Source organism: Microcaecilia unicolor, chromosome 3, assembly GCF_901765095.1.
Source record: "Microcaecilia unicolor chromosome 3, aMicUni1.1, whole genome shotgun sequence".
Taxonomy (NCBI): domain Eukaryota; kingdom Metazoa; phylum Chordata; class Amphibia; order Gymnophiona; family Siphonopidae; genus Microcaecilia; species Microcaecilia unicolor.
Genome location: NC_044033.1, coordinates 22,008,750 through 22,297,107, shown reverse-complemented (window position 1 = coordinate 22,297,107; position 288,358 = coordinate 22,008,750). Strand labels below are relative to the sequence as shown.

Below are 288,358 nucleotides of genomic sequence, written 5' to 3'. Positions count from 1 at the left end.
TGCCAGCCTCTATGCCAGCCTCAAATGTCATACCCAGCTCCATGACAGCATTATGCAGGTCCCTGGAGCAGTTTAAGTGGGTGCAGTGCACTTCAGCCAGGCAGACCCATCCCCCCCCCCCTACCTGTTACACCTGTGGTGGAAAGTGTTAAGCCCTCCAAACCCCCCACAAAACCCACTGTACCCACATGTAGGTGCCCACTTCACCCCTAAGGGCTATGGTAGTGGTGTAGAGTTGTGGAGAGTGGGTTTGGGGGGGGGGGGTTGGGGGGCTCAGCACACAAGGTAAGGGAGCTATGCACCTGGGAGCAATTTTTGAAGTCCACTGCAGTGCCCCCTAGGGTGCCTGGTTGGTGTCCTGGCATGTCAGGGGGGCCAGTGCACTACAAATGCTGGCCCCTCCCATGACCAAATGCCTTGGATTTGGCCAGGTTTGAGATGGCCGGCCTCGGTTTCCATTATCAGCGAAAACCGATGCCGGCCATCTCAAACCCGGCCATCTCTGACATTTGGCCGGCCCAAACCATATTATCGAAATGAAAGATGGCCAGCCATCTTTTTCGATAATACGGTTCGGGACCGCTGTTTGCGGCGCTGGCCATATAGATGGCCGGCGCCATTCGATTATGCCCCTCTATATCACACAATATAACCAGCTATCCACTATGCGCTAACCAGAAATATTCAGCCAGCTATCTCCCGCTGAATATCAGCAGATAGCCGGTTAAGTACCATTTAACCAGCCAGGTGCCATTGTTGGCCTGTTAAATGGTTTTGAATATCGGCCGGTTAGTTCATACCCACATCATTCCTTATCATATATCTAACTGTCAAACTTTGCAAATAGCTATCGGTTCTAGAATGATCATTGGCCATACAAACAAAATACACTCTGCCAGATGGATCCAGCAGTAGTATTCTTAGGGAAATTCTGTTCAATTGTACAATGCAGAATTTGCAGAGTTCCTCTTTTGTATAGAATTTTGGGCAGGGACTAGAAGTCAGCAGTGATGGGTAACTCACGTGATTCCCTGCCTCTCTCTCTCTCTCTCTCCCCCTCTTGGAGGAAAGGACAACAGTAAATCAGACTGCATCCTCCATCTCTGCTCCAGACAGCAGATTTGGGGTGGGCCTAGGCAAGAAGTGGGTGGGCACCAAATGTTCTCTCCCCCACCCCCACACCAAAAAAATATCTCAAGCTGGTGGGAAAATGCTTCTCTCCAGTCTCCACCTTGGTAGTCTGCAGCAGGCATGCGCTGAACACTGAGCATGCGAAGGTGCCAGTATTGTGGAGAGTGGCATTTTCATTACCATGTGCTACTGTTGGACGGGCCTGAGCCCTAAGTGGGTGGGCCCCGGCCCACCCAGGCCCACCTGTGGCTACGCCACTGCTCTGCTGCCCTGTACTTAATTGCTGATATCAATAGCAGACGACACCATGCTGATAGATGTGTCAAGATACAACAAAATGTACCAAGAGCCTTCAGAAACGGGACACAGTTCCTTTTATTATAAAAATCAACTTTACAATGTGGACCCGACATGGGCCGTGTCAGGTCCACATTGGAAAGTTGATTTTTATAATAAAAGGAACTGTGTCCCGTTTCTGAAGGCTCTTGGTACATTTTGTTGTATCTTGGGTTTTGTTCTGTACTTTGGACCTTTTCTGATAGATTCGTATTTATTTATTTATTTATTACATTTGTATCCCACATTTTCCCAGGCTCAATGTGGCTTACATAGTACCGTAAAGGCGTTTGCCAATTCCGGTATGAACAAATACAGTAATGTTGTGGTAGAATAAGGTTCGTGTGTACGGACACATTAGGGAATTGTGGAGAGAAAGAGTTATTTTATGTCCATTACGAGCTTTGGTTTCGTTGTGTTGCAGGGTTCAGGCATTTAAGTTGGGTCGGTAGGGTATGCCTTTTTGAACAGGTTAGTTTTTAATGATTTCCGGAAGTTTAGGTGGTCATACGTTGTTCACGGCTTTTGGTAGTGCATTCCATGGTTGTGTGCTTATGTAGGAAAAGCTGGATGCGTAAGTTGATTTGTATTTGAGTCCTTTGCAGCTTGGGTAGTGGAGATTTAGGTATGTTCGTGTTGATCCTGTTGTGTTTCTGGTTGGTAGGTCTATGAGGTCTGTCATGTATCCCGGGGCTTCGCCGTAGATAAATTTATGAACCATGGTGCAGATTTTGAAAGCAATACGTTCTTTGATTGGGAGCCAGTACAGTTTTTCTCAGAGGGTTTTCGCGCTTTCGAATCGCGTTTTCCCAAATATAAGCCTGGTTGCCGTGTTTTGAGTGGTCTGAAGTTTCTTTATAATTTGTTCTTTGCATCCCACATAAATTCCGTTGCAGTAGTCCACATGGCTTAGTACCATTGATTGTATCAAGTTGTGAAATGTTTCCCTTGGAAAGAATGGTTTCACACATTTGAGTTTCCACATTGAGTGGAACATTTTCATTGTTGTAGATTTCACTTGGTTCTCTAGTGTGAGGTTACGGTCGATTCTAACACCGAGAATTTTCAGGCTGTCTGAGATAGGGAGGGTATAATCGGGTATAATCGGGGGGGGGGGGGGGGTATGTTTGTGGGTTTGTTCGTATTGTATTAGGATGAGAGGATGAGACAGTGTGTTTTTTTCTGTGTTGAGTTTTAGTTGAAATGCATTTGCCCATGAGTCCATGATATTCAAGCTGAGCTTGATTTCGTTGGTGATTTCTGTCAGATCACGTTTGTAAGGAATGTATATTGTGACATTGTCTGCATAGATGAAAGGGTTAAGGCCTTGGTTGGATAAGGATTTGGCTAGTGGGGTCATCGTTAGGTTGAAAAGGATTGGTGATAGTGGTGATCCTTTAGGTACTCCGCATTCTGCTTTCCACGGTGGTGATATGTTTGAGCTTGATTTCACTTGATATGTTCTAGTGGTTAGGAAACCCTTGATCCAACTAAGTATGTGTCCACCAATCCCAAAGTAATCTAGGAGTCTTAGTAGTATTTTATGGTTTACCATGTCGAACACACTGGACTTCAAACCATTAGTCAGACTTCAAGTGGCAGAAAAGAATATGTCCTCCACTTGCCATATGTGTTGGGGGAGGGGAGCAAGAAAGCAAATTGGAGGGGCTTTTCAAAGGGGGAGGAAGTGCCTGGGGATACGAAAGAATTAGTGGCCTTACTAGAGGGTAAGGAGAGAAAAGTGGTAGGGCAACATGGTAGTATATGTTCCTAATTTTAGCTCTTACTTGATTTATGAGTCTGATATGAGGAACTATGTCAATGGTTTTGCTTATATCCAAGTACTCCACAACCAGCACCTGCCTACAAACTAGTCCTCGGCTGGCGGGAGTTGAGGTCTCCCGCCAGCAAAGGCAGGTGACGGCGGGTTGGCGGCGGGAGAGGGTTCGAGAGGGTCGTTGGCAGGGGGGTCCAGGGCCAAATCTACGGGGGCCCAGGCCCCCTGGCCCTACATAGCTACGCCACTCCTTTGGTTGCCTACCCCCGCCGAGACCGAGGGGGAAAGTCTTAGAACTGCAGAGGAGAAATTTGCAGTGTGCAGTGAATGAGACCCATGCCACAGAGGAAGTCTGCAGTTTGATTTCCCGAAGTGGGGAATTTTAAGGGAAGGAACTGCCTGGGGAAAAGGTGGTAGAAGTGGGAGCAGAGGAGCCTCACTTCTCGCAGGACTTTTACAGGTGCTCAAAGGGATCCTAATTTGGGATGGTGTGAAGATGAAGCTCCCACCTCAGGATCCCAGGTCCCTCTTTCACTCAGGGTGAGCTGGTTCTCAGTATGCAGATTTTATGCAAATTAGTTTACTACCCCTTTCTACTCGGGGTGACCTGGTTCTCAAAAAGGCAAACATAGTCAGGTCTCATCAACAGGATTTTATCATACAAACCTTTATTCCAGCCTCTGGGGCACACTTCTTTTAGCTTAAAACACTTTCACAAGCTTAAACAGTTCTTCCAGCTTAACCATTTCTTCCTACTCAGTGCAATCTTCCAGCTTAAACATTTCTTCTTGCACAGTTCAATACCCAACAGATTTCTTCCCCCTGAGCCCTCCCACACAGGCATCCGGACTCAGGTACTAACTCAGTCCTGGACACACAGTCCTTCCTTGTAGCACACAGTTCTTATACTTGATACTCTAGGGCCTTCTTACCCCAGCCGTATTAACTCAGTCCTTCTTTGTAACACACAGTTCACCACCAGGCCATAGGGCTCAGCCAGTACTTTCCATGGGAATCTTCCTGCTTCAGCTACCAGCTCTCTTCTGCAGCGGACTAGCTCTCCTCCCTCCCTCACCACTCAGGTGGGGTATTAAGTGGTTAATGGCTAAACAGGATCCAGCCCATAACTTGCTGCACCTGTTTCCTCCTCCAGGACTCTCCTCGGTCCTAGCGACCTCCTGCTATACATCCCCTTACTGACTCACCCAGCCCTTCTCCCTGGACATTTTAGGGGAACAGCACCCTCTAGGGGCCTAACCAGGGTAGGATAGCCTCTTCCTTATCACAATGGGACAATGTTGGAACAACATTAATACACCTACTGGAAAACCAAACAAGCTGGTTTAGTTCAGATCAGTCCTACACAGACTTGATGCTAACAGAACACCTGGCCTTTTTCACACACGATCACAGATAGATCCTCATGAAGCAGGAGCATAGCCAGACCGCGGCGGGAGGGGGGCCAGAGCCCAAAGTGGGGGGGGGGGCACATTTTAGCCTGCCTCCCCCAGCCGCCGCCCCTCCCCCACCGCTTCCGCCCCCCCCGCCACCACCACCGCCGCTTCCGACCCCTCCCGCCGCCGCTGCCAGTTACCTTTGCTGTTGGGGGTCCCCAACCCCCGCCAGTGGAAGCGTTTATCTCTCCCACGCTGCTGGTCTCGCACTTGCTTCCTCTCCTGTTTTCAGCACGCTGTGCGCGGCACGCTCATTTTAATGAAACTGAGCATGTGCGAGCATGTTCAGTTTCATTAAAACGAGAGCATGCACGGCACGACTGGAAACAGGAGAGGAAGCAAGTGCGAGACCAGCGCAGGACAGATAAACGCTTCAGCTAGTTGGGGTCGGGGACCTCCAAGCCAGCCAAACCGGGGGCCCAGAGCCAATTTGGGGGGGGGCAGCCCCCCATAGCTGTCATGAAGTATAGAATAAGTAGCCACAAACTAAAAATAGAAATATGTAGACCAAAATTGAACTGAACCCTCAAAAAGCCATACTCTGCATAGAGTGCGAAACCAAAGAAAAAGAAACAGTGACGCGTCCCTTTGTACCATGCAAAATACAAAGAGAGCAGATGTAAATTTCCAAAGCTTACATTTTCCAATTGCAACATTTCAAAAACAAAGCCTGTTTCCATGGGAAAAGTGGAGTGGATTAGTGGTCTAGTGGTTAGGGTGGTGGACTTTGGTCCTGGGGAACTGAGGAACTGAGTTCGATTCCTGGCACAGGCAGCTCCTTGTGACTCTGGGCAAGTCACTTAACCCTCCATTGCCCCATGTAAGCCGCATTGAGCCTGCCATGAGTGGGAAAGCGCAGGGTACAAATGTAACAAAAATAAAATAGATACTATTGGAGATTCTACATGGAATGTTGCTACTATTGGAGATTCTACATGGCATGTTGCTACTATTGGACATTCTACATGGAATGTTGCTATTCCACTAGCAACATTCTATGTAGAAGGCTGCGCAGGCTTCTGTTTCTGTGAGTCTGACGTCCTGCACGTACGTGCAGGACGTCTGACTCACAGAAGCAGAAGCCTGCGCGACCACATTGGTGTGACTCTGGGCAAGTCACTTAACCCTCCATTGCCCCATGTAAGCCGCATTGAGCCTGCCATGAGTGGGAAAGCGCGGGGTACAAATGTAACAAACAAAAAAAAGAAAGCTTAGTAAATTAGGCAGAAGCCAAGAGGCTTCCATTCAGAACCCTTCGAAAGCTAATCAAGAAAATGTATTATCTCCAATAAAAAAGGTATCACCTTATTTTCTTTTCCATGTTTTATTTCTATTGATTACCTCTAAATTGAACCTGTATCTGATCTGGTCATCATTTCTCTCAATGCTGTTTCAGGGATATTGCATTAAAAACATTGGTTGGGACAAAAACCTTTATCCAGAAAAAAAAAAAAAAAGCTTTGTTTCTTCCCAACGATGAAAAATATTTTTTTTTAGCAAGTAACTTATTGAACTTATGTGAATCAAAACATAAAGCTCTTTATCAATGTGCATCCATGGTTTATCTCCAATACCATTTCCTGTCATTCCTTGACAGCTGGCAACAGAGCACATCTGAACGCATACAACACATGATAACAGATGTGTATGTGGCTTGTTCTCTGCTTGTTGCCCGAACTTGACGATGTGCAGCATTCTGTCGCTGATGTAAAACAGCACCATGTGGCATATCAGATATGTAAGCACTCCAATCAATCAGAATGTTTATGAAATCTCTGCCATATGCGAACGATCTACTGCGTTTTAAGTAAAAACAATCAACAGGCAGCTAGCATGGCCACATGTACAAGACAGATGACACTGTGTAGGTATAGAAAGATGCAAAAGCATCAGTGTTGCCACATGGGAAAAAAAATTTTCACGCCCAAAACCAGCCCAAAACCCCCAGCACAAAGTTAATTTGCATGCGAATGACCTCATTAATAAATATTAATGAGGTCATTTTCATATGAACGATGTCATTAACATTAATGAGGTCATTTGCATACAAATGACATCTTTGCGGCCGCGGAAAACTAGCAGGAAAAAAAAACACAAAAAACTGTGGCAGGCGAAAAAAACGCCAGCGGGGCAAGAAGAAGCCGCCCAAAATCCCACAACCCACACGCAGCGTGAAAAAGCCGCAGCGGGTTTCGGGAAGGAGCCCAATTGGGCGGGAAACCCGCAGCCCCGGCAACATTGAAAAGCATGATAGTGCTTGCTCATCCTTAGGATGAGTAGTAATCAGTAGTACTAATCAGTAGTAAAAGAATCTCCAGAAGCTTCAGATAGACTCTGTGGGGCCAAGAATCAGGTAGTGTGGTCTGCTGGAAAGTGAACTGGATGCTTTTATCCATTAACTTTGCCTAGTTAACATTGCCAGTTTCTGCCAGCAACTAGACTTGGTCCTAAAGAGCAGAAAGGCAATCGATCTGCAAACTCCAAGATGGAAATGATAAAAAAGCAGATCAATAATAGATATACATAAACTTTTATTCGTGCAAATAGCAAGGAGATTGCTATTTGCGGGGAGAGGGATCTTGGGGTGATAGTATCTGAGGATCTGAAGGCGACGAAACAGTGTGACAAGGCGGTGGCCATAGCTAGAAGGTTGTTAGGCTGTATAGAGAGAGGTGTGACCAGCAGAAGAAAGGAGGTGTTGATGCCCCTGTATAAGTCGTTGGTGAGGCCCCACCTAGAGTATTGTATTCAGTTTTGGAGGCCGTATCTTGCTAAGGATGTAAAAAGAATTGAAGCGGTGCAAAGAAAAGCTACAAGAATGGTAAGGGATTTGCGTTACAAGACGTATGAGGAGAGACTTGATGACCTGAACATGTATACTCTGGAAGAAAGGAGAAACAGGGGTGATATGATACAGACGTTCAAATATTTGAAAAGTATTAATCCGCAAACGAACCTTTTCCGGAGATGCGAAGGAGGTAGAACGAGAGGACATGAAATGAGATTGAAGGGGGGCAGACTCAAGAAAAATGTCAGGAAGTATTTTTTCACATTGGAATGCCCTCTCGCGGGAGGTAGTGGAAATGAAAACGGTAACAGAATTCAAGCACGCGTGGCATAAACATAAAGGAATCCTGTTCAGAAGGAATAGATCCTAAGGAGCTTAGCCGAGATTGGGTGGCAGAGCCGGTGGCAGGGATAGTGCTGGGCAGACTTACACGGTCTGTGCCAGAGCCGGTGGTGGGAGGCGGGACTGGTGGTTGGGAGGCGGGGATAGTGCTGGGCAGACTTATACGGTCTGTGCCAGAGCCGGTGGTGGGAGGCGGGACTGGTGGTTGGGAGGCGGGGATAGTGCTGGGCAGACTTACACGGTCTGTGCCCTGAAAAGGACAGGTACAAATCAATGTAAAGTATACACAAAAAGTAGCACATATGAGTTTATCTTGTTGGGCAGACTGGATGGACCATGCAGGTCTTTTTCTGCCGTCATCTACTATGTTACTATGCATCTCTATTATTGATCTGCTTTTATCATTTCCAGCAACTAGACTTGTCTAGCAAAGGTTAGCTAGACAGTGTAATATTTAGCACTATCTGGCTAAATTCTACTTACATCTCCAGAGTGCACTGAACTCTACCACTGCAGAACTGAAGTAATTTTACCAAGTCAATAAACTGACTAGCGAAAATGTACTGTACGTGGTTAGTGTGTATGTGTGTGTGTGTGGGGGGGTGGGGGGGGGGGGAGGGATTATTAAATGAGAAGATTTGTCACGTTACCTTCTAAAGTAACCTGGACAAAATGTTTTGAATATCAACCTCATTAGCTCATTGAAAGAAGACAACACTAATCATTGTTAAGGTTCTATTTTATTCTTGCTCACTTGGAAGAGTACATGGAGGGGCACAATCAAATGCGAACGCCCATCTCCATGGGCATCTATCTCCGAGGACAGGTAAGTGAAGGGGCGGGCCAGACCGTATTTTTGAAAAAAATGGGCGTCCATCTTTATTTTCGATAATACGGTTTGTGCCGGGCAAATGCATCGGATTTGGGCGGATTTGAGCTGGGCAGTTTCATTTTTCAGCGATAATGGAAACCGAAGGCACCCAGCTCAAAAACGAACCAATCCAAGGCATTGGGTTGTGGGAGGGGCCAGGATCTGTAGTGCAGTGGTCCCCCTCACATGCCAGGACACCAACTGGGCACCCTAGGGGGCACTTGTAACAATTAAAAAAAAATTAAAATACCTCCCAAGTTCATAGCTCCCTTCCCTTGGGTGCTGAGCCCCCCCCAAATCCCCGCCAAAACCCACTGCCCACAACTCTACACCATTACCGTAGCACTTATGGCTGAAGAGGGGCACCTAGATGCGGGTACAGTGGGTTTTGGGGGCAGTTTGGAGCGCTCCCATTTACCAGGATAAGTGTAACAGGTAGGGGGGGGATGTGCCTGGGTCCACCTGCCTGAAGTCCACTGCACCCACTAACATCTGCTCCAGGGACCTGCATACTGCTGTCAGGGAGCTGGGTATGACATTTGAGGCTGGCATACAGGCTGGAAAAAAAGTTTTTAAAGTTCTTTTTTTTTGGGTGGGAGGGGGTTAGTGACCACTGGGGGAGTCAGGGGAGGTCATCCGGGCAGTTGGGGCACTTTTTGGGGACTTGTTCGTGAGAAAAAAAGGTCCAGAAAAAGTGACCCAAATTCTCGCTTCTGGCGCCCTTCTTTTTTTCCATTATCAGCCGAGCGCGCCCATCTCTACTCGGCCAATAAACACGCCCCAGTCCCGCCTTCACCATGATTCCGACACGCCCCTGTCAACTTTGTCCGTTCCCGTGACAGATTGCAGTTGGAGACGCCCAAAATCGGCTTTCGATTATACCGATTTGGGCGCCCACGGGAGAAAGACGCCCATCTCCCGATTTGGGTCGAAATATGGGCGTCTTTCTCTTTCGAAAATAAGCTGGATGATGTACATGCATCACATTGACTACACTTAAAGGGGGCAATTTTCAGCTCCTCACCTTGGAGCAAAATCTAAATTTGAAAGGGAAAATATAAATGCACTTCCTCTTTGAAAACCCTCCAGAGTTATAAAGTACCTATATTGAATTTTCACATACAGGGGAGCAAAGGATGCCTAGGAAAAAGTGCAGCTATTCCATGGCTGTTTTACAAAGGCAATGTGTGGTATATGTGCATACAAATGCTTACAAAGGTAGGTGTAAATTTGCATGTGCTGGTAAAGCATAAGGGGTTGATAGCACGGTTTAAAATTGCACAAACCCAGTTCAGGCAGTGGCGGGGTGCTGGGACAGAGTCAAGGAGAAGCTAGCACCTGTGCGGGCACAGGCCATATTCAATTCCTGTGCCTGCATAGCCAAGAGGCCAGCACAAAAAAAAAAACCTCCAAAATGTTCAATCTAAGCTGTCCGGGAGCAGCTCTGTACCCTCTCTCTCTCTCTCTCTCAAAAGTATACTCAGCACACCAAGGAATTGTGATTTTATGCAAACTTTTACTGAACTCTACAACGGCAGTCTCTTTATGTACAGTCAGTATTTGGGTTTAAGAGGTTTTGGGTCATCCATGACTATTGATTACAGTCTCGTCCACCATAGGAGCCAACTTTTCAAAATTATTGGGGATGCTAAGCCCAATGGAAATAACCCCTCCCTGGACACATGCAAGGAATGTTCTCAATATTGGGGGTGCTCAAGCACCCACAGCACCCTCAGAGTCAGCTCCAATGTCGTCCACTATTTAAACAACTCAGAGATATGTACAAATCCCTTTGGGCTCTATAATCCAAGGCTGTGCTGACAGCGTTGGTGGTTACCAGCGAACTCCTCGAGGATCAGACCTTCTTCTCTGTCCTCTCTTCCAGACTTGCACCTCACCAGGATTGCACCCTCTGACCTTGAACAGGTTCTTCCCGGCTCCTGCTCTCAGACTGGGCTCCCCTTGCCCACCCAGAGCACTCTCCTCCAACTACCTGTAGCTGACAATAACCCCCTCTCAATCAGCCTTAGGTTATCTGGCCTTTCCAGGTTACCTCTTCTCCACCTAGGGTCCCGGTGGGGGTGAAGGCAACCAAAGACCTCTGTGCACACACAACAAGGAACTTTTATTACCTTCAAACTCCACCTTCCTTGTGAATCACAAAGTAGAAACATTTCCCTGTGCAATTTATTCCACAACACACTCCCCTTGGGCTGGGGCTTCCCTCCCACCCATAAGTGCATAAGTACATAAGTAATGCCACACTGGGAAAAGACCAAGGGTCCATCGAGCCCAGCATCCTGTCCACGACAGCGACCAATCCAGGCCAAGGGCACCTGGTGAGCTTCCCAAACGTACAAACGTTCTATACACGTTATTCCTGGAATTGTGGATTTTTCCCAAGTCCATTTAGCAGTGGTTTATGGACTTGTCCTTTAGGAAACCGTCTAACTCCTTTTTAAATTCAGGGACATAGTAACATAGTAACATAGTAGATGACGGCAGAAAAAGACCTGCATGGGCCAACCAGTCTGCCCAAGACAAACTCATATGTGTATACCTTAACTTGAATTGAATTTGTACCTGTCCTTTTCAGGGCACAGACCATATAAGTCTGCCCAGCAGTATTTCCCGCCTCCCAACCACCAGTCCTGCCTCCCATCACCGGCTCTGGTACAGACCGTATAAGTCTGCCCTCCCCTATCCTTGCTTCCCAACCACCACCCCCTCTTCCGCCCACCTGCTCACTCATTCCCTCCAGTGTCTGCAGGGAAAAGCCAACACCACTCAGTAATCCCCATATAATGGAAACTCTATACATCTGTTTGTTTGTTTGTTTGTTTTTTAGAGCTGCCGCAATGGCAGACACTTACTCCCCCCTTTTTTTAATAAAGCTGCACTAGCAGCTTCTGTGCAGTGTTGCCGACACAGCCCATTCACTTTGACTGGGCTGTGTCAGCATTACTGCACCAGCAGCCGCTAGCATGGCTTTGTAAAAAGGGGAGGGGGTAGACTTGCCTTGGAACAGCTATAAATAATGTCTATTTTTTCAATACAGATGTGGATTCCCTACGTGAAAAAGGAATACGTGAATTACAAAACAACTTACGCAGCCAGCTTCTCCTACATAAGTGCACAACTATGGAATGGGCTCCCAAAAGCTGTGAAAACAATCCACGACCACTTGAACTTCAGGAAATCACTAAAAACCAACCTCTTCAAAAAGGCCTACCCCAACGACCCCACGTAAACCTCTTTACCTACCAACACAGCATGACTATGATCGAACAGGACAACACGCAATCTTCATCCATTCCGACCCTCCACTTATACCTCATACGATCACTATACAACTTTGTATTTGTTATCCACCGACTGGGCAAACGCCTTTGACGGTACTATGTAAGCTATATTGAGCCTGCAAATAGGTGGGAAAATGTGGGGTACAAATGCAACAAATGAATAAATCTAGTTCTGTATTGTAGGCTTGCCCAGACCACTCCTCCTCACTCCACCCCACCCACCTCCAGATATTTAAATGTTGTCATTTACTCATGGGGATGCTTTCTAAAATAATAGCCAGTATATCATTGATTGAATATATTAAACGTCAGATGATACCTATCGGTCTATGTATCAATAGAGACTCCATGATATTTGGATAAATGGATGACCATCCTCAACAAGTACACCTTGAATTTATTGCTTTTTATGACTTAAACTACACAGGAGACTTTATAAGTACAAAAGTATTGCCATACTGGGAAAGACCAAAGGTCCATCGAGCCCAACATCCTATTTCCAACAGTGGCCAATCCGGGGCACAAATACCTGGCAAGATCCCAAAAATGTACAAACCATTTTATACTGCTTATCCCAGAAATAGTGGATTTTCCCCAAGTCCATTTAATAACGGTCTATGGACTTTTTGTTTAGGAAGCCGTCCAAGCCTTTTTTAAACTCCGCTAAGCTAACCGCCTTTACCACATTCTCCGGCAAAGAATTCCAGAGTTTAATTACACGTTGAGTGAAGAAACAGTTTCTCCGATTTCTTATAAATTTACTACATTGTAGCTTCATCGCATGCCCCCTAGTCCTAGTATTTTTGGCAAGGGTGAACAGACGCTTCAACTCCACTCATTATTTTATAGACCTCTATCATATCTCCCCTCAGCCGCCTTTTCTCCAAGCTGAACAGCCCTAGCCGCTTTAGCCTTTGATCTTGATACAGAATAATATTGACATTGTTGGGACAGATGTCATCTTTGGTTGAACTATATAAGTCTGATTAAATCATTAACTCTAAGAAGCAATCTTTATATCAGTTCAATGTTTCTTTTAGACCAGGGGTGTCCAACCTCGGTCCTCAAGGGCTGCAATCTAGTCCAATTCTCAGGTGTCCCCAATGAATATGCATGAGATCTATTTAAATGCACTGCCTCCATTGTATGCAAATAGATCTCATGCAAATTCATTGGGGAACTCCTGAAAACCTGACCTGTTTTAGACAAATGGGGATTAACAAAGAAAGAAAGGATAGTTAACTTTTTAGAAACCGACGCGGGTTACAGGACCCGAGGCAACATGGTTTTACCAAAGGAAAATCCTGCCAAACTAATCTTTTGACTGGGTGACCAAAGAACTGGATGGCAGACGTACGCTAGATGTAATCTACTTGGACTTCAGCAAAGCCTTTGATATGGTCCCCCACAGAAGACTTGTGAATAAGCTGAACGAGTTGAACTTAGGACCGAAAGTGGTGAACTGGATAAGAAACTGGTTGACCGACAGGTGGCAGAGGGTGGTGGTAAATGGAATTGGCTCGGAGGAAAGGAAGGTGAGCAGCGGATTTCCTCAGGGGTTGGTGCTGGGGCCTATTCTGTTTAATATATTTGTGGGAGGTATTGCTGAAGGGTTGGAAGGAAAGGTGTGCCTTTTTGCGGATGACACGAAAATAGCCAATAGAGTGGATACCCTGGAGGGAGTAGAAACGATGAGAAGGGATCTTTGAAAGTTAGAAGAATGGTTGAGGGTCTGGCAGTTCAAATTTAATGTTCGTACTTTCACTGGGGTTTATATTCTCGCTCGGTTTTACATTTATTATTGAATTACTATTCTAAAAAAGCCTAAAAGTTTAGTAAACCATTTAACAAAAACAAAATCAAAAAACTTATATTGTGCAAATGTGGTGCCTCCTTTTTTTCTTTTTTATTCTGCTAATAGTGCTCAGTGGCTGGGTGTATCCGGCTGGACTTACTCGCAGTAGACCACTGCTTTAGTCACCCATTTTTACATCATAGCATCCCTACCTCCTCCTACTTATATTCTGGTGCTTATTAATCTTATTATTCAAATTCCCTTGTGTCATTAAGATGCTCAAAAGTTAATAGTACTTATCTCAATGTGGGGTGACAGTAATGGTGGTCGGGAGTAGTCCTGCTGGAGTCTCAATGTTTTAACGTGCATTGAACTGTTATAATGCCTTTGCATCGGTCCATGGTGCGACCACACCTCGAATATTGTGTTCAATTCTAGTCACCACATCTCAAAAAAGATATAGTGGAATTAGAAAAGGTACAGAGAAGGGCAATGAAAATGGGACGACTTCCCTATGAGGAAAGGCTGAAGCATCTAGGGCTCTTCAGCTTGGAGAAAAGACGGCTGAAGGGAGATATGATAGAGGTCTATAAAATAATGAGTGGAGTGGAATGGTTAGATGTGAATAGTTTGTTTACTCTTTCCAAAAATACTAGGACTAGGGGGCATGCGATGAATCTACAAAGTAGTAAATTTAATACGAATCGGAGAAAATGTTTCTTCACTCAACGTGTAATCAAACTCTGGAATTCGGTGCCAGAGAATGTGTTAAAGGTGGTTAGCTTAGCAGGGTTTAAAAAGGTCTGGGCAGCTTCCTAAAGGAAAAGTCCATAGACCATTATTAAAATGACTTGGAGAAAATCCACTGCTATTTCAGGGATAAGCAACATAAAATGTATTGAACTTATTCGGGATCTTGCCAGGTATTTGTAACATGGATTGGCCACTATTGGAAACAGGATGCTGGGTTTGAGGGACCTTTGGTCTGCCCCAGTGTAGCAATGCTTATGTACTTATGTACACAGTACTGTCTTAGCGCAGATCATCCCGGCACCTAACTTTGAGCACCATCAACTGAGGCTTCTTTTACAAAGCCGCGCTAGCGATTCCCTCGCAGCAAATGAGAGGAAGCCCAAAGGAATTGACTGGGCTTCCTCTCATTTGCCACATTGAGAACCAGTAATGCAGATTTTTAAGAGAAGCCCTGAATTTCCTCCTGCCTGTGCGGGCTGATTTTTTTTTTTTAATTGTATTTTTCAGATTGACTTTTGCTCGCTGCATGAGTAACAGAACCCACCCTTGGAGATCTGCATAGGACACAACTAGGAATTATTCAGAGGCCTGGTGCAACCCTTTTTTTCCCCCTGTCTTCGTATCTCCCATCAGTGGAAATTATAAGCTGCAATAATTCAACTCAGCCAACATGATTGACTGGTTCAGTCTTCTTGGCGTATAAAACCTTCTTCTCAGTAGGAGGTATAGTAGTAAAACCTTTGATTGGCGACTATGTTGTAGGTTGGTCTTCATTTCAAACGTGAGTTTCCCTGAACAAAAAAAAAAATGATTGTGAAATGTTCTCTCTTTCCTCCCCTGCAAAAGGTTGAGAGTCCATTGTTACTATTTGTAATTAAAAATGAATGTAGAGTTCTCTAACTTTCCTTCTTTTCTCTTTTTCTGGTCTCTGATGCTCCTCGTGTCTCTTTTCATTGCCTTTTATCGCCGCCTCCCATGCTGTTTCTTTTCTAAGGACTCCGTCACACTATCTCTGCTCCCCTCTCAGCATTTCCAGGACTGTTAATTCAGCTTGCAGTGTAGGAGCTGAAGGTCAGCCTTCCACCAGCATGAATACTCATTTGAACAATGCATTACATTATACTGTACTGCTGGTAGCTAGAAAATTCACTTAGCCATGGGAAAGGAACAGAATCTGTGATTTTTCACAGTGTCTTCGGGCTAAAGGAGCAAGGCCTCCGAGTGCATTTAAAGGAAACGACAATGACAAAGAGGCTGGTGGCATTCTTCCTGCTACAGAGTAACACGGATACCCCTCAGGAAATTTACAGGAAGAATTGTATATCATCTAAATGGCAGATGACATTTAATGTGAGCAAGTGCAAAGTGACGCATGTGGGAAAGAGGAACCCAAACTATAGTTACATAATGCAAGGTTCCACATTAGGAGTCACCGACCAAGAAAGGGATCTCGGCGTCATTGTTGATGATACGCTGAAACCCTCTGCTCGGTGTGCTGCGGCTGCTAAGAAAGCAAATAGAATGTTAGGTATTATTAGGAAAGGAATGGAAAACAAAAGTGAGGATGTTATAATGCCTTTGTATCGGTCCATGGTGCGACCGCACCTCGAATATTGTGTTCAATTCTGGTCGCCACATCTCAAAAAAGATATACTGGAATTAGAAAAGGTGCAGAGAAGGGCTACCAAAATGGGACGACTTCCCTATGAGGAAAGGCTGAAGCGGCTAGGGCTCTTCAGCTTGGAGAAAAGACGGCTGAGGGGAGATATGATAGAGGTCTATAAAATAATGAGTGGAGTGGAATGGATAGATGTGAATAGTTTGTTTATTCTTTCCAAAAATACTAGGACTAGGGGGCATGCGATGAAGCTACAAAGTAGTAAATTTAATACGAATCGGAGAAAATGTTTCTTCACTCAACGTGTAATTAAACTCTGGAATTCGTTGCCAGAGAATGTGGTAAAGACGGTGAGCTTAGCGGGGTTTAAAAAAGGTCTGGACGGCTTCCTAAAGGAAAAGTCCATAGACCATTATTAAATTGACTTGGAGAAAATCCACTGCTATTTCAGGGATAAGCAGCATAAAATGTTTTGAACTTATTCGGGATCTTGCCAGGTATTTGTAACCTGGATTGGCCACTCTGTTCTCTGTATTAAGAAAGGATGTGAAAACTATGCTTAAACATGGATTACTCGGGGACCCTTTTACTAAGCAACGTAAGCATCTAGGCGTGCCCAATGTGCGCCAAAATGGAGTAACCGCCACGTGGCTTTTTGGCGAACGTAGGTCATTACCATCTGTTTACTGCGTGTCTTTACCGCTGGGTCAATGGCTGGCGGTAGGGTCTCAGACCCAAAATGGACGTGTGGCAGTTTTCATTTTGCCTCATGTCCATTTTTGGCAAAAACTTAAAAAAGGCCTTTTTTACAGTTGTGCTAAAAAATGGATTGGCACATGCCCAAAACCCATGCCTACACTACCGCAAGCCATGTTTCAGCGCGCCTTTGTAAATGGACCCCTCAGTGCTTTCCAACTCTGACAATATGGAAAATAACCTCAATCTTATTGGATGAAAGCCATTTTTATTAATAACTCCCGAGAGAGAATTTTTTCACAGAATTTCCCTCCTGTGCACAACTATGCACAGTGACCAGGAGGTATTGACAACTCACACTGTTGCCCTCCTTCTCCCCCTTCCCTGGTGCCATGGTGCACAAACACTAGGAGTGGATTAAGTCCAACTGATGCCCTAAGCACAGCCCGACAATGTTGCCCCTCAGGCTTTTCATTGTTTAAATTGAAAAGATATTAAGGGCACTGTTTACTAAGGCGCGCTAGCATTTTTAGTGCATGCTAGCTAACCATGTAGACACCCATAGGAATATTATAGCATCTACACGATTAGCACGCACTAAAAATGCTAGCACAGCTTAGTAAATAGGGTCCTAAGACTCAATAAGTGCTGAGAAATATTATTATATATATTTATCAGTGGCGTACCAAGGGCGGGGTGGTGGGGGCGGTCCGCCCCGGGTGCACGCTGCTGGGGGGGGGGGTGCAGTCGCGCGCCTGTCGGCTCCACTGGTTCCCTGCTCCCTCTGCACCGGAACAGGTTACTTCCCGTTCTGGGGTAGAGGGAGCAGGGAGCCAGCGGAGCTGAGAGCTGTGCAGCTGCTCCCAGCAGCTAAAAATGCACCCGGGGGGTTGATGTGCTGGGGGGGGGGGGGGGGGGGGGGTCATGTTGCACCCGGGGGAGGGTGCGCATCGGCGATCCGCCCCGGGTGGCAGCCGACCTAGGATCGTCACTGATATTTTTAATGACTAGAAAAACACTGAAATTCATGTTGGATAATGGATGTGGCAGAGTGCAGTGAAAAAGTTAACGGCATGATAGCTGGGGGAGGGGGGAAGCCCTGTGGTGCCCACTTCCCTTGGTGCCCTAAGCCTGTGCTTCTCTTGCTTAATGGTTAATCCAGGGCTGACTATGGCAACCCCCCCACTCACAGCACCTCAACATGTACCCCCATTCCCCCCAGCTTGCTGCTCTCCTCACTCTGCAATGGTTAACACAAGATGTCAGAGGACAGAGGCTGTGTCCTTTCTTTGCTGCTGTGGTGCTCCTCTTCCTCCTCTTGTGTTGATGAGCATTGGCTGAGGGGGGAATGGGGAAAGCAAGTCATGAGGGTTGCTGTGGGGGAGGAGGAGGAGGAGGTAAATACCAGGGATGCCATAGGAAAAATGGAAGGCAAGCTGGGAAGGATGCTGCAGTGTGTGTGTGTGTGTGGGAGTGGGGGTGGGGGTGGGTGGGGGGAGGGCAATCCAGGGATTGGTGAGGGGAGTGTGCAGCAGGAGGAGAGAGAACTGGGAGAGAGTGTGGGAGGGAGGGAGAAGGAGAGAGAAAGAGAGAGAGAGATAGAGATGGGAAAATGTATGGTCTATTCAAAAAGAAAGCCATGGAAGGATGTATGCATGAGGTGAGTTGGAGAGAAAGCTATGGTGGAGTGTGATCTGGAAGGTTAAGCGAGAGAGAGAGAGAGAGAGAGAGAGAGAGAGAGAGAGAGATGACACTGGAAAACATTTTCGCCTCAAGAACAGTAGAACAGGAAAACCTCTACGACGAATCAACACAGTATACAAAGGAGTAGAGGCTGACCACAGACAAGACCAACTCTGATGTGGATGAAAATATTTTATTAATTGTTCAAAAAGACCCGACACAGTCCGTGTTTCCACGCACAAAAGTGTCTGCCTCAGGGGTTAAACAGGATATTCTAAAAAATACATATACTTAAGTAAGTACATAAGTGCATAAGTAATGCCATACTGGGAAAAGACCAAGGGTCCATCGAGCCCAGCATCCTGTCCACGACAGCGGCCAATCCAGGCCAAGGGCACCTGGCAAGCTTCCCAAACGTACAAACATTCTATACAATCAAGCCATTGTGACATCACTAATGAGGTTGGCTCTTATTGGTGGAATGAGCCACTATGACATCACAATAGGTTAAATCACTGCTCTATGTAATAAAAATGAGCCAAGTAGAGGACATAAGTACATAAGTAATGCCACACTGGGAAAAGACCAAAGGTCCATCGAGCCCAGCATCCTGTCCACGACAGCAGCCAATCCAGGCCAAGGGCACCTGGTGAGCTTCCCAAACGTACAAACATTCTATACATGTTATTCCTGGGATTGTGGATTTTTCCCAAGTCCATTTAGTAGTGGTTTATGAAATAAAACATATGTTGTAAGAAGGTATTTCCGCCTAACACACCTTATAATCCTTACTGCAAGATGTGTAAAAAGGACAAGAGATGTCAACCAGTTCCATCTGAATGCACTGTTACATTTTGACAGCTTGTTACAGATAAGAGCAGATTTTCTCTGGGACCATCACCAGATATGCTGAAGTTTCTCTCCCCCCCCCCCCCCCCCCCCCCCATGTTGTTTCTATTGAGGAAATTCTTAGGACGTAGGTCCTTAAGACTTAAAAGCTCTTTTCAAAAAAGTAAAACTTTTAGCTCAGTCAGAACAAATGAGGAAAGCCAGTCACCCATCCATTAATGGAATCCATTAAGTGGCACCTAGATTTAGGCACAGTATATAGAATACGCTTAGTCAATATCCTAGTGCCTAAAAGTACATGCATCCATTTACACCAATGAAAATGTGGCATAAATCCCGGTGCATAGATTTAGGTGCAGAGGGCCATATTCTATAACAATGTGCTTAAATTTTAGAACACCCATGAAAAGCCCATTTCCCCACCCATAACCACACCCCTTTTTGCCTGCACAAATTAAAATGTAGGTGCAGTGCGTTACAGAATACACGTAGGGAGTTGTGTGTGTAAATTCTAATTATTGCCAATTAGTTGTCATGCTGATTGGCTTGTTAAGCCAATTAACGTATGCATGTTGCTATAGAATACACTTGGATTTTGGTGTGTAATGCTAGGCACGCTATATAGAATCCAGGGGTAAGCGTGAATTCTATAATGGCAGTCGCGCTCACAACCACCATTATTGAATGCTAGTGCAAGTCTGCGTCTACATGCCTAACTTTAGACGCAAGCACTTACGCTAACTCAATGGCTGTCGTAAATACTCTCGCCCAACTGTAGGCAGTTAGGTGCATAAATACTAATGTTCTATAACCCACGCGTGTAACTGCCTGAAACACCCGTGACCCACCCATACCCATCCTAGATCCATATCCTATCTAAAGTTGCACACTCCGGAACTTGAGTGTGCAACTTATAGAATAGTGACTAAGGCCAGTTATGCACATAACTGCTAATTGGTGCCAATTAATGCTAATTAAGGACAATTATAGCTAATACTTGACTTTTAATGCCAATTAACAGCTAATTATTGAATTAAGTTTTGCATGCAACTAACCTTATGCATAGTATGAATGAGGTATATCTTTCTTGTCTAAAAATGGAGTTCCTTTTTTACTTGTGTTTTGATTTGGGTTCATTTTTTGTATACCACTTGGGTCTGCTAGTTAGTACGAGTGGTATATTAAATTCTAATAAATAAATACATAAATAAGTTACCTGTACAAATTTGCACAGTAGTTGTATATGTGAGCACACAAGTTTATAGAATTCAGAGAGATATGTAAATCTTTACTGCTTTTGCTGCTGCTACTACTACAGATCTACTACTGGCAATAGTAACACATTACAGTCTCGATTATCCGATGTAAATGGGACGGAATCCTTATCAGATATGTGAAAAGTTGGATAATATGGAAAGCAATGGTAACCCCCCTTAACAAAAGCACAGAAACCATACTTTATGCAGCATGTGAAGCCGGACAACAGGAAGAGAACCTGCGCACTTCTTAAAGGCAACGTAATGATGCCATTGGGGGAGGGGGGGTCTGTCAGATATGCTGGATGGTCGGATTAGCGAAGTTCGCATAATTGAGACTACACGTTTCTAAGGTTAGTTTACACAAGCCAAAAATAATTATGAACAAGGGTGGCTTGAGAGATTTCAGAGTCACTATTATTTCACTAGGTGGTTTAATAATTCTGCTTTGGTCTTCAGGTCCCCGTTGGGGTCAGATGGGGCGGTAGGGTACTAACCTCTCACAGTTCACAGGTTCTCTCTCAGCCAAAAGGCCAAGAAGAGGTCAATCCTAAGCTCCAGGCTTAGACGCTGGACTTGGATCTTAGCCCATAAAGCTGCTGTTTTGCTGCGACCCAGTAGCATAATTCACACGTCCAGATGAAATCCAGATGGGCCTAGAAGGTGAAAGACAAGCTTTGAGGTTAGGATGGATAGCACTCAGTGAGCCCAGCCAACTGCAGATAAGTCGGCCAAACCAATGCAAATACTAGACAACCAAAGGCAATCTTTCACATGATTTAATGACATAAAACGTAAACAGTGATCCCTATCAGTCATCTAGGTTTCATATCATTTTAACATTTCTACTAGAGGAATACAGAGACTCGGTTATTTGTATTGCGATTACTGTTATTAGAAGTGAAAACAGATTCGATGGGCACTCGCAAGAAACATTTTGCTTCATTTGAGCCCGCAGTGTAAAATTTGCTTCACAGTATTTTCGATGAAAAAAAATCCTGAGCCGCTGGGGTTAAACCTTTGCAACATTTACTCCATGTGGAATTCATCATTTTTTTTGATCAAAAGACAAATTAATGTTCGATCTCAGTTTTTTAAACAAGTATAATCTGGCTGTTAAGGAGATCATTTTAGAAGGGTTTTAAAGTTCCATTTGATTGTATAAAAAGCTGATTAAGGTTTGTAAATCATCATACATATATACCGTCGAATTCTGTATAGGTCACCCAGAATGGGACATGCAGTTTTGGACACAGATCACATCACATCGCTGTTAATACGTCTTCCAACAGCAAGAAAAGTATTATAGTTTTTTTTAGTTCAATTTGTACCCCGCGCTTTCCCACTCATGGCAGGCTCAATGTGGCTTACATGGGGCAATGGAGGGTTAAGTGACTTGCCCAGAGTCACAAGGAGCTGCCTGTGCCTGAAGTGGGAATCGAGCTCAGTTCCTCAGGACTAAAGTCCACCACCCTAACCACTAGGCCACTCCTCCACTGTTGCTACTATTGGAGATTCTACATGGAATGTTGCTATTCCACTAGCAACATTCCATGTAGAAGTCGGCCCTTGCAGATCACCAATGTGGCCGCGCAAACTTCTGCTTCTGTGAGTCTGACATCCTGCACGTACGTGCAGGACGTCAGACTCACAGAAACAGAAACCTGCGCAGCCTTCTACATGGAATGTTGCTAGTGGAATTGCCAGTATTCCACCAATATAATATGTAATTTTTATGTGTAGAGTACCCTCAGATATAAACCACTGTAACTGCAGTCAATAATGCTGCTAAAACGAGGCCGCGCAAACTTCTGCTTCTGTGAGTCTGACGTCCTGCACGTACGTGCAGGATGTCAGACTCACAGAAACAGAAGCCTGCCCAGCCTTCTACATGGAATGTTGCTAGTGGAATAGCAACATTCCATGTAGAATCTCCAATAGTAGCAACATTCCATGTAGAATCTCCAATAGTATCTATTTTATTTTTGTTACATTTGTACCCTGCGCTTTCCCACTCATGGCAGGCTCAATGCGGCTTACATGGGGCAATGGAGGGTTAAGTGACTTGCCCAGAGTCACAAGGAGCTGTGCCTGAAGTGGGAATCGAACTCAGTTCCTCAGTTCCCCATTATAGCAATGTGAGTCACACTTCTACCCTGATGAAGTTATCGAAACCTGGCCATGTTGGCAGAGGCTCCAAGACTGACATTTTGAAAGCTAAGTAGCACATTATACATATAATTCTTTAAAAAGTAGATCAAATGACGCAAGGGCAGATATGCAATTGGAAAAGTTACATACTTGTATAGAATCCAGGGGACCGTGGGCTTCGCGTCTTTTCGTGTCAGAGAATGTCCTGGCGTTTACATTGGTGGGGAGGGGGGTTGGTTTTATTTCATTTTGGTTGCAGCTTTTGCACGTTATTTGCAATATACCAATAGCTTGAATTTAAAAATATTACATTAAATTAAAACATTAATTCAATTTAGAATACATATATAAGTACATAAGTATTACCATACTGGGAAAGACCAAAGGTCCATCAAGCCCAGCATCCTGTTTCCAACAGTGGCCAATCCAGGTCACAAATACCCAGCAAGATCCCAAAAAAGTACAAAACATTCTATACTGCTTATCCCAGAAATAGTGGATTTTCCCCAAGTCCATTTAATAATGGTCTATGGACTTTTCCTTTAGGAATCCATCCAAACCTTTTTTAAACTCCACTAAGCTAACCTCCTTTACCACATTCTCTGGCAACGAATTCCAGAGTTTAATTACACGTTGAGTGAAGAAACATTTTCTCCAATTTGTTCTAAATTTACTACATTGTAGCTTTATCGCATGCCCCCTAGTCCTAGTATTTTTGGAAAGCGTAAACAGACGCTTCACATCTACCCGTTCAACTCCACTCATTATTTCTACTAAACACAACAAGAACAAGGATCTTTTAGAAATATCCTATTCTTGGTACTTATCTCCCATCCTTGTTGGGAAACTAGAGAAAACATGGGCTATTCTGCTAATATATTACACTTTAACCTCAACCTGTAATAAATCTTCCAAGGTATTTTAGCCATGAACCTCCTCCTGCCCTGGCAAAGCATGGCGAAATATGGATTATCTAGAGATTAACAGTTAATCATGATAGTGATGTGGGATCTGATCTCAAGTCTATAGAAACAGAGTTAAATTACAGCACCATGTTTATAGTTCTGAAATGTTCCCCCCCCCCCCACCATCCTAACAATTATATCCACCTCTGTCACTAGTACTTCTAATATACTGAAGCGTGCAAAGCCACCAGCAATAATTCTTCCCCACCAGAGAAGACATATATTAAGATTCTTTTCCAATGGAATTCTTATTTCAAAATAGGTCATGCTGTATGCTCCATAAGACTGAGCAAAAACAGCCATAACGTCAACACAGAGTGAATGTCTGGTGCAAAGGTCATTGCTGCTATTATGAATCATTATATATTTTCAAGGTACAAAGGAAAGCAGTTCCCCCTGCAACTCTAGGCATGAAGAAATAAGATGAATTGCAAGGGCGGGGCTGTGGTGATGGGTTCCAGGCCATTAATATCCAACCCAGCAAGGGTTCAGAATGAGAATTCGCACTGCCGCCCTAAAAGGTTTAGATTATAAGGTGGTGAGGAACTATCATCTCACAAGCAATAAAGCCCTTCTAATGACCTGAAATAGTTCAGCTTGTGAGTTACACAGATTTAATACTGGCTCAAAAATCATCAATAACTCTTAAAAAGAGCAAGAGGTTGATGGTGAGGGCAGCTGAGGAATCCGGAGGCAGTTGCCGTGGCTTCAATCACTTGCCCGCCCTTAAAGCTGTACAGTGGTGGAGCAGGTGACATCGCTGACCTGGTCTATCTAAGAAATCTAGCCTGCTTTATGTTAACTTATCATTCTTGCTCAGAGATGACCCACTACCATAATTGTAAACTCTCAGGTCAATATTCAAAGCAGCAGCCATGTTTTTTTTTTAAATAATTATAACAAGTAGTTTCAGGCCATTTAAATTGCTAAAGGTCCCCATATCATCCATATAAATGTATCAGAGGAGGTCACCTGAAAATAGAAGTCAGTTTTAAAAACCTTTCTTTATATACAAGCATTTAATAAAAAAGGTTTATTTTTTATTACATATGTACCCCGCGCTTTCCCACTCATAGCAGGCTCAATGCAGCTTACATATTATATACAGGTACTTATTTGTACCTGGGGCAATGGAGGGTTAAGTGACTTGCCCAGAGTCACAAGGAGCTGCCTGTGCCTGCAGTGGGAATCGAACCCAGTTCCCCAGGACCAAAGTCCACCACTCTAACCACTAGGCCACTCCTCCACTAGCAACAGTCCATGTAGAAGCCTGCCCTTGCCACGCAGGCTTCTGTTTCTGTGAGTCTGACGTCCTGCACGTATGTGCAGGACGTCAGACTCACAGAAACAGAAGCCTGCGCGGCTGCAAGGGCAGGCTTCTACATGGAATGTTGCTAGTGGAATAGCAACATTAACATTCCATGTAGAATCTCAAACAGTAGCAACAGAATCTCAATAGTAGCAACATTCACCACCTCTCCCTCCACTAGTCCGTTCCCCTCTCTCTCCTTCCCCTCATTCCCTTTCCTCCTTTCCTGAAGTTCCTATTGAGGAAACTACACTTCTCCTTTCTTCCTCAAAATGTACCACCTGTTCCTCTGATCCCATTCCCACCCACCTTCTTAATGCCATCTCTCCTGCTCTTATTCCTTTTATCTGTCACATTCTCAACCTCTCACTTTCCATTGCGACTGTCCCTGCTGCCTTTAAACATGCTGTGGTCACACCTCTCCTTAAGAAGCCTTCACTCGACCCTACTTCTCCCTCTAATTACCGACCCATCTCCCTCCTTCCTTTTCTCTCCAAATTACTTGAGCGTGCTGTTCACCGCCGCTGCCTTGATTTTCTCTCCTCACATGCTATTCTTGACCCACTACAATCTGGTTTTCGCCCTCTCCACTCAACCGAAACTGCGCTTACTAAAGTCTCCAATGACCTATTACTGGCTAAATCCAGAGGTCAATATTCCATCCTCATTCTTCTTGATCTTTCCGCTGCGTTTGACACTGTCGATCACAGCATACTTCTCGATACCCTGTCCTCACTTGGATTCCAGGGCTCTGTCCTTTCATGGTTCTCTTCTTACCTCTCCCTCCGCACCTTTAGTGTTCACTCTGGTGGATCTTCTTCTACTTCTATCCCTCTGGCTGTCGGCGTACCTCAGGGTTCTGTTCTTGGTCCCCTCCTCTTTTCTATCTACACTTCTTCCCTTGGTTCATTAATCTCATCCCATGGCTTTTCCTACCATCTCTATGCTGATGACTCCCAAATGTACCTTTCTACCCCTGATATCTCACCTTGCATCCAAACCAAAGTTTCAGCATGCTTGTCTGACATTGCTCTCTGGATGTCTCAACGCCACCTGAAATTAAATATGACCAAAACCGAGCTTCTCATTTCCCCCCCCCCCCAAATCCACCTCCCCGCTCCCCCCGTTTTCTATTTCTGTTGATGGCTCTCTCATTCTCCCTGTCTCCTCAGCTCGAAACCTTGGGGTCATCTTTGACTCTTCTCTCTCCTTCTCTGCTCATTTCCAGCAGATTGCCAAGACCTGTCGTTTCTTTCTTTACAACATCCGTAAAATCTGCCCCTTTCTTTCCGAGCACTCTACCAAAACCCTCATCCACACCCTTGTCACCTCTCGTTTAGACTACTGCAATCTGCTTCTTGCTGGCCTCCCACTTAGTCACCTCTCCCCTCTCCAGTCGGTTCAAAACTCTGCTGCCCGTCTCGTCTTCCGCCAGGGTCGCTTTACTCATACTACCCCTCTCCTCAAGACCCTTCACTGGCTCCCTATCCGTTTTCGCATCCTGTTCAAACTTCTTCTACTAACCTATAAATGTACTCACTCTGGTGCTCCCCAGTATCTCTCCACACTCGTCCTTCCCTACACCCCTTCCCGTGCACTCCGCTCCATGGATAAATCCTTCTTATCTGTTCCCTTCTCCACTACTGCCAACTCCAGACTTTGCGCCTTCTGTCTCGCTGCACCCTACGCCTGGAATAAACTTCCTGAGCCCCTACGTCTTGCCCCATCCTTGGCAACCTTTAAATCTAGACTGAAAGCCCACCTCTTTAACATTGCTTTTGACTCGTAACCACTTGTAACCACTCGCCTCCACCTACCCTCCTCTCTTCCTTCTCGTTCACATTAATTGTTTGATTTGCTTACTTTATTTATGTTTTGTCTATTAGATTGTAAGCTCTTTGAGCAGGGACTGTCTTTCTTCTATGTTTGTGAAGCACTGCGTATGCCTTGTAGCGCTATAGAAATGCTAAATAGTAGTAGTAGTAGAATCTCCAATAGTAGCAACATTCCATGTAGAATTTCAAATAGTAGCAATATTCCATCTAGAATCTCCAGTAGTAGCAACATTCCATGTAGAATGTGAAATAGGGAAAGGGAACTGGGACTTGATATGCTGCCTTTCTGTGGGGTTTACATAGTATATATAGGTACTTATTTGTACCTGCAGTGGGAATCAAACCCAGTTCCCCAGGACCAAAGTCCACCACGCTAACCACTAGGCCACTCCTCCACGTGGTCGCCTTTGCATTGGGCAAAGAAGGAGCCATGACACGGCTTAGCCCATTGGGTCCTGTAACTCCTCCATGACCATGGAAGATGCCCCAGTTAGCACCGAGTAAGGCATAGACTGACATGGTTTCCGGCGTTTCGATGCAAGTGGTTCAATCGGCCCCTGAGAGAACTTAACTTTAATTTACTTACCCATTTCTTATATTCTGCCTACATCAATACTGGTTGAAAATATAAAACCAGAGACATCAATTCTGGGATATACAGAATACAATCAATTTACATCAGTTTACATCCAACGGTAGCGATTAGACTAACACTTATTTGAAAGCAAATATTTTGGAAACAAAATTGCCTTAATTGATTTGCGAATGCTAACATAATTATGCATTTGAATCACAGACATGGGTAATAAATTCCACAGCTTAGCTGCACAATAGGAAGGAGTGGCCTAGTGGTTAGGGTGGTGGACTTTGGTCCTGGGGAACTGAGGAACTGAGTTGGATTCCCACTTCAGGCACAGGCAGCTCCTTGTGACTCTGGGCAAGTCACTTAACCCTCCATTGCCCCATGTAAGCCGCATTGAGCCTGCCATGAGTGGGAATGCACAGGGTACAAATGTAACAAAAAAAAAATAGCATGGGAAAAGCTCTATTAGATTTAATACCTTTATAGGATGGAAACATTCATTTTAACTGGTTGTGAGTCCCAAATTTAGAATGGAAACATTAAATGTCGATATAAATAGGGTGGAGCTAGTCCATGGATGATTTTAAATATAAAACAGATAATGCTGGACAAAATTTCAGCAAAAAACTAAACTATAACGTTAATAGTTGAGCTGAACTAAATATAAAACAACATAATTTAAACTCAATCCTGGCTTCCACTGGCAGCCAATGTAATTGAATAAACCAACGTGTAACTCTCTCAAACATATGAGCAAATCAATTGGAGAGCAATATTTTGCACAGTGTATAGTTTCCTTAATACGTTTTTCAAACAGTCCAAATAGATGATATTGCAGTAATCTAATTTTGACAAGATTAATTCCTGCACTACCAATTTAAATCAGTCCTGATAGAAATATTTATGAATTCTTCTGAGATTATGCATTAAGCAAAACCAACTTTCGCAAGATGATTTACCTAAAACTCTATTGCTAACTTTTGATCTAATGTGATACCCAGAATCTTCAATGAAGATTCCAGCTTGTAAGACATATTATTTACCACAAATGTATGCTTTTGAATTGGATCTTCTACAGCCCTAATAAGAAGACATTTTGTTTTATCACTATTCAATTTCAAAAGAGCGTTAGCCATCCAAGATGCAATCAAAGAGATTTCAGCTAAGTGTTGATGTTCTGCACTTAATCACCTTAGTTTAGCAGTTAAAATGGACCATATAAAAATCAATCCAGTCTTTATGCAGTGTTGCTTATGCATTTGAGTATTGAATATTACACTTAAAGGGGCATTTTTAATATGAAGTCTAAATCCAATTTTGGACGTTTTGCTGAAAACGTCCAAAAATCAACTGGTGAACATGGCCATTTTCGAACCTGAAAAAGTATTTTTGTTTCAAAAATGGCCACTTTGTAGACGTTTTTAGACATTTTGTGCTCAGTGCATTTTTCTTTTGTGACCATTTAAAAAAAAAAAAAAAATGTCCAAGGGAAAAAAGCACTTCAACAAGCCATTGGGATGTATGGGAGCCAGCATTCATTGTATACTACTACTACTACTACTACTACAAATCATTTCTGTATACTGGTCACAGACATCCCAACAGAGCTGAGGGACACCCTTGCAGGCACTACAGTGGACATCACATAAAAGGTCCCAGGTATACATCTCAACATTTCCCCCTTATATTGTATGGTGAGCCCTCCAAAACCCACCAAAAACCTTCTGTACCCAACTGTACACCACTACAATAGTCCTTAATGCTTGAAGGTGTCACCTATATGTGGGGATATTAGGCTTTTGGTGGGTTTTAGAGGGCTCACGCTTCCCACCACAACTGTAACAGAGTGGGATATGGGCCTAGTTCCCCTTCTCTACAGTGCACTGCACCGACCACTAGGCTTCTCCAGGGACCTACTTGCTGCTCTAATAGGACTGGCCATAACATTTCTAGCTATCATAGAGGCTGGTATGTGCTATTTCTTTTACATCTTACTCGACCCTACTTCTCCCTCTAATTACTGACCCATCTCCCTCCTTCCTTTTCTCTCCAAATTACTTGAACGTGCTGTTCACCGCCGCTGCCTTGATTTTCTCTCCTCACATGCTATGCTTGACCCACTACAATCTGGTTTTCGCCCTCTCCACTCAACCGAAACTGCGCTTACTAAAGTCTCCAATGACCTATTACTGGCTAAATCCAGAGGTCAATATTTCATCCTCATTCTTCTTGATCTTTCCGCTGCTTTTGACACTGTCAATCACAGCACACTCCTCGATACCCTGTCCTCACTTCGATTCCAGGGCTCTGTCCTTTCCTGGTTCTCTTCCTACCTCTCTCTCCGCACCTTTAATGTTCACTCTGGTGGATCCTCTTCTACTTCTATCCCTCTGCCTGTCGGCATACCTCAGGGTTCTGTTCTTGGTCCCCTCCTCTTTTCTATCTACACTTCTTCCCTTGGTTCTTTAATCTCATCCCATGGCTTTTCCTACCATCTCTATGCTGATGACTCCCAAATGTACCTTTCTACCCCTGATATCTCACCTTGCATCCAAACCAAAGTTTCAGCATGCTTGTCTGACATTGCTGTCTGGATGTCTCAACGCCACCTGAAATTAAATATGACCAAAACTGAGCTTCTCATTCCCCCCCCCCCCCCCCCAAAACCACCTCCCCGCTCCCCCGTTTTCTATTTCTGTTGATGGCTGTCTTATTCTCCCTATCTCCTCAGCTCGAAACCTTGGGGTCATCTTTGACTCTTCTCTCTCCTTCTCTGCTCATATCCAGCAGATTGCCAAGACCTGTCGTTTCTTTCTTTACAACATCCGTAAAATCTGCCCCTTTCTTTCCGAGCAGTCTACCAAAACCCTCATCCACACCCTTGTCACCTCTCGTTTAGACTACTGCAATCTGCTTCTTGCTGGCCTCCCACTTAGTCACCTCTCCCCTCTCCAGTCGGTTCAAAACTCTGCTGCCCGTCTCGTCTTCCGCCAGGGTCGCTTTACTCATACTACCCCTCTCCTCAAGACCCTTCACTGGCTCCCTATCCGTTTTCGCATCCTGTTCAAACTTCTTCTACTAACCTATAAATGTACTCACTCTGCTGCTCCCCAGTATCTCTCCACACTCGTCCTTCCCTACACCCCTTTCCGTGCACTCCGCTCCATGGATAAATCCTTCTTATCTGTTCCCTTCTCCACTACTGCCAACTCCAGACTTCGCGCCTTCTGTCTCGCTGCACCCTACGCCTGGAATAAACTTCCTGAGCCCCTACGTCTTGCCCCATCCTTAGCCACCTTTAAATCTAGACTGAAAGCCCACCTCTTTAACATTGCTTTTGACTCGTAACCACTTGTAACCACTCGCCTCCACCTACCCTCCTCTCTTCCTTCCCATTCACATTAATTGATTTGATTACTTTATTTTTTTTTGTCTATTAGATTGTAAGCTCTTTGAGCAGAGACTGTCTTTCTTCTATGTTTGTGCAGCGCTGCGTACGCCTTGTAGTGCTATAGAAATGCTAAATAGTAGTAGTAGTAGTAGTAGTAGTTGGGAGGGGGTCAGTGACCACTGGGGTAGTAACATGAGTAACATAGTACATAAGTATTGCCACACTGGGAAAGATCAAAGATCCATCGAGCCCAGCATCCTGTTTCCAACAGTGGTCAATCCAGGTCACAAATACCCGGCAAGATCCCAAAAATGTACAAAACATTTTATACTGCTTATCTCAGAAATAGTGGATTTTCCTCAAGTCCATTTAATAACGGTCTATGGACTTTTCCTTTAGAAAGCCGTCCAAACCTTTTTTAAACTCCACTAAGCTAACTGCCTTCACCACATTCTCTGGCAATGAATTCCAGAGTTTAATTACACGTTGAGTGAAGAAAGATTTTCTCCGATTCGTTTTAAATTTACTTCATTGTAGCTTCATCGCATGCCCCCTAGTCCTAGTAAATGATGACAGATAAAGACCTGTACGGTCCATCCAGTCTGCCCAACAAGATAAACTCATTTTACATGGTATGTGATACTTTATAGGTATACCGAAGTTTGATTTGTCCTTGCGTTTCTCAGGGCACAGACCATAGAAGTCTGCCCAGTACTGTTCTTGTACTAAGTTCTGAAGCTAACGTCGAAGCCCCTTAAAATTTACACTCCAGCCCATCCCTTTCTATTCAGTCATAATCAGGGCATAGACCGTAGAAGTCTGCCCAGCTCCCGTTTTGTTTCCCCAATTACCGGCGTCGCCACCCAATCTCCGCTAAGATTCCATGGAACCATTCCTTCTAAACTGGATTCCTTTGTGTTTATCCCACGCATGTTTGAATTCCATTACCGTTTTCATCTCCACCACCTCCCGCGGGAGGGCATTCCACATATCCACCACCCTCTCTGTGAAAAAATAAGTAAAGGGGGGGGGGGGGTCATGCCTTAATCTCTCCAGTGGTCATGTGGTCATTTAGGGCACCATTTTATGACTTAGTCGTGAAACAAGTCCAGACCAAAACAACCAACTGGACGTTTTCGCTTCATTCCATTATGGCAAAAAAAAACGTCCAAGTTGCGGGAACGTCAAAATCCCACCCCCGCCATGTGCCCTTGTAATTTGGACAAACTGCAGATGAACTGCATAAAAAAAATCATAAAAATGTGTTTTGAAAACAGGGATTTGGACATTTTTGCAAGACAAACGTCCATCTGCTGCTTAATGCCATTTTTTGGAAGTTTTTCTGTTTCGAAAATTATCCCCGTTACCAGATAAGAGGTAACCAGCTAGCTGCATAAGCCCGGATATTCAATACCAGGGCCTGCACATGACCTGCCATTGAATATCTGTGAATAATACCATCGGAGGTTAGATAAACACTCACCACTGCCGGCTTAATATTGACCCTTCATTTTCTCTTTCTGGCGTCCTGAGCTCTCTACAGAGTACAGCATAAGAATGGTTTCCTGGGGAAAACAAAAATTCAAAAGGAATCCACCGGAATGCTGGCTCTTCCATCTTCCACTCTTATCTGGTGTGCTAGTGCTGTTTGGGTCTCTGGACTTGAGTGAGAGGTGACTGAATGTTGAGTCTGAATTCATCACTCAGTTAACAGTCTGGAGCTCCAAAGCAATTTAAAGAGGCAGGATCGCATACCAGCACCTTCCTTTGAGTGTCAGTTGAACTAGCACAAGAACGTACGAAAACAAACATGGGTGTTCAGTTTATTTTACCAATTGCTGAGCATTAATGGAGATTCCTACTTTGTTTCTGTAGTATTTACTAAATACTTCAAGCCTCTGTTCGTGAAGTTTCAGATAGAAATTTCAGGCTACACAAGGGCGCGCCATCTGCATAGGAAGCGCAAGCTGGCTGTACACGTTGGCTAATTCTAACTATTGTTTTCTCGTTTTATGTTATTAGGGGCATGGAGCCCAAAAATTTTATTTTGTTTCATTTTAATTATATATATATATATATATATATATATATATATATATATATATATATATATATATATATAAACAAGGGAAATGAAGATACTCCATAAAAGATATCATCAAAGCGAAAAAAAAAAAAAAAAAGGAAGTACTTCAACTGGGCAACCAAGACTAAGGGGCCCTTTACTAAGCCACGTAATCATCTATGCACACCCAATGTGTGTCAAAATGGAGTTATCACCCGGCTACAGCGTGGCTCTTGCGGTAATTTCATTTTTAACATGTGTCCAATACACACATCTGAAAACTAATTTTTATTTTTGGAAGCGCATATTGGGCTCATGCCAAGTGGCATTTGACGTACGTAGGTCATTACCGCCCGGTTACCACGTGAGTCTTTACTGCTAGGTCAATGGCTGGCGGTAAGGACTCAGACCCAAAATGGACGCACGGCAATTTTCATTTTGCCACACATCCATTTTCGGCAAAAAAGGGCATTTTTTACAGGTGTGCTGAAAAAATGATTCTGTGTGTGCCCAAAACACGCATCCAGACTACCGCAGGCCATATTTCAGCGTACCTTAGTAACAGGGTCTCTAAAGGTAACAAATATTTCTTCATTCATTTCTTCATTTCTATCACAATTAAAAAAAATATATATATATATATATATGTAATATTTATCTATAGAACACCAAGGTTAGAACAGAGGCATCATAGCCTATGAGATCTCTTATGACGCACAGCCATTCCAGATCCGCAGCACTTTTAAGTTTCTTAATCATCTGCCTCTGACACTAACACCTGTTATTATATCCAGAAAAAAACCTTTATTTTACTTTCTTTAAAAACACCATCAACCAACAGCGACCCCAGTACTTAACTGGCTTCCAATTAAGGAACGTATCACCTTCAAAATCTGCATGACAGTTCACAAAATCATCTATGGCGAAGCACTGGGGTACATGACAGACCTCATCAACCTGCCAACCGGAAACACCATTAAATCAGCACGGTCATACCTAAACCTCCACTACCCAAGCATCAAAGAACTCAAATACAAATCCACTTATGCATCTACCTTTTCCTACTTAAGCGCACAACTAAGGAATGCACTACCAAAAGAAGTAAAAACTACGCTCGACCACCCAAATGTCCAGAATGTATTAAAGACAGACCTATTCAGAAAAGCATACCCCATCGACCCAACATAAAAAACCTGGATACCTGCGATGCAACGTAACCAAAGACCGTAATGGACATGTCCTAACTCTTCCTCTCCCTCTCTAAGTTCCCCCAATTGCATTTACCATACATGTAACCCGTTCTACCACAATTTCACCTTGTATTGTTCATACCTATATTTGTTCAAACCGGAATCGGCTAACGCCGTTTACGGTACTATGTAAGCCACATGGAGCCTGCAAAAAGATGGGAAAATGTGGGATAAAAATGTAACAAATAAATAAATAAATAAACTGACGTAGAAAATCACAGCACCGAAAACACTTGGACCTCCCTTCCGGGGTAGTTGGAAATTAGATCGCCCTGTAAACAAAAAAGCCGCGTTTCACAAGCGGCATTCTTCTAAAGGCGCTTTGATCATTTTAATGATATTTTTTATTTTACTTTTTGTTACATTTGTACCCCGCGCTATCCCACTCATGGCAGGCTCAATGCGGCTTACATGGGGATATAGCGGGTCTGCCTTAAACAAACACCTGCCAATACCTTCCAATATACTTTTAATCTACAAACATATATCTTGTTAGAAGGAAAGACTTCAGTAATTCCAGCGCTGCTTTTTCAACTTTTGCTTTCGGCAGCTGCTGCATAACACATCATCAGTCATAAAACCTCCTCCTCCCTGTATATTTTTTTACTTGTTTATTGCTTTTTTTTTGTTACTTATTTTTTTAGTCCATTTATTCCCAATATAATAAAATCTTCTTAACTATGCAGTTGAAATGAAAGAATTACTTAGCTTTGGTTTGAACCAATTGTCCACCTGGCTTGAGCTCTACAGAGCCCCTCCGTTTCACAGAGCACGCTTCTTCAGGAGCTGCTGGTTATCCCCGATTGTAAATTTTTATAATTTGACACCTCGGGATCTCTCCTGCTAATATTTCCAAACCTATTTAGGTTTGTAAGCTAACAAGAGTAAGGGGTCCTTTTACTAAGGTGCGCTGAAAAATGGCCTACGCTAGTGTGGGCGTGCACTAATCCATTTTTCAGCACGCCTGTAAAAAAATACCTTTTTAACATTTTTGCCAAAAATGGACATGTGGCAAAATAAAAATTGGCGTGCATCCATTTAGGATCTGACACCTTACTGCCAGCCATTGACCTTAACAGTAAGGTCTCTTGCATTAACCATGCGGTAATCGCCTATCAGTGGCATTTTCGAAGGAGGAGGATGCCCATCTTTTGACACAAATCGGGAGATGGGCGTCCTTCTCTCAGGGTCGCCCAAATCAGCATAATCGAAAGCCGATTTTGGGTGTCCCCAACTGCAGTCCGTCGCGAAGATGACCAAAGTTCAAGGGAGTGTGTCGGTAGTGTAACGAAGGCGGGACAGGGGCGTGCTTAAGAGATGGGCGTCCTTGGCCGATAATGGAAAAAAGAAGGGTGTCCCTGACAAGCATTTGGTCGACTTTACTTGGTCCATTTTTTTTCACAACCAAGCCTCAAAAAGGTGCCCACACTGACCAGATGACCACACTGACCAGGGAATCGGGGATGACCTCCCCTTACTCCCCCAGTGGTCACCAACCCCTCCAACCCTAAAAGAAAATTTAAAATTTGTTTTGCCAGCCTCAAATGTCATACCCAGCTCCATCACAGCAGTATACAGGTCGCTGGAGCAGTTTTAGTGGGTGCAGTGCACTTCAGGCAGGCGGCCCCAGGCCCATCCCCCCCACCTGTTACACGTGGTGGTAAATGTGAACCTCCAATACCCACCCGAAACCCACTGTACCAACATGTAGGTGCCCCCTTCACCCCTTAGGACTATGGTAGTGGTGTACAGTTGTGGGGAGTGGGTTTTGGGGGGGGGGGTTGGGGGCTCAGCACACAAGGTAAGGGAGCAAAGCACCTGGGAGCAATTTGTGAAGTCCACTGCAGTGCCCCCTAGGGTGTCCTGGCATGTGAGGGGGACCAGTGCACTACGAATGCTGGCTCCTCCCATGACCAAATCCCTCCCATGACCAAATGCCTTCGATTTGGTCATTTTTGAGATGGGCGTCCTCGGTTTCCATTATCGCCGAAAACCGGGGACGATCATCTCAAAAATGACCTAAGGATGACCATCTCTAAGGTCGACCTAAATATCATGATTTGGGCGTCCCTGCCTGTAGTATCGAAACAAAAGATGGACGCCCATCTTGTTTCGATAATTCGGGTTGCCCTGTCCCTTTACGGGGCCGTGCTGCGAGGACGCCCTCATGAAAACTTGGGTGCCCTGTTCGATTATGCCTGCTCCATGTACATCAAGTCGGAGTTACTGCCCGATTTTCACCATGCTCCAGAAAATAAAATATATTTTCTGGTGAACATAGTGGATGCGTATCAAAAATGAAATTACTGCACGGGCCACGCAGTAGCAGGGCGGTAACTCAGAATTGACGTGCGTTGGGTGCACGTAGGCGCCTACACAGCTAAGTAAAAAGGCCCCTGAGTATTTTGTTTCATTTCCCATTTATAGAACTTCTTGTTCTGTTTGGGTTCTTTCTCTTCATTACAAGAGCAATACTGGTAGATGTGAAGCGTCTGTTTACGCTTCCAAAAATACTAGGACCAGGGGGCATGCAATGAAGCTACAATGTAGTAAATTTAAAACGAATCAGAGAAAATATTTCTTCACTCAACTTGTAATTAAACTTTGGAATTCATTGCCAGATAATGTGGTAAAGGCGGTTAGCTTAGCGGAGTTTAAGAAAGGTTTGGATAGGATGGGGCAGGGACAAGGACAGAGATCATGGGGATGGGGCCAAACTTTGTCCCCATGTCATTCTCTAATGCATAGGGAGAGGAATGACCAGCAGGAAAAAGGAGGTGATAATTTCTCTGTATGTCTCTGGTGAGACCTCATTTAGAGTACTGTATATAATTCTGGAGACTGCACCTTCAAACAGATATAAACACGGTGGAGTCAGTCCAGAGGGTGGCTACTAAAATGGTCAGTGGTCTTCATCATAAAGCGTGTCAGGACAGACATAAAGAGCTTAATATGTATACTTTAGAAGACAGGCAGGTAAGGGGAGGTATGTTAGGGATGTGGCATAAATGCACTGGAGGTGAGTCTCTTTCAGTTGAAAGCAGTGGCGTAGCTACCTGGGGCCACGGGGGCCTGGGACCCCGTAGATTTGGCCCTGGACCCCACTGCCAATGACCCTCTCGACCCCCCTCCCACTGCCAACCCTCCCCCGCCGCCGCCTTGGGCTACCTTTGCTGGCGGGGGACCCCAACCCCCGCCAGCCAAGGTCCTCGTCTTCCGCCGCAAGGCTTCGTTCTGTTTCTGAGTCTGACGTCCTGCATGTTGTACTCACAGAAACAGAATGAAGCCTTGTGCCAGAAGAAGAGGACCTCGGCTGGCGGGGGTTGGGGTCCCCCGTCAGCAAAGGTAGGACACAACGGTGGCGGGGGAGGGTTGGCAGTGGGAGGGGGGGGTCAAGAGGGTCGGCGGCGGGGGGGGGGGTCAAAGTTGGTGGTGGCGACAGCGGCGGCGGTGGGGGGGTCGGAAATGGCAAAGGGGTCGGCGGCGCCGGAGGGGGGCTAAAATGTGCCCCCTCACCTCAAGCTCTGGACCCCCCTCCCGCCGAAGTCTGGCTACACCCCTGATTGAAAGGAAGCTCTGGAATGAGGGGGCATAGGATGAAGTTGAAAGGGGACAGGCTCAGAAATAACCTCAGGAAATACTTCTTCATGGAAAGGGTGGTGAATTTGTGCAGTGGCCTCCCTGTGGAAGTGCTGGAGACAAAACTTACATTGTTCAGCGTGCCTTTGGCCTTTCCACAGGGGTTTGGCTCTGAGATCGTTGAAAATTCCTCTATACATGTTTTGTTTTACTGCATTATTGTTCTTTTAAACCTTTTGATGCCTTTGCTTTTCCATTAGTATGAAGGCGTTCTGACTGTAAACCGCTATGATCCTCCTGTTGGAAGCTGCAGTATATTAAACTTTTTAGAAAACAAACATAAACATCTGAATTCAAGACAGCCTGGGATAAGTACAGAGGATCTTTCTGGGAGAGGAAGGGATAGTAGATGGTACGGATAGGCAGACCGGATAGGTCATATGCAGGCTCATTTTCAAAAGAGATGGACGTCCAAAAAGTGACGTAAATCGGCACTTGGACGTCCATCTCCTAGAGACGTCCAAATCGGTATAATCGAAACCCGATTTTGGACGTCTCTAGCTGAAGTCCGTCGCAAGGACGTCCAGATTTCAAGGGGGCGTATCAGAGGCGTGGTTAAGGCGAGACTTGGGCATACCTAACACTTGGACGTCTTTGAGCCATAATGGAAAAAGGCAGAGACATCCAGCAATAAAACTTGGACGTTTTCACCCGGACGTGTTTTTATTACAAATAAAGCACAAAAAGGTGCCTGAAATGACCAGATGACCACCGGAGGGAATTGGGGATGACCCCCCTTACTCCCCCAGTGGTCACTAACCCCTCTCACCCTAAAAAAACATTATTAAAAATATTACCTGTCAGCATCTATGCCAGCCTCAGATGTCATACTCAGGTCTATGACAGCGCATGCAGGTTCCTGGAGCAGTTTTAGTGGGTGCAGTGCACTTCAGACAGGTAGACCCAGGCCCATATCCCCCCTTACCTGTTACATTTGTGGAGGAAACAGCGAGCCCTCCGAAACCCACCACAAACCCTCTGTACCCACATATAGGTGCCCCCTTCACCTGTAAGGGCTATGGTAGTGGTGTACAGTTGGGGATAGTGGGTTTTGGGGGGGGCTGCACACAAGGTAAGGGAGCTATGTACCTTGGAGCATTTTATGAAGTCCATTGCAGTGCCCCCTAGGGTGCCCGATTGCTGTCCTGGCATGTCAGGGGGACCAGTGCACTACAAATGCTGGCTCCTCCCACGTCCAAATGGCTTGCATTTGGACATTTTTGACTTGGACGTCTTTGGTTTCAAAAATCGCCGAAAGTCAAAGATGTTCAAATCCAAGGACGTTCTTAGATTTGGACGTTTTTTTTCTTTGATTTGGATTTTTTTCTTTGATTTGGACGGTTTTTTTCTTTGATTTGGATTTCTTTAATGGATGTCTTTTATGGTATTTTCAAAACGAAAAATATGGACGTCCATCTTTTTTCGAAAATGAGCTTTTCCCCACCTCCAGATTTGGACGTTTTACAAAGACGTCCAAATCCAAACTTGGACGTTTCTTTCGAAAATGCCCCTCATGGTATTTATCTGCCTTCATTATTCTCTGTTTCTATATATTATATTCCCTTAGTGCTCATTGCATTCCAGACCTAGAAATGTAGTTATGGAAATTCTCTCAAGCTCCAAACAAGTCTTTCTTTTGACCGTTCTGGTTGGACTATAGTTAGGTTGAGCCCGTGAGGAAAGTCCATATCTAAGTCTAATATTTGTGCACCTAAGAAAACATCTGAATCAGCATCATACACCAATTTTAAAAATCAAAAAAGAGTTTGCAAAATAGTTTAGAGTCTATTTAAGCCAGTAGTTATTTTTTTTGCAAATAATTCTTTTTATTTCACTTCTATATTTATCAGCCCCTGTTGGAGACTGGATTTTGTTCATGTTTCCATGTCTGCCCTTTAGATAGAGCAGCAGGGAGCAAAACCGTTTCCATTCCCAGAACCATACATTTTGGAAGAAAAGAGGGGATTCTTCATGGTCTATTAATATCATTCATGCTGGGAATACCGTAGCCAAATTCTTCCAAGTAGTAGAATGGAAAATTACTTTTTTCAAAAAGTGCTGTGTGCTTTTCTTCTATTTTAGTAAAAGCAACTAGTCTTCAATACTATTAGCTGTGTTATTACAATGATAGGAAATCAAATACATTGATGTACTGTTCAATATATTTGTGAGTGACATTGCCGAAGGGTTAGAAGGTAAAGTTTGCCTTTTTGCGGACGATACTAAGATTTGCAACAGAGTGGACACCAGGGAGGGAGTGGAAAACATGAAAAAGGATCTACGGAAGCTGGAAGAATGGTCTAAGGTTTGGCAATTAAAATTCAATGCGAAGAAATGCAAAGTGATGCACTTAGGGAATAGAAATACTCGGGAGACGTATGTGTTAGGCGGGGAGAGTCTGATAGGTACGGGCGGAGAGAGGGATCTTGGGGTGATAGTATCTGAGGATTTGAAGGCGACGAAACAGTGTGACAAGGCGGTGGCCGTAGCTAGAAGGTTCTTAGGCTGTATAGAGAGAGGTGTGACCAGCAGAAGAAAGGGGGTGTTGATGCCCCTGTATAAGTCGTTGGTGAGGCCCCACCTGGAGTATTGTGTTCAGTTTTGGAGGTCGTATCTTGTTAAGGATGTAAAAAGAATTAAAGCGGTGCAAAGAAAAGCTACCAGAATGGTATGGGATTTGCGTTACAAGACGTATGAGGAGAGACTTGTGGACCTAAACATGTATACTCTGGAGAAAAGGAGAAACAGGGGTGATATGATACAGATGTTCAAATATTTGAAAGGTATTAATCCGCAAACGAACCTTTTCCGGAGATGGGAAGGCGGTAGAACTAGAGGACATGAAATGAGATTGAAGGGGGGCAGACTCAAGAAAAATGTCAGGAAGTATTTTTTCACGGAGAGAGTGGTTGATGCTTGGAATGCCCTCCCGTGGGAGGTGGTGGAGATGAAAATGGTAACGGAATTCAAAAATGTGTAGGATAAACATAAAGGAATCCTGTTCAGAAGGAATGGATCCTCAGAAGCTTAGCGGAGATTGGGTGGCAGAGCCGGTGGTGGGAGGCAGGCCTAGTGGTTGGGAGGCGGGGCTAGTGCTGGGCAGACTTCTACGGTCTGTGCCCTGAAAATGGCAGATACAAATCAAAGTCAGGTATACACATAAAGTAACACATATGAGTTTATCTTGTTGGGCAGACTGATGGACCGTACAGGTCTTTCTCTGCCGTCATCTACTATGTTACTATGTGTATGAAAATGCTATTATGTTTTTCTTAATCCTACAGGGCTTCACCTCTGAACTACTGGCTAAGACCGCTTTGCTATGTTCTGGTCCAGTCTAACAGACTGAAACAACCGATGCTAGCATCACCGTTCCAAAAGACAATTCGAAATCAGAAGATTTTCATCTCTCTAATCCCTGTTCTTGGAGTCAAAATATGGAACTCTCTACCTATTCCCATCAGAACAGAAAACAGCTACCTCAACTTCAGGAAGAGGCTAAAAACCTCTCTCTTCACAGACTGCTTTGTAATAATCCATCATGACTTCTACTTCCTAGTATCATCCATTATCCTTTCATTAATGTTTTAGTCTCATGCATTAATCCAATGGTCTCTAATGTTTCTCATACCTCACACTAACACTATCTGCTTTTGTCCCATCTAGAATGTAAACCGTACTGATCCCTGGAAAGGGGATATTAATGGTATACAAGAATTGATTTGAACTAAATTTGAATTGAATTTCAAAGTAAATCATATCATATTGAATATTTCATAATCTGAATTATCCCCTGGATTCTACATATGGTGACTACAGTTGTGCGTGCAATTTAATCGCACAGCCAATTTGAACATGTAACTTAATTGTTCAACAAGCCAAGAAGTGCCCATAAATGGCTACTAACAAGGATTTATTGTTACTAATTGACGCTAATTAGAATTTATAAGTGCAACTTTCTAAGCAAAGTGGTGTTCATAAACCGCTACTAAATGGACTTGGGAAAAATCCATAATTCCAGCAATAACATGTATAGAATGTTTGTACGTTTGGGAAGCTCGCCAGGTGCCCTTGGCCTGGATTGGCCGCTGTCGTGGACAGGATGCTGGGCTCGATGGACCCTTGGTCTTTTCCCAGTGTGGCATTACTTATGTACTTAACATGGTACCAGCATATAACCATCATAGCAATGGATCCCTCTCTCCCTGCCCTGTATATGTCTTCTTATTACGATAACCATTCACAGTTCCAGGTGATATATCAAACAACTTCCCAAATCTACAGTCTGTATAATATGATGTCACATATCACTTATCTCAAACGATTTCAAAAACTACAGTCTGTATCATGACTTGTTTCAAAACCACTTATCTCAAGGCTGTTATCCGGTTGCATAGTGATGCTGGTATCCTGTGAGTTGAAACAGTGCAATCTGTGTTTAAAATCCGTGCTCTTGTTCCCAACGCGGAACCACGTTTTGCCAAATGGCGTCTTCAGGAGAACAAGCTACAAAACATCATGCTAATTGCTCTTCTTTCGCCTTCACAATCAATCATTGTCTATGAATTACAAATCTCACCTGATAACGTCAGCAATCCATAAATCTTATTTCAACTCTTCCAGGGGAGATCAAATGTCTAAACTCCTCTCTGTAGCCAGAACGCAGGCGCATGCTGCATAACGTAATATTTAAATATCCTCCTTTGACAACTACCGGTGCTGATTGGTCCGTCACACTGTCAGTCTTGTCAGGCTATCCAATCTATTTCTTTATTTAAACACATGAGTAATATGTGTAAAGCGATAAGTATTTGATAGTAAATGAACAGTTGCATTTTATGCTAATTTGTTAGAAAGACCATCATCTAGATTTTTTGGGGCAAATAATAGTACAAGAATAAGAGTGGGAGGGCGACCAAGGATACCAAAGACTGGAAGATGTATGTTGGTAAAAGAGTTTATTGAGGTATGAAGACTCGACACAGTGTTGTGTTTTGGCCGTTAGGCCTGCATCAGGAGTCTATAAAAATGCATATATGCAATTAAAAATAAGAAATTAAAAACAGGTCAAACCAAGAAAAACCTCATATAGAATAGTGAATGAATGGATAAAAGATGAAAACTGAAAATAACTAGTATAGTGTTGTGATAACACTGACCTTATTCATAGGATGCTTCTGAAAGATGATGACGAAAAGTCTTCAAAGTAGAAAACTAGTCTGATAAAAAATTAAAACGTAAGTGTCAGGTTCTCAGGTTCAGAGCCCGCAGGGCCGGGCTCTGGAGCAAACGTGAGCCCTTGGGCTGCTAACAAGGAGTGACAGCAGCAGGCAAACCCACCAACCAATGCTGGGCAGGCACACTGGCACCTGGCAAGGACTGCAGGCACCGCCCAGCGAGCCGGAACACACGGACTGGAATCCCCCGGACTGGAGGACACTGGACTGGAACCCTGGACTGGAATCCCCCGGACTGTAACACTGGACTGGAATCCCCCGGACTGGAGAACACTGGACTGGAACACACCGGACTGGTCCGTACAGCTTCACCTGCACTTGGCCACTACCCCCCCCAAGGGTTGAGCCCTTGGGTTTGAGTGGCCGGCGGGACTTACCGGATACCGGATAACACAGGGACCAGGATCCTTGAACAAGCTAGCAACAGAAGTGCTCCAAGTACTAAACTTACAAGAGGTTCCTAACAGTGAACCAACAGCAGAGCTACTAAACACTAAACACACAGCAGAAGTGCTACCAAGCACTACAAGGGAAAGCAGGGAAGCCACAAAGGAAAAGCAGGAAAGTACAATACAAAGCTACCACAGGTGCTCCTAAGCACCAAGCTATCACAGAGCTCCTACAACACTAAACTACCAAAGGTGTTCCTAACAGCACCAAAACCTGAAGAACTTCTATCAGCAACAAGAGGAAAAAGCATGGAAACTAACACAAGCAAAGCAGAAGTGCTTTAAACATAGCAGAACCAGAAGTGCTTCTAAAGCACCCAACACAGAAGGCTACAAACCCCCAAGCACAGAAGAGCTTCTAAAGCCACAGAAGGGGAAGCAGGGGAGCCAGAAGGGAAAAAGCAGGGGAGCTAAACACATACAAGTCACAAGTGCACACTGCACTAACACTGACCTGGCCCTATAGCAATTATAGCAAAAGCAAACGTTGCAAAGGCGCTGAAGGAGAGAATACCACTTCCTTATCAAGGCCCTCCCAGATGATGTCACACTCCTTAGCCCCAGGCAACAGCACACAAACCCAGAGAGGCCCAACCCACACCAATGCAGCACCGTGAAGCACTTGAAGCCAGTACACCCAAAGAGAGATAGAGCTAACTCAGTCCACCCACACAGCTGTGGTAAAGTGAAACAATTAGAGTCATGCTGCTGGAAGCTGCCAGCACAGAGAGAGAGAGAGAGCTAGCTCAGAAAGGACAGACAAAAGAAACAGAAGCCAGCTAAGAAGCTGACCCCCAGGAAAAAGGTGAGTTTGAGAGGGGTTCTGACCACGATCATAACAGTAAGTTGAAGAAATATGTATATATGTCAGTAAGCTTAAAGGTAATAGTGAAATATAATCTCTCTATATAAAAAGCAACACCAACGTTCTATGAAGCCTCCAGCCGGAAGTGTGAAGGGGGCGAGATATCCGGTTACCCTATGAGTGTCTGCCCCGCCCTCTCTGTAACACAGTCAGTGAAGGAAAACAGCAGAGCACGAAATCAAATCACTGGCTCTGTAACAGTGAAGGACTCAGGGGGGGAGGGGAGAGAGGCCAGAGGGCAGGGACACACACACTCCCACATGCACACAGAAGAAAACATTGCTAGCCCCCGTTTCATTTGCATCAGAAACGGGGCTTTTTTACTAGTTAAGTATAATATATATCGTGTGACAAAAAAATGACGTTTTGAATTTTTTATCAGACTAGTTTTCTACTTTGAAGACTTTTCGTCATCATCTTTCAGAAGCAGCCTGTGAATAAGGTCAGTGTTATCACAACACTATACTAGTTATTTTCAGTTTTCATCTTTTATCCATTCATTCACTATTCCATATGAGGTTTTTCTTGGTTTTACTTATTTTAATTCTGTTTTTTTAATAACATAGTGCCTCACACATCACCATACCATTAAATTTGCCATTTATCGTCCTCTTCAATAAAGACTGCCTTAATATGTCAGCAGCTCATCCATAACATTTACTACCTTAATTTTATTACCCTAACTTCACATGATCTCTACATAAGTACATGCAACTTGTCATGACCCATGTTCAAGTTACATCTTGTCATGACCCATGTTCAAGTTACATCTTGTCATGACCCATGTTCAAGTTACATCCTTTCATGTATCTTTGATTGTTTTAAGGAGAGAGTAATCCACCTAAGTGGATGAACACTAACTCCCACGTAAAAATAACAGCACAGAAAGAGAGTGGGAAATGGACCAATGACTCCAAGAGAACGGGAGATAAGATATCATTGAATAAAGTGGTTCTTTGATATCTTATCTCCCGTTCTCTTGGAGTCATTGGTCCATTTCCCACTCTCTTTCTGTGCTTTGATTGTTTTAAACCATGTTTTGAAGCACACCCAATAACCTGTGATGATGCATTTTTAACATATATCTTTTGCTGTATATTTTATATACATGTGTTTGTGATAAAATTTGGATAGCAGCACAAATTTTATTCCATATGTATTTTAAGTCATATTATAATATTTATTCGTCATCTTCTTCATATTTTGTTTAAGAGAATTAAAATATAATTATGTCTTACCCACATAAACACTTATATATATATATATATTTATTATGTCTTTTTATATCTGTGTATATGAGTGTAATTTATTTGTGTATTACTTTGTATTTGACCTGTTTTTAATTTCTTATTTTTAATTGCATGTATGCATTTTTATAGACTCCTGATGCAGGCCTAACAGCCGAAACACAACGCTGTGTCAAGTCTTCATACCTCAATAAACTCTTTTATCAACATACATCTTCCAGTCTTTGGTATCCTTGGTCGCCCTCCCACTCTTATTCTTGTACTACTGTTTACCGTGGGGCGTTTTGAGTTCTCCGTCTTTTGGTGGATTTCTTCTCATAAATTGTTTTGGCTACATAAGCAGCTTTCATTATATTGAAGGTATACCAGGACTGGAGATATGAGCACCAGAGAGTTGAGCGTGATCAGGGGTTCAAGTCCAGTGTCCAGCACTGGTGGAGGTGATGTCAGCTACAGACAAGATGAAGAAAACATTTTCTGACCATTTGGATGAGAAGTTCAATTTTTTTGCAAACTCAAGTTTCTAAGCAATCAGATGAGTTGGGGGTCATTTTGGACTAATCGATCAACAACTGATCGATCAGCAGGCCTAAACCGTGGCTTTGGTTAAAGAAAAGTGTAATCCCCTATTATATTGGGGATTACTGGAACCAATGAGAGAACTCTATAGAGTTACTGGTGGGAGGGATTAAGTTGAAAAGGAATTGAGAAACCCAACCCAAGGGGAGTGTTTTATGGGAAAGTTGCTGAGGGAAATGTTTGTGGGATTAAATGGAAATTAGATGTCATAGTTGTAGTGAATTTTGAATGATATAAAAATGGCGCCTTTACTGAACACATGGTCTTTGGTTGCCTTTACCCCTACCAGGATCCATGACGAGAAGGGGTATCCTGGTCAGACCAAATAACCTCAGGCTAAATAAAGAGAGAGTTTCTGCTTACATCAGCATTAAGGGGTATGTTTACTAAGGCGCATTAGAATTTTTAATGCAACTGTAAATTTAAGCCTCGTTAAATGCTAACACGCCTATATATTTCTATGGGCACGTGAGCGTTTAACGCGAGCACACCATTTACGTGTGTTAAAAAACGCTAACACGCCCATAGCACCGCTTACTAAATAAGAATGAATCTCTGGGTGGGGAGAAGGGGAACTCCATCCTGGGAGCTGGAACAGGAAGAGCCTGCTCAACGTGAGGGGAGCAGCTTGTGGAAATGTTCCCTGAGAGTAGAAGGACAGACAAAGAGGGCTGGTCTAGAGGAGGTCCAGCGGCTGGGTAAAAGCCCAGCTGAACGGCTCTCCCACGGAGGGCATAGGGACCCACAGCCTTGTATTGTTCTGCCAGAAAGGATGGGTATCAGAAGACTGGTGATTGCTGCACATATGTAAATACCCTAGGATTATAAAAAAACTGAATACGTTTAGTGAATAAGTACATTTATCCATAGTGTTGGACTGGCTTAAGTAATCTCTTTAAGCAATATCAACTGTTTTGCTGCAAAGAAAACTATGAAGTTTGAAAATCTGCCTGTTGCAGCATTCCATTAAAGTTTGCAGTTTTTTTTAAATAAAAGCTGGAGTGAAGAGTTTCTTTGGAGTGCGAGTGAAGTCAATTTGCATCCAGACTGATAAAGAAATACCTAAAGAATGTGGCTTAAAACCCTGGCCTACTGGGATCAAGCCTGACCCCGACCTGCACCCAACTCAGTGAAAGAAAACTTGTTTGTGGTCCTGGTTCGGGTACCTGACCTAAAGAGCTAGCTGGTGCCCAGAACTAGCGGGCTCATTTTCGAAAGAGAAGGACGCCCATCTTTCGACACAAATCGGAAGATGGACTTCCTTCTCACAGGTTCATCTAAATCGGTATAATCGAAAGCCGATTTTGGACGTCCCCAACTGCTTTCCATTGCAGGGATGGCTAAAGTTCAAGGAGGCGTAGCGAAGGCGGGATTTGGGCATGCCTAACACTAGGATGTCATCGACCCATGATGGGAAAAAAAAGGATATCCCTGACAAGCACTTGGACGACTTTACCTGGTCATGTTTTTCTCACGACCAAGGCACAAAAAGGTGCCTGAAATGACCAGATGACCACCGGAGGGAATCGGGGATGACCTCCCGTTACTCCCCCAATGGTCACTAACCCCTCCCACCCTCAAAGAATATCTTTCTATGCCAGCCTCAAATGTCATACTCAGGTCCATGACAGAAGTATGCAGGTCCCTGGAGCAGTTTTATTTATTTATTTGTTTCATTCGTATCCCACATTTTCCCACCAATTTGCAGCCTTTTAGTGAGTGCAGTGCACTTCAGGCAGGCGGACCAAAGCCCATACCCCCCTACCTGTTACTTGTGGAGGAAACAGCGAGCCCTCCAAAACTCACCACAAACCCGAAGTACCCACATCTAGGTGCCCCCCTTCACCCGTAAGGGCTATGGTAGTTGTGTACAGTTGTGGGTAGTGGGTTTTCGTGGGGGTTGGGGGGGCTCACCAGACAAGGTAAGGGAGCTATGTATCTGGGAGCAATTTCTGAAGTCCATTGCAGTGCCCTCTAGGGTGCCCGTTTGGTGTCCTGGCATGTCAGGGGGACCAGTGCATTAGAAATGCTGGCTCCTTCCACAACCAAAGGGCTTGCATTTGGTCATTTCTGAGATGGACGTCCTTGGTTTCCATTATCGCCAAAAATCAGAAACGACCAAGTCTAGGGACAACCATTTCTAAGGACGACCAAAATTTCAAGATTTGGACGTCCCTGACCATATCATCGAAACGAAAGATGGACATCCAACTTATTTTGATAATACGGGTTTCCCCACCCCTGCATCGGGACGTTTTGTGAAGACGACCTCATCAAAACTTGGACGTCCCTTTCGATTATGCCTTTCCAGGGTTACACAAGGTTGTAGTACATTTTAAGCTGGAAGCATTATAAAATCAAGCAAGACATCTTAATTTAAGATTTGTAGAGTTCCCTAAATATCCTTTCATGTTGTCTATGGAGACAGTGAAGAAATATTTTTCCAAAGTTCTTGAAATGTCCTATGATGCTACTCATCTCCTAACCCAGGCTTCTTATTTAAGACCTGGAAGCCACAGTGAGCCTAGAAATCATCAATCAGATCAGTCGATAGTTTGGACGTGACTACATTTTTGCAGAATTCACAGCAGGAAATTTTGTCTTGTAAAAACTTTGAAAGCTACCTTTCCTTTAGAGTCTGACAGAAACTGGGCTTTGAGATTATATCGTGATATATTGGTTTTAGGAAAAAGTGTTTCAATTTTCCCTGATTTCTTCTAACCCCACAAGTTAGTCTTGCATCAACAGATTTTGGCTTTTTTCCCTGTAGTTTCCCTGTAAATGTTCTGTTAAATTTGATGTGAATGATTATATTCTCTTTGACCCTAAGCAATTGAAATGTTTTATTGATGCTATGGGTAAGCCATCTGGCTTAGTTGTTTCAATTGTCTCTACCTGAGAGTATAGTATAAATATTTGCTACCCAATATAATCATTCCTATGCAAACAAACCCTCACAAAAACAACCATATCTCAGTGGCGTTCCTAGGGGGGCGGACACCCGGGGCAGCGCCCCGCCCCCGGGTGCAGCGCCCCCCCCCCCCGATGCAGCACTGACCCCCCCCCCGGCAAAAGACACCCCCCCACGAAAGAGCCCCCCCCCCGGGTGCATGCCGCTGGGGGGGGGTGCCGCAGCGCGCGCCTGCTGTGAGTTTACTAACTTTGCTCGTTCGCTGCAGCTCCCTCTGCCCCGGAACAGGAAGTAACCTGTTCCGGGGCTGAGGGAGCTGCAGCGAACGAGAGAAGTTAGCGAACTCTCACAGCAGGCGCGCGCCGCGGCACCCCCCAGCGGCGTGCACCCGGGGCGGACTGCCCCCACCGCCCCCCCCCTTTGTACGCCACTGCCATATCTCAAACAATTAATTATTCCCTGAATTGGTTATTACTCTATTTACCATTAACTTTCTCTTTGCTTCATGTACAATTTCTCATTCATAATAGATTTTCTAAAAGTTAAACACCCATAGTTATCCCAGTATGTTTATGATACTGTATTGTAAAATTGGATTCTTACAACAAATTACTTTCTTATGCATTATTCTTTGTTATGTATCCTATACTGTTTATTGCAAACCACAATGAACTCAAACTTGTTTAGGATCATATGGGATATAAGCAGTGCATTTTTTTCTAGCAAAAAACGTGCCTGTACTCAAATGCCAAGCCACCCTTCAAGAGTGGGATGATCACTGAGGGACCCACCTCACAATAACCAGTCCCCCTGAAACCAGTCACAGAATCTATGACCAGACAGAATTGGTGTGTAGAGTCTGAGCTCATTCATTAAAACTTGGGGACCGTGGGCCAACTATAGCAGACAATGGAAAAGGTGCTGGTACTCAGTACCCCCAAGTACCCCCTCAAAAACGCTTTGGATATAAGTGTCACAAATAAATAAATAAATGTTTTCTTCTGCTTTTACCTTTTTCTTTTTGTAGTTTTATTTCCCTTTTATTTTCCCTATGCTATTTTCCAGCTCGTGGCAAAGACGCATATGGGGCCTTCAAGAATAGGTAAGCGTCGAAAAATGACTTTACTGAGAGACTCGACACAGTCCGTGTTTCGGCAAACTGCCTGCATCAGGGGCCTTAATGGTAGTCAATGGTCAAATACTACGCTCCAATGAATCAATAGAAAAGTCAATCACGAAACTTTTCCATAATCCTAGAAGAATATACAAATTTGTGTGACCTGTCTGGTGAACAAACTGTAGCAACACAGGGCAGCTTGTGTTGTCAGATATCAGGCATATATGATAATTGGCTGCTATTAAGACCCCCGATGCAGGTGGTTTGCCGAAACAAGGACTGTATCTGGTCTATCAACAAAGGCATCTTTCAACACTCACCTATTCTTGAAGACTCTATGTGCTTCTTTTTCACGAGTTGGTTGGCCCTCTTCTGCTTTGACTGCCTCATCTCTATCTGTTGTTCTCCAGCTCAGTTCTTTAGTTCCTTTCCTCCCCTTGTTTTTCTGCTGAATGATTCTTTTCCATGTTCTGATTAGAGTATTTCTTATTATGGAACTCTGTATCATCTTTCTGTACCCTAGTTCACAAAATCATTCACGGAGATGCCCCAGCCTACATGTCAGATCTGATAGACTTACCACCCAGGAATGCTAAAAAATCAACCCGCACATTCCTTAATCTTCATTCCCCAACTGTAAAGGTCTAAAATATAAACTAACACATGCGTCAACCTTTTCCTATTTGAGCACACAATTCTGGAACGCGCTGCCGCGCAACTTAAAAACGATCTATGAACTAACTAACTTCCGCAAACTACTGAAGACCCATCTCTTTAACAAGGCATACCACATAGATCAACAAATGTGAACTCCTACACAGAAATCCAGAACTGTCTTACAATATTTGCTTATTACACTACTATCATGTTTTTTCATTATTATGTTACCCAAGATCTTTCTGCAATACTAAATGTCTATTTTCTTATGTATTTCCACCATTCATGATGTACTGTAAGCCACATTGAGCCTGCAAAGAGGTGGGAAAATGTGGGATACAAATGCAATAAATAAATAAATAATAAATACGTGTTTCTTGAAATATTTGTGAAGATTTAAATAGAATTGTGTGCTCAAGTAGGAAAAAGTTGACGCATGTGTTAGTTTGTATTTTAGACCTTTACAGAAACGCTAAAAGATCATCCCGAACCTTCCTCAATCTCCATTTCCCTAAGTGCAAAGGCATAAAATACAAAGTACTGCACGAATCAACCTTCGCATACATGAGCACACAACTCTGGAATACACTACCACGCAACCTGAAAACGATCTACGAACTGACCGACTTCCGCAAACTACTGAAGACTTATCTCTTTGAGAAAATCTACAGCAAGGATCAAAACACACGAAGTCCATACAAACTAATAGATACGCACCAATACACTCTCTTCTGAATTCTCTTCTCCCGTATCTTCACCACTCTTAAAACCCTACCCACAGATAAAATTGTTAGACCTTTATGTTCCCCAGATACTGTTTTGTCCCCTTCTCAATTCACCACTGTTATATTCCGCTGTTCTATTCCCAAATGATATCCTGAATTTACTCTGTCTTCCCATAACTCTTCATAATGTAATCCATAATCGTATTACAACTAATTGTATTTCCATCATTTACAATGTATTGTAAGCCACACTGAGCCCGCAAATAGGTGGGAAAATGTGGGATACAAATGCAAATAAATAAAAAATAAAGAAATAAAAATAAAGAAAATAAAATCAGCTATGATGTCCTTCACGACAGCCCAGACCATCAGTCACACCAGTGGGCCTCATCTGGCATAGCTCCTGATAGGGGTATACACAGAAAAGAGTTTTGGTTCATTTATAGATCTCTTTTGGATTTTTTTTTTGGGGAGGGGCAAATTTTTGCGTGGGTGTTTTAGAAATGAATGCATTTAAAACATGATTAACGTGTTAACATTTTTAACTCATGTAAATCAAGTTTACATGCATTCATTCAGTGGTTTTATGCTTGTAAAGTTGGTTTTATGCATTTATAGTTGGTTTACTGTACATTCTTAACACACACAAGATGTTTTGAGCCAGAACTGGAAACCAAATAAACAGCTCTGGTTCCCAAATAAGTGTTTGAAAATTAGCTATACACTGCCATGGTAGAGAAAGGTTAAAGCATGTGCTAAAGCATCATTTTCTAAGGTTCCACTTAATGGCTGAAAAGTTGCAAAGCTCCTATTTTTCTTACGTCTCTCATGTACCTTAATCCTGAGGGTGGTAAGATTTATGCGCTGTGGTTCGATGGATGGGAGCAGTGGTTAAAAGGTGCTGCAGCGCCAGTCCCTCCGAACACCTGCATTTTAGAGAGGAAAAACCTTTTTTTCTTATTTTCAGAATCTGAATAAATTGATCTCAAGGGCAAGGAGAAAGCTTCATCTTTGGTGAATTACTTATGTTTCTGTCTTCTGCCTTCTCAGTAACCCTCAGCATGTGGCGGGAAAGAAACCCGATCACAATAGTTTTGACAGAAAAACCAAACGAGCAGGATGTAAATTCTCTAAAGAAATAGCGTGGAAAAGTGAGCGTGATTTGATTTTTCACTGCAATCTTTTTACGTGTTCCCCCCCAGAATGATTTTGTGTCTTCGTTTACAAGTAACATATTTCCCAAAATGTATCTTCTAAAAAGGAATACTGCAAATTCTTTTCCACTAGAAAGTATAAGCAGGTCTGTGGAGTCAGTACATAAACCTTCAACTCCGACGTCATTTTTCCAACGTCTAAATTTGACTCTGACTCCTACAATGTATAGTGAATCGAAGAGAAATTTGGGGGTCCTTTTACTAAGGTGTGCCAAAAAATGGCCTGTGCTACTGTAGGCACGTGTTTTGGACGCGCGCTGATCAATTTTGTCAGCGCACCTGTAAAAAGACCTTTTGGGGGGGGGGCCCAAAAATAGACATGCGACAAAATGAAAATTGGTGCACGTCCATTTTGGGCCTACTACTACTACTACTTAACATTTCTAGAGCGCTACTAGGGTTACGCAGCGCTGTACAATTTAACAAAGAGAGACAGTCCCTGCTCAAAGAGCTTACAATCTAATAGACAAGTGAACGGTCGGTCCGATCGGGGCAGTCAAATTGGGGCAGTCTGGATTCACTGAACGGTAAAGGGTTAGGTGCCGAACGCAGCATTGAAGAGGTGGGCTTTAAGCAAAGACTTGAAGATGGGCAGGGAGGGGGCTTGGCGTAAGGGTTCAGGAAGGTTGTTCCAAGCATAGGGTGAGGCGAGGCAGAATGAGCGGAGCCTGGAGTTGGCGGTGGTGGAGAAGGGTACTGAGAGGAGGGATTTATCCTGTGAACGGAGGTTACGGGCGGGAACGTAAGGGGAGATGAGGGTAGAGAGGTAGTGAGGGGCAGCAGACTGAGTGCATTTGTAGGTAAGAAGGAGAAGCTTGAATTGAATGCGGTATCTGATCGGAAGCCAGTGAAGTGACCTGAGGAGAGGGGTGATATGAGTATATCGGTTCTGGCGGAATATGAGACGTGCAGCAGAGTTCTGAACAGACTGAAGGGGGGATAGATGGCTAAGTGGGAGGCCGGTGAGGAGTAAGTTGCAGTAGTCCAGGCGAGAGGTAATGAGAGCGTGGACGAGAGTTCGGGTGGTGTGTTCAGAGAGGAAAGGGCGAATTTTGCTGATGTTAAAGAGGAAGAAGCGACAGGTCTTGGCTATCTGCTGGATATGCGCAGAGAAGGAAAGAGAGGAGTCAAAGATGACTCCGAGGTTGCGGGCAGATGAGACGGGGAGGATGAGGGTGTTATCAACTGAGATAGAAAGTGGAGGAAGAGGAGAAGTGGGTTTTGGTGGAAAGACGATAAGCTCGGTCTTGGACATGTTCAGTTTCAGGTGGCGGTTGGACATCCAGGCAGCAATGTTCACTTAGTGGTAAGGTCTCACGCGTTAACCGGGCGGTAATCGTCTACATGCATACAATGCCAATTGCCGCCCGGTTAACGCTGTGCATCAGAAAAGAAAATATATTTTCCAGCGCACGTAGCAGACATGCGTAAAAAATGAAATTACTGCCCAGGCCACAAGGTAGCTGGGCAGAAGTTCCAAATTGGCACACGTTGGTTGCATATAGGCATCTGTGTACCTTGGTAAAAGAGTCCCTCGATTAATTAAAGGTGCTGTTACTTTATGTATAAAATTAGGACTAAGGTAATGCAAAAAAAAAAAAAAGCAGATCCAAAATGAAGTACTCCAGAGGCAATACTTTATTAAAAACAAGTACCTTGGGTGGTCCATGTTTCACTCACTCAAGGAAAATGTACATTGATGATATTTTTTTTGTTACATTTGTACCCTGCGCTTTCCCACTCATGGCAGGCTCAATGCGGCTTACATGGGGCAATGGAGGGTTAAGTGACTTGCCCAGAGTCACAAGGAGCTGCCTGTGCCTGAAGTGGGAATCGAACTCAGTTCCTCAGGACCAAAATCTACCACCTTAACCACTAGGCCACTCCTCCACTCCATATATTTATAGTTTGGAAGGGTACAGTGGATGATCTTTTGAATTTGTATGATTGGATTAATAGTTTAGACAGCAATTAAATTACAGTAAAGATGAAATAGCATTCTTTGACATTAATTAATTATGGAACGCACTACCAAATGCTGTGAAGACAACCTACGACCACCTAAACTTCAGGAAATCATTAAAGACCTACCTGTTCATAAGTACATAAGTAATGCCACACTGGGAAAAGACCAGGGGTCCATCGAGCCCAGCATCCTGTCCATGACAGCAGCCAATCCAGGCCAAGGGCACCCTGCCAACCCAACATAAATGCCTGCACTCTGCAACACAACATAATCAAAGCTTGTACAGGGCACTAAATAATCTTTCCTCTCCTTGATTCCCATTGTAACTGAAACATATGTTCCTTACTCAACCATAATACCACCTGTATTTGTTTCGTTACCGGACTAGCGAATGCCTCTACGGTACTATGTAAGCCACACTGAGCTGCAAATAGGTGGGAAAATGTAGGATACAAGTGTAACTAATTAATTAATTAAATTAATGCTAGATTAGTTACCGATCTGAATAGAAAACCAACTGATATGAATAAGCTACTGCATTATGACAGTTCTTATAGCAGAGCTTTAAAGAGAAATTTACCATATAGTCAATTTTTAAGAGGTAAGGGGCCCTTTTACAACGCAGCGGTAGAGCTACCGCCGCTTTGTCATGCGCCAATCCGGCAATACCACCAGCTTTACCATGGGAGGCAGTGGTAGTGCTGTCCCCACCAAGTGCCCTTTCCATCATGCTGGAAATTGTTTTTTAATTTTCTTCATCAAGGGCTTACCCAGTTACTGTTGGGTTAGTGCAAGAGCCCCTTCTGCCACCTCAATAGGAGGCAGTAAGGGTTCCCTCAGGAAATGGCCACATGGCAAGTATATATTTACAAGGAAAAAAGAGAAGTAAGGATTCCTCACACAAACGTGAGTAGCAGTAAAGCAGAAAAGTGAATTGGACTCAAGGAGGATATCAAAATAGAAAAGTCTTTTACTCTAAAAGGCATGAAACTGACCCGACATGGCCGTGTTTCGGCACAAAGGCCTGCCTCAGGGGTCAAGTGGATCTCTTGTGTTGTGACAACAAAACTTAAATAAGATGTCAGGATCCTGGCTGCCGAACCCGCTGTGTGATCCCCAGTAGGAAAGTCTCACTGTAATGCAAACGATGCTTTGCCGGCTAGACTGGTGATGTAATCAATGCAAGGCGTCATTTGCATGACAGGGAGAATTTCGTACTAGGGATCACACAGCAGTTTGGCAGCCAGGATCTTGACATCTTTAAGTTAAGTTTTTTGTCGTCACAACACAAAAGATCCACTTGACCCCTGAGGCAGGCCTTTGTGTCGAAACACGGCTGTGTCAGGTCAGTTTTATGCCTGTTAGAATAAAAGACTGATATTTCGATATCCTCCTTGAGTCCACCTCACTTTTTTTTATTTTTCTAAGTATATACTTACTGCACAGTCATTTCCTTAAAAAACAAAAAAACACTGGGGTAAACGGGACCTCAGCACATGACAAATCCACGTGCAGAGGACACCGCAAGGCCTTTACCGCAGTGTAGTAAAAAGGCCCCTAAATGCATTTGTTCAGAAAATGCCACATATGGGTTTGCGAGCAATGGACCTCAAGTCTAGATTTCTTGAAAGAGGATTCCACCCAAAATGCATAGATGATTGTTATAAAAAAGCAAAAACAGGGAAGAGCTCTTTAAAAAAAATCTGAAAAACATGTAGAAAATAAAATATCGTGTGCACTTTGGATTTTAATCATTTGTCAAATGAGATAATTAAACTTTTGAGAGAACATTGGCACCTTATTAAATCCTTTTTATGATAAGGACGCTAATGGTTTTATATAGCAGAGGTAGAACTCTGAAAGATATTCTTGTTCCATCAGCATCTGGTAAGAACATGGAATTAAGAGACATCATTGCCGAATGAACATTATCCACGCAGCCCACCTTTTTGATGCAGCTTTTAACTCCTAACCCTTATTCACTTTTTCAGAACCCTTATTTTACCATCCTCACTTTAATATTCCCTTATCTCTTGTTTGTCCTGTTTGTCTGTCCTAATTAGATTGTAAGCTCTGTCGAGCAGGGACAGTCTCTTCATGTTCAAGTGTACAGCGCTGCATACGTCAAGTAGCGCTATAGAAATGATAAGTAGTAGTAGTAGTTATGTTATGTGATCATGATTGTCAGATCCATTCAATATCGGGTGCTGGTAGAGAGTTATTTATGCATGTTACTGTCCATGCAAACTAATGTACATAGGAAAAAACAAAAGAGCTCTTAGTAAGAGACTGATAGAACCTCTCAGAGCTCTCAATAGGAAATTAGTGGAAAATCCTTTGGTTATGATGAATCATAAATTTGAGGATTATAGATTTTTTTTTGTATTGCAGAGACCTGTTATACTACGGAGAGGAGATATAGATAACACGCTGGTAATTGATTTTTGAAATTAGGACTGTTATTCCCCTAGGTTTGAATAAGGAGCTTGATCTCCCTGCCTATTTTTGATATAATGTACTTTAAGATGGGGGTATTTTTTTTACTAATTTTGTTTTATTACAGCTCACCCCTGAGCTCAGAAACAATTAAACTAACCTTGTCTCCAAAGTTCTAAACTACGGAGAAGAATCGAAACGAACAGGATTTTAAGACCCAGTAACCAGGTAAATACAAATTACTTCTTTACTTTAATCCCAATTTGGGGTATAGAAAATGTGGTGTTCAAGTTAACAAAATTGGTTCTTTTGTTGAATACAACAGTAATTGGGTGGAAAGAACCCAATATCAAGTGATCAGTCACCACGTCAAGGTAAGATGCTCCAAGGGAAACCTTTATTAGGACCCAACACGGTCCGTGTTTCAGCTAAAATACCTTCCTCAGGGGTCTACAAAATTGTAAACATCTTGACAAGCGTTGTATGTAACGTGCTGTCAATACAAATACAAAAAGCTAGTTTTGTATTGACAGCACGTTACATACAACGTGTTGGGTCCTAATAAAGGTTTCCCTTGGAGCATCTTACCTTGATGTGGTGACTTGATATTGGGTTCTTTCCACCCAATTACTGTTGTGTTCTGTTTCTGTGGAGAGTGTGAACCCCATCTGGTTGTTTGTCTTTTGTTGCATAAACATATATTCAAACAATTCTTCATGCAGAACAATTTAACTAACAACTGTAATTTCTTTAACAGGTACAGCAATACCGCTCTGGAACAACAGTGAAACCGTCAGAGAAGTAATGACTTTCTTTCTTTTACTCTATAGCTATAAGTTTCTTTTGTATTGTGTGTCTTAAGAATTGATTTTTTTTTGTGATCTAGCATATCTTTTCAGGTGCAAATACCCAAACCAGTATTTAGATAAGGTACGCTTTGTCCTTTCCTTTCCTGTATAATTTTATTTATTTGTTACATTTGTATCTCACCTTTTCCCACTTATTAGTAGGCTCAAAGTGGCTTACATAGTTCTGGAGAGGTGGTTACAGATTCCAGTGTGAACAAATACAGAGTTAGGGTACTGTTACAGTGACAATACAGTAAAGAAATAACAGTAAATAGGTTGGGGTGGTTCATCTCAATCAAAATGCTAGGGAGTGATCATGTGTCGGGGGTTGAGTACTGTCCGTTTCCTTATTAAATTGCCATATTATATTATTCGGTATTTATGTCAGATCTGTGGGGTATGCCTTCTTGAAAAGGTGAGTCTTTAGGTTTTTTCGGAATTCATGATGATTATTCGTGGATTTCAGGCGTTTTGATAGTGTATTCCAGAGCTGTGTGCATATGTAGGAGAAACTTGATGCGTATGTCGATTTATACTTCAGGTTTTTACAACTTGGGAAGTGAAGAGTTAAGTACGTTCTGGTTGATTCAATTGTGTTTCTAATTGGTAAGTCGATTAGTTCAGTCATATAGCTTGGAGCTAGACCATGTATTATTCTGTGAATAAAGGTACAAATCTTGAAAGCGATACATTCCTTGATTGGTAGCCAATGTATATGTATATGGAGGTACAGACTTATGTTTGGTCTTTCCTTGTGCTTTTTTTTTCTTCACCTTGCTTGACTGTTGGAGCTCAGGTTCTTTTCTTCCAACTTTAGAACCTATTGCCTCACACTTTAAAACAAATCAATAAAAAAAGACTTTCTTCCTGTCTAACATCAGGAACATCCCTAGCTGGTGCATAAGGATTACTGGGGTTTTCTAGCTGAGAAAATACATGTTAATTTTGCAACCCTAAATAATTATCCTATACTTTTCACATATAGAAACCAGTGGCATAGCCAGAAGTCAATTTTTGGGTGGGCCAACAGGTTGGATGGGTGGGCACTAGACAGTGGTGTGCTGGTAAATGTTTAACAACAGGCTCTCTCCCCGGTCCACCTCTGCACCCCCCCCCATCCACCGGTGCACCTCCCCTCAAAATTGCAGAGCTGGCTATAGCCAGGGAGAGAGCCTGGGGGGGGGGGGGGGGGCAATGCATTACTGTCTCCAGGAAAAAAAAATTAAATGATCCCAGGTTCCAATTTAATTCATGTTTAATGTGGGATAAAATGCCATAAATAAGTAAATAAATATAAACTTTTAATGTTGAGCACCTGATTCTCAAAGTGGACATATTCCAAACACTATAATGAAAATAAAATGATTTTTTTTCTACCTTTGTTGTCTGGTGACTGTTTTTCTGATCATGCTGGCCCAGTATCCGATTCTGCTATCTGTCCTCTTAACTCCGTTTCCAGGGCTTCCTTTCCATTTATTTGTTTACTTTCCGCCTTTCTTCTTCATTTCTTGTCCTACATCCGTAAGTAAAAGCTGGGTCCTCCGCAAACTTGACTGTCCAGTGGATCCAGCTTTTGCCTATTTTCCACATCCATGTGCAGTTTTTCTACTCTCTTCCTTTTCTGTTATCTCATCTCCTTCCTCACTACTCCCTCCCCCTCCATGTCCAGCAACCCTCCTCTCCCCCTACCCTCCCCTCCATCCACCCATGTCCAGCAACTCTCCTCTCCCCTGCCCTCTCCCTTCTTCCACCATGTCCAGCAAACCTCCTCTCCCCTTCCTTCCCTCCATCCAGCAACCCTCCTCTCCCCTGCCCTCTCCTCTTCTTCCACCATGTCCAGCAACCCTCCTCTCCCCTTCCCTCCATCCAGCAACCCTCCTCTCCTCTTCTTCCACCATATCCAGCAACCCTCCTCTCCTCTTCTTCCACCATGTCCAGCAACCCTCCTCTCCCCTTCCCTCCATCCAGCAACCCTCCTCTCCCCTTCTTCCACCATATCCAGCAACCCTCCTCTCCCCATCCCTCCATCCAGCAACCCTCCTCTCCCCTTCTTCCACCATGTGCAGCAACCCTCCTCTCCCCTTCCCTCCATCCAGCAACCCTCCTCTCCTCTGCCCTCTCCCCTTCTTCCACCATGTCCAGCAACCCTCCTCTCCCCTTCTTCCACCATGTTCAGCAACCCTCCTCTTCCCTTCCCTCCATCCAGCAACCCTCCTCTCCCCTGCCCTCTCCTCTCCCCTTCTTCCACCATGTCCAGCAACCCTCTTCTCCCCTTCTTCCACCATGTTCAGCAACCCTCCTCTTCCCTTCCCTCCATCCAGCAACCCTCCTCTCCCCTGCCCTCTCCTCTCCCCTTCTTCCACCATGTTCAGCAACCCTCCTCTTCCCTTCCCTCCATCCAGCAACCCTCCTCTCCCCTTCTTCCACCATGTGCAGCAACCCTCCTCTCCCGTCTGCCCTGTTTCCTTCCCGCCCCCCCCCCCCCCGTACCTTTAAATATTACAGTTTTGCTGGAGTCGCGGGCAGCCGGCATTGAAGACATCGGCAGGCTTACGCCGGTTCCAGCAGCCTTCCCTCTTCCCTCGTTGCAAGTCGGATGATGGCTCCGCCCTCTTCTGACGTATTTCCTGTATCTACGAGGGCGGAGCCATCATCCGACTTGCAACGAGGGAAGAGGGAAGGCTGCTGGAACCGGCGTAAGCCTGCCAATGTCTTCAATGCCGGCTGCCCGCGACTCCAGCAAAACTGTAGTATTTAAAGGTACGGCGGGTGGCGGCGGCGGCGGGCTGGGGAGGCAGATGCGGGATAGGAGCTCAGCCTGCTCCCTCCGCTCCGCTGCCTCAACTGCTGGGTGGGCCTGAACCAAAACTGGGTGGACCTGGGCCCACCCAGGCCCACCCGTGGCTACGCCCCTGATAGAAACATAGAAACATGATGGCAGATAGAGGCCAAATGACCCTCTCACCGACCTTATTCAACTTAATGATGACACCCTTGGCCAAACTACTATCAAACCAAAACCTTAATCCATACATATATGCAGATGACGTAACGATCTACATCCCATTCAAACAAGATTTAAAGGAAATCGCCAACGATATCAACCAAAGTCTACAAATCATGCATTCATGGGCGGATGCATTTCAGTTGAAACCAGTGTTGTTTTTCTAGCAAAAAAGGTGCCGGTACTCAAATGCCAGGCTACCCTTCAGGAGTGGGGTAATCACTGAGGGACCCACACCATAATAGCCAGGCCACCTGCAACCAGTCATAGAATCTATGACAAGACAGAATTGGTGTGTAGAGCCTGAGTTCTTTCATTAAAACTTGGGTTCCATGGGTCAATTTTAGCAGACAATGGAAAAGGTGCCGGTACTCAGTACCCCCAAGTACCCCCCTCAAAAAATGCCCTGGTTGAAACTCAACGTAGAAAAAGCCCAGTGCCTAATACTCACCTCTCAACATAACACGAACAAATTCACCACCATGAACACACCAAAACTGAATCTTCCAATTTCGGACACCCTAAAAATTCTTGGAGTCACCATTGACCGACACTTAACACTCGAAAGTCACGCGAAAAACACAACCAAGAAGATGTTCCACTCAATGTGGAAATTAAAAAGAGTAAGACCTTTCTTCCCAAGAACCGTCTTCCGAAATCTGATACAATCAATGGTACTCAGTCATCTAGACTACTGCAATGCACTATACGCTGGCTGCAAAGAGCAAATAATCAAGAAACTTCAGACAGCCCAGAACACTGCAGCTAGACTCATATTCGGCAAAACAAAATTTGAAAGTGCCAAACCCCTACGAGAAAAGTTACACTGGCTCCCACTTAAAGAACACATCACGTTCAAAATATGCACCCTAGTTCACAAAATCATTCACGGAGATGCCCCAGCCTACATGTCAGACCTGATAGACTTACCACCCAGAAATGCTAAAAAATCATCCCGCACATTCCTCAATCTTCACTTCCCCAACTCTAAAGGTCTAAAATACAAACTAACGCATGCGTCAACCTTTTCCTACTTGAGCACACAATTCTGGAATGCGCTGCTGCAAAATTTTAAAACAATCTATGAACTAACTTCCGCAAATTACTGAAGACCCATCTCTTTAACAAGGCATACCACAAAGATCAACAAATGTGAAATCCTCCACACATATCTAGAATTGTCTTATAATATCTGCTTGTTATACTACTATCATGCTGTATCACTTTCATGTTACCCAAGATCCTTCTGTAATACTAAATGTCTATTTCCTTATGTATTTCCACTATTCATAATGTATTGTAAGCCACATTGAGCCTGCAAAGAGGTGGGAAAATGTGGGATACAAATACAATTAAATAAATAAATAAATAAAATCCAGTCTGCCCATCCTCTGTAACCCCTAACTCTTCCTTTTCCTAAGGGATCCTACGTGCTTATCCCAAGTCTTCTTAAATTCTGACACAGTCCTCGACTCCACATCCTCAAGAAAGGCACTCTTTTTTTGCACACTGCAGTCACACTGCCCACAGTAACTCAGTCCTTTCAAAAGGGAGTAAACTTCCAACGCTGTCACATTAGCAAATCATGCATAACACAGAAGCTGTTTTACTTCAGGCCCAACATTAAGCATTGTAGATCATTTTCCCTTGGGACTTAACTGAGGCTAATCCACTTAAATAAACCTGTTTCACTCAGTCACACAATTGGTTTCTCTCCCTCAGTCTTAATTACAAAACTTTCAAACAGCACACATGCAAAAAGAAATCAGTTTTCAGATTTTTCTTGAACAAATCCCACATCTGTTACTTCCAGTTCACTTTAACTTTACTCTGTACTTAAGCTCTTGGAGAAAAACTAACTTTCAAACACTTTTAGCTCAGAAATCTATCACCCAGTCAGAGCTCTCGCACACACGTCCTTACTCTTTGGTGTCTTCAGCACCTTTCCCCATTGCCAGTCAAGCTGTTGCTAAGGGAGACGATGACTCTGATTGCATCAGCAGCCTCCGCTAGCCAATTAGGTCTCAGATTACAGAATGTTTTAAAGCATGGACCCTAACTGAACTTTCCACAATCTCTATATTGAAAGAGAAATTCTCCATAGATAATAATAGAAAAGTTGACTTTTTAATAAAGATATCACAAAAATTACTATGAAATTTGTTCAAAATGTCCTATAACCATTAGTGCTGTCAAATCACACATACTGTTCTTTTTTCATACATTTTAACACAGATTTAAGGACATTCACATATGTTTGTCACAAATTACTCTCAAAACCCACATAAAACCAGAGATGTTCACTCTAATAAAATTCTGCATCACCCCACGTACACCCCTGACTGATGCCCGCTAAAAAAGAAAAACACATTTAAAAGTCAGAACTGGCCCAAACTAAACCCTTCTCATGATTTTTCCAACAATTTCAAAGTACTAGCCCACCTAAAAGAGGTTCTCAGGAACTCATAAGTTCCATTAGATTTCATCAAATATTAACCCTTTAAGCCCTGGCCCAACAGGACCAAAAACACATTTTATTGGGCCACCATACCCCTTACCTGGTCCCCAGAAGGGTTTTCACTTGACTCCACCATTGGTCTGGGTCCTGGTGAACCATCTGCAGTACTGGGAAAAGACCATGATTTACTGTGATAACCATGGAACCCCACCGGGGTACCTCTAAAATCTAGGCCCCGCTTCACTTAGAGCCTATGAGCATTACCACATATGAGTGAAAAATCTCACATGCTTGGAGCCTCCTTATACAGGCTGAAGCTGGACCTTTTTTTTTTTTTTACTCACGCCCGGTCAGGAAAGCTCACTCCTCGACCGTACAGCATTGGGGGAGGTCAAGACAGAGTGGCTCCCCTCCAGAGACCTAAAAATGCCTCCAAAGCCATCATAGGCCACTCCACTGGCCACCAATGCCAAATGGGGAGCCTGGAGACCCTCCAAAAGAGCCCTGGACCCCAGGAAAATTATTTATAATTTAACCCACTGGTTACATTCATGCCCTCTTTAACCAAATGTTGTCCCCAACATTTCAAACAAACATTCCAATTTACTAATTCCCAATTACTATCACAACCATTTCATTTTAAATGGAGTATGAAGTAACCAACTTCAGATCAAAACAGATGCTACATTTCTTACAACCTTTTTTATTTCAAGACATAATGTTCAGTAAGAAAGTTGGAACATTTCCCTTTTGTCAACCTTGTAGAACAACGGGTAGGCTGAGAGAACAATTGAGCCTCACATTTGTGTCAGTCACAATAGATTCTGTTTCACATCTCACATTTTCAGTACCAGACACAACAGATCCTATCTCCCTATTCACATTCTCAGTTCTAATATGACATGTATAACATACCATTATTGTTCAGTTGCTTTTTCAGGTTTTACAATACCTTTGTCAACCATTACAGACTTTTTCTTAGATGTTCCCTTCTGAGTTACTGGGTAACTTAATGTGTCTTCTACATCCCATGGATACAATTTTAAATGGTCCCGATGAAGGGTTTTTACCTCCCTGGCCTTGTTTTACAAGTGGAAAATATTCTTATTTCATACAGGTTTTCTTCCCAAATATCCTGGATTATATTTCTACTCCTAAACCCAGCTTCCTGATCAACACCCGCTGACCAACTGAAAGAGAATCTCTCTTCGCATGCTGATCATAGTATCTTTTCATCTTTTGGCCACTCACTTCCGACACAGCTTTGGCAGGAGCTAACTTACCTACCAAAGCTAAGTAAAAAGATCTTTTTCTTTTGAATTTTCTGTGATAATCTGGACTGTTTTTTCAACTTTATCTATGTACTAGTAAAAGAGGCCCGCTTCGAACAGAAAGGAAACGGGCACTAGCAAGGTTCAAGGGCCTCCCCTCACCCCCCCTCCCCCTACCCCCTCTTCTCCCTCCCCCTCACACCTCCCCCTCCCCCTCTCCTCAGGACCCCAACCCCCTCCCTCTCATCTCAGGACCCCCTTCCCCCCTCTCTCTCTCTCATCTCAGGACCCCCCTCTATCTGCGCCCCCCTCTCCTCCGATTTCTGCCGCCCAGTGCCTCCCTCCCTCTGTGTCTGTGGCCTGTGAGTGCAAGGAGGACGTGTGCTGTTTAAAAAGTTTTACCTCCTGCTCGTCCACCAACACTGAAGTGCAGCAAGTACAGACGCCACTTCAGACAGGCTGTGGTTTCAGCTGTTCCTCAGGTCCCGCCCTCATTTCCTGTTTGCGGAAACTGAGAGCGATTGCGATTGCCTGTGGTTGGTCCCTTCTCCTTCTGACGTCGTGTTTCTTTCCCTGGCAACTATACAGAGTTCCCTCGAGGGTGGGGCAGTGATCGGGAGTGCGATTACGAACCCTACAAACACTACATGGCTTCACTGCCATGCTGCCACGGAGTCAGCTTCAGAACGTTGGAGGTGCGAATTATTATATTAGATGGGCAGGTAGGCTGGGACTCTTGTGCTATGATGGTTGGAAGGTGATATTACTCAAAAAGTGACCTTGGTCACATGTAATGCACTGGGCACAATTCACAAATTATTATATGTATATTGTTTTTAGGTAGAATGGCTATTTAATAAACAGGTTTCTCTTAATTTAGTATAGCTATATATTTCTAGAAACTGGAATATTTAGATAACCCAGCATTTGTAGATTTGGAGTTAAAATGTAATGCCAAGAAGTGCAGAGTGATGCACTTGGGGTGCAGAAACCCAAAAGAGATACACCGACAATTTATGCGCAGTGTTATAGGATACACCTACTCTGCGCCTAATTAGATTGTAAGCTCTGTCGAGCAGGGACTGTCTCTTCATGTTCAAGTGTACAGTGCTGCGTATGTCTAGTAGTGCTATAGAAATGATAAGTAGTAGTACTAGATTTACACCAGATTCTACTTGGGGTAATTCCTTGTGACTAAATATAGTCATGTGGAGCACCATCAGCGTAGTCTACAATTTGAGTGGAAATTTTATAGAAGACGCTTAGGTGAAAATGGGTTCTGTGTGAATTTTCCAGGCACCATATATTGAATCTAGCCCATTATCGCTGTGGTAAAAATAGCCTTAACATGCAGGAAAAACTCATGTAAAGGTGCACTAGAGCAACTTTTTGTCGCAGCTTAGTAAAAAAAAACTCATAAATGAGGCAGTTCGACCAAGCCTTTCTGGCTTCTTGTCTTTAGTTCAAGCTAACCTCACAGGCAGAATGTGCTCATTTCAAATGGTCTGACCAGTTCCAGATGTTAGTGAAACCAGGAGAGTGACTCTGCATATGAAGGGAAGGATAATGAGGCTCATTCAATTTCTATGGTTCTGGCTTTATTTTGGGTGAAATTAGTCTAAAAATCCTGCATAAAGGGGGTGATGGGACTTCTCCAAGTTGCATTTTTGAAATCTAGAATATTTGCTCTGTTCAGCATAAATGTTTCTTAACCCTTCCCGAACAGTTGGTCTATGCATCTGACGTGTCTTGCAAAAGTCTTCACACCTTTTCATGCTTTTCACATTCTACTGTCTGAAAAATACAATTCAATTTTGTTTCATTGATCTACATACTGCAATAAACTACTCCCTGGATTCTGTCACACAAATCTGGGCATGAATTCCAGATCCACACGTAAACTGATTGGCTAATTAGGCATTAACAATCAATTACTGGAGCTAACAAGCACCTAATTGGCAGTAATTAGGAATTACATGCGCACACAGCCATTTACTGCCCAATTAAAAAATACCTTCTTTCCCAGATGCAGTAAAAAAATGACCCAGCGTGCGCCAAAAACACACGCTCACACTATCGCAGGCCACTTTTTACCGCAGCTTAGCAAAAGGACCTCTATGGGTTTTTTTTTTTTTGGTTACATTTGCACCCCGTGCTTTCCCATTCATGGCAGGCTCAATGCGGCTTACATGGGGCAATGGAGGGTTAAGTGGCTTAAGTCGGCCCTTGCAGATCACCAATGTGGCCACGCAGGCTTCTGCTTCTGTGAGTCTGACGTCCTGCACGACTCACAGAAACAGAAGCCTGCGCAGCCTTCTACATGGAATGTTGCTAGTGGAATATTCCATGTAGAATCTCTAACAGTAGCAACATTCCATGTAGAATCTCCAATAGTAGCAACACTCCATGTAGAATCTCCAATAGGATCTATTTTATTTTTGTTACATTTGTACCCCGCGCTTTCCCACTCATGGCAGGCTCAATGCGGCTTACATAGGGCAATGGAGGGTTAAGTGACTTGCCCAGAGTCACAAGGAGCTGCCTGTGCCTGAAGTGGGAATTGAACTCAGTTCCTCAGGACCAAAGTCCACCACCCTAACCACTAGGCCACTCCTCCTACTATTTGAGATTCTACATGGAATGTTGCTATTCCACTAGCAACATTCCATGTAGAAGTCAGCCCTTGCAGATCACCAATGTGGCCGCGCAGGCTTCTGCTTCTGTGAGTCTGATGTCCTGCACAGCCTTCTACATGGAATGTTGCTAGTGGAATAGCAACATTCCATGTAGAATCTCCAATAGTAGCAACATTCCATGTAGAATGTCCAATAGTATCTATTTTATTTTTGTTACATTTGTACCCTGCACTTTCCCACTCATGGCAGGCTCAATGCGGCTTACATGGGGCAATGGAGGGTTAAGTGACTTGCCCAGAGTCACAAGGAGCTGCCTGTGCCTGAAGTGGGAATCAAACTCAGTTCCTCAGTTCCCCAGGACCAAAGTCCACCACCCTAACCACTAGGCCACTCCTCCACATACTTGAATTTAAAATTCAAACAACCTGTCAAACTGTTAGCTTGTTGGTTATGTCAAATGCAAAGGCCGTTGTAAATAATTATTGCTGTTTGCTTAATAATGTTTTTCTTTGTATGTACTAAAATCATATTTGCACTGTACTGTACTGTACTGAAAATTTTAATACATAGAAAGTAGTGAAAAAAATAGGCAGATGTAATACAGTATATAACCAAAGATGCTGTGAGAGAAGCCCAAACCACACAGCTAAATGAAAAAAGTCCCACAACAGCCCAGGTCCAAAACAACATCAATTTAATACTTGCATTTCATCCATATGAAAACGTGCCGAAAGGATTTCCAAGTTCATAGTGAAAAACCAAAGCATCCTACCAGACACTGATGCTTCTAAAATATCACATCTGAAGCTATTTTGAATCCAAGAGCCGAGGGGGCAGGATTATTTGAGGGTCACTCTTGCCTCCTGCTCCCCCCTTCCCCACTAGACATCAGGGAAACCTCTGCTAAGAGCCTCAAAATCTGGGGAGTAATGAAGTTTTCCCAGGAGTGTGAGCGGGTTCTGATCCTGATGCACCGGCCATGTTAAGGGGCTGTTTTACGAAGCGGCAGTAAAGTAAGCCCAACGCGGCCTTATCGCTCGCCAGGGCCGCTGAGATGGGGGCAAAATTCCACGGGCCTCCAAGGGGGGCCCGGCGCTGGGGTCAGGCCGCCAGCGCTGCAGTCCCCGGACTCACCTGCCTGCCTCCACAGCTCTGGGCCCCCTTCATTCAAAGTGGCAATCGCAGATCACGTCTCTTCTGGCCTTCCCTCCCTGTGTCCCGGCCTCGTGGAAACCGGAAGTTATATCAGATGAGGGCGGGACACGGAGGGAAGGCCAGAAGAGACACGATCGGCGATTGCTGCTTTGAATGAATGGGGCCTGGAGCCGTGGAGGCAGGCAGGTGAGACCACGGACTGCAGCAGCGGGGGGGGGGGGGGGGTGTGTGGCGTCAACGGCAGGGGGAGCGGCAGCGGCGGGGGGGGGGGGGGGCGGAGGCAGGGCAGCCTTGCCCCGGGCCCGGCCTAGTCTCTCGGCGGCCTTGCCGCTCACTAAAAGGGAAGTACTGCCAGGCTACCACAGCAGCCCGGTGGTAGTTCCCTCCCCCAATGTGCACCATTTCTGTGCTGCAAAAATATTTCAATTTTTGTAGTCCCGGTGTGTATCTGGCGATAATCAGGCAGGGCTGTGGGCTGCCTGGTTACCACTGGGTTAGTGGGGGGCAGGACAACGCATATTATTGAAACAAGATGGACGTCCATCTTTTGTTTCGATAACACGGTCGGGGATGCCCAAATCTTGACATTTAGGTCGACCTTAGATATGGTCGTCCTCGGTTTTCGGCGATAATGGAAACCAAAGACGTCTATCTCAAAAACGTCCAAATCCAAGCCCTTTGGTCGTGGGAGGAGCCAGCATTTGAAGTGCACTGGTCCCCCTCACATGCCAGGACACCAACCGGGCACCCTAGGGGGCACTGCAGTGGACTTCACAAATTGCTGCCAGGTGCATAGCTCCCTTACCTTGGGTGCTGAGCCCCCAAACCCCAGGTCCGCCTGCCTGAAGTACACTGCACCCACTACAACTGCTCCAGGGACCTGTATATTGCTGCGATGGACCCGAGAATGGCATTTGAGATTGGCATAGAGGCTGGCAAAAAGGTATTTTTAAACTTGTTTTTTTATGGTGGGAGGGGGTTAGTGACCACTGGGGGAGTAAGGGGAGGTCATCCCCGATTCCCTCCGGTGGTCATCTGGTCAGTTGGGGCACCTTTTTGAGGCTTGGTCGTGAAAAAAAGTGGACCAAGTAAAGTCAGCCAAGTGCTTGTCAGGGACGCCCTTCTTTTTTCTATTATCGGCCGAGGACGACCATCTCCTAAACACACCCCAGTCCCGCCTTCGCTACCCTGCCAACACACCCCCGTGAACTTTGGTCGTCCCCGTGATGGAAAGCAGTCGAGGGTGTCAAAAAATCGGCTTTCGATTATGCCAATTTGGACGCCCATCTCCCAATTTGTGTCGAAAGATGGGAGTCCTTTTCTTTCGAAAATAAGCGTGATAGTGTCCAATACGATCTTTGGTTTTGCTGTGTTGCAGAGTTTAGGTCTTTATGTTGGGTCGGTAACGTACGCCTTTTTGAACAGGTTGGTTTTTAGTGATTTCCTAAAGTTTAGATGGTCGCAGATTGTTTTCACAGCTTTTGGCAGTGCAGTATATACATAGATAGATCTCTTTCTCTGTATATACTAAACCAATTAAAGAAATAGAAATACAATAAAAGAATAAAAGAAATAAGATTAAAATAAGAAGTTATCAAAGGAAGAAAATGCAGTTGATACTGAAGTTTTAAGAAATGTACACAAAATTTAAAAAAAAAATATTTCCACAGGTAGGTGGAACTGTAGCCTCACAACTTTTAACGTCTCAGCAATAAGGCCACAAAGCTACTCAGAATTCCAGATTCAGTAGCTCATACCACTGAGAAATTAATTACTTCTCCAGACACAATTGTGGAAGTAATTCATTTATTCTTTGCAGAAGTAATTCATTTGTCATTGGATTATGAAAAAGATAATTTAGTTGACAAACGAAATAAGAGTTGAGGTTATGATAACTGAGATACAATTGTATATTTCTATCATTTTCAAAGATGCTTCATTTTTATACATTAAATTTAGCATTATGTGAGAAAGTGGGACACAAATAAATGATACCTAGCCGCTTGAGAAATTATGCAATTGTAAAATATTCTCTGTGCTGCTGGTAGTGGGTTCTGAGCATGGTGAAAGTTCGCCGGGATGGGGGACACCGATATCCCAGGCAATCCAGAGACAAACGAGGAGACTTCAGTCGATTTGGAACATTTGAGTCCAAATCGACTGAAGTCTCTGGATTACTTGGTCTATTTCCCACTCCTCTGTTTTTTTGCAGTGGGTTCTGAGTGCCACAAAGAAATGACCCTCAAACTGTAATACTTATCCCTTTGATAATGCAGTAAAGTCTACAAGCGTTCGCTGCAGAGTGCTGCTGAGTTGATTTCTGCAGCAATCACGCCATAAATATTTAGTTGCAGAGTGAACTAAGGGTCTCTTTTACTAAACCGCGCTAGCGATTCCCGCATGGGTCACTGTTTCAAGGTAATTCTATTATTAGGTTTGAAATTACTGTTTTCACGTTTACCTCATTTAGAGGCCCTTTTACAAAGGCACGCCACAAAGCGGTCTGCGGTAGTGTGGGCTTGAGTATTGGACGAACGCTGGACCATTTCTCCACCGTGTTTGGGAAAAAAGGTGGGGGGGGGGGGTGGGGGGAGGGGCGGGAAATGGATATGCAGCAAAATGAAAATCAGCGCACGTCTATTTATGGCGTGAGCCCTTAACCCTATCCCTTGACTTAGCGGTAAGGGCTCACACGTTACCCGCGTGGTAACCGTCCAGCACACACCAACTGGCAATTACCGCCGGGAACGTCCCCACGGTAGAAAATAAAACACACGTTAGCCAGGCGGTAATGCCAATTTGACGCATGCTGCACATGCGCAGGCCCATACATGCCTTTGTAAAAGAGCTCCTTAGGGCCCTGTTTACTAAGCTGCACTGCAAGTGAGCTAGTGTTTTTAGCACGGCTAAAAATTAGCGCTAGCATTAGCACACGCTAAAATTTAGCATGCACTAAAAATGCTAGTGCACCTTAGTAAACAGGGGCCCATAGTGTATTTATGTTTATTCTTGGTTATTTTACTTTTGTTATGCTGTAAATGAGCTGGCAGAGCTACTGTTATTGATTTGCAATTTATCCTTAAACTTGAGCATGGTACCGGAAGATTGGAGGGTGGCCAATGTAACGCCGACATTTAAAAAAGGTTCCAGAGGAGACCTGGGAAATTACAGACCGGTGAGTCTGACGTCGGTGCCGGGCAAAATGGTAGAGACAGTTATCAAGAACAAAATTACAGAGCACGTTCAAAAGCATGGACTAACGGGACAAAGTCAACATGGATATAGTGAAGGGAAGTCTTCCCTCACCAATCTGCTGCATTTCTTTGAAGGAGTAAACAAACATGTGGACAAAGGTGAGCCGGTTGATATTGAGTATCTAGATTGTCAGAAGGCATTTGATAAAGTCCCTCATGAAAGACTACAGAGGAAATTAGAGGGACATGGGATCGGAGGTAGTGTCTTACTGTGGAATAAAAACTGGTTCAAAGATAGGGAACAGAGAGTAGGATTAAAAGGTCAATATTCACAATGGAGAAGGGTAGTTAGCGGGGTCCCTCAGGGATCGGTGCTGGGACTTCTGCTTTTTAACATATTCATAAATGATCTAGAGATGGAGGTTACTAGTGAGGTAATCAAATTTGCCGATGACACAAAGTTATTCAAAGTCGTCAAATCGCAGGAAGATTGTGAAAATCTACAAGAGGACCTTACGAGACTGGGAGACTGGGCATCTAAATGGCAGATGACGTTTAATGTGAACAAGTGTAAAGTGATGCATTGGGAAAGAGGAACCCAAATTATAACTACGTCATGCAAGGTTCAGCGTTGGGAGTCACGGACCGAGAAAGGTATCTAGGTGTCATCGTTGATGATACGTTGAAAACGTCTGCTCAATGTGCTGCTGCAGCTAGGAAAGCAAATAGAATGTTGGGTATCATTATGACAGGGAATGAAAACAAAAATATGGATATTATTCTGCCGTTGTATCTTTCCATGGTGTGACCGCACCTCGAATATTGTGTTCAATTCTGGTCGCCGAACCTCAAAAAAGATATAGTGGAATTGGAAAAGGTGCAGAGAAGGGCGACAAAGATGATACAGGGGATGGGATGACTTGCCTATGAGGAAAGGCTGAAGAGGCTGGGGCTCTTCAGCTTGGAGAAAAGGCGGCTGAGGGGAGATATGATAGAGGTCTATAAGATAATGAGTGGAATAGAACGGGTCGATGTGGATCGTCTGTTTACGCTTTCCAAAAACGCTAGGACAAGGGGGCATGCGATGAAGCTGCAGTGTGGTAAATTTAAAACAAATTGGAGGAAATGTTTCTTCACTCAACGTGTAGTTACACTTTGAAATTCGCTGCCGGAAAAAGTGGTTAAGGTGGTTAACTTAGCGGACATCATAAAAAGGTTGGATGGCTTCCTGGAGGAAAAGGCCACAAAATGTTACTGAATGGACGAGGGAATAATGCAGTATTTCTAGGATGGGCAGGACAAATTGCTTGTTCTTTTGGCCACTGTCGGTGACAGGGTGCTGGACTCGATGGATCTTTGGTCTGTCCCAGCATGGCGATGCTTATGTACTTATGTAACAAAATTGTAAGTTTTATGTTAAACTGTACCTGCTGTACACCACCTTGGGTGAATCTCTTCATAAAGGCGGTAAATCCCAATAAATAAACAGTGAAATAGAGACAGTCATTTTCCAGTACACTGAGCAAATGGCAACATTTCAAAGAGTTCCAAAGAAAATCATGGGTACAATATTCAAAGGCATTCATCCAACACTCAAACCGCAGAGGAAGCTGGGAGTTGGATGCCAGCTACAGGCAATGGCAGTACGGTGATAATCTTTTGATTTAAAATACACGTATTATTTGATATAGAAGTCACCCGATGCAGTCACGTTTCTGCATAAGCGTACATCAGAGGCATTGATTTGTATCGAAAATTTGTTTTTGCTGAAAGTTTATTTTCCACATCAAATATATTTATCCAGATCGTAAATGCCTTAGACAATGCTGATCATGGTTATTCAGCAGCACTGTCCAAGTAGTGCTGGGAATATCCTTACAGACTGCCTCAGTATTATCTGGATAATTCCAGGTCAGTGCATGGCTTAGTAAAAGGGCCCCAGGATCTTTTGAGAATCACGAGGCTCGCATGATTTAAAATGCATCAAATTGCATTAACATGTGTTAGTATGGATCAGGGGCGTAGCCACGGGCGGGCCCAGGCCCAGCCACTTTTGCTCCAGGCCCGCCCACCCTATCTAGCCCCAACCCAACCAGTGGTGGAGCTCTCCCAAGCGAGGCTCCAATCTTTTCCTGCCTCTTCTGCCCGCTCTCCCCGTCCGCGTGGTCTGCTCACTTTTACTGCCCTGAAGCACCGTTCTCCCTCCAGCACCGGCGATTCCCATAGCCAGCCTTCTGCCAGTGTGCGTCGTCGGGGCCTCTCCTTAGGCGCGTCCCGCCTACTCTGCAACTTCCTGTTTTCCACAAAGGTGGGACGTGAGCCTGAGGAGAGGCCCCGATGACGCAGGCTGGCTGATTATGGGAATCGCCGGTGCCAGAGGGAGAATGGCGCTTCAGGGCAGTAAAAATGACCAGACCATGCGGACGGGGAGAGCGGGCAGAAGAGAGGGAGAAACGCAGAGCTCGAGATGGGATGGAGAAGGGAGAAAGCGCTGCCCAAGACCAGAGTGGAAGGGAACCTATCTAGTCCACTTTAAGCAAGGTAAGGAAGCCAATTTGTAATCTGTTTCCACTTTCCACCCACCTCCTCCCCCGTGCAACCGTCATTTCAGTTCACTCAAAACAAAGCAGAGAACATTTTGTGCCCACCTACTTTGGGCTCGGGCCCATCCAAAACTGGCTATCTGGCTGTGCCACTGGTATGGATCATCCAAATTAGTAAATGAGGCCTTTTGTCTTTAGTAGCAGTGGCGTAGCAGGGGCGGAGTGGTGGGGGCGGTCCGCCCCGGGTGTCAACGGGTGGGGGGTGCTCCATCCACCCCCCCCCCCCGGGCGCAGCGCCTCTCACTCCCCCCGACAGTCCCTACCTGCCTACCAGCTGAGCTCCGGCCTGGCACCTCCAATCTGCAGCGCTACTGACTTTAAATGAAGATAACCGCCGTCTCGTCGTTGGCCCTTCACTACTGAGTCCCGCCCTCTGATATAACTTCCTATTTCCTCGAGGGCGGGACTCAGTAGTGAAGGGCTAACGACGAGACGGCGGTTTTCTTCATTTAAAGTCAGCAGCGCTGCAGATTGGAGGTGCCGGCCGGAGCTCAGCTGGTAGGCAGATGGGGACTGTCGGGGGGAGTGAGAGGCGCTGCGCCGGGGGGGCGCCGTTCCATGCTGGGGGGGGGGGCGCCGTGTTGCACTGCACCCGGGGGGGGTGCGCGCAGTGGCGATCCGCCCCGGGTGTCAGCCAAGCACGGAACGCCACTGTTTAGTAGTGTCTTTCTTTCCACATCTACTTTTAGCAAAGGAATTAGGAGCTCAGTATTTCCTGGCACTCTCAGGTCAAAGGTTACATGGTAGAAGTGACTGCAGTTGCACACCGTAGGGTGAACTTTTAATTTTCTGTTGGACGCATCAACTTTTATTGACAAGTCTGGTGAAATTATCAGGTTGTATGCAATTATCTTTTCAGTAGAGGAAAATGAATGTTACAGCCAAGAATGTGGTGCTTTCTTTCCCTGGGACGACGATTTGGTCTTCTTGGCCTGAACAGTTATGGTGTCAGGCATATTTTATATTACTCCAACCCTGACACTTCAAAGATTTAATTTCCCTCTGCAGCTTCCAGACTACAACATGTTTCTCATTATAGATTTGCACGTGACCGGTCCCGCACACTGACTCATGAGTCTGCTTTACTTTCAGCAAACATGTAACTGTTTGAATAAAATACAGATGGCCTCATATGCATTAACCATGCTATATATTTTGCTATTTCCTTTCCCACCCCTGATTTGTAGTTATACAGTGATACGAGGCCTTGTCATCACTAATGGGACTCATTCTACAACACTCTCTTATGGTAGCAGATTATTTTGAGTGTAGTCCATATTCTGGCTAACACAAAGTTAATTTGAAAATAGAAAATTATTTTGGAGAGACCAGAAAAACATGTTAAAAATAATGTTACTGCTATGAATAAATCTAAAAATTATGCATGAAAATGTTTTGACCTTTTAAATTTTTGATCAACGTTCCAGATATGGTTGGCTGGAATCCCATTAGACTGACAGTTTTAAAAAGGACTGGGCAGACTCAAAAATGATATAGTAGAATCAGAAAAAGTATAGAGAAGGGTGACGAAAATGATAAAGGGGATGGGACGACTTCCCTATGAGGAAAGGCTAAAGCGTCTGGGGCTCTTCAGCTTGGAGAAAAGACGGCTGAGGGGAGATATGATAGAGGTCTATAAGATAATGAGTGGAGGGGAACAGGTAGACGTGAATCGTTTGTTTACTCTTTCCAAAAATACTAGGACTAGGGGGCACGCAATGAAGCTACAAATTAGAACATTTTAAACGAATTGGAAAAAGTATATCTTCATTCAACATGTAATTAAACGGATGTTCCCCATGATTAAAAGCCTAACAAAGGCGACCCAAATCCATCAGATTTACATATGCTGTTTTGAGAATTGGGGATAAAAACCATATTAAAGATCTCTTGAAATGAGACTATCTAGCTTATTTTCGAAAGGGAAGGATGCCCATCTTCCGACACAAATCGGGAGATGGGCGTCCTTCTCCCAAGGTTGCCCAAATCAGCATAATCGAAAGCCGATTTTTTTGCGTCCTCAACTGCTTTCCATCGCGGGGACGTGTCGACAGTGTACTGAAGGCGGGACAGGGGCGTGGTTAGGAGATGGGCGTCCTCGGCCGATAATGGAAAAAAGAAGGGCGTCCCTCACGAGCATTTGGTTGACTTTACTTGGTCCCTTTTTTTTCACAACCAAGATTTGAAAAGGTGCCCAAACTGACCAGTAGACCACTGGAGGGAATCGGGGATGACCTCCCCTTACTCCCCCAGTGGCCACCAACCCCCTCCCACCCTGAAAAAAATTAATAAACATTTTTTGCCAGCCTCAAATGTCATACCCAGCTCCATCACAGCAGTATGCAGGTCCCTGGAGCAGTTTTTAGTGGGTGCAGTGCACTTCAGGAATGCGGATCCAAGCCCATCCCTCCCCCCACCTGTTACACTTGTGGTGGTAAATGTGAGCCCTCCAAAACCCACTGTACCCACATCTAGGTGCCCCCCTTCATCCCTAAGGGCTATGGTAGTGGTGCACAGTTGTGGGGAGTGGGTTTTAGGGGGGTTGGGGGGGGCTCAGTACCCAAGGTAAGGGAGCTATTCACCTGGGAGCAATTTGTGAAGTCCACTGCAGTGCCCCCTAGGGTGCTGGTTGGTGTTCTGGCATGTGAGGAGGACCAGTGCACTATGAATGCTGGCTCCTCCCATGTCCAAATGCCTTCGATTTGGTCGTTTTTGAGATGGTCATGCTCGGTTTCCATTTTGGCCAAAAACCGGGGACGACCATCTCTAAGGTCGACCTAAATGTTCAGATTTGGGCGTCCCTGACCGTATTATCGAAACAAAAGATGAACGTCCATCTTGTTTCGATAATACGGGTTTCCCCGCCCCTTCGCCGGAACGTCCTTAAAGATGGATGCCTTTAGAGATAAGTACATAAGTACATAAGTAGTGTCATACTGGGAAAGACCAAAGGTCCATCTAGCCCAGCATCCTGTCACCGACAGTGGCCAATCCAGGTCAAGGGCACCTGGCATGCTCCCCAAACGTAAAAACATTCCAGACAAGTTATACCTAAAAATGCGGAATTTTTCCAAGTCCATTTAATAGCGGTCTATGGACTTGTCCTTTAGGAATCTATCTAACCCCTTTTTAAACTCCGTCAAGCTAACCGCCCGTACCACGTTCTCCGGCAACGAATTCCAGAGTCTAATTACACGTTGGGTGAAGAAAAATTTTCTCCGATTCGTTTTAAATTTACCACACTGTAGCTTCAACTCATGCCCTCTAGTCCTAGTATTTTTGGATAGCGTGAACAGTCGCTTCACATCCACCCGATCCATTCCACTCATTATTTTATACACTTCTATCATATCTCCCCTCAGCCGTCTCTTCTCCAAGCTGAAAAGCCCTAGCCTTCTCAGCCTCTCTTCATAGGAAAGTCGTCCCATCCCCACTATCATTTTCGTCGCCCTTCGCTGTACCTTTTCCAATTCTACTATATCTTTTTTGAGATACGGAGACCAGTACTGAACACAATACTCCAGGTGCGGTCGCACCATGGAGCGATACAACGGCATTATAACATCCGCACACCTGGACTCCATACCCTTCCTAATAACACCCAACATTCTATTCGCTTTCCTAGCCGCAGCAGCACACTGAGCAGAAGGTTTCAGCGTATCATCGACGACGACACCCAGATCCCTTTCTTGATCCGTAACTCCTAACGCGGAACCTTGCAAGACGTAGCTATAATTCGGGTTCCTCTTACCCACATGCATCACTTTGCACTTGTCAACATTGAACTTCATCTGCCACTTGCACGCCCATTCTCCCAGTCTCGCAAGGTCCTCCTGTAATCGTTCACATTCCTCCTGCGACTTGACGACCCTGAATAATTTTGTGTCATCGGCGAATTTAATTACCTCACTAGTTATTCCCATCTCTAGGTCATTTATAAATACATTAAAAAGCAACGGACCCAGCACAGACCCCTGCGGGACCCCACTAACTACCCTCCTCCACTGAGAATACTGGCCACGCAATCCTACTCTCTGCTTCCTATCTTTCAACCAGTTCTTAATCCATAATAATACCCTACCTCCGATTCCATGACTCTGCAATTTCTTCAGGAGTCTTTCGTGCGGCACTTTGTCAAACGCCTTCTGAAAATCCAGATATACAATATCAACCGGCTCCCCATTGTCCACATGTTTGCTTACCCCCTCAAAAAAATGCATTAGATTGGTGAGGCAAGACTTCCCTTCACTAAATCCGTGCTGACTTTGTCTCATCAGTCCATCCTTGTTCGATTATGCCCCTCCACGTTAACTTGGTGGCTGCAGAAAAATATCCATCAATCAAAAATAAGGAGCCATCATTGCAAACCAGGAAATTTATGTGCCTCCTAGACCAGAAAAAATACCTTTTCTTATCAAGTGATGGCAAACGAGTTTGGGGGAGGGGAGTGGAGTCTGGATTATGGGAAATTACATTTTTTATTTTTTTTTTTAATTTTGCTCACACCTTTTTCAGTAGTAGCTCAAGGCGAGTTACATTCAGGTACACTGGGTATTTCTCTGTCCCAGGAGGGCTCACAATCTAAGTTTGTACCTGAGGCAATGGAGGGTTAAGTGACTTGCCCAAGATCACAAGGATTTGAACTGGCCACCTCTGAATTGCAAGTCCAGTGCGCTAACCACTAGGCCACTCCTCCACTCCACTTTATTAAGCATAAATGAATGCAAATAGTCACGGTTTCTGCATAAATATAGTTTTAGCTACTGTGTCAAGCAATATTAGGGCCCCTTTAACCAAGCTGCGGCAAAAGGGGGCTTGCGCTGGGATCGGCACATGTTTTTCAGATGCGTCAAGGCCCCCTTTTACTGCAGCGGATAAAAGAGAAGTCTCTCTTTCCTGCAGGAAATGGCTATGCGGCCATTTTGGGGGGAGCCAGGTACACTCCGGTGTTACAAACCAGTGGCGTAGCTACGTGGGGCCTGAGGGGGCCGGGGCCCCTGCAGATTCACCCCAGGACCCCCCTCCCGGCGAACCCGCCCCCGCCGCCGCCTACCTTTACTTTTGCTGGCGGGGGATCCCACTCCCCGCCAGCCGACGTCTTCTCAGTCCTTCCTGCTCTTCAATTTGTTTGCTGACGTCCTGCACGTAATTGTACGTGCAGGACGTCAGACTCAGAGAACAGTGCAGGACGTCAGCAAACAAATTGAAGAGCAGGAAGCGACTGAGAAGAAGACGTCGGCTGGCGGGGAGTGGGATCCCCCGCCAGCAAAAGTAAAGGTAGGCTGCGGCGGCGGCGGGTTCGCGGCAGTAGGGGGGCGGCACCGGGGGGAGGGCTAAAATGTGCCCCCTCCCCCCGGGCTCTGGCCCCCTCCCCAACGGAAGGCTGGCTACGCCCCTGTTACAAACATACATATTTTTGTTGCACCGGATATGACGGTGCGCTAGGGGTGGGAAGTACCGCCAGGCTGCCGTGGTAGACAAGCCATACTTCCTGTTTAGCGAGCGGTAAGCCTGTGTTAGGCTTACCGTCGCTTAATAAAAGGGGTTCTTAGTTATTTGGTATGATACAAATCTCTCTATATAAAACGCACCTCCAACGTTCTAATGAAGCCTCACTTACCCAACATTCTAAAGGTGAAGGGGGTGAGATCGCTTTGTGTCTGCCCCGCCCACACGTCAAACGTGATGACGTCGAGGGCGGAGCAATGACACTCAACCAATCGCATCGCTCCGCCCTCAACGTCATCAAGTTGGACACGAGGGACGAGCACACATCGAACACACACGTTGCTAAGGACTTTTGGAGGCTTCAAAACGCACCTCCCCCTCGCCCCCCCCTCCCCCAAGGTCGCCTATTCAGTTCGACTCTTCCACTCTCCAAACACCCGCGAGCGAGGTCGCTGCTTCTCCCATTCCCCCCCCCCAAAGGTCGCCTCTTTCAAACACAACCCCCCCCCTTCGACTTCGCAGCTTCCTCTCTCAAGCCCACCCTCCCCCGAGGTTGCCATTTCACATATCCACCCTCCCCCCCTCAAACATCGCCGCTAATCTTAACAAAAAAAAAAAACACAGACAGCCTTCAGCCATTGGCTGTCTGCGCTGCAGCCACTCATCTCTCACTGGCTCTGGAGCACAGGAACACGACTTAAAAACAACTTCCTGGTACCTGCGCTCCTACGGAGACAGAAAGAGGAGAGAGGAGCAGCAGCACAGCAAACAAATCAATGCATGAATGCTGCATGCACTGCCAGGGAGGCAGCACAGAAAAGAGGGAGGAGGGCTTGGGATGAAGAGGGGGGCTTGGGGGAGGGACAGCAGACTGGAATGTCGACGGTGAACACAGGGGGAGGAAAAGGAGCACAGAACGGGAAGGGGAATGCGCCACCTGCATAAAACACTCACACATACACACACACACACTCTCTTTCAAACACATACACTCACTCTGAGGAGTGGGGGAGGGTGGCCTGGAACTTGGAGGGTGACTGGGGCGGTGAGAGGAGGGGAAAGAACAGCGGCACGGTAGGGGGAGGGGAATGCACCACCTGCTTAAAACACCCACACATACACAGAAACACACACACTCTTTCAAACACACACACTCTCTCCCTCAATCACTCACACACAAAGTCTACATATATCAAACGCACACTCACATTCTTACACACACACTCATTCTCACACACACAGCCTCACTCTGTTACACACACTCGCACATTCACTCAGTCTCTCTCACACACACACTCTCACGATGAAAACCATGCTAGTGCCCGTTTCATTGGTCTCAGAAAAGGGCCTTTTTTACTAGTAATATAATATTCACAGCATGGCTATTTCTAGTACTTTAAAAGGTACCTAAACACCTGGTGGTTTGTGTGTTGGGTCTGTGAGTGCTTTCTGGGAACTGAGGGACCACTGGGAGTGTGGCCCTCAATAACCTAGAAATCACTGGGGATAATTTGGGAGCGGGACACTCTCCCAGAGGCAATTGTAACCCAGTCCGTGGGAGGAGGGTTTTAGTGTAGAGCACAAGTGGCAGGGTGCAGGTGGACCTGAGCTATGCTGGGGATAGACCCTCTGAGTGGCCACGAGGTAACCCCCAGGCAGGTAGCTAGGCGTTTTATCACAAGCAGTCTAATCCATATAATTACTGTCATGGGGCTCTAATTAATCTCGCAGCCAGAACCAGCAGTTCAGAAAAATGACACCATTTTGCAGGTTGGTTGAGCTCCATTCCAGTCATTCATGGACAGGCCCCGATATATATGTCAGACCTCATAGACCTACCAGCAAGGAACAAAAAAACATTTATCACGCACTTTCTTAAACCTCCATTACCCCAACTGTCGAGGACTTAAATACAAGTCAATATATGCATCTAGCTTCTCCTACATCTGCAAGCCAACTATGGAACGCACTACCGAATGCCATAAAAGCAACGCACGATCTGACAGCCTTCCGGAAGTTACTGAAGACTAACCTGTTCAAAGAGACTTATAAAAAGAATCCTTCATAAAAGACCTGATATCAAAACTGTACCAGAACAAGCCAACATTGATCTCTTTTAATTTGGTTACTCTAATCACATTGTTATTATTGAATGTTATACCTTACCCTTGATCTCATATACCTGATATGAATTATTTATTTACTTCTAATTTACTTGATATTTTATGTACCCTTATTGTAATAATACTCTATACTTCTCATTCTGTTAATGGCGCTCGCCATTGCGGCATAATGTAAGCCACATTGAGCCTGCAAAGAGGTGGGAAGATGTGGGATACAAATGCAGCAAATAAATAAATAAATTTGTCCAGGCACCTAAACCATGTCTTAATAGGCCTAGAGTTTCTTTTTGGGGTTTTTTTTTTGTTTGTTTGTTTGAGCCCTACATTATTGCATATATTGATTATGGAATTCGATTCCACTTATTTTACACCAGCTTCATTGTTATGAGTCATTTAAGAAGCATCTTAAAACTTGGTTTTTAAAGGACATTTATAAGGCGGTTTTATTGCTTATTGGGGAGATGGTAAATAAATCTATATGGCACGTATAAAATGTTTTTTTTTCTGTAGCTCACCTCAAGCTTCTTTTGGTGAGCTGTGCAATAAAACACTGTATTGTAATGTATCTTTGCCCTTGTCAGCCCGTGGGTCACGTTGCCATATTCCTTTGCTGTATTCATAGGGTTGATGATGTTAGTCATAAGCCGTGTCTTCTGGGACTAGTCTCCATCATCTGCGGGAGAAAAATCATATAAAAGAATGTGAGTGAGCAATGATGGCGTGCGGGGCTAACATGCAGTTATAAGACTCCCCTAGTGCTTTCTGAGCTGGTTAACGTCAGAGGAGGTTTTGTGGATAGAAAACAAAAAAAAAAAAAAGAAATTTAACGTAGAGACTATTTTGGAGCGGTGATTGCTTACCATTTCCTGAGGATTTTGCCACTCCCAAAGTGATCGTATGTACAGGCGGGTCCAGAATCTGATTCACGACAAGAGCCTGGAAAGCATGTATATACTGTACATAAGTTAGGAGACCAAGGTTGTAGTCAACCACCTACATGTTAGCTGAGATAATATTAAACCATCTCTGACCTCTCATGTGCGACTTTCTTTAAATCAGTCACCTTACTTTCTAACTCTTCTTACTCTCTCACATATCTATATGTTCCATCTTTGCTTTAGCCTACACTATCGATTAAAATATTCTATTACGTTTTGTTTTGGCATTGTAAGCAGTATGCTGTGGCATACGTTTTATTGTTATTTGAATATTTTTACTGCTGTAATTGCCTATTGCTCATGTTTGATCTATTGTCACCGTACACCGCCTTGAGTGAATTCCTTCAAAAAGTCAGTAAATAAATCCTAATAAATAAATAGATAAATTTATATAGTGCTATCAGGCACATATACTACACAATGCCTGCTTCTTGAAGCTTGTACTCTACTACTACTATAAATCATTTCTATAGCGCTACCGGTCATGCGCAGCGCTTTACAATTGAACATGAAGAAAAGACAGTCCCTGCTCAAAAGAGCTTACAATCTAAATCAGGACAGACAGACAGGACCAATAAGGGATAAGGGTAGGACAGACAGATAGGACACATAGGAATGATTCTAAATGGAATGTTGCTACTATTTGAGATTCTACATGGAATGTTGATGTTGCTATTCCGCTAGCAACATTCCATGTAGAAGCCTGCCCTTGCAGATCAGCAACACGGCCGCGCAGGCTTCTGTTTCTGCAGGACGTCAGACTCACAGAAACAGAAGCCTGCGCGGCCTCGTTGCTGATCTGCAAGGGCAGGCTTCTACTACTACTACTATAAATCATTTCTATAGCGCTACCAGTTGTACGCAGCGCTTTACAATTGAACATGAAGAAAAGACAGTCCCTGCTCAAAAGAGCTTACAATCTAAATCAGGACAAACAGACAGGACCAATAAGGGATAAGGGTAGGACAGACAGAAGGACACATAGGGAAAAGGGACTATTGAAGAGAGGAAGACAAGATAAAGGTTACGAGCAAGTGACAAGTTAGGAGTCAAAAGCAGCATCAAACAGGTAGGCCTTAGGCCGGGATTTGAAGGCGGCCAGGGATGGAGCTAGGCGTAACGGCTCAGGAAGCCCATTCCAGGCATAAGGTGTGGCGAGACAAAAGGAACGGAGTCTGGAGTTAGCGATGGAGGAGAAGGGTGCAATTAGGAGAGATTTGCCTAGTGAACGGAGTTCCTGGGAGGGAGTGTAGGGAGAGATGAGGGTGGAGAGGTAGCGAGGAGCTGCAGAGTGAATGCACTTATAAGTCAATAAGAGGAGCTTGAATTTTATACGGAAACGGATAGGGAGCCAGTGAAGTGACTTCAGGAGAGGGCTGATATGGGCAGAAAAATAAAGACAGAAAAATAACAATCTAAACATGCAGTTGGGAATCTAAGTTTAAAATGAAGCCAGCTGCAAAGAGTAAGGCGTTAAGAAACATTCAGAACTAGGACGATGGTTGCAGTCTAACTGAAGAAGACCACTGACCAAAAACAGTTTTCAGTGTCCACAAGACAGAGCCTAGACCTGTGCAATAATTTGAGATGCAAGGAGTCACCGGCATTTAAGACATCCCTACAGATCTCTCCTTCCGATAGACACAAAAGTAGGGACGGATGGATGCAGTGGATAACTACTGAAGTTTACTGTTAATTCTTGCACTATTCTTTGAAGGGTTCTTTTGCTAAGGCATGCTGAAAAATGGCCTGCGGTAGTGTAGGCGCAGCTGTTGGGCGCGCGCAGATCCATTTTTCAGCACGCCTGCAAAAAATACCTTTTTAAAATTTTTGCCGAACACGAACGTGCGTCAGAATCAAAATTGGCGCGCGTCCAATTTGGGTCTGAGACCTTACCGCCAGCCGTTGACCTAGTGGTAAAGTCTCACACGGTAACCGAGTGGTACGCATGCCAGAAAATAAAAATTATTTTTCAGGCGCTCATATCAGACGCGCACCAACAATGAAATTACCGCAAGAGCCACGCGGTAGCCGGGCGGTAACTCCATTTTGGCATGCGTTGGGCATACATACATGCTTACGTGGCTTAGTAAAAGGGCCCCTGACTGCTGTAATTCTAATTTTTTGTTTCAGAGACGGTTATGACTCTTAAACTGCTGCTGACTTTTGCAGTTGTAAAGATTATCTGACACCTGGGGATTTGAGTTGCAGAAGAATTCTTTATTACTACTTCAAGTGCAAAACAGTAGGAAGCACTAAACCAGGTGGGACTAAGTCAGGCCGGCAGTATTTATGGATTAAAGCTGCGAGCAATTTGTTCACCTGATTGATGAGTTTCTTAAAAAAAAAAAAATCTTTACACATGGAACTATCCATATAAAAAAAAAAAGCAGACCATGGGGTGCATGAACAGGGGAAGGATGGGAGGGGGACGGGCCAATTGTTGAAGCTTCTCCAGGCACCCAGAGGGGATATATACAGAGCAAAAGGCACAACTACCGTATTTTTCGGACTATAAGACACACCGGACCATAAGACGCACCTAGGTTTTAGAGGAGGGAAATAGGAAAAAAATTTTTTTCCTTTTTCCCTCCTCTAAAACCTAGGTGCTCCGGTGCGTCTTGTCCGAGTTTTGGATCGCCCTCCCCTACTTACGTGACGCGATGTTCCCTGGTGGTCTAGTGACGTTGGGGCAGGAAAGAGCCCCCTCTTTCCTGCCCAGCACGCTGCTCTCCGTGCTCCTGACTGCTTCCTGACGGTCTCGGCGGCCATTTTGAATCTCGCCGAGACCGTCAGGAAGCAGTCAGGAGCACGGAGAGCAGCGCGCTGGGCAGGAAAGAGGGGGCTCTTTCCTGCCCCGACGTCACTAGACCACCAGGGAACATCGCGTCACGTAAGTAGGGGAGGGCGATCCAAAACTCGCTACCTTCGGACTATAAGACGCACCCCCCATTTTCCTCCCAAATTTTGGGGGAAAAAAGTGCGTCTTATAGTCTGAAAAATACGGTAATTAAAATCACACTTAAACCTCATTTGGCAAAGAAAAGGGCAGGAAAAACAAAACATAGGTATTAGGTGGCAGCCACTTTAAAATAAAAAAAGAAACTTTTTTTTTTTTAGATATTATGTTGAGAAAATGAAAGATCTTGTGAATTCTGTTGCTGCCTTCAGCTTCCTCAGATGACAACATGTGCAATAAATAGTGTCCGAAACGGAATCCTAAGTATATAAGTGTTGCCACACTGGGACAGACCAAAGGTCCATCAAGCCCAGCATCCTGTTTCCAACAGTGGCAAATGCAGGTCACAAATACCTGGCAAGATCCAGAAAACTCAATACATTTTATGCTGCTTATCCCAGAAACAAAAAAAAAAAGCAACACTGGGCCTTCAAGAATGAGACAACAGGAGTATTTAATCGATAAATGACCCGACACGGGCCGTGTTTCAGCGTTAAACAACGCCTGCCTCAGGGGTCGAGGTCTGGGTGTGAATAGTGTGAAATTTGTATATATCCAATGCCTCTGAAAAAGGGGATGGAAAAAAAATCTTTAAAACCGAGCGAGGCTGTCAGAAAAACTCCTGTGTTAGCCTCGTCTTTTGCAAAAGCAAATTTTATCCCTGAAATACGCAGTGGATTTTCCCCAAGTCAATTTAATAATGGTCTATGGACTTTTCCGTTACGAAGCCACCCAGACCTTTTATAAACCCCGCTAAGCTAACCGCCTTTACCACATTCTCTAGCAACGAATTCCAGAATTTTATTACATGTTGAGTGAAGAAAGATTTTCTCCAATTCGTATTAAATTTACTACTTTGTTGCTTCATCACATGCCCCCTAGTCCTAGTATTTTTGGAAAGAGTAAACAAACGATTCATGTCTACCTGTTCCACTCCACTCATTATTTTATAGACCTCAATCATATCTCCCCTCAGCCGTCTCTTCTCCAAGCTGAAGAGCCCTAGACTCTTCAGCCTTTTCTCATAGGGAAGTCGTCCCATCCCCTTTATCATTTTCATCGCCCTTCTCTGCACCGTTTCTAATTCCACTATATCTCTTTTGAGATGCGGCGACCAGAATTGAACACAATATTCGAGGTGCGGTCGCACCATGGAGCGATACAAAGGCATTATAACATCCTCATTTTTATTTTCCATTCCTTTCCTAATAATACCTAACATTCTATTTGCTTTCTTAGCCGCAGCAGCACACTGAGCAGAAGGTTTCAACGTATCATCAACGACACCTAGATCCCTTTCTTGGTCAGTGACTCCTAACGTGGAACCTTGCATGACTAATTCGGGCTCCTCTTTGCCACATGCATCACTTTGCACTTGCTCACATTAAACGTCATCTGCCATTTAGACGCCCACTCTCCCAGTCTTATAAGGTCCTCTTGTAATTTTTGTAAACTTCGTGATTTGCTCAAGCTGCCACATCATCTTACAAAAAGCAATGCTGTTTCTTGGTTGGTCACTTCAACTCTCGGTGGCCATTTTGAATCGGTGCAGAGATCAGGAACAGGAAGGATGCATGCAGGGGGCAGTGCTCTGGGCAGGAAAGAGGCGGAAGAGGTCACTAGACCACAAGGGCAGTAGTAAGTAAGGGGAGGGGAGGCTAGCAATCTTCCCGTTTGTCCGGATTTCTGGACAAACGGGCAGGCTGGCGGGCGGGCCGGCCTATAGGATGGCCTGCCCACCAGCCTGCCCGTTTGTCCAGAAATCCGGACAAACGGGCAGATTGGCAAAACCCGCCCGGTTGCCTGGACATGTCTTCAAAAAGAGGACATGTCCGGGTAAATCCGGACATATGGTAACCCTAGTTGCAGTAGCTCAGTGGTACTTCCTGTTTTGTGAGCGTTAATCCCACTTTGGGCTTACTGACGCTTAGTAAAAGGGGCCCAGAATGTAGCAGTCCATCTGGTTTACTCTGCTACAAAATTTGACAGCTCCCTCCTTGCTAATTAAAGCTCATTGGTTTCCCATTCAAGCTAGGGTGCATTTTAAGGTCTGTACGCTCATGTTTAAAACATTATATGGTGTTGCCCCAGAGTATAGGCTCTCATTGTTTTTTTATTCCTTGTTCAGACACTACCATGCAATTATGAAATTTTCTGGTTTTCCATCTTCTAGATCAGTGAAGTATAAAAGAATCTTTCAATCTTCATTTTCTTTTATAGGGGTCAAATTTTGGAATGCTCTTCCTGTCATCTTTAGACTATCTGATGGTCTTTTATGATTTAGAAAGGTGTTGAAAACATGATTGTTTGAGAAGTTCTTGCATTGCTGACTAAAGTTTTTTTTCTTGGTAATTTGAAAGTTCGAGTGGCATTTGAAGATCACCAGGAAGCTTTTGTGATGAGCGGTTGAATGTTGGATACAGTTTTTAATGGGTACGATTGATCTAAGTGTACTCTTTTTAAGTATGCTTGATGTTGCTACGTTCTTGTAAGCTGCCTGGAACTGATCTGGCTAATGCAGTAGAGAAGTACTCTTTAGTTTAATGCGCAGAGAGTTGAAATAAATACAGTCTACATGTTGTCATTTTCTGATTCCACCTAACGTAACCCCCAGCCAAGACTCCACCAAACGTGGTTATTATCTCGCCTCTACTTTCAGCCAGAATGAAGACGGGCAGTTTTAAGACAGCTAAATTTGGCTATTTACCTGAATAAATGGCTATGCAAATTGCCTTCCTTATCGCTCACAAATTCCATTACAGATCTGGCTTCCACCAAGGCCCCCTCCCATGCTTTACTAGGGGTGTGTATTCATGAGTGCACATTCTGCTGATGGAGGGGCCCTTTTACAAAGCATAGGTAGGGTAATGCGCAGGTAGTGGATGCCAAATCGGCACTACAGCATGGGTAGCGCAGGCCAGGGGCGTAGCCAGACTTCGGCGAGAGGGGGGGTTCAGAGCCCGATGTGAGGGGGCACATTTTACCCCCCCCCCACCGCCGCCACCACCAACAACTTTGACCTCCCCCTGCCGACGACCCTCTCGACCCCTTCTCCCGCCGCCAACCCCCCCCCTGCCATCGCCGTTGGCTACCTTTGCTGGCGGGGGTTGGGGGTCTGTTTCTGTGAGTCTGACGTCCTGCATGTACAACGTCAGACTCACAGAACGAAGCCTTGCGCCGGTAGAAGAGGACCTCGGCTGGCAGGGGTTGGGGTCCCTCGCCAGCAAAGGTAGCCAATGGTGGCGGCGGGGGAGGTTGGTGGCAGGAGGGTCGTCAGCAGGGGGGTCCAGGGCCAAACCTATGGGGGCCCAGGCCCCCGTGTCCCCCTGTCGCGGGCATCCTGCGGTAGTTTCGAAGTTGGTGCATGCTGTTTCCCTTAGCAGCTTGGCCCACATTGGCACGTGCTGCTTGATTACCGCACGAATAGCATGTGAGCCCTTACCACGAGGTCAATGAGTGGTGGTAAGGGCTCAGGCAAAAAAAATTGCCATATGCTACTTTTAATTTTAGCGCATGGCCATTTACTGCCCCCATTAAAAAATGCCTTTATTCCCAGCTGTGGTTAAAAAAAAGGCCCATTGAGCACCAAAAACACATGCCCGCACTACTCCAGGTCACTTTTATTACCATGGCTTACTAAAAGGACGTCTGAGTACCTAAAAATTTTAAGTGCATGTAAATTGCTTGCACACTAATATCCCTACAAATTAAAGCATATCCAATTGACTGTGTATATACAATGGGACCCTTTTACAAAGGCACGTAGGCTCCTCCATGCGTCCAACGCGCGTCAAATTGGAACTACTTCCCGGCTAATGCGTGCCATGAGCAGTAATTCCATTTCAGATGGGCATCCAAAACATACGGTAGAAAATATTTTCTATTTTCTACTGCGTGGCGCTTGCCCGGTGGTAATCGGCAGTGTACGTGCGCTGACGCTTACCGCCAGTAGCGCATGGATCTTTATTGCCTGAACAAACTAAATCAACAGATTCAAGAAAAATCCACAAATTGAAAAATGACTATATTTGAAGGAAAATGGCCTCAAAGAGCTCTAAGGTCAAAAGCAATCTCACGGACCTTAAACAGACCAAACGGTCTTCTCATCATCATTGGCCAAAAAACCTTGTAATGCCACAGATCTGAATCATCTTCTAGTGTCTATGGTCAAAAAAGATACTACGTTGGAGAGCTGTGTGTGTGTCCCATTTTTGGCCCGAGACCCTGAAGAAGCAGCGAAACGCTGGCCATCGTCGGCTCGGGGCAGGAAGTGAAGGACCGCACAGCCTAGGCCTGGCCCGGTGGCGGACAGAGGGGGGCAGGGTGGGGACTGCGGCGCGGTGACCTCAGGGGCGGGGCCGAGAGATTGGGGACTGCGGCGCCGGGCCCCCCTTGGAGGCCCAGGCCCGGGGAATTTTGTGCCCCCTGCCCCCCCTCTCGGCGGCCCTGTTTTGAATATCAGAGGGTATATCTGCATGACATCCTTTCTCGCTCAAGGCCTCCTACATAGCAACAATGTTAAAGAGTAAAATGCTGGCAGACACTAGAAATAATCTTCCTCCCAGGTTCAATCTACTTTTAAATTCAGGGCACCCAGCCAACACTTTTGACTTGTCATGTGGTATGTTGAGCCAGGAAGATAACCCGGGCGCCAATCTTTCGGAAATTATTTTCCAGGTAGGACACTTGGAAGCTTTGCGGGTCTGTCTTCTGAATGTGTCGGATCCTATGGTTAGTTCTATTACTGATCATTCTGCACTACATTTGGCTATAGAATTATTTTATAGTGATTGCTTTGCTTGTTACACAGCACCAGTGGCGTACCAAGGGGGGGGGGGGCGGTCCGTCCCGGGTGCACGCCGCTGGGAGGGGGGGAGGGTGCCGTGGAGCACACCTGTTGCCCTGTCTCAGTCCGAGTTCGCAATTCGCATGTGTTCACTGCTTCCTCTGAGTCTGCCCCGGAACAGGTTACTTCCTGTTCCGGGGCAGACTCAGAGGGAGCAGTGAACACATGCGAATTGCGAACTCGGAGACAGGGCAACAGGCGCGCACCGCGGCACTCCCCCCCCCAGCGGCGTGCACCCAGGGGGTGTCATTTCGCCGGGGGGGGGGAAGAGGTGTCATTTCGCCGGGGGGGGGGGGGGGCGTGCTGCACCCAGGAGGGGGGGCGCATCGGCGTTCCGCCACAAGTGTCAGCTAGGGTCGGAACGCCACTGCACAGCACTGTAGAATTATAGGCCCCGAAACAAAATGCAATGTGCTGCTTTGTATGTTCAAGAACAGGGTATTGAGTAAATACGTTTTGACCTTCTTCGTCAAAACATTTTCTGTAGGAAACATGTCGACCAGTGGCATAGCTAGGTGGGGCGCCAGGGGAGCAACCGCGCCTCCAAATGGAGTTCTGCTGGTGCCTATTTTTTTTTCCCGTTTACCACTAAAAATGGGCTACGCTTCTGATGTCAACATGGCAGATGTGTGAAGTAAGTTCATTTATTTGTGAGTAAAAATGTGCTTGGGATAAAGAATAGCTTTGTCAATAATAAAACACATAGACTGCATCACAGTAGTTCCCAAACCTGGACCTGGAGGCACCCCAGGCAGTCAGGTTTTCAGGATTTCCACAAAGGTTAGCACGTACTAATTTTTAGCGTGCGTTAAAAACGTTAGCGTGCTTCTATAAACATTCATATGTTTAATTTATGTTAAGGTTGCATTTCAATTACAGTTTTAATCGTGATTAATTGCACAATTAAAGGAATGCTATTAATGTGTGTGTGTGTGTGTGGTGGGGGGGGGGGGGGGGTCCCACTACAGCCCCTTGTAACTCTGGGCAAGTCACTTAACCCTCCATTGCCCAGAGATGCAAGAAGCTGCAGTGGGAAAATATATAAACAAATAACATACCTTTAACCTCACGATGAATCGTGATTACAATTTTTAATCGAAACGCAGCCCTAAAACAATTAAAGAACAAAAAATAATGAAAAGCTAAGAAATACAAATTGAGAAATTACAAAGAATCCAGAACAGCAAGCAGAATAACTATAAACAGCCTTACCGAAAAGCAAATCTACTTTGCATAAATCGATTTGCATCTTGGGCATATTTATACACGTTATTAGGGACAGAAATACTTTAATACTAGTATCAATAAATGCAAATCATTAGCTAAAGCAAGCAGAAAACAAAATCAGCTGCCACTGTGAGAAGTCCCCACAGTAGCTTTAATATCTTCCCCCATTTCTGTGTATTTTTCTACCATTGGCTCATTGTCCCTTCTTTAAGCTTCAATCACAGTCTGTTAGCTTTATGCTTAGCAAAGATCACTCAACACACATACTTGTTTGTTGTCTTCCTGATCTCCAGGGTCAACCATTCAGATGAGACCCGGTGTCCCCTTTCAGCTCCCTCCTGGGGATTTGTAACTAGAAAATACTTTGAAGAAGCAAAGAAGGAATAGGTCAATGTAAACCTCCGAGGGGGAATACAAAGATCAGCGAGCAATTCATCACTCAACCCATTCAGTGGGAATCTCCGCAATGCTCATAGCTGTATTTAGAGCCAGCAAATGTACAGCTCTCAGCACAGGCGATAATGCAGCTCATTTAGGGGCCCTTTTACTAAGCCGCGTAAGCGTCTACGTGCGCCCAACGCATGCCAAAATGGAGTAACCGCACGGCTACTGCGTGGCTCTTGCGGTAATTTTGGGCATGCGTCAAAAAAATGGCCACGTATATCAGACACGTGCCAAGAGGCATTTGGCGTGTGTGGGTCATTACCGCGTGAGTCTATACTCCTAGGTCAATGGCTGATGGTAAGGTCTCAGACACAAAATGGATGCGTGGCAATTTCGATTTTGCTGCATGTCCATTTTTGGCAAAAATGTTTAAGAAGGCATTTTTTTTACAGATGTGCTGAAAAATGACTCTGCGCACACCAGTGGCGTAGCCAGACCTGAGATTTTGGGTGGGCCCAGAGCTAATATGGGTGGGCACGCACTGTCTATATAAGTATGAGTAGTGTCTCTTGGGATCCTACAAAATAATGCCTTAGAATTCACTTGATGATGGATTTCTAAGTAGTCTGCCCAAAAGCTGCCCTGCATCAGTATAACCACATACATACTTAATGGAAAAATTGATATTTTTAAATATAATTACATTATCCCACAATCGCTCCACTGCAAAATGCTATACACAAACTTGTGCAAAAACACACTCATATCCTTACTAAACCATAACAGCACTAATTCCAAGGACAGGACGAGCTACAACCTTATGCTTGAAAAGGCAGAACTGTAATTACACTAGGCTCTAAAACACCAATACACTACCTCGTGAAAAAAAGAAAACCAAAAAGGGCTGCAAATACTACACGCTATCAGAATACTGCACCTTGATCACCCATGAACAACACATGACACAACGGACATGACACAAGGAACTAGAAATCAAAAAATATGAAGGCAAAATATTGAACTGGAAAGTTAACTCAAGAAGTTAGACTTAGCATGCAGCAATACCAGAAAAATTGAAACTTACATGCAAAATATCACAGATGTACATTTCCAAAAGCTGACATATTCCAATTAATAAATTCTGAATAAAATACTTTTTTCTACCTTTGTTGTCTGATCTATTCGCTTTGGTCCCAGTGTCTTCTTTCCATCTGATATTTTTTCTCTCACCATGTCCACCATCCTCTTGTGTCCTTATGTGTCCTGTCTACCATTTGTAGCCCTGTCCCTATCCTTCCTCAACTCAGCAGTTTCCCCTCCATCCATGTCCAGCATTTCTCCTCACTCCCCTCCATCCATGTGCATCTACTTCCTCTGTCTTCCCTCTCCTCCATCCATGAGCATCTCCTTCCTTTGTCTTTCCTTCCCTCCATCCTTGTCCAACATTTTTCCTCTCTTCCCTGCCCTCCACTCCATCCACGTCCAGCATTTCTCCTCTCTTCCCTCCCCTCCATCCATGCGCATCTCCTCCCTGACTTCTCTCCCCTCCCTCCATCCAGCAACTCTCCATTCTCCCCTGCCCTCTCCTCCATCCACCCATATCCAGCAAATGTCCTCTGTTCCCTGCCCCCTCCATTCATCCATCCATGTTCAGCAAGTCTCCTCTTTCCTTTCCCCTGCCCTCCCCTCCATCCATCCATGTCCAGCAACTCTCCATTCTCTCCTGCCCTCTCCTCCATCCATCCATATCCAGCAAATTTCCTCTCTCCTGCCCTCTCCTCCATCCACCCATATCCAGCAAATGTCCTCTCTCCCCTTTCCCCTCCATCCATGCATGCCCAGCAATTCTCCTCCTTCCCCTGCCCTCCACTCCATGTCCAGCAACTCTCCATTCCCCTGCCTTCTCCTCTATCCAACTCCAGCAAATTTCCTCTCTCCCCTTTCTCCTCCATCCATGCATGCCCAGCATTTCTCCTCCTTCCCCTGCCCTCCGCCATATCCAGCAACTCTCCATTCCCCTGCCTTCTCCTCCATCCAACTCCAGCAAATTTCCTCTCTCCCCTGTCCCCTCTAGCAATCCCTGTTGTCCAGCAATTCTCCTCCTTCCCCTGCCCTCTGCCATGTCAGCAACTCTCCATTCCCCTGCCTTCTCCATCCATCTCCAGCAAATTTCCTCTCCCCTTTCCCCTCCATCCATGCATGCCCAGCAATTCTCCTCCTTCCCCTGCCCTCCACTCCATGTCCAGCAACTCTCCATTCCCCTGCCTTCTCCTCCATCCATCTTCAGCAAATTTCATCTCTCCCCTGTCCCCTCTACCAATCCCTGTTGTCCAGCAATTCTCCTCTCTCCCCTGCCCATCCTGTTTCTATCCATCCCCTTCCCCATTCTATCCAGCATCTCCCTCCCCCTTCACAGCATCTCCTATTTGTCGCAATAAAGCACGACAACGTGGATGCAGCTTGCAGCAGCTCACAGGTTTGCCTGCTTTAACTTGCCTGAACGGCGACGGCTGCGCGGGGGAGTGGAATAGATAGGCTGCTGGTTCACTTCCACTCCACTCCCCAAGTCGCAGCGGCGAACGGGCGGCCCTAAAAGCAGCAAGCAACCAGGCTCGTCGACTCCATCCTTCCTTCACTTCCTGCCCTCTCTGCGTGCGTCCCGCCTTCCTCTGATGTCATTTCCTTTCGAGCGGGCGGGACGCTCGCAGAGAGGGCAGGAAGCGAAGGAAGGATAGAGTCGATGAGCCTGGCTGCTTGCTGCTTTTAGGGCTGCCCGTTCGCCGCTGCAGGTAAGAAAAAAATAACATTAGAGCTGCGATTGGCTCGCAGACTAGGACTGGGTGGGCCTGAGCCAAGAATGGGTGGGCCTGGGCCCACCCGTACCTACTGTTGGAATGTAATTGTATTTTTACATGCATTGCCTGTCACCTATTATTTCTCTGTGATTACTCTGTGACCTCTGATGTGAATTACTTAGAGAGGTCACACAGCTATGCAACTTCCTGTTGGGGGTTAGACACAGCACATGCAGCACATGGAGCACATGGAGCTCATGATCTCTCCTAACCTGAGAGGATCTATGGTGGTGTGAGCATCCATTACCATCTAAGCACATGGAAGGAGCTGATAAGACAAATGTATAGTAATATGTATATATAAGCCTGTCTGATTATAATCTAACTACAAACTGTGAGTAAACAGATGTTTTGTTACTTCAACTTTAAAGTGACTCAGCAGTGAATTATTCAGGGGTGAATGAGAGAGAGATGAAGAAAGAAATTAACATTTCTAAAGCTGAAGCTGTGTGTACTAAAATCTGCTAATTATTTACTACAAATAATCCAACAAAAGGGTTATGGGCCCAGGGCCAGGAATTGAAAAAGAAGAGAAATATTACCAGGCAGAAAAAAAGGCCACATTTTTCTCTTAAGTTTTAAAGGAAAGATTCAGTCTGTCTCTCTCTCCCCCCACACAGCAGACAGAAGGCTAAGAAAATGGCTGAGGGAAGAAATTCACCATTTTTCTATTCTCTCAAGGTGCCTAAATTAACTGAGTTTAATTATCAGCAATGGGAACTAAGATTCATATGTCTCCTTCGAGCAAAAAGATTAGATATATGCTTAGACCAAGACAGAACAGCTGAAAATATGGCTGAATGGGACAATGCAAACTATTATGTGAAGTGCATGCTTTTGGAAGCTCTCTCAGAGAAACAAGCCATATTAGTGGAGGGAAAAGATACACCAAAGGACATTTTACATAAACTGAGAACTATGTATGCAACTACATATGCAAAGCAGCAACCAATTTGGCTGGCAGAGTTGAATGAAACCAAATTAAGGGATAAAAGTAAATGTAATGATCACATTATGCATCTTATGTCTTCATTTCAAAAGCTAGAACTTTCAGGAATTCCCATGTGTGATGCATTGAAAAGAGCATTTCTTTTTACCTCACTATCAAAGAAGTTTGATGTTTTTAGGTCTGTAAATGAGGCCATTGAAGGGCAATCTTTTGAACAGACAACATCAAAACTAAGGCAGGAATGCATAATAAATGATTCTGAGGAGATGTGTTCTCAAAGTCAGTCAGAGAGAAATGAAACAAATTTCTTGGCAAAGAACAGAGGAAGGCGGAGCTATGGGAAAACTCCACCCAAGGGCAAGCTGATTTGCTACTCATGTGGAAAGGAGGGACATGTATCTAAATGGTGTAAGGAAACACAAAACACTCCCTCTAGCTCACCTAAGCCAATGGAACTAAAGAATTTTCAAACCAGGAAATGTATGAAGGACAAAGATAAACACAAGGGCTTTCTAATGGCAGAAAAATCTTTGACTATGGTAAATAATAATTCAAATGAAAGTACTTGGATTTTGGATTCAGGGAGCACATGCCATTTAACCAATTGTAAAGATTTCTTTCAGGAAATGTGTCCAGAAGAAGGTATTCTTAAAACTGCAAACGCAGGGACTGCTCAGATCCAAGCAAAAGGAATTGGATTCTTAAAATGCAAAGTGTCTAATGAAGTTAAAGAAATTCCTGTAAGTGATGTCTTGTATATTCCCCAAGCAGTTTGCAATATGCTTAGTGTATCTACATTAGATAAGAAGGGATTTGTGATTCATTTTGAAAACAGTAAGTGCACAATCTCTAAAAATGATGAAGTGTATGCTGAAGCTTTTATGCATAATGATGTTTATAAGCTGAACATTTCAGGTGAAGCCTCACATATGGCGCAAGTAAGGAAGAATGATGGTAAATGTAGTCTGGAAATCTGGCACCGCCGCCTGGGACATCGTGATTCTAAGGTGATCCAGGATCTTTACAGTAAGCAACTGGCCACCGGCATTCAGATAAGTGCAGATGCTGGTAAAATGGAGAAATGCATAGACTGTGTTACTCAAAAAGGTGTGAGACCCTCATTTCCTGCATACACAGGAAATAGGAGTAATAAAGTACTGGACTTAATACACAGTGACTTATGTGGACCGTTTAATATCCCATCATTGGGAAATAACAGATTTGTGCTAATATTCTTGGATGATTTCTCTAGATATTGTGTGGTCTATTTGCTGAAAGAGAAAAGTCAAGTCACAGACATGCTGAAGAAATACGTAGCCATGGTGAGCAATAAATTTGAAAGAAAACCAAAGGTTCTTCAGACCGACAATGGTGGTGAGTTCACTTCACAAAGCATGCGCACATTTCTAGAACAAGAAGGCATTCAGCATATCACAACAGTAGCTTATACACCAGAGCAAAATTCTGTTGCAGAGAGAAAATTTAGGTCACTTGTGGAAATGACCAGATGTATGCTGTCAGATAGCAATCTCCCTAAAAGACTATGGGGGGAAGCCATTCTCACAGCAGTGTACCTACAAAACAGAATGCCAACTAAAGGCGCTGAGCGCACACCACATGAGACATGGCATGGTAGGAAGCCAAACCTGTCACACATAAGAACATTTGGAAGTACAGCATATGCTCATGTACCAAAGCAAAGAAGGCATAAGCTGGATTCCACAACAGAAAGGGGCATTTTAGTTGGCTATGCTCCAGGACACAAAGGATATAGAATTTTGAATCTGAAAACTGGCATTGTTGGCATAAGACATGTTACATATTTTGATGAAAACAAAAGGGTTGATAAAGGCTGGATTATCCCAGATGAGCCTTATCATCCAGAATATGAAACTAGAACCATAATAGACATGCCAGTGTATATAAATGCCATACCAAGGCAGATGTCTGAAAGCAACTCACCTGTATCTAACGAGGAACAGGCAGAGGAAGCAGACACAGAAAGGATCATTGAAGAAGACAGTACAGTTGGAGAAGGGGAATCAATTGGAGAAGGACTCTCAGATTTAGAGGATGCGGAAAGGTCAGACCAACCTGTTGTCAGACGCTCATCCAGGGAAAACAAAGGTGTTCCACCCCCAAGACTGTCTTACCTAACAAAGTCAGCAGAAGCTCAAGAGCCCTTAACATGGGATGAGATTGAGAAAATGCCAGCAGAAGAAGCTGCTGAATGGCGTAAAGCTGCACAAGAAGAAATTGATGCATTGGATAAAATAATACTTGGATTCTTACAAAATTACCTCCTGGCAAGAAAGCTATAGGATGCAAATGGGTATTCAAGTTAAAAAGGAATGCACAAGGAAAAGTGGAAAGGTATAAAGCCAGATTAGTGGCAAAGGGATATCTTCAAAAATATGGAGAAGATTTTGATGAAGTGTTTGCACCTGTAGTGAAACACACGACAATCAGAACACTTCTGAGCATTGCAGTCTCAAAAGGCATGCAAGTCAACCACATTGATGTGAAAACAGCGTTTCTTCATGGAGAAATAACTGAAGACTTGTACATGGAACAGCCAACAGGTTTCATAAATACAAAACAAAGACAGCTAGTGTGTAAATTAAACAAAGGTCTTTATGGATTAAAGCAAAGTGCAAAATGTTGGAATGAAAAATTGCATGAAATATTGACAAATTTAGGATTTAAGCAAGGTGAAGCAGATAAATGTTTGTACACTAGGTGCACAAATGGACAATATGCATACATTTTAGCTTTTGTTGATGATCTGCTCATTGCAAGCAAAAGTGAGCAAGAGTACAAGGACATTGTAAAATATTTAAACCACAATGTTGAGATAAAAGAACTTGGTAATGTGTCATACTATCTTGGTATAGAAATTGAGAAACAAAATGATGGTTCTTATCTTCTAAGCCAGAAGCAGAAAATAAATGAGCTTATTGAAAGTTTAGGTATGCAAGATGCCCAAGTTGTAAGCACTCCCATGATCACTGATTTTCTGAAGGATGAAACAGTAAGAGAACCTTTACCAGATAACATCCAATATAGATCAGCCATAGGTAAACTTTTATATCTAACTACCACATACAGGGCTGATATAGCAAATGCAGTAGGAATTTTGAGCAGAAGGGTCAGCTCACCTACCAAATCAGATTGGACTGCAGTTAAAAGGATGGTAAGGTATTTAAGGGTACCATTGATTGTAAATTAAAGATTTCAGCCAATAGTAATCCAAAACTAATATGTTACTGTGATTCAGATTGGGCAGGGGATCATTCTGATTATAAATCCACAAGTGGATATGTGTTTATGTATGGAAATGTACAAATTTCATGGGCCAGTCATAAACAAAGTATTGTGAGTTTGTCTTCTACAGAAGCTGAATATGTGGCTGTATCGGAAGCGTGCAGAGAACTGATGTGGATTGAAAAACTTTTGCTGGATTTTGGAATAGCTGAAAAGAGACCAATCCAGATAATGGAAGATAATCAGAGCTGCATCCGACTGTCACAGAATGACAAGGTTCAGTCACGCACCAAGCACATCGCAACGAAATACCACAACGTGCGAGAGCTGGCGAAAGAAGGGGTCATCAGTCTACACTATTGTCACACCAGTGAGATGACAGCTGACATCATGACCAAACCGTTACCCAGAGAACATTTTGTGAATCTGCGTATAAAGCTTGGACTTTGTATGAATAAATAATTGCATGACAGTTATGCATGAGAAGGGGTTTGTTGGAATGTAATTGTATTTTTACATGCATTGCCTGTCACCTATTATTTCTCTGTGATTACTCTGTGACCTCTGATGTGAATTACTTAGAGAGGTCACACAGCTATGCAACTTCCTATTGGGGGTTAGACACAGCACATGCAGCACATGGAGCACATGGAGCTCATGATCTCTCCTAACCTGAGAGGATCTATGGTGGTGTGAGCATCCATTACCATCTAAGCACATGGAAGGAGCTGATAAGACAAATGTATAGTAATATGTATATATAAGCCTGTCTGATTATAATCTAACTACAAACTGTGAGTAAACAGATGTTTTGTTACTTCAACTTTAAAGTGACTCAGCAGTGAATTATTCAGGGGTGAATGAGAGAGAGATGAAGAAAGAAATTAACATTTCTAAAGCTGAAGCTGTGTGTACTAAAATCTGCTAATTATTTACTACAAATAATCCAACACCTACGCCCCTGGCGCACACCCAAAACCTGCATCTACACTTCCGCAGTCCATTTTTCAGCAAGCCTTTATAAAAGGACCCCTTACAAAGCTGGCCACTAATGCAGTCCAATGCCATGCTGGCATGTGCTAAACTGGTATTCTGCTTAAAAGGGACTTCAAACTATATAAACACCTAGAGGGGCATAATCGAACGGGGCGCCCAAGTTTTCCTGAGGGCGTCCTCGCAGGATGTCCCCACGAAGGGGCGGGGAAACCCGTATTATCGAAACAAGATGGGCGTCCATCTTTCATTTCGATAATATGGTCGGGGACGGCCAAATCTCAACATTTAGGTCGACCTTATAGATGGTCTTCCCTAGAGATGGTCGTCCCCAGTTTTCGGCGATAATGGAAACCAAGGACACTCATCTCAAAAATGACCAAATCCAAGTTATTTGATCATGGGAGGAGCCAGCATTCATAGTGCACTGGTCCCCCTGACACCCTAGGGGGCACTGCAGTGGACTCACTGATGCACTGAATGGAAAAAGGCATGCAGTATGAGTATGGGTGAGGACATCCTTTGCTATGCCTCCGTCCCTGCGATGGTGTCCTTCGCTATTTATTTATTTAGATTTTGCTCACACCTGTTTCAGTAGTAGCTCAAGGTAAGTTACATTCAGCTACACTGGATATTTCTGTGCCTCTGTCCCTGCGATGGCAGTAGAGGATATCCAAAATGTGGATGTCTGTGAGAAGGATATCCATGCCTGGATATTTCTGCGAGAAGGACGTCTATGCCTGGTATGCCTCAGACACCCCCTTTATTTATTTGGATTTTGGATCATAAGTAGCAACAGTGGGATTTGAACCAGCCACTTCTGAATTGCAAGACCAGTGCTCTAACCACTAGGTGGTTGTTATTTTGTTTTCTGTTTTTGCAGATGAGACATTTCCACCCTGCTTTTGGTTTTCCATCTCTATTAGCCTGCACCAACAGACCCCAATGCAGACAATCTACAGAAACATGTTCAATATTGAAGTTATTAAACGTCGTATTTACCTTTATGTATATAGACCAGTGTATCCCAAACGTTCATCGAACATATGGGGTCACATAAACCTTTAGGGGTCCTTTTACTAAGGTGAACTGAAAAATGGGCTGTGGTAGTGTAGGTGCGTGTTGTGAATTCATGCGGATCCATTTATCAGTGCACCTGTAAAAAAAAAAAGGCTTTTTTAATTTTTGCCGAAAATGGACGTGTGGCAAAATAAAAATTGGTGTGCGTCCATTTTGGGTCTGAGACCTTACCGCCAAGCCTTGACTTAGTGGTAAGGTCTCTCGCGTGAACTATGCGGTAATTGCCTACCAAACATCAAGCCAAAGTTATTGGCCGATTTTTGCAACGCGCCAGAAAATATATTTTCTGGCACACGTAGCGGACGCATGTCAAAAATGAAATTACCGCATGGCCAGGTAACTCCAAATTGACACATGCTGGGTGCATGTAGAAGCCTACGCGGCTTAGTAAAAGGGCCCCTTAATACTTAAAGGTTTATGTGTTCCCATATAATGATGAAAACGAAATAGCAGGACCCCCTATTCCCCTCCATAACAGCAGTCAACACAGGACACTGTGTATCAGTGTGCACCCACAGATGTTAGCACCAGTCTAACAAGAAACCCACAGGGGAGGAAGGGGCGGGGCCTGAGGATATTCACCGACTGTCAAGACTCCAGGCCGACTGCCATCCATGTGCAAAGGTCAGTGGAGGTCTGCTTGTCCATATCCCCTAGCTCATTTACCCCCCCCCCCCTTTTTACAAAGCAACAATAGCAGCTGCCAGTGTGGTAATGCTGACATAACCCATTCAAAATAGGCGGTAGGACCAATTTTGCACGTTACCTGCACGGTACCCTAGGGTTATCATATGTCCTGATTTACCCGGACATGTCCTCTTTTAGAGGACATGTCTGGGCGTCCTAACGGGTTTTGCCAGTCCGCCCGTTTGTCCGGATTTCTGGACAAATGGGCGGGCAGGCGGCGGGCCTATCCTAGCCTCCCCTTCCTTACTATCTACTGCCCTAGTGGTCTAGTGACCTCTTCAGGGCAGGAAAGAGCACCCTCTTTCCTGCACGGAGCGTTGCCCTTGTCCTGCATCCTGTTGCTGTGATGGTCTCGGGATTCAAAATGGCCACCGAGAGTGGAAGCGGCCTCGCAAGACGTCAACTCTCGGCGGCCATTTTGAATCCCGAGACCTTCACAGCAACAGGATGCAGGGCAAGGACAGACCTCTGGGCAGGAAAGAGGGGGCTCTTTCCTGCCCCGAAGAGGTCACTAGACCACCAGGGCAGTAGATAGTAAGTAAGGGGAGGGGGGCGGGACATGTGTCCTCTTTTTTAGAGGACACAATATGGTAACCCTACGGTACCCCTACTGCACCTTTGTAAAAGGACTCCTAATTGCGATATTCAGTACTTAACCACATAAAGAGAGGACTGACTTTTATGCGGTTTGATTTAATTACCAAATTTAGGTGGTTAAAGGACCCTTTTACAAAGGGCTTGGCACATGGCAATCCCAATGGTGCGTGGCAATTCAGAACTAATGCCAGGCTACAGCAGGAGCCTGGCGGAAGTTCCTACCCCCAGCATGCACCATTTCTGATATTACAAAAATAAGTTTGTATTTTTATAGTGCTGGAGCTTACCCATCGGTAATCTGACAGCTCCATGCGCTGCCCAGTTACCACCGGGTTAGCGCAGGAGCACTTACCATCACCTAAATAGGTGGCGGTAAGGCCTCCATCTGGAAATGGCTGCACACCAATCCCTGTTATTTAGGGTTACCATATGTCTGGATTTACCCTCTTCTTGAGGACATGTCCGGGCAACCGGGCGGGTTTTGCCAATCTGCCCGTTTGTCCGGATTTCTGGACAAATGGGCAGATTGCTAGCCTCCCCTCCCCTTACTTACTACTGCCCTGGTGGTCTAGTGACCTCTTCCGCCTTCAAGCCAGGAAAGAGCCCCCTTCCTTCCTGCTCGGAGCGCTGCCCTGCATGAATCCTTCCTTCCTGTTGCTGATCTCGGCGCTGATTCAAAATGGCCGCCGAGAGTTGATGTGACCTCGCGAGACAAACTCTAGGTGGCCATTTTGAATCAGCGTCGAGATCTGCAACAGGAAGGATGCATGCAGGGCAGCGCTCCGGGCAGGAAAGAGAGGGCTTTTTTCCTGCCCCGAAGAGGTCACTAGACCACCAGGGCAGTTCTGTCTGTTTGTCTGTCCTATTTAGATTGTGAGCTCTTTGAGCAGGGACTGTCTTTTTTTCATGTATGGTGTACAGCGCTGCGTATGCCTTGTAGCGCTACAAAAGTGTTAAGTAGTAGTAAGGTAAGGGGAGGGGATGACGTGGAAAATGTGACAGGGGGCAGAGCGAGGGCGTGAAAGGGGGCAGGGCATGTGTCCTTTTTGGGGGACAAAATATGGTAACCTTACTGTTATTAGCGCAGGGTCATTTCCTTAAAATAACAGCCTTTTATCTGCTGCGGTAAAAGGGGGCCTCAGGGTGCATCAAAAACCTGCGCTGATGCTACTGCAGTTCCACCTTTTACCTAGGGTTACCATACTTCCGGATTTACCCGGACATGTCCTCTTTTTGAGGACATGTCAGGGAGTCCGGACAGATTTGGCCAGCCTGACCGTTTGTCCGGATTTCTGGACAAACAGGCTGGCTGGCGGGGGCGGGACTCCCTTCCCCTCCCCTTATGCTACTATCCCTGCGAAGAGGTACCTCTAGACCACCAGGGATAGTAGCGTAAGGGGAGGGGAGGTGACGGGGGAGGGAAGGTGATGGGGGGGAAGAGGGGGCGACCGGGGGCAGGGCGATAGTGTGAAAGGGGCAGGTGAGGGCGTGAAAGGGGGCGGGGTAAGTGTCCTCTTTTTATGAGGACAAAAAATGGTAACCCTACTTTTACCGCAGCTTGGTAAAGGGGCCTTAAGTGCTAAATATTGGCACTTATATGGTAAAAGTGCTGACTCCACCCCAGACCGCCCACAAAATAGCCAACTTTAGCAGTCTCTGGTTAAGTGCGGCTGAATATGAGTGAACAGCCCCTAACAAGTGATTAAACCAACCAGGAGCTGTTTCTGGCCGGTTAATTCACTTTGAATATCGACCCCAAAATGGCTAACTTTGGCCACAAAGATGTATACAGTGTGTTTTTTTCTAGCAAAAAAGGTGCCGGTACTCAAATGCTAGGCCACCTTTCAGGGGCGGGGTGATCAACTGAGGGACCCACCCCACAATAGCCAGGCCCCCTGCAACCAGTCCCAGAATCCATGACAAGGCAGAATTGGTGTGTAGAACCTGACCTCTCATTAAAACTTCGGGACCATGGGTCGATTTTAGCAGACAATGGAAAAGGTGCCGGTACTCAGTACCCCCGAGTACCCCCTCAAAAAAAGCCCTGGATTTATACCAAGTAATGCTAGCCATTAGGAGGTGAAAAGAGGACTTACAGAAACACGAAGATGCATCAAAAGAGAAAAAAAAAAAAAAGACAACCCCAGATGTTTCAAAAATTTATTTTTTATGAAAATATAACAATTTAAAAACAACAAGTACAAAAGCATCTGAACAGACATACTACAAAAAAATATGACAGTCACTTTTAGCATTATTAATTAATTGCTTTCACTGAAAGCAAATTATCTAGACACAATCTGACGGATTCTATATATGGTGTCTTAGTTTCCACCTGGACATTGAAGCATATTCTGTAACAATGCACATAACTTAATTGATTAACAAGCTAATCAGCGCTGTTAATTGAATGTTAACAATTATCAGCACTAATTGGCATTAAGATTTACATACTCAACTCGCTAAGCGTATTCTGTAACATGGTGCATATAAATTTTAAGTTGCGGAGTTGAAAAGGGAGTGTGGCCATGGGCAGGGTGTGGGCGTTTCTAAAATCTATGGGGTCCTTTTACAAAGGCACGCTGAAAAATGGTTTGTGGTAATGTAGGTGCGGGTTTTGGGCGCACTCTAATCCATTTTTTAGCGCACCTGTAAAAAAAGGACTTTTTTTGCGAAAATGGATGTGGGGCAAAATCAAAATTGCCGTGCATCCATTTTGGGTCTGAGACCTTACCGCCAGCCATTGACCTAGCGGTAAAGAATCTGGGCGGTAATGACCTACATGTGTCAAATGCCACTTGGCGTGCATCCATTACGCGCGCGCAAAAAATAAAAAATATTTTTCAGACGCGCATATTGGACGCACGCCAAAAATGAAATTACCGCAAGAGCCATGCGGTAGTCGGGCAGTAACTCTATTTCTGCGCACGTTGGGTGCACACTAGAGAGTTGCACAGGGACAGAAATCCAACCCGTCCCCGCTGGAATGTAACCCATCCCCATCTGTCCCCGTAAGGAATTTAACCCATCCCCCCAAGAATTTAATGGTACATTAAAAAAAAAATTTCTGTCTTCTCTCTGGGTTCGAGCCGCAGCACTGCAGGCAAGGAAGGGACGGAAGTTGGAACACTCTGGTGCGCACATGCAAGACTTCTCTGATTCACTGCACTGTGTGCTAAGAGATCACCACATGCACGCGCCAGTAGGTCAGGTGACATCTGATGCTCATGCCTATGTCAGAGCTGAGGTCTGCGCATCAGTCCGGGAGCAGAGAGGATTAATAGTAACATAGTAAATGATAGCAGATAAAAACCGGAACGGTCCATCCAGTCTGCCAAATAGACACAATCATTATTAATTCATGATTAAATCAACAATGAATGTGATATTAAATACTTGATTACGGTCTTTCCGTGGCGTTTCTGGGACGTAGACCATAGAAGTCCGTCCGACCCTAACCTTATGTTCCAACTGCTGGTTGACCTTGAAGCCCACTCCAGCCTATTTATCTTCACATTTGCTGGACACAGACCGTGAAAGTCTGTCCAGCACTGTCCTCATGTTCCAGCCACTACAGTTGCTGTCTAAGCCCTTTCCAGCCCATCCTAAACCAGATTGCCATATATGAGACACAGACCGTACAGGTCTCCCGCTATCAGCCCTAGTTCATCACAGCCAGAGTCGCCATCTAAGTGTCACTCGACACATCCACACAAATTCAGCCATTTAAGTTTTTTTTTATAACTTCTATTTTCTAATAAGAGATCCTCTATGTTTATCCCATGCCTTTTTGAATTTCATCACCATTTGTATCTCTACCACCTCCTTAACGGAGACTTTCCGCATCTGTGCTGTTAAAGCAAGGAGGAGGAGACAGAGCTCAAAGAACTTGGTACTCGGTAGGTGAGAAGCTGGCACAAGTGCAGCATACACTTCCATGGGAACCCTGCAGGAACTGCTTCCGTCCCCGCGGGAACCCTGCAGGAACCCCGCAGGAACTGCTTCCGTCCCCGCGGGAACCCTGCAGGAACCCCGCAGGAACTACTTCCATCCCCACAGGAACCCTGCAGGAAATGCTTCCGTCCCCACGGGAACCCCGTTCCCGTGCAAGTCTCTAGTGCGCACAGACACTTACACAGCTTAGTAAAAGGGCACCACATATGTGCGTTGTTCTAGAATACACCCGCTCTGCGCCTAAATTTTGGCTTCAGGATTTACACCAAGTAAAATGTGGCATAAATGGCCGAGACTAAAATTTGGTCACATGGAGAGGCGCTCGGTGTATTCTATATACCGCGCAGAAATTTATGCTTATTCTATAAAATGTAGGCGTACTTTACAGAATACGCCTAGGCTTATTTTTTTTTCCTCATGGAATTTTCAGGCGTCATATAGAGAATCCTGTCCAATGTGCCTATAGAATTCACACAGTTAAATTCTGATAGAATTAAGGCCTATGTTCTTTTTATCATAATTAAGATCATTTATACTAAAACTAGCAAAACAGCACCATTGAGGTCCAATGAGTCAATTACAATGAACTGATTTGTCTGACATACAGGCAAAAAAAAATGGCATTCATTAATAACTAGTTTGTTCACGATGATGTCAGGAATATTTGAACCCGCTAACAAGTGAACACTGATGCATACCTGAATGACAACTGATAAGTTAACATGGCTTTGCTATTAAATACTAAAAAAAAAAAGAAAACTGAGGCACAGATTTAAATAAAAATGCAATTTTGTTACATTCATTTGCAATAATCAGAGGAGAAAAATATATAAAACACTAACACATTGTTAAAATAGACAAGTTAGGAGAAGCCTAATGGTTAGTGCAGTGGGCTTTGAACCTGGTGATCTGGGTTCAATTCCCACTGCAGCTCCTTGTGACCCTGAGCAGGTCATTTAGGGGCCCTTGTACTAAGCCGCGTAGGCGCCTACACGCACCCAAAGCGCAGTTTTGAAGCGCATCAGCTAGGCGCGCCAGAAAATATTTTTATTTCCTGGCGTGCGGGCGGTAATCAGCATTTTACATGCGTAGACCATTACCACCCAGTTACTGCGCGAGACCTTACCGCTAGGTCAACGGCTGGCGGTAAGGTCTCACACTCAAAATGGGCGCGCGGCAATTTTCATTTTGCTGTATTTTTTTTTTTTACAGGTGCACTGAAAAATGATTCTGCGCGCGCCCAAAACACACGTCTACACTACCGCAGGCCATTTTTCAGCGCGCCTTTGTAAAAGGGCCCCTAAACCCGCCATTGCTTCAGGTACAGGGACTAAGGGGGGTCTTTTGCTAAGCCGTGGTCGTGTTTTTAGGTCATGGTAGAAATCAGCTGGCGGTAAACACCGAGATGCCCGCTATAGTCCTATGGGCATCTCAGCATTTACCATCAGCTGATTTCTACCGCGGCTTAGTAAAAGATCCCCTTCGATTATGAGCCCTCTAGGGACAGAGAAAGTACCTGCAAATAACGTGTACAGCGCTGCCTACGTCTAATAGCGCTACAGAAATGATTACCAGTAGGATGTTAATATTGATTGTCATCATACAGGAGCACAGAAAACCCACGAGAACTGCTTTTGTAAAAAAAGAAGAAAAAAACCCACTTTTCAAAGCAGGAAGCAAGAAAATGAGTCATGAGCCCTCCTTTTCCCCCTGTGTCAGACTACTGACCACCAACTCGGTGTTTTACAGGTAACAAATGAGAGATGATGGCAGAAGAAGGACCAATTCTGCTCAGCTATTCCCGACATACAGCTGGAAGACAAAGAGGGTCTGATGCAGGGGTGTGCTGGTAAATTTTTAACAACGGGCTCTCTCTCTGGGCATAGCCAGCCCTGAAATTTGGGGGTGGGAATACATGCTTCTCTCTCCCCTCCCTTGTGCGGGCACGCTAGGCATACCTTTGCTGAGCCCCACCAGCCTATAAATGGACTGCCACCATTCTCTGCTGCTTGTTTCTGGCTCTGAGCAGCATGATGGAACCTTCTTGCACTTGCATGAAAAGTCCCAGCCTGATGCTCAGAGTCAGAAACAAGGAGCAGGGAGCAGCAGCAATCTATTTACTTGGCTGGTGGGGCCAGCATCACTGCCAGCAAAGTAAAAGAGAATTCAGGAGGGGGCCCAAGCCCACATTTTGGGAGTCAGTTGTTAAAGTAGCCATGGGGAGGCCTACTTTAACAACCGGCTCCCAAAATTCTTAAAAACTTAACAAACGGCTCTCGCGAGCCCGTGAGAGCCCGCTCCAGCACACCACTGGTCTGATGTCCGCCACAGTGACACCAACTTTATTTACTAGTTCATTTTAAAATGGAAACGGCTCTTTAAGGCTTACTGCATCTTAAAAGGTTCTTGCCGTGAGGCACAATGAGGCATCTCGCAGTAAAATCCCAATGTGCATGTGCTATCCACTCGCTAAAAAATACATTTTAAATTTCGGCCGAGGGGGCGTGTCTAGGGGTGGAGAGTGGACATGTCTATGCTAATCAGTTAGTGCAGCCACATTGCTGTGCGCTGATTAGTGTGTGGTTAGCGCATGAGCCCTTACCAGCTACCAGGGGCGAAGCCAGACTTTGACAAGGGGGGGCACATTTTGGCCCACCTCCGTGCTGCTGCCCTCCCACCACCACCTCTGCCTCCCCGCTGCTGCTCCCCCTGCCACTAAACTGGGGGGCCCCAGAGCCAGTTTGAGGGGGCCCAGGCCCCCATGGCCTCCCCATAGCTATGCCACTGCCACCTACCAAATGGCCAGCGGCGAGGGCCTACATGCTAACGGCAACATTAGCGCATGGAAATTAATGCTTAAAAATAGAAAGACCAGACATTTTCCAGCCATAGCAAAGCATTTTCCAGCCACGGCATGGGAAAGACCTGCGTAAGGACGCGCAAAGTCTAATTTTTGCCGCAGCTTTTTAAAATGGCCCCTTAAGACAAAAATCAAAACACTGGGCCTGATATTCAAAGCCATTTATCCAGATAGCAGCAGTCATTATCAGGATAAATTGCTTAGCCTCCCCTGTTCAGAGAAATTCAGTGGCGGTATCCGGATTGTGTCGCGAAATATCTTTACAGACTGCCTGAGTGTGTTGTTTGTACCTAAAACTAAGCACCCGCTTATAAAATAACCCCCGGTGTGTATAAATTAATCTATCTTTGGTAATAGCACGCCACAGTTTTAAGATAATCATTTACCTAATGCCCAACATAAATACATTTTAACGAGAAAACTATTGAAGGGTAATTAATGGAATGAATGACCCACTGTAGACCCTTCAATTGTTCTAATAAGGAAAGTGGTAATTGTGTAATATTCCAGTTACAATTGTAATATTTTTCTTAAAAAAAGAGACTTCGAGGGCCTTTTTATAAAGCGGCTGTAAGCCCAATGCGAGCATACTACTCGCTAAAACGGAAGTACCGCCGGGCTACAGCAGCAGCCTTGCGGCAGTTCCCAGCCCAGACTGCGCCATTTACGCTGCTACAAAAATATTTTTGCAGCGCCAGTGTGTACCTGGCAGTAATCAGGCAATTTTATAACAATGTGCAAAACCTAATTGGTTAAGCCAATCAGTGCTGATAATTGCCACTTAAAAAGCAATTATTGAAATTCATTGGCATAAATTAGAATTTAAGCACAGAACGGATTCTATAACGTGCTGCATGCAAATGCTACGTTGCAAAGGGGCGTGGCCATGGGCATGGAATGGGCGGGTCATCGGCATTTCTAAAATCTATGGGAGTTAATATAAAATACACCTGGTCCGCAGCATTTACACCAGGTTTTTACTTGACGTAACTGCCCGCGACTAAATTTAATCATGCAGACGGCACTCGGCATATTCTATAAACCGTGAGGAAAGTTAGGCTTATTCTATAAAGTATGCCTAAATTAAGGCGTACTTTATAGAATGTGCTTAGGCAAATTTTATTTTGGCGCCAAATTTTTAGGTGCGATATATAGAATCTAGTCCTTAGTGTCTATTCTTTAAGGTTTGCCGGACAATAATTAGTACTTTGGTATCAAAAATATGTATTTCAGAGCCTTAAGAAGAGTGGAGATGGGGCAGAAAGAGTCTTGGTCATTGTGCAACAGCAACACCTAGTGGCTATGCTTAGGATGCACAGACACTGGAGCCATGGTCAAGAATGTTACTGTAACGCCTGGAATAGCTGGGAGGGGAAAAGTACATAAAACAGATCAAATGCTAGCAAATGAAGACTCATGACACTGTGGGGTCCTTTTACTAAGGTGCGCTGAAAAATGGCCTGCGGTAGTGTAGACGCGTGTTTTGGGCGAGCACAGAATCATTTTTCAGCGCACCTGTAAAAAAATGTCTTTTTTTAAAATTTTTGCTGAAAATGGGCGTGTGGCAAAATGAAAATTGCCGCGCATCCATTTTGGGTCTGAGACCTTACCGCAAGCCGTTGATCTAGCGGTAAAGTCTCACACGGTAACCGGTGCCCAATACGTCAATTATTTTTTTTGAACGTACGCCAAAAATGAAATTACAGTAAGAGCCACGCGGTAGCCGGACGGTAACTCCATTTTGGCGCATGTTGGGCGTGCAGAGATGCTTACGCGGCTTAGTAAAAGGGCCCCTATATTCGCAGTACAGGCCTGACTGAGCTAGAAGCCCAAAAGAACCAGAATAAGCTGCCAAGCCAAAAGAATTAATAGGTAGGATACATTATATTACTGTTCTTACAGAACAAAAGACTTTTTTTTTTTTTTTTTGCACGTGTGCTCAGCCCAAAAGCTAAATCTGGCTACAGATTCATAGCCAATGTTACATTTGAACAGTGTTATCACATTACATTTGTTTCAAATCACATTTTATTGTTCTATTGCACATTCATCCTGGTAAAATCAGGCAATTGCTTTCTATTCGTTAGCACTTCAGAGATTAGAATTATTAATAGTGCAATTCTTTCTATTTGCATGTAAGCATTCGAAGAGTTGTATATATTTTATACACAACTAGCCTTTGGCTTGTTTGTCAGAAAATCCTTGGTATCAATCATCCTGTCACCTTCACATATGTTATTTTGTCAGGAGCAGGTACGACACGACTTGAATCCATCTTGAAGAAGACGAGCTGTCGACCTAGAGAAAATATCAAGTTCAAAGTCAGTAACCAAAATCTTAAATATGATGCTCTTTAAAAAAAAAATACTGCATTTACTTTTCCTTGAATCCTAAGGCCAAAATTATTGGAATGGATTAAGCCTTATGGCATCACTTAACACAGCAATACAAAAGCATGAAGCCGCGGGAGATCCGGAAATTGTAGCTGCAGCAGAATCTCGCTACGGTCAAGGCTGTTTCCTGCAGCGGCTCATAGGCAGATTCTGAAGGAAGGGTGGGAAAGGTTGGTTGCCCTGCCTACATGCTGGATTTGATAGATCACTCATCAAGGAATGCTTCAGTGACTTCTCGATCCTACCTTAACCTGCACTATCCAAGCTGCAAGTCTGTTAAATATAAATTACTCTTTTCCTCTTCCTTCTCTTACGTCAGCCCAGAGTCTTGGAACGGTCTGCCTAGATGTCTAAAAGAGATTGACGACCACCAGCTTTTTAAGAAATCCTTTAAAACATTTCTATTCGAGAAAGCTTATCCAACCAAATCGCAATAAGTCCTCACCTTCATCTACTTGACTTCACCTTTTAAACCACCAACTGCATCAACTTCGTCATGCATCCTTTATAATCTTCATGTTCTACCCATTTTACTGTCTTTTTGTATCTGTACCCTCAATGAGTTGTAACCTTATGTAACCCTGTAAGCCGCATTGTGCCTGCTCTAGTGGGAAAATGTGGGGTATAAATGTACTAAATAAATAAATAAAATTATGGGATCCTTTTACAAAGACACACTGAAAAATGGCTTGCGGTAACGTGTAGCCACGGGTTTTGGGCGCGTGCTGATCCCATTTTTTAGCGTTCCTGTAAAAAAGGCCTTTTTTGTGTGGCCGAAAATGGACGTGCGGCAAAATCAAAATTTCCATGCGTCCATTTTAGGTCTGACACCTTACCGCCAACCCTAGACCTAGCGGTAAAGAATCTGGGCGGTATTGACCTACGCGTGTCAAATGCTGCTTGGTGTGGGTCCGTTACGTATGCCAGAAAAGAAAAAAAATATTTTTCAGACGTGCGCCAAAATTGAAATTACTGCAAGGGCAACGCGGTAACTCCAATTTGGCGCATGTAAAAGTAAAAGGGGCCCTATATTTGCATTGAAAGCAATTTTTGATTGAAAACACAGCATTTTAAACAACCTTCTCTCACATACCTAACACTTGAGAGTCATGTGAAAAACACAACCAAGAAGATGTTCCACTCAATGTGGAAATTAAAAAGAGTAAGACCTTTTTCCCCAAGAAACGTCTTCCGCAACCTGGTACAATCAATGGTACTCAGTCATCTAGATTATTGCAATGCACTCTACGCTGGCTGCAAAGAGCATATAATCAAGAAACTTCAGACAGCTCAGAACACTGCAGCTAGACTCATTCGGTAAAACAAAATATGAAAGCGCTAAACCCCTACGAGAAAAGCTGCACTGGCTCCTGCTCAAAGAACGCATCACATTCAAAATATGCACCCGAGTTCATAAAATCATTCACGGAGATAGACCAGCCTACATGTCAGACCTGATAGACTTACCACCCAGGAATGCGAACAAATCATCCCGTACATTCCTTAATCTTCACTTCCCAAAACGTAAAGGTCTTAAATACAAACTAACACATGCGTCAACCTTTTCCTACCTGAGCACACAATTCTGGAATGCGCTTCCGCGCAACCTAAAAACGATCTATGAACAAGCTAACTTCCGAATTCTACTGACGACCCATCTCTTCAACAAGGCATACAAAAATGATTAACAAATATGAACCCCTGTACACGTATCCAGAACTACCTCTACAATATTTGCTTACCAAACTACTATCATGTTTTTTCATCATCATGTCACCCAAGATCCCCTGCTATTACTAAATGTATATTTTCTGTATAATTCTTAAATATTAAGCGTTTCTTACTATGTTGCTTGTTAAAATACTATCATGTTTTATCATTATCATGTTACCCAGAATCCTCTGTTATACTAAATTTATACTTTCTCATGTATTTTCACTATTCATGATGTATTGTAAGACACATTGAGCCTGCAAAGAGGTGGGAAAATGTGGGATACAAATGCAACAAATAATAATAATAATACATATTTCTTCTACAGCAGGAGTTCCTCAAATCCAGTGCTCTGAGGATTTCCACAATGAATGCGTATCAGATCTGTTTGCGTTCACTGCTTCCACTGCATGGAAATAGACCTCATGCCTATTCATTTTGTGGTATTTTGCCTGTTACTGCACACTAAGGGGTCCTTTTGCAAAGCTGCGGGAAGCAGTAACGCATGCTTACCACAGCTGGAAAGGGCTTAGCCTCTGGACATGCTGAGGTGTCCCACAGCAATTTTACAATGAGGGGACATTCTATAAATGATGCTTTAAAAATCGCTGCCATAAAACCACACAGTCAGCGTGATTCTATAAATTATGCCTAAAGTTGGGCGTAGTTTATAGAATACGCTCAAGCCCTGTTCTTGCGACTAAACTTTAGGCCCACCCGTTGAGGCCACCTAAAACTAGGCCTAAATAACTACAACTAAGTTATTTATTTGTCACATTTGTATCCAGTGGTGTGCTGGAGCAGGCTCTCGAGAGTCGTTTGTTAAGTTTTTAAGAATTTTGGGAGCCAGTTCTCCATGGGTACTTTAACAAATGGATCCCAAAATGTGGGCTTGGGCCCCTCCTGAATTCTCTTTTACTTTGCTGGCGAGAGAGAGCCCCCTGTTAACAATTTACCAGCACACCCCTGTTTGTATCCCACATTTTTCCACCTGTTTGTAGGCTCAATGTGGCTTACATAGTACCGGAGAGGCGTTTGGAGACTCCGGTGTAAACAAATACAAAGTGATGTTGTGGTAAGATAAAGTTCACGTGGACAACCACACTAGGGAATCGTACAACGGAAGAGTTGTGTTATGTCCATTACGTTCTTTCGTTCTGTTATGTTGCAAAGAGATCAGGCATTTATGTTGGATCGGTAGGGTATGCCTTTTTAAACAGGTTAGTTTTTAGTGTTTTCCGGAAGTTTAGGTAGTCGTTCGTAGTTTTCAAGGCTTTTGGTAATGCGTTCCACAGTTATGTGCTTATGTAGGAAAAACTGAACGCCTAAGTTCATTTGTATTTGAGTCCTTTGCAGCTTGGGTAGTGCAGATTTAGATACGTTCGTGTTGATTCAGATGGGTTTCTAGTTGGTAGGTCGATCAGGTCTGTCATTTATCCCGGAGCTTCACCGTAGATAATTTTGTGAACCAGAGTGCAGATTTTAAAAGCAATGCCTTCTTTGATTAGGAGCCAGTGTAGTTTTACGCGGAGGGGTTTTGCACTTTCAAAGCGCGTTTTTCCGACGATAAGTCTAGCTGCCGTGTTTTGAGCTGCTCTCTGCACCCTCCAGCAGCCAAGAATGCACCCGGGGGGGGGGCTTGATGCGCTGGGGAGGGGTGTGTGATTGCGCTGGGGGTGTGTGTTGCGCTGCACCCTGGGGGGACGGACGCCGTTGCACCAATCTGCCCCGAGTGGCAGCCGACCTAGGATCGCCACTGGTTGTTGCATCAGCTTTACAGGTGCACCTCTTCACTCCCCCACAAACCCGGTGTCCCCTCCCAGCTACCGCCCCATGAATAAGGGCTGACCAAGCTTCACCACTCCCACTCCTGGCTGGTTAAATAGCTCTTAGCAAACTAAGCGCTAATATGTAGAATGAGATAGCCAGTTATCTCCACTGACCATTAGCGCTGTGCAACTTAGCTGGCTTAGCATGAATATTCAGCGCTAAACCGGCTACGTTGAGCGGTTAAGATAGGACACTTAAATAGCAGGTCTATCTTTAAGCACTATTAACTGGTTAGTGCTGAATATTAACTTAGCCGGTTAAATCACCATGGCTAAAACTGAAACTGGATATTCAATGAAGTTACAAAGTAGTAAATTTAAAACAAATCAGAGAAAATATTTCTTCACTCAATGTGTAAGTAAACTCTGAAATTCATTTCCAGAGAATGGAGTAAAAGCAGTTAGCTTAGCAAGGTTTAAAAAAAAAGGTTTGGATCATTTCCTAAAAGAAAAGTCATTAAGCCATTGTGGCTAAAGTTAGGACAGCCTTTTTGCTGTCCTAACTTCTGTTGCTTACCTAACTGGTTATCAATCTGAAAATGACCACTAACCAGTTAGGTCCCAGCTCCATCCTTGCTCCACTCATGAACCACCCTGGCACTAATAGGCCAGGACACGGCTGGTCTGTGGTGATATTCAGTAGCACCACCTGATTAAGTACCACTGCATATCACCACTTAGGCAGTCAGAAGTGCCTGGTTAAATCGCTTTGAATATCAGGTGACATATGTCTGATCTTCAAGGCCCTTAAAGGAAATGGCCAGAGTACGCAAAGAGACACCCACCAAGCCTTTTCCAGAATCGCCTCCACACTCCCAGAAAGGCTTTGCTTAATGCAAGATTATCTTTACTTCACGAAGGAGGCAAAACAGGGGCGTAGCCAGATGACCAATTTTGGGTGGGCCTGAGTCCAAGGAGGGTATGGAATTTGCCCTCCCCATTCCCCCTCCGGTTTGCTCCTCTATCCACCACTCCCTGCCCACAAACCCCAAATATTGAGCTGGCGGGGATCCCCAAACTCTGCCTCCTTCTCGAGCAGCCAGCACTCTTCAAAACAGCAGCTAGCAGCACTTGCCTCAAACTGATGGCTATCATTGCTTTTGCATGTGCGAAAACTGAGCATGTGCAGAAGGGCTGGTCTCAGCGCCAGCTCAAGGCAAGTGCTGCTGGCTGACATTTGGAAGAGAGCTGGCTGCCTAAGGAGAGAAAATCTTCAGCTGACAAAGTTTGGGGGATCTCCAGCTGGGGTTACCGTATGTCCGGATTTACCCGGACATGTCCTCTTTTTGAGGGCACGTCCGGGCGGGTTTCGCCAGTCCGCCCGTTTGTCTGGATTTCTAAACGGGCGGGCGGCGGGCCTATCCTAGCCTCCCATTACTTACTATCTACTGCCCTGGTGGTCTAGTGACCTCTTTGGGGCAGGAGAGAGCCCCCCTCTTTCCTGCCCGGAGCGCTGCCCTTGCCCTGCATCCTGTTGCTGTGACGGTCTCGGGATTCAAAATGGTCGCCGAGAATTGAAGCGGCCTCGCGAGACTTCAACTCTCGGCGGCCATTTTGAATCCAGAGACCATCACAGCAACAGGATGCAGGGCAAGGGCAGCGCTCCGGGCAGGAAAGAAGGGGCTCTTTCCTGCCCCGAAGAGGTCACTAGACCACCAGGGCGGTAGATACTTACTACTTACTTACTTACTAAGGGGAGGGGAGGTGACGGGGGGGCAGGGGAGGGGAATATGTGACAGGGGGCAGGGCGAGAATGCGAACGGGGCGTGGCATGGGCGGGACATGTGTCCTCATTTTGAGAGGACAAAATATGGTAATGGTCCAAGCCCACCCATGCCCACCTGTGGGTACGCCACTGAGGCAAAAGCTTGACTCTTCTCCCAAGTTGTTAATTGAAAAGCAACTAGCTAGTCACACATATTGTAGCAGGACTTGTTTATCCACGCCTACTCTTATCTTATCTGTATATGACCCTCCTCTAACTGTATTCTATGCTGTCTATTAAGTAGCATATATGGTTCTCATTTTCACAAGAGACAAATGTCTCAAAAGCGGCAGATGGACTTTTTCTTGCAAAAATGTCTAAATTGTAATTTTCGAAACTCACAATTGGGACATTTTACTTCATAGTTTGTCTAAATCGCACGGGGGAGGCATGTTGGAGGTATGCTTTGGGCGGGACTTGGAACGGAATAAAATGATCCAGGGCAAAAAGGATGTACATTTTTGTCTAGACCTCTTTCAGTCATGACTAAGGGGATCGTTTATTAAAGTGCACTAGCATTTCTAGCTCGTACTAAAAGTCAGCTGGCGCTAAGTGCTGAAACGCCGGGCTATATGCTCAATCTGATTGACCTTCCCACCACAAACATGTCTGAAACTTTGCGAACTTACCTCAACCTACATTACCCCAATTGCAAAGGAATCAAGTATAAAACATATTATGGAGCCAACTTCTCCTTCTTAGGCAGCCAACTCTGGAATGCCCTCCCCAGCCCCATCCGTTCAATCAGTGAATATCTTCCCTTCCGGAAATCGCTAAAAACCCATCTGTTCAAGCAAGCCTACCCAAATGACCCAAACTAACCCTATGAACCCATCTACCAACACATATCCAAGGAACGACGACAATGACCATCAAATTCCCTATCCCGTACCCCATCTCCCTTCTCTTTTAGCATTCTACTATACTTAACTTATACTCTCTCTAGCAACACTATGAGGGGCATAATCGAACAGAAACGCCTATCTCCATGGGCGTTTATCTCCGAGAACGGGTCCGTGAAGGGGCGGACCGAATGGTATTTTCGAAAAAACATGGACGTTTATCTTTTTTTGAGCTGGGCGTTTTTGTTTTTCAGCGATCATGGAAACCGAAAACGCCCAGCTCAAAAACGAATAACTCCAAGACATTTATTCGTGGGAGGGACCAGGATTCGTACTGCACCGGTCCACCTCACATGCCAGGACACCAACCGGGCACCCTAGGGGGCACTTTTACAAAAAAAAAAAAAAAAAAAAAGGTAACAAATCCCCCTCAAAACCCACTGCCCACAAGTCTACACCATTACTATAGCCCTAAGGGGTGAAGGGGGGCACCTACACGTGGGTACAGTGGGTTTGGGGGGCAGTTTGGAGGGCTCCCATTTACCAGCACAAGTGTAACAGGTGGGGGGGGGATGAGCCTGGGTCCACCTGCCTGAAGTCCACTGCTCCAGTGCCCTGCATACTGCTGCCAGGGAGGTGGGTATGACATTTGAGGGTGAAAATAAAAAGTTGTGAAACGGCATATTTTGTGGTGGGAGGGGGTTCGTGACCACTGGGGGAGTCAGGGGAGGTCATCCCCGATTCCCTCCAGTGGTCATCTGGTCATTTAGGGCACTTTTTGGGGCCTTATTCGTGGAAAAGTGCCCTAAATTCTCGCTAAAAACGCATATTTTTTTTCCATTATCGGCGAAGGCGCCCATCTCTGATCGGCAGATAACCACGCCCCAATTCCGCCTTCACCACGCCTTCGACACGCCCCCATCAACGTTGTCCGCATCCGCGACGGAGTGCAGTTGAAAACGTCCAAATTCGGCTTTTGATTATACCGCTTTATTTATTTTTGGGAGATAAACGTCTATCTCCCGATTTGGATCACAATATAGACGTTTTTCTCTTTCGATTATAAGCAGGTATGTAACCCCTTTTACCATGTAAGCCGCATTGAACCTGCTTTGAGTGGGAAAGCGCGGGGTACAAATGTAATAAATAAATATATTCCTATTGGCATCTCAGCATTTAGCACTAGCTAAAAACACTAGGGCACCTTAGTAAAAGACCCCCCCCCCCCTTAATGCAGAAAAACATGAGACGGTGACAATAGATAGCAGCTCGATATTATAGCCATTCCTAAAAAAGCAGCAAGTTAATGGAGTAACCTAGAGGTCAATGCAGTCCTGATTACGTCAGGAAAAGGTGCCCTGACCAGCTGACCACTGGAGAGATTAAGGTGTGACCCCCATTAATCCCCCATGGCCACTGACCCCCTCCTACCCTCCAAAGGTGTGACAGTAGATACCAGGCTCTATGATAGGAATGGCCATAACATCTGAAGCTAAGAAAGTTGATGGAGTAGCCTAGAGGTCAGTGCAGTGCTGATTACGTCAGGAAAAGGTGCCCTAACTGACCAGCTGACCACTGAAGAGATTAAGACGTGACCTCCATTAATCCCCCAGTGGCCACTGGTCCCCTTCCACCCCCCAAAGATGTGACAGTAGATACCAGGCTCTATGATTGCTTCAGATGTTATGGCCATTCCTAAGAAAGTTGATGGAGTAGCCTAGAGGTCAGTGCAGTGGACAATGAACAACACGACCCAAGTTCAATTCCCACTTTAAGTCTTATTTCAGTACAGATATGTGAGCCTCCTGGAACATAGAAATACCTCCTGTACCTAAATATATAAGTGACTTGCAAGCCAGAAGGTTATTGTAGTTCCTGGAGGTCTCACAATACAATATGAAGGGGTTTAGGTGGGATTTGTACCTGGGTCCCTTTATGTGACGTCCACTACACTGACTACTAGGCTGCCCCTCTGAATTGCTGGGATGTCTGTGTGGCCAATGTAGAGGAATGCTGCCAGACAGACGTCCCTACGGTTTATTTTTCTATTTTCTTCTCTGGGACTTTTTTTTCCCAAAAATGATACTTACAGACAGTGGCGATCCTAGGTCGGCTGTCACCCAGGGTGGATCGCTGCTGCGCACCCCCCCCCCCCAGGTGCAGCGGCGTCCGTCCCCCTAGGGTGCAGCAGACACCCCCCCCCCCCGGCACAATGACACCCCCCTCCCCGACGCATCAAGCACCCTCACCTGGGTGCATTCTTGGCTGCTGGAGGGTGCAGAGAGCAGCCACACGCCTGTTGACTCCACTGGTTCCCTCTGCCCCGGAACAGGAAGTAACCTGTTCCGGAGCAGAGGGAGCAGGGAACCAACGGAGCCAACAGGCATGTGGCTGCTCTCTGCACCCTCCAGCAGTGTGCACCCAGGGCGGACCGCCCCGCCCTTCCTACGCCTGAGGAATGTGTTGAGCATGAAAATATCTAGCTCAAAACATTAATCGAACCACGTTTTCTGGTTCGCTTAGGGCTATGAGCTACACATTCTGTTTGAGACATTTTTGGCAAAAAACCTCTCAATTCAGACTTAGATGTGATGATCCAAGATGGCGTCTGGGAGGGATGTGCGAGAGGCAGCTTTAGATTCGCCAGCAGAAAACCTCGAGTGAGAGCCTTCCCTATTGTATTATGGGGAAGAGAAAAGGCAAACCCAGTGTACCTTCCTCCACAGTCCGGGTGAACCCCTCTGGTGCTCGACAGACGACACTGGAGGAGTCGGGCTTGCTGACACGGAGGATCCAGGCTGGCGTTTCGAAGGGTCCGATGGAGACTTCGGATCCTAGCGTGGAGGGTGTGACTCTTAGTCCCCCTCCGATGGCAACACCCCCGCGACCCGGAGGAGAATTGCTGGCTATGGTGGGACAACTGACGAGTACTCCTGGAAGTGGAGTCCCTGCAGTTAGTAGTGGAGACCCCATGGCTACTTTGTCCCCTTTTGGAACAGCTTCGCAGATAGGCGAGACACCGCAAGCTTCTTTGCCTGAGCGGATTCGGGGCAAACCCTCCGTGAGTATCGGGGAGATAGTGAGACCTTCAGTTGTAACAATGGACTCCATTTGGGAGGCGATACAAGGCTTAAACAACACGTTACTACAAGTTGCAGGATCCCTGCGAGGAGATGTGGGGGAAATTGTCTCAGGCTCAAATTGATTTATCAGGTAAAGTGACTGAGCCAACAACCAGGATGGAATTCCTAGAAACAGAGGTAAACTCCACAAAGTCTTCTATTTTTAGCAGTTATAAAAGATAACTTTCAAAGGGAAAAAAATTGAGTATCTGGAGAATCAGCTGAGGAGGTATAACCTTCGTCTTTTGAATTTTCCTAAGTCCCCGCTTATTCCAGCCAAAGAAATGTTGAAAAAAATACTTTAATGAAATTTTGGGCATCCCCCCAGAAGCATTTCCTCCATTGACTAGAGTGCAATACATATCTGGGGCTGGTATTGGGAATTTGCAACCTCCTCAGACTGACTTAAATTTGACACAGTTTCTGGAAAGCTCAATGGAAGTTATCACAGAAAGGACTACTTTACTGGTATCGTTTGCTCTAGAACTGGACCGTAATAATGTGTTTACATTTTTTTTCCGTCACATTTCCACGCCTTTCCTGGGATCAAAAATTCAACTTTTTCCTGATCTCTCTCGAGAGACACAAAAAAGAAGAAAGGATTTTTTTATTAATGAAAACAAGGGTCCTACAATTGGGAGGGACCTTTAACTTAAGTTCCCCTGTAAATGTAGTATTTCTTTAGAATCCACAAATTATATCTTTTTTGACCCAGTGAAGCTTACAGAATTTATTACTAGTAAAGAGTAACGTGATGTAAACCTTGATCAATAACGCTAAATCGGCTACGCCGACCTGAATTCTTGTCCCTCCTTTGTTTTGATTAATTTCCTTTTTGTATGGTTAATTTGAGTTCCTAACTTGGATCGTTTAATGTGGACTAACAAAAATCTTTATTGTACCTGCTAGATTTATTTACTATATTAGATTTCTTAAATTCTAAATTTGTGTTATTTGACATGAATGTAAATGTTAAAAACTGATTAAAAAAAAAAAAAATTCAGACTTAGATGTCATATTGAAAATGCCCCTCCATAATGTGGATTGTTATTTAAATTATGTTTACTGCTGTAACTGTTGATTGCTATATTTGGCTTAATCTTGTTGTACACCGCCTTGAACGAATTTCTTGGAAAAGGTGTTAAATCCTAGTAAATAAAACAATGCATAACTAGCTTGCAAGGTTTCACTCACGCAATCAATCTTTCCACGCATTCCAGAGTTAATATATGACTGCCTAGACGCCTCTCACAGTTGTTGAGCTGGAAGGTATTCCAGTATAATCACTAAAGCACACACCGAATGTTAGTTGGGGAATAATGGAATGTGTTCAGTATCGCCTGATGTTTAACCTTAGCCTACCTTCAGTGGCGTAGCAAGGAGGGCTGCCACCCGGGGCGGTTCGCCGTTGCACCCCCCCCCTCCCCCGGGTGCAGCACGATGACACCCCTCCTCAGCGCATCAACACCCCCCCGACCCAGTGCCTACCCTCCTCAGCTCCCTCCAACCAGCTGAGCACCCTACCTTTAAATAAATTTCGGAAGCCGTGGAGAGGTGAGGCGCAGCGCTTCGCGCCTGCAAGTAAAGAAGCGAGGATCGTCATCGGGCCTTCCCTCACGCTGTCTGTCCCGCCCTTGCAGAAATAGGAAGTTGCGTCAGCAGAGGGCGGGACAAACAGCATGAGGGAAGGCCCGATGACGATCCTCGCTTCTTTTACTTGCAGGCGCGAGGCGCTGCACCTCGCCTCTCCACGGCTTCCGAAATTTCTTTAAAGATAGCGTGCTCAGCTGGTTGGAGGGAGCTGAGGAGGGTAAGCACTGGGTCGGGGGTGGGGGGGGGTGTCATCGTGCTGCACCCGGGGGGGGGGAGCTGGCAGGGAGCACCTCCCCTCGAGCTGACACCCGGGGCGGACCGCCCCTCCCGCTCCCCCTTGCTATACCACTGCCTACCTTCTATCTAAAGCTGAATGTCATTTAAGTAAATCTTCTACCTAGCCTGAACACATATAATAGCATTTATCATAAGTTGTTACTTAAATTGATAACTTAGATGTGGAAAGCTATCATTGGGAACCACATCTGTACAAAATCGTTGCGAACCACAAGATATAATTTACCTAAAATTCTGAAAATGACTGAAGTCCGTACTGTTTAAAAAAAGCTTATTCCTCCAGGTTCAACATAACTCTGTTCAACTTTTAGCCTTAACAAGGTTCGAGGACATTAATTATCTTTTTTTATCTTTTACATATTGTTGTTTTAAATGATATTTACTATCTTCCTATCAACTGTATAATTGTACTTCATGCACTGTAGCCTGCCTACAGATTAGTGTAAGCCACATTGAGCCTGCAATTAGTGGGAAAATGTGGGACATAAATGTATTAAATAAATAATGCATAATTAATAAAGCAGTAATGCATTTATGGGATATTCAAGTTTTTCATCACTGAAATCCCGCTGCTACATAAAACGTGCTTTATTCGGGTCACCGAACTTCAGGTGGGAGCTTCTTCCGTGATTTGGGAGGCTAAGGGAAAACATTTTAATGACTGTGCCAACAGAACGTTGACTAGTCTGCTCAATAATATGATAAAAAGTATATGCTTAGGCAGGGCCGCCGAGAGGGGGGGCAAAATTCCCGGGGCCGCAGTCCCACCCGCCACCGCGCCCCTTCCACCCGAACCCCCGTCAGCAGAAATGCTGTCTTCTGTTCTGACTCCGGCGTGCGCGGCCCACACAGACGCGCTCCTCTCAGCTGATCTCCGCTGTACTCTGCAGGGCTTCTGTGCGTCTGTGTGGGCCGTGGACGCCGGAGTCAGAAGACAGCACTTCTGTTGGCGGGGGTTCGGATGGAAGGGGCCCGGCCCGGTGGCGGGTGGGACTGCAGTGCTGGGCCCCCCTCAGGGGGGAGGGCGGGCCGGGGATGGCCTTGTCCCGGGCCCAGCCCAGTCTCTCGGCGGCCCTGTGCTTAGGCAAAACATTTGTGGTTAGTTTTCAGATGGCTTTGCCTTCCATTTTTTTTTTTCAATTTGTTTCACAAAAAAAAAACAAAACTAAACTAAAATGTGGTAGGATTTAACACACAAAAAAATGCATGTGCAAACCCAATACATCAAGGCAGTGGTTGCCAAACCTGGTCCTGGAAGCACTCCAACCAGTCAGGTTTTCAGGATATCCACAATGAATATTCATGAGAGAGATTTGCATGCAGCAGAGGCAGTGCATGGAAATCTCTCTCATGAATGTTCATTGTGCATATCCTGAAAACCCGACTGGCTGGGGTGCCTCCAGGACCAGGTTTGGCAACCACAGCGTTTAAGGGTTGGAATCAGTAAACTGCACCCAAATGTGTGTGCTGGGAAAAATTCGACACTCAGTACTATTCTGTTAAGGGCACCCCGTAATGAGGACCCTTTATAGAATAGCAAATCAAAAGAAAAAAAGCAGATCAAAAAAGACAAAAAAATAGAACAGGAGGGTAACAGAAGAAGTGGTTTATTACAAGTTATCCGATTTTACCTATTTTATTTTGTATTTTTTAGGTGGTTGTATGACTACTTTTAGGGGTTCACTTTGCTTTTTACCCCTAGGTAGGTGATATTTAGTATGTACGGTCATTCAGTTATTTTAGTATTGTATATCTCCACCTATCTGTCCGATGCAGTTCTATTGATATACATTTAGTGTTGATATTATTATATTTTGTGTTGATATCATGTCTTGTATTAAAATTATTATTTTATTGCATGCATATTTAACCTGAATGTTTTTAACTAATATTGATTTGATATTATATTTTATTGTGTTATGTTTTTAGATTTAATCTGTTTTTATTTTATATGATGTGACAGTGTGTTTAGATATGTTTTATTATCAAATATACAATGTGATGTTTATGTTTTATTCATTATGTATTTTTATTTTGTAGTTTTTTTATCCCTGACGCAGCCTGAGGGCGAAAAGTGGCCACATCGGGTAACTTGTAATAAACCACTTCTTCTGTTACACTCCTGTTCTATTTTTTTGTCTTTTTTGATCTGTTTTTTTTTCTTTTGATTTGCTATTTCTGTAGCAGATCTTTGCCTTTTTTTGTTTCTGTCTCCTTTATACAAAAAGCACATAGTGAGCAGGGCCGCCGAGAGCCGGAGCCGGGCCCAGGACAAGGCCGCCCCCCGGTCCCCCCACCCCCACCCCCACCCGAGGTCGCCGCCTACCCGAGATCGCCAACCCCCCCCCCCCCCGCCGCCCACCCGAGGTCGCCGGGCCCCCCTCCACCCGCTATCGGGTCGGGCCCTCGGAACTAACCTTAAGCCTCCTTTCACTTCGCAGCAAGCAGCGGCAGGGCAGACCTCTCCTCCTTCCTTCCGTGCCCTCGCGGACTTTACGTCAAGCGAGGGCGGGACATGGAAGGAAGGAGTGGCCTGACCTGTTGCTGCTTGCTGCGAAGTGAAAGAAGGCTTAAGGTTAGTTCCGAGGGCCCGACCCGATAGCGGGAGGAGGGGGGGGCCCAACGACCTCGGGTGGGTGGGCGGCTGGCGATCTCGGGTGGGTGGCGACGTCCCTAAATCTAGACACCGTTTAGATGCAGATCGGGTGTGTTCTATAAATAGTGCGCATAGTTTTTTGAAACGCCCACGGCCACACCCCCCTGTCAACTGTGAGAATTAGAATTTACACGCCCTGCATTATCAAAGAGGTCTAGAACGTTGTGTGTGTAAATTCTAATTACATCAAATTAGTGCCACTAATTGGTTAAGCACCAATTATCGGCGCTGATTGGCATGTTAATCAATTAAGTTCTGCGCACAATTTGGCTGTGCAGCCAAATGAATGCACACAACTTTGGGCCCCTTTTACTAAGCTGGGGCAAAAGGGGACCTGCGCTGGCATCAGCGCACCTTTTTGACACTCGCCGAGGCCCCCTTTTACCGCAGCGGATAAAAGGTAGGTCTTTTTTTGAGGAAATGGCCATGCAGCAAGTAAAGAACTTGCCACATGGCCATTTTTTTGGGGGGGGGGGGTGGGAGGGGAGCCCTTACTGCCACCCATTAAGGTGGTGGTAAGGGCTCCCGCGATAAACCAGGCAGCACGCAGCCGTGCCCGATTACCACTGGGAACACACCAGTGCTACAAATTAAATACATTTTTATAGTTCTGGATACAACGGCACGCTAGGGGTCAGTGGCCTGGCAGAACTTCCTTTTTAGCGAGCAGTAAGCCCACATTGGGGTTACCTCCACTTTGTATAAGGAGCCCTTAAAAAGTGCCTTATATAGAATTTGGGGGATTGAGAAAACGAGCAGCACAGACCCAGCTTCCATGCCCACGCATACAAAAACGGAAGTGACAATTTCTCAACTTTCATATGTAGCTGCCTCATTTTACAAACCACAATTATAACTTGGTTTCATTTTGGAAGAAATAAACTACGTGGGATTAAGGAAAATGACTCCCTTAATCCCTCATGGAAAGTTCGGCCAACATGAGCACTTTAAAAAAAAAAAAAAAAGAACTCTACGCAGGCTTTTGAGCTGGTGTAAAACTCAACATGGAAATTCTTCCCCATACACATGTATTATATCCCCTTTGCAAAACGGGGAACATGTAGAGTAGCTTTTGGGTCCACCCAAGCCATGTCCCTTTGAAATCTCTTCACGATGTGGATCTCTAGGTGTAAAAGCTGCTTTCTGAAATCCGTATTTACATGTGTGTATGATATAAACAGGTAAACAATTCTATTTACATTGTGGCTAGGTTTCTAAAATAAGGAGCCTCCCACCCAGGTTAAACTAGGGGGGGGGGGAGGTAATAACATTGACTGAGGGAGGCAGTCAGGTTTACTTGGTAAAATTATAGGGTGGGGGTGGGGGAGGGTTGGAAATGAAGAGAGTGAGGTTGTAGGAGTTCGTTTGTTCTACTAGTTGGGGGCGGGGGGGGGGGGGTCAGGGTGCTGGGAGGTGGGGTTGGTCACAGCTTTGGGGTAGGCCCGATATAGGAGGATAAGGAGGTACCAGTTGCAATATAAGATTTTGTGGGAATGAGGTCTGAAGGATAAAGTAACTCATGGGCTGCACCACCACAAATGAAGGGTCATATTTGATGGCTAAGGGTAACTTGTGGGCGGCTTATGAACTTTTCTTTTTGGTTAGCTTCCTAAAAGAAAAGTCCATAAGCCATTATTAAAATGGACTTGGGAAAAATCCACTGCTTATTTCTAGGATAAGCAGCATAAAATGCATTGTACTGTTTTAGGATCTTGCCAGGTACTTGTAACCTGGATTGTCCACTGTTGGAAACAGGATGCTGGGCTTGATGGACCTTTGGTCTGTCCCAGTATGGCAACACTTGTATATTTAGGATTCTGAATGGAATCTTGCTACTCTTTAGGGTTCTAAATGGAATGTTGCTATACACTTTGAAATTCTGCATGGAATCTTTGGGGTTCTACATGGAATGTTACTATTGTTTGGGTTTCTGCCAGGTACTTGTGACCTGGATTGCCACTGTTGAAAACAGGATGCTGGGCTTGCTTCGGTCTGTCCCAGTATGGTAATACTTATGTATCACCACGAGGAAAGTGTGGCTTAATGGTACCGTAAGTCACATGGACGGGGGGGGGGGGGGGGGGGGGGAATTGGTAAATTAAGGGAGCTGGTTTCGTTACCAAATAGCTCCGACTTGTTCTAAATCACGTTGGATGCCATTATAGTATTGTAAGATTAAACTGTATTGGATCAATGATTTTATTAATATAACTAGTAAAAAAGCCCCGTTTCTGATGCAAATGAAACGGGGGCTAGCAATGTTTTCTTCTGTGTGTGCATGTGGGAGTGTGTGTGTCCCTGCCCTCTGGCCTCTCTCCCCTCCCCCCTCTTGAGTCCTTTACTGTTACAGAGCCAGCGATTTGATTTCGTGCTCTGCTGTTTTCCTTCACTGACTGTGTTACAGAGAGGGCGGGGCAGACACTCATAGGGAAACCGGATATCTCGCCCCCTTCACACTTCCGGCTGGAGGCTTCATAGAACGTTGGTGTTGCTTTTTATATAGAGAGATGAGTTGAAATCTACTATAATAATTTGCACCTCCAACGTTCTGAAGCTGACTGCCAGGAAGTTGAAGCCCGGTTCGTAATGTCTGAAGCCTTCCGGTGACGTCACCGTGTTGCCTGGGAAACCGTAACACGTCTCAAGCATGGGCGCTAAGAGTTCGCACCACCATCTCTATCCCCTGCCAGTTCAGCAGTCCAGCCCCCCCCCCCTGCCCTCCCCTTCTGAGTTGCAGGATGCCCATGAGGGCGGGACCAGAGGCAGAGCTCAGACAGATGGGAAGGCAATCTGTAGTGCCGCTCGCCTTCAATGCTGTTACCAGACCCCGAGGTAACAATTTTTAAATTACAGCCGGCACGTAGGAAGGCGAGGGGCTGCCGGAGGACAGGTCCTGCTTGCACTTCGAGGGAGGGAGGGAGGGAGGGGGGCATCCTGCAACTTGAAGGGGGAGGGGCGCCCTGCAGCTTGAAGGAGAGGGGGCCGTGGAACTTGAAGGGCAGACAGGGAGAGAGGAAGGGAGAGAGGGAGGTAGGCATTTACATGTGTTGCTTTACAAGTTTGGAAGCAACTTCCAGGAAAAATGAGGTCAGCTGCTCCTAAATCTCTACAAACCTGGAGGTAGATATTCAGCAGTCAGGCCATTTTTTGTGGCTGAAATGGATGTGCGGCAAAATTAAAACCAGTGCACGTCCATTTTTGGCCTGCGACCTTACCACCCACCCACTGATTTATTGGTAAGGTCTCATGCGCTATCCAGGTGGTAAGCGGCCAGGGCACGTGAACTGGCGGATAAACGCCATGCAGTAGAAAATAGATTTTTATTTTAGGAAACTAGCCAAACCTTTTTTAAACCCTGCTAAACTAACTGCTTTTACTACATTCTCTGGCAACGGATTCCAGAGTTTAATTACACGTTGAGTGAAGAAATACTTTCTCCAATTCATTTTAAATTTACTACTTTGTAGCTTCATTGCTTGCCCCCTAGTCCTAGTATTTTTGGAAGGAATAAACAAGTGGTTCATGTCTACCCATTCTACTCCTCATTATTTTATAGACCTTTATCATATCTCCAATCAGCCATCTTTTCTCCAAGCTGAAGAGCCCTAGCTGCTTTAGCCTTTCCTCATAGGGAAGTTGTTCCATCCCCTATATCATTTTCATCGCCCTTGTCTGTACCTTTTCTAATTCCACCATATCTTTTTTGAGATGCGGTGACCAGAATTGCACACAATATTCGAGGTACAGCTGCACCATGGAGCTATACAAAGGCATTATAATGTCCTCATGTTTGTTTTCCATTCCTTCCTAATAATACCTAACAGTCTATTTGCTTTCTTAGCTGCCACTGCACACTGAGTAGAGGGTTTCAAAGTATCATCAATGATAACACCTAGATCCCTTTCCTGGTTGGTGACTCCTAATGTGAAACCTTGCATTACGTAGCTATAGTTTGGGTTCCTCTATCCCACGTGCATCACTTTGCACTTGCTAAACATTAAACGCCATCCGCCATTGGATGCCCAGTCTCCAACAGAAACAAAGGAACAATAGAGATGATCAGTAATGGATAATATACAGCCAACTTTTATTAACTTCAAAGATGACTCAACTTGGGCTGTGTTTCGGCTGTATGGCCTGCATCAGGAGCCATATGTTTGTTTGTTTTGTTACATTTGTACCCCGCGTTTTCCCACTCATGGCAGGCTCAATGCGGCTTCCATGGGGCAATGGAGGGTTAAGTGACTTGTCCAGAGTCACAAGGAGCTGCCTGTGCCTGAAGTGGGAATCAAACTCAGTTCCCCAGGACCAAAGTCCACCACCCTAACCACTAGGCCACTCCTCCACTATTGCTACTATTTGAGATTCTACATGGAATGTTGCTATTCCACCAGCAACATTCCATGTAGACGTCGGCCCTTGCAGATCACCTATGTGTTCTACATGGGATGTTGGTAGTGGAATAGCAACATTTCATGTAGAATCTCCAATAGTAGCAACATTCCATATAGAATCTCCAATAGTATCTATTTTATTTTTGTTACATTTGTACCCTGCGCTTTCCCACTCATGGCAGGCTCAATGCGGCTTACATGGGGCAATGGAGGGTTAAGTGACTTGCCCAGAGTCACAAGGAGCTGCCTGTGCCTGAAGTGGGAATCGAACTCAGTTCCTCAGGACCAAAGTCCACCACCCTAACCACTAGGCCACTCCAGAACTGTAATATATAACAACTGTTGTACACTGGTGAATTCAGAATTACTGGACATGCTGCAGATATTTGATATTTCCAAGGCTAACGGTATCAAGAGGCAAACGCCTTCTGAATCTGCGTAACCACCAATAACAAATTACCGAAACAATTACTGGCCACCTCCACTGTTCCTGCTCAGTACCCTGGAGTTTTGTTCTTCCTTTTTGGTTTTCGCAATGTTGCCAACAACCCATGCTCAGATGTACAAAAGGCTAAAGACAAACCGACAAAGATGACAGCTAGCTCATTCCTGCAACGTTAAGTAATTTACAAGCATTTTAACATTAGGCAGTTTCTTCTTTCTCCCCTCAACAAAATTAAATTCTATGGAAACTCCAGTGGTTTTATCCTTGGCCCTGAAAGCAGACTACAATATTTTTCAACGATTCTCACTCAACAAACCCATCATTTTCACGGCGTTTCATTTGCAGTGCGTAAATTACACTCATTTGACTCTGAACGTGTTCTCGGACTATTTACGCTGATCACTAGCATTTCGCTTTATGACGTAAAAGGAGAAGGAAACTCAAGCTTACAGCTCCGACCTAAGGCGTCGTTTTTTTTACCTGTCCAAGTTGTCTGGTTGGTCCAGACGAAAGCCTTGCACTGGGAGTGACTTTCACAGACTTCTATGGCTTCCCTGAGGTCAAATACAGAGAGGAGACAACCTTTGTGATGATAAGATGGCCAGCATTTGTAATTCTCCTCTACAATAGACGTGTCGGGTACTCTTCTGTACTCTAAAACGAGAACAAGAAACGTAAAATTGTAAAATCTTCACTTAAAGTAACAATTTTTCCATTTAATAAACACTGGCTTGGATGCATGGTTTGCAGTGGCGTACCAAGGGGGGGGGGCGGTCCGCCCCGGGTGCACGCCGCTGGGGGGGGGGGGGGGGTGCCGCGGCACGCGCCTCCTTCGAGTTCGCTAAACTTCCTCGCTCGTTCGCTGCAGCTCCCTCTGCCCCGGAACAGTTTACTTCCTGTTCCGGGGCAGAGGGAGCTGCAACGAAGTTTAGCGAACTCAGAGCAGGCGCGCGCCGCGGCACCCCCCCCCCCCCAGCGGCGTGCACCCGGAGGGGGGTGTCACTTAGCAGGGGGGGAGGGGCGCGCTGCACCCAGGGGGGGGGGCGCATCGGCGCTCCGCCCCGAGTGCCATCCAGGCCAGGAACGCCACTGATGGTCTGAGCTCTCAAACAGCTGTTGTGGTAGCCGACACCAGCTAGTCTAACTTACTTTCGCAATTTGAGAATCATTTTGAGAAAAAGAAATTGTGTGAATCAAGCTTAACCTTAACAAAATGTTCTTGCAACTGTCATTTTTTTAAGGTAATTGTTTGTGAAACTCTGGCTTTTTCCATAAGAAAAAAAAATGCCTCGTGCAAATGAACTGCCTTATTCCTGGGCAGGGAAACTGCCTGCCTTTGCAACATCTGATGAAGTGCTCTCCTCCCCTCCCTTGCAATCAGAAGCGCCTGCTACTTCACTATTGTCTCTTCAGGGCCTGAAAAGAGAAACAACCCTTTAATTAAGCAGACATTTTCTTCTTTGCTCACATTAATACAAAAGGGGAGTTTGCTAAATGGCCCTCTCAGAAAGGAGTACATGAAGCATGAGCCTTTAGTTCCTGCCCGGCTCCTCCACCGTGTCCTGCAGAATACCCGGCTCCTTTGGCCACCATTCAGTTCCGTTTGTCTTTTTATGAACGCTCTCTTGTTCTCTGTTCACCAGCTACTCAACTGCCCTTGAGCGTCTTCTCCCCCATCCCAACCCCGTGAATGAAGCAAATCAAACATTACACTTTCAAATATTCTAGTTAGAAAATCCTACAGCTAGCCTAAGTGGCTTAAGAAAGAAATTACTGTTGTGTGCCAGAATGGTGATATAGCAAATAGCAATAACAGTTTTTCTAGCAGTTCTGACTGAAGATTTGGTCTAGGATTGTCAGTCTAAAGCAAGCTCGTATTAAATGCTTTGCTTTTTAAAGATGTCCACAAACTAACTACAGGGCATCTACTTAAAATGTGGAACTAAAAGCATAATCCCCTGGATTCTATGCAGCGCGCCTAGAGATCTGTGCCAAACTCCAAGCGTATTCTGTAACGACGCATGTAATTTAATTGGCTTAACAAGCCAATCAGCGTCAGTAACAGCACTTAGCAACCAATAATGAGCCCTATTTGGCAACAGGGGCGTAGCTATGTGGGGTCACGGGGGCATGGGCTCTCGTAGATTTGGCCGCATTGCTGGCTGATCTGCAAGGCTTCGTTCTGTTTCTGTTGAGTTGTCCTGCACGTAGTACGTGCAGGACATCAGACTCACAGAAACAGAAGCCTGCCCTTGCAGATCAGCAATGCGGCTGTGCCGGAGAAGAGGACTTCAGCTGGCAGGGGTTGGGGACCCCCCCGCCAGCAAAGGTACACGACGGCGGGGGAGGGTTGGCGCTGGGGGGCGGGGGTCAAAGATGATGGTGGCGGCAGGGACGTCAAAAATGGCAGAGGGGAGGGGGGTTAAAATGTGCCCCCTCACCTCGGGCTCTGGAACCCCCTCCTGCCGAAGTCCGGCTATGCCCCTGTTTGGCAATAATTAGAATTTACGCGAACAACTCGCTAAGCATATTCTGTAATGCAGGGCGCCTAACTTCTAACATGTGCAGGCCACAAAGGGGCGTGGCTATGGGTGGGGAAATGGGTACTTTTTGGGCGGTCCAAAATTTACACGAATAGTTATAGAATACGGTCTAGTGCGACTAAATCTACATGCCAGGATTTATGCCATGTTTTTGTTGGTATAAATGGATGCATGTAGTTTTAGATGCTGGGATATCAACCATCCTGGAGGCCCAGGCCATACATATTCCGCGAATTAGAAAAGAAAGACGGAAGTCCAAAAGACAGCCGGCCTGGTTGAAAACTGAGGTGAAGGAAGCTATTAAGGCTAAAAGAAACGCCTTCAGAAAATGGAAGAAGGAACCGTCTGAAAATAACAAGAAACAGCATAAGGAGTGTCAAAGCAAATGCAAGGCGCAGATAAAGAAGGCCAAGAGGGAGTATGAAAAAAAGATAGCATTAGAGGCAAAAAAACATAGTAAAACTTTTTTTCGGTATATTAAAAGCAGGAAGCCGGCAAAAGAATCAGTTGGGCCGCTGGATGACCGAGGGGTAAAAGGGGCGATCAAGGAAGACAAAGATGTGCGGAGAGACTGAATGAATTCTTTGCTTCGGTCTTCACCGAGGAAGATATGGGTGGGATACCGGTGTCGGAAATGGTATTTCAAGCGGATGAATCGGAGAAACGTACTGACTTCACGGTAAACCTGGAGGACGTAATGGGGCAGTTCAGCAAACTGAAGAGTAGCAAATTTCCTGGACCGGATGGTATTCATCCTAGAGTACTGATAGAACTGAAAAATGAGCTTGCGGAGCTACTGCTAGTGATATGCAACTTATCCTTAAAATCGAGCATGATACCGGAAGATTGGAGGGTGGCCAATGTAACGCCGATTTTTAAAAAAGGCTCCAGGGGAGATCCGGGAATTTATAGACCGGTGAGTCTGACGTCAGTGCCGGGGAAAATGGTAGAGGCTATTATTAAAAACAAAATTACAGAACACATCCGAGGACATGGATTACTGAGACCAGGTCAGCATGTCTTTTGTGTGGGGAAATCTTTCCTGACCAATTTACTTCAATTCTTTGAAGGAGTAAACAAACGTGGACAAAGGGGAACTGGTTGATATTGTGTATCTGGATTTTCAAAAGGCGTTTGACAAGGTACCTCATGAAAGGCTACAGAGGAAATTGGAGGGTCATGAGATAGGAGGAAATGTCCTATTGTGGATTAAAAACTGGTTGAAGGATAGGAAACAGAGTGGGATTAAATGGGCAGTATTCACAATGGAGAAGGGTAGTTAGTGGGGTTCCTCAGGGGTCTGTGCTAGGACCGCTGCTTTTTAATATATTTATAAATGATTTAGAGATGGGAGTAACTAGCGAGGTAATTAAATTTGCTGATGACACAAAGTTATTCAAAGTCGTTAAATTGCGACAGGATTGTGAAAAATTACAAGAGGACCTTACGAGACTGGGAGACTGGGCGGCTAAATGGCATATGACGTTTAATGTGAGCAAGTGCAAGGTGATGCATGTGGGAAAAAAGAACCCGAATTATAGCTACGTCATGCAAGGTTCCACATTAGGAGTTACGGACCAAGAAAGGGATCTGAGTGTCGTCGTCGATATTACGCTGAAACCTTCTGCTCAGTGTGCTGCTGCGACTAGGAAAGCGAATAGAATGTTGGGTATTATTAGAAAAGGTATGGAAAACAGGTGTGAGGATGTTATAATGCCGTTACATTGCTCCATGGTGCGACTGCACCTTGAGTATTGTGTTCAATTCTGGTCGCCGCATCTCAAGAAAGATATAGTAGAATTGGAAAAGGTGCAGCGAAGGGCGACTAAAATGATAGCGGGGATGGGACGACTTCCCTATGAAGAAAGACTAAGGAGGCTAGGGCTATTCAGCTTGAAGAAGAGATGGCTGAGGGGAGACATGATAGAGGTATATAAATAATGAGTGGAGTGGAACAGGTGGATGTGAAGCGTCTGTTCACGCTTTCCAAAAATACTAGGACTAGGGGGCATGCGATGAAACTACAGTGTAGTAAATTTAAAACAAATCAGAGAAAAGTTTTCTTCACCCAACGTATAATTAAACTCTGGAATTCGTTGCCGGAGAAAGTGGTGACGGCGGTTAGCTTAACAGAGTTTAAAAAGGGGTTGGACGGTTTCCTAAAGGACAAGTCCATAAACCGCTACTAAATGGACTTGGGAAAAATCCACTACTCCAGGAATAACATGTATAGAATGTGTGTACATTTGGGAAGCTTGCCAGGTGCCCTTGGCCTGGATTGGCCGCTGTCGTGGACAGGATGCTGGGCTCGATGGACCCTTGGTCTTTTCCCAGTATGGCATTACTTATGTACTTAAGCGTGTTCTACATACCGCGCCTGAATCTAGGTGCCGCTTATGGAATACGCTTAGGTGACAATGTTTTCCATGTGGATTTTTTAGGCACCATATATAGAATCCCCCCCCCCCCCCCCTAATACATTTAAGAAGTACACCCAATTCATTGTACATCAAACAAAATGTACTGGGAACGACTGTGAAGTATATTTTTAAAGTTCATTATTTTGTTTACTAATTCCAAAGAGACTTCACTCTGCGTTCAAAGCCTGAATAACGACGATGAGGTTGATGGCTCAAATATATTTTTAAATTCATACTAAAAACGTAGAATCTGTCACACAAATTAGAACCTTCAGCCGAGTTGCCTCATGTCTGAGTCACAGTCTTGACTTTTTCAGCTCAAATATTACAACCATACAGTATAAATAGATTGAAAGTATTTTGCTGGATTTGCAGGGGATTTGTGAGGGTTGATTTATGCCCACATGTGACGTCAAACGTATCCATGACCTGTAATTTCATATCATCAACAAAAGGAATAAGAATGCGATACGCTATTGGTGCAAGTCAGGCTCAAGAAGGGGGGCCCTTCCTAGGGGAAGGTTTTACCTTCCAGTTGTAAGTTTTGCTGCAAATTCTAAGGTCAAGCGCTTGTCAGCCTTCGTTACAACATTAACTTTCAGAAAGCAAGGATGCTTTCCAAAGCAAACTCCATCACATGACAAATGTGAAAATATCTAGAAATGCACGGCTAGGGCTCTGCAGCTTGGAGAAGAGATGGCTGAGGGGAGATACGATAGAGATCTATAAAATAATGAGTGGAGTGGAATGGATAGATGTGAATAGTTTGATTATTCTTTCCAAAAATACTAGGACTGGGGGGGGGGGGGACATGCGATGAAGCTACAAAGTAGTAAATTTAATACGAATTGGAGAAAATTTTTCTTCACTCAACGTGTAATTAAACTCTGGAATTCGTTACCAGTTAATGTGGTAAAGGTGGTTAGCTTAGCGGGGTTTAAAAAAGGTCTGGGCAGCTTCCTAAAGGAAAAAAATCCATAGACCATTATTAAATTGGACTTGGGGAAAATCCACTGCTGTTTCTGGGATGATTAGAGGCATCACACGTAGGAATTGGACGGTACGGCTCCCCCTTGATGAAGCACGTATTGCGAAACAGGCAACCTGTCGGGGTTTGTGAGCATGCCGGTGCCTACCAGATAAGTGACATACAGCCTTACCATTAATATTGTGGTGTTATGCTATGAATAAGTAGTTATATACATTCAAGCATTGGATGGTTGGGGGTATAGTCTTATAGACTTATACGGTCTGTGCCCTGAAAAGACAGGTACAAATCAAGGTAAGGTATACACATATGAATTTATCTTGTTGGGCAGACTGGATGGACCATGCAGGTCTTTTTCTGCCGTCATCTACTATGTTACTATGTTACTATTCTCACGGATTGAGGTTCACCATGAGGGTGAAGTGATATTAGCCGTGGTGATTATACGAGACTTCTCCCATACCACATAATTGAACTTGTAATTTTCCTCTACTTGATTGTTTTTTGAATTTGCATTTTGGAGTAGGGAAGTGCCAGAGGATTTTTTGACAGTTCCTGGGATAAGCAGCATAAAATGTATTGAACTTTTCGGGATCTTTCCAGGTATTTGTGACCTGGATTGGCCACTGTTGGAAACAGGATGCTGGGCTTGATGGACCTTTGGTCTGTCCCAGTGTGGCAACACTTAAATACGTAGCATTCTGAATGGAATCTTGCTACTCTTTAGGGTTCTAAATGGAATGTTGCTATACACTTTGAAATTCTGCATGGAATCTTGTTATTCTTTAGAATTCTAGAATCTTGGTACTCTTTGGGGTTCTACATGGAATGATGCTATTGTTTGGGTTTCTGCCAGGTACTTGTGACCTGGATTGGCCACTGTCGGAAACAGGATGCTGGGCTTGATGGACCTTTGGTCTGTCCCAGTGTGGCAATACTTATGTATTAACAGTGTGGGAGCTAGTCCTAAGAAAGCTTGCTGGTGGGTATCATATAGTGTTCTTCTCTGTACCTTGTCAAAAGAAATGATACTCCTTGAGAGGACCACAGAGACCTCAAAGGAGAGCAGAAGGCTAACACTCATTAGGTACTCTGGCCCTTCTTGTCCGATGACCTTAAAAATCAGTTTTAAATTTAGCCCTGCAAGGTACTGGTAGCCAGAGCAGTTTTTGCAGGAAGACTGGGCATCCAAATAGAAGATGCAATTTAATGTGAACAAATGCAAAGGAACCCAACACATGATGCAAGGTTCCACATTAGGAGTCATTGCGCAGCAAAAGGATTTAGGTGTCATCCAGTGGTGTAGCTACGGGGGGCCTTGGGGTCCCGGCCCCCCCCCCCAAATTGGATCTGGAGCCCCTGGTTTGACTGGCAGGGGTCCCCACCCCCACCAGCTGAAGCCTTACTCCGGCACTGTGCTCTGCGCATTGCTTGCCCTGCTTCCTCTCACGTCACTTGCATGCTCGGTTTTAGTGAAACTGAGCATGTGCGAGACTTACTTAGGCGCAGATTGAGTGTATTCCATAACAGTGCACATAGTTTTATGAAATGCCCACAACCTGCCCGTCCCATGCCCATGGCAACGCCCCCTTTCCGGCTGCACATATTAGAACTTACATGCACCATGTTATAGAATATGCCTAGAAAGTTGTGCGCGTTAATTCTAATTAAAGCCAATTAGTGTCACCAAAAACCCACTAACAAGGAATCAATTATCGGCACTGATTGGCTTGTTAAGTTATGAGTGCAATTTCACCGTGTGGCCAAATTATTGCACCGTGTGGCCAAATTATTGCGTAGAACGTAAAGTGCCATTTCTAGAATTTGGGGGTTTGTGTATAGAATCCCTTTCACCCTTTGCATTACATTTTATTTTACAGACACTTTAACTGATATAACGTTACTATAATAAAAAAAAAAAACCCTCTCCTGACATAAAGATGGAATACCACCCTTGATCTTGTAAAAAGCTGGAAGTTACATAAATCACTCTAATTCGAAGGTCGAAAGCAATAAATAGCATCATAAAATGGAAAAAGTTACAATTTTCAGACTAATGGTGCTTAAAACCATTAAACGCTTGTCTGATGCCATCAATGCACCAATAAATTTACACTTTCACGTACATCTCACTGGTTGATAATCACAGGTGTGTAAAGTTTATTACCCATAAAGTCAAAGCACAAAACACACAGAAACTGGCCAGATGTCGATTTTAACTCTGCTTTTAACAGGTTAACAAGGTATTAACTAGAGAGTGTCAAGACATTTCTGGAAAGCTCTTACCTTAATTCTATTTGTATATCGAAGATTGAAAGTAATTTTGTGTTTAATGAAAAAAATAATTTCATACCAATATTTATTTTATTTATTTTGTGCATTTGTATCCCAACTTTTTGCAGGCTCAATGTGGCTTACATTCCGTTATGGCATTCGCCATTCCAGAGAAAAAAAAGGTTACAGGAATTACATATAGAATAGGATAGGCATAGAAAGAAACCAGTTAGAATATAAGGTAAAGTGGTGACGTGCGGGAGTTACAATTATTGATCATTGTGGTATGCCTTATTGAAGAGATATGTCTTCAGAAATTTGCGAAAGTTAGTTAGTTCGTGAATTGTTTTTAGGTTACGTGGTAAGGCATTCCATAGCTGCGTGCCCGTGTATGAAAAGCTGGACGCATGTGTTAGTCTGTATTTCAGTCCTTTACAGCTGGGGAAGTGTAGATTAAGGAATGTGCGTGCTGATCTTTTAGCGTTCCTGGGTGGCAAGTCAACAAGGTCTGACATGTAGGCCGCGGCATCTCAGTGAATGATTTTGTGAACTAATGTGCAGATCTTGAACGCGATACGTTCTTTAAGGGGCAGCCAGTGTAGCTTTTCTCGTAGTGGTTTTGCATTTTCGTATTTTGTTTTTCTAAATATGAGTCTGGCTGCAGTTTTCTGGGCTGTTTGAAGTTTCTTGATGATTTGTTCTTTGCAGCCCGCCTAGAGTGCATTGCAGTAATCAAGGTGACTCAGCACCATTGACTGTACCAGGTTGCGAAAAATGACCCTTGGGAAGAAAGGTTTTACTCTTAAGTTTCCACATTGCGTGGAACATCTTCTTAGTTGTGTTCTTTACATTCACCCTTTCTTCTCGGAGCACACCACCCGAACACTCGTTCACTCTCTCATTACCTCTCGCCTTGACTACTGCAACCTACTTCTCACTGGCCTCCCACTTAGTCATCTATCCCCCCCTTCAGTCCGTTCAGAACTCTGCTGCACGTCTTATCTTCCGTCAGGACCGATATGCCCATATCATCCCTCTCCTCAAGTCACTTCACTGGCTTCCGATCAGGTACCGCATACAGTTCAAGCTTCTCCTACTTACCTACAAATGCACTCGATCTGCAGCCCCTCATTACCTCTCTTCCCTCATCTCCCCTTACGATCCTACCCGAAACCTCCGCTCCCAGGTCACATCCCTCCTCTCAGTACCTTTCTCCACCACCGCCAACTCCAGGTTCCGCCCTTTCTGCCTCCCCTCACCCTATGCTTGGAATAAACTCCCTGAGCCCATACGTCAAGCCCCCTCCCTACCCATCTTCAAATCCTTACTCAAAGCCCACCTCTTTGATGTCGCCTTCGGCACATAACCATTATACCTCCATTGAGGAAATCTAGATTACCCCAACTTGACATTTCGTCCTTTAGATTGTAAGTTTCTTTGAGCAGGGACTGTCCTTTGTTAAACTGTACAGCGCTGCGTAAACCTAGTAGCACTCTAGAAATGTTAAGTAGTAGTAGATTTTCAAGTGAGAGATTTCGATCGATGGTAACTCCGAATTTTCAGGGTGTCAGACACTGGGAGGGAAATGTTTGGTATGGTTATAGTGGTGAATGTACTTACATTATGTTGTGAAGGAAGTATGAGACATTGTGTTTTTTCTGCATTGTTTCAACTGAAATGCATCCGCCCATGAATGCATGATTTGGAAGCTTTTGTTGATGTCGTTGGTGATTTCCTTTAGATCGTGTTTGAACGGGATGTAGATCGTGATGTCATCTGTGAACATGTATGGATTGAGGTTCTGATTGGATAGTAACTTGGCCAAGGGTGTTAAAGAGGGTCGGCGAGAGGGGAGATCCTTGAGGGACTCCGCATTCAGGTATCCATGGGGCTGATATAATCAAGTTAGATATCACTTGATATGATCTCGTGGTCAGAAAGCCTCTAAACCAACTAAGAACATTACCTCCAACTCTGAAGTATTCTAGGATTTCATGGTTGACCATGTCGAAATATAAAAATGAAGTTGGTTTACTGAAGATAAAAAATATATATATTTTCCTTGTTTATATGCCTCTTTTACAAAGTTGTGCTACCGATTCCTGGTGCGGCAATGGAGAGGAAGCCCAATCAATTCCTATGGGCTTCCACTCATTTGCTGCACTGTAATTGCTAGTGTGGCTATGTAAAAGAAGGTCTTAGTTTTCCAAATACTGTTTCCTTTAAAGTTTGTTCTTCAGTCCTCTAAAGAAATGCTTAACTATAAATTAATGATGCATATGTACATAAGTATTGCCACACCAGGACAGACCAAAGGTCCATCAAGCCCAGCATCCTGTTTCCAACAGTGGCCAATCCAGGTCACAAATACCCGGAAAGATCCCCCCCAAAATTTCAATACATTTTATGCTGCTTATCCCAGAAATAAGCAGTGGATTTTCCCCAAGTCATTTCAATAATGGCCTATGTACTTTTCCTTTAGGAAGCTGTCCAAACCTTTTATAAACCCCGCTAAGCCAGTGGCGTAGCCAGAGTGCCAATTTTGGGTGGGCCTGAACCCAAAGTGGGTGGGCACAAAATTTTCTCTCTACCCCCCTCCCCCCCAGCAAAATTTAGTCACACTCAGATGCATTTGTCACACAGGGTAAAGTGCTGCTTTTCAGTGCATCCGATTTCAGACAATTTACTAATCCTTTTCAGTGAGCTTTCAGAGGCCAAAACCTCCTGCCTCAGGTCAGTATAATGCTGTTACGGTATCCTCTCCTGACCTAAGAAAGGAAGTATTGGTCTCCGAAACTTTATTAACACCATATTACTTTATCCTAAATTAAAAATAAAATTATTTTCTTTACCTTTGTTGTATGGCCATTTACTTTGTCTCATTGTGTCTCTAGATTCTGCTTACTTTCGTTTAACTCTTCTGCCAGGGTTTCCTGGCCATTTGTCATTTTTCTCTCCTTTTTCTTTGCTTTCTTCAATATTTTTCTGCCTCTCTCTGTGTCCAGATTTAATTCATTCTTACTATCCATTCTTTAATTTCCTTCATCTACTTATGGCTTTTCATCTTTCACCCTTGTTCTCCCCATGCCCCTTCCTCTTATTCTCCAATCTTTCACTACTCCCCCTTTCCATGCAGCAGCTCTCCTCTTTCTCTCCCCATCCTTCCAGTGTCTCCCCTCTCTCTCCCCATCCTTCCAATAGTCTCCTCTCTTTCTTTCTGCATCCTTCCATCCAGTGTCACCTCTTTCTCCCTACCCTTCCATCCAGCGTCTCCCTCTTTCTCTCCCCATCCTTCCACCCATCTACCCTCTCTCCTGATCCTTCCATCTAATGTCTCTCTCCCTCCTTCTAACCAGTGTCTATCTCTCTACCCTTTTCTGTTCAGTGTCCCTTCTCTCTCCACATCCTTCCAGTCTCTCCCCTTTCTCTCTGCATCCTTCCATCCAGTGTCTCTCTCCCCACCCATCCATTTTCCCTGTTTCTCTGCCATCCTTCCATCTGTTTTCCCTCTTTCTCTGCCATCCTTCCATCTTCTTCCATCTCTGTACCTCTATCTTCCTCCATGTTTAGTATCTCCTTTTCTCTGTGTCCCTATGTCCATCTTCTCCCCTCTCTTTGTCCCCAGTGCCAATATATTTCTACCCTCTCTGACCCTACCCCATCCAGCTTCTCTCCCTCTCACTCCCTCCTCTTTCCAGCATCTGGTTTGGTTGCTTGATTTCCTGCCTCCCTCCCTCAAGCTGGAGGTTTAATATTCCCTTTTCCTTCATCTCCTTGGTCTGGTATCTCTGTTTCCCTTCCCTCCCTCCTTGTGCTGTACCAGCAGTTCTCTCCCTTCCCTCCAGTTCTCCTCCCATGTCCAGCAGCTCTCTCCCTTCCATCCAGATCCCCTCCTCCTCTTCCTTCCACATCTAACAGCTCTCTCCCTTCCACCCAGATCCCCTCCTCCTCTTCCTTCAGCAGCTCTCTCCCTTCCATTGTCCCCTCCTTCTCTTCCTCCCATGTCCAGTAGCTCTTTCCCTTCCCTCCAGTCCCTTCCTCCTCTTCCTCCCTTGTCCAGCAGCTCTCCAACCCCTTCCTCCTCTCCCTCCCATGTCCAGAAGCTCTCTCCCTTCCATCGTCCCCTCCTCCTCCCATGTCCAGGAGCTCTCCCCCTTTCCTCCTCTTCCTAGCTTGTCCAGCAGCTCTCCAGCCCCTTCCTCCTCTCCCTCCCATGTCCAGCAGCTCTCTCCCTTCCATTCAGTCCCCTCCTTCCCTTCCTTCAGCAGCTCTCTCCCTTCCATCGTCCCCTCCTTCTCTTCCTCCCATGTCCAGCAGCTCTCTCCCTTCCCTCCAGTCCCTTCCTCCTCTTCCTCCCTTGTCCAGCAGCTCTCCAACCCCTTTCTCCTCTCCCTCCCATGTCTAGCAGCTCTCTCCCTTCCCTCCCTCTTCCAGAAGCTCTCCAGCCCCTTCCACCTCCAGCAGCTCTTTTCCTTCCCAGTTCCCTCTAATCCCCTTCCTCCTACAAGTCTGACTCTGTCTCTGGCAAAAGTATCCCTTCCCCCCCAACCAACCAACCACAAATCCAGCACTTACTCTTCCAGGCCCGCCATCCAAATCCTTCATCGCTGTCGCTGCCTTTTCTCCCGCAGCTTCCGGGAGGCAGCGATCAGCGTTACCTGTCAGTGCCTGCCCTGAAATTATGCTTCTCTTCTCCCCAGGCTTCGCCCCGCTCATTTCTTCGCTCGTCGGCAGCGCTACGCTGCGCTGCTATTCAAACAGGCAGCTCTGCTCCTCTCTGCCGCGTCCATCCAGCCCTACTAAACAGGAAGTGCATCAGAGGGCCGGATGGACGCGGCAGAGGAGCGGAGCTGCCTGTTTGAATAGCAGCGCAGCGTAGCGCTGCCGATGAGCGAAGAAACGAGCGGGGCGAAGCCTGGGGAGAAGAGAAGCATAATTTCAGGGCAGGCACTGACAGGTAACGCTGATCGCTGCCTCCCGGAAGCCGCGGGAGAAAAGGCAGCGACAGCGATGAAGGATTTGGATGGGTGGGCCTGGAGGGCAAGTGGGTGGGCCTGGGCCCATCCAGGCCCACCCGTGGCTACGCCCCTGCGCTAAGCTAACCGCCTTTACCACATTCTTTGGCAACGAATTCCAGAGTTTAATTACACGTTGAGTGAAGAAAAATTTTTCTCCTATTCGTTTGAAATTTACTACTTTGTAGCTTTATTGAATGCCTCCTAGTCCTAGTATTTTTGGAAAGAGTAAATAAATGATTCACCTCTACCTGTTCCACTCCACTCATTATTTTATATCATATCTCGCCTCAGCCGTCTTTTCTCCAAGCTGAACAGCCTTAGCCGCTTCAGCCTTTCCTAATGGGGAAGTCGTCCCATCCCCTTTATCATTTTCATCGCCATAGGCGGTCGGTGGCCCAACTGTTTGGGGAGGCTAAAGGGGGTGTGGTTAGGGGGTAGGGCTTACATCCATAATTGTCTGACACAGAAAAAAATAAGTAAAAATAAAAGTTACAATTAACACCTTTTATTAAATGTAGGTATTAGATAAGCATTAGGGGCTTATAGCCCATTTAGTTATGTTTAAATAAAAGAGATCTGCATGAAACAAAATATTTATTTTTTTATTTTGACTTAAAACCTTCAGAGTCAACTTGGGGGGGGGGGAAGGGGGAAGATTAAGAAAAGGGGGGTTCGGTTTAATGGGTTAAACAGAAAAGAATTGTAACTGTATTACAAATAATGTTCATACATATCTCTTGAATAAAAACGATTTAAACATAAAACCTTCAGAGTCAGCAGCACCTACCTCTCTTGTCCTGAAATCCAATGTGCGCTGCGCGCCACAATTTCTGGGTCTGGGAACGCCTCAGACACTCTTAACCAGCCTTCAAGCACAGTGATGACAGGCGGCCCCTCCCGTGCGTTCCCGCTTATGCGGAACAGGAAGTGACGAGACGGGAGCTCTCTAGGGAAGGCTGACCCTGACTGGCTGAGCCTGTGAGGCAAGAAGCACATCATGATGATGCGATCGGTGACGTTGCGAGCCCGAACCAAACGAAGCCGGTTTAAGGTGGATCGGCGCCAGCGGTGTGGAGTGGAGGCAAAAAGAGGAGGGGCCTGGGACGCGGCGCGCGGTGAGAGACCGAGTAGCGGTCGGAACTGGGCGTGGGCTGGGCATGGCGCTCAGCATGATGGCGAGCCGGCAGCAGCACTGTCTGCAAAGAAGAATCAGGACTGGTCTACTCTCGGAGTCCAAGAGAAAGAAACAGCTGATCCGTCCTGCTGCGGGCTAGGGAGGCTTAGCCTCCCCAAAAGCCTCTTATACCGGGCGCCTATGTTCATCGCCCTTCTCTGTACCTTTTCTAATTCCATTATATCTTTTTTGAGATGCAGTGACCAGAATTGAACACAATATTCGAGGTGCGGTCGCACCATGGACCGATGCAGCCTGTGGTCTTCCTCGAAATCCACTCAGTCTGATTTTAATCATTTTTAATGGATATTTATTTCAGTCACTGCAGAAGAACTACAAGCAACAGTTATACTTGGAAGCTTACTCGGTCTCTTTTTTTAGTTATCACCTGCCAATACACCATGGTTCAGTGACCCAGCCAAAATCTTTCCAAAAGTAATGCCATTATGCCTCTCTTTGTTCATGGTGTTACATCAGGTTGTACAAAAATGATTCTGGAACTGTGCATGGCATTCTTTAATCAGTTCAAAAATTCTACTTGCTGCTTTGCATTTCAAATTTAGACTGGAGAATGTTTCCATGGCTTTTTTGATTACTCTCTATTAAGGAAATTATTTACATTTGGAGCCCTGTCTACTAAGCAGCCCTAAGGGCGTGTTAATGATTAGCACACGCTAAATGCTAAGTTGCCTATCAGGCTTATTTTCAAAAGAGGAGGACGCCCATCTTTCGACACAAATCGGAAGATGGGCGTCCTTCTCCCAGGGTCGCCCAAATCGGCATAATCAAAAGCCGATTTTGGGCGTCCCCAACTGCTTTCCGTCGCGGGGACGACCAAAGTTCCTGGGGGGGTGTCGGAGGCGTAGTGAAGGTGGGACTTCGGCGTGCCTAACACATGTGCGCCCTCGACCCATAATTGAAAAAAGAAGGGCATCCCTGATGAGCACTTGGATGACTTTACTTGGTCCATTTTTTGTTACGATCAAGCCACGAAAAGGTGCCCGAATTGACCAGATGACCACCGGAGGGAAATCGGGGATAACCTCCCCTTACTCTCTGTGTTCACTAACCCCCCTCCCACCCTCAAAAAAATTCTTTAAAAATATTTTTTGCCAGCCACTATGCCAGCCTCAAACGTCATACTCCGGTCCATCACAGCAGTATGCAGGTCCCTGGAGCAGTTTTAGTGGGTGCAGTGCACTTCAGACCGACGGACCCAGGCCCATCCCCCCTTACCTGTAACACTTGTGGTGGTAAATGTGAGTCCTCCAAAACCCACTATACCCACATCTAGGTGCCCCCCTTCACCCATAAGGGCTATGGTAGTGGTGTACAGTTGTGGGGAGTGGGGTTTGGGGGGGGGGGCTCAGCACACATGGTAAGGGAGATATGCACCTGGCAGCAATTTCTGAAGTCCACTGCAGTGCCCCCTAGGGTGCCCTGTTGGTGTCCTGACATGTCAGGGGGACCAGTGCACTACGAATACTGGCTCCTCCCATGACCAAAGGGCTTGGATTTGGTCTTTTCAGAGATGGGCGTCCTCAAGTTTCCATTATCGCCGAAAATCAGAAACGACCAAGTCTAAGGATGACCATCTCTAAGGTCAACCTAAATTTCCAGATTTGGGCATCCCCGACCGTATTATCGAAACGAAAGATGGACGTCCATCTTGTTTCGATAATACGGGTTTCCCTGCCCCTTCACAGGGACGTCCTGCGAAGACGTCCTCAGAAAACCTTGGGCGTCCCTTTCGATTATGCCCCTCCACATGGGCGACTCTAGCATTTAGTGCGTGCTAAAAACGTTAGTGCGACTTAGTGAACAGGGCCCTTGGAAGTGCAAAGGTATCTGAAGCATTGATAAACAGCAACGGCATGCACTCTGGTATTGGAATTAGTATCATCATTATCGTGGCTATTTATAACCTAGCACGGAAATTAATCATAATGGTACAAATGAGCCCCAGTCATATCAGTTTAAACACTATGGGATTCTTTTACAAAGGTGCACTGAAAAATGGCTTGCGGTAGTGTAGGCATGGGATTTGGCCGCACAACGATCTATTTTTTAACACACTTGTAAAAAAAGGCCTTTAAAAAACATTTTTGCTGAAAATGGACGTGCAGCAAAATGAAAATCGCAACGCGTCCATTTTGGGTCCGAGACTTTACTGCCACCCATTGACCTAGCAGTAAAGACTCACGCGGTAACTGGGTGGTAATGACCTTCGCATGCCAAATGCCACTTGGCGCGCATCCGTGACGCATGCCCCAAAATTAAAAAAAAATATTTTTCAGCCACGCGTATCGGACGCGCACGCCAAAAATGAAATTATCGCAAGAGCCACGTGGTAGTCAGGCATTTGGCACGCGTAGGTCATTACCGCTTGGTTACCGTATGAGACTTTACCGCTAGGTCAATGGCTGGCGGTACGGTCTCAGACCCAAAATGGACGCAGGGCAATTTTTTATTTTGAGGCATGTCCATTTTCAGCAAAAATAAAATTAAAAGGCATTTTTTTGCAAGTGCGCTGAAAGACGGAGCTGCGCGCGGCCAAAACATGCGCCTACACTACCGCAGGCCGTTTTTTCAGTGCACCATAGTGAAAGGACCCCTTAAAATCCTGGTTACAAGGCACTGAAATCTTTTGTGTATATATTTTCCAGGGGGCTCATTTGCATACAAGTCCAACTAAATCACTACCATTGCACAAAATTTTGCACATTTTAGTACATCAGCCTCAAAATGACTTGCTTGAGTGCTAGAAAAAGAAGCCGCCGTTACATGAAAAGTTAAAACAACCTTTTGCCTTTCAAGACTGCAGGATGCACAATGGCTTTCAGGACACTCTGATTTTGCTTCTGGGTTAATGAAACAAAGTCCAGAGATAACACAATTTACAGCATTATAAAATCAAGCTTACAGTTGAAATGTTGTGAAAGCTTAAAGCTTCAGCTCTTTCTGTGCCAGGAGCCTGGTTCATGTGGTTAAACTTTACACGACAGATAGGACTGACAGGTAGTATCATTGTGCATCCCTACTGATTGCTGATACCACTTCTTTTGCTAACTGATTTTCAACAGAGATGTCCTTCCTTTCCAACACCTACCAGTACAGATCAACTCTTTCAGGAGCAGAAGCTTAATCATTAGTATCTTTTATTCACTTAATGATCCTGTCTCATGTTCTTTGCCTTGACAAAAATACATTTGACCTGCTCACAAACTACATTTCAGTCAGGCCGATATTCAGCCAATAGCGGTCAGTGGTTTTTTTTATTAAATGCTGACTGCCGCCTGCTGAATTAGCCCTGGATAATCAGTGTTTTTTTTATTTATTTAACACATTTATACCCCACATTTTCCCACCAGTAGTAGGCTCAATGTGGCTTGCAAGACCACAGGGCAAACTACAGTTCAATTAAATAACATAATGATGTAATAAAAAATAGTAAACTTATAGATATCGAAAAGAACAACAGAGATAATAAGAGTGAATAATAAAGTAATGTGGAGGGGCATAATCGAACGAAAACGTCTATCTCCATGGGCGTTTATCTCCGAGAACGGGTCCGTGAAGGGGCGGACCGAACCGTATTTTCGAAAAAAATAGACATCCATGTTTTATTCGACAATTTGGGAGCTGGGCGTTTTTGTTTTTCAGTGATAATGGAAAATGAAAGCGCCCAGCTCAAAAATGAATAAATCCAAGGCTTTTGTTCATGGGAGGGGCCAGGAGTCGTAGTGCACTGGTCCCCCTCACATGCCAGGACACCAGCCGGGCACCCTAGGGGGCACTTTTACAAAAACAAAAAAAAAAAGGTAAAAGAGCTCCCAGGTGCATAGCACCCTTCCCTTGTGTGTTGAGCCCCCCAAATCCCCCTCAAAACCCACTGCCCACAAGTCTACACCATTACTATAGCCCTAAGGGCTGAAGGGGGGCACCTACATGTGGGTACAGTGGGTTTGGGGGGGTTGGACGACTAATAAGCATTAAGCAGCACAATTGTAACAGGTAGGGGGGGGATGGGCCTGGGTCCACCTGCCTGAAGTCCACTGCACCCCCTAACAACTGCTCCAGAGACCTGCATACTGCTGCCAGGGAGGTGGGTATGACATTTGAGGGTGAAAATAAAAAGTTGTGAAACATCATGTTTTGTGGTGGGAGGGGGTTAGTGACCACTGGGGAAGTCAGGGGAGGTCATCCCCGGTTCCCTCTGGGGGTAATCTGGTCATTTAGGGCACTTTTTGGGGCCTTATTCGTGAAAAAACAGGGTCCAGGAAAAGTGCCCTAAATTCTAGCTACAAACGCATACTTTTTTTCCCATTATCGGCGAAAGGCGCCCATGAGGCATATTTTCAAAGCACTTTGGGAGGCTAAGTTCCATAGGTTTCTATGGAACTTTGGGAGGCTAAGTGCTTTGAAAATATGCCTCTATGTCTCCTCAGCCGATAACCACGCCCCAGTTCCACCTTCGCCACGCCTCCGACACGCCCCTGTCAACTTTGTACGCTTCCGCGATGGAGTGCAGTTGAAAACGTCCAAAGTCGGCTTTCCATTATACCGATTTATTTGTTTTTGTGAGATAAACGTCTATCTCCCAATTTGGGTCGAAATCTAGGCGTTTTTCTCTTTCAATTATAAGGTGGATAGTAACATAGTAGATGACGGCAGAAAAAGACCTGCACGGTCCATCCAGTCTGCCCAACAAGATAAACTCATTATGTGCTAGTTTTTTGTGTATACTTTACCTTGATTTGTACCTGTCTTTTTCAGGGCACAGACCGTATAAGTCTACCCAGCACTATCCCCGCCTTCCAACCACCAGCCCTGGCACAGACCGTGTAAGTCTGCCCAGCACTAGCCCCGCCTCCCAACCACCAGCCCCGCCTCCCACCACCGGCTCTGGCACAGACCGTATAAGTCTACCCAGCACTATCCCCGCCTTCCAACCACCAGCCCTGGCACAGACCGTGTAAGTCTGCCCAACACTAGCCCCGCCTCCCAACCACCAGCCCCGCCTCCCACCACCGGCTCTGGCACAGACTGTATAAGTCTGCCCAGCACTATCCCTGCCTCCCAACCACCAGCCCCGCCTCCCACCACCGGCTCTGGCACAGACCGTATAAGTCTGCCCAGCACTATCCCTGCCTCCCACCACCGGCTCTGGCACAGACCGTATAAGTCTGCCCAGCACTAGCCCCGCCTCCCAACCACCAGCCCCGCCTCCCACCACCGGCTCTGGCACAGACCGTATAAGTCTACCCAGCACTATCCCCGCCTTCCAACCACCAGCCCTGGCACAGACCGTGTAAGTCTGCCCAGCACTAGCCCCGCCTCCCAACCACCAGCCCCGCCTCCCACCACCAGCTCTGGCACAGACTGTATAAGTCTGCCCAGCACTATCCCTGCCTCCCAACCACCAGCCCCGCCTCCCACCACCGGCTCTGGCACAGACCGTATAAGTCTGCCCAGCACTATCCCTGCCTCCCACCACCGGCTCTGGCACAGACCGTATAAGTCTGCCCAGCACTAGCCCCGCCTCCCAACCACCAGCCCCGCCTCCCACCACCGGCTCTGGCACAGACCGTATAAGTCTGCCCAGCACTAGCCCCGCCTCCCAACCGTCTCTGCCACCCATTCAAGGCTAAGCTCCTGAGGATCCCTTCCTTCTGAACAGGATTCCTTTATGTTTATCCCACCTTAAAGGTAAGGGTCCATGGAATTCGCTGTAACAGGAAGAGGTAAATTAAGTTGAGTCATGAAGGTAAGCCTTCTTAAACAGGGTGGTCTTCAGTAATTTCCTGAAATTTAGGTGGTTCTGAGTTAATTTTAAGATTTTAGGCAGTGCATTCCATAACTGTGTTCCTATGAAGGAGAAGCTGGATGCGTAGGTAGACTTGTATTTGAGGCCGTTGCAGTCTGGCTAATGTAAATTTAGGTAGGATGGGGAAGAACTGGAACTGTTTCTGGGTGGAAGGTCAATTAGATTAAGCTTTTGCCACGTCTGGGCACCGGCACTGAATATCTGGTGCTTATGCTGGATCCCAGTCGATATTCAGCCTGGAACTGCATGAGATACTTCTGTGGGTCCTGGATGAATATCAGCTGGGATCCACGTAAGTTCCTCTGTCATTCCACTCTTCACCCCTCACCAATTCCAACACCTTCCTGTACCCCCCCCCCCCCCATTGATTGCAACTCATGTTCTGCCCCCTTGAAATGCCCCCCCCCCCCAGGATGTTCCCTCCATGAGACAACCCCCCCCCCCCACCAGTGAGACCAGCACCAAGAAAGGCACTTCTGAGATGGCCCACTCCCTTTCACCCCCCTCTAGGGCCTACCTATTATCCCTGGTGGTCCAGAGGAGGGTCTTCCAGGCAAGAGTGATTCTCACTTGCCACTGCCCCTAGCAGCTGAGGGGGTCTTCTACTAAAGCTTAGCTCGAGTTTTCTTCAGCAGGGCCCATTTTATTCCCATGGGCTCTTCTACAGATAACTCAAGCTAAGCTTTAGTACAAGACCCCCTGAATGCTTTAAAATGGCCACAAGCTCTCACAGCAGTATCGCTGTACTACCACTAGAGGTCAGCCTTCCATATAAGGGCTATGCAGTCCTAATTGGTCACTTAGGGGTCCATATACTAAGGCACGCTGAAAAATGGGCTGCGCTAGTATAAGCACATATTTTGGGCATACGCAGATCCATTTTTCAGCGTGCCTGTAAGAAAGGGCTTTTTAAAATTTTTGCCAAAAATGGACGTACGACAAAATAAAAACTGGTGCGCGTCCATTTTGGGTCGGAGACCTTACCACCAGCCATTGGCTTAGCGGTAAGGTCTCTCACGTTAACCGTGCAGTAATCGCCTAAGCGCGTCAAGTTAGAGTTACTGCCCGATTTTCGCCATACGCCAGAAAATAAATATTTTTTCTGGTGCGCGAAGTGGACGCGCGTGAAAAATGAAATTATCGCACGGGCCACATGGTAGCTGGGCGTGTTGGGCGTGCATAGATGCCTATGCAGCTTAGTAAAAAGGGGCCCTTAGTTACGCAGGCGCTGGCGCTGAATATTGCTGGCAACCGCATAGCTCTTGGCTCCTCCCTGACTCTGCATCCAGAACACCGCCCTTCTGCCCACTTTTGAAATGGCCGGTCAGATCTGATATTCACTGGCACTGCCTGATTAGGTACCGCTGAATATCGATGGCCGACTTGTACAGAGTGAGTCTTAAATCGCTTTGAACATCAGGCAGTATGTATTTTGACTAAAATGCGTTGTTTTTAAATCAGATATTATAACCCACTTTGGATCACAATTTTTGGGGGAAAGGCAATATAGAAGTGTAAAAGACTACGGAGTCCTTTTACTAAGGCATGCTGGAAAATGGCCAGCGGTAATGTAAGCTCGTGTTTTGGGCACGCGCAGATCCATTTTTCAGCGCACCTATAAAAATGCCTTTTTAGTTATTTTGACCGAAAATGGACGTGCAGCAAAACAAAAATTGACTTGTGTCCATTTCGGGTCTGAGACCTTACCGCCAGCCACTGACTTAGCGGTAAGGTCTCATGCGTTAACCGAGCAATTAAGGGTCTACACACGTCAAATGCCTTTTAACCACCCAGTAGCGCCATGTGCCAGAAAATAAAAAAACTTTTCTGGCACGTGTAGGGGACACGCGCCAAAAATGAAATTACCGCCCAGCACACACGGTAGCTGGGCGGCAACTTGGAATTGGCACATGAAGGCCCTTACGCAGCTTAGTAAAAGAGCCCCGCGGTAATAGAATGCTTTTCTTATGTAAAATGTGGAGATGGCCTGCAAACAATACAGATGAAACCCAGGGCTGCTGAGAGACTGGGCCGGGCCCGGAGCAAGCCCCGCCCCTGCCGCCCCGAGGTCACCGCCGCCGCTCCCCCCTCCATCCCTGAGGTCGACACCACTCCCCCCCCCCCGAGATCGCCGCACCCACTGCTCCCCCTCCACCCTACTACTTAACATTTCTAAAGCGCTACTAGGGTTACGCAGCGCTGTACAGTTTAACAAAGAAGGACAGTCCCTGCTCAAAGGAGCTTACAATCTAATGGACAACATGTGCAGACAGTCAAATTGGGGCACTCCTGATTTCCTGGATAGAGGTGAAATGGTTAGGTGCCGAAGGTGACATTGAAGAGATGGGCTTTGAGCAAGGATTTGAAGGTGGGCAGGGAGGGGGCTTGGCGTATCGATCAGGAAGTTTGTTCCAAGCATAGGGAGAGGCAAGGCAGATAGGGCGGAGCGTGCAGTTGGTGATGGTGGAGAAGGGGACAGAGAGGAGGGATTTGTTCTATGAGCAGAGGTCACCACCGCCACTCCCCCCTCCCTCCCCTGAGGTCGCTGCCGCTCCCCCCCCCCCCCCCCCGCCACCGGGCCAGGCCCCCTGCATTGAAATCAGTCTCACCTCCGTGAAAGCAGCGCTGCAGGCAGAACGCCTCCCTTCGCCCCTCCTTCCCTCCTTGTGTCCCGCCCTCGCGGAAGTTAGTCAGACAAGAGCGAGACACAGGGAGGGAAGGAGGGCCGAAGGGAGGCATTCTGCTGCCTGCAGCGCTGCTTTCACGGAGGTGAGACTGCGATTTCAATGCAGGGGGCAGATGGTCGACGACGGATGGGTCTGCGCCGCTGGGCCCCCCTTGGAGGTCCGGGCCCGGGGAATTTTGCCCCCCCCCCCCCCCCAGCGGCTATGATGAAACCAAACCTGTCCTTTTCTTAAGGAAGTATAAATTATAACTCCTACCTGCTCTTTATTTCATACTAGTAAAAGAAGCCCGTTTCAGAGCAAATGAAACGGGCGCTAGCAAGGTTTTCGTCGCCAACACCCCCCCCCCCCCCCGGCCAACCCCTTCGTTGTTCTGCCATTGCTCCGCCCCCAACGTCATGACGTTTGATGCGAGGGCGGGGCCCAGAGCGATTTCCACCCCGCCTCCCTCCCTGCCAACCCCTTCGTTGTTCTGCCATTGCTCCGCCCCCAACGTCATGACGTTTGACACGAGGGCGGGGCCCGGAGTGATTCTCCTCCCCCCCGCCTCCCTCCCTGCCAACCTGTTCGTTGTTCTGCCATTGCTCCGACCTCGAGGGCGGGGCCCGGAGCGATTTTGGTGGCTTCACCATCACGAACCTTCGAACCTTTTTGAAGGAAGTCAGAGCTTGGCTTCACTGACGTCAGTGTCCTCAGAACGTTGAGGGTGAGTTTTATTATAGTAGATGTATAGGGTATTACAGACATTCTAGGCTATACCACATTTCCAATCAATTCTTTAAAGATGTCCATTAAAACTTTAAACATCTGTCTTGTGTTCTACACTTAGCACAACTGATGCAAGATAACTTTCTACACAAATTACTTTTGAGGAAAAAAAAGTATTCGACTGTCGACACTACCGGCATTTGGCTAATATAAGTATGTGACTATTTTGAAAGTGTATCATTTCATGAAATATTAAACCAGCTCTTATTCTAATTCAACATCAATAATATGCTACTGATTAAAGTAGTACCGTTCCAAGAATTAAGAGGTTAATAGGACATTGTTATATAAATGTTTAAGACAACCCTAAAGAGGAAACAGGAAATTCTGTAGCAGTAAGTTAAATTTAGAGGCAAGAAGGAAAGCAAGGTTGTCGTGTTTAAAAGTCAAGGATATGAGAATAAAACATTTACAAAAATAGAAAACAAACAAAAAAAGAAGACTCCTAGTTAAAAATGGTAAAGTCATATTGAAGGTGAAATTCTGAACAGGAAAATAAGAAGCAGATGGAAGGAGGGAAGCAGCCAACATGATCTGTTTAGACTTCAAAAGGCATTTGACATTAACACCGAAGAGGTTAAACTGTAAGGTTATCAAATATGGCTTTTTTTTTTTTGGGGGGGGGGGGGGCGGGAATGTACTGACATGTACAGTGAACTGCCTGGTGAGAGGACAGGGGGATAGTTGGAAATGGCTACAAGTCAGATTAGAGACCAGCAATGACTGAAATGCTTTAGGGTTATAAACAGAGGCTGCTTTTCACTATATTTCGGAGGGAAATGCAAGTTTTGTGGAAGATATGCATTCAAGGAAGGTCAGTGGATAACAGGGGAATGGGCAGCGAGCTTTTAAAGAACTAAAGGGATACATTTTTTAATCTGTATTAAACACATTAACATACAGTACTGAACTTAAATTGTTTTTACTGACATTTCAAAATTATTTATGTTACATTTAAATCCCACATTTTCCCGCCAATTTGCAGGTTCAATTCGGCTTACATAATACCGTAAAGGCGTTCGCCAAGTCCGGTAGAGAAATAAATTCAAGGTGATGGTGAGGTCGAATAGGTAGGTGCGATTCAGGCACAATGGGGTCGAAACAGGGGAGGTTGTAAATTGTATATATACAAACGCTTATTTGTACCTGGGGCAATGGAGGGTTAAGTGACTTGCCCAGAATCACTAGGAGCTGCAGTGGGAATCAAACTCAGTTCCCCAGGATCACAAAGTCTGCTGCACTAACCACTCGGCTACTCCTCCACTAGCAACATTCCATGTAGAAGCCTGCCCTTGCAGATCAGCAACGCGGCCGCGCAGGCTTCTGTTTCTGTGAGTCTGACGTCCTGCACGTATGTGCAGGACGTCAGACTCACTGAAACAGAAGCCTGCGCGGCCGCGTTGCTGATCAAGGGCAGGCTTCTACATGGAATGCTGCTAGTGGAATAGCAACATTAACATTCCATCTAGAATCTCCAATAGTAGCAACATTCCATGTAGAATCTCAAATAGGGAAAGGGAAATGGGACTTGATATACCACCTTTCTGAGGTCCTTGCAACTACATTCAAAGCGGTTTACATATATTCAGGTACTTATTTTGTGCCAGGGGCAATGGAGGACTAAGTGACTTGCCCAGAGTCAGAAGGAGCTGCAGTGGGAATTGAAATCAGTTCCCCAGGATCAAGGTCTGCTGCACTAACCACTAGGCTACTCCTCCACTCAAGGTGAGTTACATTCAGGTGCACCAGGTATTTCTCTGTCCCTGAAGCATTAGGGGGTCTTTTACTAAAGTTTAGATCGAGTTATCCGCGGCACGGCCCATCCTTATGGGCCCTGCTGCAGATAACTCGAGCTAAGCTTTAATAAAAGACCCCCTAAGTGACTTGCCCAAGATCACAAGGAGCAGCAGTGGGATTTAAACCAGCCACTTCTGGATATCAAGACTGGTGCTCTAACCACTAGGCTACTCCTCCATTTTAACATTGAGACCCTCTTACTAAGTTACGTTAAGATGCAAGCATAGGTTTTACTATATGGTCGATGGTAATGCAGGAAAAAAAAAAAAAGAAAGGGGGTAGACCAATCAAATTCCAACACAAGGGCAAATCTCTCTATATAAAAGGCAACCCCAACGTTCTGAAGCCTCCACGGAAGTTGAGGCGCCCGAGATATCCGATGTGCCCTGGAGTGTCTGCACCGCCCTTGCGTCAAAATGTCACGACGTCGAGGGTGGAGCTATGATACTTGAGGGCCGAAATGAAACGTCACAGGCACGGCCACAGAGGCGCAGCAAAAAAAAAAAAAACCCTCCCCACACACAGCAACGCGAACCCCGAACAAGGCAAGTAGCTCAGAGGGACGGAGGGAGGGGGCCCCTTGCTAGCGCCTGTTTCATTCCGCTCAGAAACGGGCATTTTTTCCCTAGTGTTTAATAAAATCAAACAATGGACTTGATGCAGTCCTGCATTTCGGCACACGAAGTGCCCGCCTCAGGAGTCGAAACAATTCAAACAAGTAGGGAACAAGATGAACAAACGCTACGCCAAAAGGAGTAAACAAATCCAAAGCATGACGACAATTATATCGTCAGCGTGTGATGTATTAGTAAATTCACGTCCAATTGAAACGCTGGCACAAATCAGCAAGAGCAGAATTAGAAAAGGTTCAAAGAAGAAGAACTAAAAATGATAAAGGGGATGGAACTCCTCTCGTATGAGGAAAGGCTAAAGAGGTTAGGGCTCTTCAGCTTGGAAAAGAGACAGCTGAGGGGGGGGGGGGGGATATGATTGAGGTCTACAAAATCCTGAGTGGTGTAGAATGAGAATTGTTGACTCTTTCAATGAGTGCAAAGACTGGAGGGAGCTCAATGAAGTTGCATTGAAATACTTAAAAAAAAATAGGACACATTTTTTCACGCAATGAAAAGTTAAGCTCTGGAACTCTTTCTCGGAGGATATGGTAACAGAGGTAAGCTTATCTGGCTTTAAAAGATTCGGACAAGTTCCTGGAGGAAAAGCCGATGTTTGTTAGTGAGACAGACATGGGGAAGCTACTGCTTGCTCTGGGATTGGTAGCACAGAATGTTGCTACTATTTGGGTTTCTGCCAGGTACATGTGACCTACATTGGTCACTATTGGAAACAGGATACTGGCCTAGATGGACCGTTGATCTGACCCAGTATTCTTACGCTCTTATGGTACAGAGGATATTCTCTATCCCTTTCCTAATAATTCCGAGCATTCTGTTTGCTTCTTTTGGCTGCCCCCACACACTGAGCAGAAGATTTCAGTGTATTGTCTACGACGACACCTAGATATTGATCTTGGGTGCTGACTCCTATGGTGGATCCTTGCATCTGGTTAACTATGGTTTGGATTATTCTTCCCAATGTGCATCACTTTGCATTTGTCCACATTAAATTTCAGCCTCTACTTGGATAGCCAGTCTTTCATTTCCTAAAGTCTTCCTGCAACAATCCAGAAGCATTCTTACAACTTTGAACAGCTTTGTGTCATTTGCAAATTTAAATAAACTGGATGGGCTGAAGATAGGACCCAAAGTGGTAAACTGGATTAGGAACTGGTTGACGGACAGGCGCCAGAGGGTGGTGGTGAATGGAGTTCACTCGGAGGAGGGAAAGGTGAGTAGTGGGGTGCCTCAGGGATCGGTGCTGGGGTCGATTCTGTTCAATATATTTGTAAGTGACATTGCCGAAGGGTTAGAAGGTAAAGTTTGCCTATTTGCGGATGATACTAAGATTTGTAACACAGTGGACACCCCGGAGGGAGTGGAAAACATGAAAAAGGATCTGAAAAAGCTAGAAGAATGGTCTAAGGTTTGGCAATTAAAATTCAATGCGAAGAAATGCAAAGTAATGCACTTAGGGAGTAGAAATCCAAGAGAGGCATATGTGTTAGGCGGTGAGAGTCTGCTAGGTACGGATGGGGAGAGGGATCTTGGGGTGATAATATCTGAGGATCTGAAGGCGATGAAACTGTGTGACAATGCGGTGGCCGTAGCTAGAAGGTTACTAGGCTGTATAGAGAGAGGTGTGACCAACAGAAGAAAAGAGGTGTTGATGCCCCTGTACAAGTCATTGGTGAGGCCCCACCTGGAGTATTGTGTTCAGTTTTGGAGGCCGTATCTTGCTAAGGATGTAAAAAGAATTGAAGCGGTGCAAAGAAAAGCTACGAGGATGGTATGAGATTTGCGTTACAAGACGTATGAGGAGAGACTTGCGGACCTGAACATGTATACCCTGGAGGAAAGGAGGAACAGGGGTGATATGATACAGACGTTCAAATATTTGAAAGGTATTAATCCGCAAACGAACCTTTTCCGGAGATGGGAAGGCGGTAGAACGAGAGGGCATGAAATGAGATTGAAGGGGGGGCAGACTCAAGAAGAATGTCAGGAAGTATTTTTTCACGGAGAGGGTGGTGGATGCTTGGAATGCCCTCCCACAGGAGGTAGTGGAGATGAAAACGGTAACGGAATTCAAACATGCGTGGGATAAACATAAAGGAATCCTGTGCAGAAGGAAGGGATCCTCAGGAGCTTAGCCTAGAATGGGTGGCAGAGCTGGTGGTTGGGAGGCGGGGCTAGTGCTGGGCAGACTTATACGGTCTGGGCTGGTGGTTGGGCGGCGGGGATAGTGCTGGGCAGACTTATACGGTCTGTGCCAGAGCCGGTGGTGGGAGGCGGGGCTGGTGGTTGGGAGGCGGGGATAGTGCTGGGCAGACTTATACGGTCTGTGCCGGGGCTGGTGGTTGGGTGGCGGGGATAGTGCTGGGCATACTTATACGGTCTGTGCCAGAGCCGGTGGTGGGAGGCAGGGATAGTGCTGGGCAGACTTATACGGACTGTGCACTGAAGAGGACAGTACAAATAAAAAAGTAGCACATATGAATTTATCTTCTTGGGCAGACTGGATGGACCGTGCAGGTCTTTTTCTGCCGTCATCTACTATGTTACTATGTTAATCACCTCAATTACGTATATGTCTTTATAAGGCTATTTGATGAAGGTATTTATATCCTGCTTCACTGTTCATTTCTTTGTTATGGTTCTAATAACAAAAATTATTTGAAATTAAAAAATACGGTACTCTTTTTGATTTATCTAACGTTCAGCTCTTTCTTAGCAGACAATGTCTTTGAACACCAAATCTTACATTGCCCGATCTAGCAACCATAGCTAGAAGAAAGCGAAACATCACGGAAAACCTCAAACTCCTCAGCACTTCGTTAACAACGGATTGTTTGTATTACAGACTGTACGGCTGAAAATAATTTTCCAGTGATGACAGGCATCACTCAGCAAAGAATGTGACAAAATCTGCGAATTAGAAAGGCAACCGAACACCTGCACTAAGATCCCTTACAGCTTCACAGAAAATTTAATATTAAAACTTTTATTATTTGAACCCCTGACCATGAAATAAAAAAACCCAAAAAACTATGGGACCCTTTTACTAAGCCACGTAAGCGTGGCAATTCCGAGTTACCGCCCGGCTACTGCGTGGCCCGTGTGCTAATTTCATTTTTTACGCACAGCCACTACGTGTGCCAGAAAATATGTTTATTTTCTGGCGCACGGGCGGTAATCGGTATTTTACGCTTGTAGACCATTACCGCCCGGTTACTGCATGCGATCTTACCAATAGGTGAATGGCTGGTGGTTAGGAATCACACCCAAAATGGAGGCGTGGCAATTTTCATTTTGCTGCACGTCCATTTTCAGCAAAAAATTAATAAAGGCATTTTTTTACCGGTGCGCTGAAAACTGATTCTGCGCATGCCCAAAACACATGTCTATACGTGTCTACACTACCGCAGATCATTTTTCAGTGCACCTTAGTAAAAGGGACCCTATATACACTTCTGTTCCAAAATCCAATTTCATTCGTCATCTGTCTCTATCCACTACATAAATGCAGTGAAATAAGTAAAATTCATTTAGGGGCCATTTTATCAAGCAGCGGTAAAAGGAGCCCTGCGCTAATGGCAGCGCATGTTTTTGCCATGTGCCGAAGCCCCTTTTTACCATAGAGGGTAAAAAGGTCAAAAACAGAAATGGCTGTGCAGTAAGTTCATAACAACATAAGAATAGCCATACTGTGTCAGACCAATGGTCCATGTAGCCCAGTATCCTGTTTTCCAAACAGTGGCTAAGCCAGGTCACAAGTACCTGGCAGAAACCCAAATTGTGGCAACACTCCATGTAGAACCCCAAAGAATAGCAAGATTTTGGAATCCTAAAGAGTGACATGATTCCATGCAGAATCTCAAGGAGTAGCAACATTCCATGTAGAACCCCAAAGAACAGCAAGATTTCAGAATCCTAAAGAGTGACATGATTCCATGCAGAATCTCAAAGAGTAGCAACATTCCATGTAGAACCCCAAAGAACAGCAAGATTTCAGAATCCTAAAGAGTGACATGATTCCATGCAGAATCTCAAAGAGTAGCAACATTCCATGTAGAACGCCAAACAGCAGCAAGATTTCAGAATCCTAAAGAGTGACAAGATTCCATGCAGAATCTCAAAGAGTAGCAACATTCCATGTAGAACGCCAAACAGCAGCAAGATTTCAGAATCCTAAAGAGTGACAAGATTCCATGCAGAATCTCAAAGAGTAGCAACATTCCATGTAGAACGCCAAAGAACAGCAAGATTTCAGAATCCTAAAGAGTGACAAGATTCCATGCAGAATCTCAAAGAGTAGCAACATTCCATGTAGAACGCCAAACAGCAGCAAGATTTCAGAATCCTAAAGAGTGACAAGATTCCATGCAGAATCTCAAAAAGTAGCAACATTCCATGTAGAACGCCAAACAGCAGCAAGATTTCAGAATCCTAAAGAGTGACAAGATTCCATGCAGAATCTCAAAAAGTAGCAACATTCCGTGTAGAACCTCAAAGAATAGCAAGATTCCAGAATCCTAAAGAGTGACAAGATTCCATGCAGAATCTCAAAGAGTAGCAACATTCCATGTAGAACCCCTAAGAATAGCAACATTCTGGAATCCTAAAGAGTAGCAACATTCCATGTAGAACCCCAAAGAACAGCAAGATTTCAGAATCCTAAAGAGTGACAAGATTCCATGCAGAATCTCAAAGAGTAGCAACATTCCATGTAGAACCCCAAAGAACAGCAAGATTTCAGAATCCTAAAGAGTGACAAGATTCCATGCAGAATCTCAAAAAGTAGCAACATTCCGTGTAGAACCTCAAAGAATAGCAACATTCTGGAATCCTAAAAAGAGTAGCAACATTCCATGTAGAACACCAAAGAATAGCAAGATTCTTGAATCCTAAAGAGTGACAAGATTCCATGCAGAATCTCAAAGAGTAGCAACATTCCGTGTACAACCCCAAAGAATAGCAAGATTCCGGAATCCTAAAGAGAGTGACAAGATTCCATACAGAATCCCAAAGGGTAGCAACATTCCATACTACAAATCCCAGGGCAAGCAGTTGCTTCCCATGTCTGTCTCAATAGCAGACTAAGGATTTTTCCTCCAGGAATTTGTCCAAACCTTTTTTTAAAGCCAGATACACTAACCGCTGTTACCACATCCACTGCTGGGGCCAGAATTACCACCAGGCTGCTCTAGTAGTTCCGGATTCCGCGCGCCAACCCTTTAGTGAAAGGGTCCCTTGCAGAACAATTTTTAAAGTCATTTCTGAACAAACAGCAGTGTTTTATGGTATTGGATTAGATGTATTAATTTAATAGGCTACAATTGTACCTGCAGTGTTACAGTGATTTATATATAAAGCAGCTACTATTAAATACTAATACAGCAAACTTTAAGGGCCCCTTTTACTAACGCACACTAGTGGATTCAGCGTGCGCAAAATGCTGAAAAGCCCATTATATTCCTAAGGGCATCTTAGCGAACACTGAGGGGCCCTTTTATTAAGCTACGTAAGCGCCTACGTGCACCCAACACACACCAAAATGGAGTTACTACCCGGCTACCATGTGGCTCTTGCGGTAATTACATTTTTGGTGCACGTCCGATATGCACATCTGAAAAATGTTTATTTTCTGATGCGCGTATTGGGCGTGTGCCAAGTGGCATTTGATGCCCAGTTACCGCGCGAGTCTTTTCCACTAGGTCGATGGCTAGCAGTAAGGACTCGGATCCAAAATGGATGCACGGCCATTTTCATTTTGCCCCACGCCCCTTTTCGGCAAAAATTTAAAAAAGGCCTTTTTTACAGATGCATTGAAAAATGATTCTGCACGCGCCCAACACACGCGTGCACAGTACCGCAGCCCATTTTTCAGTGCACCTTAGTAAAAGGACCCCTAAATCTGCTAAATGCGCCTTAGTAAAAAAAAAAACAAAGCAAACCACATTCATTAAAACACTGTTGAAAACAACCATGTTTTTAAAAGTTTACAAACTAGATGGAAAATACTTATAAAATCGCAAGGTTGATATGTGCTGACCAGGGGCGTATCTGCGTGGGGCCTCAGGGGCCTGGGCCCCCGCAGATTTCGCCCTGGACCCCCCTACCGCTGCCAACCCTCCCCCTCCGTTGCTGTTGCCTACCTTCGCTGGCGGGGGACCCCAACCCCCGCCAGCCGAGGTCCGCGTCCTCCTGCCGCTGCCGGCAGAAGCTCATTCTGTTTCTGACGTCCTGCACGTACAACGTGCAGCGACGTCAGACTCAGAAGAAACTTTCGGCGCCAGCTTTAGAAATGAAAGGACCTCGGCTTGGCTGGCGGGGGTTGGGGGTCCCCCGCCAGCTGACGGAATTATTTTACCGGCAGCGGCAGGAGGACGCGGACCTCGGCTGGCAGGGGTTGGGGTCCCCCGCCAGCGAAGGTAGGCGACAGCAACGGCGGGGGGGATCGGCAATGACAGCTGCTGGGGGGAGGGGGATCGGCAATGGCGGCGGCGGCGGGCGGCTATAATGTGCCCCCTCACTCTGGCCCTGGCCCCCCCTACCGCCGCAGTTCAGATACGCCCCTGGTGCTGACTGAAGACATTTTGGGAGGCAGGACTGGAGAGGAGTTTGAATTTCTGCACTCATTTTTGAAAAAAATATACATAGTATTATGCTAGCATTATATTATATCTCTATATGTGAATTCCAGTACTGTTAAATGCAGGGGCATAGCCAGACTTCGGTGGGAGGGGGGTCCAGAGCCCGAGGTGAGGGGGCACATTTTAGCCCCCCCCCCCGCCATTGCCGACCCCCCATTGCCAACCCGCCGCCACTTTACACAACCTCCCGCCCTCTCGACTCCCCCCCCCCCCGCGCCTGCCTTCGGTTTTGCTGGCGGAGGATCCGAATCCCCGCCAGCCGACGTCCTCTTCGTCCTGCAGTCAAAAAAGTCTTTGTTCTGTTGCACGTGCAGGACGTCAGCATGCAACAGAACGAAGACTTTTTTGACTGCAGGACGAAGAGGACGTCAGCTGGTAGGGATTCAGGTCCCCCGCCAGCAAAACCGAAGGTAGTCGATGGCGGGGGAGGGGGGTTCAGGAGGAAATCTACAGGGGCCCAGGCCCCCTCAGGCCCCACGTAGCTAAGCCACTGGTTAAATGTGTATATTTTTGATATGGTTTCATGGTACTTCATAGTGAAGTTCAGAGTGAAGGGCCATTTTTGCTCCGATTGTGCTTAGCGATTAAGAACATTCAATTTGTACTGTGCAGGAAACAGTGTTCCGTTGTTGTACACCAACCTTCTTAGCTGTTATAACCCAATTAACCTCTGACGAAGGCATTAATACAAAAAAAAAGCCATTTTTACAGCTGCAGCAAAAATGGCCTTTGTGCGTAGGAAAAACCCACACAAGGGAATGCTAAGATCACTTTTTACTGCATGTAAAAGGGTGCCAAAGGTATTTGATGAACACATCAAAAAGAGAACATTAAGATGAAGGATGAAAAGACATAAACGTCACTCCAATTTAACTTACTTCAACCGTCGAAGGTTAGTGGTTGAGTAAAAACAATTAAATGATATCTTACCAGCTTTGTGTGCATGTGAAGCGTTCTGTAGATATAAGCCACTCTTGTATAAATACAAAACTCTTTCCAGTTGAGCAAATGTTTCGTCTATCCCCCAACGGAGCTCTCCTAAAGATAATAGCGAAAAGCTACCATTAATTAGAAATAATATCTACCTGTTTTCATAGCTCTTTTTTGTTTGACTCACATAAGAATAGATGAGATACTCTACCACTCAATGGGGTGAGAACAGGTACATTTGTAGGAGCTTCCATTTAAGGTTAGATGGTCAACACTCTATTGAAACACACACTTATCAATACACTGATTTCCAGAGAGCTGTCTTGAATATATCTACAGCACCTATCTACCTGTACAGGAATCAATTACCTCATGGCAGTGCTTAAGAGATGTCCATCATCATATCCCAAATATCACCTAGTCAGGCGTAGGATTGTTGTATGTTTAGTGAGGTCAAAGGTGTCCACCTTGGAAGTAAACTCAATAGTTCCAATATCTCCCACTTTAAGTCTAATGAGCTTGAAGCTGAACCTAATATGGTACCCTCTGGGTGAGAGGGTGCTCAAAAAAATATAGGGGTCGAAATTCAAAGCGATTTCACCAGGCAGGAGAGGCCCCTGCCCAGTGAAACTGCCTGTGTAGGGCTATCCAGAGATCTTCACAGTCCTTAGTCTGTCACGCTCTCATGAGACTGCATCCAGTTTCCTAGGTCCCTCCCGATGAAACTCCCTTCCGCCCTCCCTTAGACAGGCCTTCTCTGTCCAAACTTTCTAAAAACATTTTTATTCACTTAATCTTTTGGCTCTCCTCTCAAATCTGGCTGCGTAAAACACCTGGAATATTTTGGCCAGTTTAAACGTAACAAGCCAGTTTGAATATCGGCTTGGTTGGTTATGTTTAAACCAACCAAAAATAGACCAGACATTCAATGCCACTCACCGAAAATGGCCCGGCACTCAATATACGGGCTCAGTACCAACCACAGGAGTCAGCCCAGCTAACTCCCATGGTCTGAATATCGAGACCAATGGGTTTAAAGCCATCACATACTTGGTTATGTTGTACAATGAGAACAAAACCAGCTATGTGCTGGCAACCAACCGGTTACCCTGTATGACTTTAGAAACATAACCAGATCCTATCCCAGTGTTTTCACAGTGATCCGTTTCCCTTTCCAGTTTGGCTTTTGGCAGAATCACAAACAACTGGGGGATTAAGGGTGCCGTGGAGTGCTGCTAAAAAGCAGCTAGTTACCATCTCCTAAAGGTGCTTGGTATTAGGTGTAACGCCCAATGTTGATCTTTTAACACATAGGCGTCTATGAACTTGCCACTCTCTGTCCCACCCAAAACATGCCAAGTCCAAGCCTCTTTGTCATTTGCTTGCACTTAGGTTTCATATGTACACATCCCAGCTTTGCAAAATGGGGACTTAAACGTTTATAAAAATCTAGACAGTAGGGAGATCTCAAAAATAGAGCATATAAATGTCTGAATTTATACAGAGGAAAAGTCTCGAGAAGCCCCTTGCATACAAAGCTTAAGGGACTTCTTCATCATTGGCCAGAAAACCTCTGTAGCAAATCTAAATGGTGTTATCAATTCAGTTGCTTCACTTGATACAGCAAGATTCACACCGAATTTCACTTAACTTAGTCAGGTGTTTTATCATGCGGGTTCTTCCTACACCTCGACCACGACCATTTATGCAAGATAAATGTTCATGCGTCGGTTTGAGCACATATCAAATGCAAAAAGGGCTTGTAACAAAGGCGGGAGTGTATCTAGATATTCAGAAAGCTTTTGACAAAGTCCTCACGAGACTCCAGAGAAGGAGGGAACGTTCTGTTGTGGTTGGGAAGTGGTTACTAGATAGAAAACAGAGAGTAGGGTTAAGCGGTCAGTTTTCTGGGGATAGGAGTGGGGATGAGGGAGGGTTTGGGTTACAACAGAGTTTATGGGAGGGGAAGGACTAAGAAACTATTCTCACCATTTCTTCTGCTGTTCTAAAAACATTTTATGAATACCTTGGGTTTTGACATTCTACTGTTGCATTGTTGAGTGATTCAATAAAGATATTCAAACATTAATGGCCAGTTCCAAATAGAGGAGTGTCACAGGGATCTATATTGGGATCAGTGTTTTAAAAAATCTTTATTTTATAGTGAACATAATGAGAGCAGAATAAACACATCATATCAACTGTCAATGATACAGATTCCCCCGGATTCTATATACGGCAACTAAGGTTGCTCGTGCAAGTCAACGTACATTTCCGATTTGTGTGCATAACATAATTGATTAATGAGCCAGTGTCAATAATTGGCATTATTGACCTTAATTGGGATTTATGCATTGATCGTATTCTATAATCTGTGCATTAAATCCTAGGATGCATATTTAGGGGAAGCATGCTTAGGGGACACTTCAGGGATATTTCTATGAATTACTCACATGCTTATTGAATATGCCCAATTCACACCTTATTCAGGTGCCAACATTTACGCCTGCTGAAAATGTAGGCACACAAATTTAGGCGCAGTCACGATTTCTGTGTGCAACTTTATAGAATAATGAGCCAATTAGTGCCAATAATTGGCTTTTTAACAAGCAATTATTGGAATTAATTAGAATTCAATGGGGATTACACACGTAAAATTAGGCATAGCATCCGTGCCTAAAGTATATGCATGGCCCAAAAAAGGGGGTGTGAAAATGGGAGGGGTCATGGGTATGGTTATGTTTATTAAGGGGTCCTTTTACTAAGGTGCGCAGGTGCCTATGCGCGTCAAATTGGAACTATCGCCCGGCTACTGCGTGCCCCGGGTGGTAATTCTAATTTTTATGCACGTTCAATATGCCTGGCAGAAAATACATATATATTTTTCTACCGCATGGTGCTAACCGGGCAGTAATCAGCAGTGTACACATGCTGACAATTACCCACCTGGTTAACGCGTCAGACCTTACTGCTAAGTCAATGGGTAGCGGTAAGGTCTCAGGCCAAAAATGGATGCGCGCCAATTTTTAATTTTGCTGCACATCAATTTTCGTCCAAAGAGAGGCCTTTTTTTTTCAGGTGCACTGATAAATGGACCTGTGTGCATCTAATACATACACCTACACCAGCACAGACCATTTTTCGGTGAGCCAAAGTAAAAGGGTCCCTAAAACAATAGAATCCTAAAGGAAAAGGAACACCAGTAAATATACAAGACACACATCCACTCAAGAGAACAGTGCACTACGATATCTACCCTCCTGTCTCCATGCATACCTCCCTGTCCCTCATCCACCGACTCTTCCTGTCTCTCACCTATCCACCCCCATCCTGTTAGACTGTCACTGAAATGCTTTGATGTTTCACTTATATATACTGTCATCTATCAACATTTGCTTATTTCCGATCTGACGAAGAAGGGCAACCTTCGAAAGTTAATCAAGAAAATGTATTAAGTTATGTCCAATAAAAAAAGGTCTAAAGTAAACAGGGAAACCAAACTCAAAAGATAATAATCCAACCTAATAAAGGAGTTTAAGAAATAGTAGTTAGTTTGTGGGTGTCTTACTAAATTATGGTAAGGACTCAACACGGAACTTTTTTCAGTCTTTTACAAGTCCCATCATTTATTTTTGGACTGCTCCTTTTGAATAGAGATTTTTCCGTGGTAGTTTACTACACATATAGGCTGTGGTCAGTTTGTGTTAGTTTGAGTTTGGTGTCTTTTTATGGGTTATTGATAAGGAGGTAAAGAGTTTTTCACCTCATTTGTTTTTTTCTCATTATTAATGAGTTTTTTACGTCTGGGTTTTTTTTTTCTCTTATTCCTCCTTATGGGAACCAGTGATAATAATTGACTCCTTAAAGCATAGGGCTATCGCTTAAACATTTTTGAAATTTCCTTATGAGGAGTTCTGAGGTTCCGTTTTGATTATTTGGATCTTTAGGATTTCCGTGTTGGAGTCCTTACCATAAAACAAGCGCATTCAGTCTGCTGCCCCTCACTACCTTCTCCTCCCTCATCTCCCCCTATGTTCCCGCCCGTAACCTCCGTTCACAGGACAAATCCCTCCTCTCTGTACCCTTCTCCAACACCGCCAACTCCAGGCTCCACTCATTCTGCCTCGCCTCACCCTTTGCTTGGAACAACCTTCCTGAGCCCTTACGCCAAGCCCCCTCCCTGCCCATCTTCAAGTCCCTGCTTAAAGCCCACCTCTTCAATGCTGCGTTCGGCACCTAACTCTTACCGTTCACTAAATCCAGACTGCCCCAATTTGACCGCCCCTTTAGGACTGTCCGTTCACTTGTCTCTTAGATTGTAAGCCCCTTGAGCAGGGACCGTCCCTCTATGTTAAATTATACAGCGCTGCGTAACCCTAGTAGTGCTTTAGAAATGTTAAGTAGTAGTAGTAATAGTAGTAATTTAGTAAGACACCCACAAACTAACTACTATTTCTCAAACTCCTTTATTAGGTTGGATCAATAAAAAAAGGTATCATCTTATTTTCTTTTCCATGTTTTATTTCTATTGATTACTACTATAGAACAGGGAGCTGACTCCAAGTCGGCACACATTCCTTAGTCAAATGCTTGTTCGAAAAGAAAAATATGTCTTCAGTAGGACCTTAAAATTGAATAAATGGCTCTTCACTATGGATGTTCCTTGACAGAATAATTGTGCTCTCCATATAAATTTAGGTGCAAATGGCCACACCTAAATTTATGCATGACCTCTCCGCTTAACTGTTAATTCTACAAACTGCACTGAATTCTAGGCGTGGCTAATGCCATTTCTGCGGGTTAATCTAGCCCTATAAGTGGAAGTAAAACCCGGGTAAGCAGCGGGCTGCCTGACAGGCAGGATTACTATACCTCACTCTTAGCTAAATATCCCTAATTGTGCCTCATCTCACTACACACGTGCAAGCATTCTGTTCCCCTTTAAACCACAAGGAAACTTCTACTGTAACATTCTTTCCAGCTGGTATCTTTTAAAATCTACACTCCTGCCAAGAAATGTGTGAAATACACAGGAGCAAAAAGGTACACACTGCAGCCAAGCTTTGCTTTAGCTAAAACAAGTTCAGATTTATACCATAGAACACGCAGTAAAAACTGTGCCTAATTAGTTTTCAATACGTTGATTTTAATGTGTCATTGTTCATCAGGGAATTATTTCAATCACTTTTCATCCAACACAACCAGAGTCCTTTTTATTTGGGGAAAAAGTAGTGCCAGGGATTAATTGCGCAAGTTCGTTTTTTGTTTTTTTTTTACTTTGAGGCATTTTCGAAAGAGATGGGCGCCCTTCTTTTGAGGTTGCCCAAGTCGGCATAATCGAAAGCTGATTTTGGGCGCCCTCAACTGCAGTCCGTCGCGGGGAAGACCAAAGTTCACAGGGGGTGTCAGAGACGTAGCGGAGGCGGGACTGGGGCGTGCTTAAGAGATGGGCGTCCTCGGCCGATAATGGAAAAAACAAGGGCGTCCCTGACGAGCATTTGGTCGACTTTACTTGGTCCATTTTTTTTTCACGACCAAGCCTCAAAAAGGTGCCCAAACTGACCAGATGATCACCAGAGGGAATCAGGGATGACCTCCCCTTACTCCCCTATTGGTCACCAACCCCCCTCCCCCCCCCTTAAAAAAAAATTTAAATTTTTGTTTTTTTGTTCAATAAATTTATGGTTTTCTGCTACTGATCTGCTTTGTTGTCTTTCCATCACAGCAGTATGCAGGTCCCTGGAGCAAGTTTAGGGGGTGCAGTGCACTTCAGGCAGGTGGACCCAGGCCCACCCCCCCTACCTGTTACACGTGCTGTTAAATGTGAGCCCTTTAAAACCCACCCGAAACCCACTGTACCCACATCTAGGTGCCCCCCTTCAACCCTTAGGACTATGGTAGTGGTGTACAGTTGTGGGGAGTGGGTTTTTTTTTGGGGGGGGGGGTTGGGGGGGGCTCAGCACCGAAGGTAAGGGAGCTATGCACCTGGGAGCAATTTGTGAAGTCCATTGCAGTGCCCCCTAGGGTGCCCGGTTGGTGTCTTGGCATATCAGGGGTTCCAGTGCACTATGAATGCTGGTTACTCCCATGACCAAATGCCTTGGATTTGGTCGTTTCTGAGATGGGCGTCCTCGGTTTCTATTATCGCCGAAAACCGGGAACGACCATCTCTAAGGTCGACCATCTCGAAGGTCGACCTAAATGTTGAGATTTGGGCGTTCCCAACCGTATTATCGAAACGAAAGCTGGACACCCATCTTGTTTCGATCGCCGGGACGTCCTTAGAGATGGTCGTCCCCGTTCAATTATGCCCCTCTCTGTGTTCTATTGGTAAAGATGCATTGGTAGTTGTTGTAGAAGTTTATTTTGCCCAATTGTTTGGTTTAGATTATATAAAATCTGCTTTTCCTTTTTCCCTTGATGTGGAATCTTTTTATATGTTGTACCTTTATACATGTTTCCTTTTACTTCTTGGTTCTTGAATTGTATTTGACAATTCTGAAAAAGGGGGAAAAAAACTGAATACGAAATTAAAGTGGGCCCTTTTACTAAGCCAAGTAAGCATCTATGCGCACCCAACGTGCACCAAAATGAAGTTACCACCCAGCTACTGCGTGGCTCTTGTGGTTCATTTTTGGCATGCATCCGATATGCGCATCTGAAAAATAGTTTTTATTTTCGGACGCGCATATCAGATGCACACCAAATGGCATTTAACACGCATAGGTCATTACCGCCCAGTTACCGTGTGAGTCTTTACTGCTAGGTCAATGGTAGGCAGTAAGATGTCAGACCCAAAATGGACGCACGGCAATTTAGATTTTGCTGCACGTCCATTTTCAGCGAAAAATTTAAAAAGGCCTTTTTTACAGGCGTGCTGAAAAATGGATCGGAGCACGCCCATAAACCGTGCCTACACTATCGCAAGCCATTTTTCAGTGCACCTTATTAAAAGGACCTCTATATTGATACTTTTATTTTAAGAGAATGTATAACTCCAAACAAACAATCTCACTACTAAATAACACTATGGCCCTTGTGATTTGCATATGTAAATATCAGCATTTAAAAGTATACCCCACATAAAAGTAGAAAATACAATTTTAGAAAGCCAGCATTTACGTGCGACACCAAAATCTACATATGCATTTCCCCATTTCAGAAGGGGAAAACACATCCATAATTTCAGAGAACAACATCGGGATTCACAGGTATGCTCAGGTACATATAAGGTTTTGTGAACGCACTCACTTTGGGCAGTGCTTTACTGGAGGGATTAAGGGAGGCTGACCCCCAATTCTGAAATGTTTTTTTCCTCCTCAGAAATGATAGTGTAGAAATATTGTGGCCCCTGAACTTAATTAGGGGCCTATGTAGATTTCCAAAATGGCAAAGAAACATATCGGGGGGGGGGGGGGGGGTGGAGGGGGGGTGGAGGAGGTAGTTATTAAAGTGCAGTAAAAGTTGGGCTTTTATCCCACCTTAATTTACTGTAGGAATCACCAAATGGTGCTAGATCAGTACTGCAAGTTAACGACTCCCACTGTTCAAGAATAACACAACTTGTGATTTACCTTGTAAGCAAGTGTTGCTTGGGAATGGGGTTTCATATACCACCTTTCTGTGCTTTTTGCAACTACATTCAAAGCGGTTTACATATTATATACAGCTACTTGTTTTGTACCTGAGTCAATGAAGGGTTAAGTGACTTGCCCAGAGTCACAAGGTGCTGTAGTGAGAATCACAAGGAGCTGCAGTGGGAATTGAACCCAGTTCTCCAGGATCAAGGTCCACTGCACTAACCACTACGCTACTCCTCCACCAGCAACATTCCATGTAGAATCTCAAATAAGGAAAGGGAAATGAGACTTGATATACTGCTGTTAGGCTTCTCATGGAAACACTGGGTTTGTGAGCCCTTGGACCACTGCCGTAGAGTGGCAGTGGTAGGCAAAACCACCCCGAAACCAGAGACAAGACAGAACAGGACTGGAACCCTGGACTGAAGTTACAGCTGAGGCAAACAAGCTGGAACAGGCAGAGCAGGAACAACTAGACTTCACCTGAGCTTGACCGCCGTTCCCCAGGAGTTGAGCCCCTGGGTGCAGGCGGCCAGCAGGACAGGGCAGGAACTGGATACCAACAGGATACACACAGGGTCTAGAATACACAAGGGAGGCTAGGCAGAATACTAGACTAGGACTCACAGACAAACAATACCACACTAGGTAGAAAGCAGACAGGCTCAAGAACAAGGACTGAAAGCTGCCAAGCAGCCACTAAGAAGGGAACACAGACAGGAAGGAGTCAGGACTGAAAGCTGCCAAGCAGCCACTAAGAGAGAAACACAGACAACCAAGAACTAGACAAGGAATACAGACCAGAGACAAGACTAGGAAATAAGCAATAAAACCAAAGCTAAACTACACACAGACTAACTAGAACCAGACAAGGAACTGGACTAGGCAGACGTGCACAGAGCACACCAACAAACCCAGAGACCTTAGGCGATGCAAAGGCAAACTCAGAAGGTTTCCAGGTGGTTAATAAGTCCATCAGCAGCTGAAGCTCAGCTGCAGGAATCACAAGGCAGCTACGGGTGAGGCTAGCTGCCAAACTTCAAACCAAGTCTGGGGGGCTAGAATATCTGGACCGGACTGCAATGAAAGTCTGGAATGTGTAGGGAGACAGCAAGACAGTCAATGGCAGCCACCAGTTCTGGCCACCAGAGGGCAAGGAGAGCACAACCAAGGAAACCAGTCACAATCGTGACAACTGCCTTTTCTATGGGTTTTGCAGCTACATTCAAAGCTGTTTACATAGTATATACAGGTACTTATTTGTACCTGGGGCAATGGAGGGTTAAGTGACTTACCCAGAGTCACAAGGAGCTGCAGTGGGAAGCAAACCAAGTTCCCCAGGATCAAAGTCTGCTGCACTAACCATTAGGCTACTCCTCCACTAGCAACATTCCATGTAGAATCTCAAATAGAGAAAGGGAAATGGGACTTGATATACCTCCTTTCTGTGCTTTTTGCAGCTACATTAAAAGCAGTTTACATAGTATGTACAGGTCCTTATTTGTACCTGGGGCAATGGAGGGTTAAGTGACTTGCCCAGAGTCACAAGGTGCTACAGTGAGAATTGAACCCAGTTCCCCAGAATTGCTTACCTTTGAGGATACTGTGGAAAGCCTGGATCAACTCTGGTACCCTTTTTAAAAAATTGGTGTTATATTGTCCGCCCTCAAATCTTTCAGTACCATGCTTGATTTTAAAGATAAATTACATATTAACAATAGTTCAGCAATTCATGTTTCAATTCTATTAGTATTCTGGGGTATATACCATCCAGTCCAGGTGATTTGATAGTCTCCAATTTGTCAAGTGGCCCATTACATCTTCCAGGTTTACAGAGAGAAGAGGACATTTCTCTGGTAAGTGAAAATTATTTTGCTCTGTGCTTTAGGAACTTAAAGATTGGGGTTTAATTGAGGAATTGTAGGTTATTGATAGGCAGAATAAAAATATAAAAAGCAAACTTTATCAACTAGTCACCATACTCTCCCCCCCTCTAGTTTTAAAACTTGAACTTTGTACTACAGCATTAACAGATAGCCTCTAGTAGGCACAACAGGATCTAGTTTAGTCTTAGGGGAAAAAAAGAGAGAGAAAAGCAAGCATTATTAACTAGTTTCCATAGTGTACAACCCTTTTCCCTTAGTTTTAAACTGAAATTTTCTCTAGAGGTAGATACTTTTCCCAAAGTTTTAAAATGAAAGTTTCTACCTGTAGAAAAAGTTAACAGCCAAAAAAACATTTAAAAAAAGATTGCAGTAAGGCTCACATTTTGTTCTAAAAGGCAGTTATTTTCTGTTCTTTGGCTGCTGGAGAGGTAGCACTGCTACTGACTTGAATTAGATGTTAATTAAGGTGTGAGGAGTAGAAGATTTGCAAAGGTTATTAAAGGCAATCTGATTACTGAGTTATATTGAAAGGGTCTGTTTGAAGCAGGCCCCTTAGATTTAAAACTATATAAAGAAGAAAGGTCCCACTTAACTATCGTTCTGAGAAGTTCTGAGAGAATTTGGAAAAAGCCTAAAGTACCAACAAAAGAAATGGAAAGTAAGTTAACAAGAACACTAAAGTGGAAGAGTCCTGGATCCGATGGAGTGACCTAATTTTGCCTCAAACAGTTAACATCTCTCCACCAAGACCTGGCAGTCAAACGTAACACCGCAATAGATAACAGGAAGAATGTTTCTCCTTCCAAATAGAGATTCAAGCAATGTTCGCAAAAATATCTTTGTTCCCTACAATCAATAAGCTGCTCATTGCAACATCATGGCAGTAGAGCAGAAATGCCGTAAGCTGAACAAAGTCATTATGGCCAGTGTAAGACAAGCAAAGATGTAAGTAGAATACAGAGTGGAGGAGTAGCCTAATTGTTAATGCAGCAGACGGAGATCCTGGGGAACGGGGTTCAATTCCCACTGCAGCTCCTTATGACCCTGGGAAAGTCACTTAATCCTCCATTGCCCCAAGTACAAAAACGTAGATTGCAAACCCACTAGGACCAGAAAAAGTACCTGTATGTAATGTGTACAGTGCTGTGTACACCTAGTAGTACTGAAGTGATTAGTAGTAGTAAGAAAGCTGTTGATGGCATTCCACACTTAGATTAAAAAAAAAAATGTCTTGAAATGAACAAAACCTTGGACTGACAGAGTACATCAAGTTCACCATTGAACCACACTCTTGTTTAAAGTATGAAAATGCACAAGCAAAGAAAAACAACGAGCCTTTAGATTTAGGGAACCTCAAAAGGTGAGTTTACTGAAGGACCTGACATGGTCTGTGTTCCGGCAAATGCCAATGTCAGGGGTCACAAGTGTAACAGAAAAAAAATAACAAGTTCTTGTTCCTGCTTCAAAGGTCCTCAAAACATCCTGGTCTCCAAACAGAGTCCCGGCAGCTACACAGGCTGCTGCCACAGAAACCTTCTCACTGCTGCCAGTTTGTCCTTTCTAAGATTAAGATCCAGTGAGGAGCGTTTCAGGAAGACTCCGCTGCCACTCTTGTTTTGAATGGCACTTAATAACAGGGGTGTAGCCAGACCTCAAGGTGGGGGGGGGCACATTTTGGTCACCGTCCCCCCCCCCTCCACTGCCGCCCGGCTGGCGGGGGTCCCCAACTCCTGCAGGCTTAAGACTTCATCCTGCACTGGTCTCCGGCGCCGCCTCATTGCCTGCCCTGCTTTCTCTTCCCCTCATTATCAGGGGCATAGCCAGATGGCCAATTTTGGGTGGGCGGGCATGGTATTTGCCCCCTCCCCGGTCCCCCTCTGGTTTTCTCCTCTCTCCACCCCTCCCTTTCCACAAATGCCAAATATTAAATACTTGAGCTGACAGGGATCCCCAAACCCTGCCAGCTGAAGATTTCCTCCTCCTCTTCCTCGAGCAGCCAGCACTCTTTCAAACGGCAGCCGGTAGCACTTGCCTCAAACCGATGCTGATGCCAGTAGGCTGTGCATACTCAGTGGTTTTGTACGTGTGAAAACTGAGCATGTGCAGAAGGGCCGGTCTCAGTGTCAGATCAAGGCAAGTGCTGCCGATTGACATTTGGAAGAGCGCAGGCTGCCCAAGGAGAGAAAATCTTCAGCTAGTGAGGTTTGGGGATCCCCACCAGCCACAGCAAGAGTGTCACAATTTTGGGTGGGCCTGAGTCCAAAGTGGGTGGTCCCGGCCCACCTGTAGCTACGCCACTGCCTCATATCTGGAACGCTTCTTTTCGTGGCCCCACCTATCTATGCCACTGCTTAATAAAGTGAGTGCTCGTTAGTTCTTTGGGCTACAAGCTTAAAATTAATCCTAAAAATGGTAAAGTTGCAGAGGTAACATCACATTTACCGTTTGCAGATTTGATTTAAAGCTTTATAGTTCCAGTTATCAACACCTCAGTGGAACAACTTCATGCACTGAAAAGCTTTACAGATGATATCAAGATGACCTTTGACCTGGACAAATGTGCTAAGGCAGCCTTCCTTGGAGAAAAATTGAGCAAATCTGAAACATCTCTCCGACTAATGACTGTGACATAATGGAACTTGAAAAGGAAAAGTGTATGAATAGAGGAAAGAGCAACAATCCAGCACAGGTTAGTGAGAAAAAAAGATCAGCAGAGGAGATTAAAACTGATACTGAAAAGTGCTTTAGCAGCACAGAATAAGCCACAAGTCACCCATCAGCTAACAATTCTCACACAGTTTTGGAATTCCAGGCTGGCCTCATAAAGGCCTTGAAAAACTAGATACATGGACAAGAAAATGTAATTTATAAGAATCAATGTATGCTGAGACTGTACATTCTTAAAGCATTATAAAAACAGATTAAGTATGCAGGGGGCAAATCTGTAAAGAAGGTGTCAAGATTTAGGAACATGTAAAATGACCAGGATGCTAACATATATGTGCACACCTGTGCACATACAAGCATAAATGCACTGTTCTATAAGCCGGTACCTAAATATACATAAGTACTACCATACTGGGACAGACCGAAGGTCCATCAAACCCAGCATCCTCCAACAGTGGCCAATTCAGGTCACAAGTACCTGGGGCAAGATCCCAAAAAAGTACAATACATTTTATGCTGCTTATCCTAGAAATAAGCAGTGGATTTTCCTCAAGTCCATTTTAATAATGTCTTATGGACTTTTCCTTTACAAAGCCATCCAAATCTTTTTTTAAACCCGCTAAGCTAACTGCTTTTACTACAATTTCTGGAAACAAATTCCAGAGTTTAATTACACGTTTGAGTGAAGAAACATTTTCTCTGATTCGTTTTAAACTTACTACTTTGTAGCTTCATTGTGTGCCCTCTAGTCCTAATATTTTTGGAAAGAGTAAACAAGCCGTCTTTTCTCCAGCCCTCAGCCATCTTTTCTCCAAGCTGAAGAGCCCTAGCCACTTCTGCCTTTCCTCATAGGGAGTTGTCCCATCCCCTTTATCATTTTCATCGCCCTTCTCTGTACCTTTTCTAATTCTACTATATCTTGAAGGTGGGTGAAGTCTAGGCAGGGTGTATAGTTGTGCACATAAATAGAATACTATAATTTATGTGCATTTAACAATCTAGGTGTGAACATTTATATAAGCTGTATGGCTGACCTAAGTGCTCATATCTAACATATATGAGTGTATTTACCCAGTTATATTATCCTATATAATAATTCTCACCTCCAACATTCTGAAGCTGCCTGGGACCGTGACTTCCGCCGGAGGTGGTCTGCTTTATGCAGTAGATAACACTGACGTCACTGGCCTGGAAGCATTAAAGAGCGAGCAGGCTCAGCGAGTCTGCTGCCTTCCCTTCTGTTCGCTCTGAGCTCTGACTCTGGTCCCACCCTTGTGGAAAAAGGAAATGAGGGCGGGACCAGAGTCACAGCTCAGAGCGAACAGAAGGGAAGGCAGCAGACTCGCTGAGCCTGCTCGCTCTTCAATGCTGCCGCCGGGACCCTGGTAAGAGAGGGGGAGAGGGGGGTTGGCGATTTTGGAAAGGGGGGCAATGTAATTCGGAGAGAGGACAGACTGAAGGACAGTGACAGAGGGAGGGAGGAAGCCATGGAAATCGGAAGGGAAGAAAGGGGGCGGAAAACCTTGCTAGCGCTCGTTTCCTTTCATACAGAAACGGGCCTTTTTTACTAGTTATTCTATAAAAGTAATTAGGGGGTCAAAATTCAAAGTGATTTAACCAGGCAGCAATGTTTCCTGGCTGGTTAAATCACCTCTTCAGGGCTAACTGGTAATTTTCAGAGACAATTAACTGGTTACTGTCACTCCACTCGATATTCAAAAGTATTTAACTGGCCAAAAAAATGGCACATGGCCGGTTAAATACCCTCAAGCCAGCTATCCCACCAATATTCAACGAGAGAAAGCTGGCTTATCTTCCGCTGAATATCCTGGTCACTGGCTATGTCGTGTGACAGACGGATACCACAGATTTTCACTGATAAGTTTAGTGGCCGGATAGACCCACGTAAATAGCAGGTCTATCTTTGGCCACTAGAACCTAGCCAGTCAACCAATGAATATCAGCTTAACCAGCTATGTTTGTGGTGCCAAAAAAAAAAAAAAAAATAAATGCTGGTGGTCAGATATGGCCTTGGCATTGAATTTCCAGGTTTGCTGGTACATAAGTAATACCACACTGGGAAAAGACCAAGGGTCCATCGAGCCCAGCATCCTGTCCATGACAGCAGCCAATCCAGGCCAAGGGCACCTGGTGAGCTTCCCAAACGTACAAACATTCTATACATGTAATTCCTGGAATTTTGGAGTTTTCCAAGTCCGTTTAGTAGTGGTTTATGGACTTGTCCTTTAGGAATCCGTCCAACCCCTTTTTAAACTCAGCTAAGCTAACCGCCTTCACCACGTTCTCCGGCAACGAATTCCAGAGTTTAATTACGCGTTGGGTGAAGAAACATTTTCTCCGATTTGTTTTAAATTTACTTCACTGTAGTTTCATCGCATGCCCCCTAGTCCTAGTATTTTTGGAAAGCGTGAACAGACGCTTCACATCCACCTGTTCCACTCCACTCATTATTTTATAGACCTCTATCATGTCTCCCCTCAGCCGTCTCTTCTCCAAGCCGAAAAGCCCTAGCGTCCTTAGTCTTTCTTCATAAGGAAGTCATCCCATCCCCGCTATCATTTTAGTCGCCCTTCGCTGCACCTTTTCCAATTCTACTATATCTTTCTTGAGATGCGGCGACCAGAATTGAACACCGTACTCAGGGTGCGGTAGCACCACGATACAACAGCATTATAACATCCTCACACCTGTTTTCCATACCTTTCCTAATGATAGCCAACATTCCATTCACTTTCCTAGCTGCAGGTGACAGCGGGAGTTGGCCAGTCTAAATCCTGCTGTCTCAATATTGTGGTCACTGAAAATAAATGGTTAGCGACAACTCAAAACCAGATATTTTGGGGGTGTTCTGAGGGTGGAGTCGGCACTGTTCCCTCTAAGTTGAGCGGGAGTCCTTCACCTACAGTCCTACCAGTGTGTGTGGGGGGGGGGGGGTGCTGTTTTATTTTAACACATTTATACCCCATATTTTCCCATTAGTTGCAGGCTCAATGTGGCTTACACAATAACATGGATAGGCTACAGTTCAGTATAATATCATTAAACAATGTCATAGTAAAAAAAATTAATTGTAAACGTATCGTCTAAGACAACAAAGATAATAAAAGATAATGGAAAAGCATTAGGATCCATAAATTTTGCTGAACAGATAAGAAATAAACTAAGTCAAGGAGACGGAGGAAACAATTCTTGCTCCTTAAGCCTGAAGTGTTGCACTTGGGGGGCATCTTTTTTTTAAGATACCCCCTGCAAGTGCATAATCAGACTTGACGAGAAGAAATATGTATTCACAGAACGTTCACATGTGTCAGCCCTTATAACCTCAGCAAAAAAAGGATAAGCGCTAATGAAATAAGTAACTCATCTCAATAGTCTTTGTTGAAAACCTTAATAATTTTCTGTATTATTATTTGTCTCCTAATATTCCTAATTCTTGGATTTCCAATTTATGGACTTGAGCGTTAAAAGTTTGCCTTATGGATTATTCATTTCTCATGTTATGATATATTTTAATTTTATGAAGCTTTTCCAATCAAGAAAGTTCTTGTAAATTTGTTTAAACTGAATAAAAAAAAAAAAAAAGAAACTAAGTAACGTCTGGATGGTACGCCTTCTTGAACAGGGTGGTCTTCAATAATTTCCTGAAGTTTAGATGATTCTGAGTTGAGGCAGTGCATTCCATAGCTGAGTTCCTATGAAGGAGAAGCTTGATGCCTAGGTAGATTTGTATTTGAGGCCATTGCAATCTGGGTAATGTAAAATTAAATAGGATCGGGAAAGACTGGAACTATTTCTGGGTGGGAGATCTATTAGATTTAACATGTATCCAGGAACTTCGCATTTTCAATAGTGCGGGACTCCAGGGAACCTGCCTGTCCCTAGTAATTGAAAACACAAATATTCAAGCACTGCCCCCTACTGGCAGCAATACGACTCCTGCTCTGCTTAGAGTGTTGGCCGGTTAAGTGCCAGCCAGGTTAACCATATAAACTGGACCGTACAAACGTCGGTGCTATTTTTATACAGCAACCCGTTATTGCATGTAACTGGCTATGCATTAGCCGATCGGTGCCTGGACATGGTCTGCCAGTGTCCACTTCTTCGCCCCCCCCCCCCCTACCCCCAAAAATGGACTTCTGGCTACACCACTGAGTTCTACTCTAAGCTGGTAGGGATTGAACAACCAAATTTAAGGAAGTTGTTTGGTTTGTTACATGAAAACCTATTGTTATCGAATTCTTCCATTTCAGCTCAGTCTTCTGCACAGGCTTTGGCTGGCTATTTTGCCTCCAAAGTATTCAATATTCATCAACTATTCATGACCTCCTTTGAATCTGATGATTATGTTAAGCTAAATATAGATGACTAGTTAAAGATGCCCGTTTCCAACAGAAAGGAAACGGGCGCTAGCAAGGTTCCAGGGCCCCCTATCACCTCCCTCCCTCTGTCCTCTGATTCCCAGGCCCCCTCCCCTCCGAGTCCCATCCCCCTACCTGCCTCCCTCCCTCTCCTCCGAGTTCCAGGACCCGCCCCTCCTCCCCTCCCCCACCCCCTGAGCGCACATGCGCCTGCAACTCCGCGGGCACGCGTCGGCTCTGTACCTGGTATCGCCGGCGCCAAGCGCTCAGTCTGATCCGGAAGTCCCCCGCCAAACCACAGCTGATGCTGCCGCTGGGATCCGCTATGCCGCTGAATCAACTCCCTGAAAGCGACTCCCAGTCGCTCCTGCTCAGCGTGTAGCCAATGAGCGCGCTATTCATTACAGTCCGCTCGAGTCCTTCCACCAATGAGGGCGGCGACATTTGCTGTCATTTCTAACCAATCCCCTTTCAACTTTCCCCACCCCCTAAACGGGCACGTTGAACCCACACAGGCTTGTCCCAGCGCGCTCGGGTGGAAGCGGGTGGGAGGTGGATAAGGTGTTGAAAGTGGCCCTGCTCTCTATTCAGGCAGCTGGTGAGATTGTATAAATAGGATAAAAGATTGGTCTGTCAGGGTTAAACTAAAACTTAATGCTGACGAGACCAAGATATTGTGGTTTGCTAAGGATTTAACTAAGATTCCCTAGATAATTATGGATAATAATGAATCTCAGTTCAGGTAGGGGACCCTGGAACCTTGCTAGCGCTCGTTTCCTTTCTGTTTGGGAATGAGTGGAGGAGTGGCCTAGTGGTTAGGGTGGTGGACTTTGGTCCTGGGGAACTGAGGAACTGAGTTTGATTCCCACTTCAGGCACAGGCAGCTCCTTGTGATTCTGGGCAAGTCACTTAACCCTCCATTGCCCCATGTAAGCCGCATTGAGCCTGCCATGACTGGGAAAGCGCGGGGTACAAATGTAACAAAAATAAAATAGATACCATTGGAGATTCTACATGGAATGTTGCTACTATTGGAGATTCTACATGGAATGTTGCTATTCCACTAGCAACATTCCATGTAGAAGGCTGCGCAGGCTTCTGTTTCTGTGAGTCTGACGTCCGTACGTGCAGGACGTCAGACTCGCAGATGCCTGTGTAGCCACATTGGTGATCTGCAAGGGCCGACTTCTACACGGAATGTTGCTAGTGGAATAGCAACATTCCATGTAGAATCTCAAATGGCAGCAACAGTGGAGGAGCGGCCTAGTGGTTAGGGTGGTGGACTCTGGTCCTGGGGAACTGAGTTCGATTCCCACTTCAGGCACAGCTCCTTGTGACTCTGGGCAAGTCACTTAACCCTCCATTGCCTGCCGCATTGAGCCTGCCATGAGTGGGAAAGCGCAGGGTACACATGTAACAAAAATAAAATAGATACTATTGGAGATTCTACATGGAATGTTGCTACTATTGGAGATTCTACATGGAATGTTGCTATTCCACTAGCAACATTCCATGTAGAAGGCTGCGCAGGCTTCCGTTTCTGTGAGTCTGACGTCCTGCACGTACGTCAGACTCACAGAAGCAGAAGCCTGCGCGGCCACATTGGTGATCTGCAAGGGCCGACTTCTACATGGAATGTTGCTAGTGGAATAGCAACATTCCATGTAGAATCTCAAACAGTAGCAACAGTGGAGGAGTGGCCTAGTGGTTAGGGTGGTGGACTTTGGTCCTGGGGAACTGAGTTCAATTCCCACTTCAGGCACAGGCAGCTCCTTGTGACTCTGGGCAAGTCACTTAACGCTCCATTGCCCCATGTAAGCCGCATTGAGCCTGCCATGAGTGGAAAAGCGCGGGGTACAAATGTAACAAAAATAAAAATAAAATAAAAATGATGTTGGATTTGTCTATGACTATGGAGCCACAGATCAGAAAAGCCTATTTCAAGTTAAAACAACTTTGTTGAGATCTAACCTTTTTAGAAGAACATTTTAAAAGATTATTGTGCAGTTAACAATCCTACCACAATTGGATTATGGTAATTCACTTTCTTTGAGTCTCTCTTCTAAACAACTTTCCAGAACTCAGTTGGTTCAGAATTCAGCTGCAAGGTTAATATTTTGGAAAACTAGGCTGGATCATATAAGTCCCTCACAGGGTGAACTGCATTGGCTACCTGTGAAGCCTCAAGTTATTTCAAGGCACTTTGTCTAGTATTTAAGTTTTTTGGAAAGGTTTACGCCCCGAAGGCGGATCTCAGTTAGTGACTGTGTTGAGATCTAGGACAACTTCATGGAGACGCAATTATCTACTGTTAGCGTTTCCTTCAACTAAAATAATACGATTTAAGGCCACCTTTTCTCAATCATTTTTCTTCTTAGCAGTTCGTTACTGGAACAACCTTCCATTTGAATTACGTTTGATGAAGAATTATTTTCTGTTTCATGAAGCCTTGAAAACATACTTGTTTATTAGACCCTGGGGGGGGGGGGGGGACCTTACCTTTTAAAAAACCTTTTTAACAGTTTATTTTAAAAGTGTTTTCTTTTTCTGAATATCTGTAATTTCCTGATGCTTTGCTCTCAGTTTCTTAGCTTACGTTTATTTTAGCTTGCTTTGAATCTATTATATTGAGAGTTGGTGAGATAAAAATCCTCAATAACATAATATAACTTTTAGTCCAAACATAAGCTAGGCCTGTCCACCTAGTGGCCGGAGAACCTACTTGAAGTCATAACAAGCATATAGGATGCCTGACCTATCCTGCAGGCTATAAATCTTCTCTTAAGCTTAAGATCTTCTCGAACTTAACTTACACCTTCCCAACTGTAAAGGAATCAAATACAAAACACATACTATGCATCCAATTTCTCCACTATAGGCAGCAAGCTCCAGAACACCCTACCACGATCGATTCGTAAAGTCAATAATCATCTACCCTTCCGGAAACTACTTAAAACTCACCTTTTCAAGCAAGCCTACTCATATGACTTGACTTAAATTAGAAATCCATCTGTGATACCTGGATCTGACTACTTAGCAGAACTTAATATGTTTTGGGGTTTTTTTTCCCTTTTGAATTCATCCCTCTCCGAACCATTATTACACATTCTTTCTTTTTCACAACACTTTACCCAACTTACACCCTCTTCCGCTCCCTACCTCTACCACCTTCCTCCCTTTTCCTTTCTTAGTCCACCTCGTTATATATTATATTCAAATGTTTTATCCATTTTGTGCTACCTTGTAAATTTGTTTTTTATGTAAGCCGCATTGAGCCTGCTACAGGTGGGAAAGTGCAGGTTATAAATGTTACAATACAATAAAGAAATCAAAACTCTTCCTCAGCAGCCCTTAGCAGTCTGGAGGTCCATTCTGGAGGCTCTTCCCTCTGAGCATTTCTGACTATCCATAGCTCTGGGTTTTCATCTTCCCTAGATGAACCATACCCTTCTGGTTGAATTTCTCTGTCCTGACTTTAAGGTAACCCAGTGGGGGAGTGTGTTTAAAGAGAACCGGGGTTCTCTTATGCACTCCCTCACAGGTCCATAGACCGCTACTAAATGGACTTGGGAAAAATCCACAATTTCGGGAATAACTTGTATAAAATGTTTGTACGTTTGGGTAGCTCGCCAGGTGCCCTTGACCTGGATTGGCCGCTGTTGGGGACAGGATGCTGGGCTCGATGGACCTTTGGTCTTTTCCCAGTATGATATTACTTATATACATATTTATTAAGTAGAGAGGTGTGGTAGCCGTGTTAGTCCACTTTGAAAGGTAATCAATAGAAATCAAACAAAATAAAACATGGAAAAGAAAATAAGATGATACCTTTTTTATTGGACATAACTTAATACATTTCTTGATTAGCTTTCGAAGGTTGCCCATAAGTTCTTCCTCAGATCGGAAACATGTTTATGAACTTTGTCCAAGCTCCATCCAAACTTTGCCTATCATATCTTAGTCGGTATTTTATGAGGACTCATAACGTGACAATGACTCTATAAAATTACCCCTAAGCTGTGCAAATTGTTCCTTACTAAATGTGAAATAATCACTGAAATGTGCCCAAAGCCAACAGATGGATTCTTTATCACGAATTGAGCGGAGTAATGCGAGTAATCCTAATCACAATTCACTTTCTCATAACAGCTATGCACGTAATCCACTGAATACTGCATTTTCAGAACATTAACGTTCGAATGAAGCTTTTGTTCAGGACTCTTGCAGACACTCACAGTTTTTGCCATGTAAGAAAGAGGCCCTCCCCACCCCCTTCCCCCACAGTACAGATGTAATGCATTACCTGTAGCGTTCACAATTACATCCAGCATTGGCCTGAGTGAAGAAGGTGCGCTGTGTGGCAGAAGATATGTGAAAAAAAATCTGCAAGAACAAAAAAACAAAACAGTATCTACGTGAGCATAAGTTCATTGGCATCTCTTAACCCACAAGCATCTACAATACATTTCCTGCAGAGCTATACAGAAAATATAAACATCTTCTATAGTCAATTAGATAGCTAAGGTTCTTCACACAGCTCTCTGGCATACCTAGCTTAGGCTTTGCTATACAAGGCCACCCTTGTAGCCACCTGGAAATGTTCCATTAATACATCACTTCACTGTGAAGACTCATAGATTATAGCTACTTGCAAAGCTACCTGGTACTCAAGACAGGCTTTATTACATTTCTGTAGCTGAAACAAGAGCCATTAAAGCTTTTACAGACCTAGCTCAACCCTAAAGGAATTTCAGATAAAGATGGGAAAGTCGGGATCTGCAAGAAAAACAGGAAGTAGCAGCAACCATGTAAATATGAGTATTAAAAAGCATGAAGATCAACACAAATCGGACGTTTTCAGGTGTGTTTCAAGGAAGGGACTCATAAGCAAATGTCCATATTACTGACGGCTTCAAATCTAGAGTCGGATTTTGATTGCCATAAAAGGAAAAAGTCTACTAACGCAGGACTTTCAAAGCCAGCCCAAGGCAAGATGCTGCCTGAGGCGGAGCTAACACACCGCCTCTCTGGACTGAGGTGCTGCTCCCCACCCCGTGCCGAGATGCCTCCCCCTCCCAGGCCAAGATACTGTCCCCTCCTTCCTACCTCCAGCCTGTTTGCAGCGTTTACCTCGTCATGTTCGAAACCCGGCAGAGGCAGCGATTCCCATACGCTTCCCTGCCACCGGCACCGGCCTTTTCCCTTTACTGCAGCTGCCTGAGCCTCTGACGAAACAGGACGTTAAATCAGAAAGGCAGCCGAATTAAAGGGAAGAGGCAGGTGCTGGCGGCAGGGCAACGCATGGGAATCCCTGCCGGGTTTGGACCACCACGAAAGGGGAGATGCCACTCCTGAAAAGTGCCACCTGAGGCCCCCGCCCCAGGTGGCCTAATGGTTGGGCCGCCCCTGAGGATTTTCCAGCATGCTAAGCCCATTTCTAGCGCGCCCAGGAAATAGGGCAATTTCCAGTATTTCTAATTCAAGGTTAAGTGTTCTCGTTGCTTTTAGCACCTGTAACCTGAAAAAAAAATTGATGGCGAGCACTCACCTCCATATTTAGGAGGCACTAAGAGCTTCTGTGTTATGGACACGCTAGTCAAAGTTGGCACATGGTAATCAGAATGCGCTAGCTGGATCGCGCATCCATGCCCATTCTCCACCTCTGACATGCACCCTCCATAAAATTAAAAAAACAAATACTGCATGTTTAGCACAAGGAAACAATTTTCTTACTGCAAAACACTTTATGGCACGTTGTGGTAATTATTTTCACGCACACTAAGCATGTGTTAGGGCTTAATGATCTATGGTTTTAGAGTCATGAATAGACTTCAGTGGCCATGTGACCATGGAAAAATAAAGTCAGCAATCTTAAAATTGAAATGCTGGCATTTGATATAATGTAGAATTTGAAAACAAGAGATAAAACAGGAGTCAATTATTAGATAACAAAAAAGATGCAATCATACAGATGTGTTATCATGAACCAGCTCCTGCAACCAGGTTTATTTTAATCTTTCTACAGTCGTAATGCTGTATCTGCGATATCACAGTTTTGTAATTCACTGCCAAGTTTTATTTCACTAAAGGAACCTACAGCGCTCATTTTCAAAAGAGAAAAACGTCTCAAAAGCGGCCAATGGACGTTTTTCCCCAAAAAATGTCTTAAGTTGCGATTTTCGAAAACTCAGAATTGGGACACTTTACTCCACAATTTATCTAAATCAGAAGGGGCTGTGTTGGAGACATGCTTTGGGCGGGACTTGGGTGGCCTTAAAATCTGGATGCTTTTCAGCATTCGAAAAAAAAAAGGGTCCAGGGCAAAAAAAAAAGAAGTTATGTTTTTATCTAGACCTACTTCAGTCATGAATAAGTCAGATAAAAGGTGACCTAACTGACCATCTGACCACTGGAGAGATTAAGGCATGACTCCTTGAATCCCCCAGTGGCCACTGGCCCCCTCCCACCCCCCCCCCCCCCCAAAGGTGTGACAGTGACAGTAGATACCAGGCTCTATGATCGCTTCAGATGTTATGGCCATTCCTAAGAAAGTTGATGGAGTAGCCTAGAGGTCAGTGCAGTGCTGATTACATCAGGAAAAGGTGCCCTAACTGACCAGCTGACCACTGGAGAGATTAAGGCGTGACCCCCATTAATCCCCCAGTGGCCACTGGCCCCCTCCTACCCCCCACCCCCAAAGGTGTGACGGTGACAGTAAATACCAGGCTCTATGATCACTTCAGATGTTATGGCCATTCCTAAGAAAGTTGATGGAGTAGCCTAGAGGTCAGTGCAGAGCTGATTACATCAGGAAAAGGTGCCCTAACTGACCAGCTGACCACTGGAGAGATTAAGGCGTGACCCCCATTAATCCCCCAGTGGCCACTGGCCCCCTCCTTCCCCCCAGAGGTGTGACAGTAGATACCAGGCTCTATGATCGCTTCAGATGTTATGGCCATTCCTAAGAAAGTTGATGGAGTAGCCTAGAGGTCAGTGCAGAGCTGATTACATCAGGAAAAGGTGCCCTAACTGACCAGCTGACCACTGGAGAGATTAAGGCGTGACCCCCATTAATCCCCCAGTGGCCACTGGCCCCCTCCTTCCCCCCAGAGGTGTGACAGTAGATACCAGGCTCTATGATCGCTTCAGATGTTATGGCCATTCCTAAGAAAGTTGATGGAGTAGCCTAGAGGTCAGTGCAGTGCTGATTACATCAGGAAAAGGTGCCCTAACTGACCAGCTGACCACTGGTGAGATTAAGGTGTGACCCCCATTAATCCCCCAGTGGCCACTGACCCCCTCCCACCCTCCAAAGGTGTGACAGTCGATACCAGGCTCTATGATCGCTTCAGATGTTATGATCATTCCTAAGAAAGTTGATGGAGTAGCCTAGAGGTCAGTGCAGTGGACAATTAACAACAGGACACAAGTTCAATCCCACTTTAAGTCTTTTATTTCACTACAGATATTTGAGCCTGCTGGAACATAGAAATACCTCCTGTACCTAAATATATAAGTGACCTGCAAGCAGGAGGGTTATTGTAGTTCCTGGAGGTCTCACAATACAATATGAAGGGGTTTAGGTGGGATATGTACCTGGGTCCCTTTATGAAACGTCCACTACACTGACTACTAGGCTGCCCCTCTACATTGCTGGGATGTCTGTGTGGCCAGTTTAGAAGAATGCTGCCAGACAGACGTCCCTAAGGTTTATTTTTCTCTGTGATTTTTTTTTTCCAAAAATGTTACTTACTGAAGGACATGTTGAGCATGAAAACATCTAGTTCAAAGCAATAATTAAATCTCTGGTTTGATTATGGCTGTGAGCTAGATGGGGGTTTTTAGACCTTTTTGGCAAAATGTCTCAATTCAGACTCGCATGTCATATTGAAAATACCCCTCCACTTTTTTTCAAAAGCTCACTACTATGGCACCTTTTGTTGTTGATGAAATTTAAAAAAAAAAAAAACACCCTTCAAATATTGCAATTTTTGTGCTAACAAAGAACAATGATGTCCTTGCAGAAGAGACGGCTGAGGGGAGACATGATAGAGGTATATAAAATAATGAGTGGAGTGGAACAGGTGGATGTGAAGCGTCTGTTCACGCTTTCCAAAAATACTAGGACTAGGGGACATGCAATTAAACTACAGTGTAGTAAATTTTAAACAAATCGGAGAAAAGTTTTCTTCACCCAACGCATAATTAAACTCTGGAATTCGTTGCCGGAGAACATGGTGAAGGCGGTTAGCTTGTCAGAGTTTAAAAGGGGGTTAGACGGTTTCCTAAAGGACAAGTCCATAAACCGCTACTAAATGGACTTGGGAAAAATCCACAATTCCGGGAATAACATGTATAGAATGTTTGTACGTTTGGGAAGCTCGCCAGGTGCCCTTGGCCTGGATTGGCCGCTGTCGTGGACAGGATGCTGGGCTCGATGGACCCTGGGTCTTTCCCAGTGTGGCATTACTTATGTACTTATGGAGGGATCAAGGGAAGGCCACAATGGCTTCTGATCTTTAAATTACTGATAATCAAGTGAAACCTATCATATAGGAAGAAATAGAAAAATTAGTGTGATATTATCAGTTTGTTTAGTTCTGCTTGGCTTGCATTCAAACAAGATAGCAACGTACATCAAAGAAGTTGATTCTTTTTACAGGACGTGGGATTTGAAAAGGGAAAGTTCTGTTATGTTTAAAACTGAAATAGAATTTTTAAACTGTGGGCGGAATTTAGTAAATAGTGTCCGGGAAGGTCTATGCTAAACTAGTATTCTGCAAAGGGCACGCTGCACGGAACGATCGTAACAGAATGTTACACTCCTCCAGAGGTGCAGCTTGCTTGCGCAGGGTATGGGCATTCGAGGATGCAGCCGCCATCTTGGATGTGGTATCGCCAGGATAGGACAGCCATCTTGGAGATGGGCATCTCAGGTTGTGGCAGCCATCTTGGAGATGGGCAGCTTCAGGAAGGAAGCCCATATTTGGGCGTACGGCATCTCTTCTGATGGAGGCAGCCATCTTGGATCAGCTGCACATGTTTGAACCTAATTTCCTACACTACTTAAAGCCCTGCCTCCAGTCCTTCCTTGCTTCGGCTTCTAGTGCTTAGAGGTCGTGGTCTACGTCTGTGTTCTACAGCCAGCTATCTTTGCTTCTGTGATTCCTGTGTACCAGACCCTGGATTGTTGCCTGACTATGCGCTGTGTTGCTCCCTGCCTAGACCTTGGACTGTTTCTCTGACTATTCGCTGCGCTGCTGATTCCTTGGCTCCTGGACGGTGTCTGCTCTCCATGCCTGTCGGGTCAATGGCCATGCAACCCCGCCGGTTCGGGAAGTCCTGGTGGCCGCCTGCACCTGGGGGCTCAACTCTCAGGGAACGGCGGTTGCTTCCCAGGTGAAGCTAGGGGTTGTCTGGCTGCCTGACCGAGTGCGGAGTCACTCCATCTTCACCGTGCTCAGTCGGGGCACAAGGGCTCACATTCCCAGACATAACACAGAATTCAAAAAGGTTCAAAGAAGTGCAACCAAAATGATAAAAGGGGATGGAACTCCCCTCCTTTGAGCAAAGGCTAAAGAGGTTAGGGCTCTTCAGCTTGGAAAAATGAGACAGATCAACTGTTTTCACTATGTCTTCACAATATTGTTATACATTATTGTTCTTATGTTTGTTATCTGAAAATCTTAATAAAATTTCTGGGGGGGGGGGGGGGGGGGGAAGGATTGAGGTCTACAAAATCCTGAGCGGTGTAGAATGAGTAGAAATAACTCGATTTTTTTTACTCGTTCCAAAAGTACAAAGACTAGGGGACACTCATGGAGGTTACATGGAAATACTTTTAAAATAAATACAAGGAAATATTTTTTCACTCAACGAACAGTTAAGCTCTTGAACTCTTTGCCGGAGGAACAGGTTTGGACAAGTTCCTGGAGGAAAAGTCCAAAGTCTGCTATTGAGACAAACATGGGGAAGCAACTGATTGCCCTGGGATTTGTAGTATGGAATGTGGCCATGATATGGGTTTCTGCCAGGTACTTGCGACCTGGCTTGGCCACTGTTTAAACAACAGGATACTAGGCTAGATGGACCACTGGTCTGACCGCAGTATGGCTACTCTTATGTTCTTATGTAAGGACTTTGTGCCTAATTTGGGCGTGGCACTTACACCTGCCAAAACCTGGTGTAAACGCTGGCACCCAACACAAGGCAATTGCACACACCTAGGACCATTCGTCCGGATTTCCCCGGACATGTCCTCTTTTTGAGGGCACGTCCAGGGCGTCCGGCGGATTTTGCCTGCACCCACATTTGTCCGGATTTCTGGACAAACGTGGGCGCGGGTGCGGGCAGGCGCGTGCGTGTGGGCGGGCGATCGGCGCCGTGGGTCTGGTCTCCCGTCCCCTCCCCTACCATGTTCCCTGGTGGTCTAGTGATGTCTTCGGGGCAGGAAAGAGCCCCCTCTTTCCTGCCCGGAGCGCTGCCTCCCCTGTCTATCATCCTCCTCGGTCTGGCTAGGGATTCAAAATGGCCGCCGAGAGTTGAACTCTCGCGAGGCCGCTTCAACTCTCAGTGGCCATTTTGAATCCCCAGCCAGACCGAGGAGGATGCAGCAGGCAAGGGCAGGCAGCGTTCCGGGCAGGAGAGAGGGGGCTCTTTCCTGCCCCAAAGAGAAGACGCTACTAGACCACCAGGGCTAGATAGTAAGTGAGGGGGGGTATGTGAGAGGGGGGGAGGGGACTATGTGATGGGGGGGGGGGAATAGGGGCGGAACGAGGACCCAAAGGGGGCGTGACATGTGTCCTCTTTTTCAGAGGACACAAAATGGTAACCCTACACACACCCCATTAACTAATTAGTTCATGTGCAGATGTAGAATCAGCGCCAAAATTTGCACAACTCAACGCTGAGCAACCTCGACAGAAATCTAGTGGCGTATGCAGGCTTAAGAGAGCAGAAATATATTTAGAGAAAAAAATAACTTGCTTTCATAAACTGCTGCAAAGTAAAACGCATTTAGGTTACACGTTCCCTTCTTTTCAAGTCTTCCTTGGGTTGGATTTCCTTCTTCAGGGGTTTCTTTCTGCAGTACTTCCCACAGTCAAATTCACATTAGTTCAGCTTGGCGTCCCATCGCTTTTCATAAACAGGCCATTTTTTGCTTTCTTAACTCTTAAGTAACAACGTCTGTTGCAGTCGGTACAGAAGGATGAAATCTGATTAGGAACATGCTGTTGTATTAATTGCATCAATTTCATAGTCAGGTTCTGTCGTTCTTTAGGCCACGCAGGATTAACCCTTTGGTGGGCCCCTAGGCAAACAAACATGCTGGCCATCTTAAATACATATTAAAACGCTCACCAACGTGAGCCTGCACGGTTCTGACTGCAGAGGGAGAAGCAGCAAGTTAAGAAGAAGGAACAGGGCTGGTTCTGGTCCCCGTGGTCTCCCTTTTCATTCTAATGATAATCAAAACAAAGCTATAGGCAGTCCAATCATTCATATATTAGCACTCATAAAATAGGAGACTCCTATATAAATATAGATAGCGTCACATATGAGATATAATTTGATTATAGTGGAAAAGCCTCAATCCTGGCATGTACTCCTTGTGTTGTTGTTGAACATTAGGGAGCACTGCCTGATCATCACTGGCTCAAAAACCTCTACTAAGCATCCCACTTATTTTCTCTTATTTAATCAAATTAAGCATTCATGGGTTACTTAGCTGGCTGCTGGAAAAAGTTTCTGGGCAGTCTCATACTTGAATACAGTCATATAAACCCCATCCACGGCCCGACTTCGGCCCAAGTTTCGCCTTCTTCTTCAGGGTCCATGGGTTGTCCGACTGTATTTCAATAAGCACTGAGCTCGCTTCCATTCTGCCAGCAGCTTACTGACTAGGAGTAAAAAATGTTCCTCAGGAAGCCACTGAACATTTAACAGGACCCCTCCTAATTACCCAGACCCTAAGCTTGTGCCTAGTTTGCCTAGGCCTTAATCCTGCCCTGCTTTAGACTTAAGTTTCTTAAAATTGTATCTGCAAGGCCTAATCCAGAGGGCTTTCTCTAGGAAAAGTGCCCAGCTGTAAAAATCAAGGTGTCATTTCAACACTTCACTTAGGTTCCTAGATTTTTGCCCCCTATATTTCAGAGAATTCTCAGTCAAACTGATGAAGTTAAGCTTCTGGTTGAAAATATTACTAAATTTAGGAGCCTTAAAACATTTGATCTAAATTTAAGATTATCATTTTTTTTTTGTCAGATCTTGAGCCTCAGGCACTAACCATAGGCTCTAATCCTAGGGTGCAGGCAAACGCAGGTGCCAGTCCGGCCTACCGTTGGGACCTAAGTTGCTGGGACTTTTGCAGGAGATGTCTTCGGCTGATAGGGCTTGGCATCCCAGCCTGCAAAGGTAATATTTTTATGCAGTGGATTTCCACGTGGATTTTCCGGCTGCCATATATAGAATTTCCCCCTATGTGCATAACTGCCCTTAGTCGCTATAAGTTGGGCGCTCAAATTCCAGAGGACGCAACTTCAAGGGGGTATGGATATTATTATTATTAGTTACATTTGTATCCCACATTTTCCCACCTAATTGCAGGCTCAATGTGGCTTACATAGTACCGTAAAGGTGGTCGCCAATTCCGGTATGAACAAATACAAAGTGATGTAGTGGTAGGATAAAGTTCATGTGTAACAGACACATTAGGGGAAGGGGAAGAGGGGAAGAGTTAATTTATGTCCAGTACGAGCTTTGGTTTTGTTGTGTTGCAGTGATTCAAGCATTTAGGTTGGATTGGTAGGGTATGCCTTTTTGAACAGGTTAGTTTTTAGTGATTTCCGGAAGTTTAGGTGGTCATACGTTGTTTTCACGGCTTTTGGTAATGCATTCCATAGTTGTGTGCTTATGTAGGAGAAGCTGGATGCATAAGTTGACTTGTATTTGAGTCCTTTGCAGCTTGGGTAGTGGAGATTTAGGTATGTTCGTGTTGATCCTGCAGTGTTTCTGGTTGGTAGGTTTATGAGGTCTGTCATGTATCCCGGGGCTGCACCATAGATAATTTTGTGAACCATTGTGCAGATTTTGAATGCGATTTGTTCTTTGATTGGGAGCCAGTGCTGTTTTTCTCGGAGGGGTTTGGCACTTTTGAATCGCGTTTTTCCAAATATAAGCCTGGCTGCCGTGTTTTGAGCAGTTTGAAGTTTCTTTACGATTTGTTCTTTGCATCCGGCATAGATTCAATTGAAGTAGTCTACATGGCTTAGTACCATAGATTGTATCAGGTTACGAATGTGGCAGGAAATTTGGTGCACAGATTATAGACCACCACCAGTTTATTTGCAGTGGAACTGCGTTACAGAATTCGCGCTCAGCTCGCATTATCCCGGTACCTACAATTCAGCGCTGTTTCTTGAATTTACCCCATAATGGATTAAAATGGCCTCATTTTCTTGTACCACCCCTTCTCTTTGGAAAGCCCTTCCAACTTCCATTCATCTAGAACTGTTTTATCCTAAATCTCGTGCAGCCCCGAAGACATCTTTTTGTAGAAGCATTTGGGAGATTCTGTGCCCAGGATGCATTAGGACTGTTCCTGGTTTAAACTGTATATGTGTTTGTTTTTATTCAGTTTATGACATGTTTTTTTTGTTGTTGTCTGATATAGCTGTCATTTGATCAATCTCTGTTTTCTTTCTCTCTCCTATGACAAATGGCATTCTTTTCTTCTTCATTTTTTTTTTAAATTATTGTACACCGCTTTGTTATGATATGCAGGAAAAGCGGTTTATCAAAGTTTTAAATAAACCAAAATCCAGGTGATCTCGTGTCAGCTCTTCCCCCTCCCCCAAACCCCAACATGGAACATAAATGAAAAATACAAGCACCTGAAGCTCTGTTCTCCCCTCCCCCCCACCCTGGGCCGTGCCTAGGGTCTCTGGCGCCCCCCTGCAGACTATCAGTTGGCGCCCCCACCCCCCGTGAAAATGATCGCGGGACATTGAGCAAAGGGAAGGTTGGCTAGAGACATCGGGAGCACCGCCTCCTTCACTAATGCTGTGCTGCCGGACGGAGGTAAATTTAAAAGGGAAAAAAAGGAATGGGATCTTGGTGGGGGGGGGAAAAGAGGGCGGGCAGTTGGGACATGGGAGCTGGAGGGCGAGGTAAGCACGGTGCGGCGGCGCCCCCCTGCCGTGCTTACCTTGCTTACCGTGTCGGCACGGCTCTGCCCCCACCTCAGGAAGGGCCGGCATTAGCTGGTGGCAAACAGGGCAATCGCCCTGGGTCCCCCATACCATAGGAGGCCCCAAACCTCCTCCAAGCTAAAGGAGACATAGGCTGAAGGCCAGCTTTTGGGGCCCGTCCCCAGTTTCTGTCCTGGGCCCCTGAATATCTTAACACCAGCCCTGCCCCCAGGACCTGTCACTTAAAACCACTGAAACGGAGGTAGAACTAAGTGAATGCAGGAATAAGTAAGGAGAAAGCAGTTTTCTGTGTTATAAGGTCACAACTCCCTACTTTATGCTACACTGGAAGCTGAAGCTGTGCGACACAGATCTCAAAAACAGGCAGTTACAAGAGTGATCAAGCTGCCAAACTAACCTGTTGCTGACATTATAGTAGAGGACCTTGACCTGATCGTTTGAAGGACTGTAGAGGTTTCAGTTACAACACTACAGTTTTATTGCAGCAGAAATAGACTCACTAGGAAGTTCCACTTTCACTGGGCTTTAAAACAGCATTATGAGTTTGGGAAAACAAGGGCTTGTACTAACTTTTTGCAAACAGGAAAATGTTAAATAATGAACACTACAAACGTTAAGATTTCTATGCATGTTGCCCCGTTGGTCCCAAGAAAACTAGACATGCTGAAAATAGCGATAATACTTTATTAAATAAAAAAAAAATTAAATCAAATAGCTATTATTGGGGTCCTTTAGCTATTTATTTGTTTGTTGCATTTTTACCTCACATTTTCCCACCTATTTGCAGGCTCAATGTGGCTTACATAGTACCGTCAGAGGCGTTTGCCTAGTCGGTAGATAACAGGTACAAGATTGTATAGTGATCGTATGAGGTATAAGTGGAGGGTGGGAATGGATGAAGATTGCGTGTTGTCCTGTTTGATCATAGTCATGCTGTGTTGGTAGGTGAAGAGGGTTACGTGGGGTCGTTGGGGTAGGCCTTTTTGAAGAGGTTGGTTTTTAGTGATTTCCTGAAGTTCAAGTGATCGTGGATTGTTTTCACGGCTTTTGGGAGCCCATTCCATAGTTGTGCGCTTATGTAGGAGAAGCCGGCTACGTAAGTTGTTTTGTATTTCAGTCCTTTGCAATTTGCGTAGTGTAGGTTTAGGTAGGATCTTGATGATCTAACTGTTTCTTATTGGTAAGTCTATGAGGTCTGTCATGTATTCTGGGATTACGTTGTACATGATTTTGTGGACTAAGGTGCAGATTTTGAAGATGATCCATTCTTTGACTGGGAGCCAATGCAACTTTTATCGGAGGGGCACTTTTGAAGCGTGTTTTGCTGAATATCAGCTTGGCTGCTGTATTTTGGGCGGTCTGGAGTTTTTTTAATGAGTTGTTCTTTACAGCCCGCGTAGATTCCGTTGCAATAATCTGCATGGCTTAGGACTATGGTGAACTGCAACTTAAATGGTTTACTACGTGATGCACTCGGGCATTCATCAGTTATTTTGTGATCTGCATGCGCAAGCTACATGCAAAAAAATATTTATCGCAAGGAGGGCATTCTGGGGGCGGAGAGTAAGCTTTGCTGTGTCAATCAGTTAGCGCAGGTACATTATTGCAGGCTAATCCCTGGATTCTATATATTGCACCCAAATTTGTGAATGCATCAATAAAGCATGCGTAAATAAATGACTAATGAGCTCAGAATCATTAATTGGGTGCTAACAACCAATTATCAATGCTAATTGGCAGTCTTAAAAATTTGTGTATGCATCTCATTGCATTCTACTCTATAAAGCAAGGCACCTAACTTTGGTCATGCGTATCCGAAAAGGGGGTGTGGCTAGGAGCATGTCAGGGCATTCCAAAAAGTTGCACGCAGATTTATAGAATTCACCTGAAACGCGCCTAAGTTGGATGCCAGCATTTTCACCGTTTTTAGTAGGCATAGGTACGGCACACAAAAGTTAGGCGTCAGAACCATGTTGAACATCTTATATAATAAAACTCACCCTCAACGTTCTGAAGACACTGACGTCACTTCCTTCAAGACGGGTTCGTGGTTGTGAAGCCACTGAAATCGCCGTCTCGGGGGCCCGCCCTCGCTTCAAACGTGATGACGTTGAGAGCGGAGCAATGGTGTCGCACACCGAGGGCAGAGCAATGGCGTACGGTGCTTCAGGAGGTGTGGAGCAATGGCGTCAGAACGACAAAGGGGTCGGTAGGGAGGGAGGGAGAAGGGGGGGTGTTGCTCCAGAAACGGGCCTCTTTTACTAGTTGTTCTATAAAAAGCATGCTCTCTTTATCAAATAATGCTTAACGCTCAAGTTTCTATTGAATTCCCTCTTAACTGATTGGCATGTGAGCCCTTACCAACTCAAAATATGAGTCGGTAAAAGATCACATGCTAATTTTTTTTTAATGGCCGCACACTAATGGCAACATTAGCATATGCAGCACAACCACAGGAGTGGAAAGAACAACAACGTCCTACGAAAAGTCTCAAGAGCAGGAGGAGAGTGGGAACAGAATCAAGCTCTTCAAAAAACAGACCGAGGACATCCAATGCAGAAATAACATTTATTGAAAGAAGACTCTACACGGTACCATGTTTCGGAAACAGACAGTGACTTCTTCAGAAGTCTTGGTGAAAATGTCCAAAACGATTCTTTGAAAGTGAGAACTTTAATAAAGAATGTTGTGATCTTTAAAAAGACCTTTGTAAGGTGTATTGTAAAATACAGCTTCTAGACGCTACATTGGAAGTCCTCAGTCTGGTTTTTGAAGAACATTAGCATATGGCCATTGTGCATTGCATTCAATTCTGATCAACATATCCCAAGAAAGATATATTTATTTGGATTTTGCTCACACCTTTTTCAGTAGTAGCTCAAGGTGAGTTACATTCAGGTACGCTGGATGTTTCTCTGCCCCAGGAGAGCTCACAATCTAAGTTTGTACCTGAGGCAATGGAGGGTTAAGTTACTTGCCCAAGATCACAAGGAGCAGAGTGTGATTTGAACTGGCCACCTCTGGATTGCAAGACTGGTGCTCTAACCACTAAGCCACTCCTCCACTATAGCAACATTCCATGTAGAATCTCAAATAGTAGCAACGTTCCGTGTAGACCAACATTCCATGTAGAATCTCAGATAATATCAACATTCCCTATAGAATCTTAAATAGTAGCAACATTCCATGTAAAATCTCAGATAGTAGCAACAGAATCTCAAATAATTTATTTGGATTTTGCTCACACATTTTTTGGTAGTAGCTCAAGGTGAGTTACATTCAGGTACTCTGGATATTTCTCTGTCCCAGGAGGGCTCACAATCTAAGTTTGTACCTGAGCCAATGGATGGTTAAGTGACTTGCCCAAGGTCACAAGGAGCAGCAATGGGATTTGAACTGGCCACCTCTGGATTGCAAGACCGGTGCTCTAATCACTAGGCCACTCCTCCACTAGCAGAATTAGAAAAGGTTCAAAGAAGGGTGACCATAGTGATAAAGGGGATGGAACTCCTCTCATACAAGGAAAGGCTAAAGAGGTTAGGGCTCTTCAGCTTGGAAAACAGACGGCTGAGAGGAGATATGATTGAGGTCTACAAAATCCTGAGTGGATTTTTTACTCTTTCAGAAAGTACAAAGACCAGGGGACACTCAATGAAATTACATGGAAATACTTTTAAAACAAATAGGAGGAAATATATTTTTTTTACTCAATGAATAGTTAAGCTCTGGAATTTGCTGCCAGAGAATGTGGTAACAGCAGTTAGCATATCTGGGTTAAGTTCCTGGAGGAAAAGTCCATAGTCTGTTATTGAGATGGACATGGGGATGCCACTTCTTGCCCTTGGATTGGTAGCATGGAATGTTGCTACTGTTTGGGATTCTGCCGAGTACTTGTGACCTGGATTGGCCAGTGTTGGAAACAGGATACTGGGCTAGATGGACCATTGGTCTGATCCAGTATGGCTATTCTTATCTTCTTAATTGAGATAATGGGAAAAATCAGCCATTTATTGCTGCAGTAAAAATGGCCTTAGCATATGGAGGAAAATCCATGTAAGGGCGTGCTAAGGTCACTTTATACTGCATCTTAGGAAAAGGATCCCATTGTAAGTAGCTTTCAGGGCCTCACATGCTCCTTCTTCATAGAAAAGGAAGATTGTATATGAAACTACAAGAACAAGACAGTTGAACTAAATAAAAGATAATACAGGGCCAAATACTTAAAACTAGTTATCGAGGTAGCAGGTAAAGCTAAGCAAATAAGCAACGTTGACCAGACCCAATCAATGATATTCAGCGGCATAACTGGATAATGGCACTGAAAGTTGTTACAGACCAGCCAAACCTATCCAGATAGTGTTGGGGCAGTGTCAAATGCTATTCCATATACAGCACCCAACTCGGAGCTATTTATAGAATGACACTAAGCACCTACCTCTGGATTCTATACCGCACATCTAGGGTTTTTTTTTTTTTACTAAGGTGCACCAAAAAATGGCCTGTGCTAGTGTAGGCACGTGTTTGGATGCGCGCAGGTCCATTTTTCAGCGCGCCTGCAAAAAAGGCCTTTTTGGGGGGGGGGGGGGAAATGGATAAGCAGCAAAATAAAAAGTAGAGCATATCCATTTTGGACCCGAGACCTTACTGCCACCCATTGACTTAGTGGTAAGGTCTCACGCGTTAACCGGTTGGTAAATCGTAAGCACGTGTACACTGAGATTACCACCCGGTTAGCACCACGCGGCAAAAAACAAAACAAAAAAAAAAAAACAGATTTCCGCCAAAGGTATCGGACGTGTGTAAAAAATGGAATTACCGCCCGGGGCAGATGGTAGGCGGGCGGTAGTTCCAACCCGATGCATGTTGGTTACATTTAGGCACCTACGCTCCTTAGTAAAAGGGCCGCCTAATGTTCTACGCCGAAACCCCAACAATATTACATAACAATATGCATAACTTAATTGGTTTATTTATTTATTAATTGTTGCATTTGTATCCCACATTTTCCCACCTATTTGCAGGCTCAATGTGGCTTACATTATATTACAAGAGATATAGTTATGAACAGAGTAAGAGGTTTGTTCTAAATTAGCATATTACTATGTAAGAAATAAGGAAGATATGTCTGTAGAATAATTTACATAACACGTAATAAAAAAAACAATAATATATGATGACCAGTAATGATAATATGGCTAATATGAGAAGTACAAAGTGGTATTGTATTAAGTACATAGATGGTAGAGTAAATTATAGATTAAATTAGATAATCAGTTCATTTCGGCGTGAGAAATAAGGTGTTAACGTTCGTTAGTGATAAGAGTTACCGAAGCAGTCAGGTATACAGAGTTTGGTTTTGTCTAGTTCTGGAAGAGTTTCGATATCTGGTATTTAGGATGGATCATTGTGGTATGCCTTTTCGAACAGGTTGGTGTTCAGTAATTTTCGGAAGATTGTTAGGTCGTGCGTTGTTTTTGTGGCATTTGGTAATGCATTCCATAGTTGCATTCTAATGTAGGAAAAGCTGGATGCATATGTTGATATATATTTAAGTCCTTTGCAACTGGGGTAGTGGAGGTTCAAGAACGTGCGTGCTGATCTTTTTGTGTTCCTGGTTGGTAAGTCTGTGAGGTCTGACATATATACCAGGGCCTCACTGTGAATGATTTTATGGACCAGGGTACAGATTTTGAACGCAATTCGTATAGTGGGAACCAGTGCAGTTTTTCTCTAGCACTTAATAAGCAAACACTAATTGGCAATAATTAAAATTTACATGCACAACTTGCTAAGCGTATTCTGTAATGCACTGCGCCTAAATTTGGCGTTTCATGGACGTTTCAAAATTTGCATGCACTGTTATAAAATATGACTCTCTGCGACTAAATCTACATGCTGGGATTTACACCACAGTTTCACTGGTGTAAATGGCACCACGATATCAACTAAGTGTACGCTATATACCGTGCCTAAATCTAGATGCCGCTTATAGAATACACTTAGGCGGAAATGTTTTCTGCACCGATTTTCCAGCGCTTTTTACAAAATGTCATCAGTGCCCATTATACATGGAGATTCAGCACCAATGTAACATAGTAGATGATGGCAGAAAAAGACCTGCACGGTCCATCCAGTCTGCCCAACAAGATAAATCCATATGTGTATACCTTACCTTGATTTGTACCTGCCTTTTTCAGGGCACAGACCGTACAAGTCTGCCCAGCAGTATTTCCCGCCTCCCAACCACCAGTCCCGCCTCCCATCACCGGCTCTGGCACAGACCGTATAAGTCTGCCCTCCACTATCCTTGCCTCCCAACCACCAACCTCTCTTCCCACACCTGCTCCGCCACCCAATTTCGGCTAAGCTTCTGAGGATCCATTCCTACTGCACAGGATTCCTTTATGCTTATCCCACGCATGTTTGAATTCCGTTACCGTTTTCATCTCCACCACCTCCCGCGGGAGGGCATTCCAAGCGTCCACCACCCTCTCCGTGAAAAAATGCCCAGGCATGAGCCAGTGCTGAATATTTGGGTATATGTTTAAACACCACAGTCGGCATTTAAAAGAAACGATAACTGCGAAGTTTAAATATCAACCCACAAAGATCTGCTAACTCAGGGCAAGCTCTGCCGTAATTGTTTCCATAAATTTCTACATCTCACAAACTGCAAGAAAAAAAAAAAAAATAAAACATTTATCGCTTGTAAAAAGTTGTAAAAGCAACAAAATCTACCTGTATGCATTGTAGAGGTTTCTCTTTTCATTCATATTTTGACATCTTCCCTCAACTGAGCACAGAAGCGTAAAATTTCTCGCTGGAAACTCCATAAAACAGTCACTGTTTCTAGAACAAGATGCTTCCTCGATGCTAGCGTCGTCCATATCAGTCACTTTTAGTTCACCGTCCACAATCACGAATTGCCGAGGACGAAAATCCAACAGCGTTATAGATCCAAGGGGAGAGTGCGCAAGGTAATGCAAGAGGCGAACTAGACTCAAACAGATCTGAAAGAAAGAAAGAAAGAGTCATATACTACATGTGAGGATTTTTATATTTCACTAGTGATTAAATACTATTAAGAGCCCTTTTACTAAGCTATGTTAAGTAACGTTCTTAGCTTGCCCTTACACAAGTCTTTTCTGTGTGCTAAGGCCATTTTTACAGTGGCCATAATCCCCCCCCCCCCTAATTTTCTAATGATTTTATCAACGGTCATGTGCTGTTACCATTACCATGCGGCCATTTAAAAAAAACTTGCAGTCACCTATTTTGGAGGCAGTAAGAATTCACACAATAACCGTGCAGGGGCGTAGCCAGACACACAATTTTGGGTGGGCCTGGGCCCAAGATGGATGGGCAGAAGAGCCCCACCCCATTCCACAGGTGATTTGGTCTCTCCTTCTCTCACCTGCATGCCAAATGGTCTCTCTAACACATTCCCCTCTCCCGCATATCTTTTCAATAGCAGATTTCCACCAAAAGCGAGCAGAAACTTATACACACTGCTCATGTTGGCCACACAGCCTTCCCATGATGTAACTTCCTGTTTTTGCATAGGCAGGAACACGTCAGAGGGAAGGCTGTGGGGCCGGTGTGAGAAGTATGTATCGGTCACTGCTTGCTGCAAGCGAAGATCTGCTATTTACAAGGTATGCAGGAGGGACAGTTGTTGGGAGTTTTGGGCTGGTGGGGCTTGGGGATCCCTGCCAGCCACATCGTAGGTGTGCTGCTACTGGATGGGCCTGATCCCAAAGTGGGCGGGCCTGAGCCCACCCTTGGCTATGCCACTGTAACCGTGTACTAACCACTTAGCACACAGTAATGTAGATGTGCTAATTGGTTAGCACAGGAAGGCTTACTCTCCGCCCTCTCACCCCCCCTCGAAGAAAAATGAGAAAACTATTTAGTGGTCCTTGTACCAGGATGCAGTAAAAGTAGGGTTACCATATGTCCAGATTTACCCGGACATGTCCTCTATTTGAGGACATGTCAAGGCTACCGGGTGGGTTTTGCCCGTTTGTCCGGACAAAACGGGCAGATTGCTAGCCTCCCCTCCCCTTACTTACTACTGCCCTGGTGGTGGTCTAGTGACCTCTTCTGCCTTTGGGGCAGGAAAGAGCCCCCTCTTTCCTGCCCGGAGCGCTGCCCTGAATGCATCCTTCCTGTTCGTGATCTTGGCGCCGATTCAAAATGGCCACCGAGAGTTGAAGTCTCGCGAGGTCACTTCAACTTTCGGCGGCCATTTTGAATTGGCACCGAGATCACCAACAGGAAGGATGCATGCAGGGCAGCACTCTGGGCAGGAAAGAGGGGGCTCCTTCCTGCCCCGAAGAGGTCACTAGACCACCAGGGCAGTAGTAAGGTAAGGGAAGGGGGACGACGGGCTGCGAGATAGGGGGAGGGGAAAATGTGACAGGGGGTGGAGCGATGGCATCAAAGGGGTGGGACGGGGCATGAAAAGAGGTGGGGCATGTGTCCTCCTTTTGGGGGGACAAAATATGATAACCCTAAGTAAAAGGGGCCCTGCGCTAGTGGAAGGGCCATTTTTGCAGTGTGCTGAGGCCCTTTTAGCGCAGCAGGTAAAAAGGCCGAGAAAAGAAATGCGGAAGAAAAGAGTAGTCTGGTCAGCAGAGCTCTTCCATTAAAAAAATAAAAACAGCAGGACGAGGTATAACGGAAACAATCTTTATTCTTCAAGACCCGACACAGCACTGTGTTTCGGCAAAAAAGCCCATGTCACGGGTCTGTGCTCGAAATCACTGAAGGATGTATAACACAATGTAAATCACTGGAAAGCAATCTTTTGAAAAAGACGTGATCCAGGAGTAGGGGGGGTCAGCGTGTGAATGCACAATGCCTTTTTGGGCGTCTCCGCAACGTTTACCTCTGGCTGATTTTTACTATGAACTAAAAACACCTAGAGCGGGGCTTTGTAAAAGACCTCTAGAATGTGAGACCATTTAATATTTATCAAAAAATACACACAGATCTATCTTGTGGATCACAAGACATTTTTATATTTGAACGCACCAATTTAGGAGGTAATGACTCATTGAGAGGTTACTGCCGCAATTTGCTATCGCCCCCTTTTTTTGCAATTTATACTGATTCAAGTGGGGGGTTTTGTTTGATCCTCTTATGATATGACATAGAAAACACACAAAAAACAATATTTTTTTTAGGACGACAAAGTAGGAAAACAAACTAAATCATGGAGTTATTCCCTGTGTCATCAGGCTTAACTGCGTGCAAAGGGACCACACGGCGTTGCATTACACTGCTCTTTATTACAACACTGAGTATCACAACATTGTTGCACGTTCCTTTGCTATCCATCGTGACCCCTGACGCAGGTGCTGTGCGCCACAACACGGACCGTGTCGGGACCATTCTAGATTTGTTTCATCGACATAGGGTCCATTCTAGATTTGTTTTATCGATATATATGATTAAAGATTCTAACCCCTTTTTTTGAAGGCCCTTGGGTGCTTTTTTTTGTTCATCAGTACAAGAGCCAGTCTTCCAATTTCCTAAGCAAATCCTTAGTAAATTGAAAAACTGGGCATACAAATGGCAGATTAAATTTAATGTGGTAAAATGCAAAAAGTGAGGCAGATTGTGAAGACCAACCAATTGCTGGGATCCACCTTGGGGGTCTGCGCCCAAGAAAAAGATCTAGGAGTCACTGTAGATAATACACTGAAATCGTCTACCCAATGTGCTTACGGCAGCCAACAAAAGCAAACAGAATGCTGGGAATTATTAGGAAAGGGATGGTGAATAAGACTGTGCATGTAGCCCCGTGCAGGACGTAAGGCATCAGAAACAGATGATCACACAACAAAGGCGTCAGAGTCGACCAGCGCTGAAGAAGACTCTTCAACCGGCAGGGACTGGGGACCCCCGCCAGCAAACAAGGTACCTGATGATGTGACGGCATGGCGGGAGGGGGGGGCGGCCAAATGTAGAGGGGGCCAGGGCGTAATCTGTGGGGGCCCATGCCCCTGTTTGGTAATATAATGGATTCTTCTAGAGGGGTAGTTGCGTTAGTCCGATTGTAGTAAAATAGACAGAAAGACTGTTGGCACCTTACAAACAGATTTACTGATGCAAGTCCACTTTGTCATGATGCAATGACATATTTTGTATGTTATTAAAAAAATGTTAATCATCACTAAGAAAAAAAAAAAAAAGACAGTTTCAGAATCTCTAGAAAGTTAAGACTGTTTAGGGGCCCTTTCACTAAGGCGCACTGAAAAATGACCTGCAGTAGTGATAGACGCGTGTTGGGCGCACGCAGAATCATTTTTCAGCGCACCCGTTAAAAAAATGCCTTTTTAAAATTTTTGCCAGAAATGGACATGCGGCAAACTGAAAATTGCCCGCACATCCATTTTGGGTCCGAGACCTTACCGCCAGCCATTGACCTAGCGGTAAGGTCTCACGTGGTAACTGGGCGATCATGCTCTATGCACATAAAATGCCGATCGCCACTCGATTTTATCGCACACATGCCGGAAAATCCAAACATTTTCCGGAGTGTGTAGTGGGCGTGCATAAAAAATGAAACTGGAGCACGGGCCATGCGGTAGCCGGGTGGTAACTCAGAATGGCCGCGCATAAGGCATGCATAAGCATTTACAAGGCTTAGTAAAAAGGGTCCCTTAGTGAGGGATCTACGATATGTTTATATCCCACTCAAAATCCTGTGGATAAAAATGTAGTACTTACTCGAAATCTGTCTTCCCAGGAGGTCTGCAAAAGCTGAATCATTTCTAACGGCGCACCCAGTTCCATGATGGTGGTTAACGTATCTGAGATATCATTACTGTCTTGATAGCAATAACCATATAACTAAAAATTAAAAAAAAACACAAAAAAGAAAACATGCAAATTATTTTTTTTTCCATACCTCCCTAATTAAGGCTTTCAATGAGAATCTTTATTTTACCATTAATTAAACGCTCAGTAGGAATATATTTTTAACATACATGTTGGCACAGTTGCTAAACTGCCCTGCTTATAAGCTACTGAATGAGCCAGTCTTCACTGCCACTTTCTAAATTTCTGTCACCAACACAGGTCACTTCTAACACCCATTAGAAATGCCAGGCAAGTGCAATAAATCATTTGCACCTAATCCTACTTGCCTTGTTTACACACGAGATGTATTTTTACCAGATAATAAGGAAAATGTGTAAATTATGGCTTTATCAGAAAACAGATACATTCCGTGATATAGATTCACTCTGTGATCTCACGACTCTGGACATAGGCATTTGTCTAAATTGGATTTTTCGGAGTGTGGAGTTTTTTTGGGTTATATCATGTTGCGCCGGGCCCACGCCTTACAGTCTGATGATCTTGGGCTGGCTGGGTGGCGTTACTGAATCCCTTTTTTTTTCTCCACTTTAGACGTTGAGTGATTCTTATTTAATCCAGGGTTACGTGTGTTCCTGTATCCATTGTTGTACACAGTAAGTGTGAAGCTGTGGTTTTGGCGTTTCAAATTTATTAGAAAACAAGCAAAATTAGTAAATGTACTTACCAGAAAATAAGCAAAAATCACTGTAAATTAGTGTTTTCAATTAAAGATTTGAAAATGGCTGACAGCATTCCTTGAAATCAAGGGTAAAGACATGCAACTGAACGAGAAGTAAAAGGACTTGAAAAACTGCATTGTCAGACCCTGGCATGGCAAGTGTACTCGTGGCAGGTATTTCAAAATAATGCCAGCAAGAGATGTGCAGGGTGGCTTTTAAGAGGAAAACATTTGGTTTGCAGAATTTATATGAATGTGAAACTATTTTTTTAAAAATGCAAAATATTCAATGGAGAGCTTGAATAAAATTAAATTTGTTGTAAAAATGAAGAAATAAATACCTAGAAAATATCCCTGTTAGAATGCAAAGGACACGTTCACGTTTTCAATTTTTTTTTTTTAAACGAGTCAATTGATTGGCTGTTCAAAGAGATCCAAGTGCACATGAGAACCTGAAGGTTCTTGAGATTCCAATTTCTGGCAGCAACGTTTATATGGCACCGCACCACAGCGGCTTCTAGTTCCAATTTTGACCCTGAAAATAACTATGAGCAAGAAAATAAACCAGGAAGTTGGGCTGACTTTTTCTGACATGAACCAGGTTAGAAATGTATTGATGGAATGTAAATGCTAAGCAAAATTTAAAAAAAAAAATGAAAATGAACCTGTGGAGTGGAGGAGTGGCCTAGCGGTTAGGGTGGTGGACTTTGGTCCTGGGGAAGTGAGGAACTGAGTTGGATTCCCACTTCAGGCACAGGCAGCTCCTTGTGACTCTGGGCAAGTCACTTAACCCTCCATTGCCCCATGTAAGCCGCATTGAGCCTGGCATGAGTGGGAAAGCGTGGGGTACAAATGTAACAAAAATAAAATAGATACTATTGGAGATTCTACATGGAATGTTGCTACTATTGGAGATTCTACATGGAATGTTGCTATTCTACTAGCAACATTCCATGTAGAAGGCTGCGCAGGCTTCTGTTTCTGTGATTCTGACGTCCTGCACATACGTGCAGGACGTCAGACTCACAGAAGCAGAAGCCTGCGCGGCCACATTGGTGATCTGCAAGGGCTGACTTCTACATGGAATGTTGCTAGTGGAATAGCAACATTCCATGTAGAATCTCAAAGAGTAGCAACAGAGGAGGGAGTGGCCTAGTGGTTAGGGTGGTGGACTTTGGTCCTGAGGAACTGAGTTCAATTCCCACTTCAGGCACAGGCAGCTCCTTGTGACTCTGGGCAAGTCACTTAACCCTCCATTGCCCCATGTAAGCCGCATTGAGCCTGCCATGAGTGGGAAAGCGCGGGGTACAAATTTAACAAAAATAAAAAAATAAAAGTGCATAAGAGACAAAAAATATTAAAAGTGAAAAAAAAAAACCCTGAGAGATATATAGCCTGATGTATTTATTTACAAAACGTTTTAAACTGCCTTTCCAACCAGATTAACCAGAGTGGTTTACAGATAAAAACAGGCAATAAAATACAATTTTAAAAAACCCAAAAGAGAACTAATAATGCAAACAACATTAAATTAAATAAAAAGAAAATGAAAGAAATACACTCAAGTATTAAAAAAAAGGAAATGAAATTAACAAGGGGCCCATTTACTAAGCCGTGGCAAAAAGCGGCCTGTGGCAGTGCGAGGGCATCTTTTGGGTGTGCGCCAGGCCAGTTTTTACCACGTCCCTGAAAAGGGCCTTTTCTAAGGGCCCGGAAAATGAACATGCGGCAAAATGAAAACCAGCGTGCGTCCCATTTTCGGCCTCAGACCTTACCACCACCCACTGACTTAGCAGTAAGGTCTAACATGCTATCCGGGCAGTAGGCATGCCCACTGCTGTTTACCACCAGGTAAGCGCCACACGGTAGAAAAAATTTTCTACCGTGTGTTTTTGGCGCATGCCAAATTCAGAATTACCACTTGGGGCACGCAGGAGCCAGGTGGTAATGCAGATTTTTTATTTATTTTACATTTGTACCCCGCGCTTTCCCACTCATGGCAGGCTCAATGCGGCTTACATGGGGCAATGGAGGGTTAAGTGACTTGCCCAGAGTCACAAGGAGCTGCCTGTGCCTGCAGTGGGAATCAAACCCAGTTCCCCAGGACCAAAGCCCACCACCCTAACCACTAGGCCACTCCTCCACTGTTGCTACTATTTGAGATTCTACATGGAATGTTGCTATTGCACTAGCAAAATTCCATGTAGAAGTCGACCCTTGCAGATCACCAATGTGGCCGCGCAGGCTTCTGCTTCTGTGAGTCTGACGTCCTGCACATACGTGCAGGATGTCAGACTCACAGAAACAGAAGCCTGTGCAGCCTTGTACATGGAATGTTGCTAGTGGAATAGCAACATTCCATGTAGAATCTCCAATAGTAGCAACATTCCATGTAGAACCTCCAATAGTAGCACCATTCCATGTAGAATCTCCCATAGTATCTATTTTATTTTTGTTACATTTGTACCCTGCGCTTTCCCACTCATGGCAGGATCAATGCGGCTTACATGGGGCAATGGAGGGTTACGTGACTTGCCCTGAGCCTGAAGTGGGAATTGAACTCAGTTCCTCAGGACCAAAGTCCACCACCCTAACCACTAGGCCACTCCTCCACTAGGCACATACTGGATGAGTGCAGACCCTTTCATGCCTTCTTAAAGTATAACCTGCTCTGGCAACAATGGAGGTATAGTAAAATGTTAAAAAAAAAAAAAAATCTAAAACTATACACCCATCTGCACATGGTCATTAATGGAGAAATACAAAATTGTAGCCATTTTACTGTGGAAGTAAAGGGGAGATTCTATATATGGCGCCTAAAAAGCCAACGGATAACCGGTGCTGACTAAGCATGTTCTATACAGCGATACCTCAGTTTTCGTCGATAATCCGTCCGAAAACAAATCTGTGAAATCCGAAACCGACGAAAACCGAGGCAATTATTTCCATATGAATCAATGTAAATCCAATTCATTCTAGACACTCCAAAATAAATACCAAAAACACATTTTACAGAGAATATAGTGTTTAATAATAAAAACAATAAGAAATTAATATAAAATGAATATAAAAGACTAATGTAAAGGATAAATGAACATTTAACGTGGCATTTACCTCCAAACCCTTGGACTTCCCCAAATCAACAATTGACTGCACCACATGTGTAGGGTCATCAGGGGAAGGCTCAAACCCTTCAAAATCTCTCTCATGAATGATACACCAGTAAGGGATTCACTTTACAATCACCACTAGCATTACCACACAACAAAAGAGTTAGCCTATCTTTCATAGTCTTATGTCCTGGCACTGCCTTTTCCTCCTCTTTGGCATTTTCTTCCAAAAAGAGGCCAGTTTCATCAAAGTTGAAGACTTGTTGAGGGGGATGAATCCTTCAGCCTCTAAGTAATCTTTGAATTCAGACACAAATTTTTCGGCCCCAGACTTGTCCAAACGCACACCTTCGCTGTGCCTAGTAACACTGTGTATTAGCACTCGCGCGGGGTGATGCTCACACAACGAGAAACAACGCCACACTGAGCAGAACGCGTAGGTCGCCCTTTGTTTTCGCAAAATTAGCAGCGAGGTCACATGGGCAAGCCAATGAAATCCGAGACAAATTTTTCGCGGAAAAAAAAATTTGATGAAAACCGAAACAGACGATAACCGAACTCAAAGAAAACCAAGGTATTACTGTACTTGGTGCCTAAGATGTAGGCACCAACTATAGAATATACTTGGTTCATATTTCAGTGCCTAAATCTATGCGCATTGATTTACACCAACTAAAACTTGGTGTGAATCCCTGCACAGAGATTTAGGCGCACTGGGCCATATTCTACAACTAGGAGCCTAAATGTCAGAACACCAACAAAAATATCCATTTCCCCACCTATAACCACGCCCATTTTTGCCTGCACATGTTAGAAGTTTGGCGCACCTCACTACAAAATATGCTTAGCAAGTTGAGTGCCTAAATTCTAATCAGTGCCAATTAATGCTCATTATTGCTTGTTAAGTGCTGTTATCAGTGCGAAGAAATGCAAAGTGATGCACTTAGGGAGTAGAAATCCACGAGAGACATATGTGTTAGGCGGTGAGAGTCTGATAGGTACGGATGGGGAAAGGGATCTTGGGGTGATAGTATCTGTGGATTTGAAGGCGACGAAACAATGTGACAAGGCGGTGGCCGTAGCTAGAAGGTTACTAGGCTGTATAGAGAGAGGTGTGACCAGCAGAAGAAAGAAGAAGGTGTTGATGCCCCTGTATAAGTCGTTGGTGAGGCCCCACCTGGAGTATTGTGTTCAGTTTTGGAGGCCGTATCTTGTTAAGGATGTAAAAAGAATTGAAGTGGTGCAAAGAAAAGCTACGAGAATGGTATGGGATTTGCGTTACAAGACGTATGAGGAGAGACTTGTGGACCTGAACATGTATACCCTGGAGGAAAGGAGAAACAGGGGTGATATGATACAGACATTCAAATATTTGAAAGGTATTAATCCGCAAACTAACCTTTTCTGGAGATGGGAAGGCGGTAGAACTAGAGGGCACGAAATGAGATTGAAGAGGGGCAGACTCAAGAAAAATGTCAGGAAGTATTTTTTCACAGAGAGAGCGGTGGATGCCTGGAATGCCCTCCCACGGGAGGTGATGGAGATGAAATCGGTAACGGAATTCAAAAATGCGTGGGATAAACATAAAGGAATCCTGTTCAGAAGAAATGGATCCTCAGAAGCTTAGCAGAGACTGGGTGTCAGCACTGGTGGTTAGGAGGCGGGTCTTGTGGTTGGGAGGCGGGGCTAGTGCTGGGCAGACTTCTACAGTCTATGCCCTTAAAACTGCAGATACAAATCAAGGTAAGGTATACACAAAAAGTAGCACATATGAGTTTATCTTGTTGGGCAGACTGGATGGACTGTGCAGGTCTTTTTCTGCCGTCATCTACTATGTTACATTAGCTTGTTAAGTTTGTTAAATTATGCACATTATTATAGAATCCATGCCTATTTTGGAGCTGATTTCTAGGCATTCTGTACAGAATCCGGAGGTAAATGTGACCTCAGCGCATGGGATTCCACGCACTAAAAATAGCATGGGCTTCTTTTTAGCATGGCTTAGTAAATAAGCCCCTATGTATGTACACATGAAACAACATTTAAATATTTAAAAGTGTAATATTTTTACAAGATTGTTCTCGATAGGTTATTTGGAGATAATCCTGATTGTCGAGATCGATTATAAAAACTTGAGGGTGAAGCCTAGGAGTATGAGAGACAATTGAGAGGACCTGAAGGCTGAAAATTTATCTAGGCTCTTGCACTGGCTAGTTCAACCAACCATGGTTTTAATAATCCTCTCTTAAAATTTAAAAAAAAAAAAAAATGAATGTCCCTTGCATAAAAAATGAGGCATGCAAGTCCAGAGGGAGGGTGTCAGAAAGGAAAAAAGTGCCCTGTCATCTCTGGATGAATATGCAGGGGTGAGGGAGTGGTGAGAAGCAAAGCCTGTGAAGAAATGGGACTTGATATACTGCCTTTCTGAGGTTTTTGCAACTACATTCAAAGCAGTTTACATATATTCAGGTACTTATTTTGTACCAGGGGCAACGGAGGGTTAAGTGACTTGCCCACAGTCACAAGGAGCTGCAGTGGGAATTGAACTCAGTTCCCCAGGATCAAAGTCCACTGCACTAACCACTAGGCTACTCCTCCACAAGCCAGTGATAAGGAAATTAACCAGTTTACAAAATATAGGGGGAGATTCTATATATAGCACCTGGAAAATCCGCACGGTAATCATTTTCACGTAAGCACATTCTATAAGATTTAGGTGCTTAAGTCAATAGTCCTGTGCATAAAACTACATGCATCCATTCACATCCCTGCATGTAGATTTACACGGATTTGGCCATATTCTATAACGACGTGCATACATTGGGGAATGCCCATGAAACACCCATTTCTCTGCCCATAACCGTGCCCCTTTTTGGATGTGCGAATTAGAATTTAGGCGCAGTGTTACAGCATGTGCTCAGCGAGTTAAACGCGCAAATTCTAATTATTGCCAATTAGTGCTCATTATTGCTTAAGTGCTGCTAAAACACAGATTGGCTTGTTAAGCCAATTAAGTTGTGCACTGCGCACACTGTTACAGAATTAGATTTAGGCATAGAATGCTAGGCATGATAATATAGAATCCAACAGATGACTAATTAGAATGAAAAATGAATGTATAAAAATTAAGGGTTTATACTTAATATGATAAGACAGCCAAGATAGAGCTGCTAATAGTGGTGAAAAATTATTATAATAACTATACCATTTTGAACTATCTGTAACCCTTGTAAAGAGAATTACAATAGTTCAATTTATTATTAGTTACATTTGTATCCCACATTTTCCCACTTTTGCAGGCTCAACGTGGCTTACATATAACAGTTAACGGCATTACCGATTACGGTGTGAACAAATACATGGTATGAATGAATACAAAGTGATATTGTAGTAGAATGGGGTACATGTATTAATTTAGAAATAAAAATATACAAAATGTTTAAATTGTTTAAATCAGACACAAAAAAAAGGCTTCAGAGCAAAAATCCTTTGTAAAACCACAACAACAAAAAAAAGCAAAATTTCAGAACCGAAGTTAAGAGCATCAAAGGACAAAGTAGAATTAAGAATAATACTCATGGTGTGAACCAAGGCAGAAACAGAAAAGGGAGTATCCCTGAAAATAGGAACCGTGGGATTTTTTTTTTTAGCAAAACCAAATGGCCTCATATTTGGCTTAAGTTTAACATAAAGTTATAAAAGTGTAACCAATAAGCCAAGCAACTGAATCAGCAAACAAGAGAAATAATAAAACTATTGAAACATATTAACAATCTGTCAGTTTTGTTCTAACACAAACATTGCTACAGTTCAGCACTATCGTTTTTCCTCTAGTTAACATGATGGGATTATTTTGATACTGTTGCCGTTTTCCAGCTTGGCACAACTGGTATGACCCTTTCGGTATAATCAGCTCCTTTCAACTCAAAAATGCCAGCTTACAAAAGCGTTTGGTTGCTCGCTGTGGTGTCTGTGATAATGAATCACACAGACACTTCTTACGTTGATAACTTTTTCATTTCATTTATATAAACCCTCCCAGTAAACAAAGACTGTTTAGTCTGGTGTGCAATCATAACCTGCACTTTAAGAAACTGGCAGCAATACAAAAAAAAATTTAAATGCAGTAAAAGCCATACTAAGTAATGGAAAAAACTCTATGATAATTTCAGTTAGAAGGAAAATAGAAATTCTGCATTTCAATCCTTCAGGTCCCTGTTATCCGAGCAGCGTTAACTCATCTGTTCTCTGGTTTGGTGTTACGGATCGTGTATTTGATATAACGCCGTTCTGCGACACTGCTTTTGGTTCCACTAGTGAGACGGAAGCCGTGGCTTGAAAGCAGCTTTATTCTGAGGGTTATAACGTGTTTGATAGGCGTTGGTGACAGATTTTCATCAGATTTTCCCTGAGGCGGAGTATTCTTTGTCAAAACATGATCATGTCAGCACGGGACACGAATGCTTTCTCTCCATTTTGGGCAGAGGAGTGTGGTAGCCGTGTTAGAATGATTGAATATTTTAACACCCAAGAGAATGGACTTAACAAGGATCTGGGGTTCCTAGCCCGGCACAGGCAGCTCCTTGTGACTCTGGGCAAGTCACTTAACCCTCAATTGCCTGCCGCATAGAGCCTGCCATGAGTGGGAAAGCGCGGGGTACAAATGTAACAAAAATAAAAAATAAATAAAATAGCCCATTATAAACCATAAAGCTGTATTTCTCTATTGATCCCCTCCCCTCAATTATCCACACCCATCCTGTTAGAATATCAATGATATGCTTTGATGTCCCCATGCATACCTCCGACCCACCCCCATCCTCCCACCCTGTCAGACTTGTCATAGTAATGCTTGAATGTTTTCACTTATATACACTGTCAGCTAGCACATTTGCTTATTTCCGATCTGACAAAGAAGGGCAACCTTCGAAAGCTAAATCAAGAAATGTATTAAGTTATGTCCAATAAAAAAAGGTATCGTCTTATTTTCTTTTCCATGTTTTATTTTGTTTGATTTCTATTGATAATCTCCATTTTGGAAAAAACTTTAAAAATAAATACGTTTAATGTGAAGGTATATCTATGGATGAAAATGTTTTACACGTGAACACTAAAAGAGCTAGTCGACCACTTAACTGTTCAAGAAGACCTTAAAAGCATTCTTACTCGACAAGGCTTATTCTACTGGCAACTCCCATGTTTAACCTCTCTGTTTTGTTGACTGTGCACGGTTATTCTCCGGATGCTATGCCCCTTACGTCCCCCCCCCCCCCCCCCCCCCCCCGTGTTATCCCATGTTCCTTCCCCTCATGTCATAATCCGTTAACTGTGCCGTCTCTGTCCTGTATTGTTTCCTTATGAATTAATGTAAGCCACATTGCGCCTGCTCTTGCGGGAAAATGTGGAGTACAAATGCACCAAAATAAATAAATAAATAAATATGCGTTATAAAACTATGAAAAAGGAATTGGATGGATGATGAGAGCATTGGTGAGCTCTCTCTCTCTCTATGGCTTATTACTCTTTAATGGTCCCCTTATTTTAAAAATATAGTTTAAAAACGAGATGGCCTGCTACTTTAGTTATAATTTTTTTTTTTTTTTTTTTGGGGGGGGGGGGGGTTGATTGATCCTGGACTGCTGAGCAAACCCCTGTCTTGCTCTGGATTTCTGTTCTGAGCAAAATCTAAGGGGCCCTTTTACTAAGCCGCATAGGGGCCTATGCGAGCCCAATTCACGGCAATTTGGAGTTGCCGCCCAGCTACCGCGTGGCCCTCGCGGTAATTTCATTTTTGACGTGCGCCCGTTACGCACACCAGAAAAATATATATTTTTTTAATTTTCTGGCGTGCAGCAGAAACTGGGCAGTTGTCGTCATTCTACGTGCGTAAACAATTACCGCACGGTTAACGCGTCAGACCTTACCGCTAAGTCAATGGCTGGTGGTAAGGTCTCAGACCCAAAATGGACACGCGCCAATTTTTTTTATTTTGCCACACATCCATTTTCAGCAAATATTTTTAAAAGGCTTTTTTTTTTACAGGCGCGCTAAAAAATGGATCTGCACGCGTCTACACTAGCGCAGCCCATTTTTCAGCGCACCTTAGTAAAAAGACCCCTATCTGGCTGCTACTTTAGTTATGAATTTGGGGGTTATCTTTTTGATTGATCTTGGACTGTTGAGCAAACCCCTGTGCTTTGAGTTTCTGTTTTGAGCAAAATCTAAATAAAATAAATATTGTAAAAACGTTGTGATTTGTATTTCTAAGAAATTAACAGCAGTATATATAAAAAAAAGTGCATATTTTTCACATGGCTCACTTCATGCCTGCAAAGCCTTATTTTTATACTTTGCTTTCTGCATAAATCCTAGCAAGGCATGAACTCATCAAATTTATAAACATTACAGTTACAACCATTTGGTATGTGTGTATTTCTAATTTGAGCTGATTGATCTTCAAATGAAACATGTTTTATTGTCATTATGGTGTAAAGTTGCATAAATAATGTAGTTCATTCAAAAAAAAAAAAAGGCCCTAAGAACTGATTAGAAGAAACAACTTAAGATATACTGACAGTCTTCAAATAAAATCAAAAGAAAACATGGCATAATCAGAACTGTGTAAATATAAGAAGATAAAAGCTGGGAACCTATATTGTTAAGATTATTGCCACAAGCATGAAATGTCATATCGCTTTTGAAAATGAAGCACTTGATCAGCAATGTTAAGCTGACAAAAGGCAGAGCATGACCTATAGCCCATGGGGGTTACGCTTTTTGAGACATTTTCAGAGCGTCTGTTGCAGAATAAATGATACGCCTCAAGGTTTCAGTCACAGCTATGCACGGTAATACAGTTCACTGAGCAAGGAATTAAGTTACATTAGACATCAGAAGCAGAATTATGCTTAATGACAAATACATAATTCTCTAATAACAAGAGGAAAATTGCTGTTATTTGAAGTCGGAGGGGGGGGAGGGGGTTATACAGATTAAAACCAGTGATTTTATTTCAGGCTAAAAGTGTATAATAAATCTCCCGATAGAAATGATTTCCGCATTTTTACTATCCAGCTTGATTTTCTTAGCACCTTTGGGTTTTCCAGGCCATGCAGCCAAACATTTCATATCACTTCAGGATTCCCTATTTCCACAAATTATAGGGACACGGCTGCCCTTTTCAGACAAAAAAAAAATAAAAAAAAAAAGACACAGGTCAGGAAACACACAAAAGCTGACAAGCCTACTGAATAAAAACACAAAATAAAAGACCTTATTAAGCTGTCATCAGTGGGTAAGTATATGCAAACAACAGACCCCTCCTGCATTAATCCATTCAGTAAGGCTTGTCTCTGACAACCACTGCTAAGAAAAGAATTTAGCAACAATGTTACTCTGCATTCAGAAGGTAATATGTTACAGGTTTCCTTCAGTGCAGCTCACTAATGCTATGACAAGTGCAAACACTAAGCTTCAAATTTTGATTTTTTTTTTATCACAACTTTTGTAATATTTATAATCCACAACCTAACTAATTTCCGTAAGGCACTAAAGACACATCTCTTTAACATGGCATACCATAATAACTTATAACTGGTACTGTATTTCACCATCATTTGCTTAACATCAGATTTACTCTCTTCCTACACTGTATTACTTAATTTTATTATGCAATCCATGTTCAATATGTGATTCCATTTGTTTATTTTTGTACCTTGGGTATATTTTCTTCCTTTCTATTCGACTGTTATTTAATACTCATGTTCCAGTTATATTACCAATTGTATATGTATTCTGACACAAGTCATGTCGGAAAAATTGAAAGCCACATTGAGCCTGCAAATAGGTGGGAAAATGTGGGATACAAGTGTAACAAATAAATAAATAAAATATTTATGTTTTCTCTTGTTACACGAGTGCAACTGAAGAGTGCACGTGAAACATTTCAAGGAAGAAAAGGAATTATGCCGATTCATAAAGGGATCCCTTTTACTAAGGAGCGCTGAAAAATGGCTTGCGGTAGTGTAGGCGCGGGTTTTGGGCACACGCCGATCCATCTTTCAGCGCACCTATAAAAAAAAAAAAAAGGCCTTTTTTAAAATTTTTGCTGAAAATGGACAAGCAGCAAAATCAAAATTACCGGGCGTCCATTTTGGGTCTGCGACCTTACCGCCAGCCATTGACCTAGCGGTAAAGTCTCACGCGGTAACTGGGCAGTAATGACCCTACGTGCATCAAATGCCACTTGGCGCGTGTCTGATATGCACGTCCGAAAATAAACATTATTTTTCAGTCACGCATATCGGATGCGCACCAAAAATGAAATTACTGCATGCCGTAAATCCATTTTGGTGCTTGTTGGGCATTCGTAGAACCTTATGCAGCTTAGTAAAAAGGTCCCCAAGTTTAATTCCTTAAATTACATATTTTTTGAACTTGAGAAACTTCTTGAATTTATTTCCAGTAAAGAGTAGAATTGTTAACCCTGAAAGTACTATTATGCATCGGCTGCGGTCAAAGAAGATGTCTTCTGCTTTTCTTGAAAAATAATTAATGTAATTAAATTTTCTTTGATCTTGGATATTATTGTGGAATTAAAAAATATTCTTCTTTATGATACTGTTAATTACTGTATTTTTTAGAATTTCTTATATTTGTGTTTATTTGTAGCATTTGTATCCCACATTCTCCCACCAATTTGCAGGCTCAATGTGGCTTACATTTGCCGTAATGGCAGTTGCCATTTCCGGGTAACAGAATTACAAGTGGTAACGCGTTAATTTGCAAACATTCATGGTAACATACATGTACCATAACATACGTGGAACAGATCATGGTATAGATATATATCATGTGCATATACATGGTAAGGAAGAATACATTATGCATGAATGTAAATGATAAAAACTATAAATAAACAAGTTTAAAAAAAAAGGCCCCTAAGCTTCAAATTTTGATTTTTTTTTTATCACAACTTTTGTAACATTTATGTTTTCTCTTGTTACACGAGTGCATCAAAAGAGTGCACGTGAAACATTTCAAGGAAATGCCTCGTTAGGAAGACAAGAAAGTAAAGTTGAAAATCATTTTCTTGCGGAACACTTGGTTTCCAGAATAACTTATTGAAAGGGAAAAAACAGCCACTCGCAGATCTAAATTTGTGAATACCAAGGTTATGTCTAACTTTTTTTTTTGGTTCTGTTATGCCTATAAAATCTTCAAGCAAACATTATTGCTGCACTCTACTACTACTACTATTAAACATTTCTATAGCGCTACTGGCTCAGGGAGTCTATTCCAGGCATAGGGAGCAGCGAGATAGAAGGAACGGAGCCGGGAGTTAGCAGTGGGGGGAGAAGGGGGACCCTCCTTACTGCTAAGGGCGGTACCTCTGTAAGAAAGAAAAAAAAAGTTAATTCTAGCTGCAGACATGTCTTTCTGTTTGACAAATGACGCGATTACTTAAGTAACCTTCATTTCCCATGTAAATTTAAACTTGTATTGCAATGAAAAGTATATCGTTTAGTTTAATAGTTTAAAGAAAAGGTTAACTAAAAGGCTGGCTGACAAGGTCAGGGGCAAACTAAGTTCTGGCTGCCTTCGGAAACATATGGAAAATACAAAGCAGGCAGGGGAATGTTCGTGTATGAAGTTCTGCACCTCCTCAGACCCCGACAAATGTGTCCTAGTTTTTAGGGCAAATATCTGACTGCAACAATTTAGCATCGCTTCCCTATTCCTTTTACAAAGATATTTTATGGTGAATTTGTCAAACTGGCTATTGGATGATCAATCACTGAGTTTTCGAAAGGGATGTAAAATGGAATTTATCACAATAATGTACACACTAAGGAGAAGGGGGTCCTTTTTACTAAGTTGCGTTGAAAAATAGCCTGCAGTGGTGCAGGTGCATGTTTCAGGCGTGCGCAGATCCATTTTCAGCATGCCTGCAAAAAATTGCCTCTTTTTTAATTTTTGCCGAAAATGGACGTGTGCCAATTTTGACCTAGCAGTAAAGACTCATGTGGTAACCAAGCGGTAATGACCTACGCGTGTTAAATGCCACTTGGCGCACGTATGATACGCACGTCCGAAAATAAAAATTGTTTTTTTGGACACACGTATCGGATGTGCGCCAAAAATGAAATTACAGCAAGAGCCACACGGTAGCTGGGTGGTAAATCCATTTTGGCGCCCGTTGGGTGCGTGTAGACGCTTACGCGACTTAGTAAAAGGGCCCCTAGATTCTATAAATGGTGCCGAGAAATTGGCACCGAAATATTTAAGGGCTGAGCAGTATTCTAGAATAGTGGCTGAGGGGTAAATTTTATGAGTAGTGCCAAAAAATCAGCACCGATAATGTGTCATGCTTAGCGTGATTCTATTCTATGCATCCTTTACAGAATCATGCTTAGCACTAAGCTGCACCTAACTGTAAGCGCCTGCAATTAGTTCTGCTATAAGGCAGCCTAGATACTGGCACCTACGTTATGCACACTTAGGTGTGATTCTGTATCAATGCACATAAAATCCGGGAATGCCCCAGGAATGACCCTAACCACACCGCCAAATTGTTATGTGCAATAAGATTTAGGCACAATTCATTATAGTACCTTTCTACTCTCATCTCTCCCTACACTCCTCCCCGGGAACTCCGTTCACTGGGTAAATCTTATCTGACACCTTCTCCTCCACTGCTAACTCCAGACTCCCGTTCCTTTTATCTTGCTGCACCGTATGCCTGGAATAGACTTCCTGAGCCGGTACGTCAAGCTCCATCTCTGGCCGTCTTCAAATCTAAGCTAAAAGCCCACCTTTTTGATGCTGCTTTTAACTCCTAACCCTTATGCACTTGTTCAGAACCCTTATTTTATCATCCACACTTTAATATTCCCCTATCTCTTGTTTGTCCTGTTTGTATGTCCTAATTAGACTGTAAGCTCTGTCGAGCAGGGACTGTCTCTTCATGTTTTCAAGTGTACAGTGCTGCGTACGTCTAGTAGCGCTTTAGAAATGATAAGTAGTAGTAGTAGTATATTTGCCTAAATCCTAATTATTGCCAATTAGTGCTAATAATTGAGTGTTATCTCCCAATTATCAGTGCTGATTAGCTTGCTGTTCAATTAAGTTTGTGTGCACTCCAGTGGTGTTGCTATGGGGGGACTTGGGGGCATGGAACCCCCAATTGAATCAGTGAACGTGATCCAATTTGCAGTGACATTAAGGGAGGCAGGGTGCAAAGAACAGTGCTGGAGGAAGTCTTCAGTTGGTGGGGGTATGGAGCCCCCCCCAGCCAAGGTATGTGGGGTTGCAGCAAGGTGGGGGTTGCGACAGGGTGGCGGGCCATACTGTGTCCTCCCACTTTGGGCTCCGGATTCCCCCAAAATGTTGAAGTCTGGCTACACCCACTGTGCACTCTTTATAGAATCACAGTAAGCATGTCTTTAATCGGCACTGATTCTTCAGGTCCAATATATAGAACTTGGCCTGAAAAATCCATGCAGAAAAAATTACTAGATGTATTCTCTAAAGTAATCCTAAATTTTATAGAAGAGGCTTAAATTTCCATGCGATATATAGAATATGCCAAGCGGCTCACCACAAGACCAAATTTGGTCGCATCCATTTAGGCCACATTTTACTTGGTGTAATTCCCAACGCCTAAATTAAGCACAGAGTGGGTGTATTCTATAATAATGTGCATGGAATTTAGAAACACCCATTTCCCGCCCGTGGCCATGCCCCCTTTTCAACTATAGAAGCATGACGACAGATAAAAGGCCACATGACCCATCCAGTCTGCCCATCCTCTGTAACCCTTAATTCTTCATGTTCCTAAGTGATCCCACATGCTTATCCTATGGCTTTTTAAATTCTGGAACAGTCCTCAACTCTACACCTCCACCACGACTTCCCTATGAGGAAAGGTTAAAGCAGTTAGGGCTCTTCAGCTTGGAGAAAAGGCAGCTGAAGGGAGATATGATAGAGGTCTATAAAATAACAACTGGAGTTGAACTGGTAGATGTGAAGCGTCTGTTCATGCTTTCCAAAAATACTAGGACTAGGGGGCAAGCGATGAAGCTACAATGTAGTAAATTTAAAACGAATCAGAGAAAATTTGTCTTCACTCAACGTGTAATTAAACTCTGGAATTCGTTGCCAGAGAATGTGGTAAAGGCGGTTAGCTTAGCGGAGTTTAAAAAAAGGTTTGGATGGCTTCCTAAAGGAAAAGACCTTTATTAAATGGACTTGGGGAAAATCCACTATTTCTGGGATAAGCAGTATTAAAAGTTTTGTACATTTTTGGGATCTTGCCGGGTATCTGTGACCTGGATTGGCCACTGTTGGAAACAGGATGCTGGGCTCGATGGACCTTTGGTCTTTCCCACCGGGAGGCCATTCTCATTTTCCCCCCCAAACCCACCTCCCCGCTCCCCCCGTTTTCTATTTCTGTTGATGGCTCTCTCATTCTCCCTGTCTCCTCAGCTCGAAACCTTGGGGTCATCTTTGACTCTTCTCTCTCCTTCTCTGCTCATATCCAGCAGACCGCCAAGACCTGTCGTTTCTTTCTTTACAACATCCGTAAAATCCGCCCCTTTCTTTCCGAGCACTCTACCAAAACCCTCATCCATACCCTTGTCACCTCTCGTTTAGACTACTGCAATCTGCTTCTTGCTGGCCTCCCACTTAGTCACCTCTCCCCCCTCCAGTCGGTTCAAAACTCTGCTGCCCGTCTCATCTTCCGCCAGGGTCGCTTTACTCATACTACCCCTCTCCTCAAGACCCTTCACTGGCTCCCTATCCGTTTTCGCATCCTGTTCAAACTTCTTCTACTAACCTATAAATGTATTCACTCTGCTGCTCCCCAGTATCTCTCCACACTTGTCCTTCCCTACACCCCTTCCCGTGCACTCCGCTCCATGGATAAATCCTTCTTATCTGTTCCCTTCTCCACTACTGCCAACTCCAGACTTCGTGCCTTCTGTCTCGCTGCACCCTACGCCTGGAATAAACTTCCTGAGCCCCTACGTCTTGCCCCATCCTTGGCCACCTTTAAAACTAGACTGAAAGCCCACCTCTTTAACATTGCCTTTGACTCGTAACCACTTGTAACCACTCGCCTCCACCTACCCTCCTCTCTTCCTTCCCGTCCACATTAATTGATTTGATTACTTTATTTATTTTTTGTCTATTAGATTGTAAGCTCTTTGAGCAGGGACTGTCTTTCTTCTATGTTTGTGCAGCGCTGCGTATGCCTTGTAGCGCTATAGAAATGCTAAATAGTAGTAGTAGTAGTAGTAATTCCATGCCTCCACCACCCTTTCTGTGAAATAATACTTCCTTAGGTTACTCCTAAGCCTATTCCCTCTTAACTGTGTCATATGCTCCCTCATTCCAGAGCTCTCCTTCATTTGAAAAAGGCTCTCTTCCTGTACATGTGACTTAGAATTTAGGTGCAGCATGTTAAAGAATACATTTAGCAAGTTGTGCGCATAAATCTCAATTAATGCCAATCAGTGCTAATTGCTTAACCTCCACTTAGCGCTAATTAGCTAGTTAACCAATTAAGTAATGTGCATTGTTATAGAATATGCTCCAGTTTCCATGTGGAATTTCAGGCGCCATATACAGAATCCGGGGTTAAGTGAATAATTATGCCTGCTGAAAGCAGGGGAAAATACTGGTGCCTAAGGAGGTCCTTTACTAAGAAGCGGTAAGTCCAACACAGGTTTACCGTTCACGAAACCGGAAGTACCGCTGGGCTACTGCAGCTGCCCGGTGGTTGTTCCCACCCCCCAGATCGCACCATTTCTGGCACAACAAAAATATTTTAATTTTTGTTGTGCCGGTGATAATCAGGCAGTGTCACATGCTTGCCCAGTTACCGCTGGGTTAGCTCAGAAGCCCTTACCACCATCTCAATGGGTGCTGGTAAGTGCTCTCCCCCTGCCCCCCCGAAATGGCCATGTTTTACTTTCTGCCTTTTACCCACTGCAGTAAAAGTGGGCCTCAGCATGTGTCAAAAAAAACATGGGCCAATGCCAGCACAGGCCCCCTTTTTGTGGCAGCTTAGTTAAGTCCTGATTGTTACAGAATAAATTCTGTGAATACCTCCTCCCCAACAGAACACCCCCCCCTCCCCCCCCCCCGGCCAAACCCCTTTGAATTTACTCACCATAGAATTTCTGCATGTATTGTTATGGAATAGAATAAGTGTGTAAATTCCAAAACACAGCAGCCAGGCTGATATTTGGTAAAACACGATTCGAAAATGCTAAACCCCTCTGAGAAAATACGTTCTTTGATTAGGAGCCAATGCAGTTTATCTTCAAAATCTGCACACTGGTCCACAAAATTATCTACGGCGAAGTCCCAGGATACATGACAGACCTCATAGATCTACCAACCAGAAACAGATCATCAAGAACATACCTAAACCTCCACTACCCAAACTGCAAAGGACTCAAATATAAAGCAACCTACGCATCCAGCTTCTCCTATATAAGCACAAAAGTATGGAACGCACTGCCGAAAGCTGTGAAAACAATCTATGACCATCTAAACTTCAGGAAATCACTAAAAACCAACCTGTTCAAAAAGGCTTACCCTACCGACCCAACATAAATGCCTACACCCTGCAACACCGCAAACCAATGATCGTACTGGACAATATACAACCTTCCCTCTCTTCGACCCCCATGGTGCCTAAACACACCTACCTTATTCGACCACAACATAACCTTGTATTTGTTTCTCTAACCGGACTTGGCGAACGCCTTTACGGTACTATGTAAGCCACATTGAGCCTGCAAATAGGTGGGAAAATGTGGGATACAAATGTAACAAATAAATAAAATTAACTCCAATTAATACCAGTAATTGTTACAGCAATTATTGGTGCTGATTGGCTCATTAACCAATTACTTTGCACACGCACATTTGTGTCAACTTGCACATGCAAATTTAGGGCCCTGTTTACTAAGCCATATTAGAGGCCCATTAACATTTTTAACGCGCGTTAACCATGTACACACCTACAATATCCCTATAGGCCCACTGGCTGGCTGATTTTCAGAAGGGTAAATTATTCAGCCTAAAAAGTTCAGCGTAAAATTTGAAAAGAATTTCCAAGGGTTTTTCTACTACTACTTATTTCTATAGCACTACTAGACATACGCAGCGCTGTACACTTGAACATGAAGAGACAGTCCCTGCTCGACAGAGCTTACAATCTAATTAGGACAAATAACAGGACAAATAAGGGATAAGGACAAAGGGTAGCAAGATTCCGGAATCTGAAAGAGTAGCAAGATCCTGTGCGGAATCCTAAAGAGTAGCAACATTCCAGAACCCAAAGAATAGCAAGATTCCAGAATCCTAAAGACTATTACTTATTTCTATAGTGCTACTAGACGTACGCAGCGCTGTACACTTGAACACGATGAGACAGTCCCTGCTCCGCAGAGCTTTTCTAGTTGGTGTCGTCCCCGTTTTCAAAGAAGTCATTAGAAGCATAGAATTTACACATGCTTTGAGTAGCTTGAATCTACCTCCACACATTACAGTGAAAAGAGGGCAGATGACTAACATCCTCCAGATTCCCTTCCATTCACAAAAAAGGCATTCATTTGGAGAAGGAGGGGGTCCTAGTTTAACTATGACATTTTCTGTTGAAACTCTTCCACTAAACAGCATTTGTGACCTGCCGAGTAAAAAGGTACCAAAAGTGGGGTAAGTGATTTATTGATGCCACAAAATAGAGGGATATCAACTGTATAATCCTGCCAAAGATCAACCTCAGGTATGGACTATTTACATATTTAAAAAATGAGAGAGTTATCAATAAAAAAGTAATTAACTCCATAAATCACAAACCCACTTTAGGTACCTGCAGGGACTTTTTCTAATTTTTTGTTTTTGCTATAAAACGTGAAAAACATCAAAGATGTGAAAACAATTGCCTAGTCCCATTCTACTCTCCCTATAGTTCACAAAACTTTCAAAAATGAATGTTGCTCCTCCAAACGTTTACAGCCTTTAACTCTGATTTGTAACCTTTTCGCTCAGTGGGTCAGATTTTCAGATGCAAAACCTCCACCCAACCTTCATTCCTATTTATTCTGCCACATTTAAAATGTTTTTTTTCCTTTAGCACTTTCGAAATATTGCAATTTTCAAATACCTATTCTTTTTCTAAAAAGAAGACAAATATAATATACTAATACGGAACAAATCAAATCTATAAAAGGTACAATTATCACAGAATAATTTACGGTAAGAGAATCAGAATTCTAAATGTAAGCTTTCATTGTCCATGCAAGGCATTCTCGATAGTACCCCACAATCACCCAAGTTGAGAACTGGGGTCTTTTACTAACGCTTGGCTCAAGTTACCTGCAGCAGGGCCCATTTTATTCCTATGGGCCCTGCTGTAGATAATTCGAGCTAAGCTTTAGTAAAAAAAAACAAAAAACCCTCAGTTCTATGTGGCTCATATAAAATTATGCAGAAATACAAACAAGAGGTCAAGGATGCACGACAAGGCAGTGAGCAAATAGAATTGTGGATTCAAGATTAGGGGAGGGGATCTTTTAAGAAAATGTCCCCTAAGGGACCACAATGTACTAATCTGCAAGTGGGTTCAAAGCACAGGGCTAGAAAAATAGAAGTTTTCACGTGTTACCCACCCGTTTAATAAAATATGCAAACCAGATTCACAGCAAAACGTTTGCAGTAACATGGATACAAAGTCACAGACTTTATCACAATGAAGCTTACTATGCCTTCCTGTGGCAACAAAGTTAAATTTTCAGGGAAAACTCATTTCCACAATTGTCTGCACAAAATTTTGTGCAACGTGGCAGGAACACTTTCACAAAGCCCAGAACAGGTACGTCGGCTTCCTAGTTTAAAAATTCTAGGTAGCACAATATCTTAAAAGGAAACACGCAAATTAGTTAGAAAAGCACAAATCTGTATTAGGGGAGGGAACATTTAACTATGCAAATTCTGAAACTACCATGAAAGAGCTGAAGACTGGGGTGGCCCACACTGGATAAGAAAGGAAACTTAGCAGTGGGGAAATGTCCCTGTTTAAAGTTACAGCTGTGCTGTTTTTGCAGTGATGGTGAGGTAATTGCCAGAATTAATTCATGGTAACTGCAGAACCTCTTCGGTAACTGTGGGAAGGGCGTTTCCCGGCATTTTTCCAGTGCAGTTAAGCCCCGGTGCTCAAAACTCCAGTTCTGCTCTGAATAACGGGCCCAAATCTTCTCAAACATATCTCAATCTTCACCTCCCCAATTGCAAAGGTCTCAAATACAAAACCTACTTCGCATCCAACTTCTCCGTTATAGATGCATCCGAACGAACATCTACCCTTCCGAAAGCTGCTGAAAACATACCTCTTCAAACAAGCCTATCCAAACGACCCAACTTAATTCACGAACCTAATCCACACCACTAATATTAACCATAACTCATTCCTCCCCCCCCCCCCCCACATCTCTTCCTCTTATCCTTCTCTATACAATTGTGTTATCTACATGATACTTTGTACCCATACATTGTGTTATCTCTGTGTTATTTTTGTACCCATACCTTGTAAGCCGCACTGAACCTGCTATCGAGCGGGAAAGAGCGGGGTATAAATGCTACAAATAAATAAATAAATAACGCTGTAAAATACTGCCAGAACAGCGCAGAAAAACAACGCTCTAATGCTCAACACAAATCAGATGCAAATATAGGCATTGAGCATTAGGGAGTTCAGCGGGAGGATTGTGATTGGTGCATGTGCAGAAGAGATCCGCATTAAGCTTGGCTCCTGTTTTCCGTGGCCTAAATATAAGTGGTTTTAATTTTTTTTCAGCTTGGATGCTTCTAATTAGATGCAGGAAACAGAAGCCAATGTGTGCTTTCACTGGGCATTTTTATTTTATTTTTTTGTTAGTATGGATGTTTTAAATTTAGACACAGGAAAGCGACACCAATGTGTGGGGTCTGCTTTTTTTCACAACCGGCGCTTAAGAGATTGCATGGGCTTCCTTCTGCTTCCGAGAGCAATTGAAAACCTGCACATTTTTACAGAAAGAAGCATGAGGATCAAAAGAAATCTTCTCCTTCAACACCCTAACCCTTGCTCCGACCTGGCACTATATTTTGCAGCGGTAGGGCAGTTTTGTTTCCTGCACTCTTTTCTGAGCGTTGGGGAGAAGTACAAAATGACCTCATTAACATGAGCTTGACTACATTTGCATGCTAGACCTCTCTGAACATTCTGTGCAGGTAAATGTGGGCGCTAGTATGGAGCTAATGGCCTCTAGTGCCCGCATTTACATTTCAGCTTTAGGGCCTTAATGCAGAGAAAACAAAACATTGCTCTGTCATGTTAAGTAGCATTGAATCTTGCAGCTCTTTAGGATTCCGGAATCTTGCTGCTCTTTGGGATTCCGGAACCTTGCTGCTCTTTGGGATTCTGCCAGGTACTTGTGACCTGGATTGACCACTGTTAGAAGCAGGATACTGGGCTAGATGGACCATTGGTCTGATCCAGCATGGCTATTCGTATGTTATATTATGTATTTAGCTATACTTCTTGAGGTTGCCTTAATTGCTCTTTACTGTGATCCACATTAACAGTTAACATAGTGGCAATGACCTTGACCTTAACTATAGTTGCATTCATTCCCTGCCCTCTTCCATGTTAGCTGTTTTAGGCACCTCACAACACTAAAGCATTGTGCTGTTCACGTGAGGTAACTCCCACTTTACACAGCTTAGTGAACTGGCCCCATAACATCTTTGCCCCACAACTTTGGAGGTTCATTGTATTTTGCCGAGCCTTAAAGCTGCCCATTCTATAGAAGTCAGATTTTCAAAACGATGATACACCCAATGGAAAATTACCCTTCCTTTGCCCTTCTACTTTCTGCTCTGTTGTCCCACGGCCATCGGAACACATACGCAAACCTGTGTGCAGGTTTGGTGCTTGTTGCATCGGTTGTGTAGTCAAGGCTGGATGGGGAGAGGGGATTCAGGTACACAGCTGGAACACTTGGTGTTCTTCTGCAACTCTATATTTGGCTTCCTGTGTTGCCAAACAGACCTCTGTGTTAACAGATGCTTTCTTCGCTCTGGGATAACATCTAAGAAGGGATGCACTGCTGTTCTTGGGGCTTAATCAAATCATCGCTCTTTCAGCCTTCCACACTCCTTGCTCACACCCTTTTCTATGTCTCTGACCCTAAACAGAATGGAGGAGATTCTATATAGGGTGCCTAAAAAAAAAAATAGCACTGACTAAGCATATTCTATAATTTTTTTTGTTACATTTGTACCCCGCGCTTTCCCACTCATGGCAGGCTCAATGCGGCTTACATGGGGCAATGGAGGGTTAAGTGACTTGCCCAGAGTCCCACTAGCAACATTCCATGTAGAAGTCAGCCCTTGCAGATCACAAATGTGGCCTCGCAGGCTTCTGCGAGTCTGACGTCCTGCACATACGTGCAGGACGTCAGACTCACAGAAACAGAAGCCTGCGCAGCCTACTACATGGAATGTTGCTAGTGGAATAGCAACATTCCATGTAGAATGTCCAATAGTAGCAACATTCCATGTAGAATCTCCAATAGTATCTATTTTATTTTTGTTACATTTGTACCCCTCGCTTTCCCACTCATGGCAGGCTCAATGCGGCTTACATGGGACAACGGAGGGTTAAGTGACTTGCCCAGAGTCACAAGGAGCTGCCTGTGCCTGAAGTGGGAATCGAACTCAGTTCCTCAGGACCAAAGTCCACCACCCTAACCACTAGGCCTCTCCTCCACTGTTGCTACTATTTGAGATTCCACTAGCAACATTCCATGTAGAAGTCGGCCCTTGCAGATCACCAATGTGGCCGCGCAGGCTTCTGCTTCTGTGAGTCTGACGTCCTGCATGTCCGTGCAGGACGTCAGACTCACAGAAACAGAAGCCTGCGCAGCCTTCTACATGGAATGTTGCTAGTGGAATAGCAACATTCCATGTAGAATCTCCAATAGTATCTATTTTATTTTTGTTACATTTGTACCCCTCGCTTTCCCACTCATGGCAGGCTCAATGCGGCTTACATGGGACAACGGAGGGTTAAGTGACTTGCCCAGAGTCACAAGGAGCTGCCTGTGCCTGAAGTGGGAATCGAACTCAGTTCCTCAGGACCAAAGTCCACCACCCTAACCACTAGGCCACTCCTCCACTCACAACATTAAAGCATTGTGCTTTTCGCGTGCGATAACTCCCACTTTACACAGCTTAGTGAACTGGCCCCATAACATCTTTGCCCCACAACTTAGTTCATCCATTTACAACGACGAAAACTTGGGGTAAATCCCTGCGTGTAGATTTAGGCACACTAAGCCAAATTCTATAACTAGGTGTGTAAATTTTAGAACGCCCACGAAACACCTATTTCCCCGCCTATAACCACCCCCCCTTTTTGCTTGTGCACACAAGAAGTCCGGCGCACTTTGTTTAGTGAGTTGTGCACCTAAATTCTAATCAGTGCCAATTAGTGCTCATTAGCTTGTTAAATTATGCGCATTGTTACAGAATCTGCGCCGATTTCAGTGCCGATCTTTAGGAACACTATATAGAATCCGGAGGAATGGGACCAATGCCAAAGGCTCACAGTACAGTCTTCATTCCTCTGCAAAATTAGTGCCACAAAAACGCCGTGGCATTCTCTAAATCAATTAGCATGCAAATTACTGCCTCTTAAAATCACAGCTGATTAATGTCAACTCTCCTGTCCCTGCCTGAGTGGTGATTAGCCCAAGCACTGACAGGAAGGGTTAACATTTGTTTTTTTAAATGCCAAAGGCATGCATCTGCACCTTACCTTCATCCCCAAACTGACAGCTCTTTTCATCACTCCCTCCCCCCCTCCAAAAAAAAGCATATCCATATCCCTGCTTTCTAGCAGTACCCACACTGCCACCTCATGACCAATCCCCTCTTCCTAATATTAAAAAAAGATGCCCTGGTGATCTAGTGGTCTCCTGGCCTCTGCCTCCCTCCCACTCAAATTCCCTGATAGTAGCCCTCTTCCTCCTCAGTTCCTAAAAACTCCCTGGTAGGATAGTAAGTCATTCAGTCACCTACCCTGCGACTCAAAGCACTAACCCCCGCCCCCCTGAACCTCAAACTAGGCAGGAGCGATTCCCATTTGTCCTTGCCTCAGTCACCGTCATCTTCAAAATGATAGTGCCCTGCCCACTCGATGCACCATTCAGGTCCGGTTTACCATATTAGGGAGAAATTCCCTCTCAGTCAACCCTTCTAGTGAGTTGGGTGGCAGAGCCGGTGGTGGGAGGCGGGGCTAGTGCTGAGCAGACTTCTACGGTCTGTGCCCTGAAAATGGCAGATACAAATCAAGGTCAGGTATACACAAAAAGTAGCACATACGAGTTCATCCTGTTGGGCAGACTGGATGGACCGTGCAGGTCTTTTTCTGCCGTCATCTACTATGTTACACTGATCCGGACGTGGTGAAATGTTTCCCCATTCACAATAGGTGTAAGAAACCTTTTTTTTTTTTGGCGTGGTTATGAATGCATTACGATCTGCAGTAATGGTTTCCATGTGAGTTAATACCAGCATTGAAATAATCTGAGCTTAGCTCAGATGATAAAATCCACAATGAAAGCAGGTTATAGCCACGGTAGTGCTTTGTGTATTGTTCCCAGTGAACCTTAGGGTGCAGCTGCTCACGCTTGTAATCAACTAGTCCACCCAGCCTTGCGCCTACTGGCTGTAAAGCCTAGCACATGCCAGCACAAAGTGGGAAATTTCTGGCACTGCAGAGGGAAAGGAAGCACCAATGATGGCCATCCTACACCTTCAGTGTGTGCTGCAGGCTTCAGGTGCGGGGGGGGGAGGTGGGGGGGGGGAGGTAGGGTTGTCCAGTTACATGCCACATTGAGAGGACAGCAAAGAGTTATAATCAGGGCTTTTTTTGAGGGGGTACTTGGGGGGTACTGAGTACCAGCACCTTTCCCATTGTCTGCTAAAATTGACCCACCGTCCCCAAGTTTTAATGAAAGAGCTCAGGTTCTACACACCAATTCTGCCTTGACATAGATTCTGTGACTGGTTATTGTGGGGTGGGTCCCTCAGTGATCACCCCAACCCCTGAAGGGTGGCCTGGCATTCGAGTACTGGCAACTTTTTCGCTAGAAAAAAAAACGCACTGGTTATAATTAATTATCGCTCTCATTCTCTCTATAAGCTCTATCAGCTCATTGGGGAGGGGGGAAGGGGATCCAACTCTCAGTTTACTGTGCATCATCTGTCTGTTACGATTTCATGCATAAGGAAATAGCCCAGGAATTCCCGGGGGGGGGGGGGGGGGGAACTTTTTTTTCAGTTTTCTTTCTTTAATGGTTAAGATACAAAGTCACTCTGCTGCTCCCCAGTATCTCTCCACACTCGTCCTTCCCTACACCCCTTCCCGTGCATTCCGCTCCATGGATAAATCCTTCTTATCTGTTCCCTTCTCCACTACTGCCAACTCCAGACTTCGCGCCTTCTGTCTCACTGCACCCTACGCCTGGAATAAACTTCCTGAGCCCCTACGTCTTGCCCCATTCTTGGCCACCTTTAAATCTAGACTGAAAGCCCACCTCTTTAACATTGCTTTTGACTCGTGACCACTTGTAACTACTCGCCTCCACCTACCCTCCTCTCCTCCTTCTTGTACACATTAATTGATTCGATTTGCTTGCTTTGTTTATTTTTTGTCTATTACATTGTAAGCTCTTTGAGCAGGGACTGTCTTTCTTCTATGTTTGTGCAGCGCTGCGTATGCCTTGTAGCGCTATAGAAATGCTAAATAGTAGTAGTAGTAGGCTTGGAGTCTAGTTTGAGGCTCAGCTACCAAGAACTGTCTCTCCCTCACCCTCAGTTAACCCACGAAGCACCGAGAGAAAGTAGTGCGGAAAATCATTAGCAAACGGAAGGATTATTGGGCTATTACATTTATTGCCCATTGTTTTATTCAATGAAAATGTATGTGCTGGGAGCGATGCCAGCAGTCTTGTGTGCTCAGCGTTGTGCGATAATACGAGCACCATGAAGACGCAATATACGTTATTTGATACTATAAATCATTGCCTTTTCCGGGGATAATATTAATTAACCTAAACTAATGGAAAGCAGCCTTTTTCTAGATACAAAAGAGAACGCACAGGCCTCCGGCTTCTTCCCCACTTTTCTTTCTTCCCGACATGAAAATGTGGGGTTTTAAACAGACCATTTAACTTTTAAGCCCAGGAACAAAAGTGCAGCATGAGAGCGACCATCAGGGGCACTGGATACAGAGTGACTGCAAAGCAATTAGTGCTTTGCTAAGTCCTCTGCTACAATAAATCAGTGACCCAAATCCCCCCTCTTTCCAAATCCCCCTCATTATTAAATCAGCTTTAATGAACATCCCTCCAACCCAAATGCATTTCCATTTTAATGGACCTGCACCTGCCTATCACAAAAGCTCTTCAGGAAGGAATGCATGAAACCCGAGCAATGCAGGGAAGGGGATGGCTGTATAAGTGACAAAGCACCCGGGAGGACTTGACCCCAGAAAAAAAAAACGATCTTGCAGCCCTTACAGAGGGAGATCGGACCACGGGAAGCCAGAATATGAATCCAGGCTTAAAACAACAAGACAGCCCTCCACCCAGGTCATTTTCCAGCACTCAAAAAACTCGTATGTCTTCTCCTACGCCATCAAACCTTTCAGCGTAGACCTGCCAAAACCCCTTCTTTATTTCACAAGGTTTTGCCCTCTGATTGCTGAAATGTTTTGCAGGATGTGACACATCTGGGGAGGGGGGGGGGGTGGAAGCGTGGGGAGAAGGGAAATCTAAATTAAAAGCTGAACACATTAACCCATGACTTGCAGTCTTTCAAATTTTATTTTTTTTTAAACTTGTCTCATTGTGAGCACCAGTCAGGCTTTCTAATGAATAGCTTTAAAAGAGAAGACATGAATTTAAACTATTGAATGAGAGGGTCAGCTGCAGGTTTACAGGAGCTTTCCTCGTCCTTCGGTACAGAAGTAAAACTTGCCGTTAAAACGAAGACACACAGAGTGTGATCCCATCCAGCTGCCGGTGAGGGATTCGCCAGAAGAGTGAATAGTGGGAAAATACTACATTTGATTAAAATGAATTGATATCTTCTTTTCATGTTGCACTGAATTTTTCAAGTGGAAAAAGTGGAAAATAAAATAGGTTTTATGTTTTAAATTGTTTTCTATTTGATCAATTTCTTTACTGTCATATCATAAAAATAATAAAAAGCAACCCCCCTCCCCCCAAAAAATACAGACAAAAACTAATCTCTCCGGGCTGGTACTAATTAGGATGAATGATCTGTTACAACTTCACAGGTTTCATACTGTATGACAGTGATCATTTCAAGTGCTACAAATTAATATCTTTAGAGAAAATGTGGCATGCTTTCTTTTGAGTTAGTAAATAAGAATATGGTATAGATTTTAAGAGAGGCTTATTTCTTATTTTAAACTACAACACAAGAGCCAACTTATTATTCTGTAGCCAGAATTATATTATATGGTACAGTTGCAAATATGCTATAACGTAGCTGGTTTGCACGACCCTTGATAACGCAAATTCACAACTCTGTCTTGCTTGCACGTTATTTCAGGCTTCAATTTCTTAGTGAAACTCAGCTGCTATCAAAATCCTGAAAATATCACTTCTGAAAACTCAATGCAAATTGCTCCTAGGGGAAACTGAAATTTCACTTCGGAGCTGAAATTTAAGCTGTTGTTCTCCCGGGCCCAGGGGAGCACAATATTGTGGAAAAGCCGCTTAAAAGGGTTAAGCTGCATCGATTCTGGATATATTTCAGCAGAGAGCTTCATGACATCATGCTAGTTTTGTGTCTTGATGCCTTCTCTTTTTTTAATGAAAATCAATCAGTTAAATACTTCATCTGTTCATTTCTGACAGCTGCGGACGGTGCTTATAGATACAAAATAACCTGCTTTTTCAAAAGAACTACACCTTGTGAAATTCATAGAATATGTTAATCTGACAAGTCAAGTCAGTTTGCAGGTTTGATACACAACACAGCAGGGCATAACCCAAATGAATGGGTTTTTTTTTCTCCCTTTGGCCTTTTCTGTGTCAGACAGAAACACATCTCCACTTACGTTCAAAGTTATTCCGCACCAAATGATTATCATTTCGGGGCTGGGAACATACATAATAGCATGTCTCATCCTGCTTACATATTACTTCTTCCTTTGTTGGAGATTCTGAGCTATTGACTGTTATTGACTTTACTTTAGACCTGAGTGACAGCTCGTTATAGCTTTTCAAAGCACAGTCTGCTACAAGTGAAAAGTGGATGGTGTATCTAGTAGCAGAGACAAGACTATTAGTAAAAATTTTGAGCGATGGTTTGGAAAGGGGTAAACCGATTTTCTTCCAGTACAAACCTTCCATGTGTTCTATGCGGGGATAGCGCTGGGCAGACTTATACGGTCTGTGCCCTGAAAAGTACAGGTACAAATCAAGGTATGGTATACACAAAAAGTAGCACATATGAGTTTATCTTGTTGGGCAGACTGGATGGACCGTGCAGGTCTTTTTCCTGCCGTCATCTACTATGTTACTATGTATGTGCCTGATTGCTCGAAAACGACGCATAATAAACCCAAATCAACAGAATAGACTAGGAAGCTCCCAAAACATAACTAAACATAATAACCAAATATTCAAACAAATATGCGTTCTGATTTAGATACTTTCTTTAAAGTAGTCGTCTTGTCAATTTTGAATCGGTGTTAAAGTAAAATATTAATAATAACAAAAAAAACTCTTCCACCATTACCGCTCAGTCCAGTCACCTGAAAGCTTTAGACACGGATTTCTCTTTTTCCGTTTAAGTTTAAAGTTTCATGGCACAACAAGAAAATTAGTGTGACTTTTAGTCTTTAAGTATTCCCGCTCTCTGTATTGTTAAGAGTGTCAACAATTAGTCAAGTCAGTATCTTTTTCCCAAATTATAGGTGAAACCTTGTATTCTACTAACAAATATATTAAGCTTCGCTCACCAAGATTCGGCAACAACATTTTGCTTAACTAAACTGAATTACCATAAAGAAATGATTTCTTAAGCTAAGCCTTATTTAAGAAGTGTTGATCGGAGATTATTCACCTTTCTTTGTTAATCAGCCACAATATTTATTCAAAGGAATACCTCCGGATAGCAGAAGGTTGTGGAGAATACAGTTTGGTCTAGGAAGAATCTTTTTGCCAGGCAAAACCGAAACATACAGGTTTGCAAAGGCTCTCTCTATATCGGAAAATTAAAAAAAATTGCACCGTTTGACTCCATTACTTTATCCGTTTTCATTGATCAAGAGGTGCCAAAGATTTTGTAGAATTACTACCATCTCCCTGGTTTCTTAAAAAAAAAAAATGAATAAGATTTCGCTTCTAGAAACCTACAAGTCCGTCCTAACTCTAGTTATTCTCGTCTTAACCCTAGTTATTCTCTTTCTATTCCTCCTTACCCAGGGCTGTTGCATTTCACACTTTTTAAACTGTGCTCGATGCTCTCCTCAGCTGAGCGATTTTAAAATGTTAGCCCTCTTACAGGGGAACAAGCCACGGGCTTCCCCCTAAAGCAAAGAAACAGCAGGGCAGCTAGGCCAAAGCCCAGCCCGCAGCTCAGATCCCTCCGGGCTTTGCCCTCGCCTACCCTGCAGCGCATTATTTCTCCTGGGCCAGATATCACAAGGACATTGTCCTCTTTTCCTGTCACCCTGACAGCTCCAGTTAAATCTGTCAGTATTAATTACCGAACTTCAAACAGCCCTGCAATACGTTAGATCTCTTTGTCCTGTATGTATATGCATGCACTCCGCAAACCCGAATCAGTTTAGTCTTGCAACCTACGCAGAGAGAACAGTGTGATAAAAGTTTTGTTTTATTTTGTCATTTTTTAAAAAAAATAATAGTTTTCTAGACTTGTGATATTCATAGAGTTTCAGAAAATGTTAACTAATGCAGACTTCTTGCTGTAAATTAATTACTCCTATGAAAAGAACACGGTATTCTCATACTTGGAGCGAAAAATTATCACATAACGATATTCAAACTGTTTACTTATCTGCAGTGTAACTATGTCTGTTACCAATTCTTAACCTTCAGCCCCATGAATAATAATTTTATTCAGAAACTGTCTCCAGAGTTCTCAAAACCACACATATCCTTATTTTATCATGTATAAGCATTACTGGCTGGAATATGTCCTGCTTCTATGAAAGACTAATTATCATATTTCATTTTACGCCTTTTTTAAATGGAAAAAAAACTATAGCAGTTTAAACAGCCCGCTTAAATTCGGATTTCCTCCACCTTCCAACTTTTTAATTGCAGTATAATCAGACACGTGGTGAAATGCAAGAAAACCCCATTCCTGCGTTTACCTGCAAGATGTTCGGGTGTTGCAGCCGCTGCAAAAGTATCATTTCTTTGACAAGCTTGTAGGAGGCCAGCCTGTAACAGTCCTCCACGGCCCCAAAGCGTTTCACGCAGTTCTCAATGTCGTGTCCCCCGAAGTCCACCGATTTCAGGGCCACGGCCACCGAGCCGTTTAAAACCACTTTATAAACCGCTTTCGTGTAGCCAGATCCTAAATAGCGCAAGTCCGTTACGTTGCCGATGTCCCTGCATCCCAGCCAAGGCGCCCTCAAAGCCAGGTCTATTCGAGATTTAGGGAGCGCGTTAGCCAAATCGCCCCGCTGCTGCTGCTCCTTGTGCAGATGTTCAGAGGAAGCCCACTGCGCCAGGTCCATGAGTCGCCTTTCCAGCGGTCTGACCAGCCTCTTTGCAGCCGACCCCGAAGCCCGATTCTCCCTGTAGCGCATCACCTCTTCGTACCTCTCGCGAAGCTGCCGCGCTAAGTCCAAGGCGCTGCCCGGAGTCTCCTCTTGCAAGTCCAGAGAGGGATCCAGCAAGGAGCGCGTGACCCCGTTTTGCTGCTGCTGCTCTCGCTGCTGGTGGTGATCGAAGCCAGGAATGAATAACAAATTGAGCAAAGTGCCCATGAAGAACGAGAAGCAGAAACCGGCAGCCACCGTCACCCTCCTCCGTCTCATTTCTGCCGCCTTTTCCTCCAAGAGCTCCCCAAGGCAGAACCCGTGCGGAGGATCCACTTTTTGTTCGAACTTTCTGCACCGCTGGCGCTAACCCGTATAAGGCAGATTAGCATGACACTTGCCTCCGTGTTTATAAGCTTCTGTACTCTGCATTAGCCGCTGCCAGACCTTAGCCCCGCCCCCAAAAGCCGCCGAGCCTCTGAGCTCGTGACGTTCTTTGACAGGGAGAGCCTTCTACCAGAGCCGCGGAGCACAGGGCGACCTGGGAAATGTAGTCTATTGGAAGGCTCGGTCGCAGCGCCGCGGCCGGCGGATGGCTTTAAGGAGAACTACAGATCGAGGCGCCTGCAAGATAAAGCGAGCTTGAAATGTGAAGCGCCTGGACGGACTCATCAGCCGCCTAACGGTGTCTTTTACTTACTAGTGAAGCAAATCTAGGGCTGGGGGGGGACCTCGGGAGTTAAAGCGTGCGGTTGATTATATGCAGTTGTTAATGGTGAATGAATGAAGAATGACGTGTCGTTCGTAGTTCACTCGTTTTTAGAAGAAAATGAACGGATGAATGAACACGATAAAAGACAAGAAAACTAATTAAAGTAGTTGGAATGAAACTGCATCACGAGTAAAGCGTTGGTTTGGTTAGTACCAAAATATATACGATGATGCCATTTGCTATCGAGAGTGCAAAACAGTAAATCGTGTTTCATTAGAATGAATGACTAAACGCATTTAGACGGCGTATTAAAAATAGCTCAAGGAAGTCTCACGAGCCACCTCTCTTGCACTGCGATTCACAGCTAAATTTCGACGGAGCGCTAAGAGTTTTCACGTGGGCTGATGGTGTTTCCATCATGCCCTCTTCTTCTCCTGACTGCTTAATTAATACACGGGGGGGGGGGGGGGGTATTGCTAGCTCTTGATCTAAAATGGGTAAAAGGGACGTAACTGTTGCCTTGCCCTAAATCTACAATTCACGGTCGCAACATGGGGTAACCCTTGCCCTACTAGACATGTGAATTGCAGCACTAATGACATGGTTATCCATCAAAATCACATTATGATGCCGTTTGCAACTAATTAACAGATAGAATCACAGCAGCGACTTCACAGCAAATGAACATCTACAACAAAAAGCAATAAAGGGTCTAAAGAGAATTCCAAACCGAGGGGCTGATGCACAAAGCATTACTGTGGCTTTAATCCAGTTTTATCTCGGGTTTTACTGGTCCCAACAATGCTCAAATGGTTTAATATTGTAGACAACATTAGCGTACATTAAAAATGCATATTTTAAATCTAAAGTTTGTAACTGCCTTTTTAGCAACATGTAAGCCACATTGAACCTGCCATACGGTGGGAAAATGTGGGCTACAAATACAATGAATAAATAAAATAAATATTAATGTGGTCATTATGTAGTCAGTGGGCCTGATAAAAGAAAACAAAAGTTATCATGCACTTTGTGTGTGTGTGTGTGGAAACTTTTTGTCAAGTCTGGGGTAGTGTAGAAGATTTGGTTGAGTGGAGTGGGTGTCTAGTGGCATCCCTTCTCTTCCTCGAACCTGACTACCCTGCCCCTCTCCCATGGGTAATAAAAAAAAAAGTTTCCCATGTGCTATAGTGATTCCTCTCCTGAAGGTCTACTGGCACCCCTTCTCCCTCTGTCTCTCCCACGCAAATTCCCTGGGACTCTATACATTCCCATATATATTTAGATTTTGCTCACACCTTTTTCAATAGTAGCTCAAGGTGAGTTACAGTCAGGTACACTGGATATTTCTCTGTCCCAGGAGGGCTGACAATCTAAGTTTGTACCTGAGGCAATGGAGGGTTAAGTGACTTGCCACAGATCACAAGGAGCAGCAGCGGGATTTGAACCAGCCACCTCTGGATTGCAAGACCTGTGCTCTAACCACTAGGCCACTCCTCCACTAGCAACATTCCATGTAGAATCTCCAATAGTAGCAACATTCCATGTTCCACTGCACTAACCACTAGGCTACTCCTCCACTGCCAACATTCCATGTAGAAGCCTGCCCTTGCGGACGCGCAGGCTTCTGTTTCTGTGAGTCTGACGTCCTGCACGTACGTGCAGGACGTCAGACTCACAGAAACAGAAGCCTTCCATGTAGAAGCCTGCCCTTGCGGACGCGCAGGCTTCTGTTTCTGTGAGTCTGACGTCCTGCACGTACGTGCAGGACGTCAGACTCACAGAAACAGAAGCCTGCGCGGGTTGCTGATCTGCAAGGGCAGGCTTCTTCATGGAATGTTGGCAGTGGAATAGCAACATTAACATTCCATGTAGAATCTCAAATATTTATTTAGATTTTGCTCTCTCACACCTTTTTCAGTAGTAGCTCAAGGTGAGTTACATTCAGGTACTCTGGATATTTCTCTGTCCCAGGAGGGCTCACAATCTAAGATTGTACCTGAGGCAATGGAGGGTTAAGTGACTTGCCCAAGGGGATTTGAACTGGCCACCTCTGGATTACAAGTGCTCAAACCACTAGGCTACTCCTCCACTGCCATGTAGTAAACAGTCCACACCTGGTGAATCCCAGGATGTACCACATGAGGGCAGGGCACGATGCAGGAGTGAGTGGGCATTGCTCCTGTCTGGATCAGGGTACTCAGCATTGGGTCGTGGGGTGGGTTTGGGTCCCACTAAATTACCACAGAGGAATGTCCCACTAAATTACCAGAGAGGTGTGTGTGTGGGAATAAGGGGCTGATATATATTGTAGCATACGTGTGTGTGTGTGTGTGTGTGTGTGTTTGAGTTTTTTTATTTTATTTTTTTAAGTGCTCAGGCACTGACAGGAAAGGGACATTTAGCGAAGCTGCAAATTACTGCTGTGATTTTAATGCAGCAGTAACTTGCATGCTTATTGATTAGAATATGCCAAGGTACTAATTTCACAGCAGAGTGAAGGCTCTGCTGTGATCCTTTGAGCTTCAGCCCCAAGGTTGTTCATGATAATGCTAATTTAAAGGGTGACTATTTAGGACAGTGGTTTCCAAACCTATGGGGGATGCACTAAAGTCGTCGTTAGAGCCGTTCCGTACCGAATTCCATAGCGAATCGGTAGGGAATGGCTATGCATGAAGGAAAGGGAATGCAAATGAGCTGCTCGTTGCAGCTCACTTGCATTCTCTAACCCTTCGCAAAACCGTCGGATAATCGGCCGGTAGAGCATGTGCAGAGCAGCCAAGCATTATGCTGGCTGCTCCGCGCATGCCAAGGACGTCAAAAAAACAAAAACACGTCCTTTATGGACGGCCTTGCCCCCCCCCCCCCCACCCGAGGTCGCCGCCACCCCCGCTCCCCCTCCCCCCTGCATTGAAATCAGAACTTTAAGCAGCCCCGGCCCCCCTCCCTTCCTTCCTTTCTTCCTTGAAATGACAGCTTCCCCGCCATCCTCTGCCCCCCATGGCCCCGCCCCCCACGCCCCCCTGAGGTTGTCGCCGCTACCGCTCCCCCCTCCACCCGCCCCCCTCGTTAATGGCTTGTTATTGGCTCGTAAAGTTTAGTGCATCTGGCCCCTAGTTCTGGTGATATCCCAGCCAGACAGGTTTTCAGAGAGAGAGATTTGCATGCATTGCCTTCACTGCATGCAAATCTATCTCATGAATACTCATTGTGGATCTACTGAAAACCTGATTGGCTGGGACGCCACCAGGACCAGGTTTGGGAACCACCAATTTAGGTAATACACTTTATATTTAATTTGCAACTCTCTTGAGTATCCTATAAGGCTGATATCAAGTTAAATAGAATATATTCATTATGAAAAAAAACATACCAAAGAGGTGTAAATGCAAAACAATGTGAGTTCTGTCTTTTTTTTTAAATTTAGAATTTGTATATTATTATTAACATTATTATTTACATAACAGTCTTAGTTAAAGATCTGGCGTGCAAAGGAAGATTCAGCAACTGACCTGTCCATCATAGACTTTCAGAACAAGGTTAGGGGGCTTTTCTCAAACAACCCCTGCTGCTCTTTCCACTGAAAGTGATTTAGCATTTATTCTCATCATTAAGACAGCTAATAGGTTAAAACAGTGCTCACATTACATGTGGTAACTCACCATTAGCCATGAGCTTGACCTAGGCTCCTTTTCAGCTTGGAAAATCAAGCTTGGCATTGTAAAAGAGTTTTCAGGTCTGTATCTCCCTGCTGAGAAGGAAACACACCAGATACAAATTCAAGTTACAGGCTGGCTGCCCTGTCATCCTTGTAGGAATAGCATGGAACTTGTTTGCTGTTTAAGGGGTCCTTTAACTAAAGGGCATTAAGCCCTGGCGTGTTTTTAGCGCATGAAAAAACATGAGTGTTTTACAGGTAATTTTCTAGTATATGCGGGTTATTTGTGTGTTATTTATTTTTACTTAAATATTTTTGGGAGGGTTGTGACATTGATGGGACTTTGCCATGGACATGTTATTTAGCTAAGCGCATTTGGATTAGCTCCCGTTAACTGGATAGCGCAGACTTAACACAGGAGCCGAGATTGGGTGGCAGAGCCGGTGGTGGGAGGCGGGGCTGGTGGTTGGGAGGTGGGGAAAGTGCTGGGCAGACTTATACGGTCTATGCCAGAGCCGGTGGTGGGAGACGGAACTGGTGGTTTGGAGGCAGGGATAGTGCTGGGCAGACTTATACGGTTTGTGCCAGAGCTGGTGGTGGGAGGCGGGGCTGGTGGTTGGGAGGCGGGGATAGTGCTGGGCAGACTTACGGTCGGTGCCAGAGCCGGTGGTTAGGAGGCGGGACTGGTGGTTGGGAGGCGGGGATAGTGCTGGGCAGACTTATACGGTATTGCTTTTGACTCGTAACCACTTGTAACCACTCGCCTCCACCTACCCTCCTCTCTTCCTTCCCATTCACATTAATTGATTTGATTTGCTTACTTTATTTATTTTTTTGTCTATTAGATTGTAAGCTCTTTGAGCAGGGACTGTCTTTCTTCTATGTTTGTGCAGCGCTGCGTACGCCTTGTAGCGCTATAGATATGCTAAATAGTAGTAGTAGTAGGTCTGTGCCCTGAAGAGGACAGGTACAAATCAAGGTATACACAAAAAGTAGCACATATGAGTTTATCTTGTTGGGCAGACTGGATGGACCGTGCAGGTCTTTTTCTGCCATCATCTACTAGGTTACTATGTTAAGGCCAGATTCCTATATATGACGTCTGAAAATTCCATGCAGAAAAAAAATACGCCTAGGTGTATTCTTTAAAGTAAGCCTAAATTTTATAGAATAGGCTTACATTTCATTAAGTGTATTTTCTTTGAACCAGCACACCTCTTAATCTTCTTGGTAACTAAATGGGTGTCAGGAGACTGATTATAAGCTCTTTGTATATAGTAACTTGGCTTATGCATTTTGGATGTGTTAATGCCTTAATTAATGTTTTTTTTCCCTTTTCTTTATCCTCTCTTTAATTCTTGGCTCTAATTTTTGTGGACTTGAGTGTCTTTGGAGATACAGAACATTTTTCCCCCTCCTTTTTTCTTTTTCCATTATATTATCACTTGTCTGTACAAGTGCATTGCTTGGTTCATTGTTTAAAATTAAATAAATAAACTTGAAGATGAAAAACTTGAGGATGGACGCTTGTTATGCCAACCCTGCAGCGGGCAAAAGGGAAAGACGGGTGCTTTATATGCAGCAGGGTAAGGATCCCAATGAGTAAAAGCAAGAAAACATACTTACACAAATACAAATACTAAAGAAATACAGACATTTATTTATTTATTTATTTACTAGCAGTTGAGCCCGTAAAAACGGGCTGGTATTGGGGTTTTCCTCCCTCCCCGCGAGGTCGCCACCGCTACCATTCCCCCCCCACCCCGGAGTCGCCGCCATGCCTCCACCCGGCCCGGGCCCTCTCTCTCTCCGCTACTAAACTTACACATCCATTCGCCGGAACGCAGCATGCACATCAGCTGAGCTGCCGTCGGCCCTTCCTTCTCTGCCTGTGTCCCGCCCTCCTATGACGTAACGTCAGCGAGGGCGGGACACAGGCAGGGAAGGAAGGCCGATGGCAGCTCAGCTGATGTGCATGCTGCGTTCTGGCGAATGGATGTGTAAGTTTAGTAGCGGAGAGAGGGCCCGGGCCGGGTGTGTGTGGGGAGGGTAACGGTAGCGGTGACCTCGGGTGGGCGGGTGCGGTATCAACCTCGGCGGCGCAGTTTCCCTCTCTGTCCCCCCCTCGTCATCACGTATTGACGCGGGGGCGGGACAGAGAGGGAAGTCTCTACTGCGCATTTGCGAGTGAGTCGGTCACTCGCCGTTTATATGTTTGATTTATTTATACATGAATTTTACAGTAGAATAAGGATAAAACGCTAGCAGCAATTAGGATGGCTAATTTATTAGAAGAAGATAAAATATACATCACCAAACCTAGAAACATCATCTCGGTGTCCATCAGCTGGGATAACCCCTCTTGAGTGAAACCTGAGAGAAGTTTGGGGAATCTGCATCAGACACATCAGTTGAGGGCTTCAGCTGGAAAGGGGTCTTTCCCTGACTTTTATAGTCCATAACTATGCTTGACCTTGTGGACCTTCCATCCAGAAATGCTAAAAGATCTGCCCGCACTTTTCTCAATCTTCACTTCCCCAATTGTAGAGGATTAAAATACAAACTAACTCACGCATCCAGCTTTTCATACATAAGTACGCAGATGTGGAATACACTTCCAAATCATTTGAAAACAATTAACGAAATAACGAGCTTTCGTAAATCGCTGAAAACCTCTCTCTTCACCAAAGCTTACCATGAGAATCCATAACTAACCCCAACACTTCACCACTCCTCCCGTACTATAACTGCCTTCTTCCCACAATTGCTTGATTAGATCGACCGTTAGCCTTGTTACTCTTAATATATTTGTAACACCAATTGTATCTCTTTACCCTGAAATGGCGTTGCCATAACAGGTCTTTGTAAGCCACATTGAGCCTGCAAATAGGTGGGAAAATGTGGGATATAAATGTTGTCTTGAGGCCTCAGCTCTGTCTCGTACTTGCTCTCAAACTGATCCTGAAAGCTATTTGGTGGCGCAACTACATTTAAACTCTTGAGGGGAGTGTGGCACGCTGAAGCGATGACGACAACTTCCTATGACTGAAGTTTGAAACTGTGAATTTAGGATGAAACTGTACTGACCTGACTGTTACACACAAATGGCACTCCTGATGTAGGCCTATTCGGCCGAAACACAACGTTGTGTCGAGTCATTTTTAATGTGTGATTGTTACATTACTATTTGTTTGGAAATTATTAAACTTTGTTTTTTTAAAAGATAATTTGGTTCCATTCTTTGGATAGCCTGGCTTATATTCCCACCTTTTTTATTTTTCATTTCACGCCTCGTGGGATCTATTGAGTTCTCCACTTTTTGTGGATTCTCTTTAGGATATAAATGTAACAAATAAAATGTGCCTGATTCCATCCAACAAAGAAAACCACACCCCAAAGGGGTGGAGGTACACTGGTTCCTACGTAAAAGGTTGCAGAAGCAAGAAGTAGGAAAGGTAGGCTCTTCTAAAAACCGAAGGAGACGTCTAGAAAGAAACAATTCTTTATTGCAAGCGAAGTGACAACGACTCAACAGAGCAACGTAATGTAGGAATAGCTCTTCTCTGTTCTGACAGTGGAAGTTTATACCTTATATGAAAGTTTTTTTTGTAACAAACTATCGACTTTACACAATCAGCTATACATCATAAGACTCCTGAAGAAGGCGTGAGCTAGAACCGAAACACAGCTGTGTTGAGTCGTTGTCACTTCCCTTGCAATAAAGAATTGTTTCTTTATAGACGTCTCCTCCGGTTTTTAGAAGAGCCTACCTTTCCGACTTCTTGCTTCTGCCTCATTCCATCCACCACTGTTACCCGAAAGAGAAACTCACGCAGGGGCCCTTTTACTAAGCCACGTGGCCGCCTATGTGCGCCCAATGCGCGTCGATTTGGAGTTACCACCTGGCTACCGCGAGGCCCTTGCGGTAATGTTATTTTTGACGTGCGTCTGCTACGCGTGCCAGAAAATAGTTTCATTTTCTGGCGTGCAGGCGGTAATTGGGCGGTAATTGGCATTTTACGTGCGTGGACCATTACCTCCCGGTTACCACGTGAGACCTTACCACTAGGTCAATGGCTGGCGGTAAGGTCTCAGACCCAAAATGGACGCGCGATAAGTTTCATTTTGCCGCATGTCCATTTTCCCCAAAAATGTTTTTAAAAAGGCGTTTTTTACAGGTGTGCTGCAAAAGGATTCTGCGCAAGCCCAAAATATATGTCTACGCTACCGCAGGCCATTTTTCAGTGAACCTTAGTAAAAAGGGCCCCTCAGTGAGCTGGATATTGCAATGGACGCTCTTAACCAGCCTAGGAAGAGCTAACAATAGGACCCCCAGTCTTAAGTAATATTTTTCCAAGTGGCAGATAGGTCTTGACCCATTTGACAACAAAATACCAGCTAGGTGTCCCCTGAGTGGACACCTGAGTGTGAGTGAGTGGCAGATCCTGGAATGAGAAGAGATTCTGCCTGAGATTCGTTCAAGAACATAAGAGAGGAGAAAAGCTGCAGAAGATCCTGCCTGAAGGAGCCAACAGTAGGAGTTGCAGTTGCTGAGGAGAGGAGAAGGTCCTCGATTGGGTATTTGGTGGGACTCCACCGTTCTGTTCGTTGACCTGCACTTTGCACCATCCATCTTTCCCTTGATCTTCAAAAGCATCTTGATACGCCAAAGCAGTCCCCGTGCTGCTAGCACCAATGCATAAATGCAGAGACGGTGTAACAGGGTGACATGCAGCATGCCCAACATATCACTTAGTGGGGCACTGAAACCAAATAGTCCACTTCTCCCATGTGTCATATTCCTTACGAGCCCCTTTTACGAAGCTGCGTAGGTGCCTATGCATGCCCAACGCGCAAAGAAATATAGAATGCCCCAATCTATCCACCCTATCAGATTAACTGTTCACTCGTCCTCTAGATTGTTCACTTGTCTTTAGATTGTTCTCTTGTCTTTTAGATTGTAAGCTCTTTGAGCAGGGACTGTCCTTCTATGTTTAAATTGTACAGCGCTGCGTAACCCTGGTAGCGCTTTAGAAATGTTAGTTAGTAGTTAGTTAGAAATGGAGTTACCGCTCGACTACTGTGTGGCTCTTGCAGTAATTTCATTTTTGGCACGTGTCCAATACGCGCGTCTCAAACGTATTTTTTATTTTTCGGACACGCGTAGCGGACACTCGTCAAGTGGCATCTGATGAGCATAGGTCATTACCACCCAAATTCTTTACTGCTAGGCAGGGGCGTAGCCAGACTTCGGTGGGAGGGGGGTCCAGAGCCCGAGGTGAGGGGGCACATTTTAGCCCCCCTCCAGTGCTGCTGACCCCCCTGCCATTGCCAACACCCCCCCACCATTGCCGACCGCCCCCGCCGCCACCACCACCAACTTTGACCCCCCCTGCCAACGACCCTCTCGACCCCCCTCCCACCGCCAACCCTCCCCCGCCGTGGCCTACCTTTGCTGGCGGAGGACCCCATCTCTCCTCAGCCGATAAACACGCCCCAGTCCCGCCTTCACCACGTCTCCGACACGCCCCTGTCAACTTTGTCCGTTCCCACGACAGATTGCAGTTGGAGACGCCCAAAATCGGCTTTCGATTATACCGATTTGGGCGCCCACGGGAGAAAGGTGCCCATCTCCCGATTTGGGTCGAAATATGTGCGTCTTTCTCTTTCAAAAATAAGCTGGATTGTCTTTTAAATCAGTGCAGTGTTGAGGCTGCTAATCAGAAACAGCAGGGTAGGCCTTACAAAACAGACAGGACTTCAAAGTTCGCCTGAATTGTAGATGGTCATGTATCGTTTCACTGCTGTTGGTAATGCATTCCACATTTGCGTACTTAAATAGGTGAAATTGGACGCGTAGGTCATCTTATATTTAAGGCCAATGCAATTAGGATAGTGAAGATTCATATAGGTATGAGATGAGCTGCTACTATTCCTGGCTGGTAGATCAATGAGGCCAATCATATAACCAGGGGCATCGCCGTAGAGTATCTTGTGGACTAGAATACAAAGTTTGAAGGTAATGCGGGACATCACAGGGAGCCAATTGAGTTTCAGGCGAAGAGGTGTAGCACTTATATATTTCGTTTTGTTGTATATCAATCTGGCCGCTATGTTCCGGCCAGTCTGCAATTTTTTCAGAAGCTGGCCCTTACAACCCGCATATAATCCATTACAATAGACCAAATGGCTTAGTGCCAGTGACTGCGTCAAGTGGCGGAATATTTCCCTCAGGAAGTAGGGTCTTATACGCTTAAGTTTCCACAGGGAATAAAACGGCTATTACTTGATTTTCTAGGGTAAGATGGCTAATCGATAATAACACCTAAGATTTTAAGGCTAGTTGAGATAGGGAGAGAATAAGCCGGGGTGTGTAGGGTTGCAGGCTTATAAGCAGTAAGTGGAGATGAGATGACAAGACAATGAGTTTGATTACCACATCTAGAAACACATGTTTGTAAATAGAGGAAGGGGATGCACACCTTTCTGTCACACTATAAGCGTTCACGTTTAAGTATCTTCTTGTTGGCAATGCAGAGTATGTTGTGTAGATCAGTGAAACAAACTTCTACATTAATACGTTGAAAACTATTTTTAAGCAGAATGTGAAAAATGTAAGAACATAAGAATAGCCAAACTGGGTCAGACCAGTGGTCCATCTAGCCCAGTATCTTGCTTCCAGCAGTGGCCAATCTAGGCCACAAGTACCTGGCAGAAACCCAATTAGTAGCAAGCAGTGGCTTCCTCCATGTCTATCTCAATAGCAGAATATAGACTTTTCCTCCAGGAACTTGTACAAACCTTTTTTAAAACCCAGATATTCTAACCGCTGTTACCACATCCTCCTGCAACGAGCTCCAGAACTTAACTATTCGTTGAGTGAAAAATACTTCCTCCTATTTGTTTCATGTAATATCATTGAGCATCCCCTGGTCTTTGTATACCACTCAGGATTTTGTAGACCTCAATCATATCCTCCCTCAGCCGTCTCTTTTCCAAGCAGAAGATCCCTGACCTCTTTAGCCTTTCCTCATAAGGGAACAGTTCCATCCCCTCTATCGGGGCTGCTGTGAGACTGAGCCGAGCCTGGAGCAGGAGCGCCGCTACTGCCCCCCCCCTCCCCTGGGCAGGACCACCACTGCTGCCCCCCCCAGGATGCCGCATAGCCGGACTTTAAAAATTGGGGGGGAGGCGTAGCCCAAAGTGGGGGGCACATTTTGCCCCACCTCCCTGCCCCTGTCGCAACTCCACATACCTTGACTGGTGGGGATACCCAAGCTCTGCTACCAGAAGCCTTCCTCCAGCACTGTTCTCTGCCGCATTGGCTGCTTCCCCTCACACCACACATGCTCAATTTCATCAAAACTGAACATGCTCAGTACTGGAGGACGGCTTCTGCTGGTGGGGTTTGGGGACCCCTGCCAGCCAAACCAGAGGCCCCAAAGCCAAACCCATTTTGGAATCCTGTCTCTGTTCCTCCCCAGCCTCTAAGGGGGGGCCCGACACTGGAGTCTGTCTCTCTCCGGCTCCTGTCAGGAATCTTGCCCCCCCATCTCGGCGGCCCTGCCCTTTATCATTTTGGTCGCTCTTCTTTGAACCTTTTCTAATTCCGCTATATGTTTTATGAGATAAAGTGACCAGAACTGAACACAATACTAAGGGTGTGGTCGCACCGTGGAGCGACACAGAGGCATTATAGTATTCTTACTACTACTACTTATCATTTCTATAGCGCTAATAGACGTACGCAGCACTGTACACTTGAAGATGAAGAGACAGTCCCTGCTCGACAGAGCTTACAATCTAATTAGGACAGACAAACAGGACAAACAAGAGATAAGGGAATATTAAAGTGAGGGTGATAAAATAAGGGTTCTGAACAAGTGAATAAGGGTTAGGAGTTAAAAGCAGCATCAAAAAGGTGGGCTTTTAGCTTAGATTTGAAGACGGCCAGAGATGGAGCTTGACGTGCCGGCTCAGGAAGTCTATTCCAGGCATATGGTGCAGCAAGATAAAAGGAACGGAGTCTGGAGTTAGTGGTGGAGGAGAAAGGTGCAGATAAGAGAGATTTACCCAGTGAACGGAGTTCCTGGGGAGGAATGTAGGGAGAGATGAGAGTGGAGAGGTACTGAGGAGCTGCAGAGTGAATGCACTTATCTCTCTATATAAAAGGCAACCCCAAAGTTCTGAAGCCTCCACGGAAGTTGAGGCGCCCGAGATATCTAGGTGTGCACTGGAGTGTCTGCACCGCCCTCGCGTCAAAACGTCATGACGTCGAGGGCGGAGCTATGACACTCGACAAGGGCCGAAACGGAAACTCCACAGCGAACAAGGCAAGTAGCTCGGAGGGACGGAGGGAGGGGGCCCCTTGCTAGCGCCCGTTTCATTGCGCTCAGAAACGGGCATTTTTTCCTAGTAGGTCAATAAAAGGAGTTTGAACTGTATGCGGAAACAGATAGGAAGCCAGTGAAGTGACTTGAGGAGAGGGCTAATATGAGCATAACGACACTGGCGGAATATTAGTCGTGCAGCAGAATTTTGAACAGATTGAAGAGGAGAGAGATGGCTAATTGGGAGACCTGTGAGAAGCAAGTTGCAATAGTCTAAGCGAGAGGTGATAAGAGTGTGGATGAGGGCTCTGGTAGTGTGCTCAGAAAGGAAAGGGCAAATTTTGCTGATATTATAAAGAAAGAAACAGGTTTTAGCAGTCTGTTGAATATGTGCAGAGAAGGAGAGGGAGGAGTCGAAGATGACCCCAAGGTTAGGAGCTGATGAGACAGGAAGGATGAGAGTGTTATCCATTCTTGGTCCGATTGCCCATCCCGTTCATAATAATTCCTAGCATCTTGTTTGCATTTTTGGCTGCCACTGCACACTGGACAGAAGATTTCAGCATATTGGCAACACAAGGGTGTGAAGATTTTCCTTGTACTGTATGTGTTGTGAAAGAAATAGTTCTGCATCGAGCAGGAAGATAATAGAAAATGTTTCTTCTTTATATTTCAAGAGACTTCTCAGGAATGATGAAGGTTTTTATTCTGCTGCAAGGAAATCTGCCTGCAAATTTCTTGAGAGGAGAAATCATCAGCTATATTTAGGTATATAAAAAAAAAGAGAGACCATAGCTTGGAGGTCTCTAAAGAGCATTCTGATAAGGGCTGGGAGTTTAGAAGAAGCCCCTGCTGTTAATTGTTTTTAAAGATGGTGATTACTCAGAGGACTGTCACACCTCATAACTCAGCTGGGAGGCTTCTTTTTTCGTGTGGGGAATGGCACGGGGTGATTTGCACTTCAGTTTTATTTCCATTTTGAATTGTGGGCATAGAATTCAGTTGTTCAGGCAACAGGGATTAGCCTTGACTTCAAACCACAGCTATACTTTCTGCACAAAAGTCTGTTGTGCTGTTTTGCAAATATGATCCAACTGTTAACACCAGAACTTGGACTGTCATTTTAGCACTAACAAGTCGGAAATGAGGCACATTCTCAGGTTCATAATAAAAGCAATTTAACCAAAGGCCAGATGCACTAAACCTAATGAGCCCACAACTTGTGTTTTAAACTGGTTCCAGCCAGTTAAAACGCAAGTAGTTTACCTGGGGCATGCACTAAGGGCATTTTCCCTGCCACGGTAGCAGGCAACGAAAACGGAATGCAAATGATTCAAAAGCTATTATAATGAGATGCACTACCATTTTTCCGATTCCCTTACCGTAGGAACCCTAATGGGAGGTCTGCACCTCTCGTTAGGGCTCCTGTGAGGGAATCGGAAAGGAAAAAGGCCCCCCAAAAAAGGTAAAAAAGAAAAAAAAAAGCAGGGAGTGCATGTGAGGGGCGTCCTTTATGGACGTACTCTCCCTGCGCTTGTGAGAGATGTCTTTTTTTTTCGCCGTTTTTCGTTCTGCCGTTTTTCCCCCCTTCTATTTTGTCTTCGCCGCGCTACTTACCCCTCCACAGCAAAGATTTTTCTATTTTCCTGGTTGCCGGAGAATCAGGACGTCCCTTTCGATTATGCACCTCTTCCTGGTCTCTTCAGCCAATCAGAGCGCGTTTCGCTGACAACAGCCAGCTAAACCCGCTTTGATTGGCTGAAGAGACCAGGAAGAGGTGCATAATCGAAAGGGACGTCCTGATTCTCCGACTGGCGACCGAGGAAAATAGTGAATGCAACTGAGCTACAACGAGTAGCTCATTTGCATTCCCTATCGTTGATGCATTCCCGTTCCCTACCGATTCGCTATGGAATCGGTAGGGAACGGGAATTACCGACGACTTTAGTGCATCTGGCTCCAAGTAGGAGAGCCCAGTTAAATCACATGCTTCTGCCTGTCTGTTGATACTCAGCAGCTCTTAACCAGACAGAGCTGCTGAGTGTCAGCACAACCCACCCCTGCACTGTACGTACACGCACACATACACACACACATACACCATTTTTAAGTGTTCTTTCCCCGCTTCCCTCAGTGTGTGTGTGGTGTGTGGGGGCTGCTGAGGATTTTGGCCCTATTATGAACCTGGAATTCATCCGTACAGATGCCAATGTTCTACAAGAGCTGTGATTCACTTCCTAAGAGAAAATGAATACATTTGACCAGGGAACAGAAGCAGAATGTAGGAACTGGCCCTCCATCACTTGAATGGCATTTGCCAGCGCAATCAAGGTCAGTTCATACTATGTCTTTTTTTCTAAATATGACCTTCAGAATGATCTTTAGGCCTCAGTAGTGTAAAACTATGTTTATGTTTATTTAATAATTAAAAAAAAAAAAACTTTCTGTAAACCAGAGCAGTTTATAGACTAAAATGGTGAAAAGAAGAACCCCCAAAATCAATATAGACAGTCAGTCAGCCATTCATATGACGGAAAGGAGATAGGAGAGAGCAAAATAGCAAAGGCTGGGGGAAAACATCCTGTTTCACAGTCCAGATAACTGGGTACCAAACGCCCTGCTGAATGGAAAGTGTCTTTAAGCCCAGCTTAAACTTTTACAGTGAAGATTCAGAGTGCCCTCCTGGTGGTCATTTCAGATTTGGCATGCGCTCATACCACCGGGACAAATTCTTTTTTTTTATTTCCTACCGCGCATGGTGTTTCCAGTGTTAATCGTTAGTTAGTGTGTGCTGACCGGTCACTGCACATCTAGCGCATGAGCCCTTACCGCTAGATCAATGGGTGGCGTTAAGGGCTCAGGCCGGTTTCAATTTTACCGCCGGCCCTTTTCCCGGCCCATTGAAACAAAGCCCTTTTTCCCAGATGCGGTTAAAACTGGCCCGGCACACACCAAAAGCACACGCCCACACTACTGTAGGACCCCTGTGTGTTTTTTCATCAATCATGTTTTAGCTGCAGATTCCTTCATTTTTATCGGTATGGGTTTAACAGAGTAACATAGTAAACGACGGCAGATAAAGACCTGTACGGTCCATCCGATCTGCCCAACAAGATTAACTCATTTTACGTAGTATGTGCTACTTTAAATGTATACCCGAGTTTCATTTGTCCCTGCCTTTCTCAGGGCGCAGACCGTAGAAGTCTGCCCAGCACTGTTCTTGAACTAAAAGTTCTGAAGATTCTGGAATTCTAAAGAGTTACAAGATTCTGGAATCCCAATTAGTAGTAACATTCCATGTAGAACCCCAAAGAGTAACATATGGTAACATAGTAAATGATGGCACATAAAGACCTGAACGGTCCATCCAGTCTGCTCAACAAGATAAACTCATTATATATGGTATCTGATTCTTTATATGTATACCCGAGTTTGATTTGTCCTTGCCATTCTCAGGGCACAGACTGTAAAAGTCTGCCCAGCGCTGTTCTTGTACTAAAAGTTCTGAAGATTCTGGAATCCTAAAGAGTTACAAGATTCCGGAATCCCAATTAGTAGCAACATTCCATGTAGAACCCCAAAGAGTAACATTTTATTTATTTATTTATTTAACACATTTATATCCCACATTTTCCCACTTAGTTGCAGGCTCAATGTGGCTTACACAATACCGTAGAGGTAGGCTCCGGTTCAATAATACAAATACATAGTAAATGACGGCAGATAAAGACCTTATGGTCCTTCCAGTCTGCCCAACAAGATAAACTCATTTTACATGGTATGTGATACTTTATACCCGAGTTTGATTTGTCCTTGCCATTCTCAGGGCACAGATTGTAGAAGTCTGCCCAGCACTGTTCTTGTACTAAAGGTTCTGAAGATTCTGGAATCCTAAAGAGTTACAAGATTCCGGAATCCCAGTTAGTAGCAACATTCCATGCAGAACCGCAAAGAGTAACATAGTAACATAGTAAATGACGGCAGATAAAGACCTTATGGTCCTTCCAGTCTGCCCAACAAGATAAACTCATTTTACATGGTATGTGATACTTTATACCCGAGTTTGATTTGTCCTTGCCATTCTCAGGGCACAGATTGTAGAAGTCTGCCCAGCACTGTTCTTGTACTTAATTCTGAAGCTAACGTCGAAGCCCCTTAAAATTTACACTCCAGCCCATCCCTATCTATTCAGTGACGATAAGGGCACAGACCACAGAAGTCTGCCCAGCACTGTTCTTGTACTTAATTCTGAAGCTAACGTCGAAGCCCCTTAAAATTTACACTCCAGCTCATCCCTATCTATTTAGTCACGATCAGGGCATAGACTGTAGAAGTCTGCCCAGCTCTCATTTTGTTTCCCAATTACCGGCATCGCCACCCAATCTCCGATAAGATTCCGCTAACTAATGTTGTTATTAATTTTTTTATTAACAATTCTTATTGATGATGTCTTCATTAATTAACTATTATTTTTATTTTTAATTTATATTTTTACTAGCCGTCATGCCCGTAAAAACGGGCAACATTTCCAGGTACCGTCCTCGCCACCGCTCCCTCCCCCCTCTGTGCCGGGCCCCCTGCACTGACCTGACAGCGCCTCTCACCTCCATGTGAAAGCGCTGCAGGCAGTAGCAGATCGCTGTGCTGCTGCCTGCAGCGCTTCCAGACGGAGGTGAGAGGCGCTGTCAGGTCAGTGCATGGGGCCCGATGCGGAGGAGGGCGGGAGCGGCGGCGGGGATGGGGAGGGAGGGTGGAGGTTGGTGCGCTTGATGTTCGTTTCCAGGTGGCAGCGTCCGACAGTGACTCCGACTCCGTTTCCCTCTCTGTTCCGCCCTCTGACGTCATGACGTCTTGACGCGAGGGCGGGACAGAGAGGGAAGTCTGTACTGCGCATTTGCAAGTGAGTACAGTCACTTGCCGTTTATATGTTTGATTCACACAGTTCTAACTAATTTTATTCATGTATTCATTCGTATTTACATCTTGTGATGCTGCTGTCACACTCTCACAGAGAAGAGAAGGGTTAGTCGCTTCTTGTTTCTCTGTCTCTCTCCCCGGAAGGGTTCACTTTCTCCCTCCCTCTTTCTCTCCTTTCTTTCTGTCTTTTTACATAAAGTCCAACATTCAAGTCCTGACCTCAGCTCTCACTTTCACCCTAGGCGTACGCCTAGAGTAGTCCCAGATTCATATCTCAACACTGTCCTTTCACTGGCTTTTCTACATCAGTTACCTTTCAGTCTGAACCACAGGTAGGGTTTGTAGCGGCCTCCCCCAGCTTCGGGCCACCTCCTGCCCTCACCCGGTCCACAGTAAAAATCAGGCTGGTCACCACCCGGAGTCAGAGCTGAGCAACTGTCCTGGCCTCCCCACAAAGTGGGAAGTGCACTTGCAGGCAGGGCTGGTCTTAGCAATTGCTGGGCCCTGTGCAGACCAGTTCAGTGGGCTCCCCCGCCCGCCCATGCCTGCCATAATTTATCAGAGTTTAAAAGGAGATTTAGAGCTTGATGTGCATCCACCACGTTTCAATAAAGCACGGCAGACAGCAGCAGCGATTTTCATATCCCATCAGCTGCTGAGTCCAGAGCCTCCTTCCTGCTGCATCCCACCCTTGTGAAAGCAGGAAGTGACATCAAAAGGGGGCAGGATGTAGCAGCGAGGATGCTCTGGGCTTGGCAGCTGATGAGATATGAAAATCGCTGCCTGATGCTCTCTACTGAAATGTGGATGCACATGAAGGTGTGGGGCCCCTAGGAGCGTGGGGCCATGTGCGACCGCCCCTGTTGCCCCTGCCTAAGACTGGCCCTGCTTGTAGGCACTCTGTCAGGCCCTCTACTTCTTGCTGTTCTCAAGATACCCTCTTTCCACGAATATATGTAGCACAGTTCTCTCCTTTTCCTTTTCCAAGCACTGATCAGAAATATACAACACAGTTTATAATTCTTTGGCTTCAACCAGTGGCGTAGGAAGGGGGGGGGTGGGGCGGTCCGCCCCGGGTGCACGCCGCTGGGGGGTGTCGGCGCCTCGCTGGTTACTTGCTCTCTCTGCCCCAGAACAGGTTACTTCCTGTTCCGGGGCAGAGAGAGCAAGGAACCAGCGAGGCGCCGACACCCCCCCAGCGGCGTGCTCTCGGCAGATTGGCCCTCCCACCCGCCTTCCAGGTATGTTCTTGCGGGCGGGGCGGGGGGGGTGTTGCGCTACGGAGGGGGGAGGGTGCGTCGCACTGCACCCGGGGGGGGGGTGCGCAGCGGTGACCCGCCCTGGGTGTCAGCTGCCCTCGCGACGCCACTGGCTTCAACCCCTTTTCCTTCACCCTCCTCTTAATATCTTCTCAGAGGTTGAAAGGACCCCCACCCATTCCTTACCAGCATTAACACCTTTCAACCTCCCACTGGGGTCTGAGTTGCACCAATTATCTGCTGTTGCTCTGCTTTCATAGAAACCTCCTCCCTCCCTGCACCAAGCCAAGGTACAGAACCAGACTGCCAACAGCCCTCTCAACTGTTCACCTTTTACCCTGGCTGGGGCAGAGATGTCCATAGGTTCCTCCTCCCCCTCCTTCTCTTCCTCAAACTCCTCTCTTTCCTCCTCATTTTCCCAATCCATCAGCTCCTCCCCAGCTGCCTCATATCTTCCAAATTAGCCTTCCCCCTCTTTTCCCTTAGGATCTTGGGAATTGTAGTGCGGGGAACACCCTTTGGCCCTATCCGGTGACCTATCCCAGGGCTGCTTGGACTCGTAGTCTCTTGGCCTTTCTGGGGAAGTAGAAAAACTGCTGTCTCTGAGAGGAACAAGGCTTCTATGTTGGGACCTTCTGTTTCTGAACTGACGTGGGGTGTTAGGGTAGAAATTGGCCCTTCTTTCTTCCTCCCCACCCGTTTCCCTACTCTTCCTCACAATCTTGATATTATTACAGAAGTTGAGACCCCTGAGGCAGCCGGCGCACTGCATGCCAAAATGCAGGACTGTGTCGAGTCTTGATATCAATTTTATAGATCCCTGTGGACTGTATGTTTTATTTAGTTGATCTTTGTGACAATTTAAATAAATATCCCTTGGTTGGCACTTTCCCTTTCTGGTTTTGTTTTTCCTCATTTAGTTTTGCAAAGGGGTTACTTTAGCGTTTTTGTTGTTTTGGTTTTTTGCGCAAAGTTCAATATCCAGGGAGGAAGGGAGTCTTATCAATATGCAAACATGATAGCCAGTGTCTAGGCTTTCTGGGTGCGTATGGACTCTGCCTCTAAACAAGGGATTGTCAGTGCAGTAAGTGGAGGGATGGAAAGAAAGGGAAGAAGAGGAAATAGGAAAGCCAAGAGAGGAGTGGCCTAGTGGTTAGAGCACTGGTCTTGCAATCCAGAGGTGGCCGGTACAAATCCCGCTGCTGCTCCTTGTGATCTTGGGCAAGTCAGTTAATCCTCCATTGCCTCAGGTACAAACTTAGATTGTCAGCCTTCCTGGGACAGAGAAATATCCAGAGTACCTGAATCTAACTCACCTTGAGCTACTACCATAGACAGTCGGTAGCCCAACTGTTTGGGGAGGCTAAAGGGGGCGGAGCTTACCTCCATACGCTCCGTGGCAGCGACGTCAATGAAGAAAAAGACTACAGGCTTGCCGCCAGCTTCTCCCTTCTCTCTGCACACAGTGTCCCGCTCTCGCGGAAACAGGAAATGCATTACCGCAGAAGGCGGGACACTGTGTGCAGGGAGAAGCTGGCGGCGAGTCTGTAGTCTTTTTCTTCATTGACGTCGCTGCCACGGAAATAAAAGATCAAAATGCGCGGGGCGGGGGGGGGGGGGGGCTGCATCACAAGCGGAAGTCCACGATTGGGCTGGGGAGGCTTAGCCTCCCCAAGCCTCTTATACGGGGCGCCTATGGCTACTACTGAAAAAGGTGTGAGCAAAGTCTAAATAAATAAATATATGGAATGTTGCTACTATTGAAGATTCTACATGGAATGTTGCCACTTTTTGAGATTCTGGAATGTTGCTCCCACCCAAAATGTGCTTCACTTGCCACACTTTCATTTCTTTTTTAAAAAAACCTGCCTTTTACCCGCTGCGGTAAAAGGGAGCCTCGGCACATGTCCAAAACATGCGCCAATGACAACACAGACATATGGTGTAGGAGTCGGTAGAGCATCAGAGAGGAGGGCAGGGAGGATTCTTGTGGCAGAAAAAGGGGGACAAGAACAAAATGTTGTGGAGGAAGGGATTCAGATTGGGGGTGGGGTGAGAGCACAGGACTGAGCAGCTGTGAAAAAGAGCAATCAGTTGAACTACGCAGTAAATAATAAAGATTTTGACAGGTGGAAATGAGAAATAAGAAAAGCAGAGACGGCAGACAGAGTGCAAAGACACACACAAAGATGCAAAAGGAAAAAGACCGAAATAAGAGATACTACGCAGTTATTCATGCTGCACTATGAAAAAGAGCCGAGAAAAGTGTGGACAGGAAGGGGGGGTGTGGGCTGAGTGGTTAGAGAGAAAGCATAGTGCAGAAGACTGAAAGAATACTTAGAGAGATAAGGGGAAAAACAGCAATTGGACGACGGCAATCAGCTACAAAGTTGAACACCGTAATTACTGTTTTCAGCAAAAAAGAAAGTTGTAGGAAGTCCAAATAGAAAGAATGAGGAGGAATAGAGTCGCACACACAGAGTGAAGGCAATAGTAGATGTGAAAAGGTGGGGGCTGTAGTGGTTATAAGAACAGAGAATTCAAAAGGATTTTAAGGGAGAGAGCAATTTGAAAGCGTGCTGTTCTCCTAGAGTAAAGGGACTTCCCCCGATACGGGAACATACAGAAGAGAAAAAAGCAGGATTAGACCCAGGGGATTAATAGGAAGAGGTAGGTAGAAGAAGTTAGGATGAAGGAGAACAGGAAAAGGGATTGGGGAGGAAAGTAAGGTCGACAGAAGAAGAAAGAACAGAATAAGAACAGGGGAACAGGGATTTGAAAAGGAGGGATTAAGACAGAACACAGGGTGGGATTGGAAGCAGAAAATGCGCAATCTCTAAGGATTGTTAAGCGAGAATGCTAGCATAAAGACCAATCCAAAGATTTTGAACATTGAAATAAGCTTACAGCAAAACCCAAATCGCAGTCGCCTGGATTCGTTGTTATGCTTCATTCACACAACAAGCACAGTCTTGCGCACATCACGCAAATCAAAGAGATGGACAGGATAGGAGAAAGAAAAGAGGGTGAGAAAAACAGAACAGAATATTGAAAGATAGAAACGCAAATATTTAGTTCAGCGCAGGGCAGTAAGACATTCAGGGAAGAAAGTAAAAAGACAGAAGAATAGAAGAGTATTTAAAGTAGGGGGGAAAACGGACAGAACATAGGTGCCCAATACCCCTCTAATGGCCAATGTCCTTGTGAGGCAGAAGGACAGAAAGTAGCGGTAGGGAGAGACAGGTGAGTATGAGAGAAAAAAGAGAGAAGGAAAATAAAGTGACAGAGAGAAACAGAGAACATTTGAACGCACAAAATGAAGTATCCCCTCTTGCGTTCAAAAGAAGATAAAGAAGGTCAGCGAGTACTGTCAGCGTTCAGGGCTCACCACTGTTTTTACTTGCCTCTTCTTATAGACCTCTTTCTGACTCCGTCACACGGGGGACTAATAGTACCTATTTCATATATCAGGTTCTGTATAGTTTCTCTAACCTCCATTGTCACCCAATCATAAGGGGGTCTGTTCTGGGGTGGCATTAGGAGCCGTAATTGAAAACTAATTCCCATAATTACTGCTTTCTGTTTTTCTGGATCTAGGTATATTCTGGGCCATTTATGTTCCCACCTAAATCTTATTAAACATCTGTCTAAGTTTCTGCAAAGACTGAGTGTCACTCGTATGTGATCTACCTTGTAGACTAAATGTAAGGTAAAGAGAAGATAGAATCAATAAAAATAAAGACAGAAATAGGTTTAGACAGATAGGTACATTTTATTTCTTACCCAAACACAAGTCTTCAAGTTGATACAAATACAGACATCAGATTCTGATTTCATCCGCACAGGGCTTCGCCGTCTGACTGAAGCTTTGGAGAAGACTCTCTAACCAAGCCAAAATCTTCCTTCTTTTATACTCTATCCTCTCCATAGAAGTGAATGGTGAGATACCTAGCTAATATTTCGCATTTCTGAGAGCATACTTTCCCATGCTGTCTGCTGTCGGATGTGCCCACCTCCTTCCGTTCTCAGCTACTGCTAATTATCAACATGTTTTGGGAAGCGTTGAGATAACAGTTTCACATCTTCCGGCTGCAATACTTTTCATACCATCTCAATACCTTTCATACCATCTCATGAACTCTGTATTACCTCTGTATCATTGTATCATCTGCTTTTTTTTTTTTTTCAGATTCTATTAACTTGCAGGAAGAGCAAGTCCTTGCTCAGCCAGTCATAGATTTTTAAACCTAGCTGGTATTTTTACAGCCTGAGTCCTAAAATCTGGCCTTCCACCCTTCCGGTGGGCATCTTGCTGTAGTATAATTATACACCCCCTTTGCCACAGCTTCATAGAAGGGACCCCTTAGTGCAATCTCGGTCGATAGCAGATGCCTTCCAAGAATTCTTGTCAGTGAAGACCCAGAATGGTATCAGCTAAGCGTCATCTACTGTTTCCTCCACTGAAAGGGAATCCACATGAATTCCAGCAGTGGCCTTCTGTAACAGACCTAAAGCCTAGTTATAAATAACAGTTTTATTTTAAAGGCAGCCAAGTGGAGTGAAGCCTTCAATAAATATTCAAGCACTTTAAAAGCCTTCGAATTACGTTGTCAGTCACTTGCCTTCCGGTTTTTACTTCTGGTTGCATTTCCTGTCTTGTAGATGGTTACACGTCTTGATTCATTACATTTACACTCCAAAGTGGAAATCTTTACATTCTTTTCTGATACAACTGTGCAACTCATCATGCCCCTATGAATACAATCAGGAGTGCTGAGATATTTAAAGATATTTGCTAGCAGCAGAACGATGGGCTGTCATTTGCAAAGATATAAGAAATACTACGTCGTTGAATGTTATTAACAAATTTTTAAAAAGCAGAAAAAAAACACAGGGGCCATTTTACCAAGCTGCGGTAAGCACTAACGCATGCTTACCACAGAAAATAATGCTTTACTGGGGAGCACACTCAGGCACCCTTTTACAAAGGCACGTGGAGGGGCATAATCGAATGGCGCCGGCATCTATTTGGTCCCGAACCGTATTATCGAAAAAGATGGCCGGCCATCTTTCGTTTCGATAATACGGTCGGAGCCGACCAAATGTCAGAGATGGCCGGGTTTGAGATGGCTGGCATCGGTTTTTGCCAATAATGGAAACTAATGCCGGCGATCTTAAACCCGGCCAAATCCAAGGCATTTGGTTGTGGGAGAAGCCAGCATTTGTAGTGCACTGGTCCCCCTGACATGCCAGGACACCAACCGGGCACCCTAGGGGGCACTGCAGTGGACTTCAAAAATAGCTCCCAGGTGCATAGCTCCCTTACCTTGTGTGCTGAGCCCCGCAAATCCCCCCCTCCAAAAAAACCCACTCCCCACAACTGTACACCACTACCATAGCCCTTAGGGATGAAGGGGGGCACCTACATGTGGGTACAGGGGGTTTTGGAGGGCTTAACATTTACCACCACAAGTGTAACAGGTGGGGGGTGGGGTGGGGTGGGCCTGGGTCCACCTGCCTGAAGTGCACTACACCCACTAAATACTGCTCCAGGGGCCTGCATACTGCTGTCATGGAGCTGGGTATGACATTTCAGGCTGGCATAGAGGCTGGCAAAAAAATAATTAAAAATTTTTTTTTTGGGTGGGAGGGGGTTGGTGACCACTGGGGGAGTAAGGGGAGGTGATCCCAGATTCTCTCCGGTGGTCATCTGGTCAGTTGGGGCACTTTTTGGAGGCTTAGTCCTAAAAATAAATGGACCAAGTGAAGCCGGCCAAGTGCTCGTCAGAGCTGGCCTTCTTTTTTCCATTATCAGCCGAAGCCGGCCATCTCATAACCACGCCCCTGTCCCGCCTTCTGTACCCTGCCGAAACACCCCTTGAAGTTTGGCCGGCTCTGCGACGGAAAGCAGTTGGAGCCGGAAAAAAATCAGCTTTCGATTATACCGATTTGGCCGGGTTTAGGAGATGGCCAGCCAGCTCCTGATTTGTGTCGGAAGATGGTCGGCCTTCTCGTTCGAAAATAAGCAGGTTGGTGGTTTTGGATGGCTCACAATTTCCACTACAAGTGTACTAGGGGGAGTGGGATTTAGACCTGCATCCCCTTGTCCGCTGCACTGACTACTGGACTACTCCTGGGAGCTTCTTGCTGTTCTGTTGGGTTTACCCATAACACCTGATGCTGCCAGCATAACGCCTGGTATTCCCTTTCAGTTTCAGTTCTTAGGAAGTGGGAGGGGGACAGCATCTACTGGGGGATTAATGAGGGGCCAAGCATTTTTTTTGGTTACATTTGTACCCCGCGCTTTCCCACTCATGGCAGGCTCAATGCGGCTTACATATTATATACAGGTACTTATTTGTACCTGGGGCAATGGAGGGTTAAGTGACTTGCCCAGAGTCACAAGGAGCTGCAGTGGGAATCGAACCCAGTTCCCCAGAATCAGAGTCCGCTGCTGCACTAAGCACTAGGCTACTCCTCCACTAGCAACATTCCATGTAGAAGCCTGCCCCTTGCAGATCAGCAATGCGGCCGCGCAGGCTTCTGTTTCTGTGAGTCTGACGTCCTGCAAGTACGTGCAGGACGTCAGACTCACAGAAACAGAAGCCTGCGCGGCCATGTTGCTGATCTGCAAGGGCAGGCTTCTACATGGAATGTTGCTAGTGGAATAGCAACATTAACATTCCATGTAGAATCTCAAATAGTAGCAACAGAATCTCAATAGTAGCAACATTCCATCTAGAATCTCCAATAGTAGCAACATTCCATGTAGAATCTCAAATAGTAGCAACAGCAACATTCCATGTAGAATCTCCAATAGGGAAAGGGAACTGGAACTTGATATACCACCTTTCTGAGGTTTTTGCAACTACATTCAAAGCGGTTTACATATATTCAGGTACTTATTTTGTACCAGGGGCAATGGAGGGTTAAGTGACTTGCCCAGAGTCACAAGGAGCTGCAGTGGGAATCAAACCCAGTTTCCCAGGACCAAAGTCCACCATAGTAAGGGTCAGCTGGTCATTCAGAGCATCTTTATTTTTAACTTGGACGTGATTGAAACAGATCTAGATTTAAAAAAAACAACAACATACTTCTTTTTAGGTTTGGACCTGTCTTCCTGTTCTATTACTGCTGAAAGGTGTCCTAATGTTGTGCCTGCCTTAGTCCCACACCAAACATGCCCACAACATGCCCCCTTGCTATTTGGACGAACTCAGTGGAAAACGTCCAAATTCTGCCTTTTCGAAAATTGCAATTTAGACATTTTCTGCAGATAGATGTGTTTTTGGCCACTTTGAGACATCTATCTGCCTCAAAAATGAGCTCCGTAGTAATGCAGTAGATGACGGAAGATAATGACCTGCACGTTCCAGCCAGTCTAACGAACGAGATAAACTTATAGCATAAGGTACGATGGGATACTACATATGCATAGTTGATCTTGCTTGGTCCTTGCCATTTTCAAGTCACAGACCGTCTGCAATTCAGTGCGGAAGTTACAGAATACCATTGAGAATGCTGCCAGCATCCATGCGCGTAATTGTAACAGTCGCGAGCCTTAAGTGCTAGTATTCTAGAATGTATTCATGTTATCGGTACCTAAATAAGGGCAATCTTTATAGGACAAAGGGATTTGTGCTTAAGACAAGTTCCGTCTTCAGCGTTTGTGTGTACGATGTTTGTTCAGAGTTGTTTGTTGATTTGATGTACGTGGTAAGGTCTTTCCTATCCAATAACATAGGCAACCATGGCACCCTGCCACAGCCCCTTGCACCCTGAACCCAAATTAATCAACAATGACACATACACTTGTTAATTACGTGGGAACAACTTGGCCGCAGCTTTATTAAAACAATCAATCAAAACAGGATACTCGAGCCAATATGTAAGCGCTATATGCTGTACCCAGGACGCCCCCGCCATGCAGCAAGGTGTGTCCAACCCAGGTGCAGTAACTTGATGAAAATGGCGCTGGGATATTCCCGCCCTCCAAGCTGCAACGTGGGCGGGATGGTATGCTGCTCTCATCTCCGGGAGAAAAAAAGGCTCTTTGGGTACGCTGTGGGCTTTGAAGCCCATGCCCCTGGCACCTCCCTTCCCAGCATGGAGCCCTGCTTTGGCGCAAAAACTCTTTTCCAGCCACCAGGACTCTCTGCCTATTACCAACCTATCCACCCCCCAACCGGAGAATGGGCACACCGGTGGTTGCCTGGCACCTTGTTAAGGTTGGCTTCGTGCACTTCGGCCCTCCGCCTTATTACGAACATACCTAAATCTCCACTACCCAAGCTGCAAAGGACTCAAATACAAATCAACTTATGCATCCAGCTTCTCCTACATAAGCACACAACTCTGGAACGCATTACCAAACGCCGTGAAAACAACGTATGACCACCTAAACGTCCGGAAATCACTAAAAACGAACTTGTACAAAAAGGCATACCCTACCGACCCAACTTATATGCCTAAACCCTGCAACACAACGAAACCAAAGCTCGTACTGGACATAACTTAACTCTTCCTCCCTACGATTCCCTAATGTGTCTGTAACACATAATCTTTATTCTACCACAACACCACTTTGTATTTGTTCATACCGGAATTGGCGATCGCCGTTACGGTCCTATGTAAGCCACATTGAGCCTGCAAATAGGTGGGAAAATGTGGGATACAAATGTAACAAATAAAATAAATAAATACATTACATATAGAGTTCTTAAATTATTTGTGTTTTACATTATACGTTTTTGTCTATTGTAAACCTCTGAGTCCAACCAAAGCTAATGTCAAATGAAGTTCTAATAAACTAAATTAAATTAATAGACACTGCAACTTGTCATAAGCAGCAGTTATAAATTAACAAGTGTAAACTGGGGGGGGGGGGGGGAGGAGACCATTGTACTGTAAATTTAGAAGCACACAAAAATCCCATCCTTTCACCCTCTAGAAGTGGCACACAGGTGGTGAATAATTAGTTTATCTCCACAATTATTCAGAGTCTCCCCAAGGTTATAATTTAAAGATTTGCCCTGATCGTCTGCATTCTCTGTTCATCTCCAGCTATTTACATCCCAGCATTTAATCACAGAAAGCATTTTCTGTGGGATTATCACATTTTAGGCAAAGCAAATAAGCACTAAATCCCCCCCCCCCCCCCATTTACCTCCTCCTTTGGAAGATTTTTATCAGATAATAGTCCAAACAGGGAGCTGCTGGAGCTGAGGGAAGGAAATCCCCCCCCCCCCCCTGCTTGTGTTTAGTCAGGTACTTTACATGACAATTTTACCTTTGGGTGGTTTGGGATTAGCCACAGAGGAATGTAAATCGGGAAAATGAGTCTGCTTTTACAGTAGGTTTGCTGTGTGTGCTCTCCTGCAACCCCATGCTGCTAGCAGAAATTAAATTGTGTTTCTTTTCATTATTGGTGCTAAGGAAGGAAGGCTTAAAGTAGATTTTGTTTCTTTATGTGTTTCCCCTGCTACTTAAATCCCAGGGGGGAACTGAGACCTCTCTCAGGTCTAAATCCAGAGCTGATGATATCCTGGGATCTCTTTCTCCCAAGCCTCCCCCCTCTGGTCGAGCCTTATTTTCTTTTCCTTAAATGGCATTGTTTTAAAAAGGGAGGATTCTCTATGTTATTCCAGATTCTAGGAACCCTGCTTGATTTCTAACTGCCCCACATTTCCCAGTGCTAATAATTTGTCTCATAACTTTTAGTTTTGCCATTTTGATACCATTCTTGCCTCTGTCTCCACCTCAAGAGACTCTACTACTACTACTACTACTACTAGACGTACACGGTGCTGTACACGAAACATGTAAGAGACAGTCCCTGCTTGACAGAGTTTATAATCTAATCAGGACAGACAAACAGAAATAAGGGATAAGGACAATGAGTAGCAAGGTTCCGGAATCCCAAAGAGTAACAAGATTCTGAAATCCCAAAGAGTGGATTCTGGAATCTCAAAGAGTAGCAAGACTCCGGAATCCCAAAGTGTAACAAGATTCTGGAATCCCAAAGAGTAGCAAGATTCCGGATTCCCAAAGAGTAACAAGATTCTGAAATCCCAAAGAGTAGCAAGATTCTGGAATCCCAAAGACTACTACTACTACATATCATTTCTATAGCTCTACTAGACGTACGCAGCACTGTACACTGGACATAAAGAGACAGTCCCTGCTCGACAGAGCTTACAATCTAATTAGGACAGACAAACAGGACAAATAAGAGATAAGGGAATTACTAAGGTGGGAATGATCAAACATGGGTACTGAACAAGGAATTCAGCTATATATCATTATAGTGGGTGCTAAAAGTTCATTTTGATCAAAAATGTTTCCCCTACTACTACTACTACAAATCATTTCTATAGCGCTACCAGTCGTACGCAGCGCTTCACAATTGAACATGAAGAAAAGACAGTCCCTGCTCAAAAGAACTTACAATCTAAATCAGGACAGACAGACAGACAGGACAAATAAGGGATAAGGGAAGGACAGACAGATAGGACACATAGGAAAAAGGGACTATTGAAGAGAGGAAGACAAGATAAAGATTACGAGCAGGTGACAGGTTAGGAATTGAAAGCAGCATCAAACAGGTAGGCCTTTAACCCAGATTTGAAGGCGGCCAGGGATGGATCTTGACGTAATGGTTCAGGAAGTTTATTCCAGGCATAAGGTGTAGCGAGATAAAAGGAACGGAGTCTGGAGTTAGCGATGGAGGAGAAGGGTGCAATAAGGAGAGATTTGCCTACTTTTTGAAATATAGGTGTAGGGTGGCATTTTCAATGAAGGGGTAAAGTGAGGCAAGCTTCATACACACAAGAACTTTGGCGTTAACTGACCTTCCATCCTCACCTAAATTCTGTTATTGGCTCAAGCTTTCTAATGCTTAGTCATATTCTCTCCATCTGTAGTTATCTAGATGAAACTGCTAAACTACTTTAGTCTCTTGTCACATCTAGATTGGACTATTGTACATCATCTAGGCTGGTCTTCCTGCTTCTGTGATTCAAGGGGGCATTTTCGAAAGGGATGTCCACGTTTCGATTTGGACGTCCTCGCAAAATGTCCCGATCTAGGGACGAGGAAGCCTGTATTTTCGAAACAAGATGGACATCTATCTTTCGTTTTGAAAATACCATCATGGACGTCCAAATCCTTAAATTTAGGTCGTCCTTAGAGATGGACGTCCTTAGACATGGTCGTCTCTGATTTTCAGCAATTTTCGAAACCAAGGACGTCCATCTCAGAAACGACCAAATGCAAGCCATTTGGTCATTGGAGGAGCCAGCATTTGTAGTGCACTGGTCCCCTTGACATGCAAGGACACCAACTGGGCACCCTAGGGGGCACTGCAGTAGACTTCATAAATTGCTCCCAGGTACATAGCTCCCTTACCTTGTGTGCTGAGCCCCCCCCCCAAACCCACTACCCACAACTGTACACCACTACCATGTGGGTACAGTGGGATTCTGGTGGGTTTTGGAGGGCTCACTGTTTCCTCCACAAACGTAACAGGTGGGGGGGGGGATGGGCCTGGGTCCACCAGTCTGAAGTGCACTCAGCCACTAAAACTGCTCCAGGGACCTGCATACTGCTGTCATGGACCTGAGTATGACATCTGAGGCTGGCACGAAATATTTTGAAAGATGTTTTTTGAGGGTGGGAGGGGGTTAGTGACCACTGGGGGAGTAATGGGAGGTCATCCTCGATTCTCTCCGGGTGAAAACATCCAAGTGCTCGTCAGGGACGTCCTTCTTTTTTTCCATTATGGGTCAAGGACGTCCAAGTGTTAGGCACGCCCAAGTCCCGCCTTCGCTACGACTCTGACATGCCCCCTTGAACTTTGGCCGTCTGTTTCCTGAATGGTTTATCCTTACCACTAAAATCTTAAATTTCTCACAAGAAATTCAAGTCTTTGCTAAAGACTTTACTTACTTTACCAGGCTTTTCCGGGAGACCCAGCGGACTAGTTAGTTAATGAACTGGACTCCACTCCTTTCTCCTCTCTGTTCCCTTCCCCGCTCTTCTCCTCTCTCCTCCCCCATCCTCCTCTCTGTTGGCCTTTTCTTGCTGTATTTATTTATTTACTATTTTACGTTTGGGGAGCGTGCCAGGTGCCCTTGACCTGGATTGGCCACTGTCGGTGACAGGATGCTGGGCTAGATGGACCTTTGGTCTTTCCCAGTATGGCACTACTTATGTACTTATGTACTAATGTTGCTACTATTGGAGATTCTACATGGAATGTTGCTATTCCACTAGCAACATTCCATGTAGAAGGCTGCGTAGGCTTCTGTTTCTGTGAGTCTGACGTCCTGCACGTACGTGCAGGACGTCAGACTCACAGAAGCAGAAGCCTGCGCGGCCACATTGGGGTTAGATAGATTCCTAAAGGACAAGTCCATAGACCGCTATTAAATGGACTTGGAAAAATTCCGCATTTTTAGGTATAACTTGTCTGGAATGTTTTTACGTTTGGGGAGCGTGCCAGGTGCCCTTGACCTGGATTGGCCACTGTCGGTGACAGGATGCTGGGCTAGATGGACCTTTGGTCTTTCCCAGTATGGCACTACTTATGTACTTATGAAGGAATTCATCCAAGGTGGTGTACAGCAAGAACAACTCAAACATAAGCTATAGACAATTACAGCAATAAAAATATTAAAACAACAATACAAGGTACACAACACACAGTAAAACATTTTAATAGACAGCATATGTTAGGCTTTCCTTTTATTAATGGCATTCTACTTTGTTATCTTTATCAATGTTGTACACAGCTTTGATTTGCTGTGAAAGGAGGTATATTATGAACCTAATAAATAATCCGGCCAATATTGAGCTGGTGGCAGACAGGTTTTTTGTTTTTGTCCTCCACTGGCTCTAAAACTGGAAATTCAATGCCGGGCCTTTAGTGAGATGCTTGAGCAACTTTGGAGGTATCCCATCAGGCCCCATCGCTTTGTCTACTTTTAGTTTAGCTAGCTCCTCACAAACACTGTCCTCCAAGAACGGGTCTTGGCCTATCATACATCCATCCCCAACCGATCCTTCAGTCTGACAATCTCTGGAGAGGTGTCATAAGTACATAAGTATTGCCACACTGGGACAGACCAAAGGTCCATCAAGTCCAGCATCCTGTTTCCAACAGTGGCCAATCCAGGTCACAATATACCTGTCAAGATCCCAAAAAAGTTCAATACATTTTATGCTACTTATCCAAGAAATAAGCAGTGGATTTTCCCCAAGTCAATTTAATAATGGTCTATGGACTTTTCCTTTAGGAAGCTGTCTAGACCTTTTTTTAAACCCCACAAAGCTAACCACCTTTACCACATTCTCTGGCAACGAATTCCAGAGTTTAATTACACGTTGACTGAAGAAACATTTTCTCCGATTCGTTTAAAATTTACTACTTTGTAGCTTCATTGCATGCCCCTAGTCCTAGTATTTTTGGAAGGAGTAAACAAAGTATTCACATCTACCCGTTCCACTCCACTCATTATTTTATAGACCTCTATCATATCTCCCCTCAGCCGTCTTTTCTCCAAGCTGAAGAGCCCTAGATGCTTCAGCCTTTCCTCATAGGGAAGTCGTCCCATCCCCTTTATCATTTTCGTCGCCCTTTTCTGTACCTTTTCTAATTCCATGTACTGCCCCACTTCACGCTATATAACTGAATGAGTGACGAATTCAATCTACCACCTAGGTACCTATTCCTGGCTTCTGTAGCTTATCTGTTCAATTTAACTTTCACAATAGACACACATGATTATCAGCAGCAGAAAAAAAAAGCCCCAAATATTGGCCACCTGATTTTTTGACGTTGGGCTTTACCTCCAAGTTAGTTTTCCTCCTTACGTCACTCAAGAAGACAGACCCTCTTAAATTCGTCTTAAATATGTCACTCAGGTCTACACCTGAGCAAAGCTCAGGCAGAAGGTTTATGTTCAGCACTTTGATGTTCAAAACCCTCAGCTGGAAGAAGGCTGCAGGTTGTTTGCTGGTTTTAATTACAGAACAACTTATCTGTGTGTTTTCTCAGTGAAAAACATTGCATATGAATTTCTTATTTCCACAGCACCAGATGCTGGTGGATTTGGTTTTTTTTTTGATTGGACTGTGCTGGAAATAAAAACAAGATGGTTTTAAAAACCAAACTAGGACCCAAAGTCAACATAAAAACGAGCGGTGAGCAGCAGGCACTTTCAAAACACTCCCCGCAGCTTCAAACCAAGAGATGACAGGCCTGGGTTTTATAAAAATCTGCCGGATAGACACATCACCAAATATATTTTGCTCATTTTATCAATGAAAATTCCAAGGTTTGTTTTCTATTTCAGTACAGTTTTAAATAAACTGGTAGTAGATATTGTTTTTTGTCTTACAACAGCCAATCATTTAAAAAAAAAAAACTTTTACAAACCACAATTAACAGGCTATCCTGCTTGTAATCGAACGAGAAAAACGCCCAAGTTCCGACCTAAATCGGGAGATGGACGTTTATCTCACAAAAACGAATAACGCGATATAATCGAAAGCCGAACTTGGACGTTTTCAACTGCACTCCATCGCGGAAGCGTACAAAGTTGACGGGGGCGTGTCGGAGGCGTGGTGAAGGCGGGACTGGGGCATGGTTATCACCCGAACAGAGATGGGCGCCTTTCGCCGATAATGGAAAAAAGTATGCGTTTGTAGCTAGAATTTAGGGCACTTTTCCTGGACCCTGTTTTTCATGAATAAGGCCCCAAAAAGTGCCCTAAATGACCAGATTACCACCAGAGGGAATCGGGGATGACCTCCCCTGACTCCCCCAGTGGTCACTAACCCCCTCCCACCACAAAACATGATGTTTCACAACTTTTTATTTTCACCCTCAAATGTCATACCCAGCTCCCTGGCAGCAGTATGCAGGTCCCTGGAGCAGTTGTTAGGGGGTGCAGTGGACTTCAGGCAGGTGGGCCCAGGCCCATCCCCCCTACCTGTTACAATTGTGCTGCTTAATGCTTAGTCGTCCAACCCCCCCAAACCCACTGTACCCACATGTAGGTGCCCCCCTTCACCCCTTAGGGCTATAGTAATGGTGTAGACTTGTGGGCAGTGGGTTTTGAGGGGGATTTGGGGGGCTCAACACACAAGGGAAGGGTGCTATGCACCTGGGAGCTCTTTTACCTTTTTTTTTGTTTTTGTAAAAGTGCCCCCTAGGGTGCCTGGTTGGTGTCCTGGCATGTGAGGGGGACCAGTGCACTACGACTCCTGGCCCCTCCCACGAACAAATGCCTTGGATTTATTCGTTTTTGAGCTGGGCGCTTTCATTTTCCATTATCGCTGAAAAACAAAAACGCCCAGCTCACAAATTGTCGAATAAAACATGGACGTCTATTTTTTGCGAAAATACGGTTCGGTCCGCCCCTTCACGGACCCGTTCTCGGAGATAAACGCCCATGGAGATAGACGTTTTCGTTCGATTATGCCCCTCCACGACTATTGCTCGGACAAACACAAGCTGTGACTCAAATATTGTTAGTCATGTAATATAGGTATAAGACAGCAGCGCCTCTTATAATGTTCAAAGACTTTCTGGTCTTATGCCTGCCTCACTTTCAGGAAAAGAACGCAGCGAAGGTGACAAGATGGATGACGCCAAACACACTTCTACTGGACTCAGAAAAAAGTTCACAGCAAGAGTTTATTCTTAAAAAAACTGGACTCGACACGAGTCGTGTTTCGGCTGTTCAGGCCTGCCTCAGGAGTCCCTAAAATGGTATACAATGAATTATATTAACTCAAAACACTGATAAAAACGGATACATTACAAATAGTCTAGAAGCATAATCTCAAAAATAATTATAATTATAACAGACACAAACCAAATATCCTAAAAAGATGTGTGTACTGATTTATAAAACATGGAAACAACATTAAAAAATGTATTAAGAAATGATATTACTAATACAATATATTGTATTTTAAAATTATCTAAAACGTCTCTTCCATTCAATAAGTATCATAAACACTTGATGAGGACCATAGATTTTGCAATAAAATGAATCAAAAACAGTGACAGAATTAAACCAGACATGATCATGAACATGCAAATACATTAACAATGCAAAAATAATAATTTCGTATTAATATCATAAAAATAATAATTTCTTCGGTGCCTAACTTTCAGGTCATTTTTAACAAAGCATTTTAATACTGTTCTAGAAAAATGCTTCATTTCTGCCGCCTGATTTCCAGTGTTTTCTCTGAGGTTTGCACTGTCCGTGTGTTCACACAGCCCCTAGGGTTCTATGAGGTCCTTTTACTAAGGTGCGACGGAAAATAGCCCACGCTGGTACAGGCGCGTGTTTCGGAAGTGCACAGATCCATTTTTCAGCGCTCCTGCAAAAAAGGCCTCTTTTCTTGGCCGAAAATGGACGTAGAGCTAAATAAAAATTGGCGTGCGTCTATTTTAGGCCGGAGACCTTACCGCCACCCATTGACTTATTGGTAAGGTCTCACGCGTTAACCGGGAGGTAATCGTCAGTTAGCGTACACTGCCGATTACCACCCAGTTAGCGCCACGTGGTAGAAAATAAAAAAATATTTTCTGCCGTGTGTATCAGATGCTCGTAAAATTTGGAATTACCGCCCAGTTTATGCAGTAGCTGGACGGTAGTTCCAAACTGATGCACGTTGGACGTGCATAGGCGCCTATCAGGCTCATTTTCAAAAGAGATGGACGTCCATCTTTCGACATAAATCGGAACTTGGACGTCCATCTCCCAGGGACGTCCAAATTGGTATAATCGAAATCTGAATTTGGACGTCTGTAACTGCAGTCCGTCACAAGGATGTCCAAATTTCAACGGGGCGTGTCGGATGCATGGTGAAGGTGGGCTTGGGCACGCCTAAGACTTGGACTTCTTTGAGCCATAATTGAAAAAAGCAAGAAAGAGGGCATGGGGCAGGCATGTGGGATCTTTCAGGGAGAGGAAGAGATAGCAGATGATATGGATGGGCAGATTGAATAGGCAATATGGCCTTTATCTGCCAACATTTTCTGTGTTTCTGTGAGCTACTACTACTACTACTATTTAACATTTCTAAAGCGCTACCAGGGTTGTGCAGCGCTGTACAATTAACAAAGAAGGACAGTCCCAGCTCAAAGGAGCTTACAATCTAAAGGACAAAAAGTGCAGTCAATCGAGATTGAGGCAGTCTAGATTTCCTGGATAGAAGTACAATGGTTAGGTGCCGAAAGCGACATTGAAGAGGTGGGCTTTGAGCAAGGATTTGAAGATGGGTAGGGAGAGGGCTTGGCATATGGGCTCAGGGAGTTTATTCCAAGCATAGGGTGAGGTGAGGCAGAAAGGGCGGAGTCTGGAGTTGGCGGTGGTGGAGAAGGGTACTGAGAGGAGGGATTTGTCCTGTGAGCAGAGGTTACGGGTAGGAGCGTAAGGGGAGATGAGGGTAGAGAGGTAAGAAGGGGCTGCAGATCGAGTGCATTTGTAGGTTAGTAGGAGAAGCTTGAACTGTATGCGGTAACTGATCGGAAGCCAGTGAAGTGACTTGAGGAGAGGGGTGATATGAGCATATCGGTCTAGGCGGAAGAGCTAATATAAGCAACCCTGAGGCAGCCTGCTCTGGTGAAATATAACCACACTGGGTTCTTCCTCTGTTATGGGTGGTCCCTTGTCAATAAAATTTACATCTCTATTTTGGACTCATGTGGTCTGATGCTTCTTTCCTATGAAATTTTGGTCAAGGCATGGAACCCCTTGTTCTTATGTCTTTTAGATTGTCAGGACACAGATTTCCCCTTTGAAAAGAAAAGGATTTTGTTTTACTCACAGAGTAGCACATTTTGCCAACAGAAGGTTTATGGCTGCCATCTAAGTTAACTCAAAAGAAATATGGGGAGGTATGATTTACTCACTGAAGAAAATGATTATCCGTAGATCTAAAGGACAAATAAAATTTTACGTGGACAAGTGCAAAGTGGCCTTGATAACTGTCAGTCAACTTTCTGGTCAATCAGCAGCCGAGCATCTTATCGATCAATTTAATTGACAATTTTACTTTAAAAATTATTTGCACCCAATCTGTAGTTTAACCTAACATGGACAATAGCCAGTTGATAGTTCACTGCGTCCTTCAGATCAGAAATGTATGGCTCATATCATCAAGAACTGGAACAAAACTACCCATAGAAAATGCTGGTACTTTGGGCTAGGAAAATCAAGTTCAATTTTCAAGTTTAATAAAGCTGTCCTTTTACTAAATGGTGGTAATCCCAACATGGGTTTATTGCTCAGTAATCCCGAGCTACCGCTGGCCCAACACAGGCGATGGTGGCGGTTACACCCCCAGCACATAGAATTTCTGGTGCTAGCAGAAATATTAAAAAATATTTTCGCAGGCGGTTACCCAGCAGTAATTAGGCAGCGTCACACAGGGTGGTGGTAACTGCTTCCCCAGCTTGGCCCCTCAATTGATGGAGGTAAGTGTTTCTCCCACATGGCCAAGTGGAAAGAGCAATCTTACCTCATGGTAATGTATTTTTTCATCCTTTTTACCCACTGCGGTGAAAAGGGCCTTAGCGGGTGGCAAAAGCAGCCCCCATCGCTAGCGCAGGGCCCTTTTTACCGCAGCTTAGTAAAATGGCCCCGTTTGGTATGCCTCTCTTATGGCAGCAGTCATAGTGGATTATAACATATATAACTCAAAGAATAGAAAGGATAGAATTCATACAGGATAGAGTAAGAAGGGGGAAAGAGGGGCTCAGAGCCAGGACACTGGCTTCCAGAGTCAGCGGTCAACGGGCAAGGCAGCATCGTGTCATGGGCCAAATGCATCAGCGAATAACAAGTTCATGGGTGTGAAGCCAAGCGGCAATACTATGAAAGCTATGATTTAGTTTGTGGATATCTTCCTTGTTGTTACAGTTTATGTTGGCCAAGATCTTGATATCGTCGGCATAGACAAAAGACATCAAGCCTAGAGATTGGATGAGGTTCAACATAGGTGAGAGAAATATGTTGAAGAGAACGGGAGCCAGAATGGACCCTTGTTGGACTCCACAGGGGAGAGAGTAGGGATGAGAGGTGAAGGACAGTCAAGTGACTATATTAGTCCTATCTGAAAGGCATGATTGAAACCAGTCATAGACTGTGTCTCAGAGTCCTATGTCAGTCAGCCTTTCCGGTAGAAGTCTATGGTCCATGAGGTCAAATGCTACAGAGAGATCCAAGGAAAACTTGGGGGTGATTGTGTCTGATGACCTTAAAGCTTCCAAGCAGGTAGAAAAAACGAGGGTGAAAGCCAGAAGGATGCTTGGGTGCATAAAAAGAGGGATGACCAGCAGGAAAAAAGGAGGGATAGTGTCGTTGTATAAGTCTCTAGTGAGGCCCCATTTGGAGTACTACATGCAGTTCTGGAGACCGTACCTACGGAAAGATATAAACAGGTGGTCCAGAGGGCGGCTACGAAATTAGTACGCGGTCTTGAACGCAAAAATTATAAGGACAGGCTCATGAACCTCAACATGTATACGCTGGAAGAGAGGAGGGAGAGAGGAGACATGATAGAAACGTTTAAATATCTCAAGGGCATTTATGTACAGGAAGAGAGCCTTTTCAATTGAAGTAGAGCTCTGGAATGAGGGGGCATATGACGAAGTTAAGAGGGAATAAGCTTAGGAGTAATCTAAGGAAGTATTATTTCACAGAAAGGGTGGTGGAGGCATGGAATTTATTTATTTATTGCATTTGTATCCCACATTTTCCCACCTATTTGCAGGCTCAATGTGGCTTACAGAGTTTGGTTATGACATAATCATTCCATGATATCAGATACAATTAGTAATGTACAAAGATTAAGTGAGGGAGGAGAGAAGGAAGGTGTTAGGCAAGATATAAGGTAGACTGTAATAACTGGGTGAGTTGGTGAGGTGGTTTTGTAAGGCTATGGGTTCTCTTTGTAGGCCTTGTTGAATAGATATTCTTCAGAGATTTGCGGAAGTTCGTTATATCATCAATGGCTTCCAGGGGTGCAGGTATTGCATGCCACACTTGCGTGCTCATGTAAGAGAAGGTGGTGGCGTGTATCAGCTTGTATTTTAATCCTTTACAGCTGGGGAAGTGCAGATTGAGAAATTTGCGGGATGATCTTGTGGTGTTTCTGGGAGGCAAGTCCACAAGGTTTAGCATGTAGATTGGGGCATCTGCGTGAATGATTTTGTGTACAATCGTGCAGATCTTGAATGCAACTCGTTCCTTGAGTGGGAGCCAGTGAAGTTTCTCTCTTAGGAATGGCCTCCCGTTGGAGGTTGTGGAGTCAAAGACTGTTCCAGAATTTAAAAAGGCATGGGATAAGCATGTGGGATCGCTTAGGAAAAAGAAGAGTTAAGGGTTACAGACAGTGGCGTACCAAGGGGGGGGGGGGGCAGTGGGGGCGGTCCGCCCTGGGTGCACGCCGCTGGGGGGTGCCGCGGCGCGCGCCTGCTCTGAATTCGCTGACTTCGCGCGTTTGCTGCAGCTCCCTCTGCCCTGGAACAGGTTACTTCCTGTTCCGGGTCAGAGGGAGCTGCAGCGAACGCGCGAAGTCAGGGAACTCTGAGCAGGCGCGCCCTGCGGCACACCCCCCAGTGGCGTGCACCTGGGGGGGGTCCGTGCTGCATCGGGGGGTGCTGCACCCAGGGGGGAGGGGCGCCACCCCGGGTGTCCGCCTCCCTAGGAACGCCACTGCAGTGGCATCGCGAGGGCAGCTGACACCCGGGGCGGGTCGCCGCTGCACCCCCCCCGGGTGCAGCGCGGCGCACCCTCCCCCCTCCAGAGTGCAACCCCCCACCCCCGAGAACATACCTGGAAGGCGGTGAGGGGCGGGCGGGAGAGCCAATCCGCCAAGTGCACGCCGCTGGGGGGTGTCGGCGCCTTGCTGGTTCCCTGCTCTCTCTGCCCCGGAACAGGTAGTAACCTGTTCCGAGGCAGAGAGAGAGCAAGGAACCAGCGAGGTGCCGACACCCCCCAGCGGCGTGCACCCTGGGCGGACCGCCCCACCGCCCCCCCTTCCTACGCCACTGTGCCACTGGTTACAGAGGATGGACAGACTGGATGGGTCATATGGCCCTTATCTGCCATCATGTTTCTATGTTTCTATTAAAATGGTTTTTCACACTAGGCCATTACTGCATTTTTCTGTTTTGGATGGAATTACTCATATCCTTGTGTTTGTAGCCTGAGATTGCACATAGATGGGTTTTTCATGCTTAGATCTCAGATATGCAAAGTATGTTCTAACATTAAAGACATGCACTCAAAATCTATACCCTGTCACCTCTGCAAGATGTGTTTACTGTTATCCAGGCTTTTAAAAATCATTCTTGCTTGTGGGAGTGAATAATATGGAAAAAAAGTGATCCAGATTGGCCACTGTCAGGAGAGGATGTTGGCCCTGATGGACTATTGGTCTGAACTGGAATGGTATTTTTATGTTTTTGAACTTTCCGTCATCTGGTCTGTATGTTTTCACAGTGTCACCTGCTTCTTCTCACTTACGTCTCTGCTTTAATGCACTAACCCGTCTGTGCATTACACAATACATAACTCATCTCTTGAGCTTTTCTTTTGTAAATATTGCTAATGGTTTCAAATTTTGTATTACATACTCTTAACAACTTTGAAGGGATGTTTTCCTGACCTCATGAAGATATAAATCATAACATAGTTTTTTCCAGAATACAGACCACTTAGTTTAACATGGTTTTTTTTATATATATCACTAGTAAAAGAGGCCCGTTTCAGAGCAAATGAAACAGGCGCTAGCAAGGTTTTCGTCGCCAACACCCCCCCCCCCCCGCCTCCCTCCCTCCCTGCCTGCCAACCCCTTCGTTGTAGTGCCATTGCTCCGCCCTCAACGTCATGACGCTTGACACAAGGGCGGGGCCCAGAGCGATTTCCCAACACCCCCCTCCCTGCCTCCCTCCCTGCCAACCCCTTCGTTGTTCTGCCATTGCTCCACCCTCGAGGGCGGGGCCCGGAGCGATTTCGGTGGCTTCACCACCACGAACCTTCGAACCGTTTTGAAGGAAGTCAGTGGCTTGGCTTCACTGATGTCACTGTCTTCAGAACATTGAGGGTGAGTTTTATATATATAGATAAGTTTTTCTTAATTTTATCTTCCGGGGAAAGTAGCTAATGAAAGAGCTGGCCGCACACGCAGAGGGCAAATTTCAAAGCCATTCACTGAGGTAAACAGGGGTTTGTCTGAAAATTTCCCACAGAGCAGCTAAAAATTACATGCAAGGTTCATTGCACACATGCTTTTTATCCATACTAAAACGGACCATTTTTTTTTTGTTGGACTTGTATAGGTCGAAGGAGTAAAACAATGCAATGACATTGGCAAAAGAACATTGGAAACCAGTGGCGTAGGAAGGGGGGGCGGTGGGGCAGTCCGCCCCAGGTGCACGCCGCTGGGGGGGTGTCGACTCCGCTGGTTCACTGCTTTCTCTGCCCCGGAACAGGTTACTTCCTGTTCCGGGGCAGAGAGAGCAGGGAACCAGCGGAGCCGACGCAGCTCCCAGCGACGTGCACTCGGGGCGGAGCGGCCCTCCCGCCCGCCTTCTTTGGTAAGAATGCGCTCTGGGGGTGTGTGTGCTCGCGCGTCAAGGGGGGGTGCGTGTGTGCGCCGAGGGGGGGTGCACCATGCTGCACCCGGGGGGGGGGGGGTGCGCAGCAGAGAACCGTCCCGGGTGTCAACCACCCTCGCTACGGCACTGTTGGAAACCAAGGGATCCTTTTACAAAGGCGTGCTGAAAAATGGCTTGCGGTAGTGTAGGCGCGGGTTTTGGACATGCACCGATCCATTTTTTAGCACGCCTGTATAAAAGGCCTCGTTTTTTTGGCCGAAAATGGATATGCAGCAAAATCAAAATTGCTGCGCGCCCATTTTGGGTCTGAGACCTTACTGCCAGCCATAGACCTAGCGGTCAAGAATCTGGGCGGTAATGACCTACGCATGTCAAATGCCAGTTGGCGCTCGCATCTGTGACGCGCGCCAGAAAATAAAAAAATATTTTTCAGACGCGCTTAGCAGACACACGCCAAAATTGAAATTACTGCAAGGTCCACGCGGTAGCTCCAATTTGGCACATGTTCAGAGCGCATAGGCGCGTACGAGGCTTAGTAAAAGGAGCCCCAAGGCAGGAAGTACTCCTGCCACCTCAGCTTGAGCAGCTTTTGGGGACTTCAGAGTGGCACAAATAGGATTTGAAAGGGTTCTTTAAATTTAGATTTTGTGGGTAGGAGCACAAGATCATGGGGCTCTTGGGGGGGGGTGGGGACTTTGTGAAATTCAGAAGGTGAAAGAGAATTGTTAGGCTGGTTGTTTAGGGGAGAGGAAGTGAAAATTGGGTAAGTGGGAGGAAGAAGCTGTTTGTGGAGAGGTTAAAAGTTGGTAGATGAAGGGCGAGGTCTCCATTTTGGGGAGATTCTTTGAGAGAATTTAACTATCACTGGTTTTCACTGCAAGCTGGCCAAGTTAGACACCCTAAAATCTGAGGGGTCCTTTTACTCAGGGCTGGTCTTAGGGTGAGGCGACCAAGGCGACCGCATAGGGCCTCGCGCTCAAGGGGGCCCCGCATGGCGTTCCTGAACTCCGCCTCAACCGCCCAAGTTCCAGTCCCCCTCCCTCTGAATTTTAAAAGTCATCTAAGTTACCTCGTCGGGGTTACGGTGGCAGACGGCGGCAGGCAACAGCAGTGAAAAGCATGCGAGCTGCTTGGCGCTTCAGGAGCCTTCCCTTCCCTCTCTCAGCTCTGGTCTCACCCTTGCGGAAACAGGAAATGAGGGCGGGAGTCGGGACCAGAGCTGAGAGACAGAAAGGAAGGCTCCTGAAGCGCTGAGCTCGCACGCTTTTCACTGCTGCTGCCTGCTGCTGTAATCCGACGAGGTAAGATGATTTTTAAAATTCAGAGGGAGGCCTCGGAGGTAGGGGGGCCTTGGAGCTGGGAGGGAGGGAGGGGGCCTTGGAGCTGGAAGGGAGGGAGGGGGATGGTCCTGGAGCTCGGAGGGAGCTCAGAGGGAGGAAGGAGGGATGGTCCTGGAGCTCGGAGGGAGGGGTGGCCGGCCCTGGAGCTCAGAGGGAGGGGGCCCTGGAGCTCGGAGTGGTAGAGCTAGGATGGGGCCCCATCAAATTGGTCTGCATAGGGCCCCGCACTTGCTAAGACCGGCCCTGCTTTTACTAAAGCTTAGCACATGCTAGGAAGCCCATTTCATACCTTCTGAGGGGGAGACCCATGAATAACAGCTCCCTAAAAGGAAGTGGGATGGACAGTTGAATGGAGTACGCCTAAGAGAAAAAGAAATTGGAGTGAAGAGAAAGGAGAAGTTGAATTCCACAGAATGAGGAAGGAAGGAGCCCTACACACCACCGCCATTTTCTTCTAAATGAAATGTTTGTACGAAGCGTCTTCATGAGAGGGCAGCAACTGAGGCAAAGTGCCGAAGACAGGCCTCAGTTCCAGAAACTGGAGCCAATGCGAGATGAAGAGATCGTAAATATAAGCAAGATTGTTGGAAACAGACTGAGCGTTTCACAGGGAACAAGTGAAGGGAAGAAGGGAGGGAGGACAGAGAAGAACAGGGATGAGCCGCCCAGTTACAGTGCGCTGAGCGATCTGCAAGAAGCCGGGGAGGGAAGTGGTGATCTGAAGGGGAACAAACCTCCAAAGTTTCAGAATTTGAGCTCGAATAGTGCCGAAGAGGTGATTGTAACAGGCAGAAAAGCAGGCAGAAAGGGAATCCTCAATGAAATTGTTTAATTTATTATTTTTTAATTCTGAGTTTCTATTACCTGTGCTAGTGGGAGTAAGTAGCACTGTGGAATTAGAAAAGGTACAGAGAAGGGATTGAACGACTTCTCTATGAGGAAACGCTGAAGCGTCCAGAGCTCTTCAGTTTGGAGAAAAGACGGCTGAGGGGAGATATGATAGAGGTCTATATAATAATGAGTGGAGTGGAAAGGGTAGACGTGAAACGTCTGTTTACTCTTTCCAAAAATACTAGGACTATGGGGAATTCAATGAAGCTACAAACTAGTAAATTTAAAACGAATCAGAGAAATTTTTTCTTCACTCAACGTGTAATCAATCTCTGGAATTCGTTGCCAGAGAATGTGGTAAAGGCGGTTAGCTTAGCGGGGTTTAAAAAAGGTCTGGACGGCTTCCTAAAGAAAAGGTCCATAAACCATTATTAAAATGGACTTGGGGAAACTCCACTGCTTATTTATGGGATAAGGAACATACAATGTTTTGTACTTTTTCGGAATCTTGCCAGGTATTTGTGACCTGGATTGGCCACTGTTGGAAGCAGGGTGCTAGGCTTGATGGACCTTTGGTCTGTCCCAGTATGGCAATACTTATGTACTTATGTAAGCCAAAGCAGAGTGTACAAACAGGAATTTGGGAGAATCTCAGTAAAGCAGCTTGACAGAGTAAAAGCAGGAACCCAGTCACTGTAAATATCTTTGTGTCTGACATTCAGCCAGTGATGATCAGTGTTTTGCTGACCACCACTTATAGCAATGGACTGCAGAGCGACATGGAGCTGTTGCAGTGATTCTTAGTCCTCAAACAAAGGCTACTGGGTCTTAAACTGCCACAGGAGGGCAGTGGCATACCAAGGGGGGGGGGGCGGGGGGGGCGGTCCGCCCCGGATGCATGTCGCTGGGGGGGGGGGGGTGCCGCGCGCCTGTTGGCCAAGTCCACTCGTTCCCTCCCTGCTGCTCCCTCTGCGCGGAAGAGGTTACTTCCTGTTCCGGGGCAGAAGGCGCAGCAGGGAACGAGCGGACTCTGAGCCGACAGGCGCACGGCACCCCCCCCCCCCCCCCCCAGCAGGTAAAAATGCACCCGGGGGGGTTGCGTTGCACCCCGGGGGAAGGGTGTAATTTCGTTGGGGGGGGGGGGCACATCGGCGATCCTCCCCGGGTGTCAGCCAGCCTAGGAACGCCACTGCAGGAGGGAATGCCAGGAGAGGAATATTAGAGCCTTCCTGTGGATGGGAACGGCTGGCTCTCTTCTGTGTCATGAAGATTTGCATCACCATCTCCAAGTCCTTCTGCCTGTGCTGGGTAGAACCATTTTTGCATGTGCCCTGCATGCAGAGGAGCCAGAAATAGAATGAGTGGAAAGTACATGCATTTAAAATCATCCAGCTGGTATATTCATAAGGGGCATACTTTTGTGGACAGAGAGGGTCAGATTATCAGCTTGGCTGTGTCGCAGCTGTACAAGCAGTTGGTTTTATCCAGATAAGTGCTTATCTATGCAACCTACTGAAAACTGGCTTGCTCATAGTAGCACTGTATTTAATTTAACTGTATATGACAAGGAAATTGTCTCTTTGTGCTATGTAATCATGTCTGATTTTGTCCACTGGAGCTCTGTCAGCGGTTTTATTTAATACTAGTAAAAAAGGCCCGTTTCTGTTTGAAAGGAAACGGGCGCTAGCAAGGTTTTCCTCTGAGTGTGTATGTTTGAGAGAGTGTATGTGAGAGTGACTGTGTGAGAGAGGCTTCTGTTCCTGCTGCTGTGCATTCCCCGTGTAGTGCTGATTCGCTGCTCCCTGTATCGTGGCTCCGCCCCTCTCCCTTCTACTGGCCAATCTGTTGTGGGTTGTGTGACATCACTATTATCTACTAAAACATGATCCAGACCACCTCCAAGGGATCCACGGTTCCAGGCAGCCTCAGAATGTTGGAGGTGAGAATTATTATATAGGATTTACCTGACTTCTATTTGTTCCGTTAGTTTATTTAGGACTACATTTTAAATTATACGCTGATAGCATTCAGTTTTCTTCCTGTTAATGGATCTATTACTACTACTACTACTACTTATCATTTCTATATCGCTACTATCTATTGATGACACTGTTCGATATTTTGTCCATGGGTTTGAGCATACTGCAAACCTCGATGTATGTGAATAGATTCAAATTAAATATAGTTAAGACCCAAGTCTTATGTAATCCCCTGTTAGGTTGGAGATTTCTAGGAGAGAAAGTCGCTGTGGAGAGTCACTGGGGGGATTGACTGGGAGGTCCCTGGGCGGGAGGAAGCCCAGCCCGAGAGGAGTAGATTTGAAATAAAAGGCAGAGCAATAGTGCCCTGGGACTGAAGAGTGATGGGGGCGGGGGGAAGGGGAGTTTGGAAGGAGGTAAAGCTAAGGTTATGTCATTTAGAGAAATCGTTGGCTCACGAGTCTGTTAGATTGCCAATAAGTTTTCAATTCAGCAAGAAAATGAGCATTGTCCAGCCTTCCTTTTTCAGTCACCTTCGCTGTTTCCTGATTAGTTACAAGCCTACAAGGGTTTTTGTTCTTCTGTATGTATATCGACAGCAGGGGCGTAGCCAGACACCCAATTTTGGGTGGGCCTGGCCCCAAGATGGGTGGGCAGAACCTCGCCCCATCCCACACGTGATTTGGTCTCTCCTTCTCTCGCCTGCATGCCATATGATCTCTCAAACATCCCCCCTCTCCCGTATACCTTTTAAATAGCAGATTTTCACCAGCAGCGAGCAGCAACTAATACACACTGCTCATGTTGGCCCCACACCCTTCCCTCTGATGCAACTTCCTGTTTCCGCCTAGGCAGAAATACATCAGAGGGAAGGCTGTGGGGCCAGTGCGAGCAGTATGTATGTCACTGCAGGCGAAGATCTGCTACTTACAAGGTATGCAGGAAGGACATTTGTTGGGAGTTTTCGGCTGGTGGGGCTCGGGGATCCCTGCCAGCCACATCATAGGTGTACTGCTACTGGGTGGGCCTGAACCCAAAGTGGGTGGGCCTGGGCCCACCCAAGCCCACCCTTGGCTACGCCACTGATCGACAGGTAGATCTCTTACATCTGCTTCTATAAAGTCTGCCCATCCATGCTATCTACTCTCCCTATTACTCCCTTAGAGATTCTATGTACTTGTCCCAATCTGTCTTGAATTCAGATACTGTTTTTGTTTCCATCACTGCCAGCGGGAGGCCACACCACAAATTCACAACCTTTTCCCTGAAGAAGTATTAGGTTACTTCTGAGTTTATCCCCTTTCAACTTCATCTCTCATTCCAGAGCTTCCTTTCGATTGAAAATGACTCCCCTCCTGTGCATTAATGCCGCATAGGTATTTAAATGACTCTATCGTATCCCCCCTCTCCCACCTTTCTTCCAAAGTACAAATATTGAGATCTTTAAATCTGTCCCTATATGCTTTATGATGAAGCCCACTGGCCATTTTAGTAGCCACCCTCTGGACTGACTGCATCCTATTTATATCTTTTTGAAGGTGTGGTCTCCAGAATTGTGTACAGTATTCTAGGGGTCTTACCAGAGTCTTATACAGGGGCATCATCACCTCCTTTTTTCTACTGACTATTTCTCACCCTATGTACCCAAGCATCCTTCTAGCTTTCACCGTCACCTTTTCTACCTCTTTGGCCACCTTAAGATCATCAATAGGGGACATTAGCAGGGAGCATCTATGTTTGGGGGGAATATTGGGATGGAGGTTCTATTTTTTGGGATGCATTGGGAAGGCGGGACCCATGAGGTCGGCCCTATCATTGGGAAGGGGATTGGATCGGGAGGAAGTACTTGTCATATTTCTGTGAACATGCTATTGGACTCCTGGAAGTTCAGCTGTGCTTACTGCCACCTCCTGAGATGATGGTAAGACTTAGGGTTACCATATTTTGTCCCCCCAAAAGGACACATGCCCCGCCCCCTCCACACACCCACCCCGCCCTCGCTCCGCCCCATCACATTTTCCCCTCCCCCTGTCACACACCCCGTCACCCCCCTCCCCTTACTTTACTACTGCCCTGGTGGTCTTGTGACCTTTTCGGGGCAGGAAAGAGCCCCCTTTTTCCTGCCCGGAGCGCTGCCTTGCATGCATCCTTCCAATTGCTGATCTCGGCACCGATTCAAAATGGCCGCCGAGAGTTGACGTCTCGCGAGGTCACTTCAACTCTCAGCAGCCATTTTGAATCAGCGCCGAGATCAACAACAGGAAGGATGCATGCAGGGCAGCGCTCCGGGCAGGAAAGAGGGGGCTCTTTCCCAGTGGCGATCCTAGCCAGCATGACACCCGGGGCCGGGTGCAGCGCGGCCCCCCCCCCCTCCCCCGGAGAAATGACACCTCCACCTCCGGCGAAATGACACCCCCCCCGGGTGCACGCTGCTAGGGGGGGGGGGTTCCGCGGCGCGCGCCTGTCAGCTGAGTTTGCTAACTTCGCTGCAGCTCCCTCTGCCCCGGCCAGAACAGGAAGTAACCTGTTCCAGGACAGAGGGAGCTGAAGCGAAGTTAGCGAACTCAGCTGACAGGCGCGCGCCGCAGCACCCCCCAGCGGCGTGCACCCAGGGCGGACCGCCCCCACTGCCCCCCCCCCCCCTTGGTACGCCACTGCTTCCTGCCCTGAAGGCGGAAGAGGTCACTAGACCAGGGCAGTAGTAACTAAGGGGAGGGGAGGCTAGCAATCTGCCCGTTTGTCCAGATTTCTGGACAAATGGGCAGGCTGGTGGGTGGGTCATCCTAAGACGGCCCGCCCCCCAGCCTACCCATTTGTCCAGAAATCCGGACAAATGGGCAGATTGGCAAAAGCTGCCCGGTTGCCCAGACATGTCCTCAAAAAGAGCATTTTATTTTATTAATTATTTATTTTGGTCTGTTTGCATCCACATTAAGTACGTGGCTTCAGGAGCCCTCTGAAATGAATGTATAGGCCCCGCTTTTAGTCTGCTTTTGAATTGGAAAATGCTCTTCTCTCTGGTGAAGTGAGCATTGCAGTAAGAGTTTGACATTTGTTTTGGGGGGCTGCTTTTTGAAACCCAGCAACTAAAGCCACCTCTGTTTGTTAAGCTGGAATCGAAATTGACTGTGAGCTCTGAACATTTCACATACCAGCCTGGCAAAGAACCGTGCAGTTGACACATTCCTGGGACACTTCTGCCTGCTAATAATAGCTGTCTATGTGGTGGTTCTCTTGGACCTGTCAAAAGCAAGAATCCTTCACTGGCAAATTGTTTGTAATTTGTTAGGGCTGTAATTTGATAACTTGCCAATGTGAGAATTCCAAAAAGGCACCTACTAGAAGCCTATTTGACAAAGTTAATGTAGGCATCAATTTAGCTTATAAAAAATAAACACCCAGATCTGATAGAACACTGGTGCCCAAGCACAAATTTAACCCCACTTCTAAGATGGTATGTTCCAAGTCACCTCCATTCCACCCAGACCATACCCCTGGGAATGCCTAAACACAGATTGTATTTATTTAATTTAGATTTGCTCACACCTTTTTCAGTAGTAGCTCAAGGTGAGTTACATTCAGGTACTCTGGATATTTCTCTGTCCCAGGAGGGCTCACAATCTAAGTCTGTACCTGAGGAAATGGAGGGTTAAGTGACTTGCCCAAGATCACAAGGAACAGCAGCGGGATTTAAACTAGCCACCTCTGGATTGCAAGACTGGTGCTCTAACCACTAGGTCACTCCTCCACTATAGCAACATTCCACGTAGAATCTCAAATAGTAGCAACAGAATTTAAATTGTAGCAACATTCCATGTAGAATCTCAGATAATATCAACATTCCATATAGAATCTCAAATAGTAGCTACATTCCATGTAAAATCTCAGATAGTAGCAACAAAATCTCAAATAATTTATTTGGATTTTGCTCACACCTTTTTCAGTAGTAGCTCAAGGTGAGTTACATTCAGGTACACTGGATATTTCTCTGTCACAGGAGACCTTACAATCTAAGTTTGGACCTGAGACAATGGAGGGTTAAGTGACTTGCCCAAGATCACCAGGAGCAGCAGTGGGATTTAAACCTGCCACCTCTGGATGTCAAGACTGGTGTTCCAACCACTAGGCCACTCCTCCACTCCAAAGTACTATACATTCCCTCTGGTTAACGTGTCATTAAAAAAAAAAAAAAAAGCGCTATCAGATTAGTAAGGCCAGATTGCCTTCTTCTAAATTCATGAGGCTCTACCCCATTAAGTCATGGTTATTCATCTGCTCAGTAATTTTGCTCAGCTTCAGTGTCAAGCTCGCTGGTCTGTATTTTCCTGAATACTCTTTGGAGACCTTATTTTAAAAACTGGCATACAAGGGAGATCTTTTAATCTTCAGGTACAATCATTTTTTGTGCACTCAAAATGTTTCTGTTTCTGTTTAGTGATCACTTCATATACTGCTTTTTGAAAGAAATGCACAAAGCAGTTTACAACTAAAATTAGAAAAGAAAGGAACACCATAGACTAATGACAGGGCAGAGGAAGAACTACAGAAGACAAGAACTCAAAAAGCAGATGAACAACGGATGGCTGACTCAGCACCACATGCCCTCTGCGAAAGGTGAGCTTTCAGGCCAGACCTGAATTTAAGATAAGAAGGCTCTGAATGGAGGGACAGAGGTAAAACTTTCCACCATGCAGGAGCTAAACAGTAAAAAGCAGAATGATGAGAAGAGGGCTAGATGAGAACAGGCAACCAAAGAAATGGCCAGTCTGGATTCATAAGATGAATCAGTGGCGTAGCCACAGGTGGGCTTGAGTGGGCCAGGACCCACACATTTATGGCTCAGGGCCACCCAACAGTAGCACATGTTTAGTGGTAACTGGTGGGAATCCCAAGCTCCGCCAGCTGAAGATTTTCCCCTGATGGTAACGAAAACGCTACTCTTCACGACACCTGCGCATGCTCAGTTTTCAGTGCATGCCTGCTGCCAAGGTGGCAAGAAGCGTTTTCCTACCAGCTGAGATAATTTTTTTTTTTTTGGAGGGGGGAGAACACTTGGTGCCCACCCAATTCTTGCCTAGGCCCACCCAAAATCTGT

At 44.8% G+C, this 288,358-nt stretch overlaps 1 protein-coding gene across 1 annotated transcript; it reads right to left on the bottom strand.

Moving 5' to 3' along the window:
• Positions 1-111,205: 111,205 nt before the first annotated feature.
• On the bottom strand, positions 111,206-237,950 carry PKDCC (protein kinase domain containing, cytoplasmic). The gene is made up of 7 exons (XM_030194609.1): positions 237,200-237,950; positions 205,777-205,899; positions 201,778-202,049; positions 185,133-185,212; positions 164,318-164,425; positions 131,105-131,278; positions 111,206-111,873 (listed from the first exon to the last, which is right to left on the bottom strand). Exons 1-7 carry the CDS (start codon positions 237,869-237,871, stop codon positions 111,788-111,790), a joined length of 1,515 nt encoding a protein of 504 aa, XP_030050469.1. The 5' UTR covers positions 237,872-237,950; the 3' UTR covers positions 111,206-111,787.
• Positions 237,951-288,358: the final 50,408 nt, after the last annotated feature.

Excerpts from the sequence above, each read along its gene's own strand:
- PKDCC (XM_030194609.1), bottom strand. The coding sequence starts at position 237,871 with ATGAGACGGAGGAGGGTGACGGTGGCTGCCGGTTTCTGCTTCTCGTTC. Across the intron at positions 131,279-164,317 it reads TTCACATGCACACAAAGCTG|AGTACAGAAGAGTACCCGAC; the intron begins GTAAGATATCAT and ends TTCTCGTTTTAG. Across the intron at positions 111,874-131,104 it reads CAACCAGACAACTTGGACAG|GTCGACAGCTCGTCTTCTTC; the intron begins GTAAAAAAAACG and ends TATTTTCTCTAG.